Source organism: Chiloscyllium punctatum, chromosome 6 (genome assembly GCF_047496795.1).
Source record: "Chiloscyllium punctatum isolate Juve2018m chromosome 6, sChiPun1.3, whole genome shotgun sequence".
Classification (NCBI taxonomy): Eukaryota; Metazoa; Chordata; class Chondrichthyes; order Orectolobiformes; family Hemiscylliidae; genus Chiloscyllium; species Chiloscyllium punctatum.
In genome coordinates, this window is record NC_092744.1 from 41988131 (window position 1) to 42276488 (window position 288358).

Sequence of the window (288358 nt, forward strand, 5' to 3'; positions counted from 1 at the left end):
CAAGGGGACAAGGGTGGTGTGTTGAAATGGCAGGCAACTGGAAGCTCAGGGTCTTTTTTGGTGGACAGAACATAAGACCATAAGACCATAAGACATAGGAGTGGAAGTAAGGCCATTCGGCCCATCGAGTCCACTCCGCCATTCAATCATGGCTGATGCGCATTTCAGCTCCACTTACCAGCATTCTCCCCATAGCCCTTAATTCCTCGAGACAACAAGAACCTATCAATCTCGGCCTTGAAGACATTTAGCGTCCCGGCTTCCACTGCACTCCGTGGCAATGAATTCCACAGGCCCACCACTCTCTGGCTGAAGAAATGTCTCCGCATTTCCGTTCTGAAATGACCCCCTCTAATTCTAAGGCTGTGTCCACGTGTCCTAGTCTCCTCGCCTAACAGAAACAATTTCCTAGCATCCACCTTTTCAAAGCCATGTATTATTTTGTACGTCTCTATTAGATCTCCCCTTAATCTTCTAAACTCCAACGAATATAATCCCAGTATCCTCAGCCGTTCCTCATATGCTAGACCTGTCATTCCAGGGATCATCCGTGTGAATCTCCGCTGGACACGTTCCAGTGCCAGTATGTCCTTCCTGAGGTGTGGGGACCAAAACTGGACACAGTACTCCAAATGGGGCCTAACCAGAGCTTTATAAAGTCTTAGTAGTACATCTCTGCTTTTATATTCCAACCCTCTTGAGATAAGAGACAACATTGCATTCGCTTTCTTAATCACAGACTCAACCTGCATGTTTACCTTTAGAGAATCCTGGACTAGCACTCCCAGATCCCTTTGTGCTTTGGCTTTATTAATTTTCTCACCATTTAGAAAGTAGTCCATGCTTTTATTCTTTTTGCCAAAGTGCAAGACCTCGCACTTGCTCACGTTAAATTCCATCAGCCATTTCCTGGACCACTCTCCCAACCTGTCTAGATCCTTCTGTAGCCTCCCCACTTCCTCAGTACTACCTGCCTGTCCACCTAACTTCGTATCGTCGGCAAACTTCGCTAGAACACCCCCGGTTCCCTCATCCAAATCATTAATATATAATGCGAACAGCTGTGGCCCCAGCACCGAACCCTGCGGGACACCGCTCGTCACCGGCTGCCATTCTGAAAAAGAACCTTTTATCCCAACTCTCTGCCTTCTGTTAGACAGCCAATCCTCAATCCATCCCAGCAGCTCACCTCGAACACCATGGGCCCTCACCTTGCTCAGCAGCCTCCCGTGTGGCACCTTATCAAAGGCCTTTTGAAAGTCTAGATAGACCACATCCACTGGGTTTCCCTGGTCTAACCTACTTGTTACCTCTTCAAAAAATTCCAACAGGTTTGTCAGGCATGACCTCCCTTTACTAAATCCATGTTGACTTGTTCTAATCAGACTCTGCTCTTCCAAGAATTTAGAAACCTCATCCTTAATGATGGATTCTAGAATTTTACCAACAACCGAGGTTAAGCTGATTGGCCTATAATTTTCCATCTTTTGCCTTGATCCTTTCTTGAACAAGGGGGTTACTACAGCCATCTTCCAATCATCCGGGACCTTTCCTGACTCCAGTGACTCTTGAAAGATCTCAACCAATGCCTCTGCTATTTCCTCAGCAACCTCTCTCAGAACTCTAGGGTGTATCCCATCGGGGCCAGGAGATTTATCAATTTTAAGACTTTTTAACTTTTCTAGCACTATCTCTTTCGTAATGGCAACCATACTCAACTCAGCCCCGTGACACCCTTTAATTTTTGGGATATTACTCATGTCTTCCACTGTGAAAACTGACGCAAAGTACTTGTTAAGTTCTCCTGCTATTTCCTTATCTCCCATCACTAGGCTCCCTGCATCAGTTTGAAGTGGCCCAATGTCTACTTTTGCCTGTCGTTTGTTTCTTATGTACTGAAAGAAACTTTTACTATTATTTCTAATATTACTGGCTAGCCTACCTTCATATTTGATCCTCTCATTTCTTATTACACTCTTTGTTATCCTCTGTTTGCTTTTGTATCCTTCCCAATCTTCTGATTTCCCACTGTTCTTAGCCACTTTATAGGATCTAAGTGTTCTGCAAAGCAGTCCAAAATAGCCTTAGTATTGTTTTCATTTTTAAACCTTTATACGTGATTTGAAAGTATTCTGGCTGGGAAATTTATATATTTTAAGTTTTTGAGAATTTGCTGATATGTCTCTACAGCCAATCAACTTTCATTTGACATTTTTACACAGCATTAAGTGTATTCCTTGATGAACTTTCAATGAGAAATAATAATTTATCCTTCAATTCCCATAGCAAACACATTTTTAAATCCTTTAAACTGATGGGTCTATTCCACTACAAAAAGCTAATTGCCTGCAACATTAAAAATCACAACTAAACCCAACCTCGGTTAAAATTACATTTGAAGCATGCTTGACTGCTGTGGTTTGTCTTGGACCAACTAATCATAGCTATTCTTGGGCAGTTTTCTGTTTAGCACTTCATTCCCTGGCAATAATTTCCTGCTTGAAATCGGAGCATGAAGCTGTTCTGTTGTCCAAAGTGTAACTCCCCAATTACACTGCAGGAACAACTTTGACAAACCTGAATTCCACAACAAAACGGGTAGCTAACTCTTGAGAAAATTACGTACATTCAGGATTCAGATAAAGTTCTGTTTATTGTGTCAGATACTATCTGAATCTGAACATTGATGAATACACCTTCCACGGAGTCTAACAACTTTAAGATATCACTAATCAAAAATACTGTTTATGTGAAGAAGGCTATTTTTCTTTATTATGAATTAACAGCCAGCATGACTGAATGTCATGGTTATTGATAAAAACAATTGAATGCCTTATGTTTACCACCCCTCAGTGATGTTCCCTATCAGTAACACAAAATCTCATGAATGTATAAATGATGATGAAAAAAATATGAGTGTATTAATTGTGAAGGGTTGTTTTCCATCCCTATTTTCACTTGTAATTGGTGGATATTTTGGATCTAATGTAGTGTGCATTGTCAGCCTACAGTTACATCATTAAAATGGCTGCTTCTCATATGAAATTAGTTAATTCACCACTAGTTGTTCCACAGTCCAATAAAACAACACTGTTTCATTTCGAGGTGAAGTTGCCATAGCCTACTAGGCCTTAGGGGTGCACTCTCATCAGAGAGTGATGACTGGGGATGATTTAACCTGAGGGTCACCATGCCTCAACCAAGGGGAGAGGTTGAAAAAGTGGGTAACCCACAGCTGGCATGGGAATTAACCCTGACTTTTAGCATTAGTCTGTGTCACAAACTAGCTGTCCAGCTAACTGAGCTAATTGACCCTCTTCCATCCTGGAACAAAATTGTCAACCCATATACAGTGTGATGATGTAAAATACAATTGCTTACTATTTAAAACTGATCAACTAAGTTAATAGCTTTGAACTTTGGTTGGAGGGAGGGAAAAAAAAGTGAAAAATGTGCCGGGACACTTTAAAATAGTTACCAAAAGCCAAGCACGACAGGAATTTTAAAACATGGCTGAAACTGCCTCATGCATCCTGAAAAAGCTTTCCAAGGGGAAATTACCTGAACATAAAAAATAATTATTTGGTCTGCATAGCTAACAGTGAGATCTTCAAATGTCTGTGGGCATGACACTTCTCCAGTACAGGTATTGGTGGAACAAAGGCTTAAATCAAAAATTTTGTTATGCAAAAAGAGGATTGAATGCCATCACCAACAATAACCCCCTTCCATCTTTTTCAAAATGACAGTGGAAATCTGACAATGGCTTATGAAAACACTTTTGTCCCAATTTTTATTCTTGGATAGGTAGGGAAATGTCAGTTCAGTGAACTCTAGCTTTAAAAATGGCAACCTGTACGTGTGTGTGTACACGCAGAAAACCTGCCTTGTGACTCCTGCCCTATTTTAACGATCAAGATGAAGGCATCCCACCTACTCATTCCCCCTTAACCTTGCCCACTCCCCATGCTGCATCCAAATCATTCTATGTCCCTCTACCCATTCCCATAGCCCCTTATAACCTCATGCCAATCTACCATTTTCCTTGAAGCTTAATGCCCTCTTTGCCACCTTGTGTCAGTTTGCCTATTGCCTATGTTCCTCTCACAATCTCTGTGGCTCCATATACATGTATGACAGCTTAGCACTTACATTCATACACCAGACTTTTCCCTTTTCCCTTTACCTTCCATGCCAATTCATTGAATATCCACACACATAGGGGAGACAAAACATAGTTTTATTACTTATTTTATATATCAAATAGTACACTCCATTGAGAAAAGCAATTACACTTAAAAAAAGCCTTGACACTTTATGGCATCCTGTGACAAATTGACACTGACACTTCATTTCTAACCATTTCTTGACAAGTATTGTTGAGTTGGACAATTCTACTGGCTTTATGTGCCATTTATACACAATGTTTACATTTCCAAAGGGCACCTGACCCTGAAAGGATCCCTGACTCCCCTCTGCTGAGAAAGGAAAGTTATGGATTTGGAGGCAGGACTTAGGATTCTGACTTTTTTAACATTGTCACCACAGTGGAGAGGTTCTGAGTTTTGGCTTGACCTGAGGACTTTGTTGGGAATAGATTATCCACATGGTGGGCCTATAGCCAGTATTCATATCAGAAACTTTACTGTGAATAACCATGATTTGGAACTCATGGTTTTGGTATGAAAAGCATCTAGAAATATCGAGAAAAAGATGCTCTGTCTTTGGAAATGGTGTGCTCAGTTCTACAAAAGTGATAAGGCTGGGAAGAAAACAGTTATATATTGAGATTTTTAAACATAGAAATCTGGTCAATGCAATCACATCCAGGTGAATAATTAAACAAGTTCAGCTAAAATCCCCATTGGAAATTTTAGATCAAACTCAACACATATTATTTCCTTAATCAAGAATTGTAATTGTTTTTAATTGCACCTTACCCCAAAACTGAACCTTTGTTCTGTTTGTGTGCATGTGAATGTGTGTTTAACACCAATGAATTTTATTTCTTATTCGTAGCCCACAGCATAGAACTGATTTTCGAGTGTAACTGGAACAAAGTATATAACTTAAGGTGACATATGCTGTTTTTGGCTAGAATTCTGACCTCTATTCCATTCTATAATTAAACACCTGGGCAAGAGTCTCATATAATGCTGTTTAATCCTTTGTGACTTTTAGAACAACGTGTTTGGTTACACTAATGAACTTGTTTTGAGCAGTTTTCACTGAATTTTTAAACTGAGTGGAATACTGAACTGCAATGAATTGACTTGTACTTTTTTTTTCTACAAATGCTAATAACCAAAACTAAAACCAAATAAGAAGATTGTTAAGTTGGTTTATTTCAGACTAAAACTGTTTATTTCACTGCATCAACTTCATTGATTCACATTTTATTATAGCACCAGTTGAATCACTGCATCATTTTCCTTACCATTCTATTCCTTTCAAGTCGCTTGGTTATTATTTTAAATATGTAAACATTGGTGATTACTCCCAGATCATTATTATAGCTAAAAATACAGTATTATTGTAACGTTTAAGTTTCGCTAGAACATTTCAGGAAAATACACAAATATATTAATCTTTGGTATGTTCAGGCACTAAAAAAACTTTAAAGAATTGCCCAATAATATAACTCAATATTAAGAGATGTTTGTCTAGAAATTAAATCATGCTCACATTGGGATGTGTTATGTATGCTGAATGAGGCCAGTGACAAGACTTTGACAAATAAGTTCTCTGGCCATTCAGAATTGGAAGTGGGAGCTGCTTGCACCATTGCAACTTTCAGAGGCAGCCACAAGATAGTGATGTAAGACAACCCCAATCAAATGCCAGCTAAGGGTCTCAGGAGAGACGCAGCAGGAAGCAAACAGAAGGGGTGAGGAGCACGCACTCTGCCTTCTCCTGGTTGCACAAAATATTTAAACTCATCTTTTGGTGGGCAGCCTTCAATGATCCCACTAATACTTCTTGGTTCTTGCTGTTGTCGTTTGTCGTTTAGTTGTTCAAAAGGGCTTCAAACTGGTTCAGCTTTTGATTTGTCGCTGCAACAGTGCAATTGAAGCACAAACACATTTACACTAATATACAACATCCACTCTAGAACTTTCCTGAACAATCGACCATTATGATACATTTCTGGCACAAGAAGAGCTCAATCACATTGCCCATCCTATTTACCCCTCATGCACTTGTTTTGATCAGTGGGGTTCAATTTCTAGTCTGTTGTGTTTGGGAACTTTTCAAAAGTTGCACTGTAGGCTAAAACATTGGAAACTAAATCTTTTAAGATGCATCTCAATCACTGTCAACTCCAGTATTCTAATCTAGAATATTTTACACATAAAGTAATGTGTGGAAAAGCATTGAGGAACCAATTGATATGGAACGCCTACTTGCAAAGTTCAGACTGCTATCAGACTACTCTGGGAGCATAGAAAATGGGAAAGAAAAACGGCAAAGCATGTACAATTGCTAAAGACTCTCATGAAAGAAGAGGGTTGGCCAATGAATAAACATTCAGTTTACCAGTAACCATGTTTATATTGTAGTGAATAACTTTCAAGAGTACATGCATAGAGTTCAGATACAGAAAATTCCTCCTTTGTCATGGGGGCGTGGCTCACTATTTAAAGTTAAGGTGAGGACACATGAAGGGCAGATGGAACCTGCTTTTGCAATGAAAGACCTTTTTATGCTATTTATGATAATCAGTGGGAATGTTCCTCATCCATTTCAGATGATTCGGTAATGAGGTTGCACAGAATGTGCCCACATTGTTCCACAGAGACCATTAAAACTCCCACTTGCAACGTTAGCAGCCCCTCTCTTTACACAGAGGCCTTGGAAAGTTTAAGGCAACAATAAACTGAAAGTATCTTCAAACACACAGAGGAACGCCTTTGTTTTCTGCCTTTTGAACCTTTTCAAAACCTCATTTTGAAGGGTGTTTTCGTTCTGTTTCTCAGCATTACTGAACTCAAAACTCCCTGTTGTTTAGTAACACAGAATGTGAACTCAATTGTCTGAATTACCGTGCTCCATATGGTAAGTGTATGTAGGTATATGTTTGTGTGTTCGTAAGAAACTTCATCTGCATGTATAATTTAAAAATAAGCCAATAGATATTTCTGATAAATTCCATTCTAGTTGCATAGCATGGAGATTTTTCCATGTAACTTTGACTGGAATAATAAGAAAATTGGTGTAAGGCCACTTAATTAACCACTCATTATTTTTATGTTGTTGTTCTACTTTGTTATTTTATAAACTTGTCACCTAACAATTTCACATTCATTTATGCAGTGGATGGCTATGATATAAAATGTATAGTACAATATACACAGCATTTTCCACTTAAATATTTCCTTGAGAAATTTGAATAAAATATATTAATTGCTAATTACCTAATTAACTCATGACAATATTACCAGATACACACTTACATACATTTCAAAGGTGTCTGTCTAACAAAGAACGCCAGAACAGTAAAGAAAAACTGTACTTAAACTCATTCAGTAAGACTTACCTAAGTAACTGCTGTTCACAATTTTTGATATGCATTTATCTTTCATAGTTCTTTGATAATTTCGATATCACATTTGGCTTAATATAATTGCTACAGTGTTACAACCAAATAAAGAGGTGTGATCAGCTCCTCTCTTTATAAAACTCCTCTTTAATCGGACAACTGGAATCTTTATTTACTTTTTAGCATGTAACTATTGCACTCAATTAAATTTAGCTAATGAGATCAAAAATGATGGAACGCCAATTCTAAGGCTTTATTGCGTGAAATAGAGTGAAGTGTTATTACTTACTAAACTGAAGAAAAATAATAAAATGCAATGTTTAACACAAAAATACAATGCTGATAATAAGCTTAAAAAGAAATATGGAAGGAGAAGGGTCTCTTTATAAAAAGAAAGATACAGGCAGTTGAAATTTAAATCTTTAGAATCCTTTAGTCGCAAATGTAAAATCTCAATCCCAGCAATTCGAATGCTGTCCTGTTTCATTAGGAGTGGTGAAGTTTACAAATAACCTTGATTTCTCAGCAAAAGATAACTTTTCCAAGTTGACTTTTAGATTTCTGAGATTAAGAGAGAGGTAGCAAAGAGCTTTCAGTATCTTTGTTGTTACCAATCCATTTTCTTATGCTCTCCGTTGTTGTTCAAAGCAAACTACTAAAATATTATTTGAAGTCCAGTCCTTTATCAAATCGAACACATCGCCAGTAACCTTGCAGCTCCAACACGTGAAGTTGTACAAGCATGATAAAAACAAGAGTTGCAAATTTATTATTGCCTCACTGAGTTTCATTAAAATGTTGATTCTGATGCAGCAGGTTTCATATGTTCCTTGGGGATTGCTTGGAATTGTCAAGTGCCTGTTGCAGCCATTTTCTGTCTGTAATGTCCTTTTCAAATTCCTTAGTGTTGGAAGTCTTCGATATAAAGTCAAATGACAAAAGTGAATGTGATCATCCATTTTCACAACAATTAGAACAGAATTAGAAGAGATTGGCAAGAATGGTTCCAGAGTTTCGAAACTTAAATTATGAAGATAGATTGGAGAGTTTGGGACTATTCTCTTTGGAGAAAAGAACGTTGAGAGAAGATTTGATCGAAGTTTTTAAAATCATGCCTTGAAGTACTTTCACTCACTTGTCACAGAGCTGTTGATATAGTCTCTGATGACTAAGATAACAAAGTCAGCCACAATTACCATTCAAAATCCCTTGAATATTCATAGAATGAATGACATTAAAATAAAATCTCTCATAATTATCATTATCACTCACAGGTTGTCATGAACCTTGGGTGTTTGTCCACATAAAACCAATCTGCCATTTACAATAAACTTCAAAAATATCTATCAGCCTGTTTATACATGGTCAAATGTTAAACTGATCAAATAGAAACGAATGAATTCCAAGTGATAAGCTAGTATGACATATCCCTTCACAATATATTGAGGTGGCCCTTTTACTGGCTATTCTAGATATTTATATAGATCACAGAAATGGTGAGCTCAAATTATTATCCCTATTCTCATGGTCTGCAAAAAAGAACTCAAAAAATACTTTAAATAAATTAAGAAATTATCCATTTTTGCATATTTCATTTTTGTCACAAGGTCATCCCTTGTGTAATATCATTTTTAGTAATTTAAGACCCTCATCTACCAAAGTTGAAATTTGGTCATTCATGGTCACATACAAAAAAAAGTTGGGACTATACAGCGGAACCTCGATTATCGGGCATTCGATTATCCGAATTTTGGATTATCTGGACAAGATCGCAAGGTCCCAATGCTTGGCTAAACTGTGTTATCTGGCATTCAATTATTATGGGGAGAGTAGATAAGGAGAAACTGCTCCCAGTCATAAGAAGATCAAGAACGAGAGGGCACAAATTTAAAGCAATTTACAGAAGAAGTGAAAAGACTTCTGTATGAATAGTACGGGTTGGAATTCTCTGCCCAGAATTTGAATTGAGATGCCAAGAGGACATTGGATGATCATTTGATAAGAATCAATGTGCAAGGGTACTGGGGAAAGGCAGGAGAGTGGCATTACTCACAATGGTCTTTGGAGAACCAAATCAGACACCCAAAACCGAATGGCTTCCTTCAGTACCATAAACCTCTGTGATTCTGTAACAACATATAGTACTCTTTTCGTGAATATATGCTATTGAACAATGTTACAAAGCATAAGATATAACCTGTGCACAAGTTTATTACTTTTTAAAGATCTTTCATTATAATGATAGATTATACTTTGATTCCTAATAAATATTGTGAATGTGCAGAATTTAGTTCCATTTTTCTCTGCATTTCTATCAATTTGATGTGACCACACATACTTAAAGTAAATGCAAAATTACTGCAGACTAAATCGGATTCACAGTTAATTAACTGACTCCGGGTAGTTGGAAAGATGCTTGGGCTTAGTTTTCTGAGCAGTATTATTTGGGTCTAAAGTATTTGTTAAAATAACCCTGATTGATGAAGGCTTGTCAGTTGGAAGAGGCTTAAAAGCAGAAGAGACCATTCGAGATAGGTTTTTCTTTGTGGTGTTAACTAGGCATTGTATTGGTTCTAGGAGAAAGTGAGGACTGCAGATGCTGGGGATCAGAGCTGAAAATGTGTAGCTGGAAAAGCGCAGCAGGTCAGGCAGCATCCAAGGAGCAGGAAAAGGGCTCATGCCCAAAACGTCAATTCTCCTGCTCCTTGGATGCTGCCTGACTTGCTGCGCTTTTCCAGCAACACATTTTCAGCTCTGTATAGGCCCCACAAGGAAGGATTCAGATCTTTGTTGATCAAACCTGATTTTTCCACTGGCCAATTTTCCAATGCCTGGTTGCTATTTCTCATACAAATTCTGATCTGTCTGTCTGAGAAGGTGACCCGCAGCATGTTGATCTGGTTTAGCAATTACAGTAAACTGCCCTGAGACCACTTTATGGCATGGCTGTCTGACAAATGAATTTAACTGTGTGATTTCTGGTGGTGTAGTGGTAGTGTTCACCTCTGGGCCAGGAGGCCCAAGGTTTAAATCCCACCTGTTCCAGAAGTGTGTAATTATATCCCTGAATAGATTAATTCAAAAATATTGCTCTCTGTTTGAAGTTCCCTTTAGAATGTATAACTGCAAAATTCCATGAGCTTCACACAGGTCTTTGCCAGACAGCCACTGAATTTACAAACATGGATTTTCTGTTGCAGTCCTCCATCATAGAAATATAGGTGAAAAATAAACATAGTGTTTTGGGGTTCTGACCTATAGTCATGACACAACGAGAGGCAAGAAGTTGTCTCTTGCTGAAATGCTGCACATCTCTATCAGAGCCTGGAAAAGTTGAGAAAGAGGAAATCTTCGTTGGACATGTGGAACAGTCCATCTTCCACAGCTGCACTGGCACCACCCCCCACCTTTTCCTCCGCTACATCAATGATTATATTGGCGCTACCTCATGCTCCCACGAGGAGGTTGAACAGTTCATCCACTTTACTAACACCTTCCACCCCGACCTCAAATATACCTGGACCATCTAAGACTCCTCCCTCCCCTTCCTAGACCTCTCCATTTCTATCTCGGGCGACCGACTCAACACAGACATTTACTACAAACCGACCGACTCCCACAGCTACCTAGATTACACCTCCTCCTACCCTGCCCGCTGTAAAAATGCCATTCCATATTCCCAATTCCTCTGCCTCTGCCGCGTCTGCTCCCAAGAGGACCAATTCCAATACTGAACAACTCAAATGGCCTCCTTCTTCAAAGATCGCAATTTCCCCTCCAACGTGGTCGACGATGCTCTCCACCGCATCTCCTCCACTTCCCACACTTCCACCCTTGAACCCCGCCCCTCCAATCACCACCAGGACAGAACCCCACTGGTCCTCACCTTCCACTCCACCAACCTCCGGATACATCGTATCATCCGCTGTCATTTCCGCCACCTCCAGACAGACCCCACCACCAGGGATATATTTCCCTCTCCACCCCTATCAGCATTCAGGAGAGACCAGTCTCTCCGCGACTCCCTCGTCAGGTCCACACCACCCACCAACCCAACCTCCACTTCCGGCACCTTCCCCTGCAACCGCAAGAAGTGCAAAACTTGTGCCCACACCTCCCCCCTCACCTCCCTCCAATGCCCTAATGGATCCTTCTATATCCGTCACAAATTCACCTGCACCTCCACACCCATCATTTATTGTATCCGCTGCACCCGATGTGGTTTCCTCTACATTGGGGAGACAGGCCGCCTACTTACGGAACATTTCAGGGAACACCTCTGGGACACCCGCACCAACCAGCCCAACCACCCCGTGACTGAACACTTTAGCTCCCCCTCCCACTCCGCCAATGACATGCAGGTCCTTGGCCTCCTCCATCGCCAGACCCTGGGCACACGACGCCAGGAGGAAGAGCGCCTCATCTTCCGCCTAGAAACCCTCCAACCACACAGGATGAATGTAGATTTCTCCAGCTTCCTCATTTCCCATCCCCCCACCTTATCTCAGTCCCAACCCTCAGATTTAGCACCGCCCTCTTGACCTCCAATCTTCTTCCTGACCTCTCTGCCCCCACCCCATCTCTGGCCTATCACCCTCACCCTCACCTCCTTCTACCTATCGTATTCCCAAATTCCCTCCCCCTAATTCCCTCCCCCCTACCTTTCATTTCAGCCCGCTTGGCACACCAGCCTCATTTCTGAAGAAGGGCTTATGCCCAAAACGTCGATTCTCCTGTTCCTCGGATGCTGCCTGACCTGCTGTGTTTTTCCAGCACCACATTTTTCAAAAGAGGAAATCATGTCAATTGATGTATGTTTGAAGGTAAAAACAGAGATTAAGCCCCTGATAATAGTGTTCTGAAGAAGGCTCACTGGACCCAAAGTGTTAACTCTGCTTTCTGTCACTGAAGCTGCCTGACCTGCTGAATCTTTGCAGTAATTTCTGATTTTGCTCCTGAATACAGAGGAACCTCGATTATCTGAACGACATGGGGTGGGGTTATTTTGTTTGGATAATCAAATGTGCGAATAATTGAATGCCAGATAATACAGTTTAGCCAAGCATTGCAATCTTGTCCAGATAATCCAAAATTCGGATAATCGAATGCCCGATAATCGAGGTTCCGCTGTATAGTCCCAACTTTTTTCTGTATGTGAACATGAATGACCAAATTTCAACTTTGGTAGATGAGGGTCTTAAATTACTAAAGATGACATTAAACAAGGCATGACCTTGTGACAAAAATGAAATATGCGAAAATGGATAGTTTCTTAATTTATTTAAAGTATTTATTGGGTTCTTTTTTACAGATCATGAGAATAGGGATAATAATTTGAGCTCACCATTTCTGTGATCTATATAAATATCTAGAATAGCCAGTAAAAGGGCCACCTCAATATATTGTGAAGGGATATGTCATACTAGCTTATCACTTGGAATTCATTCGTTTCTATTTGATCAGTTTAACATTTGACCATGTATAAACAGGCTGATAGATATTTTTGAAGTTTATTGTAAATGGCAGATTGGTTTTATGTGGACAAACACCCAAGGCTCATGACAACCTGTGAGTGATAATGATAATTATGAGAGATTTTATTTTAATGTCATTCATTCTATGAATATTCAAGGGATTTTGAATGGTAATTGTGGCTGACTTTGTTATCTTAGTCATCAGAGACTATATCAACAGCTCTGTGACGAGTGAATGAAAATACTTCAAGGCTCAATTTAATGTTGAACATTAAGATTAGAGAACATTTATTTGTTAGATTACAGAATCCCTACAGTGCAGAAGGAGGTCATTTGGCCCTTTGAGTCTTTACCGACCCTCCAAAGAACATCCTGCCCTAAATCTCTAATTCAATATTTTGATGAGTGTCTGAAAATTTTTAATTCTTGTAAACATATTGCTCGTATGGAGCATTGCTCACTTAGATTAAATGAGCTAGTTCAACTTTTGACAAGAGGAATTCAGGCAGCAGGAAGAGGTAAGCAATACCAACGGGAATGAAAGAAACAAGTGGATATCAGAATCAAGTGTCAGCGATGAGTAGTGTTTAGCAGGAATAGGTTATACCTGTAGTAGATGGTGGCATTGTCTTTGGAGAGACCTAAATGTCCAGTTACACTCTTCATTTCACTAGCATGTCTATCCAGCAAAGAATACCACATCTATAGCAATAAAGCATACAAACGAAACAATTGTGGCTGGTAGATAAAATAAAGTGAGCCGTCACACAACTGGAACCTCTGCTAGAAAAAATTCCCATCATTAATGAAGATATCTCTACTCCAACAAAAAGTGTAGAATGTTGGTGCTTCTTTTCCTTGTACTAGTTGTATGTTTGTAATCTTCTCATGTACATTCCTTACAGGGATCAGTTCTGACTGGAAATGCTGGATCATGATTATCAACTTTAATACTTGACATTCAATTCTTAAACTTTCCCAATTAAATAATATGAAACAATGTGTAGATTCTGACACTGGAGAAATATTTAATCATTCTTTTTTCAAGCTGTCTCAGAAAACTGTCACACAAAAGATCACCTTGTGCATTATGAAATTGGGGTTCTGTTGCTCATTTCATTTTACAGATTAAAAGCATCATTCCAGAGGTACATCTTTACGTCTGGAATGCTTTTCATTGAAGTATGTGTGGTTTTTGTAGCATTTTTCCTCCTCTGCATTTGTTTTCATGCAAATAGACTGCAGTTTCCATCTCAACTGATATTAAAGATGCTATTTGTTTCAATCAATGACGTGGAGGTGCTGGTGTTGGACTGGGCTTGACAAAGTCAGAAGTCAAATGATGCCAGCTTATAGTCCAAGAGTTTTATTGAAATCACAGTTATTGCCCCTTTGTCAGGTGTAGTTTGCATCAATCAAAAGTAAGTGTGATTCTTGTCAAGGTGAGTTTTATGAATTCCACCCTGTTTCTTCATAACCTATAAATGAACTTTCTCTGTGAAATGGTCTGAAAGCGAACAAGAGTGACCACAACTAGAAGGAACACAGAAGGTAATATTTCATCAAGCTCTGGAATGCGCTCCCTAAATCAGTCTCCCTCTCTTCCCTTAACTCTCCTTTTTTTTCTTGTTCCTTAACACCTACTCCTTTGGATACGTTTTGACCACTAGTTCTAATCTTTCATTATGAAATCAATGCCAAGTTTTGTTCAATAATACTTCTGTGAAGAACCTTAACATGTTTTTATTCCATTGAAGATGACATATAAATGTAAGTTATTAATGTACTGACATCAACCCCAATTGATAACTAATGGTAGTTTTTATTGCCTAGATACGTACATGAAAATAGCCATCTGAGTGCAGTATACGTGCTGTTAACCTATTTAAAACCATAAGTGGAAGAGATTCCATACAGGAAAGGAAAAGCTAAAGAGTGGAAAAAAGATCTGGCAAACCAAAGCAAGAAGATATACCTAACGTTACGGAATTTAAGTCATGGTTTTCCTGTTTCAGTTGTGAAATTGATCAGGATGAGGACAATAAAATCAAATTTTATAAGGGAAATTGTTCTTCAATCTAGCAAAGAAGAATGTAACCACTGCCTGGCATTGAATTAAACTGAAATTATATATTCTCCTGTGGTAGTGCATCAACAATTTGTTACATTCACTTGTGGCAATTTCCAAAATAACCTTATTCTGTTCAAAATAAGAAGAACAGACTTCTCAAGAAAATAAATCTCAAATATCTTATAAGTCAGAGAAGATTCCTAAAGTAAATAATTTATTTTACAAATTATTATTATGGAAGTTCAGATGAGTTGTTTATTCTAACTATAAAGGATTTTTAAACAACCATGTTTGCAGTCCTATGATTGGCATATATTTTAACAGACAACTTATTTGTTTGATACCAGGGGGCTGATAAATTTAACAGATATAATTTGTCATCTCCTGAGGAGAGGTTAAGGGCTAAGAGCACAGATTCCTTTGATCTTACTTTCTGCCACTGTGTCATCTGTCCAGGACTAATCAAGTTATCATATCAACAAATCTCCCTCAGTCACAGACTTCAGTGTCTGGCCTTTGAGAAAAATTTGATGGCTGCAGCGCAGACAAATTTCTAGCAGCAGGATGTTGGAGCTTTCCCGCCTGGCAGTATGAAAAGTACCTGTAACCTCCGTACAACCTCTCCTCTTCCTCACGCTGAGAGTTCACTTCATGTGAGTCTCATGCTGTTCATTGCAATCAGTCAGCAACCTCTGATTAGGCCACTAAGAAAGAGCTGCTATTAATTTCAAAATAAAATTTACACTTTACTTCAATAGGCTCTTGAACTGTAAAGGTTTAGTTCTGAAATATAATTTGAATCACAAAATAAATGTCAGGTTGCAAATTGCTCACAGCATTACAACACTTTGTGTATTTAATTAAGCTAAAGAAATTAAACAATCTTATTTTCCCGTTGGAAGAATTCAACAAAAAAAAGAGCACTACTGACTTTAAAAATAAAGTTTGCACAGGATAAGAAACAATTTCTCCCTGGCATCCATCTTGAGAAATGATGACAAAGAACTTAGTAAATATTTGCATTAATATAATCTGTGAGAAATATTAAAATGTTAGGCAATATCTGGCAGAGAAATTTCTAAGGATACGAATGTTTACGTTGTAAAAATGGGGTACACAGGTTGCTCCTGTTTTTTATACCCAATTTGTTTATAACAACAAAAGTAGAATTAATAGTCAAGCATGTCCTTTCAGATGTTAAACAAAATGTTATTTTTGGAGTGGAATGTCAACAGTTAAGTATTTCTGGATGAAGTGGCAGTAAGCAGCCTGCGAAAGAAAATTCAGATTGCAGACTTCCCTGGCACTGGTAACAAAAGCTCAGGTATGGAGTCTCTGCTGGAGAGTGACCTTTCACATCTGCAGCCAACATGCTGCGAGCAGCCTGCACAATGGAGCTCAAGGACGGTCAGTGAACTGACCCTGGCTGCCAAAGCTACCTGCTGCTCTCTTCAAAGAAATCAAACACAGGGGCTGCCCTCAGAATGATGAAAAACTCTGCGATAATAACAAGGCAGCTAATGCGCTCAGGACTCGTGGTGGCTATTTTATCTGCCATCAATAAGATTTATGCTCCAGATGCTATTATTTCCTAAACATTTTGGAATTGCTTTGACTTATTTTTTTCTTCTATTGTGTAACTAGTTAGTAATGCCCTCTAAGCATCACTAACTGATTATGTGCACTCCTTAAAGACTGAGTTCCTATTAACAATAGCTAATACCAGCACGCAATTATAAAGTACTCAAACCTTTCTGTTAGCAAAACATCGCTCCAGCACCAAACTATCTTCCTCTAAAGGAAAGTGATACTTTAATATGTTATAAAACCATTTAAAATACAATGTAATTTCTGTTGTGTCTTATTTTACAAAGTGAATAATCCATAATATATAGAATGAAAATATATTGTGAGTAATGCAAGTTGTTCTACATTTTGCTGTATTCATGTCTGGCTTTTCGCGTGTATGTAAGCAGCTGCTTAAAACTTGGATAATCAATGTATTGTTTGAAATGTTCTCAGTCTTGCACTGTTTGATGAAGTATAAATAGGACATTGAAAATCAACAATAACTGAGCTCATTCAGAGTGAATGGGGAAGAGATAACAGAATCATGATTTAGATTTCTGGTTTAACTTTACTTTGTAAAATTAAGATTTAGGACTTTAAATAGTATTGTCTTCTCGATGTTTTGTGACACAATAAATGTCAGATTAGATTGAAATGTCTCTGACATATCAGATGTAAAATGACTAATTATATTGTTGATTAGAATTTCAGATGATAGCATTAATCTTTGAATGATTTGAAAATGTATTAAAATAAAATAGGTCTCTGTAATAATTGAATTAGGGAATCTAAATTTAATCTAAAATAAAATATAATAGAATAATACTGGATCAAAGTAAAATAATAATGGACTAATACAAAATCAGTAAGACTGTAGATAGATCTGTTTCAGAGTAATATACCATTCAACATTTATGGTAATCTCTTAGCCATTTTGAGCTTGATTACTTGACTTAACCAAAGTAAAAGTTTGTTCACAGATGCTGTAATTTGGTATTGATGTGTTTATGAGGATAGGTTATTAAAGTGATAGGCTCACTCAAATTGGCCCCGAATAATCAAGTGAAGGTTGATGAATTGGATACAGATCCATATGCTCCAACCTCCATTCTGAAGAAGTGTCACTGGACTCAAAACATTAACTCTGCTTTCCCTCTATCGATGCTGTCAGACCTATAGAGTTTTTGCAGCCATATTTGTTTCTGTCTCCAGCCTTTGTTGAAATTGCAGGGCACTTGCTTCAATTACTAGACCATTCAGGGATATTCTTGATTAAAGAGTTGCATTTCATTATGAAAATCATATCTTGAAACAATAATTTCCATGATTATTTTCCTGGTGGGAATGTCCTATATAATCAGCTTGCTTGTGTAAAATAGACAGCCAAAGTTTAGGTATACTGTGAGGATTGAATGTTATGGCTAGATTTCTGATTACAGGATTTTTGTTTTTTTATGCACGATCTTTATTTGCTGCTTTCAAAAATTAGAAACTGGGCACATTACGAGTGCCCTTCACTCTGTTTCTTTGGAGGATGGTAAAGAATATAAATGAAAGAATCTGAGAGAAGTTCATAAAGTCATAGGAACAGAAGTAGGCCATTTGACCCACTGAATCCAGCCCACCATTCAATGAGATCATGGCTGATCTGATAACCCCCAACTCTACTTTCCTGCCTTTTCCCTTACTGATTAAAATTCTGTCTCTCTCATCTGTGAATATATTTCATGACCCAGTTTTGACAGCACTCTGAGGTAAAGAATTCCAGAGATTTACAACTTTCTGAAAGAAGAAATTCTTCCTCATATCCTCCTAAACTGGGGAATCCCTCACTCTGAGATTATGCCTCTTGTTCTAGACTCTTCCATACAAAAACAAACTCTCCTTATCTACCCTGCTAAACTTCCTAAGAGTGCTGTATGTTTCATAAGGTCATCTCTCATTCTTTGAAACTCTAGTGAGTCCAGGCTGAGCCTACTCAATCTCTCCTCATAAAAACATCCTTCCATACCAGGAACAACCAAGTTAATCTTCTCTGGATTGCCTCCAATGCCTATATATCTTTCCTTAGCTAAGGGGAGCAAAACTATTCATGGTATTCTAGGGTATGTGCTCATTAGTAACTTGTATAGTTTTAGAAAAACTTTCTTATTTTTACACTTCATTCCCTTTGAAAAACTCTCAACAAGCATTGCCTTCTCTATTACTTGCTGCACTTGGAAGCTAACATTTTGTAATTTATGCATGAGCGTCCACAAATCATTTTAACTCTAGCTGCCTGCTTTCTTTTTCCATTTAAATAATATTCTGCTCTTCCATTCTTCCTGCCAAAATGTGTATTCTCGCATTTTTCCACATTATGTTATATCTTCAAATTTTTTTGCACACTCATATAACCTCTCCATATCCCTCTTTAGAATCTTTGTGTCATCCTCGCCACTTGCCTTCCCATCTATTCTTGTTTCATCCATAATCTTTGTGACAGAACATTTCTTCTCTCATCTAGGTCATTGATATATATTGAAAATAATCATGACCCCCAGCAGTGATCTCTGTCATACTCCATCAGTAAAAGGTTGCCATTCTGAAAATGATCCCCTGTCCTAACTCACTGTCTTCTATTAGTTAGCCAATCTTCCATCTATGCTAATGTATCATCCTCAACATCATGGTCTCTTATCTTAATAATTATTTATGTCTATTTGTTCTCCTTTATCTATCCTACTTGTTACTTCCTTGTAGAATTCTAATACGTTTGTCAGACTTGATTTCCCCTTCACTAAGCCTTGCTGAATCCTCTTGCTTTTATTATGTATTTCTAAATTCTCTGCTTTTACATTCTTTGTAATAGACACTAAAGTTTTCCAATGATAGAAGTTAAGCTAACAGGCCTATACGTATAAGTTTTTTTCTCTCTCTCTTTCAGCCCTTTAGTTCTTGAATAAAGGTGTTACATTAGCAGTTTTCCAATTCTTTGGGACTTTTCCAGAACCCAGGGATTCTTGGAAGATTACTAGCAGTGCATCTATTATCTCTGTAGCTACTTTCTTTAATGTTCTAGGATATGTTATCACTCATTGGAGTAGTGGGCCATAAATCACGCCCTGCTATGCCTGGAGTCATATCAAATGTTAAAGTTTTTTTTTGAAGATATGCATAGTATCCAAATTTATCTGACTTTCAGACCAAGGTTGATGGAAAGTATGAGCTCAGTTTATGAACTAAACAAGAATTAGTATTTATTATAAGTAATTGGGCTATAGCTTTTAGTGAACAGATATAAACTATGGGCATATAATACTGCTAATTAAATATCCTTATAAAATGCCCCTTTACATAAACACACAGGGAAACAAAGAGGGAAAATAAATTATTGTGGAAGTAGAGAAAAACTGGTCCTTTCTTTGCCTCCTGATTCCAATATTGTAATAATCCTACTTCAGTTGTGAAGCCTTTCATTTCAGTTGTCTTTCTCTAGAAGCAGCAGAAGTACAGAGCAACTGAAACACTTAGAACAAAATGTAACTGATTAATCAATTCAAAATTCAAGACTTGCAGCAACTGTTTAAGGAAGGGTAACTGGTTTCCTTTAAGTTTAAACTGAGTTTATTTTTTTTACTGTAGAGAACAGGCAGCTTCTTATGGGAAGAATAACAGCATACCCTTCTGTCTTTGTTTCTCTCTGTGTGTCTCTGTAATTTGTTTCCAGTTTCAACCTATTCAGTAAGCTGAACATCAATCAATATTGCTTGTAAACAATTCCTACCCTCCTTATCATCTGAAGTCATAACCACATAAAATAGATTCACAATAAGTATTACATTCTTTGCTGTGAAATGATGTAGCCATTCTGGTAGAGTCCTTTTGTTTTAACAATGATCAGTTCTTACAAATAGCAGTTTGTAAAGACTGAAAAATTTAAAAAACATAGCTGCAATATATTGGGTCCAGGGAACAAATTGACCTTTAGTTTACCTAGTACATTTAATCCAGTGATAGTTATTGTATTTATTTCCTTTTCTTCTTTTGTCCCTTGATTTTTTAGGATGTTTGGAATGCTATTAGTGTCCTCTATTTTGAATAATGATGCAAAGTAATTATTCAACTCCTCTGCCATTTCCTAGTTCCCCATTATTGTCATCCAGCCTCAATTTCTAAGAATACATTTACTTTGGTATTTTACTTCCTTTTTCATCTCTTTAACAAAGCTTTCAGTGTCAATTTTATTTTACTTACCAGCTTGACCTCAAAATTTCTTTCTTTCTTTTTTGTTAAACTTTCGTAGATTCTTAAAACTTGCCCAATCCTCTGTCTTAACACTAATTTTTACTACATTATATTTTTTTCACTGCAATACATTCTGAACTAAATTGGTTGACTATGGTTGATTTAACTCTTCCTAGAATCCTTCTTCCTCCCTGGGAATACATTTATGTTGTGATTCATGGACTTTTTTCTGAAACTTCAGCCATTGTTCATCAACTTTCTTTGCTGGTAAACTCCTTTCCTAGTCCATTCTTGTCAACTCCATCTCCATTCCTTTTTAATTGCAATTATTTAAGCTAGTACAGTTGTTTCTAACTCGAGTTTCTCATTCTCAAACAAATGATAAATTTTACTATTTTATGGTCACTGTTTCCTAAGAACTCTTTTGTTATGACCTCATATGTTAAACCTGCTTAATTACATGTCACCAGGCCCAAAATAACTGGATCCACAGTATGTTATTACAGCAAACTGACTCATATATATTCTGTGAATTCTTCCTTGTGGCTATTTCTGCCAACATGATTTTCCTAGCTACATGAAAATTAAAGCCACCTATGATCAATATGTGTTCCCTCATTATCTCTAGATGCATTTTCTGTCCTACAAAATAGCAACTGCTAGGGGTACATACATTACCAGTGTCTTCTTTCCATTGTCATTTCTTACCTCCACCTATATACATTCTACATCTTCTGATTCAAGCTTATTTCTTACCATCATATTTTCATTATCCCATATCATTTGAACAAAGTTATGTCATCACCCTTCCTATCTAGCCTTTTGAAAAGTCACACACCTTAAATGTTAGATTAGGTTACTTACAGTGTGGAAACAGGCCCTTCGGCCCAACAAGTCCACACCACCCTGCCGAAGCGCAACCCACCCACACCCCTAACCTATCACTATGGGAAATTTAGCATGGCCAATTCACCTGACGTGCACATCTTTGGACTGTGGGAGGAAACCGGAGCACCCAGAGGAAACCCAGGGAGAATGTGCAAACTCCACACAGTCAGTCACCTGAGGTGGGAATTGAACCCGGGTCTCTGGCACTGTGAGGCAGAAGTGCTAACCACTGTGCCACTGTGCCGCCCAGCTTTAAGCCCAGCTTTTCCCAGCTTTAATCTCCTTGTAACCATTTCTCCAAATTGGCTATAAAACCATTAAACTCCATTTATGTTATTAATTACTGTAGAGGCAGGCTGTCCTTGCACAGTATCAGAATGTACAGATGCAAATAGCTGGGACTAACTATGGATAAATGTGTTGATAAGTTCTTTTTTATGACTTTGGTCGATGATGCAATCATATCACAATTTCTCTTGTTTAATATCTCCACAACAGTTGAGACCATCACAGATCTAAACATCCATGTTTTCAACTTGATCCAAACTGCTACATGGGAGAACAGCAAAATGATCAACCTGCAGTATCATGTTCAGAAGGTAGCTATGGATGCTCAGCTGAAACTTTATCATCTGAATCACATAATCAAAAAGACCTATATCTCTGCAGTTCCATTATCAAAATCACATTCATCATAATTTTTAGAAACCATTTCTTGAATATCATTCCATATGTTGATTCTCTTTCATGCAAAGATTTTTTTCCTGATATCTCTTTTAAACCTTCCTTTCAGCTTTTTTTAAACCTATGATCATTAATTCCAGTATCCTTGTACACCTTAAAATCATACCTTGGATTAATGCTATTAGTCCTAATTAATAATCTCGTTACCTTAATGTAAACCCTTTCCATTGCCTCCTCCACCTGTAGAGCATCCATTTTCCTGTCTTCATCCCAATTCAATCAACACCAGAAAACAGTTTCATAGATCTTCATGCACTATCTATATTAACTTTGTGATCAAAACTGTGAGCAGTGTTCAAGGTGTGATCTGGCCAAGAGACTGTGCAGTTTTAACATGACAACCTCTAACATATAGTCAGCTTATCAAATGAGACCAAAAGTCTAAGGCCTTTCTGCACAAGGGTTCTCCAAGTTTAAAAAAGGTCTTCCAGTTAGAACAAAAAAGAATTGCACCAAGTCTGGCCTTCTCTGGAGATTTCTGCCCCTAATTTCAATGTATTCCATTTTGTCTGGCCAGGGACAGGTGAGAGGCTCAAATGCAGCAGCATGATGTCAAATTAATTTTGGGGACAATCTGATCCCATGTTTGCTTTTCCAAATGTCTTACCCCCACAGTGTGTGTATCATATCTTTATGGTGGAGAGATTGTTGGCTCTTGGTGAAGTGGATAAGATGCTTTTAAGTGCCATGGTTGAAGTTATTTAAATTCAGCCATTTAATCAAGAGAAAAATGCAGACTGTAGCTTTCAGAGTAAAAAAAAGTTACTGGCTCCTAAATTGGTTTGGTTGACAGGGCATCTGGTCCAGCTTAGCAAAAAACCATTACTATCTGTTCCTGCAGATTCATTTTGTTGACAATTTACAAGGGATGTTATGAAAGGCTGCGTCCATTGTGAATGATTGACTGAATTTCAAAAGCCTGAAAAGGTCTTATCTCAGCGTGGGGGTGAGGAAAGTTTGTAATTTCATTAACAGTTCTAGTGAGTTTTTAATGAGATTAGAATCATAGAATCATAGAGTTGTGCAGCACGGAAATGGACTATTCAGTTCATCTCATCCATGTTGACCAGATATCCTAAGTCAACGTAGTTCTGTTTGCCAGCACCTCGCCCATATTCCATTAAGGCCTTACTATTCATATTTCCATCCAGATTATTTTAAATGTTGTAATTGTACCAGCCTTTCTTACCTCCTCTTGCAGCTCATTCCATCCTCTGCAAGAAAATGTTGCCCCTCAGGCCCCGTTTATATTTTTACCCTCTTGCCTTAAATGTACACCCTCTAGTTTTGGACTCCCCTGCCCTGGACAAAAGATCCTATCCAGCCCCCTCATGATTTTATAAACCTCAAAATGGTCACCCCTCATCATCCAACTCCAGGCAAAACTCCAGCCTATTCAGCCTCTTCCAATAGTTCAAAGTATCCAATCTCAGCAACATTCTTGTAAATGTTTTCTGCACCTTTTCAAATTTAACAATGTCTTTCCAATGAGAGGGAGACCAGAATTGAATGCCGAATTCCAAAAGTGGCCCAATTAATTTCCTGAACAGCAGTAACATGACATCCTAACTCCTATACTCAATGCACTGACCATAAAGGCAAGTGTACCAAATGCCTTCTTCACTACCCTGGTGACTCCATCTTTGAGAGATGTAATGTAACTCCATCTTTGAGAAGCTATGAACCTGCACGCCAAGGTCTGTTTGTTTGGCATCTGTCCTCAGGACTCTGCCATTACTTTAAGTTCTGCCCTGATTTACCCTACCAGAATAAATTAAGCTCCATCTACCACTCCTCAGCCCATCTGATCAAGGTCCTGTTGTACTCTGAGGTAAGCTTCTTCACTGTTTACTACACTACTAATTTTGGTGTCATCTGCAAACATACCTCCATTATTAATGCCCGAATTAGTTATATAATAATATTACGACACAGGGTAAACCCTCCTGCTTAATTTAAACCAGCAACACAGAGAAGATTTATCCTGTGCAGTAATCTGTGAAAATTTGAGAGGCCAAGAGCTATTTAAAGTAAAAATTAACAACTTTATTTCTTAAAGTATAACAGAGAATAATTAACTAACAACTATTTACAATTCCTTCCTCAAACCTATCCTTTACTTTCCCCTCTACAATACTGATCTGATAAAAATCCCGATTAAGATTAACAAAACAAAACTTCCTATCTCAAAACTAGGCAGCTTTCGGTTCTTCTCTGAATTCCTGTCTTCTTGGGGAATCTGCTTCACCAGTTACTGATCGATAAAGGCACCTTTAAGAGAGCTATTTTTGGGCAGTCTTTACATGCTGGTGGCTTAGCAGTTCTCCCCCCCAACTATTCAATATTCCCCAGTCTTATACCCCCAAAGCATTGGATTGTGTCATTGGCTTTTAAGATTGTCAACATACTCAATTCAAACTTGATTGGAGTTTGGTATTTTTTGGGGGTATAATTTAAGCTGATTGGTCAAATTCAAAGTTGTTTTTGTCTCCAGGCAACCAGCTAATTGAGTTGTTCAACCAAATGTTACATTCTTTTTCAGAACACTTGGTTCTGTCAGGTAGTCCTACTTGCTAATAACTTTCTTAAAGGTACAGTATACCACATCTTCATAAAAATAATGACAAAAAACAGTGGACCCAACACCAATCCTCACAGTGCACTGCTGGTCACAGGCTTCCAGTCTGAAAAACAACCCATTAGCTACATTTAATGTGGTTCCTTAATAAAAGGTTGCATGTATAACAAATTGAACACTTCTGGGGATTTAAGATCTTAAATATATTTCATGAATAAGAGATCCTTTTTCTGTATCAATTGCATATGAGTGAGGACACTATGAGGTTGTTCTATTCCATATTCATCTCCTGTAGCTCCTGAAGTTGACCCATCACCCTATTCTCATGCTCACAAATGATGCTGCTCTTTAACGCTGTTCACTAGTCCTGCCCTGTTCAGATAATTATCATCATGAAAGTTTCAACTTAATCCCTGATGTGATTTTAGTTAGCATGGTTCTTCCACTGGTGAGCTCCTTACCTATAAACTCTTGAACAAAATAACTAATCATTTATCATTGCCTTGAACATTTCTATATCCGCTGACAAATTTTAGCACCCTGCAGAGAGGCCCTCGTCTCTCAGGAACAGGCAGCTTCCACCATATTTTGTGGATTCCCTTTCTGGGCACTTGTTTGATTATTAAAATGAGGAAATCTTTGTTGGTTCTGGAAAGCCCACTGGAATTAGTATTGAATAATCTTAGCAGGAGTATCCCTGTTACAGTAAAATGTTACCTTCCCAGAGATTTGGAGAGCTGAGGTATTGCAGCATGCATCAGCTTAATGGTGGGCAGGTGTCTCACAGCACCAGGGTCCCAGGGTTGATCACAGTCTCGGGCAACTGTCTGAGTGGAGTCTACACATTCTCCCCATGTCTGCGTGGGTTTCTTCCGGGTGCTCCAGTTTCCTCCCACAATCCAAAGATGTGCAGGTCAGGTGAATTGGCCATGCTAAATTGCCCATGGTGTTAGGTGCATTAGTCAGAGGGAAATGGGTCTGGGTGGGTTACTCTCCGGACAGTTGGTGTAGATTGGTTGGACCGAAGGACCTGTTTCCACACTGTAGAGAATCTAATCTAATCTAAACACTGCTCATTCATTCCATTAGTTTTATCATTAGCATGAAGAGGAATATTGTCTGCCTCTGCAGAAAATATCACAGAAGTATTTCAAAGAGCACCTAACAAACTGAAGATCGATTCACAAAGAATGCGGGGAAAGGAAGCTTTTTTGACCGAAAAGACTGTAAGTCCCATCATCTCCAGCCTCTCCTTATAACTCAAATGCTCATTCCTGGCAATATCCTGGGAAGTCTCTGCTGAACACTCTCCAATTTAATAATATCCTCTCAGTAACAAGAAGATCAGAACTGGACATAGTACTCCAAAAGCTGCCTTATCAATGCCCTGTACAACTGCAACATAACGTGCCAACTCCAATACTCAAAGGTCTGAGCAATGAAGGCAAGTGTGCTAAACACCTTCTTAACCATCCAATCTATATATGATGCAAACTTCAAAGAATTATGTACCTGAACCCCAAGGTCTCTCTGTTCTACAACATTACCTAAACCCTACTTTTAATTGTGTAAGTCTTGCCTTTGTTTGTTATAACCAAAATACAATGCCTCCCATTTATCCAAATTAAATACGATCTGCCACTCTTCAGCCCATTGACCCAATTGATCAAGATCTCTTTGTAATCTTAGATCATCTTCTTCACTGTCCACTATATGACCAATCCAGGTGTCATCTATGAACTTACTAACATGTTTTGCATATTTTCATCTAAATCATTTATATAAATAATAAACAAAAGTGGACCCAGTACTGCTGTCTGTGGAATACTGCTGGTCGCAGACTTCCAGTCCAAAAAAACAACCCTCCAGGATCACACTCTGCCTCTTGCTGTTAAGCTAATTTTGTATCCAATTGGCAAGCTCACCCTGAATCCCATGTGATCTAACTTATAAAGCAATTGCAATATAAGTTCAGTGGAAACACAAGAACAATTGCACAATTGGCTAAAAACTGCAGCTTACATATTGTCCAGGGTTTTGTGCTAATCTTCTGCTACTTTACATCAAGAAATCAGCAGGATGCCCAACAATTCTTCCAGATACTCTGCCATTTGTCTAGCCTTCTAAACAGCTTGATTTTTTTTTAAACTATTGTACCATTCAAACATATTCATGCACAGATGTAATTATTTTATTTATAACAGTAAATTCCCAGGAAAACATTGTTAAATAAGGTCAAAGGATAGTTATAATATGAAACAAACATAACTAATGTAAATATGCATAGAGTCATAATGACACAGGAAATGGCTACTTGATTTACCAAAACGATATAGACTCCCTAGATCAATCCAGTGAGTTTCATTCTCCACTTTATCCCCACAAACCTACAACTTGTTTTCTTCATTGCCCATCTAATTTTGTTTTGAAATCATTTCCACTCCACTTTTCTCACAGGTACTAAGTTCCAACTTATTCCTAATTGTTCTGTAAAATCATTCTCCCTCACATCCACCATACATCTGTTTCCAAAACTCTTAAATCTGAGGCCCCTAGTCATCAGACCATCAATTAGTGGGAACAATTGTTTGTTTATATTTTTGAAACTTAATGGTCTTGCAAAATTCTGTCAAATTTCCTCCCAAGCCTCTTTGTTTCAAGAAGAACAATACGTTTCTCTATGTGGACCTCAAAACCAAAATTCAGTATCCCCTTGCAACATTCCAATAACTCTCCTTTGCAACCTCTCAAATATCCACATGATTTTCCAAAAATATTGTGACTAAACTTAGTGCAACACTCTAATTGTGACCAAATCAAAGTTTTATAATTGTTTGGCATTACTTCCCTACTTTGTATGTCAAACTTGCATCTGTGGAAGATTCCTCATTTTAGTAATTGAACAGGTGCCCAGGAAGGGAATCCACAAAATGTGGTGGAAGCTGCCTGTTCCTGAGAGATGGGAGCCTCTTTGCAGGATGCTAAAATTTGTAAGCGGATATAGAAATGTTCAAGGCAATGATCAATGAATAAACATTTTGTTCAAGAGTTCATAGGTAAGGAGCTCACAAGTGGAAGAACCATGCTGACAAAAATGCTATCAGGGATTAGGATGAAACTTTCAAGATGATAATCATTTGAACAGGGCAGGACCAGTGAGCAATGTTGAGAGCGTGGTGCTGGAAAAGTGGGGCTGATTCCTGATGAAGTGCTTATGCCTGAAACATTGATTCCCCTGCTCCTTGGATGCTGCCTGACCTGCTGTGCCTTTCCAGCACCACACTCTCGACTCGGATCTCCAGCATCTGCTGTCCTCACTTTCTCCTTGGACCAATGAGCAGCGTTGAAGAGCATCAGCATATGTGAGCATGAGAACAGGGTGATAGGCAAAATTCAGGAGGTGCAGGAGATGGATATAGAATATAACATTGTTTAGAATCGTGCCTGTTACTATATATTGTTTGTCCTTGTCTCCTTTGCCAAATGCATCACTTCACGCCTCTTTGAATAAATTCCATTTGCTAGTTGTCTGCCCATTCTGTTGTTCTGTTCTAGCTGCATGTCTTGTTGCAATCTATTTATATCTTCATCATTGTTTGCCACTTGCCAGGTTTGGTGTCGTTGGCATATTTTCAAGTTTTACTTAGGATTTCAATCCCTCTCTGAAGAGGCATAACAGCGGGTCACGACAAGTGTATTAGCTGCACGGGTATTTGTGGGTGGGGGGGATTAGAAAAAGAGTGGGAGAGCAATAATGATTGGAGATACTGTGGAGGCCCCACACATTACACCAAAATGGCACACTGTTTTTCTGGTGCTCAGTTCAAGGATATCACTGAATAGCTGCAGGATATTCTAAGTGAGGGGTAGGGTGGGGTGGGGTGGGTGGGTAAGTATGGGCCACCACCGGCTGTGATCCAGGTCAGTTTCAATAGTCTTAGTAAAAAGAGCTGTATTAGCTGGATGGGTTGTACCCCAACTGGACCCTAAAGATTAATATCCTCGCAGTCACATTCTTTAGCATGGTGGGGAGGGTTTACACAAAACTGACAGGGAGTTGGGAACCTAAGTGGTGAACTCCAAAAGAGGGAAGCACAGTTAGAAATAAAATATAAAAAGGTGGATTGCAGATGCAGGAGGCAGAAGAAGCAAGATCCAGATGCTCGTAGTCAATGCCCTTACATTTCAAGAACAAAAGCAAGCATTGCAACATTTCCCTTGCTGGTGCAAAAATACAACAGACAAAGTGATCCTAACATTGCTAACAAAATAAATTGAGAATAGTATTAGATCTAAAGAAGGGTTAAATAAAGTTGCTAGAAAATATAACACATCTAAGGATAGGGAGTTATTTAGAATTCAGAAAAGGAAGGAAATTACTATGGTCTATTCCATTTCTGTTGAGTTGCTGTGGGCCTCTTGGTCTGATGGTGAACATGTGTTCTATTTAGATGGTATGTTTACCTCTTTCTGATAGGCAGGCTGCAGCTGAAGAACAGATTCTGCAGATGAGTTTATGTGTCTGTGGTTGTGACTGTATATTTAGTTGTTCACTTCCACTGTGTAAGATTGAGTGACAACTGCCCCTTGCAGAACTCAAGTTGTCACTTAGGATGGCTTTTGTTGAGATAGTTAAATGTTTTTATCCTGACTGGTTCCCTAATACTCAACTCTAGCAATAATTCAACAGTTGTGCCAAAATGAAACTTGGCTTCCTGCCATTACACCTTGATTCTTTTCGCTGACACTTCTAAGCCTCTGGTTTCAGTCGCATTTTCATTTTTGGAAAATTAAGTTTGTGTGCCATGTGTCACTAGATTTTGATTGGATTACAATCCATGGTTCTTCATTCAAGGATTGCCTTGTATACATAGGTACAGGGATTAGTTCAATTTTTTTGTGATTTTTTTTATTACTTTTACTGCTACCTCTGCATTGCCATCTGACTGGGGGTAGTGTGGAGAAGATGTGTGTTGTTGAATTTCCCAATCTTTCATGAAGCAACTGAATTCTTCACTCATGAACTAAGGACCATTGTTGTTCATGACAATATTGGGAATGCCATAATCGTTGAAGTGTGCTTTCAGGCATTTGACAATTTCAGCTGTAGTCATTGAAGTCAACTGGTCCACCTCTCAGTAGTCAGAATCATTGCTATGGTGACAAGATAATCAGTCCCTGCAAGCCTGAAGAGCTCTACTCCCAAATTTGTGCAGGATCTGACTGTGGTGTCATCAGTGGCTCTGTAGCGTGTTCAACTTGGTACTCATTCCAAGCATAGCATTGACCGACATGGTCCTTGATACTATCAAGCACATTGACCTTTCCTCTGACTTGTCTCAATTCCTTGGTTACCTTGCATGATTCATTTTTGTACTTTTCTTCTCAACTCTGATGGGATAATTACTCTATTCCCTTTGTACAGTATGCAGTCTTGGCCTGCTAATTCATCTTTATATGCTCAATATGCTCTGACAGCAATGCTCGTGTCTGTGATGCTGTCTGATCTTCCCTTTATTATTACTTCTTCCAACAAATGGAAATTTGCATCTTGTTGGATAGTTTGCGAGATTTGAGTAAGATTATATTCAGTGTCCCTGCTCAGTTGATGACTTCCACAGTATGATAAATTGTTGCTTCACATTGAATCTTGATGATTTTACACTCTGGTCATGATGGTAATGAAGGTAGCCAGGTGGACCTCAAAGAATTTGAGTTCCTTGATTGGGGTTATCAATCTGATGCAGTCAGAGAGCGTTGGTTGACAGCTTAAAAACAGGAGTGTCAGATAACCTGTTCACTTTGAGAAGAGTAAAGAGTGGTTAATATCGTGCCATTATTTAAGAAAGGCTGGAGGAAAATACTTGGGAACTACAGACTGGTGAACCTAATGTCCATGGTGGGTAAGTTGTTCGAGGGGATTCTGAGAGACAGGATCTGCAGGCATTTGGAAAGGCAATGACTCATTTGAGATTGTTGGAATGACTTTGTGCGTGTGAAATTGTATCTCGCAAATTTGATTGAAGGAGTGGCCAAGAAAGTAGATAATAGCAGAGTGGTAGATGTTCTCGATATGGACTTTAGCAAGGCCTTTGACATGGTACGTTATTGTTTAAAGTTAAGTTGCACGGGATCCAGAGAGAGCTGGCCAAGTGGATACAACATTGGCTTGATGGTAAAAGACAGAGGATGGTGGTAGAGGATTGCTTTTCAGACTGGAGGCCTGCGACCAGCAGTGTGCTACAGGGATCAGTGCTAAATCAATTGTTATCTGTCATTTATTTAAATGATTTAGATGAAAATGTAGGAGGTATGGTTGGTAAGCTCAGAGATGACATTAAGATTGGTGGTATAGTGGACAGTGAAGAAGGTTATCTGGGAATGCAGAGAGATCTTGATCAACTTGGGCAGTGGGCTGAAGAATGGCAGATGGACTTTAATTTAGAAAAATGCAAGGTGTTGCATTTTGGTCAGGCAAACCAGGGCAGGACTTACACAATCGATGGTCAGGCCCTGGGGTGCGTTCTAGAAAAAAGAAGTCTTGATGTACAGGTCCATAGCTCCTTGAAAATGGAGTCACAGGTAGACAGGGTGGTGAGTATAGGAGTTGGCATGTCTTATTGCAGCTGTACAAGACATTGATGAGACCACATTTGGAGTATTGTGTGCAGTTGTGGTCACCCCATTACAGACAGGATATTATTAAACCAGAAAGAGTGCAGAAAAGATTTATTAGGATATTACTTGGACAGGAAGTTTTGAGTTATAAGGAGAGGTTGGTTAGACTGCAACTTTTTTCACTGGGGTTTAGGACACTGAGGGGTGGTCTTATAGAGGTATATAAAATCATGACAGGCATAGATAAGGTAGATAGTCAACAGTTTTCCTCATAGTAGGGGAGTCTAAAACTAGAGGGCAGAGGTTTACTGTGAGAGGGGAGAGGTACAAAAGACTCCAGACTGGCAACATTTTCACGCATTTCAGTGGCAATGAGAAAAAAACACAGTTCTGAAGAAATTTATTCACAGCAGTTGTCGAGTTTGCATAAGCATTTCTGACATCATGCCATTATTTGGGAAGTTTGACTCATTTGATCCTGCCACCAAAGACTGGGCCCAGTATGTGGAAAGAATGCATTATTTTTTCAGGGCAAAGGACACTGGGGCTGGTGAAAGGAATGAGTAATTTCCCTGACAACTTGTGGACCTGCAGCTTTTCCAGTTATTAAGTGCCTAACTTCCAACAAGGCATCAGATACTAAAGCCTTTCAAGAGTTGATGGGTTTAGTTAATGAATATTATGACCCTTAGCCTGTTCTAATTCTGAGATGCTATCATGTTTTACTCAGCAGCTTGAGAACCATGGGGAACTGTTTTGGGATTTTGCACTAGGTTAACTCAGCTGGCAGAGGCATGTGACTTTGGTTTAACTCTTAATGAAATGCTGAGAGACTATTTGGGTATGTAGGATCAATGATGTAACCATGCATCTACTGTCTGAAGCTCAACTCTACTTCAAAGAGGCACCACAACTGGCTTTATCATTCGAAAAAGCGGCAAGTACAGCATATGTGTTTCAGGGTATTCCGATGGAAATGGACAGCCTTGTCAGTCTAGTTGAATTTGGGGAACATCGCTTAGTGAAGGCAATTGCATCACCTCATTCAAGACATATTCTGAACAGAAAGATTCAAAGTCAACCCACAGCAAAACCCTAAAGCAAAGCCAGCCCTTGGCCAAACGGTTAACATTTTCTTCATGATCTGGACCGGCAAGCCATTGTAGTCTCAAGGCAGCAAAACAGTCCCACTAAGCCTAAATTGAGTAAACTTAGAGAGTGCACACCCTGGAAAGTCCACTACATCTGGTTTGGAAAAGATGAATTGCTGAGCAACATTCAAATCAGAACCAGTCAAAATAAATGTCTTGTTAAATGGTCACCCAGTTCTAATGGAAGACAATACTTGCGAGGCTGTTTCAGTGATTGTAGAATCATTCTTCCACAAAATTTAGGTTTCAAACCTCAAGTTTACACAAGGCCATGTCTAGGTTTAAAACCCATACTGGGGAACTTTTACAGATAAAGGGTATAATTTTATTTCCGCTCTTTTATGAGAAGCAGCTGGTTCAGTTACCACTGACTGTCGGAAAAGGCCCAAGCTTAATAGGCAAAATTGGTTGAGAAAGACTTACCTTGATTGGCTTAATATTTTCCAATTAGAAAATGGCTGCTTGAGTGAAGTCTTAATTAAATACCTTGAAGGCTTTCAGAAAGGTCTAGGGATTATCAAAGGAGCCAAGGCTACCTTGCTTATTGACCAGGAAACAGTTCCATGAATCAGTAAGGCCTGCCCATTGCCATTTGGTCCAATCAGGGAGCCCTGGCTGATCGATATTAAACAGGATTGTCAGACATTCTGTTCACTCTGAGACCTGGCCCTGAGGAAGCTGTTGGTGTCAAGGCTACTCCACCTGCAAATAAAGGGTGACTTGGTGACAGGATACCAGCCTCTGTGCAGTTATTTCACTCTAATATAGTATCCTCCACTTTCTTTATGAGGAGAGCTGCTCTTGACAACATGTCTGTGATACGCAGCTGCTTCCCTTGCTTATATATCATTATCTCTGTAACTGGAGTAACATTCTTTGCAGAATAGGAGTGGGTTGAGGAATATGCTTTGTACTGGTTTGTGGTTAGAATTGACTGGCACTTTTTTCTCTTCCAAGTAGTGATTGATGAAAATATTTACAAGCAAACACAATTGCGAAAGGCACTTTCTCCGGGCTTACTGTCTTCCTTGTTAGTGCCCTGAATGCCAATGCAGTGAGCTTTGCTATATTAGGGTTGATCCCAGTCTTACATTGTTGGCATCACTCTGCAGGGTGACTTCATCATTTACATCAAATATTTCAGCATTCAGTTCTGAGGAAGGGTCACTCAACCCGAAACATTAAGTCTGATTTCTCTCCATAGATGCTGCCTGGCCGCATAGAGTCAGAATCAGAGATGTACAGCACAGAAACAGACCCTTCGGTCCAACTTGTCCATGCCGACCAGATATCCCAACCCAATGTAGTCCCACCTGCTAACCCATATCCCTCCAAACCCTTCCTATTCATATACCCATCCAGATGCCTTTTAAATGTTGCAAGTGTACCAGCCTCCACCACTTATCTGTCAATTTCTGTTTTTGTAACTTTTACTTGTTCAGCTTCAGTTTCCCCTGGTGAGATTTGTTGAGCAGTCACACTGATTGTAAGTGTAGTCAGCAAAAATCTCTTCCATTGTGGCTCCGCATCCATGAATGAGCCGATTACCTACTACTGCTTCCACTGCAGGGAGGTATCTAACTATCTCATGCTTCTGGAGCAGTGGAAGTACAAAATGGCAATATGTATCCATCTGTATCTGCTGAAAAGTGTCCAGAATGTACTTAGAAAGCTATTGCTTTCATCATGCTTCACTGGCCAATAACCATCCTTTACATTTAAGGTGGTGGCTGTTTTTGCCTTTGCAAGTTCGGGCAACATGCTTTCAGAGGTTGGAATGGGGTAGTGAGATCTTTCCAGGGCTTCTTTTCTGTTTCTTTGCGTCAATAAATACTCTTGGCTTTCCCAGTTGTTTCATGTTATTATGCTGTTGACTCATTCTGGTGGAAATATCACTTTCTTGATTATTCCCCTCCTTTTCTGCTCTTCTATCTCATCTTTCAGGCGAATGGCAGCTCACAACATGAACCAGTCTTTGTTTCGATTTGCAGCTCCTGGATTCTAATTTAACAAAAAGGCATCCTGACTTGTTGTCACATTCATTTGAGCACAGCACACGTACAGGCCCACAGAGTCAGAGGAGTGCAGGAGCCCAGCATATTTGTGAACCTATAGTCCTAGCTATTCATGAGTTGATTGAAATACAAAAACACACAGGAGAATATCTTTCAAAGGTTCCAGAGATCATACGTAGTCTGGAACAAAAGGCAAAGGTGTCTGCCTAAATTCTGGCATTTAAATAATCTCCATTGGGTGTGGCTGCTGGCAGAGCAAGGTCCAGTAGAACAGTCAGAATCTGCTGGAAATGCACAGTGTCCATTACTCCACAACTTGAACCATGGATGTTTCCATTCTCTGGTAAAGTGAGAAGGTGCTGACTGAACTTCACCTCCGTCACTTTGCCCCAACTCCTCAAGGAGTGAAGGTGGTCCCATTCCATACCAACAGGGAGAAGTGACAGACAGGTATCCAGGGATTGTTGTCACAGTATCTTCCAGAGGTGTCCTGCCGCATGACTCCCCTCCGCAAAGGATCGAAATGCTTTCATCAGCTCAGGCAGAGGAAATTGCACCTTCACATGTGCTGGAGACCCCCCAGCAGGTTGGAGATATCTAGGCCCTGTCCCAGCAGAGGATGAACCCTACAGTCTGCTGTGGCAAGGCAGCAATGCAATTAGCAGGCTTCCGGAAGCTTGGCTGGAGTTGCTAAGGTAACTTCAAGATGTAGCACAAGGAAAATGCAAGTTAAAACAACTTGAAGCTACTTCAGATGCTAAGGGTGTTAACCTTAATCATCAACATCATATCCTTAAGCATCACTGTGAAACATACTTAGCACTTTGTACTACTTTCCTGTGATCTATTTCAATCTATTAAGACATTTAACATTGATGTTTTCTTTATGAAGAACTTGAGAACTGACTGTTACTCTCGATGCCCATATGTGGACCCAGTGCTGTAGTATAAAAAACACTGCAACCCTCATTCTCTGCTCTCCTCTGGGAGCAACATTACTTCTGGAAAATAGAGCTTCATGCAGATATTTGGGATTTGGCAGTCATTCAAGATAGCATAGTCCCTTTACATCTCAGTGATAAATGAATTCCCTGACCAAACTAAGCTTTGTGTCATACAAAGGTGGCCCCCATGTAAGCCTGCAGAACTCTTTACTGATTCTCTAGCCAAGAAACTGAACAGAAGTAATTGATGCATTAGGGAGAAATACTTTATGATACATGTCAAATGGCATATCGTGAAGTTTCAAAGTTTTAAAACAAACATTCACTTCAGGGCAGGAATATCTCTGTGGCACAATTGGATGTTACTTTTGAGTGTCCATAAATAATCACTTGTTTGCAAATCTAGCTGCCAACAGTTTCTCAGAGGCCTGTCTGCCTTGCCTCACCACTGGACTGGCTTCTATAGTATCATTATCATCAGCATTGCCTCCTTCAGCATTGCCTCTCTGTCATCTCCCCTCCCCCCTCATCTGGGCAGAAAGGTGGCTGCTCCATTTACCCCTCTTCTAACTAGAGATACCACTCTTCATTCAGCAAGAAATTATTTTCTGGAGACCCTGTTGGGCGAATACTGAGTGGTCCAGGCAATGAAAGTGGATCTTCAGATGCTCAATAGTCTTGTTTATTAATATTCCTTGATTGGGTTGTATTGTAGCTTTGTTCAGGATTAGTCAGGGGGTTATGCACTGGAGTCTTTGGTCATGTGTTCTGGGGCTAGCCCTTGTCACCCCTGAACCAGCCCTGGAAATAATATGGGGAGTGATTATTCTTGAAAGCAAGGGCTGTAACAGCTCCCTGGATAGCAGGCACATATGCAGGAATTCTTGCCTGTGATCCCAAATAAGCTGGACATTGAGGGAGTGAAATGCACTCCCATTCAGACATCTGGCTGGATGATACAAGGGAACTCTGTGTGTCACATGCGAGCAGTCAGTGACTCCTTGCACCTGAGGGAATTCAGCAATGTCTGCAAATCTGACAGCTCTGGGACCTTGGTTCTGCAGGTCGTTTTGCAAGCCAAGCAAAATATCTCCTGCTCTGCCATTCACTCACCTGCAGGTTTCTGGAATGTCTTCGATACATTCTTTCTCTGTCGTCTGGTCAATGATATTGAAGGCCTCTGGCTCCCCTCTTTATGTGCTAGTTGCCAGTCCTCAGCTGTAGCCTCTAAAACTCCTGTATCTAATCTTGTTGTCGTCGTTCTTGCCTTCCTCCTCTTCTTCTCAGTCCTAGTTTAGCTGAAACAGCTGCTAGGCCAGGTGGACTGGAATTGCTGATCCATAAAGAAACATCAGACAGAAGTTTTCCTTTTGAGGTGTTAACCCAGTCAATGTAACCTTTGGATCCTTAACAAGCTACTGATGAAAGCTTGCCCTACAGTCACCTCTACGCGGTGAGGCATTTTCTGCATGACCCATGAGCAAGGTTTCCCTCTAAGCTGTTTGGCTGTGTGTGTACGTAGCTGCTCTGATGTTCTGTGGCACAGCAATTGGAGTCAGCATGCTGATCATGGTGTTAACTTCCCAGTCCAGAAATCATTGCCATGGTAGGACCTGAGGAGAGACCCACGCAGCCAGAAGAAAAATCGGAGGGATCACTGCCCATAACTAGTGTTTCCCTTTCTGAAACTGCCATACGCAAGATATTTGAATCATACAGATGTTTCGCACAAAAACAGACCCTTTGGTTCAAATCATCCATGTCAACCAGATATCTTAAATTAATCAAGTTCCATTTGCCAGCATTTGACCCATATCCCTCTAAACTTCTCCTATTCATGTACCCATGCAGATGCTTTTTAAATGTTGTAATTGTACCAACCTCCACCACTTCCTCTGCCAGCTCATTCCATGCATGCACCATCCTTTGTGTGAAAACATTGCCCCTTAGATCCCTTATAAATCTTTCCCCTCTCACCTTAAAACTATGCCCTCTCGTTTTGGACTCCCCCTATCCTGGGAAAAAGACCCTGGCTGTTCACCCTATCCACACATCTCATGGATTTATAAACATCTATAGGGTCACCCCTCAGCCTCCAATGCTCTGGGGAAAACAATCCCAGCCTATTCAGCCACTCCCTATAGCTTAAAAACTTCAACCCTGGTAACATTCTTGTAAATCTTTCCTGAGGCCTTTCAGGTTTCACAACATCTTTCCTATAAGCAAGGAGACCAGAATTGCATGCAGTAATCTAAAACTAGCCTAACCAATGTCCCGTACAATCACAACACAACCTCCCAACTCCTGTACTCAATGCTCTGACCAATAAAGGGAAACATCCTTCTTCACCATCCTATCTACCTGCCAGTGCACTCTTAAGGAATTATGAACCTGCATTCCAAGGTCTCTTTCTTTGGCAACACTCCCCAGGACCTTACTGTTCAGTGTATAAGTCCTGCCCTGATTTGCCTGACCAAAATGCAGCACCTTGCATTAATCTAAACTAAATTCCATCTGCAATTTCTTGGCCCATTGGCCCATCTGATCAAGGTCCTGTTGTGGTCTGAGGTAACCTTCTTTGCTGTCTACTATACCTCCAATTTGCAAACTTATTGACCATACCTCCTGTGTTCACATCCAAATCAGTTATATAAATGCCAAAAAGCTGTGGACCAAGCACCGATCCTTGTGGAACACCACTGGTCATAGGCCTCCAGTCTGAAAAGCAACCGACAACTACCACCCTCTGTTTCCTACCTTCGAGCCAGTTATGTGTCTAAATTGCTAGTTCTCCCTATATTCCATATGGTCTAACCTTGCTAACCAGTTTACCATGTGGAATCTTGTGAAACACCTCACTGAAGTCCATACTCTGTCTTCATCTTTGTCATTTCTTCAAGAAATTCAATCAAGTATGTGAGACACGATTTCTTGTGCACAAAGCCATGTTGACTATCCCTAATCAGTACTTGCCTTTCCAAATACATTTAAACCCTGTACCTCAGAATCCACTTTAACAATTTACCCACCATTGATGTCAGGCTCACCAGTCTATAGTTCCCTGGCTTTTCCTTACCACATTTTTAAATAATTGCACCATGTTAGCCAGCCTTCAGTCTTCCATTATCTCACCAGTGACTAACAATGATACAAGTATCTCAGCAAGGGGCTCAGCAATTATTTACCTAGTTTCCCATAGAGTTCTAGGGCACATCTGACCAGGTGAAAGTGAGGACTGCAGATGTTGGAGATTTGAGTCAAGATTAGAGTGGTGCTGGAAAAGCACAGCAGGTCAGGGAGCATCTGAGGAGCAGGAAAATTGACGTTTCGGGCAGGAGCCCTTCATCAGGAATGAGGCTTGAAGCCTCAGGGGTGGAGAGATAAATGGGAGGGGGTGGGGCTGGGAAGAAGGTGGTTGAGTGAGTGCAATAGGTGGATGGAGGAAGGGGTAAAGGTGATAGGTCGGTGAGTGGAGGGTGGAGAAGATGGATAGGAAGGAGGATTGACAGGTAGGACAGGTCATGAGGATGGTGCTGAGCTGGGAGTTTTGAACTGGGTAAGGTGGGGGCGGAGAAATGACGAAACTAGTGAAGTCCACATTGATGCCCTGGGGTTGAAGGGTCCGAGATGGAAGATGAGGTGTTCTTCCTCTAGGTGTCGGATGGTGAGGGAGTGGCAGTGGAGAAGGCTCAGGACCTGCATGTCCTCGGCAGAGTGGGAGGGGGAGTTGAAATGTTCAGCCACGGGGCGGTGGGTTGATTAGTGCAGGTGTCATGGAAATGTTCCCTGAAGCGCTTTGCAAGAAGGCATCCTGTCTCCCCAATGTAATGGAGACCGCATTGGGAGCAACGGATGCAATAAATGATATTTGTGGAAGGGCAGGTGAAACTTTGATGGATGTGGAAGGATCCTTTGAGGCCTTGGATGGAGGTGCATCGGGAGGTGTGGACGTAGGTTTTGCAATTCGTCTACACTGCTGAATCCAGGCTCCAACTCAAAGACACCTCCTTCTACTGCCCCCTTAACCATGACCTCACACCCTCTCACCAAACTATCACCTCCCAGACCATACACAACCTCATCACCTCATGAGATCTCCCACCCACAGCTTCTAACCTCATAGTTCGGAAACCCTGCACCGCCCGATTCTACCTCCTTCCCAAGTTCCACAAGCCTGACTACCCCGGCCGACCCATCATCTCAGCCTGCTTCTGCCCCACTGAACTCATCTCCACCTACCTCGATACTGTCCCAACCCCCCTTAGCCCAGGAGCTCCCCACAAACATTAGGGACATCACCCACGCCCTCCACCTCCTCCAAGACTTCTGTTTCCCCGGCCCCCAATGCCTCATCTTCACCATGACATCCAGTCCCTCTATACCTCCATCCGCCATGAGGGCCTTCAAGCCCTCCATTTCTTCCTCTCCTGACGTCCCCAGCAGCACCTTTCCATTGACACTCTCATTCGTTTGTCTGAACTGGTCTTCACCCTCAACAATTTCTCTTTCAAATTCTCCCACTTCCTCCAGATGAAAGGGGTTAGCCATGGGCACCCGCATGGCCCCAGCTATGCCTGTCTCTTTGTCGGCTACATAGAACACCTCCGCCCTCAAACCACACCCCTCCAACTGCAACAAGGACAGAACCCCCAGTCCTCACTTTCCACCTCATCAACCTCCATATAAACCGCATCATCCGCCGATATTTCCGCCACCTACAAACGGACCCCACCACCAGGGATATATTTCCCTCCCCACTCCTATCCGCTTACCATGAAGGCCTTTCCCTCCGTGACTACCTGGTCAAGTCCACAACCCCAAATAACCCACCCTCCCCTCCTGGCACCCCTGCCACTGCAGGAATTGCAAACCTGTGTCCATACCACCCCCCTCACCTCCATCCAAGGCCCCAAAGGAGCCTTCCACATCCATCAAAGTTTCACCTGCACATCCCCCAATGTCATTTATTGTATCCGTTGCTCCCGATGCAGTCTCCTCTACATTGGGGAGACTGGACACCTCCTCGCAGAGTGCTTCAGGAAACATCTCTGGGACACCCGAACCAATCAACCCCACTGCCCCGTGGCCCAACATTTCAACTCCCCCTTCCACTCTGCCAAGGACATGCAAGTCCTGGGCCTCCTCCACTGACACTCCCTCAGCACCCGACACCTGGAGGAAGAGCTCCTCATCTTCCGCCTCGGAGCCTTTCAACCCCAGGGCATCAATGTGGACTTCAACAGTTTCCTCATTTCCCCTCTCCCAGCTCAGTACCATTCTCATAACTTGTCCCACCTGTCAATTTTCCTTCTCACCTATTCGCTCCACCCTCCTCTCTGACCTATCACCTTAACCCATCCTCCATCCACCTATTGCACTCTCTTCACCACCTTCTTCCCAGCCCCACCCCCTCCCACCTCATGCCTGATGAAGGGCTCTTACCCAAAACGTCGATTTTCCTGCTGCCTAACCTGCTGTGCTTTTCCAGCACCATGCTAATCTACATCTGACCAGGTCCTGGAGATTTATCCTACTTTCTGCATTTTAAGATGTCCAGCACCACCTCCCCTATAATGTGGACATTTTTCAAGATATTGCTATTTATTTCCACAAGACATTTAGCTTCCATATCCTTCTCTTCAGTAAACATTGAGGCAAAATATTCATTTAATATCTCACTGATCTCCTGTGGAATTGACATTTCGGGCATAAACCCTTCTTCAGGGAGATGCCTGAAGAAGGGCTTATGCCCGAAACATCGATTCTCCTGCTCCTTGGATGCTGCCTGACCTGCTGCGCTTTTCCAGCAACACATTTTTCAGCTTTGATCTTTAAGGGGCCCTATTCTCTCAGTAGTTACTGTTTTGTCCTTAATGTATTGAAGAATCCCTTTGGTTTCCACTTAACCTTATTTGCTAAAGCTATCTCATGTCTCCCTTTTGCCCTCTTGATTTTCCTCTGAAGTATAATCTTAATGCCCTTTTACTCATCTAGAGATTCACTTGATCTCTGCTGCCTATATTTGACATATGTTTCCTTCTTTTTCTTGACCAGAGCCTCAAATTCCCTATTTGCTACACCTATCACCCCATCAGCAACATACTGGATTCTCATTATCTCATTTTTGAAAGCTTTCCATTTTACAGCTGTGCCTTTATCTGTGGATATCCATCCCCAATCAACTTTTGAAAGTTCTTGCCTAATACTGTCGAAATTGGCCTTCCTCCAATTTAGAACTTTATCTTTTAGATCCTGTCTATCCTTTTCCATCACTTTTTAAAAACTAATAGAATTATGGTCACTGGCCTCAAAGTGCTCCCCCACTGACACCTCAGTCACTTGCGCTGCCTTATTTCCCCAAGAGTAGGTCATTTTTTTTTCTTCTCTGGTAGATATTCCCACATACTGAATAAATTTAAACTTCTTGTACACATTTAACAAATTCCTCCCCATCAAAGCCCCTTAACACTCTGGCACTCCCAGCCTATTTTTGGAAAGCTAAAACCCTCTACCATTACCAACCAAGTATTAGAATCGTAGAGTCATAGAGCTGTGCAACATGGAAACAGACCATTCAGTCCAAATCATCCGTGCTGATCAGATTAATTTAGTCTCATTTGTCAGTATTTGGCCCATATCCCTCTAAGCTCTCCCTATTCATGTACCCATCCAAATGCCTTTTAAATGCCGTAATTGTACCAGCTTCCACCGTTTCCTCTGGCAACCCATTCCACACAAGCACAACCCTCTGCATGAAAAAGTCACTCCTTAGGTCCATTTTATCTCTTTCCGCTCTCATCTTAAACTTATGCCCTACACCCTGGGGAAAGGATCTTGTTTATTCACTCTATCCATGCCCCTCATGACTTTATAAACCTCTATAAGGTCTCCCCTCAGCCTCTGATGCTCCAGGGAAAACAGCCCTGTGAGGGGCATGGATATGATAAATAGACAAAGTCTTTTCCCTGGAGTCAGGGAGTCCAGAACTAGAGGGCATAGGTTTAGGGTGAGAGGGGAAAGATATAAAAGAGCCTTACAGGGCAACTTTTTCACACAGAGGGTGGTACATGTATGGAATGAGCTGCCAGAGGAAGTGGAGGAGGCTGGTACAATTGCAACATTTAAGAAGCATTAGGATGGGTATATGAATAGAAAGGGTTTGGAGGGATATGGGCCAGGTGCTGGCAGGTGGGACTAGATAGGGTTGGGATATCTGGTCGGCATGGATGAGTTGCACTGAAGGGTCTGTTTCCATGCTGTATGACTCTATGACTCTATGAACTAATCCTATCTGCCTGCATTTGGCTCATCTCCCTCAAAACCTTTGCTATCCATGTTCCTGTCCAAATGTCATTTAAATGTTGTAATTGTACTCACCTCTACCACTACCTCCAGCAACTCGTTGCATATATGCGCAACCCACTTTTGCATTAAACAACTTTCCCTTGTATATTTAAAAATGATAACCTGCTGCATTTTGATTAATGCTGTGCTGAAAACTGTTTTGTTACAAAACAAAATCAGTATCCAATGCACCATTTTTGATTCATGTGGTTTAAAATCTGAAAATGAATTTTTAAGTAAGCTATGCAGGACCATTTATTAGTTTGCACTTTCAACAGTAAGCAATTTCTTATTGTTTCCTTTATTATTTCAAAGCTAATAAATGATATCTGTTTGCTCACTTGAGCCTAAAGGACATAGCTTAATTTCAGGATCTCCCCTTCCCCCCCACTCCCCCACCTCCACTCCCATCCCCCAAAATGAGCAGAATTATCGGAAATTCATCATGATGATTAACATGCAACTGACAGTGTGGATTGTAGATTGGGGATAGGGCCAGCCAGCAGTTCATCTTTTTAAAATAATTTGAAAAATTTGTGGATACTTATTTGGTCCTAGACTTAATTTTCACTTGATATTTTTGTATCAGTCTTGCTGACTTAAATTGGAAATGTGAACACAAACTATTGTGAACTCTACTCAGTGATCTTAGATTAGATTACTTACAGTGTGGAAACATGCCCTTCGGCCCAACAAGTCCACACCGTCCCGCTGAAGCGCAACCCACCCATACCCATACATTTACCCCTTACCTAACACTATGGGCAACTTAGCATGGCCAATTCACCTGACCTGCACATCTTTGGACTGTGGGAGGAAACCCACCCAGACACAGGGAGAACGTGCAAACTCCACACAGTCAGTCGCCTGAGGCGGGAATTGAACCTGGGTCTCTGGTGCTGTGAGGCAGCAGTGCTAACCACTATGCCACCGTGCAGCCCAGCATCTGGTATGATGTAAAGTGCAGTGATACTGACATGGAAAAATGATAATTTCATAATTCCTTATTTGTAATTAATTTCTTTCTTTCATTTTTCACAGTGCCAAGATGTGGAGGTATCAGTGTTGGACTGGGCTGGACAAAATCAGAAGTCACACAACACCAGGTGATAGTCCAACAGGTTTATTAGAAATCACAAGCTTTAAGAGCGCTGCTATTGTTAATGTCTGATGCACAGAAGATCCTTTGTTTTGAATCCATTGGACTAAGAGGCTGGACACATGGTGCATCCATGGTATCTTGTTATGATCAGTCCCTGGACAGGATATTCAATTAGTTAGAACTTCAGTCAGGATGTGTCAAAATGATTTTGGCTTCTGGGTAAGGAGGGATGAACTGGAGTCCCTTTATAATTCAAACCCATTCTCAGTTAGTTGCAACATGTTTTAAGTAAAAAGGATGTCTTTCAATATGGTTGCATTTTCCTAATCCAAATGTATTTATTTATTTAGATTTTCCAGAGATAAAAAAAGGTGAATTTATTAACCACTGCATGTGAAAAAATCAAAATAAAACACACCACATACACACTGCAATGGGAATTGAGTAAAAAGGTAACAGTTGAAAAGAAATCAGTTGTTGGATTCCGTGAAAAGTAGATGGTAGAAAGTTATCATTGTTGAGTTTGATGATACTGGTAATGCTGATGTTTATCGTGAAGCAGTTAACTTTGAGAGTCTTGGCTTTGCAGGTTAGTTGACAGACATTTGCTCTTTTTCCTTAAACACAGTGACTTCATTTGTTTATCTAGCTTCTAGCTAGTAAGAGTCTTTCTTTGTCTACAGCACATGGGAAACTAGTGGCTATCCTCAAGCTACGATTTTCACAGCACACAAGTTCATACTAGCACATCATCCCACTAACACACACAGAGCAGTGGTTGCTGTTAGCTTTTAACTCTTTTTAAAAAATATTCCTGAAGGGGTAAAACACAAATCTGCAGCTTGGCAGATAAATCATAGGAGATGACTTATTGCTGTGAGGGGTGGTCAGTGCCACATTATCCCTGTAGTCATGATAGATGAAGTCTTTTTTTTGGGTTGCATCTCTACCTTTCAGTGGTTGCTCTTTGTGGTTCACTTGGTACCTTTCCAGGTGTGTCATTCTATAGTTCTTCTGAGTGCTTTCCTAGACAGTCACGAAAGTTTCATTCATAGTTGTCCTTTGACTCTTATACAAACATATGTTGTAATTATAAGTTCAGTATGTCCATAACTAATGTGGAGTTGTGATCTTTCATTATGGCATTCTGTTAAGAGATATATAAAAAATGATAGTGATTACTAGTGTGTTGATTTTCTAGCTTTCCAGCCATTGCACAATATCTGGCAATGTAACAATAACAATACTTCAAAGCTATAGTTTTGAATTTTCAAGTTTGTTGCCTTCATTGGTCAGGGCATTGAGTATAGGAGTTGGGGTGTCATATTGCTGTTGTACGTCGGTGAGCCGACTTTTAGAATATTGCATCCAGTTCTGGTCACCCTTCCAGTGGAAGATGTTGTTAAACTTGAGACGGTGCAGAAAACAATTACGACAATGTTGCTGGGACTGGAGGGTTTGAGTTATAAGGAGATGCTGAATAGGCTGGGGCATTTTTCTGTATTGCATTGGAGACTGAGAGGGTGACCTTTTAGAGCTTTGTAAAGTCATGAGGGGCATGAATAGGGTGAATAAACAAGGTGTTTTTCGAAGGGTAAGGGAATCCAAAACTAGAAGGCATAGATTTAAGGTGAGAGGGGAAAGATTTAAAAAAGATCCACGGGTAACTTCTTCATACAAAATGTGCATGTAAGGAACAAGCTGCCAGAAGAAGTGATAGAGGCAGTTACAATTACAACATTTAAAAGGCATCTGGATGGATATACAAATGGGAAGGATTTAAAAGAGTATGGGCCACATTCTGGCAAATAGGACTAGCTCAGATTGGGCTGTCTAGTCGGCATTGACAAGTTGCACTGAAGAGTCTGTCTCCATGCTGTATCTCTCTATGACTCTATTATTTTTGTATACAGTCAGGGCAAATTGGAATCTACAACATAAATAATTGTTTTTGCTTCTATGCAGTTAAGATACAAATTAGGTTACATTGTTTCTTTTCAAATTTAATCATTTAATTTCTAGAATGCACAGCATAGAAATAAAGAAGAGAATTTGATCAGGTTTTGAGATGTCAAGAAGAACTTTTTACAGATGTGGAAATGCAAAACAATACTCTATTTTTCATGACTTTTTTGCTCCTCTCCACTGTCTCCCATATTTTCTTGATGGTATTTTTTTCTTGCTAAAACACTGTTCAACAAATGCAAGGGCTCTTTACTATATGATTCTAATAGTGAATGTTCATACTTGAATCAAGATACGCGAGTGGCAGCAGGGTATTACCCTGTTGGACTGACCTGAAAGGGTTCTTTTTACCACTCTAGTTATTGATCAGAAATGGTTCATTTTCCTTTATTTATCCACATTCTAGCTGATCAACGCAGAGTCTAGTTTTATTGGCTGAATTCCCACTCTGTCAAAACTAGATAATTCAATGCAGGTCAATTATTGGGAATTCCATTTTGTTTAGTTCAGTGCATTTCCAAGAACATTGTGGAATTTTGTTGTATACCTCAGATGGCAGCTCATTTTCTGGGAAAATAATTCAAGAAAAGTAGTCCATTATGGGTTTGTGAACATATATTCCAGACTATGTATTCAATAAAACAAGTTCTTGGTTTACACCTTTTAATGTTCCAGCTATGACAGTCTTGTAATTTATTTTTATTTATACTGTGCTCTAGTTAACAAATAATTAGGGGCCTGTTTCTTCTGTTACCTATAATTTAGAAACACAGTAAATAAACCCATATGCAAGGAATGTCTGTTTAAAAAGTTACTTTTTAACCAGACAAAGAAAACAGCAAATTGTAATGTCTGGGTAAACCACCAGAATGGAAAATGTAAACGACCAGTTTAGATGAATGGAAATTAAATTTTCAAGCAGAACAGTTATTGCAAAAATAAGCATATAATTACTACCTAGTAGATTGCTTAGGGAGAGCATTATGAAACATAGTAAATCACTTGCCACTTGTACATAAATTATAAAAATAAGTAATAGCTTTACAACAATGGTTTTTCAAGTTTCATTCCTTCCAGCTTTTATGAAATGTCAGATACCCAGTTCTATAGATAATGGAGGTATAACTAATTGTGTTGACCTGTGATAATTTTGCATTTGCTCAATAATGCACATTTAGGAATATATAGGTACATAGTCATAATTGTTCCTTTACAGAATATCTTACATTACATCAATGGACTGTCAAATGCAACTTTTTTGTTGAGTTCAATTTGTTGTAGGTTCTGTATATAAAACAAGTTACAATTATGGGTGATTCAAAGACACTTTCTTAGGTTCAATAGCATAAGAACCTATTGTAAAGCTGACTTACACTGACATATAACCACTGGCATAATCCATGGATTGTAGTAAGGTCTTCTGGAAGAATGAAATGCTCCAGAGGAAGACGCAACTGGTAGGGGATAAAAGGAGTCGATCAAGAGGCCCTACCTGCAGCGAGACCAGAGGAGGAGTGACATCATGAATCACAATGTGGCATGTGTGCAGGGAAAGAAGCTAATTGATGGGTATTTTGAATCTTTCAGATAAAAATAAGGTCTTCACATCTCTAGTGATCTTCTCTTTCCTCAAAGATAGCTGATTAAGTATAAGGTTGATACTGGTGATCTTCTTTTGTAAAAAATATCATTACAGCAAAGTGTAAAGAAAAGGGAATCTAGAGGAAATCAAATAAGTTAAATCATTACGATATTTGTGGCAGAATGGCTGATATATTGCTGGGGAAGCTTCTGGAAACCATGGTGATCCAGAGCAAACATTTCTGTTGTCACTGTTTGTAACTTGAGACATTTGGATTGGAGTTGAGGAGTTGAAACCAGACATGCAGACTTTGTGCCACATCATTGAGGTGAAAAGGTACCTGGGCTCATTGTTCCAGAGCATAATCACGACCCTCAGGCTAGATAATTCACATTTGATTGATGATCAGGGGTAGGAATGTGTAACTGCAGGTAAGGCAGGTATGAGGACACAGGAGGTTACATTCAAATAGCATCTATTCAACAATTAAAATGTTGATGCAAGCTGTGCAGAGGAGATGGGGAATTCAGGGAGGATGACAGAACTGATCGTGGTTCTGTGCCACAGAGAGTCATTCAAGTGGGGGAGAAAATAACAATGTAGATGTGGTAGGGAACAGTACAATAGGGGAATAGATACTGTTCTCTGCAGCTGTGAGCCGATGTCCAAAAGGTTGGGTTGGCTCCCTGGTCTCTGGATTAAGGATATCTTCGCAGGACTAGAGAAGAATCTAGAGTGGAAGTGGAGAGATCCAATTGTTGTCATATATGTTGGTACTAATGGCATTGATAAGAGATTAAGAAAAGTTAGGAGCTCCATTAAAAAGTAGTAATCTCTGGATTACTACCTGAGCAACGGGTAAACTGACTAAGGGTAAAGAAGTCAAGGAGTGAAATATATGGCTAAGCTTCAGTTCATTGAGCACTGGTACCAGTACTGGTAGGAGGGATTTGTTCCAATGGATTGGGCTTTACTTGAGCTGTACTGGGATCTGTGTCCGGAAGAAATCGCACCTCAGGAGGGTTGAGAAGAAGAGTCCTTCATGGTAACTTCATCTGGTGCAGGAATTGAACTCATGCTGTTGGAATTCTTCCAATGTTTCCAATGGTGGACTAAAGCAAACGTTTAATGAGTTAGGTTCAGATGTGAATTGTTAAGCTGCTTTCTTTTCAGCAAACAGTTGCAATCCAGTTATGTTAATCATTGTTATTCATTTATCATACAAAACAAAGAACATTGCATGCTTTCCCAAGTCAATGGGCCATCTTAATTGACTTAAGCAAGATGTTTCCTGTTATCCTCTAGCATTTCCAAGCCCAATGAAGAACTTTACAGCACCTTCTTTAATAATGTCTGACTGCCCTTGCATTTCTCTGTGATGGTAGAAGTTTGGATTCAGCGTCAGATTTTAGTCAAGCATCAACTGAGTTCAGAGTAGCTCTAAATTGACAATAAACCTGGCTGAATTGTTATAAAAATGATGGGTGAAACTTAGCAAAACCCTGAAGTGACTGCAGAGTTTATAATGAGGGGTTCCCACCTTCTTGATGGAGGCAATATAAAAATGTTGTCCCTCCTTTTGATTTCTTGAAATGTGAAACCCAACACTGGTGATTGTATACATGGCCAACAGGGGGCACAAGTTCCTATTTACTTATACTAACAAGAACTTTTGGATGCAGTAGATACTGGAAATGGCTATGAAAGACCTTCTGAGCAGCACATTCTCAGATGCAGCACAGAAGACTTTAATTCCTGAAAGAATGAAAAAGGAGATTTTTCTGCAGCTAGCCAAGAAGCACCCCTGCTCTCCCCATAAACCCCCCAACACACAGACACACACACGTCCTAGATTGCTGGTTAGAAAAACTGGCACAAATGGTCAAGGTCTGTGAACGGAGTTTCAATTACGATCAGGATTCCTGATGAAGATCTTTTGCCAGAAATATTGATTTTCCTGCTCCTTGGATGCTGCCTGACTTGCTGTGCTTTTCCAGCACCACTCTGTCTTGACTCTGATCTCCAGCTTCTGCAGTACTTTTGCCTTCTCAATTGCTATCTCCTAACCACTGCACCACCAATCTGCTTTATGTATCAAATTCCCATAACTCACCCATCAGCTATCTCTAACAAAGCTAGCCTACTCCTTTGAAAGACTATATGCACTCTCACTGCAGCAGATACTGAATCCCATTGTAAAGGAGAGATTGGAGTCATTTACTACAGAAAATTTGAAGATGGCCAAACATGGCAGGATGACCTCCCAGATTTTGATCCTATCCCATATCAATATTCATTCATCCATCAGCCCTGTCTTATTACATTGGTTCCCATCTCCTAAAATATTTTAATAATTTTATGACCTTGCCTCTCCCTATTTCTGTATTTCTTCATAAGCTGCTGTGTCTCTATACTTATTTCCATTCCTTTAAGATCTGTCTTCGAATCCATCTCTTTTGGTCACCTCATTAACAATTTCTTCTTTGGTACAGTCTCCATTTTCTTGATTCTATCTGAATGAATAATGATCTATTGTCACTTGCATGTTACAGTAAATAATCCAGTAAAATACAGTGAAAAGCTTCCACTGTCTCCACAATCTGGCGCGATTTGGAATAGTTTAAGAATAAAAAGAATAAAAAGATCAAGCTGCAAGAGCACCCATCTTCATTTTCCCACCTCTGTGATGAGTTCTGATCCCTGAGCTACCTCACCAATGACACCAGCACTGCCTACCACAAGCCGGAGTTGCCACCACTGCCTCACTGACACCCAAGAGCCCCCAGCTTTGGGTTTACCACAACCAGGAGTCCCTGGTTCTGCTGCTACTGCTGCCTCACCCAGAGATCCGCTCTGGCCGCCCTCGTCTGCAATGCCATCTTTGCTGACGCCAACTGGAAGAAGGTGAAGAGAGAGAAAAAAAGAAAGAAGACAAAAAGGGTATGGAAAGAAGAGAGGAAGTGGCCAGTCTGGAAAGGACGAGCCCAAGTATTGCCCTGCCATCTTGGAACATCTTTGTGCAATGGTTTGTATTCTCACATTCATAAATGTATTATCACTTTACATCATCAACTGTCATAGTAAGTGCAGCTATATGAATGAAGCTACAGAGGCTTCCAACCTAAAGGCCATACAATGCTAGAACACTGTTTGAAGGATTGTTACTCTTTCCTTCATGCCCAGCACTGCATACATTCTTGCCATTGTTTTATGTGTAAGCATCACACATTGTAAAGTCTTTAAACAGTTGGCAATGTCAATTTTTACTGAACAGTAGGAAATGCAAACACACTTAAATTCTCCTAGGACGAAAAGGGGCTACTTTGCATTGAAACAACAACACATTTACAGCCACAGAATGATGACTTCACCCAAGTCAAACATATTGAAAGTGAGTGTCAACTTAGTTCTGTCTGGCTTGATGTACCAAATGCTGCACTGCTCTATTGTGGTCAAGGTGATGTTCCTCCTGCTCAATATCTTCATCTTACTTCTCAGATGACTGTTGATGTTCTCCCAGCTCTTCAACGTCCATTACATCTCTTCATTGCCTGTTCCAGTTGTGCAAAGCACTGTATGTTAGGATTATGTAGCCCAATCTGTCTCAAGTGTATTGCAAAGCTCTTCCAATCCAATCCAGAACCTCATCCTCAGGAGGGTTATCATCTGCTCCATGATAGCCCTGTTTGAAGAATGGGCTACAATGTATCTGCTCCTGCCCATAGTTAGGGATTTGCTGATGACCTATGGTTACAGAGAGTACATTTTGACTCTCAGCACACATCCTTGTAAGGCATCACTTTTGAAAAGAAACAGGAACCTGAGATTATCAATAATTATCCTGCATCATGGCAGGACTTGTTGTTCCTCAATCTCTCTATTCCGGGTAGGTTTTGCTTCCTGGTAGGATGCTCGGAGTGACTGGCCCACACATTAAAAAGGCTTGAGTTTAAAAGCAACAGCTTATAGCAGCTGGTGAGGGAAATAAACTGGCTTTCTTCAAGCTTCAGTACTTCTTATTGCAGGAAAAGGCACACCACCTACTCTTCCAGTGATTCAAAGGCTTCCAGTCATATCCAGTCATAAGCTAAAAACAATGACTGCAGATGCTGAAAATCAAATACTGGATTAGTGGTGCTGGAAGGGCACAGCAGTTCAGGCAGCATCCAACGAGCAGCGAAAATTTTGCTGCTCGTTGGATGCTGCCTGAACTGCTGTGCTCTTCCAGCACCACTAATCCAGTCATAAGCTGTTCAGCTAACAAGAAGCCTATCACTTAGTTGTTAACAGGCTGATGGCTTTTGCCACTTACAGCCGTGCACCACTTCATAAATGGCTGAATTTTACTTTGGACTGACAGTAATTCTCTTTGACCTGACTGGGACTACTCCTGTTAAAATGTAGCCATTATTTGAAGCATATTCAATGTGTTTGCCATATAAGCAGCTGCCATATGGCACAGATGTGACTTTGATGTACTATGGTGCTGTACAGCAACATGTTCACCCTTCAACTGATCACCCATGACAGGTTTGACTGGCTTTGTATCTGTGCTAAAAGACAAAGCAAGAGGGAAGTACTGTGAGACTGTAAGTTCTGAGTGATGCAGCAATGCATAAAAAAGCCAAGACAAAGAGGTTGTGCGATTCAAGTAGGTCCAAAGTGAGTGTGCACTAAGCCAGCAAGCTGAGAGCCCTGAGGTGCACTCTGTTTCGATGCAAGAGTGGGGTGCTTGTGTTTGTTCACAAAGTGGCCTGGCAACAACATTACAATGAAAGGTGTTGGTGCACTACACTGTAATATTGAAGTGTTGGACAGCATCATAAATGACTTGGGTATGGTCCATGAAGGTGTGGTGAGACTGATATGTGACTGATACCAACCTTCTTACATAAAGAACACAGCTGGATGTTGCCCATGGTGTGTGCCCTGAAGCGTGGGCACTTCGAGCAAAGATGGAGGTCCAGAGGAGCAAGTGGCAAGTTGGAGCTGCCAAGTACCCACTCAAACTTTCATAGAGTCATAGAGATATACAGCACAGAAACAGATCCTTCAGTCCAACTCGTCTATGCCGACCAGATATCCAAACCAATCTAGTCCCACCTGCCAGCACCCGGCCCATATCTCTCCAAACCCTTCCTATTCATATGTCCATCCAGATGCCTTTTAAATGTTGCAAATGTACTAGCCTCAACTACTTCCTCTGGCAGCTCATTCCATACATGCACCACCCTTTGTGTGAAAAAGTTGCCCCTTAGGTCTCTTTTATATCTTTCCCCTCTCACCCTAAACCTATGCCCTCTGGTTCTGGGCGCTCCCACCCCAGGGAAAAGACCTTGTCTATTTATCCTATCCATGCCCCTCATGATTTTACATACCTCTATAAGGTCACCCCTCAACCTCCGACCTCCAGGGAAAACAGCCCCAACCTATTCAACCTCTGCCTATAGCTCAAATCCTCCAACATCCTTGTAAATCTTTTCTGAACCCTTTCAAGTTTCACAACATCTTTCCGATAGGAAGGAGACCAGAATTGCACGCAATATTCCAAAAGTGGCCTAACCAAAGTCCTATACAACTGCAACATGACCTCCCAACTCCTTTACTCAATGCTCTGACCAATAAAGGAAAGCATACCAAATGCCTTCTTCACTATCCTATCTACCTGCGACTCTACTTTCAAGGAGCAATGAACCAGCCCTCCAAGGTCTCTTTGTTCAGCAACACTCCCTTGGACCTTATCATGTTGAAAATTGTCACCGTCTTGTTTCTCTCTGGTGTATGGAAAAACAGGAGGCTGCAATTTAGTTAAGATTAGGAGCTAGTGAAATGTTAATATGTACAAATAGGCCATTCACTACTCATTATCGAAATTCTTGCATCGGGTAAAACGATGGATTGTAAATCAGACCTTTTCGCTTGTTGTCGGGAATCTCACCTTTCTGATCTTGCCATATTTTTCCAATTGACTCAGGATTGTCTGAGTCATTTAGGAGCTGAGATGATTATCTTAAAAATGAGTAAGGCACTGTGGCTTTTTGAACAGAATTTCACAACCTAAAGGTCTTAAAGAGACAAAAGGAAGTCTGCAAATGCATGCATTGGAATCTGAAATGCAATAAATAAATAGTAGATAATTCAACCCAGTAGCTGACAGATTTGACTCATAAATTATTACCATAGTGTCATAATGTCATAAAGCATGGAAACAGATCCTTCAATCCAACTCATCCATGCTGATCAGATATTCTAAACTGATCTGATCCCATTTGCCAACATTTGACCCATGTCACTCTAAACCCTTCCTATTTATATACCCATCCAGGTATCTTTTAAATCTTGTAATTGTAACTGCATCCATCACTTTGTCTGACAGTTCATTCCATATATGTGCCATCCTCCACGTGAAAACGTGACCCCTCAGGTCCCTTTTAAATCGTTCCCCTCTCACCTTAAACCTAAGCCCTCTTGTTTTGGACTCCCCTGTTCTGGAAAGAAGATCTTGGCTACTCACCCTATCTGTGCCTCTCATGATTTTAGAAACCTCAGAAGGTCACCCCTCAGCCTCCGATGCACCAGGGAAAGAATTCCCATCCTATTCAGCCTCCCCCTCAAATCCTCCAATCCTCATTCCTTTGTTTTTTATTTTACCAGACACAAAACATTTTCAGTCTTTCAGTTTGCTTTCAATGCAAAAATTGATTTTTTTTCTCTCTTTTCAAGTTATTTTCAGCATTCAGTTGTTGACAATGTTTGAGGTCCTCAAACCTTGTTTTCTTCCTGAATTTAATTTTCAGGTAGTAAAAAAACTATTTGTCTTATAAACTGTTATATTTTTTGTATAAAATCGAATCACACTTTCCCACCTTCTTATGCCCATGATCTATTTGTTGGTCCACACCGCATTTCTAACTCATTCTTTTCTTGTTCAAAGAAAGATTTTGATCCCTGTCTCCGCCTGTAATCTGGTGCTCCACTGAGCCCTCAATTGTTTTCTTTAATTAGGATTTACCTTCCTAGTCTAAACCTGCCTATTCTTCTTAAAATATATCCTGAGTGCTCACTCATATAGTTTGAGTGTCCTTAAGCTCAGAGTTCCTCCGTGCAATACTCTATAAATAAATGACTGTCTTATCCCTTCTAATTTCCTGTAAATGTCTGCATCTTTTTATGTTGACAGTACTGTAGGGCAGAGTTCAAGGACACATTTGTACAATGCAACCTTTCAAGCTCAATAAGGTCAATGGTACCAAACTCGTTTCACTTGGCCTTGACGTTTTGCTTTCTAACAAAATTAAGTAACAGATATTAGAAAACAAAAAAGAATCACAATTTTATCAATGGTAAGGCTTTGCATAACACTTGCAGAAAATATTTTTGCCATTTGGCATTTGTCAAGTCAAAGCTTTTCAGATCATTTCCATGTATTCCATAAAACTATGCTATTTCTATTTGGTTTACATTAAATCAGAACAACCTGTAATTTATAATTGTGATTAATAATTTGTCCTAAATCTCAGGGCACAAAGCAGTACCCATAACTTTTTATTGCACTGAGTTTCTACATGGAATGAAAAATATGTCGGGTAATAATTAAATGTGCCATTGTGGTTTGAACTGAATGTGATCTCACGCATGGATTGTGATTTGGTCTGTGCCAAAGAAGAGAAATGGTATTGATGTCCTTTTAGTGGCATCTTTGTCTGCTTCTCAAAAAGGTAAATTCTAGGCAAAAGGGTCCATTTAAACATGTGATTCACGATGTGATGGTTGTTAAACATTTTCCAAGTATTTCTCTCCTTTTGTGGACCTTTGATATTTCCATTAAGAGCTACAACTCTGAAACTCAATCCGACAGAGGAATTTTTCCGACTTTAATCTGGATAGAAGGATGTATAAATACAATTGTTACAGGCAGATTACAATGTTGGTGGCATTCTTTATTACATTTTAACAGTTTCAAATAAAACAGACATGTAACATAAGAAAAGCCAATAAAATTGAATTAAAAAGAAAACACTTTTTTTCTTGGCCCTTAGAACAGCCAGATTCTAGCATTATTGTATTTAGAAAATGCCTTTTTATGGATGTTTGAAATGGTGAGATAAAAGTGTGCTCAACTTGCTGTGGTTAGTTGTTGCATGGAACTGCACAGTGAAGGTATTACTAAGTGATTTTTTAATCAATCAGAAATAATGTTGAGTAGCTGAGCTGTGACAAAATTTCAAACACTGCTGTTCATGAGCAATTTATTAAAGATTTGGGGAGTTTGCAAACCTACTCATTAACACCCAGATTTGCAGAATTTTGTTCCAAGAGATAGTAAATGATGCTCCTTAACCTTTAGACAGTAAGCAAATCATTAAAATGGACCTAACTGCATGAATGAGTAATTGAACAACTTGTATTACTGCAGGAAAGAGCAGAGGAGCTGATCACTCAGCAAAATTGCTGGACAGAGCTGTAATATATACCATGGCAATAGACAAAGATAAATGAACACCCTCCCCAGAGTTTTCTGGTACAAGGGTAGGAATTGATTGCAGATGTAATGATTGCTATACTCAAAGATAGAAATATATGAGATTAACCTGAAGAATGTAGCTAAGTATTGTGTCATGTCTTATAGCCAGTATGGCAGAATCTCTATAAGAAATGTGTTTATAATATCATGGCTGTATCCTTGTATATAGCTTGAAGGTTTAAAAATCTCATTATCTCAGGCCAACTGAAAAATGACACTTTAACAAAAGTATGCTCTTCTATTAACAGCTTGAATTGCCAAATACCTTAAAATTAGTCTATCCACTTATTTGCCAGAGGAATATAATTGTATATAATAACTAGTTGTTATGAATATTTGTTGGATTCCTCAATACCACGATATCTATGCTCACCTACTTGTGTTATAAGAGAAAGCGTAAGCATTGTCACATCAGATAAAAATGCCCCGTTGCAGGCAAGCTCATACCACAAATGTAAGCAGAAAGTACTATTTGAAATGCCTAGTACAAGGGGCTTGCCAGTCCTCAAAGTACATTTAAATAGTTTTGTTCTTTTACAATGTTAATTAGTGTTAGAACTTTACTCTGTGTTAAACTGCCGTGAATTAACAAGGGTGCTAATGCATAACACAATGGTAACATTCCAGTATGGGAAAAATATAGCCAGGAACAATAAAAGCCAATGGTACTACGTCCATAGAATGGCTCTGAGTCTAAAAGGTTGCTAAGTTCTTGTATACTCCATTCTAATATGTGCTGTCTTATCCTGCAAACAGATAACCTGTGTCACAACATTGAAAAAGAGAAAGGTGACTGTAGACAAAGTTGCAAATGGATTTCTTGGGTCCATAGATGTGAAATATTTGGCTCTTGGAGTACATTTGTAAATAATGTCATTACACAACCTACCAAGACTATCCCATGTATGCTGAATTTTAGCTACTCAAGGATTGTCTGGTCCCAAGAGGTTAGGGTGTAGTCCAAAACACGAGAGGTTCATGCAAATACAGTTGGGTAAACATTTATTGGGCAAGTTGAAGGCAGGGATCACAGCCACCTAGTGGCTGTCGCCAAACTTCCCAGGTATGTATTATATCACATCTGGAAGCAGGAGGTATCAACACTGAATGTCAATTCCCTTACCCTCAAGACTGTAAATCTAGATTTTAAATGGAAGCCACCAAACATGCAATTTGAGCTTTTAATCTCTGCAGCGTAACTTCAGACATTGGTATTTTGAATGCTATGAACACTTTAATTGGGACACTTCTGAATAATCAGCTGATGTAACAGCTAGATGGGTTTTCCCATGTTTTGAAAACTCACTGTTTGATGTGACTTCCTCTGAAAGGCAGCACTACGTCTACAAAAGCAAGTTGCCCCTTTCTGTCAATGCAGATCTCTCCATCGGTGGGGGTGTTGGAGAAGCAAGACAACTCTTGAGGACCTTAACCTGCATGTTATCCCTTTTTGTTCTTTTTGGTTTATTAACTCAGATAACTTCTATTGCGAAATCCTTCATGACAAACTGTAGTTTCATGACCATTGCTAATCAAACTAGCACTTTATGGCATATTTATTAATTAATTGAATTTAACTTGCCTCAGTTATTGTGCTGAGATTTGAATTCATATTACAGGCCCCTTAAGCAATGAGGAGCTAAACGATGGCACAGTTATTAATGTCAGTGCATGTGTGCAAGTTTTCTGAATGAATGAGTAGGCAGCATGGAGGGTATGTAGGGTTATTGGTGTTACAGGTTGGGGTGAGAGGGGGTGAGTTGGAGGTTATGCATGCATGAGTCAAAGCTTAGAGCATGAGACTCAGCAGGAGGTGGTTTTAGTAGCAGAGATATTAACATAGGAACATTGGAACAGGTGTAGACCAGTCAGGCCCTTGAGCAGGTTTCGCGAGATCATGGCAGATTTGTGGCCTAACTCCATATTACCTGCCTTTGGTCCATATTTCTTAATACCTTTGCTTAACAAAATTTTACCTCAGATTTAAAATTAACAATTGATCCAGCATCCACTGTTATTTGTGAAAGAGAGTTCCAAATATCTTTCACCCTTTGTGTTCACAAGTACTTCCAAACATATCTCCTGAACAGTCTGCCCTTAATTCTCACCTTAGTTCTAGAACAGAAATAGTTTATCATTATCTACCCTGCTCTTTCCAGTCAATATCTTGAAAGCTTCAACCAAATCACCCCTTGATCTCCTAAATTCTAGTGAAAACTGGCCTAATTTGTATAATCTCTGCTCCTTATCCCTGAGGTGCAGGTATAATAGAGTCAGTGAGAAGTATTGGAATGAAGGTGGTGGCACTAATGTTGGTGGAGTGAAGAAAGACATTGACCTTTTTTCCATGTTACTGGTCATCCCTCCAGATAGCTTCACACTCTAGCAGTACTAAAGTTACACTGGTAAATCCATTCTGGGTTTGTTCAAAATTCAACCAGCTCTTTCTGTTGTGTGTCTGTAGTAGAAAATGATTCTAACTCTGCACTAGCTTCTACTGCCATTATTGGAGGCCACAGAGTGGCTAACAAAGGGTAGGGAAATGTCATTCATTCTGGCAGGAAGAAGTTGCAGCTGAAGTACATTGTTAAGGCTCAGTACAGCAACTTTACTCCGAAGCCAAATCCATTCAGTAGGTGCCTACTTCTGCCAATTTGCACCTGAAGTAGAATTATTTCCTGGTATTATGACATCCATCAGCCACAGGAATGAAAACAAACCTCCACTTTTATAATTGATTTAATATTTGCACTTTATTGTTGCGGAAATAAATGTATAAATGTTAACTATTTAACCTTAATGGAAGCAAGGAAATTAAATATCCTTGCCATGTCACCCCTGTAGGCATAATGTTGCCTTATTGGGATCTGAATATATTTGGGAGTCATTTAGACAAGACTGAACCTTTACTGAAAAATTTTCTTTGTCATTATATTAATATTTGTGAAGGCCCAATAGTTCAAGTAGCTTATGCACAAATCAACTGTTCGACAAAGATTTAACAGCAGCCCCAACAGCACTCGTGGTTTTATTTGATTTTCTCAGCATCTCCTTTTATTTGCTGGCATAGTCTTTTCTGTTGCAATTGATCAAGTTGCTTCATGCAGCTATTGCCAAACATATAGGTAAATATTTACACAGATGAAGGCAGAGAAAGCAGGATGAATTGTTATTACTATATCTTTAGGGTCATAATTTCAAAATTTGATTGAAAATGCTTGCAACTTTTTTCACTGGTTTGGTCCTTGAATTAATTGAATCAAGAAGATAATGGAACTAACCCTACATATCAATTGCATAACTACTTTAGAAGTGCAGCCAGGGTTTTTATTGCTAGTTTCACACAGCTTTGTTCTGAAAATATGGATTTCTTAAAGAAATTCTCCATTCTTAAGAAATTGTTTGGATACTGTCAGTTGGACACCACAAGAGGAAACAAATCTCCATGCATATATACAATTATTACATACAAACATTACATTCCTCAGGCACGTAAGTGTCAGGGTTCGTATTAAGATATTAGTTTACAACAGAAGAGCTTGCTTCCAATAGAGTGTTATGCTTCAATTGTCTGAAACATGATGGAGTATGAGATTATATTACCCTCAGGCCACACACAATGACATAGAAGTGATATTATGAGAATATTTCTTAAAGGTACAATTAACATACTGTCTGTGATACATAACATGATATCTATTTTTCCAAAAACAGCACATGTTCTTATTTCAGTTAGTATATAAAAACATAAATCAATGTTTAAAAGAATAATATTTCAAAATTTGGTGTAATGTTTAAGATGTTTGACAACTTATCCTGATTTGGTGATCATATACCTATCTGGTGAAGTAAATGATGCTCTATGTTACATTTGTTTGACACTTGGTTATCTTGCTGCTGGTTGCTGTCACTCAACATAATCCATAATTATCATCAGTAGAATATTCTTTTCTCACTCTCTTCATACATGATCGAAGTGTTGTATATTGGTCTGTGTTGGTTTCTGTTCCTTCACAGTGCCACAAAGCCACTCCCTTATTTTCTGAAATCTGTTCCTTGGGTCAAGGAGACTCTTTACTTGATTTTTTTTCAGAGGGACAATAAACTGGGCCAGACTCTGATCAGTCTGGTTTGGTACAGAGATGAGAAGGATTTTGAGAGGCCTTTTGTTTATTTGTAAACAGATGAGTCTTCAGGCCAAAGTGGTCATGTTTTAGAAGTGACTTGTATAATGAAAGGGGAATAGTCTGCTCTTTAGCTAAACTGAGCTGAACAGTTTTAGTTCAGTCTTGAACTTGAAAGTTCAACAGAGAGCTGTGTGGAAACTCTCTGTCTCTCTCCAATTTATTGTCACATGTACCGAGGCACAGTGAAAAGCTTTGTCTTGTGAACAATACAGGCAGATCACTGAGTTAAGTAGCATAGATAAGTAAATAATAGGTAAATAGCGGCAAAAACAAAAACACAGACTGTTAAGAGTTTGTGAGTTCATTCAGTATTCAAAAAAAAAAGGGTAGAAACTGTTTCAAATCCGGCTGGTGCGTCTGTACCTTCTCCCCGATGGTAGAGGTTGTAGAAAAGCATTGCCAGGGTGGGATGGATCTTTGAGAATGCTGGTGGCCTTTCCTTAACAGCAGGCCTGGTAGATGGATTCTATAGATGGGAGGTTGGCCTTTGTGATTGTCCGGGCCGAGTTCACCACTCTCTGTAACTGTCTCCAATCTTGAATGGTACAGTTGCCATACCAGATAGCGATACATCCAGACAGAGCGTTCTCAATGGTGCACCTATAAAAGTTGGCAAGGGTATTCGTCGACATGCCAAATTTCCTCAGCTGCCTGAGGAAGAAGAGATGTTGTTGGGTCTTTGTAACCAGTGCATCCACATAAGGGCACCAAGAAAGCTTGTTGTGGATGACCACTCCCAGGAGCTTGACACTCTCCACATGTTCCACCTCTGTGCTGTTAATGCGTAGGGGGCCATGAGTAACAGCCTGCCGAAAGTCAGTAATGAGTTCCTTGGTCTTGCCAGTATTGAGAGCTAGGTTGTTCTCAGTGCGCCATTTTTCCAGGTCTCCCACCTTCCATCTGTACTCTGTTTCGTCGCCATCTGAGATTCGATCGACTATGGTGGTGTCATCAGCGAACCTGTAAATGGCATTAGTCTGGTATTTGACAATGCAGTCATGGGTATACAGTGAATATAACAGGGGGATGAGTACACACTCCTGGGGGGGCTCCACTGTTGAGTGTTAGTGATGATGAAATAATGTCCCCAATCTTCACTGATTTTGGCCTGTGGGTCAGGAAACTGAGGATCCAGTTGGAGAGTTGGGCTTAGTCTGAGATCACTAAGTTTAGTAATCAGTCTCAGGGGATAATAGTGTTGAAGACTGAACTGTAGTCAATAAGTAGGATTCTTACGTAGCTGTTCTTGATGTCAAGATGTTCGAGGGAGGAGTGAAGGGCAAGTGATATGGCATCTGACGTGGATCTGTTGGTCCAATAGGCAAATTGGAGTGGGTCAAGAGCAATAGGAAGGCTGGAGTTGATTAATGCCATGACCAGCCTTTCAAAACACTTCATGACCACCGAAGTTAGGGCCACTAGACTGTAGTCATTGAGACATGCTGCATGAGCCTTCTGAGGCACAGGGATGCTGTTGGCCCTCTTGAATAGGCAGGGACAGTGGCCTGCTGCAGGGAGAGGTTGAAGATGTCCGAGAAGACCTCTGTCAGTTGATCGGCGCATGCTCTGGGTGCACAGCCTGGTATTCCATCTGATCCCATCACTTTCCTTGGGTTCACACGAAGGAAAATTGATCTGACCTTTGATGCAGTGACTGTTGGGACTTGTTGGAATAGGTGTTACCTCTCCGCCGAAATTCTGCTCAAAGTGAGCACAGAAGGTGTTGAGATGATCTGGGAGGCATATGTCATCATCTGCTATCTTGTACTGTCTCTTTTTAGAACCTGTGATGTCATTCAGTCCTTGCCATAGTCGCCAGGTGTCTGCCTGGGTCTCTAGTTTGGATTGGTATTGGTCCTTGGCTCTCTTAATGGCTCTGCAAAGGTCTTTTCTGCCCTTCAATTTCAACCTGTAAGCAAGTGTTCCATTTATACTGGGTTTTAAAGCGTGTTTGCTTATTGGGAGTGTTGTGTGTTTTCGGAACAGCATAATTAAGTCTAGCTGGATAAGGTTGAGTTCTGTAGGAGTTCTTTACTCTGTTCTTTGTGTTTCATGGTGTAATTTTGTGAATAAACCTTCTGTCTGTTTTAAAATCTAGTAGTCAACCTAGCTATCTTATTCTGGGTAATTTTCACTTGTACACTTACTGAAAAAAATTGCAAAGTTAGGTCTAGGACTGCCTGTTTAAGAATGTTTTGAGTCATCTGGCCTAGTCCATAACGACAGTGAAGCATCATGATTGGTCGTGACTCTGTATGATCAGGGCTTATTGCATATTTTGAAAACTTTTGCTGATATCCAAGTATTTGTCTTTATGTTTCTAACTCATACCCTCTGCCCATGTGAGTGGTTTTGGACATTCTGTACCTACTCCCTTATCATGTATCTCTTTTATTCATCTCTCTCTTTGAAGAAGAAAGTCCTGGGTCTCAGAAGAGTTAAACATTTGTTGCTGAGCAATGATGACAGCATTGGTCTTCTGAGCATAAGTTGAGATGGGGTTTGTAATCTGTTCTCCATTACTGTTGCTTGAAAATGAAGCAATGCCATGTAAAAATCTTTGTTTGTTGCTTGACATTTATTGATCATTGACTTGAGAGTAATAACCATATGTTAGGCTACCTCACTGTTGGTATTGGGGCGATAATGTCTAAAGGGCCACTTCTCACTTAGCACACATGTCTTGTAATATTTTAAAAGTGTATTGCCGTCCGCTGACAGACTATTTCTGAACTGGGACACCGGGAAAACCAAATATAGTGCTCACTGCGTCAGCACTGGTCATATTTGTTATGTTGACAAAATCATCAATAATGAAAGTTAGAGAATTAATTCCATATTATAGACCAGGCCAAACCCCTCAAAACATTTCAAGAATGTAGCCGAGACCCTAACTTTGCGAATTGTTTTAGCAGGTGTAACGCATTTACTCCAGGAGAGATGCAATTGGTCAAACAATGTAGTTTTAAACAAAACAATTCATTTACAAGATTACCGAATTAAACACAAACAAAAAAGAACACAATACGGAAACACAATCTGAAAGTGTGACAGATCATTCCAACTAAATTATGCCGTTCTCAATAATTGCAAGAATCTACATCAACACCACTTGGCACAAAAGGTAAAATCAAACACAGGGTCTTTCAGGAATGACGTCAGAGAGAGAGTACCAGCTTGGACCTGCTTTTTTGTGTCCAGCCACTTCATCAACACAACTGCTAAAAAGCAAACCAAACCAGAGAAAAACTGAGCTGGGAAAACTGCCCATTCTCCTTTCATTGCACAAGTATTTTTTTCCAAAACTTGAAAGGCTGTTGGCTGTGGCAGTATCTGTTATCTATAATCAAACTGGCCCTAACCCCTTCAAGACTTAGACTTTTTGGAGTCTACGACTTTTACGACCTCTCCAAAGAAAGACAAGGACAACATAACCTTGTTAAAGGAGCAGCTTTGTCACAACAGGAGTGGATAGAACATGATATGGATGTGGATAGTTCTTTGACTGCTGGAGTTTTATGTGGTTGGCAAGCCTCACATGCATTCATGAATCATTGAATATCCAGGATCACCTTTGACCAGCACAAAGGCTGACATGCCAGCCATCTTGTAAGTCATTAGATTCATAGAATCATAGAGATGTAGAGCATGGAAACAGACACTTTGATCCAACTTGTCCATGCTGACCAGATATTCCAACCCTATCTCATCCCACCTGCCAGCACCCAGACCATATCTCTTCAAACCCTTCCTAGTCATATACCCATCCAGATGCCTTTTAAGTGTTGCAATTGTACTAGCCTCCACCACTTCCTCTGGCAAATCATTTCATACAAGTACCAAACTCTGCGTGAAAATTTTGCCCCTTAGGTCTCTTTTATAGCTTTCCTCTCTCATCCTAAACCTATGCCCTCCAGTTCTGGACTCCCCGACCCCAGGGAAGAGACTTTGTCTATTTACCCTATCCATGCCCCTCATGATTTTTAAAACCTCTATAAGGTCACCCCTCAGCCTTCGATGCTCCAGGGAAAACAGCCCCAGCCTGTTCAGCCTCTCCCTATAGCTCAAATCCTCCAACCCTAGCAACATCCTTGTAAATCTTTTCTGAACCCTTTCAAGTTTCACAACATCCTTCTGATAGCAAGGAGACCAGAAATGCACACAATATTCCAAAAGTGGCGTAACCAATGTCCTGTACAGCTGCAACATGACCTCCCAACTCCTGTACTCAATAGTCTGACCAATAAAGGAAAGCATACCAAGTGCCTTCTTCACTATCCTATCTACCTGCCATTCCACTTTCATGGAGCTATGAACCTACTCTCCAAGGTCTCTTTGTTCAGCAACACTCCCTAGGACATTACCATTAAGTGCATAAGTCCTGCTAAGATTTGCTTTCCCAAAATGTTGCACCTCGCATTTATCTAAATTAAAATCCATCTGCCACTCCTCATCTGAAGTAACCTTCTTTGCTGTCCACTACACCTCCAGTTTTGGTGTCATCTGCAAACTTACTAACTATAACTATTATGCTCACATCCAAATCATTTATATAAAAGACAAAAGTAGTGGACACAGCACCATGTGGAACTCTACTGGTCACAGGCCTCCAGTCTGCAAAAGAAGCCTCCACCACCACCCTCTGCCTTCTATCTTTGAGCCAGTTCTGTATCCAAATGGCTAGTTCTCCCTGTATTCCATGAGATCTAACTTTGCTAACCAGTCTCCAATGGGGAACCTTGTTGAATGCCTTACTAAAGTTGCTATAGATCACATCTACCACTCAGCCCTCATCAATCTTCTCTGTTACTTCTTCAAAAAACTCAGTCAAGTTTGTGAGACATGATTTCCCATGCCCAAAGCCATGTTGACTATCCCTAATCAGACCTTGCCTTTCCAAATAGATGTACATCCTGTCCCTCAGGATTCCCTCCAACAACTTGCCCACCACTGATGTTAGGCTCTCTGGTCTATAGTTCCCTGGCTTGTCCTTACCATCCTTTTAAAAAAATGGCACCACGTTAGCCAACCTCCAGTCTTCCGGCACCTCACCTGTGACTATTGATGATACAAATAACTCATCAAGAGGCCCAACAATCACTTCCCTAACTTGCCCCACAGTTCTCGGGTACACCTGATCAGGTCCCGGCGATTTATCCACTTTTATAGTTTGAAGACATCCAGCACTCCCTCCTCTAATATGGACATTTTTGTCAAGAAGTCACCATCTATTTCCCTACATTCTATATCTTCCATGTCCTCTTCCACAATAAACACTGATGCAAAATACTCATTTAATATCTCCCTCATCTCCTGCGACTCCATACAATGGCTGCCTTGCTGATCTTTGAGGGGCCCTACTCTCTCCCTAATTACCCTTTTGTCCTTAATGTATTTGTGAAAAACCCTTTGGATTCTCCTTAATTCTATTTGCCAAAGATATCTCATGTCCCCTTTTTGCCCTCCTGATTTCCCTTTTAAGTATACTCCTACTACCTTTGTACTCTTCTAAGGATTCATTCAATCCATCCTGTCTATACCTGACATATGCTTCCTTCTTTTTCTTAACCAAAACCTCAATTTCTTTAGTCATCCAGCATTCCCTATACCTACCAGCCTTTCCTTTCACTCTAACAGGAATAACCTGTCTCTGGATTCTTGTTATCTCATTTCTGAAGGCTTCTCATTTTCCAGCCGTTCCTTTACCTGCGAACATCTGCCTCCAATCAGCATTTGAAAGTCTGGCCTAATACCATTAAAATTGGCCTTTCTCCAATTTAGAACTTCCATCGCTATTTTAAAACTAATAGAATTATCGCCGCTGGCCCCAAAATGCTCCCCCACTGACACCTCAGTCACCTGCCCTGCCTTATTTCCCAAAAGTAGGTCAAGTTTTGAACCTTCTCTAGTAGGTACATCCACATACTGAATCAGAAACTTTTCTTGATCACACTTAACGAATTCCTCTCCATCTAAACCCTTAACACTATGGCAGTCCCAGTCTATGTTTGGAAAGTTAAAATCCTCTATCATAACCACCCTCTCATTCTTGCATATAACTGAGATCTCCTTACAAATTTGTTTCTCAATTTCCTGCTGACTATTAGGGGTCTATAATACAATCTCAATAACGTGATCGTTCCTTTCTTATTTCTCAGTTTAACCCAAATAACTTCCCTGGATGTATTTCCAGGAATATCCACCCTCACTACAGCTGTAATGCTGCCACTTATCAAAATGCTACTCTCCCTCCCCTCTGGCCTCCCTTTCTGTCCTTCCTGTAGCATTTATATCCTGACATTAAGCTGCCAGTCCTATCAATCGCAGAGCCACATTTCTGTAATTGCTATGACATCCCAGTCCTGTGTTCCTAGGCATGCCCTGAGTTCATCTGCCTTCCCTTTTAGGCCATTTACATTGAAACAAATACAGTTTAATTTATCAGTCCTACCTTGTTCTCTGCCTTGTCCCTGCCTGCCCTGACTGTTTGATTCGCTTCTGTTCTCAACTGTACCAGTCTCAGACTGATCGCTTTCCTCACTATCTCCCTGAGTACCCCCCCATCCCCGCCCCCCCGTTAATAGTTTAAATCGCCCTGAGCAGCTCTAACAAATCATCCTGCCAGTATATTAGTCCCCTTCCAATTCAGGTGCAATCCGTCCTTCGTGTACAGGTCACTTCTACCCCAAAACAGCTTCCAATGATCCAAAAATGTGAATCCTTTTCCCATACACCAGCTCCTCAGCCATGAATTCAGCTGCTCTATCCTCCTATTCCTACCCTCACTAGCTCGTAGCACCAGTAATAATCCAGATATTACTACTCTTGAGGACCTCCTTTGTAAATTTCTGCCTAACTCTCTGTATTCTCCTTTTAGAATCTCATTCTTTTCCCTTCCTATGTCTTTGGTTCAAATGTGTACAATGACATCCTGCTGGTACCTCTCCCCTTGAGAACGTTCTGTACCCTCTCTGAGACATCCTTAATCCTGGCACCAGGGAAGCAAAACATCATTCTGACTTTTTGCTGCTGGCCACAAAAACAACTAGAGAGTCCTCTAACACAATTGACCCCTTGGAACCTAAAATACCCCTCTTTGTATTAGAGCCAGCCTCTATACCAGCAACTTGGCTGTTCGTGCTATATTCCGCTGAGAATCCATCAACCCCTACATTTTCCAAAACAGCATAGTTGTTTGCAATGGGGATAGCCACAGGACACTTCTGCATTACCTGCCTACCTCTCTTTCCTTTCCTGGAGTTAAACCATCTATATGACTGTATCTGCAACTTTTCTCCCTTCTTATAACTGCCTTTCATCATATCCCCTTGCTCTTGTAAAGTCCTCATTGCCTCTAACTGTCTCTCCAACTGATCCAATTGATCTGATGGGATTCATAACCAAAGGCATTTATTGTAGATATAATCCTCAGTAACACATAAACTCTCCCTCAACTCCCACATCTGACAAGAAGAGCATATAACTCTACTAAAGGCCATTTTTGCTTCTTCCGATCTACAGACCTAGAAAATAACACTGTTTTATTCCACTACAAAACACTGCTCCAGGCTAGGTTAATACTTATGGCTTATATTTTTAAGTTTAATCAAGAGACATATCTCAATAAAACACATAATCAAGAGAAAACCCACTCTACTCACTACTGCAGACTTACTGTAAGGCCACACTTAAAAACATTCACTCGTCTGTTTCTGTGCTGTGACCTCTCCCAAACAGTTTCCTCCAAGATCAGTTGTAAATTTCACTGTTTGTTAATTTTCCCAAATGCACTCTGATATCCAGCGATAAATGAATTCAAACAGCAAAGGCAGTAACTGTGCAGGTTCACTGCTCTGTCAGTTAGCAGTGTGGGTTTCTCTCGCTCTCTGTCTCCTGCACTGATCTCACCATGTGCTGCCTTTGTCTGTTCTTCTCCCTTTTAAAAGCGCTGTTGCTTAGACTTTTTTTCCCCCACAAGTTCCAAAACAAAGCAACAGCATATAGAACACTAATTGCTGCTCCTGAAATTCAAGGAAATCACCTCCAACACCTAAAATACCTCAAAAAAGGAGCAGCCTGTTACAGCCAGAAATCTTTCCTGTCCTCCATCTTGGATTATCCAGAATCCTCTTTTGATGTAGTGTTTTTGGTATTAGGACCTATTTGCCCTTGGAAATATCATGTGCACGCCAAGTTTATCTCTGTATGGCCAAAATGAACAAATGTTCTCAGGTTCTTCCTAATATGTCAGTCCAGCACTGGATAATGATCTTTTGTAACTCTCATAGTTGCTCATCCTCTTGGAAGTTGCTGATTAAAACTGTTCACACTGGCTCTGGCCAAAGTGCAAGACATCAACATTGAGAACATCTTCAATTTTGTAGTCTTGAGCTCAATATGCAGGTAATGAGGAAGATCCACATTGTTGTGTGGGTTAGATAATCAGCTCAGTGGTTCAGATATTATCATCCTAGTTTAAAAAGAAAACAAAAAACTGTGGGTGTTAGAAATATGATATAAGAACAGAAATTGCTGGAAAAACTCAGCATGCCTAATTGCATCTGTGGAGAGAAAGCGGAGTTAGCATTTTAGGTTCAGTGACCCTTCTTCAGAACTGGGTTCTGTACAGCAGTTCTGAAGGATAATCATCTTGGAACCTGACTGAGATCTCATTTCAAAGTGGTACACTTGGAGATCATTATTTTGACTGGATACATGTTTGCTCCACCACAGTGGTTGTGGTTTGAATCTCATGAATTGTGACTCTCTCTTTATCTGTGCACAGTGGTAAGCTAGCACTCCCTGGACCATTGTATCAGGTAGAAGATTTCAGGAAGCCAAGATGAGCTTACGTATTAGCTCTGCATTGTAATCCTGTCCATGTGTATAATTAGTGACCCATTATGCACCGAGACACTGTATCATAGGTTGTACCATACAGCACCTCTTGCTGACGTACATGCCGTTCAGAATGTGTAGTGCTGCTATATTGCCATTAGCTCTCTTAGTGAATTTAGCTTTAATATTTCTTGTCCTCATTTTTCAGGGCATGTGCTATCTGATTGCTTAATGCCATCCATATGGTGAGTGAAGTTAACAATATGGAAAGCTTGATTATCTCCTGAAATTCATTTTTCTTCTGATTGACTCTGAACCCCATTAATCACTTTGTGTTTGCGCAGCTTCTTAATATTTACCCTGCTGCAGTCTTGTGTTGTTTATGGTCACTTGTATTTCATTCTGGAGTCTGGCTTGGCCTTTGGAAACAGAGTTCCTACATAATTTAGATTACTTTGTACCATGGTGGTATTCCTCACTCTGTGTATCACCTCATATACTATGTACTTGCCTGATTCACCACATCTGTACCTCCCTGAAATCTTGTTATCCTCCTTACAGTTGTCAGTAGCATCCTGGGGTTTGTTGCCAAACAAAGAAACTGAGGGATACAGGTGCAGAGTTCCTTGAAAGTGGAGTTGTAGGTAAATAGGGTGGTGAAGAAGGCATTTGGCACACACCTTCATTTGTCAGAACATTGAGTACAGAAGGTGGGACGTCATGTTGTGACTGTACAGGACATTGAATCATAGAATCCTTATAGTGTGGAAGCAGGTCATTCAGCCTATTGAGTCCACAGCGACCTTCCAAAGACCATCACATCCAGACCCACCCCACTACCCTATCCCTGTTACCCAGCATTTCCCATGGCTAATTCACCTAACCTACAGATTCCCTGGATGTTATGGGCAATTTAGCATAGCCAATCCATCTAATCTGCACATCTTTGGACTGTGGGAGGAAACCGAAGGACCCAAAGGAAACCCACACAAGACATGGGGAGACTGTGAAACAACACAGACAGTTGCCCAAGGCTGAAATTGAACCTAGGCCCCTGGCACAGTGAGGCCGCAGTGCCACACACTGAGCAACTGTGCCACCCCATTGGTGAAGCCATTTTTAGAATACTAGGAGAAAGTGAGGACTGCAGATGCTGGAGATCATAGTCAAAGAGTGTGGTGTTAGAAAAGCACAGCCAGTCAGGCAGCATCTGAGAAGCAGGAGAGTGGATATTTCAGGCACAAGCCCTCCCTAATGAAGGGCTTATGCCCAAAACGTCAACTCTCCTGCTCCTCAGATGCTGCCTGACCGGCTGTGCTTTTCCAGCACCACACTCTTCCACTTTTAGAATACTGTGTGAGAATTCTGATCACAGTTCTACAGGAAGGATATTGTGAAACTTGAGAGGGAGCAGCAAGGATTTACAAAGATGTTGCTGAGACTGGAGGGTTTGAGCTATAGGGAGAGGCTGAATATGCTGGGGCTTTTTTCCCTATAGTGTTGAAGACTGAAGGATGATCTTATAGAGATTTATAAAATCATGTGGGGCACGGATAGGGCAAATAGTTAAGATCTTTTTCTCAGGGTGAGGGTGTACAAAACTAGGTGTTATTGGTTTAAGGTGGGAGGGGAAAAATTTAAAAGGGACTTGTGGGGTATCATTTTCATGCAGGTGGTGATGCATGTACGGAATGAGCTGCAGAAGAACTGGTGGAGGCTGGTACAATTACAACATTTAAAAGGCATCTGGATAGGGATATGAAGCGGAAAGGTTTAGAGGGATATGGACCAAATGCTAGCAAATGGGACTAGGTCAGATTTGGATGTCTGGTCCATGTGGACATGTTGAATTGAAGGGTCTGTTTTCATGCTGTATGACTCTATGACTCTATCTGTGTCCTTGGAGCCATATGGATTACAGATAACAATAAAATCTTTTGGGTAGCTTTGAGAAAACCACATACATTAGAGATTTTGTTAGTTTGATATGTTATGCTGAATGTAAGAATAGTTTTAGCTGCTTAGCCGCATCTAAAGTAGGTCCTTGTTGTTGGCCTGCCACACTGGCATCATATGTGTGTCATATCTGCTCCAGTCATGCATCAGTGGTGTACCCCTTTTCCTTACCCAAACGATCCTTCCAATAGGTAAGGTCACATATGACATGTCCTGCTAGACAGCAAACACATCGGGACTCTCGTGCCCCAGCATGTGGCACCCCACATCTTTTTTTTAAGATTTGTTCACAGGATGAGGGTGTCATGGCTAGGTCAGCATTTATTGCCCATCCCTATATGCCCACAGGGCAATTGAGAGTGCCCTGTGCTGTGGGTTTGGAGCCACATGTGGTCCAGACCAGGTAAGGATGGCAGTTTCCTTCCTTAATGGACATTAGTGAACCAGATGGGTTTTTACAACAATTGACAATGGATTCATTAGACTCTTCATTCCAGATTTTTTTATTGAATTTAAATTCCACCATCTGCCATGGCGAGATTCGAACTCAGAACATTATCTATAAGAGATTGGAGAAATCTTGGAGCAGTCAGTTGCCCTTCTTCAAAAGGCGACAGGACAATGCAACACAGTATCAGTTGGAGGAGGAACCATGTGCAATCCCGTCAGTAGTCTTCACTCAGTGTATTACAGACCAACCAGGACTATCACCTCCACTCTGGCTGGCAACATCCGACACTTGAAAAGACATGCTGAAGAGGATCAATTTGTACCTGGCAAGAAGACCCTCAGCAGATCTGGCCCATCCTGACCCTGGGGTCATCTGACCAAACCTCCTGGGCCAACAGGTGCCATTGCTGACCCTCTGCTAAACCAGACTAATGGGAGGGAAAGCAAGAAGAAACTTTATTGAGGGCACTTTGTCGTCCAGGTGACAAGACATTGTAAGTTATTTTGTTCTTTTTAAAATAAATGTCACTAATTTCACCTTAGTCTGGCTGTTTATGTCTCTGTGTAGCCCGAACTGTCATTTTTCTATGACTCATAACTTCATGGTAGGATGTTCCATGGATCATTGTCTGTGGTGAGAGGTTGCTGCATCATCTGCAATCAAGAAGATCAAGATTTAGAGAGCAGTGGGTACTGCTGATTCCTTGGACTTTCATCATAAAACATCTCTATTTTTTTGCAGCCTCTGTGGCCAAAGCTGTTGATGTGAAAGGGTCAGTGAGTGATGTCTGAGGCAGGGAGGTACAACAGAAACAGTGGAGTAATGTAGTAGAACAGCCAGGCATTGTGAACACTGTAGGTCTGAGTTCAGTACAGTGCGTGTATCTTTGTGCAACGGTTTCCCTTTAAAGGTCCTCACATCGATGAGTCCCTCACAGGTTGAATCCCTTACCCTGACCACTCTGAGTGTGGACACAGCCATCTCCTTCTCTATTGCGCACTTTTGATTTCCAGTACAATGGAAGGCGACAGGGAGCACTCCTCTTCCAGTGGCTTGTGGCCTCTGCCTCAATGTGTTGGTGAGCCACCAAATATCCAAATCCTTCCCTAGTAGTCATTCCAATACCCACCATAGTTTTCATCCAAGCTATCTACTTGAACCTGCACCTGTCAATCATTTCCACCCAGCGCCTGCATGTCAGTTGTATCTATGATCATGGTCTGGTCTTACACTCCACACCTCCCCCCCCCACCCCATCCCCAAATCCAGGGGAGTCTGACCTTGGATCATACCTCTTCTTTATAAGAACATACTAACTAGGAACAGGAGTAGACAATCTGGCCTTCCGAGCCTGCCCCGCCATTCAATAAGATCATAGCTGATCGTTTTGTGGACTCAGCTCCACTTACCTGTGCTCTCACTGTATCCCTTACTTCCTTTATTGTTCAAAACAAAATATCCTAACTTTAAAAATGTTTACTGAAGTAATGTCAACTACTTCACAGGGCAAGGAATTCCACAGATTTACAAATCTCTGGGTGAAGAAGTTGCTTATCAATTCAGTCCTAAATCTGCTCCCTCTAATTTTGAGACTATACCCGCTTGTCCTAGTTTCACCTGCCAGTAGAAACATCCTAGGCGAAAGTGAGGACTGCAGATGCTGGAGATTAGAGTTGAGAGTGTGATGCTGGAAAAGCACAGCAGGTCAGGCAGCATCCGAGGAACAGGAAAATTGACATTTCGGGCAAAAGCCCTTCATCAGGAATAAGTGGAGACATCCTCTCTACTTCTATCTTATCTATTCCGTTCATGATTTTATATGTTTCTGTAAGATCCCCTCACAAGCTCCTAAAAGAGGCCCTTCCCTTTCATACTTTACATGTTTCCTCCTTGCAGATCCTGTTGCTCCCTCTTCACAACTGTCAGCCTCCACCCCCCAGATTGCAGACCCCAGTCCTAATGAATAACTTGCTGAGGCCCCTTTCTGTAGCCATGGCACCTACCCAAATCCTTTTACCAACAGGCTGATTGTGGCCCATTCACTGAAATACCCTCTCTTGATGATCCCAGATGAGAAGTGCCCAGACCCTGACTGGTGACTGTTCATCTCCACAATCATATTAGCCCCAACCCCTGGATTGGCTGCTATAGGACTGACCGTAACCTATTCCCCAACTGCAGAGGAATGGAGCCCCTCACTGACGTTATACTGAGTGAATGCTTCTGTGGCCAATCCCCTGGACTGATAGGGGAGGCTACTTCTGCTCTTACGTTCCATTGTTCCTATGTCAGCTCCCGATGTGAGATCATTCATTTTTTTCCAGGCCCAGAGTGCCACACCTACGGGTGATGGCTGTTTCTGCCATTTTCCCCTAGAGATTCCTACCTTTAGTGCCAATGGTCATATATGATTCATTAGAGACCACTGTTGCCACTCAGTCAGAAGACTGTGTATTCAAATCTTATGCCAGACTTTGAGCACAACAAACTAGCCTGACACTCCAGTGCAGTACTGAGTAGTACTGCACTGTCAGAAATGTTGCTTGCCAGATGAATTCTTAAACAGATGCCCATCTGCACTCTCAGCAGGTTGCACACAAACTCTCGACAATATTTCAAAGAACAACAGGGGAGTTATCCACGACATTCCTCAGTTAACAAAAGCAAATTATCTGATCATTATGTCATTTTTTTGTAGGAGCATTTTGTGTATAAATTGCCTGTCGTGTTACCTACATTGCAACAGCAAATATACTTTAAAAGTAATTCAATGGCATACTTTGAGAAATCTGGGTGATTGTGAAAGGCACTATGCAAGTGCAACTGTTTCTTTTCTTTTCAGCCTTCTTTTTCTTACTTGGATTGTTTCAAAAGACTTATGTGGTGTGCCCAGAATCTTTCCTGCTGTCACAGCCTCAGGGCTACGCTTTCAACCTTTCTTGCAGATATGCAATCCTTTTAAGTTGCAGCATTCTACTTTTCAGTCCAACATGGATTCCCCTCTTTCTCTTGAAGCTGCTGTAAATCTATCACAAGTTCATATTACCACATCAATTCCACACTCTTAGAATCTATATTGCTGGGTAGTTGGCGTTCACGGTGTCCTACTGACCTGACTACAGGAGGCAAATCCAGGCCCATTAGTTTACATGCATATTTGGTTGCATAACTGGAACCTGTCATGAATTAATATTAAATCAATCCAGTACTTCAAATTATAGATCAAAATACCAATTTCATGCTTGTCTATATTCCTTCTTTAAGCATGGTACAAGGAGATGGTTTCTTCCTTATTTAAACCATCAATTCTTTGAGCCCTTTCCTTTAAACAGACATTAGTTATAATTTTAAAAGTGTGCTTTGCATATACATATACTTACTGCTAATGTTTCAATTTTTGAAAAAATGCGAATTAAGTTTAAGATTTCAACAAAGTAATGCAAATGAAAACCAGACTTATGTGCCTTCTCATTATTAAAACGAACAGCAAGGCTAACCAAAGTTTGGTACACCACATATCCTGAAAAAATTAAGTAAATGGGCCTGAAGCTTGGATGGGGCGGAGGGAGGGGTTGGGGGGACAGTTTGCTAGGTGTGTCCAGGGAGTTTTTTTGAAACAATACGTAAATAATCCAACTAGGGAGGGGCCGCACTGGACCTGGTATTGGGGAATGAGCCCAGCCATGTGACTGAAGTTTCTGTGGGGGACCATTTCGGGAATAGTGACCATAATTCCGTAAGATTTAAATTATTTATGGATGAAGATAAGAGTAGCCTTTGGGTGAAAGTACTAAACTGAGGGAAAGATAACTCCAGAAGTATTAAGCAAGAACTGGACAAAGTAGATTGGGGCTGGCTCTTTCAGGTTAAGTCCATATTTGGCATGTGGAAATGTCTTAAAGGCCAGTTAATTACAGCTCAGGACCAGCATGTTCCCATGAAAATGAAGGATAAGGATAGCAACATTGAAACCTTGGATGACAAGAGAAATTGAGTTTAATAAAAAAAAAGGGAGGCATACATAATTTTTAGGAATCTGAGGATAGACAGAGATCTTGAAGAACACAAAGGTAACTTGAAGGAACTCAAACAAGGAATTAGGAGGGCTAAAAGGAGCCATGAAATCTGGAGTCATTGGCAAACAGGATTAAGAAAAACTCCTAGGTGTTTTATGCATATATAAGGAGTAGGTCCTTATATAGGTCCCCTTAAGGACAAAGAGAGGAATTGATGTGTGGGGCCAGAGGAAGTAAATGAGGTCCTCAATGAATACTTTGCATCGGTATTCGCAAAGGAGAAGGACACAGTGGATTGGGAATCTTTGGAGGGGTACGTTTATATTCTTGGGTAAGTCAAGCTAAAAAAGACATTGGGTATTTTGAAAAACATTAAGGTTGAAAAGCATTAAGGTAGACATGTCCCCAAGATGATATCCCAGAATGCTGAGGGAGGCAGCTGAGGAAATTGCTGGAGCCTTGTAAAAAATCTTTGTAGTTACAGGAGAGGTCATAGAGGACTGGAGAATAGTTAATGTTTTTACTTTGTTTAGGAAGGGTAAAATGGATAATCCGGGAAATTATAGGCCAGTGAGCCTTACATGAATGTTGGGGAAATTATTGGAGAAGGTACTCAGGAATAGGATTTATTCACATTTAGAGAAACATGGACTTATTAGCAAGAGGGAACATGGCTTTGTGCAGGAAAGGTTGCTTCTCATAAACTTGATTGAGTTTTTTGAGGAAGTGACAAAGATGATCGATGAGGGCAGGGCAGTAGATGTTGACTTTAGCAAAGCCTTTGACAAGGTCCTTCATGGCAGGCTGATACAAAGGTGAAGTCACATGGGATTCGGGGTGAGCTGTTAAGATGAGTACAGAATTGATTTAATCAAAGCAGAGAGAGTATAACAGTGGATGGGTGTTTTTCTGACTTGAGATCTGTGACCAGTAGTGTTTCTCAGGGATCAGTGATGGGACCCCTGATGTTTGTAATATACATCAATGATTTGGAGGACAGTGTAGGTAATTAGTAAGTCTGTGGACAATGCAATGATTGTGAGAGCTGTGGATAATGAGGAAGATTGTCAGAGGTGACAGCAGGATATTGATAGGCTGGAGTATTGGGTGAAGAAATGGCAGATGGAGATTAATCCAAACAAGTGCATGATGATACATTTTGGAATATCTAATGCAAGAGGGAAGTATACAGTAAATGGTATACTTAGTAGCATCAACAAACAGAGGGATGTAGATGTACAGGTCCATAGTTTCTTGAAAGTGGAAACACAAACAGATAAGGTAGTCAAAAAAAGGCATGTTTGACTTCATTAGTTGGAGCATTGAGTATAAAAATTGTAAGTCATGTTGCAGCTGTATAGAACTTTAGTTATGCCATATTTGGAATATTGCATACAGTTCTGACTGCGATAGCACCAGAATGATGTATAGACTTTGGAGAGAATATAGAAATGGTTTACCAGGATGTTGCCTGGTTTGAAGGTTATGAGCAGAGATTTGACAAACTTAGTCTGTTTTCACTTGAACATCGAAGGATGAGCAGGGACCTAATAGAAGTTTACAAAATTATGAGAGGCAAGGATAGAATTGATGGTCTTTTTCCCAGGTTAAAAATGTCAGTTACTCAGGCACATAGTCATAAGGTAAAAGGGAGAAGTTTAAAGGAGATGTAAAAGGCAAGTTATTTTACACAGAGAGTGGTAAGTGTATGGAGTATGCTGCCTGAGGACATGGTGAAACTGCTAAATGATAGCAATGTTTAAAAGCATTCTTGACAGATATACGGATATGCAGGGAATAGAGGAATACGAATCTCGTAGAGGCATTATGTCTTAGAGGGCCAAAGGGCCTGTTCCTGTGCTATACTGTTCTTTGTACTTTGACCTAATTGGAGACTATAAATATAATAACCTTGAATATTTACTTGGGCTTTCCAGTTGACTGTACCTTATCATGGGTTTGATAATTAGTACGGGAATGTCATTTCTTTTACAGTTTCAACTTAATTTGCATTGTGTGGAAGAACTCCAAGCATGGAATTAATGTTGTGAATTTGCTATTAATGAATGGGAAATCATTTGAAGCTTAAAGACATTCAGCACTTTAAATACTTAAAAACTCAATGATATTCCTAGTGGTTGTTGAGTTAGCAGCAAAGCACCATGATATTAAAGTGCAAAAGTTGACACTTTGTTGGAATACCAATTCCCCTAACTGGTAGGGGAAGTAAATTATTTTGGCCCCACCAATGATCACTGTAATCTCATGTTATGTGGGCATGGTTTCACTTGATGTATCAGCTAGTGAAAATTGTGTAAAGGTAAACTGTATAGACCATAGTGTCTCTGCATAGAGAGCTACATAGACCAAAAGACTATTTTAAAAAGAGTCAGATAGATGAAAAGAATAGTAAAAAAAATCAAGAGATTGTAGAATTGACTGATATCACTTTACATTCTCTTTATAGCTCTTAATTGCTATGTTCTTTGACAAGTCTTCATGTATACATTGTTAACACTACAACAGCATGTATATAAAACAAGCTATATATAGTACAGTATAGAATAGTAATTTATTAAGAAGGGCTCATCCCCGAAACGTCAATTCTCCTGATCCTTGGATGCTGCCTGACCTGCTGCACTTTTCCAGCAACACATTTTCAGTTCTGATCTCCAGCATCTGCAGTCCTCACTTTCTCCTAGTAATTTATTATTGCATGTATTTATGAAAATAGAGTAAAATGGGTATAAATCGCTATAATCCGGTTCTATTTCAATTATGTAAATAATATTAAAACAAATAAATCACAAAAGTTAGAACAAATTTCATTTCTCTTCCATCCATGGCTTCTTGATTTTCTAAGTGTCTATGGGATGCAGCCACACTCCACAGCCGACAAGGCTGTCCCTGAGGCCCCAACACCAAGGAGGAAATACACTGAAGCAGCCTTCACTGCTGCTGACTGAACCCAGAACGCTGTCTTTGCCAAAGCCACATCATCACCGCCAATATTCCAGCCACCAGCATAGCCAGGAGACTGTCCCAACTCTCAGGGACCGGGGCTTGACTTCCAAGATCCAGTCTCAAAATGTACATCATCATAATGTCAACACAGATTAATTTATTTTACCTCAATTATTATCCAAGTTGTGAAGTGCTGAAGAAGAGCTATATCAGACTCACAACGCTATTACTCTCTCTATAGATGTTTCAGACCTGCTGTCAAGTCTTTACTAAGTTCCAATCCCATTGTAGCTTTGCTTTTATAAAATAAAACAGTTTGGGGGATTGTTTTCTGAAAGGAAAAGAATGTGCAGCACTAAAGTAGAAGGTAGGGAGTGACACTAACTATGTTGCTCCTATGGAAAGCCAGTGTAGACATGTTGGGCCAAATGGCTTTCTTCTGTGCCAAAATGATTCTGTTAGTAATTCTGTTCCATTTGAGATTGTGTCTGATTGACCCAACAAAGACTCTACGCAAATTGTTGAATCACCTGAGAGAAGTAACCAACCGCAATTGGCTCCCTTGGTTTCTTTCCAGCTTTAAATGTAGTTGAGCAAAGCTCAACTTTACAGATATATTTACCACTCTGATTGTTTGCATTCCACTGCTGACAAAATCCATAATTCCAACAAAATAGGGAGGCATTGTGTTCTACAGAACATCTAATAATGCTGTTTTTCTCACGGTTTTTAATTGTTTCGACCTGATAGATTGGCTTTTATCATATCCCCCGTCATTCTTCTGAACACCAGCAAATGCAATCCTAACCAATCCAACTCATTTTTAATTGGAGTAAGGCAAATTTTAATGGGCTGAGACAAGAACTTTCAAAAGTTAATTTGAGTAGACTTCGTAGATAAAAGGCTGTCTGACAAGTGGGAGACTTTCAAGAGTGTGAAGGTGAGAGTTCAGAGGCATATGTTCCTGTTGAAGTAAAGGGTATGGTTGGTAAGATGAATAGACAATGGATGAATAAAGATATTGAGCTTCCAGTCAAGAATAAAAGAAAATCTTATTTTTGATATAGATAACTTGGTTCAATTGAATTTCTTAATCAAAATAAAGAGTGTAGGGACATAGTTAAGAAAGAAATCTGGAAGGCAGAGAGGGGATATGAGATAGCATTGACAGATAAAGTTAAGGATAATCCAAAGAGATTCTGCAAATACATTAACAGCAAGAGACCAACTAGAGAGAGAGTAGGGCCCTTTCAAGATCAAAGAGGATGTCTTTGTGTTGATGGGAGATGGGAGAGACACTCCATAGGAAGAACAGCTTTACTCAGATGAAGAGACAAAACTGCACAGAATACTTCAGGTGTGGTCTCACTAAGGCACTGCATAATTACAGAAAGATGTTCCTTCTCTTGTACTCAAATTCTCCCGCTATGATGATGTACATACCACTTACAGTAGTTCCCTTACTGCTGACTGTGTCTGCTTACTTTCAGTGACTGGTGTACCATGACATCCGGGTTACATTGCACATTCCCTTTTTTCAACTTACAGCTTCTCAGATAATAATCTGTCTTCCTGTTTTTGCTACCAAAGTGGATTACCTTACATTTATCCACATTATACTGCATCTGCTTGCACTTGCCCAGTCACTCAGTTTGCTCAAAACTGCACTGTCACACTGAAGTATCTTTGCATCCTCATCACAACTGACCCTCCCACCCAGCTTTGGAAATTTGGAGATATTACATTTTGTTTTCCCATCATGGATTGACAAATCTACTGGAAATTTTCAAGAATGTAATGAGTAGAATTGACATGGGGGAGGTAGAGGATATGGTTGATTTGGACTTTCAGAAGTCTTTCAGCAAAGTCCCACAGCAGAGATTAGTGTATATATGGAATGGGGATGGTGGGGGAATGATCTGGGGGTGGTGCTAGTGTTTTGAGAAGGACAGACAACTATTGGTAGACAGGAAACAAAGGGTAGTAATAATGGGGTCTTGTTCCAAATGCACATAGTTTGTACCCCTCTATTCTCTGCCTGTTAATGCCTCTTAAACTTCGCTAACATATCTGCTTCTATCATCTCCCCTGGCAGTGCAGTTCAGTCACTTACCACCCCCATGTAAAAAAGACTTTGCTCGCACATCTCATTTAAACTTCCCCCCTCTCACCTTAAACCTGTGTCCCCTAGTATTTGACATTTCCACCCTGGGAAAAAAAACTCTGACAATCCACTCTATACACGGCTCTCATAATTTTGTATAGTTCTATTCGATCACCCCTCAACCTTCAATGCTCTAGCAAGTTTGTCTACCCTCTCCTTATAGCTAATGCACTCGAATCTAGGCAACATCCTGGTGAACCACTTTGTACCCTCTCCAAACCCTCCACATCCTTCCTATAGTGTGGCGACCAGAACTGCACACTGTACTACAAATATAGCCTAATTAAAGTCATATACAATCGCAACATGGATACCAATATTTTTACTCTTTGCTATGACTGATGAAAGCAGGTGTGCCATATACTTTCTTTACTACGTTATCCACTTTCAGGGAGCTGTGGACTTGCACCCCAAGAGGTTACAAAGATAACATGCTCATAAGGGTCCTGCCATTTACTGTATACTTTCCTCTTGCATTTGATCTTCCAAAATGCATCACCTCTCACTTGTCTGGATTAAACTCCATCTGTCATTTCTCCACCCAATTTTCCAACTGATCTATATCCTGCTGTATCCTTTGATATCCTTCCTCATTATCCACAACTCCATCAAATTTCATTTCATCTGCAAGCTTATTAATCAGACTACCAATATTTTTATCCAAATCATTCATATATGTTATAAACAACAAAGGTCCCTGCACTAATCCTTGTGGAACATAATGGGTCACAGACCTCTGGTCAGAAAAACACCCCTTTACAAACACCCCTTTCTTGTCTGAAGATGCCAATTTGTATACAACTTCTCAACACACCATGGACTCCATGTGACTTAAACCTCCAGACCATGAGGGACCTTGTCAAATGCTTTAGTAAGGACATGTCGACAATATCCAAATCATTAATCAGCTTCACCACTTCCTCAAAAAGCTCAATCAAGTTTGTGAGACAAGACCTCCCCCACACAAAGTCATATTGGCTATCCCTAATAAGCCCAATCTTCTCCAAACGCGAGTAAATCCCATCCCTAAGAATATTCTCCAATAATTTCCTGACCATTGACATTAGGCTCATTGGCCTGTAACTTCAAAAATTAACCCTGTCTCCCTTCTTAAACAAAATAATAAGTTTGGCGATTCTGCAGTCCTCTGAGACCTTACCTATGGCTAAAGACGTTACAAAGATTACTGGCAAGGCCCCAGCAATCTCTTTCCTTGCCTCCAGCAGCCATGTGCTGGAGGCATACCTACAACAGGAAGTGAATCTTCCCCCACAGGAAGGTGTCTTTGACCCAGTGACACTGAAGGAACAGCGATATATTTCAAAATCAGGATGGTGACTGACTAGGAGGGGAACCTGCAGGTAGTGGTGTTTCTATGTAATTCTACTAGTAGTGATTGCCTTCAGTTCCTCCCTCTCATAAAACCCAATATTCCTCAACATTTCTGGTATGTAATGTTTTGACTTCCTTTGTGAGCATAGAACAAGTAAGCATCGTTGGTCAGCCATTTCTTTGTTCCTGGTTACAAATCCCCCTGTTTCTAACTGTAATAGATCTACATTTGTCATTATTAACTGTCCAATAAAGGGAAATCTGTAAGCTTCCAAATCATTCTTGACTTCCTTTCCCGTCTCTTTTATTTGAATCAAAGTTACCATATTTGCACACAATGCTCCAAATATAATTTTAACAAAGGTTTGAACATTTGCACTTGTTGTTAAATTGTATGAAAGCAAAGTTTTGCTCTATATTTTTCAAATGAAAGAAACAGTTGAGAAAACCAGTACAAGTTTATTAACTATTACTTAGTATGCAGGAGGTCACCTTGTTGATTAAATTGAAATGTAGACAAGACATGATTTGCTTAACTGTAAGAAACGAAAGAGTTAAAAACAACTTGAGTTTCACGCTCCAAGCTGCTCATGGTTAGAACTGATGATAGTTTGACTGGATGATCTGATAATGCTATATTGAAAATATGTTCTTTTGATGCATTAAAACTCACCTTTAGAAACAAACGGATATCAATTTTGATGTGGGCTACAAGGAAGAGATCATATGCTTACAGTATTCATATTTGTAGATGGTTATCAATAATGGTGTGATCTAGTTCTACTTGCAGTTATCCCAGAAGAGCAAATTCAAATATTTGACAGATATAACACTTAGAATTTTCCAAGAGTAACCGTTGCAAATAGTTACACCTGTGTTTAATGCTCTGCTATGTTTTAAAATGTGCAATACAGGCATATGACAAAGGACATTTCCAGTCTTTGCATTTTTAAATGAAGATAAATAATTAAACTCCTTGTTGCTAAGACAAATGGGTTCAATATCAGGATTAGAGAAGTCTGTGAGGATTTAAAAAATGATTATGTTTTTCTAGATAAATTCCAGATTGTTAACAAATTGATTCATGAAATTACTGCGTATTGTAAAAGGACCAATTCCAATTGCAGCAGAGACAGCAGTGTGAGAAATATAAGGACACATAATCAGAAGTAATGATGCTGGAACAAGAAGTGAAGCTTCTCCTGCACATCTCCAGCACTAGCTGGATAGCTAGGGCAATTCCACTGAACTCCATAAAGAAGGAGAGGTGTTGGAGAAAGATGTCATGTTTAACCATGCGAAAGACTGCGCATGGCCCCAGAAGGATGAAAGGCTTGTTTACCATGACCATGCTCACATAGGATACTATTTGTAAATTATAAAGGAACAGTTTCACTCCTGTAACAAGTGCTGAAGCCTGGTTAGAGGCATTGCATAAGGTAATGGTTCTGAAGGGGTTAATATTTATGTTACATATGCTCCAGCTGTCTGTCGGAGGACTCAAATAGTTCATGCGTGGACCCAAGGATTTTATTGTAACTTTTTTGGAGGGAGTAGATGTATCTGTGCCAACTCCCTAAGGTCCCACTAACTAGTCCTGACCAATGACAGTTGTACTTATTGCAGTAAACCTTTTTGATATCTAAGAAGAGTGGCTCCTCAGTGGGCAGTGTACTTTCTGCTACTAATCACCAGATACTGTAGATCCGAGACAAAGCACAGAAAAGGGAAGGTTAATGACATTACCTCAAAAGTCCCTACCCAGTATCATATATAGGTAGAGGTGACAAATACAGAAGTGATCATTTGAGAAAATACTACATGGTTACATTGCTGTGGATCTTCTCTGTGCAATGAGGAGACAAAATTCAGAAGAAAAATAAAATAATTCAAGTTGATACAATTACTACTTTAAGCACATTTCTGTAATAAGAATTCAAGGATAGTTAGTCAGCTGCTAAAATGAGACTACTGATTGCAGCAGCCTTGGAACCAGTGATAATGCAAGCTCAGTATTGCAAAGACAAAATTTCATTCAGAAGCTCATATGAAGTGCTGTCAAAAAGTGTGGACTAGGGAAAAAAAAAATTCTGGCTAAAAAGACCAGTAAAGAAATAAAGGAGCTGGTGGCATTGTGGTTATGTCACTGGATTTAGTCATTCAGATCCTTGGATTTTAATGCCGCTATGGGTGATGGTGAAATTTTATTTCAATGAAATCTGGAACAAGTAGCTAATCAAATCACAATGTAGCCACTTTTAATTTTAGAGAACAGAGAAGTCTTAGAGACAAAGGTTCTGTAGGGAACAAAAGAAGGCTCCAGAAGGTAAAGTTAGAAATCTATAAGGAACAAAATAATAACCTTTTGAAAAAAATGCTGCCAAGACTAGAAAGTGAAGACAAGTGAGTGTAAAAGAGAATTTCACCTTTCAAAAGTGACTATCACTTTTATTAACTCATGAGGCATAGCTGTAATAAAAAGTGACAAGACCAGAAACAACATGTAGACAAAGTCTACAGAATTGGAAGGGACTCAGAATTTACTTTAGTTAGAAAATGAGCAAAGGGAAAGCAATCCACTGAAAGAATCCAGCAGGAGAACAGAAGTCAAGAAAAATGAATGATTTAAACCAACTAGGACTCAGTAATTAAGCCTCACTATCATCAGGAAGATTTATAAGACTCATATCCAGCAAATATTATCAAAACGTTAATTGCTTTTTGTTTTCCACCATGAGAAACAGAAAAACATTTGTTTTACCCAGAAAGAAATAGGAAAGCTCTACATTGGCTGCAGATGGCAGGAAAACCTGAGAAGAAATAAATAGCCACCACTTAGATCATTTAAAAAGGGTTGGAAAAATTTGGAAAAATCCAGGAAGCAATGTATAGTCACATTATTACTGAGAAATAGATAACCAAAATCTTTAAAACAGTGAATTATTACAGATAATCAGTAATAAAATATTTACTGAATAATTTAATACATAAATACAAAACCAAAAAGACTAGCAAAACAAATAGATGTGGTGCTGGCATTGTGGCCATTTCACTGGGTGAGTAATCCAGACCGCAAAACTTGTGCTGTTGGGTTTGAATTTCACCATTGCATATGGTAACATTTCAATTCAATAAAATCTAGAATTAAAACTTGTCAAATGGCAATAATATAATCATTTTTAATTGTCATTAAAAAAAAAATCTGGCTCATTGATGTCCTTTAGTGAAGGACAACACAATAGGAAATTTGCCTACCTCTGAGACATATGACTCCAGAGCAATGTGATTCTGAACTGGTTCTATGGGCCATTTCACAGGACAATCAGTTCAGTGGAATAGGCAACAGCAAAACCAACTTCTCATGCATGGATTTAACAAAAAGAAAATGCTACAACATTGCTATGTAGAATCCAGCAAATTTAACAGTAACACTGACTACAGCATTTATTGAAGCAAGATTACCAGCTTAAAAATGGCAGATTAAACATAGCAGCTACAATGAGACAGTGCCAATGCCGTAGAACACTAAGGCCTCCCAGACATAAACAATGCCCAGTGCAACAGAAGAATGTGATTTCTGTATTTTTCATTGAATGTTTAGAAGCAGAACATATTTCAAGAGCAAAAATAATTCAAAGGTGTACTCATGAAGAGATGTCAATCTTTTAGACTACTTTTAATAACAAATATTTAGGCATTCTTAGGGGAGATTCATCCAAGTGATCTGAATTCCACAGAATTTTGTTATGTCAATGGACATCCTACTAATTTCAAGCTTTACACAGGAGTTTCTGTCATTATCTTTTCATATCAAATGTTATTGTTAAAGGAGGAGAGATTACAGCCTACAGATTTGAGTGAAGTAGGAGGACTGATATCCAACATTAAGCGAATGCCACCAATTAGTGTTGTGGAACATTTCAGTCACCACACGAAGAGAGTAGGCTGGTTTATCCAACATATTTTGGAGTCCCTGAAAGGCATTGGTCCATAGACACAAGTTATCAGAAGCACATTGTAGGATAAATATCACATGTATTTTTGCTGGTCATCACTCACATACTTACATATAACAAAATTTCATCCTGTGCTTATTATCACTTATTTATGATTATCAAGTAAATTATTGTGGCTTCCGTTAAATTGCATTCAACCAGTAAATTATGTCAGTAGCTCTTATAGTTCATTTCTAATTTCAAATAGACTCTATTTTAACACAGTCTTTCTCCCAACAATCCTTCTGGCAGACTCTATAATGGGGCTTCAAGCCACAATACTCTATCCTCCCCTTTCCAATGATTAGCTGGTGGGCAAAGTGTATATATTTCACTCCACTGCCCTCTAATGCTGTACTATATAACTAGTGGATAACTCCAAGCTCTGTTGTGCTAATGATGACTAGAATGCTGCAACATCCCTATGCTGGCAAGCTATACATCTTTCTCATGTGGTTTTGATCTCAAAGGTCCATTCTTTCCATTCATTACAGATTCAGCAAGTGTTAGAACCTTATACTGTTTCATTGGCCTACACATGAGGCTTGTCATGAAAAGCATTAACCGAATTATTAACTACCAAAACATAGCAGATAATTCCATCCATGGGTGAATTTGTTCACTGAGGCCCAGATTCCAGAGGTTCTTCCATGAAGTGATTCTGTCCACTTGGTCTAAATCTTCATTATGTTCTCGTTCTTCTATTGCAAGTGCAATGAGATTTGTGCACTTTCTTCAATTCCCACCATTTTGCAGTAAAGTGCTCAGATAGAGGGAGAAATTGCTCAGAGAAATGGTCACAGTATTACATCAGGAATTTTTTTTTGCGTTCTCCTTAACCTACATGTATACAATTTCCCACTTTTTGACATCCACTAGTTCCACCCATTCCAATTGTGCTGGCAGGAGTGGGTGCAAACACTGTATGTGGCTGGCCATTGGGCATAGATGGTATTCAAGGGGATGTGACCTTCACGTGTAAAAGTCATGCCTTAGCACTGAGTTGGAAGGAAAAGAAGATAAACTGCTGTGAAGGATTCTACACTATATCCATCTAGGGTTATTCCCATGATGTTTCCCTCTACTTCTGTTCTGTATTATGGCACATCATGATGTTTCATGCGGTAATTTCCTCCAATTATACCTATCTTTTCTACTGTATATAATGCTCTTGGTGGTGTAAGTTCTGTTAACCAAACCCAGCAACATAATCATTCTCACAAGACATTCTGCATTAGTTGACTATATATATCTCAAATCTTGGAGCTGGTAACCAGTTGGGTTTGACCTGCACTCTCCTGTGGTCTTCCTTAATTTATTAGTAGCCTATGCATGACTCCCCAGTAGAGTTGCCAACCTTCCTCAGTGATCTCCAGGTTCTACTTATTTGATCGCTCCAAATAAACCATCCACTTTTACTTTGCCCTTATATTTATTGACACTAAATATTTGAAACCGATTCAATATTAAGTATTATCTCTCTGACAGGCACAGACATAAATCATTAAATCTGTCATCAATGCTCAATAGTCTCTGATTAGAAATTATGCTTGCTGCAGATCAGTATACGTTCTCAAGAGTCACAATATCCCTTTTGTGATACAGCACCAAATTATATGCACACCTCAAACAAGCCTGTATAAAAACTCCATGTAACTCTATTTGTGGTCAGACTTTTGTAATGACTAGTCAAGAAACACAGCAAATATTTGCCTTTGACCAAAACTCCCTGGTAATACATTGACATAAGAATTGAAGGTGCGATGAAAGATTATTAGCAAATATTTCTCTTACTATTTTGCCTTTATCTGCATCAGGATATATGCCATGCAATTATTAACTGCGTAACTGTAGATTTGTCTGATCATTTGTCAGTCTTGGACCCATTTCCTAAATTTATCCCAATCCATTTTCAATGTATTCCCGATTGTAAGATCTTGAGTTCACTACATAAGTGGTGTCCTGCCAAAGTCCACTGCCAGATCACCCATTTCTGGAGTACCCCACTCATGATTGAGCTCCATCGAGCAACTAGTTCTTTATATATTTGTTCACAGACTAGTAGCCAACTTATTTTTCATCTTCACATTTCACCATTCCTCCCAACTTCCACAGAAACCATTAAACCTCATTTAGGCATGCAAACCATTATAGAAATACAGAAAATGTTGCATGCTACAGTTTATTAAAAGCCTTCTTGAAGTCCAAATTGATGATGTCTGTCAGATATCCCTTATTACTGTGTGAATCATTTTTTATAAAAATATGTATCAATTTTGTCAAGTATCACCTTGTTTTGTGAAACTATGTTAAATTTTCCCTTCAGCTTCTGTAAATTCCATATGTCCATTCATAACATCCATATGAGATTATCCTTTCCATCTGAAGTTAAACCATGTGAGTCTACAGTATGGAATAAACTTTTGAACAATGAGACAATGCACTTTCCTTTGACAAGATTTCAGATTTCAAAGAGCTAATGAAAGCATCTTTAGAGTATCACGTAGATCTCAATAATCTAGAATAAATTACATTTCACCCTGCTGTTTTTATCATCTGTAGCTCGTCTAATTTAGCCCGCAACTTTCAATTTGGAAACAATTGGATTTTTATCCTATATGCCAGAGGAATAAATGCAATAATTAGATCAACAGACAAGATGGGTTCTAACACTCTTCACAGTAGGTAGGGGTTCCAGACAATAATCTGGGTGTCCAGGTGGGTCCGAATTGTATCTTTTTGGTAACATCAGGTAGTCTCCCACCAAATTATTTTCAGTGCATACATTGTTTGAATTTTTATAGCCTCACAGTCATGTGTGAAATGAATGTCTCCTTGCTTTAGATGATACTTGATCACCCTTTCTAAATCTATTAATTGTTAAAACATCAAACATTTGATCAAGTTATACTTTTCAAATTCAGTTAATGTATATTCTGCTGTTCCTCTGAAATTCAGACATTGTGCTGAAATCAATGATACTGTTTACAGGTTATGCCAGAATAATATGTTGAGCTTGTTACTATCTATATTTTTTATGTGTTAGAATCATTAAATATTCAAGCAAATTTCTTAAGTGAGCAATTCTATAACAATAATACTTAGGAATCTAACAATCCAAACGCAACCCATGAGCTGTGAATGGATAACATGCTTAGCTAAATATGCAATAATATTATTTTTATTCCGGGCTGCTTTGAACAGGAATACAAGGCATTTGCTTAATTTAATATAAAATGGCATAATTTTATTCATCCATAACTCATATCTAACAATTTTGGAGGAGACAGTTAGGTGAAATTTGCAGAATGGGAACAAGCAAGTTACATGATATTGACAAACAGTTGAAAATTTGCTCTGTAACTTGAATCCTCCCTTTGTGTAAAAGGACTCCAACTCCCGCTAATCCAGTCTATGGATAACGCACATATTTTAGCTGCAACACACCTTAGAGAAATTTGAAATAATTGTTAAAATGGACTAGCAATGGATAGGAAAGTGACTTTGGAAAGGTTTGTTTAGAAAACATGGGAAGGTAATTAAGTGTTTTAAAAAAAAAACAAATTTAGGATGCTTGTAATCCTAGAAAATTGCATTAAGAACTTTGAACACTTGGATAATTGAAAAATGCTGCCACCTAGTGGTACTTACGCATATCGGTATCTGCATCTCATTTAGAGGCATAGAGTCATAGAGATGTACAGCATGGAAACAGGCCCTTCGGTCCAACTTGTCCACGCCAAATAGATATCCCAACCTAATCTAGTCCCACCTGCCAGCACCTGGCCCATATCCCTCCAAACCCATCCTATTCATCCAAATGCCTCTTAAATGTTGCAATTGTACCAGCCTCCACCACATCCTCTGGCAGATCATTCCATACACGTACCACCCTCTGCGTGGAAAAGTTGCCCCTTAGGTCTCTTTTATATCTTTCCCCTCTCACCCTAAACCTATGCCCTCTAGTTCTGGACTCCCCAATCCCAGGGAAAAGACTTTGTCTATTTATCCTATCCACTCCCCTCATAATTTTGTAAACCTCTATAAGGTCACTTCCTCAGCCTCCGATGCTCCAGGGAAAACAGCCCCAGCCTGTCCAGCCTCTCCCTATAGCTCAAATCCTCCAACCCTGACAACATCCTTGTAAATCTTTTCTGAACCCTTTCAAGTTTCACAACATCTTTCCAATAGGAAGAAGACCAGAATTGCATGCAATATTCCAACAGTGGCCTAACCAAAGTCCTATACAGCTGCAACATGACCTCCCAACTCCTGTACTAAATACTCTGACCAATAAAGGAAAGCATACCAAACGCCTTCTTCACTATCCTATCTACCTGCGACTCCACTTTCAAGGAACTATGAACCTGCACTCCAAGGTCTCTTTGTTCAGCAACACTCTCTAGGACCTTACCATTAAGTGTATAAGTCCTGCTAAGATTTACTTTCCCAAAATACAGCAGTTCGCATTTATCTGAATTAAACTCCATCTGCCACTTCTCAGCCCATTGGCCCATCTGGTCAAGATCCTGTTGTAATCTGAGGCAACCATGTTCGCTTTCCACCACACCTCCAATTTTGGTGTCATCTGCAAACTTACTAACTTTACCTCTTATGCTCACTTCCAAATCATTTACATAAATGACAAAAAGTAGAGGATCCAGCACCGATCCTTGTGGCACTCCACTGGTCACAAGCCTCCAGTCTGAAAAACAACCCTCTACCACCACCCTCTGTCTTCTACCTTTGAGCCAGTTCTGTATCCAAATGGCTAGTTCTACCTTTATTCCATGAGATCTAATCTTGCTAATTAGTCTCCCATGGGAACCTTGTTGAACGCCTTACTGAAGACAATATCGATCACATCTACTGCTCTGCCCTCATCAATCTTCTTTGTTACTTCTTCAAAAAACTCAATCAAGTTTGTGAGACATGATTTCCCACGCACAAAGCCATGTTGACTATCCCTAATCAGTCCTTGCCTTTCCAAATACATGTACATCCTGTCCCTAAGGATTTGCAATGTATTAACATTTTCAAACAAATAGGGAAGTAAGCTGAAGAACATTTGACCTGTAAACACTTCACATCTTGCACAAATCCCTATTCTGTCATAGAAATTATCTTATAAAGTTATAATGTTAAAAATGCTGACCATGCTCAAATTGCCATGGAACAGAAACTAAATAACTTTATCTTTGAAAGAAACCGGCCTGTGATGGCCTGTGGGTCTCAGGTCAGACTGGAGGCTGGTGACCAGTGGTGCACCATAAAGATCGATACTGCGTTCACTGCTTTTTGTCATTTATATGAATAATTTGGATGTGAATATAGGAATGATGTTTGCAGATGACACCAAAATAGGTGGCTTAATGGATAGGGAAGAAGATTATCTCAGAGTACAATGGCACCTTGATCAAATGGGCTAATGGGCTGAGGGTTAGTAGATGAAGTTTAATGTGAGGTGTTGCATTTTGGTAAGACAAATCAGGGCAGGACCTATACAGTTGATGGTAGGGCCCTGGGGAGTGTTGCTGAATAAAAAGACCTAGGGGTTCACATGCATAGTTCCTTGACAGTGGAGTCACAGGTAGACAAGGTGGTGAAGAAGGCACTTGGCACTTTGACTTCATTGATCAGTGCATTGTGTATAGGAGTTGGGATGTTGCAGCAGTACACGACATTGGTGAGGACTTTTTTTAGATTACTGTGTTCAGTTTTGATCTCCCAGCTTTCAGAAAGATGTTAAACTTAAAAGAATTCAGAAAAGATTTACAGGGATTTTGCCAGGATTGGAGGATTTGAGTTGTAGGGGGAGGCTGAATAGGCTGGGGGCATTTTCCCTGGAGCATCAGAGACTGAGGGGTGACCTTATAGATGTTTATAAAATCATGAAGGGCATAGACCGGGTCAAGGTCTTTTTCCCAGGGTAGGGGAGTCCAAAACTAGAGTGCATAGGTTTAAAGTGAGAGGGGAAAGACTTAAAAGGGTCTGAGGGGTGACTTTTCTACACAGAGGGTGGTGTGTGTTGTATGGAAGAGCTGTCAGAGGAAGTGGTGGACGTTGGTACAATTACAACATTTAAAAAGCATCTGGATAGGTATATGAATAGGAAGGGTTTAGGGGGATGTGGGCCAAATGCTGGCAAATAGGAGAAGATCAGCTTAGGATACTTGTCGGCATAGACGAATTGGACAAAGAGGTCTGTTTCCGTGCTGTATAACTATGACTCTGAGTCTAAATCCTTCTTTTTGGCTTCTGTGAAACAAATGATTACATCCTAGTCTCTTTTTTTTAAACACCAATGCGTGTTTGCAGTTATATGTTACATAGTTCGGAAATGAAGGGTTTTTTTGTAACCTATCTTTAAATTGCAGTGTGAAAAGCAATGTCGTTTATTATTGCTGATGGGTCATTGTTGAGAGTGGTTATTACCAGCCAGCTCACTGCTTTCCCTTGGATACACCAGCCTGTGTTCAGGCTTTATCTCTTTTTCGAAGGCTGAGACTTTATTGCTTGCCCAGCTGGCGGGAACTCTCCCGCTTCTATAATTAGATCTCTAACAACTCCAACCGTGGGAATAGAACAAAAAATATACCACAAGCAGCTCATAGATTTCACCAGTTGCGGCGTCCTGTCGGGGGTTGGGGGAGGCGGGGGAGGGTTGGAGATGGTGTCGTTTGCAGTTCGTACACCTGCTGCACGTTACAGCCTGGGAATCGTTGAATACCGTTATGGCAAAGTTTATTGTTCAGCCTTCAACTGATTTTAAGTAACAATGCGAACACCAAGTTAGGTCAAAGAAGGTGTCTGCCAACGAAGTACTAACTAGCACAAAAATAGATACCAAACTGTCATTATTTATTGGGACTTGTTTTACATGTCTTAACTATTGTACAGGTGAACGCAAGAGATTAGATTGGATGGGGCTTCCGATTTGTCGACAGTTAATTGAAGCTTGTGTAGGAGCATTCAATGTTTGTAATCGATACTTGGTTGTTCATCTTTAATACATTTCCATCTGGTTTGCTGCTCAAAATACACTTTTCCAAGTTTTTTGACTAATTTATCAGTCTTACATCACATTACCAAAATATAATCAAATTGTGAGCAAATCACTCGTGTCTTTTATATTTGCACGGTTTCTTTACACGTCAAAGTAAAAAGTTGAATGATGGTTGTCTTTAGTTTCACTCCCGTTCCAGAACGGGGCAGACTGGACATTGGCGAGTTGAATCTATCGGGATGGGTGTAATTCTTTTATTCAAAAAGAAAGCTGTATATACCCAAAGCAATCCAAATAATCAAGCACAATTCAGGCTGTCGCTGCACTTGGAAGAACGTCCGCATCGTGTGCGCGCCAAATTGCGGACGTACCCCAAATGATCAATTCGCGGAGGCAAGAAGCAGGATAATCACATGAAAAAGCTTTAAATAATACCCGAGAAAGTGCAGTCAGGAGCTGGGGTATGCCAGGAGTGGTTCGCCTGCATTGTGCTATCAGTTAGTCTGCCGCGGTGTTTGAGAGATAGTTACCGCTCACTTTGCTCTGTGTTTTTGGGATGGATCAAACACTCACGGGAAGCCCCTGCTAGAAATACCTCGTCTGTCAAACGTTTTGAGATCCATCGAAGTCTGGCTAATTGTGTGGGATTTCACCTTAAAACCCGTTTAATTTCGCCATCTTTCTATTATTGTTTATAAGAGCAGTTCAGTAAAAACTTGGGATAGACTTAAATTTCAGTGGAACAGTCTCTTTGCTGCTAGGTGTATTGAGACGGCTGTGCTGTATGAAGCGGAACATGTGTGTGATTGTGATCAGAGCTGAACTCCTCTCTCTGGATTTTGTCACCAGGCAGCATCCGGCCGCACCGAGGGCGCGTTGGCTTCGTGTGTGCAACCTACCGCCGGCAGGAACTCGGGTTCCCCCGGGTCCTAATGCTAAGTGGTATCACAGATTACATCAGGTCCAAATGTTGCACAGTTTCCGATCTGGAGCCGGGAATTGGTAGCCCTTGCAGATTTATGTTAAACATTAAAACAAAATCGCAATTGGCAATTATAAATAATGGTAATTTGTTAACCAAATGAATTTGGCGCAAATCTAGTAGCATGCAGAGGGTTTAAGAGCAGAGGCCTATTACTGGAATTGAATAAAGCGTTGATTTTACCCCAGCAAGAATATTAAATGCAGTTCTGAAATCCGCACTTTTGGAGGTTTGTGAATACACTGGTGGGGTGGGTGGGGGGTCAGAGGAGATTTACCAGGATGTTGCCTTAGCTAGAGAGTTTTAGTTATGAAGAGAGATTGGAACGACTGTGGTTGTTTTCCATGGAGCAGGTGAGACTGGAGGACATGACTGACATGTATTAAATTATGAGGAACACAGACAGGGTTTACAGGAAGATACTTTACCTGTTGGTGGTGGGATCAATGATGAGGGAGCATATATTTAAGGTTAGGGGCAGCAGGTTTAAAGGGGATGTGAGGATATTTTCACTTAGAATGTGTTGGAAATATGGAACCCGTGGCCCAAAATGTTGGTAAAGGTAGAAATCCTTCTAACATTTGAAAACTATGTAGATATACACGTTTGATACCAAGAGCTGGAAATGTGATTAGAATAGTTAGGTGGTCGTTTTTGACTGGTACAGACTGAAGGATCATTTTCTGTGCTGTAGAACTCTATTACTCTATGATGCTATCTCATATGGTCTCAAGGGTACAGTGTCCTTTTTTGTGCTGAGTATCCAATTTAATCCAAATGTATTTGTTATGGACCAGACCAGACCCCCTTGAAACATTTCAAAAATGAAGCCGAAATCCTAACTTCTCAAGTTATGCAGGTATAAAATGGTTATTCCAGGAATGATGCAGCTGGTCAAAATCCCTCAGTTTTAAACAAAACAATTTATTTACAGAGTACCAGTTCAAACACAAACAAAAGTGAACAGACTACAAAATAACTTAACTTATCCAAAAACCCAACAGACTATCCCAAATTCATGATAATATTCCAATTGCCTGCAACAGTCCCCATAAACTGCCCCTTCGCAAAAAGGTAAAATCAGACACTGATTCTTACAGGAGAGAGAGAGATGGCAGAGAGATTTAGCACAGAACTTCCTTCCACTGTAGTTGTTTCTTTGGATTCCCCAGCTTAAATTGACCAGCAGCTCTAACAGCCAGACTGCTAAGACCAAAATAAACTAGAGAAAAACTGAGCTGGGAGAATTGGCCACTTCCCTCTCATAGTATAAGTTGTTTTTTAAATTAAAAGTTTCTCCAAGTAGATAAACCCAGACTCCCCTTTCATTGTATAAGTTTTTAAAAAAACTTTAAGGCTTCTTCAAGTAGATAAACCCAGACATGTCAGAACCGATGACTTTATGACCCCTCTGAAAAAATAACGATGGACAACATAACTTTGTTAAAGGTGCAGCGTCATCCCACATTTTCTTTCTTTTTCAAATAACTATGATATTACATAAACTACTCAGGAATTGCAGTTGAATGTGCTGACCCAATTTATGATCTCTCAAGTGACCTGAAGATTATAGAATAATACAGAAACAGAGAAACACAGTTGTAATTTTACAATATCCTTTTCTTATAACATTGCCAAATCCACAGTTATCAATCTCCGATTCAGATATGCAGCTTACAGGCCGATGTTTTACTTCTGACTACATATTGCTTCAGGTAACTGGCATCAATAGTAAAGGAGATCCTGAGTGTTTGTAGCATGCACAATTTTATTCTCCAACCAATTAACTATTGATGAACATATGGATAAGAATATTCATTTTATCCTAAGAAACAAAACTTTGAGAAATTAGATTATAAAGTTCTCAGGAAGGTCCACAGGCCACCTGGATATATGCATCAAAATACTGGCATGAGTTTTGTTGTGCTTAGTGTGTGCTTTAAATGGTCTGAATTACCTCTTTCTAAAGGACACACTTTTAATGTGTTCAAGAAGCAACTTAGTCAGCTCAGACAGATGAAGCTCTTAATTGATTAGACTTACTGATGGAGACAGTGTTCCAGTCTCTCCTGATACCGAAAATCATCGACGTTCAATAGCTTTTTTAATCATTTGTAAGGTATGACTATCACAAATAATGTCAGCATTTTTGCCCATTCTTAGTTATGTTTGAGAGGATATGTGCTGTAACTCCACATGTATCATAGTTACTCCAATTTCAGAGGAAAGTGAAATTAGTAATGCAGCATGGAAACTCCACAGCACCGTAACATGCTCATTGACGTTTATTTATTTTTCTATGTCTAAAATCTATTTATCAGTTGGCATCAGTCAACATTAGGTGCTGGTTCAAATTTGTGCAACAAATAAATTGACTAGTTTCTTTTTAATTCAGCACTTACTAGTACTTTGGCTTTAGCAGGACATCCAGCTGTAATTTCAGCTGTTTTTGCCAAATCTAAACTGTTCTGCTTTACAATTATATTAGCTAAACATAGATAAATCAAGTGTAATGTACTACATTTCAGAGGTCAGGTTTCATTTGCTTTGTGATATGGACTTATAACATTAGATCTTCAGGTCTTTCAGCCCTCCCCATATTGTTAGTACCCTGTGTCATCACTGATCTGGCTTTTCATGTTATTCTTTTCATAGAAATCAGCATTACATGTTTTTTTTATTCTTTATTCTTTCATTGGATGTGGGCATCTCTGGTAAGGGCACCTTTTGTTGTCCATCCCGAACTGCCCTTGAACTGATTGGCCTGCTTGGCTATTTCAGAGGGCACATAAAAATCAATTACATTATTGTGGAACTGGAGTGACATGTGGGTAACTCAGGTAAGGGTGGCAACATTTTTTCCCTAAAGGGCATTGCTGAACTAAATAGGTTTTTGCAACAATCAGAGGTAGCTTCGTAGCATATTAATGAGACTGGCTTTATATTCCAGATTTATAAACTGAACTTAAATTCCACTTAAACTGCCATGTTGGGAATTGAATTCATGTCATCAAAGCATTAGTCGAGGCTTTTGGATCACAAGTTCAGTAATATTGCCATTACCATACCACCTTTTACCTGCAAAATTATCTAGAATTGTTGCATTAATGATTTAATTTTGCACTTATAAAGTAGACTGTGATTTATTTATTCATCCCCCATTTCACTGTCTCCCTCAAAATATTCGACCATTCAATCCACTTCTAGAATTCATCTGGTCAAAACATTCTCATGGATTCATTACTAACTATCTTAGTCTTCATTAAGTTACTCCATCCCTCTGATGGCTGCTTGTTGCGTGCCTGCAGTTATCTATATCTTGATCATCCTCTATTTGTCACATGCAAACTAGCTTTGGTAACATCATGTGTAAGCACAGAATCATTAATTCTATTTCACTGCAACTGATAATAATTCTGGGACTGTTTTCGAATTGCCTGTTCAACAAGTATTGAAGTCTACAGTTTCAAATCCTATCAGCATTTATTGTCTTCTGGTCAGGCAGTCCACACTTTTGCAGTGTTTTACTATTCAAGACCCTCTTTTGAGAGCTCTAATCCTCTGTACAATCAACACAAAGATTATTTTCACTCACCTTTGGGATGTTTCTTGCTTGTAGACTTATTTTTCCCATTGTTGATAAACTCCCTAAGTCTAATTTATCGCCTTGATATGGATTTCTCAAATTCTCTCCTCAGTCAAATTTCCAAACTCACATTTTGCAAATTCCACTTAACTGTCTGTGAGACAAACTCAGAGCTATTTACATCACCTTCTAAGTTTTACGTTCTTCTGGCCTTTTATGACTTAGTGAATTACATTTGACTTGGTAATTTTTGTCTTTAAAGCCCTTCAAACTCTCACGATTTGAGAAAACTTCTTCCATGAATGGTCACAGTCTATACCCTTGAATCTGTTGATTCAGATTTGCTGCTTGTCTTGTGCTCCTTTTGCTCTGGCATTAGTAGTTAATTCTTTTGCGCAGGCCAGTAAAGTTCAAAGAAAGCACATTTCCTTAACTCTTTTTTGCTTCCAATACTTTGAAAAAGAACAATGTCCCCATATCCAACTGTCCTAATTACATGTGTGGAATCCATAGAAATGTTCTGATGTTCACTTACACAAAGACTATCTAAATTTAAATTATTGTAGCATTCAGTAACTTCTCAATGTATCCTGATTTCTTTAACAGTAAAATACTGGAGATATAGAGTCATAGAGTCATTCAGCATGGAAAGAGACCCTTTTGTCCACTAGTCCATGCAAAAGATAATTCCAAACTAAACTCATCCCACCTGCCTGCTCCTGGCCCATATACCTGCAAATCTTTTCTATTCATGTACTTATCCAATATTTATTAAATGTTGTAATTGTATCCATATTCACCACTTCCTCTGTAAGTTTATTACACATGCAAACCATGATATGTGTAAAATAAATTGCCCCCATGTCTTTTTTAAATTTCTCTCCTCTCACCTTAAAAATATGTCCCATATAGAAATGATATTTCTGAATGATATATATTAGAGTTGTAAATGTGTTTGTTGCTTTGCTGTACATCACATACAGTGAAAATGTTCTTAATACTGTATATTGCGTATTTCATCAGAGACAAGGATCGAAACACCTCTGATGGCAAGTTAAATAAATGCAAGGCACATATGAAACATTGATACAGAGAGCTGCAGATTCTAGGTTAGATCTCTAATTTGTGGTGTATTAATTGGTCTCAGTCTGACTACCAGAATTCCTCAGAATCAAAGGATATTAATTGAGTAAATTCTTGTTTCTGATCATTACATAAGTGCTTTGATGGAAAGTAGTCAGGTTTGGATGTCCAGTCAGAATAGGATTAGATTCAGTTCTAATGCAATGGTTAACTATCTTGCCAAGTCATCTCATGTTGGCTCTCGAAGGATAGTCACAAATTGCCGGAGGGATGCTAATACTTCAGAACGTGACTCCATATGACAGATTTCCTTCAAATAAGTTAGGTCAAAAGTAAGATGGAAAAGATACCACAATGGTAAAGAATGAGAAAGACATCCATTGTCAGTATTTAATGTAAACCTGTTCAAATAAACCACATTGTTTAGATTAAACATTTCGATCATTTTAAATGAATCTAAAAACACTAAATAACATGACAGTAACATTTTCATAAAGTATTTCTTAGATTGCTTATTTCATCTGTAACATAGGAATTGAATAATTTTGCAATATAGAATTTATATTGAATGCTTGTTATCTTCTACAGGCAGGATAATTTGTTTTGACATTGTAAACAAAATCCAAATAAAATGTGAATATCTTGTAAAGGCATTTTTATAAGAGGATATTTGCAGATTGGTTTTCACAGTTCCGTAACACAATATGTCCAGGACATATAAAAGTTCTCAAATTACAGTGACATTTTCATTGTGACTACAGCAAACAGCAACAAAACAGTCATACGGTCTCACAGAAACAAAATGTGAAATTTAATATACCCTTGAAATATTATCAAACTTTTAGTGTACTTGTGTTGCTGCTCAGGGACTTGCATCCACACAGTAATCTTCCTTTGTAAAGACTTTTTTTGACTGCTGCATTTTTGGATATAATTATTTACCGATTGATCATTGGCAAGTGTGTTTGGCCGTTTCACTGCACACGCTCAAGACACAGTAATTTCATTCCATTGATACATAAAAGAACGGAGGTTGCAACTGATATAATACACTATCCTGTTTCACCCACTTCAGCCTTAAGGTCTATTATTTTTCTTAATGGATTTCTAAGATGTACAGTATTGACTTGACTTAAAAAAAACGTAGTACCATGAAAAGACTCAACAAGTATTTATCTGGCATGAAACAATGCAATATGGGTAACACACGAGGCTATCTTTAGCAATCTTAGTTAACTTTAACCTGTGTGGCCGACGGTGTGTTGAGGGGCGGGGGGGAGGGTGGAGAACTGGCTACATTCATGAGGTTGGTAATACGAGCTATTTGAGGTACTTTAAAGGGAATCTCGTCAGGTCGTAAAGTCTAAGTACTTCCAAATTATCTATTTGATCCTATTAAATTTTTAATATGTCTATATAAAAATACAAACAAGGTAACTTTAATTCGTTAAAATCTGTGATCCAATATTTAATCGTTTCTTCCAGATCACCGCAATATAGGCTGTGCGTTTCTATGTCTTATATAAATACAACTTGATATATGAAATATTCCTCGTGGAATCCTGAGAGGAATTAGGACCAAGAAGCGATCTCTCCTCCGGGAGGACTAACTCGTGTGTCAGAAACGCGCGAGCCAACATTCTCCGAGTGACTGGCAACATGCCGACTGCAAAGGGTTCGCTTCTTTCTCACGACCTTTCAGGTTTCTGATGTCATCTGGGAGCTATTCATTTCCTGCCAGAAGCTTTGCCTGCAAACCACCTTGGCCGCAGTGAAGCCCAAGGCTTGGTACGAACTCAGCTAAATCATAAACTGCTGTCCGAATACAATAAACGCAGAAATAAATTGCACCATATGGTAGCACTTAGCGCCAAGAGAGAAGCAAGGCTACACTTCTCATGTGCAAGGAGTGTGGGAAAAGTTAATTGACATTAATGACAACCTTCAAACAGCATACGATGTCCAATTTAACCATATAATTGCGGCATTGACTAAACTTTTAAAAACGGAAAGGTAGTTTTACATACCAACCGAGATATTTTGTGAGCTTGTGTCTTGTCAGGTGCATATATTTTATAACTTTATTTTTTGAAGATTTCTTTTGTCTTCAATAGTCTAAAGTCACATAAAATGCATTTAGCAGATTCACTTTTTATTGTAATATTGTAAAGCTGTGTAGACTGCTCGCTAGTTCAATATAAGGGATAGTTCAAATTTCCTAAGTTCTTCAGCAAAAGGAAGCACCACAGACTACATGTGCATTTGTTCAAAGAGATGTAAAGGTCACTCAAAAAGCTTTTGAGTGAAAACGTTTTACTGTAGTCTGCATGCCCTGACACCACTGTGTGTAATGATGCCGCGAATTTCCTGACTTAAAACTAGTCCATGTGGAATCAGGTATTGTGTTTAACATAATGCCTGTCAGTGTGAGAACTGCGTACTCCCTATGAGCTGCAACAAAATGGGACATTTTATTTAGAGTGATTGTTCTTTCTTTGATCGACAAGTTAATAGTCCACCGGAAGGCGGCCCGGAATAGCTCTGCACCTTCGCCATAATGATGAGATCAAGTCTTCAGGAATAATATGGTTAAGTATCGGGTTGATTTGCCCGGATACTTTATATTGTGCTGTTGGCTAAACCACGCGAAAAGCACATTAAACACCTGGGGCTCTTAAAGAGATTAGCCTGTTTTTGTAACTTTCACACAAAACAAACCTTTTCTTTTCTGAAGTAAAACCCTACGAGTTTCAGCCAACTGCGAGTGCTAATATGTCTCACTCACATTTTTCTCTCTTTGTCTTGTTTCTCCTTGTCCTCACCACCTGGGCTCGAGAACAACCACCTGCGTTACCAGACAAAATACAACAAGTTTTGTGGTAGGAACTCTACAAATTCCCTACAGAATCTGTGACTGTTTAAAACTGCCTTTTCTGGCCGATGCTTGTTAAGAGGCGAAACCCGATATGGAGGGCAGATTTCTCGAAATCTGATCGCAAAGAGTTTGTCCACAGATTTCGCGGAATTAAAAGCTTATTGTCCCATTCCTCAGCAATAAGTCAGACCAGCCGCCAAATTTAAACTCTGAAGAGGTGCCATGTGCCAGGTCAGTGTTAAGGGGGCAAACTTTTTCCGAAATTCGACTTGTATTTTGCACAATCACCTTTACTCGCATTATCACTCTAAATAAGATGTCAACACCACACCAACCACCCCCTTCCCATCTCTGGTTCTTTCCTTGTCATATTACCACTCTCTTAGGCCCTACATCATCAGTCCTTTTGTCATTCAATCTCCCTTCTCTTCCATTTCTATCACAGTTTTCCGTCTGTTCTTCTTCCCACCCTTTGCTTAAAACTAATCTATGTTTTGTCCAGTTCCCATGAAATGGTTTTTCTTCCAGTCCCTCAGCCTCTGAACATGTTTTACATTCTGTGTTTGAAGCATCCACAATGTTTCACTTTGATTCTGGGTTCACAAGACGGTTCATCATCCCACCCAACCCCACCCCATCCAGTTATTGAGAGCTGACTTCCACACACCATCCATTCAACCCTTCCTCAGGTGCTAATGTTCTGCTCAAGGAAAAGACAAACACTCAACAGGTATTAATGTTAGTTTTCTTTTTATTTCAAATATAAATCTTCCAAAAAAAAGGAAGTTACTTTTAAGAGCATTCAGTTTAATCTTTGGCATTTCAACACAGCAAAAAAAAGATATCTTGAGAAGACAAATGCAATTCGATATGAAGATTAGAAGTATGTACAAATATAGTGCACAATGTGGACATTGTTATACAATTCAATACATCAAGTGGAGTTTAAAAACAATAGTCTTTTTGCTTTTGAAAAGAAAGTTTCCAGTCACTTGTTTTTCGCGAAATGCCTCAGTTACCAAGGTCTCCAGACGGAATCTGAGGAATCTGTCGGTCCGTTCACACTGACCGGACTGACTGCAGTGGTGGCAGCCGAGAGTGGAAGCGGGAAGCCGGCTACTGGGGTGATAGCGGGCTGTTGTACTGGGGACCTGCTGGCCGGAGACAGGGCGGAGGGCAACGCGCTCACGTTGGCATTAGCATACAAAGGGATGACCGGTCCTGCCGTTAGCTGTCCATTGGGTCCAAACGCCGTGTTGGGAATGAGGAAGGCAAACTGGCCGTCTGACGCTGGCACAAGCTGGAAACCGCCGTAGACCTTCGCTGCAGCGGGCATCGCCTCAGCAGCCGCCAGTTTGCAAGGCATGTTGACTCCGTTCAGGGGCATGCCGCTGCCTCCTGATCCCGGCAGCTGAACGTGGAGGGGTTGTCCAAAAGCAGCGTGGGAGCTGCCGCTCACAGCTGGGCTGGGGGCCGCCTGGCTGTAGTTCATGGCGTTGATCTGAGACATGCAGTTTGCCAAGTGACTGAGCAGTCTGGTTCGGACTTCTGTGTTAACCCCTTCGCAGGTAGACAAGAATCGGGTCACTTCGTTCATGCACTCGCTGAAACCCGCTCGGTATTTGCCCAGAACTGTTGGGTCTGTACTCAAAGCAGCTAAAACGTAAAGAAACAGAAATAAATGAATCACCTAATTTAATTACTCTATCTCTAAGCTTCAGTAATTCTTTGATAATACCGTTTTCTAAACGTATATAATGTGCGCTTTAGAATTACGACATTCCAAATACTGATTAATCATACAACTATTCAAATGGGTTAGGCGTGTTTGGCTTCAATTGTTAGTGACTCTTGAAACAAATTGATAAGTAAATGTCCTGAAAATGATTTCCAAGTATTTAACATAAGGCTATTTACATTTCAGGAGCGACTACAGAAACAGTCGCCAAGTTGGAATCTATAAATAACCCAGACCGTGGGAACTCCTGACTTTCGCCAAGTCAGGGAAATGTTACCGAATACCAGCGAGACCACAGGCGGAAGTTAGCAAGACAGCAATAAATTGTGAATTAAACACTTACCAGTCATTTGGACACGCTGCAGATTTCGAAGATGTTTCACTGTCATTTCCAGGATGTCAGCTTTTTCTAACTTTGAATGTCTGGAACTCTGTAGAGATATATTAGGCATAGGTGAGGGAAAATGTCAGGCTTTCTCTGCAAGAACTGAGCGCCTCCTGTCTCGGCACATCCATTTAAAACACATGATCAGATACTTACATCCTTCTTCAGCGCATCCAAGATCAGAGTTTTAAGTTGACTTAAGCTTTCATTGATTCTAGCCCGGCGCCGCTTCTCCATAATTGGTTTGGATGACTGAAAAATAAAACGGGTGTTTCATTAAGCAACAGAACATAAGTGTCTCTTTGATGCTGCGTCAAACTTCTCCCACCCGAAGAGTGGGCAAAGTATTTACCTTCCGATTTTCAGAAGCCGTTTTTGGCTTATCTGGCGTAGCGTTTAAACTAGCTGGGGTGGCAGCCACGGGGGAAGAGGACGCTTTCTCCATGATATCTGCTGGCATTTTCTGAGACAAGTTTCCAGCAGATTAGAGTGAAGCGATCTGTTCCTTGCGATCTGTAGCTTTCTTTAAAAATATGTGAGTGTGTGTTTGTCTTCTTTCCGCGTCTGGTAACCTGCGAGTTTATTTCCAAGGCGGGCGGTGCACTTTTATTTTATGAGGCTCCCTGTCTGTCTATTGCTTTGCTTGTGTTATTATCAGTGATGTGAATGCAGAGCCGCCGCTCTGGCCGCCTCTATTTATATCTGGCATTGCACGCGAACGGCTCGTGTGAAACTTCTCAAAGTTTCTTTCCCACACTAACTTGTGGCCAATCAGAGCGCGGCACACACGAGCCCGTCCCCGGGGCGCGCCCCCGCCGCTCGTGGTGGACGACGCGCCGGGATTGGCTGCAGCGCTGCGGGGCGAGTGGCCAATCGACGTGTGGCAGTCGCCCGGGCGGGCTGTCAATCAAAGGGCCGGGGTGGGGGGAGGGGCCACCGGTCGCTGGAGGCGGTCTGACGTCTGTCGGCATGCGAGCTCCATTATCAGGTGGGAGCACGTGCCGGCTCGGGAGGTGTGGGGGCCGGGAGAGGCAGCTGCGGAAAAGCCTGGGAAAACCACGCCCCCTCCCCATCCACTGGCTCCCGAGAGCCGGCTCTCCCAATCAGCAGCGTAGATTCCGCGTCCAGGGACGCGATACCAGACTCTGCCGAATGATGGCCCCCCTGAGCCACACACGAGGGGAGGGGGATACGGTTGTGTTAGCGGGTGGGGGAAGGGAAGGCCAGCGTTCGTGCTGCCGGGGGACCCCCTCGACGCGTGGCAAGCAACCAGCAGGGGCATGGTGCACCAGAGGCTGGGATCAGATACTGCAGCAGGCCAACAGGTTGCAGCTAGCCCCTCCGCGTCCTTGCAAACACTGTCGGCGGAGAGATGCATCTGGTGAGCCTCAGACTTCATCAGTGCCCGCACACACACACAAAACATTGTTGCAATGGCTGACCGGCTTCCGGGAGCTGGGGGCAGCAGGGCAGTAGAGAGGTGCGGTTAACATGCACAGCACAGACTTGTTCTTTGCGTCTATTGTACGGGTTGTAAAACGAACATTCTCGAAAGACGCCGATTAACTGCGGCCGCTGCATTGAGCTGTGGATTATGTTCATAACCGCGCAGCTATTCAGGAAATGCAGTGATTACCAATCTGTGTGTGCAATTTCAGAGGTTGTTTGTCGTAGTTTATGACTTGCCACGAGACCAAGAGAATGTTGCCTTTTTCAGACAAGTTTATTAAGGTTATGCACATAAAAACGACTGGGCGTCAATATTATGATGTATTTCTGTTTTATAAAACCCCACCCAACACACAGGGGTAACTTCATAAGGAAGCGAATAGTCATGAAATAGTTGAGACAGTGTCAAAAAGTTTGTTAAAAAACAGCTTTTGTTCTTTGTGCGTCATTACGAAATAAAACAAATGTTGCACATTGAAACTGCAACATTTCTACACTTAACGTGTCGTCATATTTTGGATCACGCTAAACATAAGACTTGCATCTGTCATTTCTGAGGACACTTTAAACAATGTTTTCATAAAAATTGTTTATCTGCATTCACTCATGATCCTTCTGTGTTTTTCAGTATCTTACTTTTACTGCAAATTCCCAGCACTTATTCTGTTTTATTTAAATTGTCTGGTGCGCTGGCCTGATCACGTTCAGTATCTGGGGCGTGAACTTGCTTTGTGGAGATTATTGATGAAATTTTAATAAACTACCAACAAAGCAACTAGTGCGACCCCCTAATCATTAAAGGTGCGGGATAGGGACAGCAGATAGCCATTCTAGCTTAAAACCACTTAAAGCGGAAATGTCAACAACGTGAATAAATCACTCCGCGTTTTCGATTTGTGACGACTTTTTAAAGCACGATTTTTCCTTTATAATTATTTTATTTGTAAATGTTCAACAAAAATAGTTTTTTTTTCGAAAATATAAACACAGGATCGAAACCAGCATTCGAGATGTCTTAGCATGCCATTTTGTACTAAACCTTAGTCATTAACAGAGTCATTTATACTTTCAATGCCGGCCCACCCCCACCCTCCTCTAGCTTATCTCTCCACGCTTCAGGCTCACTGCCTTTATTCCTGATGAAGGGCTTTTGCCCGATTCGTCGATTTCGCTGCTCCTTGGATGCTGCCTGAACTGCTGTGCTCTTCCAGCACCACTAATCCAGAATCTGGTTTCCAGCATCTGCAGTCATTGTTTTTACCTCGTTACTTTTAAACCATGCATGCAGTTAGAATAATTTAAGTAGAGGTTCTAGACATTTCTTAAAGCGGCATTTCTCCTGATCAGTAATTAATTAATATTATACACTTTTTCGGTCTATTGGGATGTTATGCTGAGAACCACTGAACTCATCGAAAAGCTGTCCAATGATCCAATTTGGAGCTTACATTTACAAACAGCCAATGGTCTGCCAGAACAGTAGCGGAAAGATAATTGAATACTTTGGGGGGATATTCGTGTCTTCCGGCCTCCAACAATATTTAGACGAAATACAATTATTACCGAGTCATGAATTTGTCAGTATCTCCTCAAACCTTCTATATACATTTTAAACACAAATATATCGCGCATCACTGGTTACATTCGGCCGTGGCTTGCCAACTGTAACACTGCACCATTACTTTAACGTATTTGTTATTAATAGAATTTTTCTTTGGCGGAGGGGCAGGGGGACTGTCCTATTGAAAAATAGATATCCATAAATGAATTCTGGAACGTCACTGTGTGCAGTAATCACACAGTGGAGCGCTCACTCAGTTTCGACATTTTATAAATGTGTTCACATTTCCAATGGTTACAGGTGGAATGATGGGTGGGATTGGGACTGTGCCATTCAACCTGTTGTCGGTTGTAAAGGATTGATGTTTACCTTTATAACAACAAAAAAAGGGCGCACACTGGGAGGCGTCCGTTCGATGGCCCAGCCTCGATTGTTTTGCTGTGTGCAGGGAGACAGTTCAGGCTGGGACTGTGTGAGCTGGTAAATTGTTTTGCCTCAGGTTCTGAAGCTGTTTTGCAAACGCCTCACTGATTTTCTCACACTCAAGCCCCATACAACGCCAGCAAAGCGAGTCCCTCCCTGCCAACAAGCCCTGCAGCTCTTTTGAAATCCAGAGTACACAGTTTTTCTATACCTGACTTGCACCTGGTCAGCGCTAATCTCATACATCACGTCACTGCTCCCTTCAAGAACCGTGAGAAAAGTAAAGTTAGAAAGAAAAGGTGCACCAATATGTTTGCACTTTGCCTGTGTGCAAACCAATTGATAAATACATATACGCTCATATCACACATCAATGAAGCTTGGCGGTAAAGAACTTCGGCATATACAGGATTGCAAAACAGATAGAAATGACAATTTAATCAGCATGTCGAGTATGAACCCAGAACTGCGCCAAAATATGTTAATATAGGACTGTCAGTTGATCGTTGCAAATCGGGTCAAACTGACCATAAGACAAACCCTTGAGGCAAGTCAAAGTAATTTTAATTTTGTAGGGGGTAGGGTTAGTCACACTAAATGAAATGTTTATTCCCCCCCCCCCAACACCCGTATGCATTCCAACCTGTTGGAACGGTTCTCGAAATGCCCAAATGTAGAATGATTAAGCAGTATTAGCCATTCGAGGCACACTTCTGGTGATAATTGTTCGAGCATTCAAATGTTTCTTTTTCTAAAGCTGGTCGGAAATCAGAGGAGAGCGCGGATCGTGGTGAAAGTACTGTCACACGACTGACACACGACAAGACAGCGTCTCTCCCCGTCAGCTGCCGGCGCCAACACGAATAGATATGGACATTCAACACGTTTCAGCTAATTTAGTTTCCCCAGACGAAAGAAATTAGATTTTTTTGAAACCATCATCAACCACCAACATGATGGGACGATAAATAATAACTGAAGTTCTGAATTCTGCCAAGTGGCAGGGCAAACCGTGAATGAGATGACCAAGAGCATCATTTGATACAAAAACTGAAAACACATTCGGAAACTAGGGGCTAATAGTTTGCAGACAGTGGTTTCCTAAAAGCTTGATGAATATTTATGTATTTGTCCACTGCATTTGCCCATAACTGTCTGGAGTGCTTTGAAGTGGTTTGGTAGAACGTGATTTTCTGGAAGTTTGCAATATTTGGCATGATCGGTTCCTCAGGGTGTATAACCAACCAATCTGTCAGGTTTACTGTTTTCAGATGCAGCAGAGACATCTAAAATAGTAATTATGTCTGATGTTGTGAAATCAGTCCGCATACTTATTGTTCTAGGTCAGAACCACTGAACTGCAATGTTGAATCCAGGTCAATATTTGAGCCAAGTTGCGATGCCGCTTTAGTGTGTGGCAAATGGCAAAGGAGGGTCATCGATTTTTATTACATTCACATTCCATCTGTTAATAACTTAACTATTAACACATTTTACAACAGAGTCTGATTTGGTCACGCTTTAAACATTGACACTCCTTTCAGCACTCAGGACGTATTTAAATAAATGGCTTATGCCTCGATAGCATTTGAACAACCAACGAGTAAATCACTTGTGATGTGAGCTGACTGACCTCACCGCTAAATTTGAGCTTGTGAAGAACTCTACTTCCGAAAATGATAAACGTGACACCTAAAATAGACACGACTTTCAACTGGGCTGACTTCCAGAATGCGCAGTGGCCACGTGTCCATTTCAGAACCACCAGTATTACCACGGCGATCCCTTTATGTCATGTTGCAATTACACGCAGTGGTGTTTAAAGTAGCATTATCACTTTCTAGTTTCACCACCTCCTTGGAAAAGAATAGCAGGAGCATGTCACCAACTCGAGGATCTCGTCCATGTCACACGCCATCCTGACTTGGGAAAAATAACCCCTCTTCCATCCTGGCAGGTTCGAAATTCCGGAATTCCGTACCCATCACATTCACCATATAGATGGCAAGGATTCAGGAAGGTGGCTCGCCAGCATTTCTCGTAGTTATTAGGGACGGGCAATCAATGCTGACCTTGCTATTGATATCCACATTCCACGACTTATGAAAAATATCTCCGGTACTTCCATGTGACTGTGATACAGCAAAACTTCAAGACAACTATTGTCAAGTTGTTCATATCAGGCTGATATACTCATTGCTGTTTACTTATGTTCCTTTCTCATGTTGATATCTTTATTATAAGTTATGAGATTGCTCCCAGTTCTGTAAGAACGCAATTACGAACAATCGCAAGTGTCAAAGTACGTGAGAATGTTGAAGATAACAGGATGTAAGGCGAGGTCTCAGTTAGTGATTGGTCTGTTAGTTAACTCACAAACCCACACCTATTGGAGTGATCAATGTCTGACCACATACCCACATATTAGAAGCGCTTTGTTTAAAATTCCTTCCGTAACTAATTGTCTAGTGATTACTGTGAAGTACCAGACCATTCCTGAAAATATAAGAATTTGAGTTGTCTTTCTGTGCAGCCTAGTTGATTTTGTATTCATTACTATTCATTAGGGATTAGTATTTGGTTAGTGATGAAGTGCCTGAGTCCCAAGTGTCACATATAATTCTTAGTGTGTTTTAATTGGTTACAAGTTCACTGTCTTTATCACCACGTCATGAATTTGGTGTATATTCCCATTATTTTCATAATTGACTGTAGAATGCAATATTTGTAGACCTGAAAATAATGAAAAGATATAAACTGACCAAGGACAGGGAGAAATGGAGAGTTGTGTCTGACAATGGATGAACTAGTCAATGACTGTGTCTGACCAAGGTTAATTTAAAATACTAATAGTCGGGCTCTGGAGAGTATTGTCCAACAGATAAATCTAGGGGCACAGGTACATAGTTCACCACATTGAAAGTGGTGTCACAGATAGGCAGGGTGGTGAAGAAGATGTTTGGCATGCTAGCCTCAACAGCCAGAGCACTGAGTACAGGAGTTGGGACATCATATCCTGGCACTACAAGACATTGGTATGACTACATTTGGAGTACACTATACAATTCTGGTCACTGTGCTATATTAAAGGGTGCATGAAAGATTTAGAGTTATAGAGTCATAAAGATGTATAGCATGGAAACAGACTCTTCAGTCCAAGTCATCCAAGCCATTCAGATATTCTAAATTAATCTAGTTCCATTTGCCAGCACATGGCCCACATGTCTCTAAACCATTCCTATTCATATACGTGTCCAGATAATTTTTAAGTGTTGTATTTGTACCAGCTTCCACTACTTCCTCTGGCAGCTCATCCCATACATGCACCACACTCTGCATGAAAAAGTTACTTCTTCAATTCCTTTTAAATCTTTCACCTTCACCTTAAACCTATGTGCCCTAGTTTTGGACTCCCCACCCTGGAAAAAAGGGCATTGTCAATTTACCCTATTCATGCTCCTCATGATTTTATAAACCTCTATAATATCACCCCTCAGCCTCTAAAGCTCAAGGGAAAATAGTCTATTCAGCCTTGCCCTATAGCTCAAACCCTCCAACCTTAGCAACATCCTTGTAAATATTTTCTGAACCTTTCAAGTTTAAGAACATCCTTCCTATAGCAGGGAGACCAGAATTGCATGCAGTATTCCACAAGTGACCTCACCAATTTCTTGTACAGACACTTTAAAAAGCTGCTTAGCTGCTCCTTTCCTGTGAGCTCTCACATACAGGTTTTTCTCCAAAGTCAGCTGTGAATTTCACTGTTTGTTTTATTTTAGAACTAACACAGATGTCCAGATATACTTGAAACCAAACAACAAAGGCAAAAGCTGTGCAGGTTACTGCTAGGTCAGACAGCAGTGTAGGTTTGTTTCGCCATTTGAATCACTTCCCATGTGGTCATTACCTTTGTCTGCCTTCCTTCTTTTTAAATTGCCATTATTTTGATCTTTTGTTTCCCCGAAAGTTCCAAATCAATGCAACAGCTTATAAAAACAATATTATTGCTTCTACAATTTTGAGGATATCAGCTTCAATACTGAAAATACCTCAAAAAAGGAGCAGGCCTTACAGTCACAATGTTTCCTGTCCTCCATGTTGGATTACCCAGAATCCATTTACAAGGATGTTACCAAGACTGGAAGTTTTGAGTTATATGGAGATACTGGATGGGCTGGGTTTTTTTTTAAAATAGAGTTCAGGACACCTAGGGGTGACCTTATATAGGTTAATAAAATTATGAAGGGCAGAGATAAGGTGAATAGCCAAAGTCTTTTCCCCAGGGTAGAGGAGTCCAAAACTGGAGGTAAGAAAATAAATATTTAAAAGGGACCTGAAGGGCAACTTTTTCACACAGAGGGTGGTGCATACATAGAGTGAGCTGCAGAGGAAGTGTTAGAGGCAGCTACAGTTATAACATTTAAAAGACATTTGGACATGTGCATGGATATGAAAGGTTTATAGGTATATAGGCCAAATACAGGCAAATGTGACTAGTTCAGTTTAGGAAACTTGATTGGCATCGTTAAGTTGGGCTGAAGGACCTGTTTCCATGCTGTATAACTCTATGACTCTATGACTTTCCTTTATTGCTTTTCTAAAACTAAATTCTGTTTCAGTTGTATTAACCAAAGAACCTCAGTTAATCTCAATAATGTAAGTTGAATTTTCAGTTTAGGCCCAACTGATAGGATCACAACTATAAATATTGAATCAGTTTCACTCCTTTTCTTTGAAATTTAATCAAACACCACAATATCCAAAAAGCTTTTTATTCAGATGACTTCAGAATGATGTATTCTGAAAACTTCATGTATGCAAATTTAATATCATCAAAGGAAGTATTACTTTTATTTTATATGATTCAAGGTTCACATCTACAAGTTTTAATTTCTAAATCCCTAATTAATTTACAGCTTATATTAATTTCATTCATATCTTATATTTTGTGACAATTTCTGATTGTTTACATCTGCTAAACCAGAGTGGCTTGCATAATATAATCATTGCTTCCATGATAAAGAAAGTCAAGAGGAAAGTTAACACTCATCTTACTTATTGAAAATGTGCTTATTCTGGATATAACCGTGATTGTTGCAGGAATGGGCTGGGATCTTAGCAGTTCTACTGATACAATCCATACTCAGTCTCAGATAGGGAAAATCTGCTGGTAATTTCTCTATAGGCAGAGGAAATGGATCAAAGAATCTTTAAGCATTACAATTCTATGGGTAAATTGTTTGCAAACTGTACACTTTATAGGACATTCCTTTCAAATGATATGTAATATAAGTGAGTGTTCATTGTGTAGTCTTGTGTCCTCCAAGGTGCCAACCTCAACAATTTAGGTTTAAGTTCTATTGCTTGTTTGCTGATTTATTCTACACTAATTTCATCAGCCTAATGGTTTAGAAAGGGCTGATTTAGCAATGTTGCCTCATTTAAATCCTGAAAAAATTCTAAATTAGAATACTACCATTTATTCGTATTAACAACTTGAGATATATGGAAATTCATGGGAATGTGGAATTTATCTCTAGACAGCTTTTGAATGTGGTTGCTTGTTAGAGTTGAAAAACAAAGATAAAACCTAATGAGGAATATCTATATTGTCACCTATTTTGGTTTGTTGTTCAAAATTTTCGTACTTTAACCTCTACTTCAGAGGATGATAGTCAAGGCAAAATTCCACTTCAACATTGAGGGAGTACTGCACTGTAGGAAATATCCTTTTCAGCTAAAGTTTTAAATCAAGCTTCATTTAACTGTTGTAATGAGTTATGTGGATCATCAATGATACATTTATATGACTTCATCCTAATATTGGTGTATACTAGGCTGAAACTCCACTGATTCTGGATTAGTGGTGCTGGAAGAGCACAGCAGTTTAGGCAGCACCCAAGTAGCTTTGAAATCGACATTTCAGGCAAAAGCCCTTCATCAGGAATAAAGGCAGTGAGCCTGAAGCATGGAGAGATAAGCTAGAGGAGGGTGGGAGTGGGGAGAAAGTAGCATAGAGTACAATGGATGAGTGGGGGAGGGGATGAAGGTGATAGGTCAGGGAGGAGAGGGTGGAGTGAATAGGTGGAAAAGGAGATAGGCAGGTAGGACAAGTCCGGGCAAGTCATGGGGGCAGTGCTGAGCTGGAAGTTTAGAACTAGGGTGAGGTGGGGGAAGGGGAAATGAGGAAACTGTTGAAGTCCACATTGATGCCCTGGGGTTGAAGTGTTCCGAGGCGGAAGATGAGGCGTTCTTCCTCCAGGTGTCTGGTGGTGAGGGAGCGGCGGTGAAGGAGGCCCAGGACCCCCATGTTCTCGGCAGAGTGGGAGGGGGAGTTGAAATGTTGGGCCACGGGGCGGGGTGGTTGATTGGTGCGGGTGTCCCGGAGATGTTCCCTTAAGCGCTCTGCTAGGAGACACCCAGTCTCCCCAATGTAGAGGAGACTGCATCGGGAGCAACGGATACAATAAATGATATTAGTGGATGTGCAAATAAAACTTTGATGGATGTGGAAGGCTCCTTTAGGGCCTTGGATAGAGGTGAGGGAGGAGGTGTGGGCGCAGGTTTTACAGTTCCTGCGGTGGCAGGGGAAAGTGCCAGGATTGGAGGGTGAGTTGTTTGGGGGCGTGGACCTGACCAGGTAGTCACGGAGGGAACGGTCTTTGCGGAAGGCGGAAAGGGTTGGGGAGGGAAATATATCCCTGGTGGTGGGGTCTGTTTGGAGGTGGCGGAAATGTCGGTGGATGATTTGGTTTATGCGAAGGTTGGTAGGGTGGAAGGTGAGCACCAGGGGCGTTCTGTCCTTGTTACGGTTGGAGGGGTGGGTTCTGAGGGCGGAGGTGCAGGATATAGACGAGATGCGTTGGAGGGCACCTTTAACCACGTGGGAAGGGAAATTGCGGTCTCTAAAGAAGGAGGCCATCTGGTGTGTTCTATGGTGGAACTGGTCCTCCTGGGAACAGATCCGGTGGAGGCGGAGGAATTGGAAATACAGGATGGCATTTTTGCAAGAGGTAGGGTGGGAAGAGGTGTAATCCAGGTAGCTATGGGAGTCAGTGGGTTTGTAAAAAATGTCAGTGTCAAGTCGGTCATCATTAATGGAGATGGAGAGGTCCAGGAAGGGGAGGGGAGGTGTCAGAGATGGTCCAGGTAAATTTAAGGTCAGGGTGGAATGTGTGGTGAAGTTGATGAATTGCTCAACCTCCATTGATTTAACTTATAGACTCATGGGGCCAGACAGAACTGAGACAGGCCCTTCAGCCCAATTTATCCATGTGGACCAGGTTTTCTAAACTGAACTAGCCCCATTTTCCTGTGTTTGGCTTATATCACTCTCAAACTTTCTTATTGGTATACCTGGCTCAATATCTTTTAAATGCTGTAATTGTACTCGCCTCTACCACTTCATGTGGCAGCTCATTCCATATTTGCAACACTTCAATCATTTTATACTTTAAAATAACAGTTCACAAGTTTAGCATTAGTGCAAAGCCAAAACTGCTTTACATTAAAACTAACTTGTGGACCAGTAATTTCTGCAGGGATTCTTTTTATTGTTTATCTTGGATAAAAGTTCTGTGGAAACCTCTGAAATTACAGTGAAGAGAACTTCTATTGAATTTCAATCCTATAATGTGAATGCATAAAAATATTCTGTGACACTACTTGAAGAAAACAAGTTCCTCCCATAGTTGTGTGTATTTAAAATCATACATTGAAAAGCAACCCAACTGGTAATTCTCTCTTAACTGCTTGCAAATCTTTACTGTTTTCAAAGACAATGTCATATTTTCTGTCACAACAGCAATTATTTCAAGAACGTTGAAACATTTCAAAAATGCCTACAATGAGCTTCTGAAACATTCTTTTGATTAACAAACATTTGGAAATTAAATGGTAATGTATTCAAAATGTACTTAAACAATTATCGAAAATGTTAAAGAGATACGCAAGTAAATTAATCTATTGCAAGTCATGTGGGTAGTTGGAGAGACTTGGGTTATTCTCCTTAGTAAAGAGGTTAGAAGATAATTTATATAAATATTCTTCATTAACCTCCAAACAGAATCCATAGAGAGGAATTATTCCTGCTGGCAGCAGTGACAAGAACCAGAAGTGAACCAGTGAGGAGATTGGCAAAATAAACAATGATGACACGAGAGAATTTTTTTTTGGATTTGGAATGCACTGCATAAGAGGGTCACGGAGAGAGATTCAATCATGGCTATCAAAAGAAAACTGATTAAGCACTAAAGAGAGAAAAATGCAGGGCTACAGCCAGGGCAGGAGTGGGACTGGCAGAACTATTTTTGCAGGGACACTCCAAGGAGGTGAATGGCTGAATGACCCCTTTCTGGGCTTTAACACTTCTGTGATTCCGTGTACTGCCTCACAGTGATTCTTACCCGTTTCCTGGTGTCACCATCACATTAACGTATACTTTTGTAGCACTTAAACACAGTAAAATATTTCAGGGTGCTTCACAGGAGCATTATAAATCACAAGGTGATACTGAGACACATAAGGAGATGTTAATTCCGATAACCAAATGCTTCGTCACAGAGCAGGGTTTTATGAAGTGTTTTGAAGGAGGAAAGAAAGCTATAAAGTAGGCTAAAAAAAAATTAGAGCTCAAATGTTGGGAGGGTATTTCAGAAGTCAGGGCTGAGCTAACTGAAAGTGCAGCCACCAACGGTGGACTAATTAAAATTCGGAGATGTTTTATATGAGTGCATGTATCTCTCGAGTTGGGCGGGGGTTAGAGAAACTCGGAAAGGTGGGGGGGGGGGAGGGAGTGCCGTGGATGAGAACGTTAAAATCAACATTATTCTGTGAGTTTACTTCGAAAACTGCTAGTTCTACCTGTTGCATATATAAAGTGGGCGAGAGAAAATGAAGGCTGCTGAGTTGCTTAAGGCTTTAATTACAAAGGGATGAACTGTTGCAATAAATATAAATGATTAAAGCTAACTCGGCCTAAAGGGAATCTATCAACAGATAGTAGCTTTTGGAAGTTCGCATTCTGCCCAGCAAGATGAGCCTTATCAGCAGAGTTCTGACATTACACCTTTCAAGAATTCACTGGTTACTTAGAAAAGAGCAATCTGTCTCTACCTTTCCCGTGGGAGTTTGCACAGTCAGGATAACCCCGAGACCTTGCTGGTGTGCTGCCAGCAACATTAAAGAACTTCCCCCCACGATTACAGGGGCATTATGCTGTTTTTGATTGTCCTGAGATTAGATTTTTGGAAAGGAAAAAAAACCTGCGGTTCACATGATCCTTGTATTGCACCATGAGGCCACTATTATTCGGCAATTGTGAACCTGCCAATTTCATTTTGAACGTACTTTCATCACCACAGTCGTTTCACTTAAAACGTTCAAATGACAGCTGTAACTTAAGACTGTAAGTAGGTACAACATTCAACAAATGCAGAGTCAAAAACTGAATTCAAACCGATTAGTATCTGGTTTACGCCGTTAATGGGAGTCGACGAAAATTGAATAAACAACTGGATATAATTTTATCATGTTTTCTCAAATTGAAAAAATATGTATGTATATTACAAATGTTGCTGAATGGTCCTTTTGTGTTCCCCTACGCATTCAGCGGTTTAGGGTTGCTGCATTAATGTGCCATGCTTGTAGTAATGAGAAAGTTCAGAGTTCCCACAATTAAAACATCTGAATGATGTGATCTTCAACAGGAGGCCCTTCTGAACATCGTTTGCTAAAACCGAATGGTCAGCGCTGATGCCATCATTTCGAGTCAAAGCGTGTTTGCTGCTGTTTGTTTTCTCCAGGTCTGTTTACGGTATTGACAAACCGGCACTCCGCCCGATGCTAATCGACCTCCTCTTTCTGAAACTGAACCATGCCTTGCATTTTTTGCCTTCCATTTGTCCCATTTTTTTTCGACTAGATTAGATTCCCTACAGTATAGAAACAGGCCATTTGGCCCAACAAGTCCACTATGAGCCTCCAAAGAGTAACCCAATCCCCTTCCCTATATTTACCCCTGACTAATGCACCTAACACCATGGGCAATTAAGCATGGCCAACTCACCTGACCTGCACATCTTTGTGATTGTGGGTGGAAACCCATGCAGACCTGGGGGGAATGTGCAAACTCAACACAGTCACCTGAGGTGGGAATCGAACCCAGGTGCCTGGCACTGTGAGGCAACAGTGTTAACCACTGATTTGGAGCCACTGAGCCACCATGCCACCCCAAATTTGACCCATAGGTAAGCTTCAACACCATTATTGTATCACCAATACTATTTCTACTTTCATAACTCTGCCTGCTTCATTTCCACACCTCCTTCCCTGCTGTTGAAATGCTGGTCCATGATACAGTATAGAACTGATTTCTTGAACCATTTCCCTGCCATATTTCCATCCTTCACCCATTATATCAACTTCTTGTCAAAAGCTCAGTTCCTCATGTCCTGTTCCACATTCATTTTTATTCCCCCACCATCCATGTTTCAGCTAGTTAATGTTGGCTTCCCATCCCCCAAAATATTACATTTTAAATTATTGTCTTCAAGTACTTCATGGTCGCACCTCATTCCATCTCTGGAGCCTTCTCTGGTCTTCAATACTTTCGGTTATGCCCTTTGCTGGTGCATGGGATGAAAGACAATGGTTTTCTGTATTCCAATATTTATGCGGAGGAAATGTTTGCTTATTCACGACTGAACCTCTGACCAGCTGTGTGACACGTAAGAGATAGTCAAGTGGTCAAGAGACACTGTGGTGAGGTAGAGCAGCATTGCAATCAATGTACATGTTGAAACAGCTGCTGTTACTGAGAATGCCTGTTCTCAACTGCAATATACTAGTTGACTCTGCTCCCGCTTAAGCTGAATTGCTGCTAAATCTTCTCTGATTTCATTGCCCATTTATCAGCTCAATCTTTCACCTCTTTAAATGTGCATATTCAATTTCAATGGCTGACAAATTTGATACATCTTGCGGCATTTTATTTGCCATGTCAGTACAACAGACAAGACCATCTCTGGTCACTTTGTCACAGGCCTCAACAACAATACCTCCAATATGTCCTTCCAAACCAACACCTTTTGTTTCTGCCCCTTTAAAAAAACTCTCATTCAAATTAATTACAATTACATTTGCAAACTGTCAATGACAAAATCTTTGATTCTCCATATACCATGATACTTTTACAGATGTTGGTTTCCTCAAAAATTCCCGCACCCACACCTTTGTTACAGCAAGTCACTTCCTCTCCCCTGTCCTGATTGTCTTGCCCTTCTGGCCCATGTAGATGGCTCTGTCATGTATCTGGTACACACCTAGGTTAGTCAATCATTAAAAGATATGGTTGGATCTTAATAAATGCTATCAGGCCACAGTATCCTCTGCCAAATCTGCTCCATTATCATCCTGGAGAACAAAGGTAAATCCTGACTTCATTTCTTCACTACCAACCACCTCATCAAATCATTGTGCACTTTGCTTCCATTTAAATGATATATGTGAAAAACTGATTAATTTGCTTGTCAGTAAGACTGAAATAAGCAGTTTAGCTATGTCTGCCACATTCCCCCTTCCTTTACTCACTAAATCAAAATTCCCCCAGGTTTCACAATCCACAGCCCTAAATCTTCACATTTCTTTAATTTTTCTCCTATCTCCACTTTATGCTCTTATCAAAGTCACAACTAACGTTGTCCGTGACTGTGTCTATAGTGTATGATCTGTCCACACCCTCCTCCAATATCTTGCAGTATTTGATATGCTGCTGTATTGCTTTCTGGAGGGAAGGCTTTCTCTTGCTTTGCTCTCACCTCCCTAATCTCAATCAAAACAACCTCTCACCTCTGAAGAAATACATCTTGAGCTTTTACGTTACCTGCATGGCAAAGTTAATAAAAGGTATTACTGAATTAGCTTCCATATGTGTGGTGATGGCACCTAGCTCTGATCTTTTCATCAGCTCTCATTACTCCACTATTTCCATGCTGACAGACAATATGTTTTTTTAGTGTTGGATGAGCCATGAAAGCTCTCAAATAGCACAGCAATTTGCAAACATAGGCAGAATATGCAGATTTCTGGAAAATTGAAGAAATGGCTATGTTAATAGGAATTAATAAACCACTCAAGTACAATTGGGAATAGACAAACCTGAGACATTTGAGTTGATTGTAACCAAAAAAGTCAGTTGCAATAAATGTTCAATAATGCTTCTTCACAAGTAATAACTGAAGAAGCACAAGTTTCAAAATGTTTGTTCATCTAATTCTAGACCAAAGTTCTGAGGAAGGGTCATGACCTGAAAGATTAACTCTGATTTCTCTCCACAGATGCTGCCAGACCTGTTGAGTTTTTCCAGTAATTTCTGTTTTTGTTTTTCGATTGTACCACTATCATAAAACACAGTTAAATAACAGGAGGGAAAATTACAAATATATCCAGAGGATACAGGCAGATGGGAGGAAGGATTGACTTCCCCCTAAAGAATTCAGAGAGGTACATCTCAGATAATAATATTACATTTTGACTCTGCCAATTTCTCCTTGTTAGCATAATCAGATTATGTCAATCTGTTAATTAGACTTAATTTTATAATTATGCTGCAGCAAAATAAAAGTGCACAACCACTTCAGTCCCACGGTCCTGATCTTCAGGCACCCGGTACGGAGGAGGGAGAGCAGGTCTGAAGACCTCCTTGTGGGTCTGCTCCTGGGCCTGGCCAAACTGGCCATAAACAGGTCCAGGCAGCAGGCCGTGGAGGGGGTTGTTAGGGCCGACTGCCTGCCCCTCTTCCGGGGTTACGCTAGAGCCCGGGTGTCCTTGGAGAAGGAGCACGCGGTGTCCACCGACACCCTGGATTCGTTCAGGGAGAGGTGGGCGCCGCAGGGAGTGGAGTGCATCATTTCTCCCTCCAACTCTATTTTGATTTAGTCCCTACCCTCCCCTTCACTGTTTTGATCACACAGCATTGCCCTTTGATGTGAAGGGCAGTGCTTGTCACTGGTCACTCAGGTGTTTTTCCTATCTTCCTGGTGGTGGAAATTGAATAAATAGAAAAGAAAAGAATTAAAGCAGAGTTGTTGCCCTGTGGTTTGAAGGGCAGTGCTTGTCACTGGCCACTCGGGTGTTTAAAAAAAAAAGAATAAAACAAGAGACATTTTTTTGATCACACGGCATTGCCCTTTGATGTGATGGACACTGCTTGTCACTGGCCACTCGGGTGTTTCCTTTCTTCCTGGTGGTGGAAGTTGAGTAAAGATTTGTACACCTGTTGTCTTTCACTGTGTCTCACACCTGCACACACCCATCATGGGTGCTGGGGGTAAAAAAAACAGGAGATTAGGATCTCCTCAGTTGAGGGCTAAAAGAAAAGAAAAAAATTATATAAAACAGGAGATTCAGAGAGTCTCCTGATTTCAGGCACGAACACCGAGCTGGCTGGTCACAGCCTGTGTACTGGCACATGTAAATAAAGGGTGATTTGGTGACGGGATACCAGCCTTCGTGCAGTTATTCAGAAGGTTTTTGATGAGGAGTCACAATAAAGTTTACTCTGGAGAATGAAACCCCGTGGTGTAATAGGTTACATATTAGTACAGACAGAAGATTCCTGGCTGCCAGAAAAAGAGAATATGCATAAAAAAAAGAAGAAAAAAAAATAAAAATAAAAGTGCACAACCACTTCAGTCCCACGCTCCTGATCTTCAGGCACCTGGTACGGAGGAGGGAGAGCAGGTCTGAAGACCTCCTTGTGGGTCTGCTCCTGGGCCTGGCCAAACTGGCCATAAACAGGTCCAGGCAGCGGGCCGTGGAGGGGGTTGTTAGGGCCGACTGCCTGCCCCTCTTCCGTGGTTATGTTAGGGCCTGGGTGTCCTTGGAGAAGGAGTATGTGGTCTCCACCAACACCCTGGAGTTGTTCAGGGAGAGGTGGGCGCCATAGGGAGTGGAGTGCATTATTTCCCCTCCAACTCTATTTTGATTTAATCCCTGCCCTCCCCTTCACTGTTTGACCACACAGCATTGCCCTTTTGTGTAGGGCACTGCTTGTCACTGGCCACTCGGGTGTTTTCCTAACTTCCTGGTGGTGGAAATTGAATAAAGATTCGTGCACCTTGTGTCTCTAACTGTGTCTCACACCTGCACACACACAACATGGGTGCTGGGGAAAAAAATAAGCACTACCACAGTTAGCAAAAAAAAAGAAAAAAAAGAAAGAAAAGTAAAAGAAAAAAAGAAAAGAAAAATGCACAACCCTACTTTCAATTTATATAATGCAAATTTGAATACGATGGCACAAATTCAGACAAAAAAGGCCTGTCAAATTTTGATGTGGTTTTCTCAGAACTGAAAATAAAAGTAATTCTGCTTATTTATTAAATGCTTTTTCATGTTCATTCATGTGCAAACCTTTATGTATATTGCTGTAAGATAGAGATTGGAGTTCAAAATATGGGTCAATCTTCAAATTATGAATAACTTTCTAACTATTCATAATCTTGGTGTCATAGTTGACTCTGGGGTAGGCTTCTGAAACAGAACCATTATACCAGAACCATTGTGAAAACAGGGAGAAAGTGAAGACTGCAGATGCTGGAGATCAGAGTGGAGAGTGTGGTGCTGGAAAAGCACAGCAGGTCAGGCAGCATCTGAGGAGCAGGCCAATTGACGTTTCAGGCATAAACCCTTCATCAGGAATTCCTGAATGAAGGGCTTATGTCTGAAACATTGATTCTCCTGCTTCTCTAATTCTGCCTGACCTGCTGTGCTTTTCTAGCACCACACTCTCGACCCATTATGAAAACAGCTTATTTCAGCTTCTGTACTATTGTCTGAATTTGCCTTTTTTCATCCCATCACCTGATGAAACCCTCATTCATACTTTTTAACCTCCAGTCTTGAATATTGCAATACATTCCAGAGTGATTTCTCAAATTCTACCATCTCAGTTCTGAAATTCTGATGCTTATGTCTTAAATCATATTGTTCACATCCCCTAATAACATCTAAATATTTGCTAACCTACATTGACTCCAAGTCAAGTTGATTTTTAAAATTCCTATCCTTGTTTTTGAATGTCTTTATGCCCTTGCTTTTCCCTACCCCTGTAATGTATCTGCACTCATCTTATTCTGAACATTTGAAGATTTCAGATTTTAATTACATTGCCATTGCTGCCAGTGTCATTGGTAGCCTGAGGCCTTAGCCTTTGGGACTCTAATGCTACACCTCTATGCCTCTCTAACTTACTTACCTCCTTTGAATAATTTCATTAAACATAGAGAAAATAAAGAGCTGTAAATGCTGGAGATCTGAAATAAAAACAGAATTTGCTGCAAAAATTCTGCAGGTCTGGCAGCATCTGTGAGAAGAAAACAGAATTAATATTTTGAGTCTGGTGACACGATCAAAATTGGAATTCATGGGAATCAAGGAGAGAGCTCTGCTGGTTGGAATCATTCCTGGTACATAGTAAGATGGTTATGATTGTTGGACATCAGTCATCTCAGCTCCAAGACATCTGTGCAGGAGTTCCTCAGGGTAGTGTCGAAGGCCCAACCATCTTGACTTGCTTCATCAACGATGTTCCCTCCAGCAAACATCCCCACTTCTGGTCTTATGATGATTGCACAATGTTCAGCACCAGTTGCATCTCCTCAGATACTGAAGTAGTCCATGTTCAAATACAACAAAATGTGGACAATATTTAAGCTTGGGCTGACATGTGGCAAGTAACATTTGCAAGAAACATATACCAGGCCATAAGGCCATAAGACATTGGAGCAGAATTGGGCCATTCGGCCTATCAAGTCTGCTCTGCCATTTGATCACATATTTGAACCATTTTCTCCTGCCTTCTCCAAATAACCCTTGATTCCCTTACCAATCAAGAACATATCTGTCTTTGACTTATATACCGTCAATGACTTGGCCTCCACAGCCTTCTGCAACAATGAGTTCCACAGATTAATCACTCCCTGGCTTAAGAAATTCCACCTTATCTCTGAACTAAAAGGGTCGTTCCTTCAGTCTGAGACTGTACCTCTGATTCTAGTCTTTCCTACCAGTGGAAACATCTCTCCACATCCATTCTATTCAAGCCTCTCAATATTCTGTGTCAATCAGATTTCCCCTATCCTTCTAAACCCATTGCATACAGACCCAGACTCCTCAAACACTCCTCAAATGACAAGCTCTTCACTCTGGATAATTCTTGTAAACTTCCTCTGCATCCCTCCAATGCCATCACATCCTTTCTTAGATATGGGGCCCAAAACTGCTCACAAATTCCAAATGTGGTCTGGCCAGAGCTTTCTACTGCCTCACCAGAATATAGAGTAATATGTCTGTTTTTGTATTCTTGTCCTCTCTCAATGAATGCTAACACTGCATTTGCCTTCCTAACTGAACCTGCATGTTAATCTTAATAGAATTCTAGGATTCCCAAGTCCATTTAAGTTTCAAATTTACAAAGCTTTTCCCCATTTAGAAAACAGTCAAGGCATCTCTTCTTCCTACCAAGCTTCATAACTTCACACTTTCCCATATTGTGTTCTATCTGCAACTTCTTTGCCCAATCTCTTAGCCTGTGCAAGTCCTTCTGCAGCCTCTCCACTCACTCTACTTATATTTATGTCATCTGCAATTTTAACAACAATGCCTTAAAGTTCATCTGTCCAGATCATTAATGTATTACATGAATAGTTTGGTTCCAACATAGAACCCTGTGAAACTACGCTAGTCATTGGTTGCCATCCCAAAAAAGACTCCCTTATCCCTACTCTCTGCCTTCTGCCAGTCAGCCAATCCTCTTTTCAGCCAGTACTTTGCCCCTAACGGCATAGACTCTTACCTTATTTAGCAGCGCCTTATCAAAGACCTTCTGAAAACGCCTTCAGGCAATGACCAGTTCCAGTAAGAAACAGTCTAGTGACCAACCCATGACATTCCGTGCAGTTACTATCACTGAATCCCCACTATCAACATCCTGAGCGTTACCATTGATCAGAAACTCAATTGGACTCGCCATATAAATACCATAGCTATAAGACCAATCAGAGGATAGGAACACTGCAATGAGTAACTCAGCTCCTGGCTCTCCAAAGTCTATCCACCATCTAGGGCACAAGTCAAGAGTGTGATGGAATACTCCCTGCTTGCCTTGATGGATGCAGCTGCAACAACACTCAAGAAATTTGACACCATCCAGGACAAATCAGCTCGCTTAATTGCACCCTATTCACCACCTCCAATATTCACCACTGATACACAGTAACAGCAGTGTTTAACATCCTCAAGATGCACTGCAGAAATTTGTCAAAGATCCTTAGACAGCACCTTCCAACCCACGACCATTATCTAATTGTTCCCCTCCAAGCCACTCACCATCCTGACTTGCAACTATACTACCGTTCCTCTTGTGTCACTGTGTTAAAATCATAGAACTCCTTTCTTAACAAAATTATGGCTGCTCCTCTACCCCAAGGATTGCTGTGAATCAAGAAGGCAGTATCACCACCTTCTCCAGGGAAATTAAAGATGGACAATAATGTTGGCGTAACCAGTGATATTCACATCCTATGAACAAATACAGGGAGAACTAGTCATTTGGATACAGAACTACCTCAAAGGTAGAAGACAGAAGGTGGTGGTGGAGGGTTGTTTTTTGGACTGGAGGCCTGTGACCAGTGGAGTGCCACAAGGATCGGTGCTGGGTCCTCTACTTTTTGTCATTTACATAAGTAATTTGGATGCGAGCATAAGAGGTAAAGTTAGTAAGTTTGAAAATGACACCAAAATTGGAGGTGTAGTGGACAGCAAAGAGGGTTACCTCGGATTACAACAGGATCTTGTCCAGATGGGCCAATGTGCTCGGAAGTGGCAGATGAAGTTTAATTCAGATAAATGCAAGGTGCTGCATTTTGGGAAAGCAAATCTTAGCAGGACTTATACACTTAATGGTAAGATCCTAGGGAGTGTTGCTGAACAAAGAGACCTTGGAGTGCAGGTTCATAGAGATTTACAAAATTATGAGGGGCATGGATAGGATAAATAGACAAAGTCTTTTCCCTGGGGTCGGGGAGTCCAGAACTAGAGGGCATAGGTTTAGGGTGAGAGGGGAAAGATATAAAAGAGACCTCAGGGGTAACGTTTTCACACAGAGGGTGGTACATGTATGAAATGAGTTGCCAGAGGATGTGGTAGAGGCTGGTACAATTGCAACATTTAAGAGGCATTTGGATGGGTATATGAATAGGAAGGGTTTGGAGGGATATTGGGCGGGTGCTGGCAGGTGGGGCTAGATTGGGTTGGGATATCTGGTCGGCATGGACGGGTTGGACCTGAAGGGTCTGTTTCTGTGCTGTACATCTCTATGACTCTATGACTCTAAATAAAAGTAACTAACATGACTGGTGCTTTCTGCAGTCTTACAAACATCTGTGTACAAAGGAAAAACCCTCCTGCTCTCCATTACAAATCACTTACATTTAATCTTACATGCCTGTCTTTTCATTATAGGTCCCTCAATCATTGGAAACATTAACACAATATTTACTGCCCTCTTGACAGAGCGAAAATAGCCGGAGAATGTATTGATGCTGAGGATGTGGATGCCCAGCCAAATCTAATAGTAGAACCTTATAATGTTTTCCTTCTGTTTCCTGCAGGCTGGCTAGTTACTAGGCAGAAAAAACTAGCAATTGGAGGATGTAGCCAAGAATCTTTGGGGATACACCCTGGCAATTGGGGTCAAAGGGTGGGAGTGAAAGCAGAGATCAGAGCTTTTAAAAATGGGGTTAGAAGAAATCATGGTAAAGTACTTGGTGGAGGTCGGTGAGTCACAGAAAGAGAGTTAGAGTGGAGTGCAGGAAGGGGGAAAGTGAGAATCGGTCGAAGTGAGACTGAAGGCTTTCTTGAAAAGTTAGGGAAAGGCCTTTCCTCTTTGTAGTCCATAGGAGTATTGTAAAAGGCACTTACTGGCAAACCCTGCCTCTTTTTCAATGCTGGGTTCCTTAATCTCTGTGAGTCCTGTGCAACAACTGTTAAATGAAGAACAGGCTCTCAAGTGCTGTGTATGAGCCGAAACTAAATGTGTTCATGATGTTCCCCACCTCACCGCAGTGGGACACTTTATCACCATAAAACCCAGTGACAGGAAGATGACAGCAGATGCACAGGTTGAGAGCACATTTTTCATTGTTACATGTTTAACCCCTCTCAACTGTATCCTGTTCAATTGAGAATTTTAAAAAAAAAATTCACTCATGGGATGGGGTGCCATTGGCTAGCCAACATTTATTGTCCATGCCTAGTTGCCCTTGAGAAAGTTGTGATGAGCTGTCATCTTGAACTGTTGCAGTTGACTCACAATGCTCTTCGGGAGGAAATTCCAGGAGTTTGGTCAAGTGACAGTAAAGGAACGGCAATATATTTCCTTGTCAGGATGATGAGTGGCTTGGATGTGAATATGCAGGTGGTCATGTTTCCATGTGTCTGCTACCCTTGTCATCTCAATGGAAGTGGTTGTGGGCTTGGAAAGTGCTTTGATGAATTTTTGTAGTGCATCTTTTAGATAGTATACTATGTGGTTACACAGCGTCAGTGATGCAGGGAGTGGTGCTTACAGATGTAGTCTCAATCAAATGGATGCTTTGTCCTGGATGGTGTTAAGCTGTTTGAGTGTTGTTGGGGCTGCACCTGCCCATTTTTGTGAGTGTTTTCCTTCACACTCCTGACTTGTGCCTTGCAGATAGTGGACAGGCTTTGGAGAGTCAGGAGGTGAGTTACTTTCCACAGTATTCCTAGCCTCTGACTGGCTCTTGTAGCCACTGTGTTTGTGTGGTGAGTCCAGTTGAGTTTCTGGTCAATGGTAATCCCAAGGATGTTGATAGTGGGGAATTTAGCAATGGTAATGCTTTTGAATGCCAAGGTATGGTGATTATGAGACAGGGTGTTATTGGCAGTGACCACCACCCAGAAATCCACAGGGCGTCTAGAGAGGACCAGAGTGAGAAATCAGCAGAGTGTAATGATAGGGCTTAGGGGGCTGGGAAGATAGTTGGAGCCAGTATTCAATGTGGTGGGTTTCCATGTTGGGAGGGTTATTTGGTTGTAGAATTAAGGTATTCGGGTACAGTGAGGTGAAAGAAAACATGGATGTTCTGGGACGGCACCTTGTTATCAGGCTGAAACCAGTGCTGATGGTATCTACTGTGAGGTGCATTCCTTGTCATTACATGCCATTCACTAGTTGCTAACGTCAACTGGAAAGTGGCAGGGACAACACCCAAGGTGGATAGAATCCATGTCAGTTTTTAAGCAAAAGCAGGCATCCATGTCTCGGTTATTGTAGGAGCAAACACATGAAGCATGTATTTGTGCAAACTGCAGCTATATTTAATTTGCAACCTTTGCATCATTCATCTGCAATGCATGCAGAGTGAATGTTCTTTGGATTCAAATGCCAGTCCGTGGTGATTTGCACCATGCCACTGGTACTTGCAAATTGAACATGGTATTTCATTGCTGCTGAAGACACTAAAAAATGACTAAAAAAAGAGCAAATTCTGGTTCAGTACAACACATCGGCTTTGCAACTTCTAAGTTTGCTGTGTGAGGTGGAGACAATTGCTATATTATTTGTGATGTAATTATTACAATGGAATATTCTGAATGCAAAGATAAGTTTCATGCTTGATGTGGGACTGGGATGGGAGGGGTTTGGAGCACATCTGGCAGTTCCTTTTTGATGTAAGGTTCTGGTCACTCAGGAGGCACAGTACCTTCACCAGTACATGCCCATCGGGAGGCTTAAGCTGAATGGATGTTGGAGACATGGTCCTTGTTATCAGGTGGTGTTCATCTTGCTGTATGGAGAAGTATGTAAAGCCCTCTATTGCAGGGCATGCCAACCACTGACTGTTCTCAGAGCTACGGACCTGGTTTGCTCATTGTGTTCCAAACATAAGCCATTTCCACTGAGTCCTGCATCCAGCTACTGGTGAGATGTTAGTTGTTGTGGCTACTTCCTAAGAAGGAAATAGGCCAGACAGCAAGACTAGAACTTAGGGTAAGTCCAGGAAAAGGAGCAGGCTGTTACAGAGGATGAGGAGCACCCAGCTGAGAGAGCTCACTGCTGTAGGGCTCCTCAGGATACTTAATATTCCCGGGAGAACCAGAGCTTTTCACTCCCAATTCTGTTTTGTCGGGATGAACAAGGAGCAATGGCAACATGAGCTCCGTATGTCCTGGGACATGGTGATAGAATTATGGCGGATACCAGAATAGCTTCTGAGGACTGCAGAGACCATCCTCTCTCGGTGGCTGCGAAGGGGACAACTTGTCTGAACTTCCATGTGACTGGCTGCTTCCAGGCAGTGATGAGTGACCTGTGTGGGATTTCTCAGTCATACACCCACTGACGCATCAGGACAGTGACCATCACCATCTGTGCATGGTCTCACTGGCTCATTTTGTTTCCTGATGTTGAAGTCAGTGCTGCAGCCTGGGCAGTAGGATTCAGGAACATAACTGGCTTCCCCATCTACAGTGTCCCATTGATTGTACACACATGACACTGAGAGGGCTGTATTGCAAAACTGTGGAATTCATCGACAGAATGGTTCTATTCCATCAATGTCCAGATTATCTGTGATCACCATCCCCACTTCCTGTGTGCCAACACCCTGGCAGCTGTCATAACTCCTCTGTCCTGGAGCACTCTCATTTACCTGGTGCGTTTGAGGGTTCAAGTACCTTACAAGTTGTGGTTACTATGGGACAAGGAATACTCAATGTGACCATGTCTCATGACAGCATTACACAAGCCTCTGACTGATGGGAAGTGCAGATATAATGCTGCCCATCCCTGGACCAGGGTCGTGGTGGAGCTGACAATGTTTGCTGCTAAAGATGTGCCTCAGCTACTTGGATGAGTCTGGGAGTGGGGGATCTCCAGTATAATCTAGACAAAGCCTGCTGCAACATCCTAGCATACAATTGCACAATTGGGGCAAGCAATGAGATGATGTGGTGAATGCTGAGAAACTACAGAAATGGGTGTATTTTCCTTGAAGGAGGTCAAGAACAATGGGAGAGGGAAGCTGTCATTGACCATGAGCTGTGTCACACGTGACAATCAAACTAGGCAGGACCTGATTGACACCCAGTTCCAGTAGATGAGATTTGGGTGAATATTCCTGATGAGGAGCTTCTGCTCAAAGCATTGACTCTTGTGCTCCTCAGATGCTGCTTGACCGGCTGTACTTTTCCAGCACCACACTTCTTGGCTCAGAACTCACATCAGGGCTCTCAAACATAAACCCTCTGTGAAACTCAACAAAACTGACACAGCTAAAATAATACAAAATGCAGACCCTAGGTGGTAAGGATTTAACTGAATCTGAAAGATTCACCCAGCTTTGGCTGGAGGAAGTAATCCATAGGTAATCCTGTCTGTGAAAGTCAAATGGAAGTTACTGAATGGGAAAGGAAGAAAGAAAAGAAAGGCTGTCAGAAACAGAGCATAGTCTATGATTGGACTGGAGGATAAAATATCTACTGAAAAGAGTAAAATATTACCACAGTGTGAAATTGTTAGTCTTGTGGAAGTCACATGGGGATCTTCGAGTCATACAGCAAGGAAACAGATCCTTTGTCTAACCAATCCACGCCGACCATGTTCCCAAACTAAACTAGTCCTTCCTGCCTGCACCATATTCCTCCAAATCTTTCCTATTCATGAACTTATCCAAATGTATTTTAAATATTGTATCTGGACCTACGTCCACCACTTTATCTGGCCGTTCATTCCACATATGAACCACTCTCTGTGTAAAATAAGTTGCCCCTCATTTCCTTTCCAAATCTTTCTCCTCTCACCTTAAAAATATGTCCCCGAGTTTTGATCTCATCCACCCTAGGGAAAAGACCCTTATCATTCACCTTATCTATGCCCCTCATGATTTTATAAACCTTTCTAACATTATCCCTCAACCTCCAATGTTCCAGTAAAAAAAGTCCCAGTCTTTCCAGTTTTTATTTTCATGCCTCAAATGCTTCATTCCTGGCAACATCTTGATAAATCTTTTCTGAACCCTCACCAATTTAATAATAACTTTCCTATAACTGGGCAACTGGAGCTGCACACGGTCCTCAAGAAGGGGCCTCACCAACATTCTGTATAACCTCAACATGGTGCCTCAACTCCTATACTCAGTGGTGTGAGCAATGAAGGCAAGTGTGCTAAATGCTTTGTTTACCACCCTATTTAGTTGTGATACAAATTTCAAAGAATTATGTACCTGACCCGCTAGGTCTCTCTGTTCTACAACACTACCTACCATTAATTTTATAAGTCCTGCCCTTGTTTATATTACCAAAATGCAACAGCTCATATTTTCAGCCGTTAAATTATGTTACATATAAATATAATGTTAGTCAATGTTGATTTTAGTTTGCTTCTTATAATAAAGTTCTTTAAACTTGAAATGCGATTGTGTGATTTTTTTTAGTCACTCGCTGGAATTCAAAGATCTTTTTAAATGTTATCAGTCTCCAAGGAGATAGTAACAGCTTTTTGAGGCTGCAGGATACTGAAGAATGCATAGCTTGTGTTACACCAGTCTGAGCTTTAATCAAAGCTCATGACATAGATCTCTTTGCAAAGACTCTCTTGTTAGGAATATGAATTTTGCAATTTGGTAGGCGAAGAAGGCAGTCTTGCATCTGTATGCCAAGAGTGAGTTCAACATTCAGTCAAGCATATTAAGGTTTATTAAAGGTTAAATGAACCAATGTACTCATGGGCAACATTGATTTTACACAAGATGTGGTTCCATAAGATATGCACTGAGCTCAATCCACCAGGTGTCATCTCACAAACTTACATTATAATGTCCAGGCTTTTAAGCTTAGCTGAAAGGCCATCACATCTCTTCCTACATGACCTTCACTTCTGTTTTTACATTATGCATTATTAATTTGATATATTAAGTAGTAATAATCAGGTCCTAAGTAGGGGTAGTATTGGTCTCAGGATAGAGCATCAATTCCCTAATTATTTTCTTTTAAATTAAATCAATAAGCAAATAGATGTATGCATAATATGATGAGATCTATTCAAGGCTAATTTATATTATAACAGTTTTGAGCATTGAGTATAGGAGTTGGGAGGTCATGTTGCGGCTTTATAGGACATTGGTTAGGCCACTTTTGGAATATTGCATGCAATTCTGGTCTCCATCCCATCGGAAGAATGTTGTAAAACTTGAAAGAGTTCAGAAAAGATTTACAAGGATGTTGCCAGGGTTGGAGAATTTGAGCTATAGGACGAGGCTGAATAGGCTTGGGCTGTTTTTCCTGGAGTGTTGGAGGTGGCCTTATAGAGGTTTATAAAATCATGAGGAGCATGGATAGGGTAAATAGACAAGGTCTTTTCCCTGGGATGGGGGAGTCCAGAACTAGAGGATATAGGTTTAGGATGAGAGAGGAAAGATATGAAAAAGACCTAGGGGCAACATTTTCACAGAGAGAGTAGTGCATGTGTAGAATGAGCTGCCAGAAGTGGTGGAGCATTTAAAAGGCATCTTGGATGGATATATGATTTAGTTGGGATTAGAGGGATATGGGCCAAGTGCTGGCAAATGGGACTAGATTAGGTTCGGCTATTTGGTCAGCATGGATGCGTTGGACCGAAGGGTCTGTTTCTGTACTGTACATCTCCATGACTCTATGACAATCTACTGTATTGACTTTTTATGTCAGTTCTTAGAAAATTACACCCTACAAAATTAAAAACAAATTTGGGATTTTTAAAAATGTAAAATGAATTTTTCTTATTTTATTTTTCTCAAGCTTAATCAGAACACTATCTGTAGTATAAACAGACTTTATGTTGCATAGTGGACTGGTAATGCTATTGTCCAGGAATGGAGCTCCCTGATTTTCTCACATATGCTGGTAACAACTTTGGGGAATGTTGATGCACATCAACGAGTCTTCTTCCTGTAGGGTGGGCCTCTGACACTTATGTCTTGAGCAGAGCTAGAACATGGATTTGCCTATCAGTAAATGATATCTTGGGCCTTATTTTCCACTGCCTCAGATCCTGCTCAGAAATGTTGTGCGAATTTGTATTGTTAACTGAAAATGCTTTACGAGTTTTTTAAAGTCTAATCAAAATGAGTACAAGTAGACTCGTGCGCTTGAAAATAATGCAAATTTATTAGATTAATTCAGTTTAATTATGTACAAACTAATGAGTGAGTCTATCAGCTTAAAACATTTCAGACATTTACTTGCTGGCCATTGGGGTCTTCTGGCACTTGGAACTCTATCTCAGGTTCCATAGCACTGGTCTCATGAACTTAAGTCTGATGGTGAAAATCCCATAAGTGGGACAGACTCCCTGACATTAATACTATTCTCGATATGTGCTGTGTCACATTTTGTAGTACTTCCAAACATTCTATTCACAGAAAATGAGTTGAAAAGATTTCCATTGGCTCTGCCTTAACTACATAAAAATGGTTCCCACAGACAATCAAGGCTATACAGTTAGCTCCCAGCCAAAATGGGCTTATTTTTTACATCAGACCTGTCCTGCGTGCAATTTTTCATTTCAATTGCTCATTGTCATGTCTAATTAACCCTTAACCATTCACCCTTAATGCACTGGTTTGAAGATATCATTTTTGAGCCTAACACTACAGAATTGTTCTGTGACATGTCTCGACTTCACGCTTTACTCCCAAACAGGTCATGAAGTCTAAGCTCTTGCTAGGAGAAGGAGTCTCTTCCAAAATTTTGGAAGAATGAAGTCAGGAGAAGAGACAGGTTACCATGGTACTTATGTAACCCATACATCTGTCTATGCCTCTTTTGACATTCTCCCAAGGGACATTTAATGCACTCTTCCCAACCTCTATACAAGCATCAACAACCCTAACTGCTGCTTTCAATAATCTCATTGTTCTTGTGTCTATCATTTTCACTGTGGGATAAGCCAGACAATTTCTTTCCTGCCAACTTATTCCCCATCTTTATTGACCTTCTACACTGTGTCACTACCAGTGAATCAGCTCTCACCATCCTTCTTCCCATCTTGGTTCAGAATGTCCATTCATTTGTTAACAATGTTGTCAGCATCTATCAGTTTGTTACAGATGACTGCATCAACAACATAGCTTTAATAGAAACCTGGCAGAGGGATGAAGGCACTGCCTCTAAGTGAAACCTTTCTGCCTGACTGCATCTTTTTCCACCTTGCACAGCCAAAACACTGCACAGCATATCAAAAGATCACACCACAGTCTGCCTGACTTACCTGGAAATGTTTGCTCCTTTGGGCATCTCACCTGGTCCTATCTCCCATTTAAAACCCACTACTGTTCACCAAGAACCAAAAACCTTTCTTGCAGAGAAACTGTCACTGGTTTCCTCCCTTAACTTCTGCACGGAGCAGTTTCAGCAACTTCAACCTCCAGCTCTATTGTGCTCTTTCTCCTCTGAGTTCATTCCTTCTTATCCTAAGTCTCCTGCCACATAAAATCCCTACCCTGTGTTAAAATCATGACCTGATGTCACTACCGCGCAGGCCTCATTAAACTCAAGTTAATCACAGATGAAGCTTTATTATTTTCCTACATCTTCCCTGTCACTCCAAAGTTTCTGTGTTTGCCTTGGGAAAATTTCTCTCTGAATGAAATTACAACTGCACCTTCATAACCACCAACTGGCTTTCCCTTGATAATTCACTTACCACATTATCTCCGTGGCTTCTGACCTTCTCAACCATGCCCTCACCTCCAACCTGGATACCCCAGACTCAATTATAACCATTATTCACTCTCACCTTGGGCATTTACATGGAATGATTTCCATCTCTGCTTCCTTAAGTGCAAGGGATGCAGACCTTGAATGAATGTGGCAGATAACTGATTGAATTGTTTATTGCATGAGAAGTCCAGCGAGATCTTTCTTGACTTTGGGAACATTTGCCAACATGGTTTAAGACATTGAGATGAGATTCTCGCTACTGAGCCACAAGAGGCCTGGTATTGAGAATTTTTGGACATTATCATCCTGATTAGCACTGTTACTCACAGTGTCAGGTTCATATATACAGGTTTATAGTCTACCATGCACTGGACAGAAACAAGATGCTGAGAATTCCCAATGTGAAAATCCGAGCTGGTAGCCATCAATTCCAGCTTGCCACTTGGTCCTTAAGTTTGTCACTTGGCATCAACACCGCAGCTCATGCTCCAGTGGTACAGCTACACACAACCCATGCCAGCCTGTCTGCACCATCATGTCACAAATCCTGTCCACTTCTGTGCTATTCTGTTGCACTTTGGAGTGCGTCAGCGACTTCGAACATAGAACAGTACAGCACAGTATGGGCCTTTTGGTCCTTGATGTTGTGCCAACCTTTTATCCTGTCTAAGATCAAACTAGCCAACATCCCTACATTTTATCATCATCCATGTGCTATCCAAGAGTTACTTAAAAAGGTACCTGACTCTACTATCATCGCGAATAGTCAATTCCACACACCCAACACTCTGTGCAAAGAACCTACCTCTGACATCTCCCCTAAACTTCCCTTCAATCACCTTAAAATTATGCCCCTTCATGACAGCTATTTCTGCCCTGGGAAAAAGTCTCTGACTATAGAATTTATTTATGCCTCTCATCATCTTGTACACCTCTATTAAGTTGCCTCTCACCCTTCTTCATTTCAATGATAAAAGCCTTAGCTCCCTTAACCTTTCTTTGTAAGACATGCCCTCAAATCCACGCAGCATCCTGGCAAGTCTCCTCTGTGCCCTCTCTAAAGCTTCCACATCCTTCCTATAATGAGGTGACTAGAACTGAACATAGTATTCTGAGTGTGGTCTAACCAGGGCTCCATAAAGGTGTAGCAAAGCCTTACGGCGCTTAAACTCAATTCCCCCGCTAATGAAAGCCAACGCACCACACGCCTTCTTAATAATCCTATCAAATTGAATGGCAACTTTGAGGGATCTATGGACATGGACCCCAAGATCCCTCTGTCACTCCACATTGCTGAGAAACCTGCTTTTAATCCTGTAATCTGCAATTCAAATTCAACCTTCAAAAATTAATCACTTCACACTTATCCAGGTTGAATTCCGTCTGTCATTTCTCAACCCAGATCTGCATCCCGTCAATGTCCTGTTGCAACCTACAACAGTCCTGCACACTATCCACCACTCCACCAACCTTCATGTCAACGGCAAACTTACTAACCCACCCTTCCATTTCCTCGTCCAAGTCATTTATAAAAATCACAAACAACAGAGGTTCCAGAACACATCCCTGTGGAACACCACTGGTCACTGAGCTCCAGGCTGAATCTTTTCCATCTACTATCACCCTCTTTCTTCTGTGGGCGAGCCAATTCTGTATTCAGAGTCTAGATTAGAGTGGTGCTGGAAAAGCACAGCAGGTCAGGCAGCATCCGAGGAGCAGGAAAATTGACATTTCTGGCAAAAGTACTTTATCAGGAGTAGACCTTTTGCCCGAAACATCGATTTTACTGCTCCTCGGATGCTGCCTGACCTGCTGTGCTTTTCCAGCACCACTATAATCTAGACTCTGATTTCCAGCATCTGCAGTCCTTGTTTTTACCCAATTTTGTATCCAGACAGCCAAATGTCCCTGTTTCCCTTACCACCTTACTTTCTGAATAAGCCTACCATGTACGCCACATCCACTGCTCTACCTTCATCAATGTGTTTTGTCACATCCTCAAAGCATTCAATAAGGCTTGTGAGGTATGACCTGCCCCTTACAATGCTGACTATCTCTAATCAAATTATGGATTTCCAAGTAACCAAAAATCGTGCCTGTCAGAATCCTTTCCAATAAATTGCCACCACTGATGTAAGACTGACTGGTCTGTAATTCCCAGGGTTATTCCTATTCCCTTTCTTGAACATTTGCCACCTTCCAATCATCTGGCACTACACCAGTGAATGGTGAGGATGCAAAGATCATCACCAAAGGTGCAGCAATCTCTTCCTTTGTGTCTTGCAGTAACCCTGGGTATATCCCACCTGGCCCAGGGGATTTATTATCCTTCCATTTTTCAAAATTCTCAACACATCATCCTTCTTTACATCAACCTGTTCGAACATAGCAGCCTGTTTCACACTGTCCTCAGAAACTTCAAGGTCCCTCTCAGTAATGAATACTGAAGCAAAGTATTCATTAAGGACCTCCCTTACTTCCTTCGACTTCAGGCACAAGTTCCCTCCACTATCCCTGATCGGCCTGATCACTCTGGACATCCTCTTGTACCTCACATAAGTATAGAATGCCTAAGGGTTTCCCTTAATCCTACCCACTAAAGCTTTTTTGTGCCGCCTTCTAGCTCTCTTAAGTCCTCTCTTCAGTTCCGTCCTGGCTACCTTGTAACCTGTCTGATTCTTGCCTCCTCAGCCTTAAGTAATCTTCCTTCTTCCTCTTGACTAGATGTTCTACATCCCTTGTCACCCAAGCTTTCTTCACCCGACCATCCCTTCCATGTTTCAGTGGGACAAACCTATCCTGCACTCACAGCAAGTCCTCCCTAAACAACCTTCACTTTTCTGTCATGCATTTTCCTGAGAATAACTGTTCCTAATTTAGGTGACCCAGTTCCTGCCGAAGAGCATTGTAACTCCCCCTTTCCAAATTAAATGCTTTCCCATACAGTATGTTCCTATCCCTCTCCATAACGATAGTAAATGTAAAGGAATTGTGGGCGGCACGGTGGCTCAGTGGTTAGCACTGCTGCCTCACAGCGCCAGGGACCCGCATTCGATCCCAGCCTTGGGCGACTGTCTGTGTGAGTTTGCACATTCTCTCTGTGTCGGCTTGGGTTTCCTCTGGGTGCTCCGGTTTTTTCCCACAGTCCAAAGATGTGCAGGTCAGGTGAGTTGGCCATGCTAAATTGCCCATAGTGTTAGGTGCATCATTCAGAGGGAGATGGGTCTGGGTGAGCTACTCTTCAGAGGGTTGGCGTGGACTTGTTGGGCCGAAGGGCTTGTTTCCACACTGTAGGGAATCTGATCTAAATAAAAAGAATTGTGATCACTATCACTGAAATACTCTCCCACCCAGAGATCTGACACCTGGCCTGGTTCAGTACCAAGCACAAATTCCAATCTCGCCTCCCCTCCATTTGGCCTATCTACATATTGAGTCAGAAATCCTGACTGGACATGCCTTATAAAAACTGCTCCATCCAAACTATTTGAACTAAGGAGGTCCCAGTCAATATTAGGGAAGTTAATCTCACCCTTGACAAACGCCCTGTTACTTCTGCACCTTTCCAAAATCTTCCTCCCAATCTGCTCCTCCATGTTTCTGTTGCTATTAGGGGCTCTGTAGAAAGCTCCCAATAAAGTGATTGCACCTTTCCTGTTTCTGACTTCCACCCATACTGACTCTGTAGACAAACCCTCCTCGACAACCTTCCTTTCTGAATGTGATACTACCTCTGATTAGCAATGCAACTCCCCTACCTCTTTTACCCCCCACCCCCCACCCCCCGATATTCCTTTTGAAATACTTAACCCCCTGGAACATCCGACAACCATTCCTGCCCCTGTCCTATCCAAGTCTCTGTAATGGCCACAACAACATAGTTCTAAGTACTGATCCATGATCTAAGTTCATTACCCTTATTCCTGATGCTTCTTGCATTAAAATAGATACACTGTAACCCATCACACTGTCTGCAACTTTGCCCTATCACCTGTCTATCCCTCCTCACAGATACTCTGCACGCTGTATCTGGCTGTTCACTAGCTACTCCATCCTCAGATCTGTAGCTCCGGTTACCACCTGTTATGGACTAGGCCAGACCACTCAAAACGTTCTTAAGCAGGCAACCCAGACCATAACTTTGCAATTTGCTTCGGTTAAGTGTACAGCAAAATTACCTGGATTAAGTTAGCTAGGTTGACCACTCGATTTTAAAACAGACAAACATTTATTCACAAAATTACACAATGAAACACAAAGAACAAAATAAAGAACCCCCACAGTACTCAGTCTATCCAAACCAGACTTAAGTATGCTGTTCCGAATATACACAACAGTCCCAATAAGCAAACTCCCTTTAAAACCCAGTATAAATGGAACATATGCTTACACGTTGAAGTTAAAGGACAGACAAGAGAGAGAGAGTTTCCACATAATTCCCTGTTGAACTCACCAGTTCAAGACTGAATTAAACTGCTCAACTCGAGAGCTGACCTCCCCTTTGATTATACAGGTCACTTCTAAAACATGGCCATTTCGGCCTGAAGTCTCATCAGTTTACATATAAACAAGAGACCTCTCAAAAGCCTTTTCATCTCTGTACCAAACCAGACTGATCAGAGCCCAGCCTGGTTTATTACCCCTCTGAAAAAAATCAAGGACAGAGTATCCTTGAGCCAACGAACAGCTTTTAGAAAAAAATGCACTAGCTTTGTGACACAATCCCCCCCCCCAACCAAATTAGTGTTTAAACCCTCCCCAAGAAGTCTAGCAAACCTCCCACCCAAGATACTAGTGCCCCTCCAGTTCAGGTGCAACCTATCCTTCTTGTACAGGTCCCACCTTCCCCAGAAGATATCCCAATGATCGGCATATCTGAAGTCCTCCCTCTTACACCAGCCCTGCAGCCACATATTCATCTGCACTTGCTGGCTGTTCCTAGACTCACTAGCCCGTGGCACTGGTAGCAATCTTGAGATTAATACTTCCATTAGAAAAACTGCTGCCAGGGCAGTTTCCATGAGAGGACAAGCATCCAGACCACAGATCGAACCTGGGTGAATCTCCAGACAAAGGGGGTACGATAGAGGGATAGGGAGCTAATGGAGTGCATTTCGGATGACCGTGTGAGAAAACACGCTCAGTCTTGCAGAGAGAAACACTCCATGAAAATGGAGATCAGAACCCTGAAATATTATAAGATTCAGCCTATCTTCTTTTCTCTACTGAGAACCACCTTCTCAAGCTCCCCTCCCTGTCTTCTCCACCTCACCCACAGCAAGCACAAGGAGCTCCTGAACTTGTAAGAATGAGACACTCCATTCAGTTGTCTTTACAGCAACCACCCATTCCCAGAGATATTGGATATACCTTTCTCTTGAGTATCTTCCTATCTTAGCCTGGATCACACACCTTTCTGAAGAATCTCTCCTATCTCCCCTCATACTCTTTTTGAGATTATCTCGTCCCTCAGTCTGATTGCCCTTCTGACAATGGACTGGTGGTAGGTTCTGAACAGTAGGGTATGATGTATATCCTATCCCTGAAATCTATAGATTGCATGGAAAATCTGATACGGGACAGTTAAGTGCCTGAAGGGCAGTTACTTTTATCAAGCCTCTGCCACAAATGCAACATATGGTTCCCATTGATCCCCTGACCAGAGCGTCATCCACCTTAAACTCTAGACGATGTTTCAGGTTTGTGATGACATTTTAGTTCATGGATGTTTCCAGACCAGTTGTATATTTCTTGTATTTTCTGTTTTAATTTCTGGTTTCCAGAATCTGCAGCATTTTAATTAAATATTGGAAGGACTGGAATCATAATCTGTGGACTCTGTCATAAACTCCATTCCCTGGTTACTGACTATATCCCTCTTTGTGGCAACTACCCTGAGGCACATTGAAATGAGCTTCTGACCACCTCTGTTACTTCACACAACTTCATCCATGCTTTTGTACGCTTATTTGACCACTAAAATCTCAGCCTTGCCTTTATTACATCTAGACTTGAGCATTTCAATACACTCCTGGCTAACCTTTCAAGTCTATACACATCAATTTGACTTAATCAATACTCTGCTGCTTGGATCTAACTTGCTTCAAGTCCCATTCACCTATTACTTCTGTGCTACTTGTTTCCCATTTTAACAACTTTGATTTCAAAATTCTTATCCTTGCTTAAATCCCTCCAGGAGTTTCTCCCTCTGTATTTCTGATCAGCCCTACAATCTTCTGATATATTCATTCTTCTCCACTTCAAGGCTTTAAGCACCCCTGATTTTAATGCCACTATTTTAAGGCATGGTGGGCATGCCTTTAGCTCCCTTTAGGATGTTCATAGTGGGGTTGCAATGATGGTAAAGCAATTGAATGTCAAGGGACGGTGGTTACATTGTCTCTATCTGGAAATGATCATTGCATGGCATTTGTGTGTTGTGAATGCTACTTGCCGCTTGTTAGCCTCAGCCTGGATATTCTCGAGCTCTTGTTGCAGTTGAACATGGATTGCTTCAGTTTCTGAGGAAAGGATGAATGGTGCTTAATATTGTGCAATTGTCAGCAAACATCCCTACTTCTGACCTTATGATGGAGGGAAGGATCTTGATGAAGTAGCTGAAATGGTTGGCCTTAGGATACTATCCTGAGAAATTCCTGCAGGGATGTCCTGGAGCTGAGATGACTGACCTCCAAAAACTACCTTGTAAGGAATTATGTCACATGCTGCATTCAGGGTAAACCAACTTATAGTTTTGCTTTTAAAACAAATGTTATTTGAATTTTGAGGAACAGGCTGAATGGGCTAATTGACCTGCTCCTGTTTTTTATGTTCTTGTTGATTATTTTAGGTGGCCACCAGGGACTTCTCTACAACACTCGAACCAAAGTGGTGGTGCATATGTTTACAATGCTATTCAGATGCAGGACATTTCCCCCTTGAACTTGACCCTCTTACTCTTGGCAGAGATTAGAATATAATTCACCACAAGGTTTATGGAGTTGGTTTTATAGGGATTATTAAATTATTTTATATTTTAGTTTACAATTTTGTGAAATTGTAGTGATATCAGTTTTAAATTACTTAAAATCACCAGACTGCATAATCATAACTACACATTTTCTTTTCTTTTGTCTGATTTAGCCCTGACCACTGGAATTATAATAGAAGCATGCTCATCATATGGACTTTTTGAACAGTTAAGTTTTGCAGCTTTGTGATACCAAACCAGCTGGTCCCCATATTGCTTTGAAATGCAGAAGTGAGATGTGTTGGCCATATGAAGTTCAAACGTTACAGTTAACAAATACACAAAGAGTATATGAACTAAAGAGGAAAGAATGAAAATTGTATCTGCCGAGCAGCATTAGTTTTAGCATGCCTATATGGTATTCAAAACTCCTAATTGTAATTTTTTTTCCTTGGCTCACTTAATTTGGTGTGAGGAAAGTGAAGCTCCAAAGATTGATTGTAGTAAATCACATGATATTGCAGTATTTTACAAAAGTCTTGCACATGCAATACCAGCTGGGAAAAGAAATACTATGAAAATGGCTTTTTGACAGTAAAGGCTGTTCTGATAGAGTACAGTTACAAATCTTTGAAAAAATGTTTAAATACTTCTATGCATTTCTTCCAGATTTATCAAAGCTTTAGCATTTTCAATGAGTGCCTCATGCAAAATTGGTTTCTTAGTCAGGAAAGTTATTGAAATAAAAATAGGAATTGTTGGAGAAGTTCAGCAGGTCTGGCAGCAGCTGTGGAAACAAAGCGGCGTGAACATCAGAACTCTTCCGATGAAGAGTCACCAGATTTGAAATATTAACTCGCCTTTGTTCTCACAGATGCTGCCAGACCAGCTGAGTTTCTCCAGCAATTTCTGTTATTATTCCAGATCTCCAGCATCTTCAGTTCTTTAAATTATTGAAGTTTTCCATTGCATATAATAATGTGCAGTTGCAATGGTTGATAAATATTTGTAACTGAATTGGATGTAACAGGTGGTATCTAGTGACTGCACAACTCTAAAACTGTCTGAGTGGTATAATCCTATGGATAGATTCCGACTAAATGACTCCAGGATGGCATAAGTAGTAACATTCCAGAAATGTGAAGCTGTCTGTGAGTAGAAGACAGTTGAAAAGAAACAGATGCAAACTTCCACACATTTTAAATTATATGATATAAAGAAGTTAACTTTCCAAGACTTTTGCTTAAATCTGTAATAAATTAAACCAGAATGGAGAATTTTCATAAATGATGATGCAGTGCAGATCACAGGAATCGTTCTCCATAAAGCTGGTATTTTGAAAAGCAAAGTGTGTTCTTGTATTCTGTTGTAACTAGCAAGGTACTAAGCATAGAGTATTCAACATTCTGAATATTTGAATTTTATGACCCCACGTTTTAGTCATTCAGTCTCCATCTCAGTTACCGTGGAGTGATTTATAGCTGGTTTTTGACCCTGTTTATAAAGCAACAAGCAACTAAAAATGATTGTGAAATAGTATTTCAGTAGATAGGTGTCCAGCACTTTTTTAGAAAACTGGTGACAAGCAAATAACGATGAGGGTCCTGCACCAGATATAAATGGCTGCTCGTTATTTTCATGTTCCACTGCATTTTGGAGGGCTGAACAATACATCTGTGTTGTGTAAAAAGGATTGCTTCAAACAATTTCCTTTGGACCTATTGCACTGAAACTGGAATATGAATCATTTAATTACAATGCAAGGGCAAGAGCCTGTTATTTCAATATTCTGGTTAAATTTTGGAGCGTTACCTGTGCAAAAACATACAAATCCTGTTGCATGAGTTTCAAGTCTTAATAGGGTAGGAAGTATAGGAATTAGTGTAATATATCAGTGATTAATGTCAATTATTTTGTTATAATTGGGTAATGGAGAAATACAGATAGAGCGGTATGTGGTTGTATGAATTCATGGCTTATGTGATCCCAAACCTCTTTATGGTGTATTCATTTTCAGCTAGTTAGTGAATCTAATGCCACTGATATTGTACAATTGCTAATTAACTACTGCTCATCTCTAAATATCATATTTCTGAGATGTTATGATATGCAGAAGTTTGCAGAGTTCCTTCAGTTCAAATACTTCACTTTGCTTGAAGCAAAAAATGGTTTTCCAGTCTTTCTAAATCTTTTCTGCTTTTCTGAACAGTGAGAAGACATTGCGCTTTTAAATGCCTTACATACACATTTTCTTCAAGAAACCATCTGCCACCCATTGCGTTATTCAAAGACCCGATGTCATTGAATAAATAGCATCACAGACAACCCATGGCTGCGATTCAAACGTTACGGAAAAACATTTTATGGCACCAAATATATTTTCAGGCCCAAAATATGTGTGAAAACATTCTATACTATGAATGGGTTGTGTGCACTCATTATGTGCTGCAAGTGCATCAACTGCCATTTAGTTGAAGGCAGTAAAAGAGATGGCTCACATCTATCACTGAAACAGATGTTTACCTTTTAAAAATATAGGCTGCTCTGGGTGAAGCCAATGCTGGCCTGACTGCAATTGGGAATAGGTAGTTTGCATAACTTACATCTACTTAAAGGTTCTGCTGAAGACTGTCACCAAAAAGAATGTTTTCTTTTTCCGATATGTTTATCTGAATGCAAGCACAGGAGGTGCAGGAATGCTGTCTCCGGCTGCACTGGAGAACCAGAACCAGTTGTTCTCTCCTCTCATGTTTGATTGCTTCTCTTTCTCCTTTTGTGCCTCCACCAGCATTTTCCTGAGGGCCACTGGCCGTGATATAAGATGTAATTGCACTTTACCTGTGTGCTGCCTCTGGCTGCTTTGTAGTCACACAACATCTGGTGCTGTATAGAAATTGCAATATTGCCCTTCCGTCTAGTTCCACCAGGCTGGATCTTGCATTTTTCTTTGGCCAAGTGTTAGTTTCATCGAGGTTCACAGCAGGGTTCTCTTTGCAAAACCTAGCAAGTTTTCTCACTGTAGTTTACCAAACCCGCTTCATTAACTTCCTGTCCTGCCTGAAGGGTGCCCTATTGCTGCCTGATTCTTGCCCTATTCTACAACCTACATTCCTGCAGCAACTTGCCACTCACCAGAATTCTGCCAAAAGACAAGTGCCCGCCCCATATTTAAAAGGCCTCTGTGCACCCAACAAGTGTGGACAACTTGCCATTGCCCTTCACCAGAAAACGTATTGGCATAGCAACGACAGATCCACATTGCTCTCAGCTTACAGCTGACATGGTTGATGCTCTCTTTCTCATTCTCTCACAATAGTTACTGCTTAACCACCAGCTCATACTTCCTACCATTCTTGAGCTACATCCAGTCTAGTCACCCTCTCTCAAGTCACTGCTACTCTGTCCAAATGCCCACTGAAGACCTGTAATTTGTCACTGTTCAGTAAGGTAACACTACATACAAGAAAGCAATCAGATAATTTCAGGAATGAACTTTTAAATAAAGTCTGCAAAGGTGAACATGAAAACAATGAATGGAGACTCCAGTTTACCTCCACAATACTATCCAAATGTTATTCATGATGATCAATGACTATTTCACAAGACAGATTGACTTCTTCTCCGAACCTTTACCTCCTGGAATTGGGTCCTGTCTGGCTTGATTAAAAACTGAGATTTGTCATGGTCAAAGAAAACTTATTCCTCCTCAAGTGACTCCTCCTCCTTGAAAGGCAGTTGCCATTCTCCCAGTTCCTCAGCATCAATCATGTTATTTGCTCCATTGTGCAGAGCAGGATGATGCAACACTGTGTCCAGATTATGCTGGTGGACCCTCTCAAACCAGCAGCAAAACAGCCTCTTCATCAGCCCTATCATCTGCTTCAGCACAGCCCTGGTTCAACCATGGGCAGCATTGTATCTGCATTTAACATCAGCCCAGGCTTTTGTAATGCGGTCATGAGCCACAGCCACGATAAGTAGTCCTTGTCACCCAGTAACCAGCCTTGTAAGGCTCAAGGATCCTCAAACACACCAGGCACAAGAGGGTGCTCTAGAATAAACGAGTCCTGGCAGCTGCTAGGGTAGTGGATGCATATCTCTAGAAAGTGGTAAATTAGAATGGAAGCTCAATCTGTTGATGAACTCTGCAGTTTCTTGGATGTCACCCTCTCAGTGCAACATATGTAGAGTCGATAGCACTCTCACTGGGGGAAGCCATCTAGGTTTCCGAATCCTACTGTTCGGGCTGCAGCATTCAGTTCATCATGGGGAAATGAAATAAACTTGTGTGATCTAGCTGAGATGGCATTGGTAAGTGTGCTAATGTATTTGTAGGAGTACGCCTGAGCAATCCTACACAGGTTACCCATTGCTCCCTGGAAGGAGCCAGTTACATAGAAGTTCAAAGAAGCTGTCACCTTCATAGCCACTGGGAGAGGATGTCCTATCACTCCTGCGGTTTTCAGTATCTGCCATAATTCTTTCGCAGTGTCCTGGGACTTATGGAACTTGCCTTGACACTGCTGTCACTCAACTGAAGGAGGTGGAGTGGGGAGTGAAAAGCTCTGTTCATCCTATGAACCCCAAGTGTCATTCAACTGTGCCATGCCACTGTGAGCTCTGTCTATACGGGTGTTTCTGGACTGTTATTGGCACTGTTCCTTCTGTATCCACCTTCACCCTCTTAGGAAGCCAGGCACAGCGAACAATGACCCAACAGGGGCTGTGTGGTTGACCTTTGCTGGAAATGACCTATGTTGGGAATATGGGGCAAAACAAATTCTTAGAGAGAACATGTAGCTATCATATCTTGTAGATGAGGCTGCACACACTCCTCCAAATTGTGAGCCATGTATCTCCATGCTAACAAAGGCCATGTCTCTGTCAATTGATCATTAGTCTCAGCATGTACATCAACTGGCGAAGGTACTATGCTGGTTGAATGACCAAGTGTAAACACCACATCTTTTTTACTTTTCTGTATTAGATTAGGTTCCCTGCTGTGTGGAAACAGGCCATTTGGCCCAACAAGTCTACACTGACCCTCTGAAGAGTAACCTACCCATACCCATTTCCCTGTCCAGACTAATGCACCTAACACTATGGGCAATTTATTATGACCAATCCAGCTAACCTGCACATCTTTGGACTGTGGGAGGAAACCCACGCAGACACAGGGAGAATGTGCAAACTCCACATAGACAGTTGCCTGCGGCATGAATTGAATCCATGTCCCTGGCGCTGTGAGGCAGCAGTGCTAACCACTGAGCTACCGTGCTGCTCATATTTCTGGTTGTAGATTGAGAAGGGAAAAATAAAAGGAGTTTGGAAGGGATTGATATACTTTTTAAGAGGAAGTTACCATGACGCATTGTCAATGATGTTTACACTGCTACTCTGTTCAACCAGAGGGGAAGTCTCCATGGGACCAAGCTGGGTACAAATTGAGATTTGCCTTACAACAAGTAGCTGATTGGTTTGTGGAGTTATGACAAATTGTCAATGACAAAAGCTTTCATCCTGTCAACAACTTTGTGATTGGCTCCCAAGTAACTGCACAGCTTGTGGGTGTGAATGATAGGCCCAGAAGTCTTTAGACTTATGGAAGGGAAGGTGTTGTCTCTCTAGAATAGAAAATACCTGAAAACTGAAGAAAACCAGTTTTTTCTCCCTCACCAGTTGCTGTAAAGCTGTTGCTTTTAATCAGTCAGTCAGAGACTTTATAATTGCGAAGCAGTCAATCTGAACCTCTTGCATGGAAGTGAAACATACTTGGAGAAAAAAGATTGATAAACAATAAGTCCTGACAAACAAAGTGAATCATCTCAGAAAATCCAATGGATAAGGTCATTAAACTGTCTACCCAGTTTCTTTTCCCCTCCATCCATAACACCTATGGTTTGTCTGGCTGTGACTGTCTGTATGTGTGTAGAGGAGGTTTTATAAGAGCGTCAATTATAAATAGTTGTTGCAATTAATTTTATAATACGTTAACAATTCATAATTGTTTATCTGCAGCTGAAATCTATTTATTTTTGTAAATAATAATTGTTCTTAAGTACAAAAATCTGGTCTGCAGTTTCTGTTCACCTGGGTCTAAACAGACAGGTAATCCAGTGAACTTTGTGAAATTTGATAAAATTTTTAACTTCTGTGATAACTTGGGGACTGGCGGGGCTTGATTTCTGACTTGCTGTCCTGATGAGGCACCAACATATATCAGCAAAATTAGAATGCCCGCTCTAATCCATACCCCTCCTACAGACCTACATCAGGTTCAATCGTAATGTGGACAAGACAGATGATGAAGCCATTGATTCTGCCCACTCTTGTAAGTTCCACAAGTTATGGGTAGTTTGTGGCCCACATTCACCTATTTTGATATCAGGGTCAGTGCCAGCAATGTGGAACAAAAAAAGGTCTTGTACAAGCAGGGCCCATAACAAAATAATGCTTTGTCTATAAATGTTTAGGCTACTTTCAGGATTTGTGGTGAGTCATAGTTTCAGAGCAACAAAAAGTCAAAGGATTGCTCATACAAAGATGTTAATGTGATAGAAACCCTCGATTTTCAGAAGATATCCAATATATATCTAAGGCAAATTGGTGATACAACCAACTCAAGTTTGACAGAAACAAGAACAAAAATTGCTGGAGAAACTCAGCAGGTCTGGTAACATCTGTGGGGAGAAAGCAGAGTTAACAATCTGAGTCTAGTGAAAAATCAGACAACATCAGGTTATAGTCCAACAGATTTAATTGGAAGCACTTGCTTTCGGAGCGCTGCTCCTTCATCAATTGTAAGATTATTGTGTCCTGCACAACTACCTGATAAAGGACTGACACTCTGAAATCTAGTGCTTCCAATTAAACCTGTTGGACTAAAACCTGGTGTTGTGTGACTTTTAACTTTGTACACCCCAGTCCAACACCGGCATCTCCAAATCATGAGTCTAGTGACCCTTCTTCATAACTGCCAGTCTTCATAACTGAGTCTCTCCAGCAATGTCTGTTTTTGTTTCAGATTTCCAGCATACACAAATATTATGAATAAAAACTGAGTTTAAAAAAAAGTTAAGATCTTTACAGTTCAGTCTCTGGATCATTTGTAAAGAGCAAATAGTGGAACAGTCAACTGATAATTGACTGATAATAACAGTCAATTTCAGGATTCTTGACTTTGCAGGTTGATTGAAATCTTTTTGTTTTGGTTCCTCTCAGCAGTGGCTATCTGGCAGCATTTATTGTAAGATAGAATATTTTTTCCTCTCTATCCACAGTGCAAACATATTTAAAGGCTATTCTCAAACTGTGACCTTCATGGCACATTAGTTCACGTGCTAGGGTGTAAGGCCACTATTACACATAGACAAGGATTGGAGTCAGTGGATGTTACTGATCTCCACTCCTTTCCCCATTGGATCATCTGAATGAATATGAACAGACCTATTTATGTTTGATGGACAATCTTGCTTTATTGCTGTTGAGTAGTTTTCTTGCTCGATTGCAGTGAGAAATTTGTATACCACTGCCAGAGGGGCAGTTGCCAGGGTTGTGCAGGAAATATTCACTTCTAGCGGGATCCCTGATGTGGTCATGTTGGACAATAGACCACAGTTTGCTAATATTTATTTCAGTCACTGTGCACCCAGTTTTGAACATGTAATGAGCTTCCTGAGAGATCCACATTGAAATGGAGGAACTGAGCATGGGAAAATTGCTTTCTTTTATACAGCTTTGTTAAACTACTGGTCCATCCCATTGCATTGTGGCTTATTGCCATCAGATTTACCAATGGGTAGAAAACGGATGATTCAACTCCCCATCCTACCAAAGAGATTGGCTCTAAATTTAAGCTCATGGGACCAAAGAAAATTTGTAAGAAAAACAGTCTTATCAGGAGCAGCAGGCTACCCAAAATAATAGACTGCACTGTTCACAAAAGTGCCACACTTAAACTGAGGACAATTACTATGGATAAGAAACTTTAAAGGGATTGGTATGGTTTCTCCAGGGTTAGTGAATCAGTTGCTGTTGTATCTTGCCTGGTCATTTAAGGAATATGAAAGAGAAAACATAGGGATCTTGTCTCATTATGAACAATCAACCGACTTACCAATCTTCTAAGACCAAAGAGAATACATTCTGGAGGAATTGTTATGCTCCAGTCTGCCTGGAATGGTGATTTCAGAGAGATGAACAGATGGGGCATTAATAAATAAATATAAATATATATCTACATCAATATGTATATATAGATATAATATATATAAAAGACAGCGATCTAGATATATATGTATACACACACACACACGCACACACATGAATGTACAAATGCTATGAGTAAAAGACTATATCTTGTGAAGGCAAATGTCGTTTTTTTTAAAAGGTATTAGTGATTGTTCCTCTACCATTTTAAGTCAAGGAGGATCTTAGACCCAGTCAAGGAATGAGGAATGGATACACCATCTTTCCACCCACAAATACTACAGTGACATACTACCTATAAGTCCCTGCGGAAAAAAAGAGCTCATTCTTAGTTTAAAATTATGTCCAATTAATACTAATTGTCAGTAATATACTACGTCTCAGAATTCAAAATTTGACTGACAGCAGCATTACACACAAAAGTTTAGCATGATATTTTTGCCAACTTACCGCAATTTTACTGATCGAATTTAAATCTAAAGCCTACATTATATTTAGCTAATTAACGTGAAAGCTAAGGAACACCAAAATAAAGAACAGGATGCAACATAAAAAGCAATCAACATTTTTTCTCTTTTAGTTGAATTTCTTTCCTAAGAGGAGGGGGAGGGGCATTGGCATTCATGGGAATGTGGTACTAGGTCTTGGCTTACCATGGCTTACAGCCTAATTCAGGTTCAAGTCCGGTCTGGCAGGAAATGCCACACAGTGTTTCTTTTTTACTTTGGAAGACAGACAGGCAGGATTTAGGGACTCAGCAGCCTATTAAATCATCCAGTCATCAGGGATTTTCAGAGATTACTCTGAAAGAACACACAACTGAGGCAGACTTTCCCACAGATTGTTCAATTACTCTATGTGTACTGCATAATCCATTCAGCCAGCAATGCGGGCACTTTGTAAAATAAAAAAGTAACACGCAGTTTTTAATAACTAAGTGACTTTAATTATCCTGGGAAAGTAACAGTTGCCTTGGGCTGTACGGCACATATTCATAATTAATGTTACAAAGAGGTATTGTGAAAAGATAAACCGTGTTCATTACTATTAGACTCAAGATTTTCCTCACTTTAATGTGCTACATTGAAAAACAGCAGTTTAAATGATTTGTAATGCAATCTAATCTGCCAGCAACCAATCAGCTGATTTCCAAAGAAAGAATATTGCTAGCAACAATGTGCAATATTTTAACTCTCACAAACGGCTTCATGTTAACAGTATTTAGATGTATAATGTGAGTACATATTTGAAGGGTTATCAGACTAGTTGTCATGGATTATTCCAATAGAAAGAGTCTCTTCAGTTCAGTTTTAGCAGTCTCAGGAGTTTGTGGAAGCTGCACTAATTGTCCTCCATATACACCATCAGTCCGGGAGTCATCTGAGTTTTATTAAAATGATCAATTAGTAGTTAAATTTTAAAAAAACTATTTCCAGTATTGGCATGAACTCGGTGCTGCCCTTGATGTGTTATATTTATCCTCCTTGGGAGAAGACCAGGAAGTAGAAGTCTCTTTGAAATCATACCTTGATGACATGCCGAGTGATGGAAGGTTGTAATCTGCAGCAGACTCAGTACTCAGAAACTTGACCCCAAGGGCCTGCACACCAAGGCATTGTTGATAACTGAATAGCCAACTTATCTCACTAATGTAATCAATGGGTGTAGATCTGCCACAGGCCAGTAGAATCTTCCTGTTCAGCATCAGATAACTATGCAAGCCAATGCCATATGAGGATGATTCTGGTGGAACATGCAAAAGGAAGCTAAAGGGTCTGCAATGGAAAGCAAAATGGTCTTACCTACTTAAACTCTGCCCTTTTCTTTATACATAAGGGACCTAAATCTCAGCTCTATGAATTGGTTTCTAAACAGTCAGGGAAGTGGGTTGTCTCAGTAGAGATAGAACACTTGCTCTATATTAGAACAAAACAATCCCAACCCAGAAGGATTTCTCAGTAGCTCATTTTAAGGGGATATTAAACATGATGATAAAAGACAGACACATATGCCAGACACCAGGACTTGGAACAGGGTTATATCAGCATCTAAAAACAGAAGCACAGGGATCTAAGAGGATTGCTGTTCTCTGGTTGGCTTGGGGCCGCTGTGCTTGAGCTGGGGGTAGGGGGCAGGGCAGGGGCCTGGGCCAAAAGCAGCAATGAAGTTGGTTATTTCTGCTCCTGCCCCGGCCAGACACACCAAAAGCCAAAAATGAAATTGTGCTAAGAAGAGTTGTTGCATAGTTATTTAAATTTCCAGCAGGTTTGGTGGAGGCTGGATTCCTTTGCTGAGGAAGAACATAAACTCTGGCACAGTCTTGTGATTAGCATTTACAATGTTATTAATTGGTCATAAGCACCTAATAGTGGGCAACAATAAATATTGTTATTCCCTAACATGCTGACATCATTGTGCAGCTTTGTAAATAATCGAGCACACAGATAAGCAATGAAACATGTGCTTTGAGGATGACTAAAATAACAATGAAACAATTTAAGTCTAAGCACTAAATAATAAATGTGCAGGTATTATACAAGTTTATTATTTTATGTTTCAATCTGTTTGATTCATTGGCTAGTGAATGTATCAGTGAGTGTATTTGTGAATGTATCAGCACATTTAGATTGCATATGTTTGAGTAGGTGTTTCCATAATAATGTTCGAGGAGAAAGTGAGGACTGCAGCTGCTGGAGATCAGAGCTGAAAATGTGTTGCTGGAAAAGTGCAGCAGGTCAGGCAGCATCCAAGGAGTAGGAGAATCGACGTTTCGGGCATGATTCCTGAAGAAGGGCTCATACCCGAAACATCGATTCTCCTGCTCCTTTGATGCTGCCTGACCTGCTGCGCTTTTCCAGCAACACATTTTCAGCTTTCCATAATAATGCCCAGAAACATAGAATTTGGTTCTGTTTCCCTTCCTTGACCCAAGCAACAGAAAGCCATTGACAGCACTCCATAGCTGCACAATCTGAGGTCAGCTAACTCTTCAAATGAACCAGGCAAGATGATGAATACTTCATGAGAGGGATTTTAAAATATGTTGCTGTATGCCAGATAACATGATGAAAAATTATATTGGTAGAAATCATTATTGCTTAATCTGCATAACCCTTTACTTACATAAAGCTTTACTTATCTCTGTTTGAGTTGAAGGAAAAGGGTGAGTGAGTGCCACAGTTGACAAATTGGATTTGACATCCACAGGACACACAACTGAAGGTTCTGACATGTCCTGAATCAGGAGTTTAGGATCTTCAACTGATCGAGCTGAAACGTTGCTTGAGCTGTGCTTTGATCATCCACAGGATTGACAAAGAAGAGTTTTGCTTTTCAAGGGCAAAGAAGTTATATGCATTTTGTGTAAAGTTTTATTATAAACTGAATTGCATAGAGTTAAATCCTCTATTAAAACGCATGATAGAGATAGCTGCTGGATAGAAGCTGTGAAAAATTAAACTTGTTAAATTGACCAAAACAAATTTCTGATGGCACTGCGATGTACAGCAATGATGTTCCCTTTCTTGTTTGCAGTTAGCAAGAATTTTATTGCTTGACTTATCTGCCTGAACTAAGATCATCTAAAAATAATAACGCAAATGTTTAGCTGCAGTTGTATTGGTTACATACTGTAATGTTCCTGTAATATAATAAGTACAAGCAAATTACAATTAATTTACAATCCAAGAACAAATTATAACCCATCATATAATTCATATCACTCACTTAAAAGTGTATGAATTCTTACTAAAAATGTTTGCTTACATTTGAGGCACGGTTAAGAATCTAATGTCCAAACCAAAGCATGATCCACATTTGTGGCACATAAGTTGCACAATTTCCACAGAACCCTAGACAATTGGCACCAATAATAAAAAAGGAAGTTTGAGTTCATGTTAGACATGCCCAGAATAAAGTATTATGATTCAAATCTAAACTTAATTGTAATAAGGTCTTCTTAGAAGGTAGGCCATCACACCTCCTGGATTATTAATATGTAAGAAATGTTTGTCCTTGAAAGTATGTTATGAGTGTTTCCATGCTCTTTTTGCACTGAGAAGAGATTCTAATCCTATAAACAGGTATTTAAAAATGTAAATGTTTGAATTGTCAAATTTTAAAATGCATTCTTTATCTAAGAACATTATGTCATAGCTGCACAGCAATGTGATGATGACAGTCTTAAGCCTCAAGCCTGCTTTTATCCAGACAAGCCTTCTGCAGCGAAGCATGCAGACTGTGGGAAAGGACTGCTGAGGCACGCGCCAGATAAGATCATACAATAAGTGATACAGCTCTCTGGAACACACCATCGCTTTCGTATGCAAACACCCTTACTTAGCTTCTTTTCTTTCCATCCTGTGCTACTCACCTTTCTCAAGTATTTCCACCACAATAATCTGTCAGGTAGAAAATAACTGAACAAGCCCACTATTCTTCTCTCTGGTTTTCCCATGTCATGAACAGACTACAGTTTTTTTTCTTAAAAATGGTTTTCCCTTTTATCTTCCGCTCTCTGGCCTCCGAACAAACTCCCTCTATTTCTTTTTTCTGAATAGGGCTTGACTAAAGCTACAGAAAAAGGGTCTTTATATTTCTAGCCCTTGCAACTGACATGGAACAGTAGTAGCTCTTAATTACTCAGGAAGTGACAATGTCAAGTGTTTTGAAGGCAGCCATGCACTTCTTATTGATTCTGTGCATTGTTACTAGTCGTGATTCAGGATTAAAGTACAACACTTTTCAGTGTTTTGATTTCTTTTCTAATCTTCTCCAAGAATCATCCAGTAATTTTTATATTAAACAAAAAAAGAATGTTTGAGGCTGACTAGGAAATCCTAATTGCCAATTTGCAATTGAGAAAGTCAGCACTTGGCCAATTCACTGGTACTTCAGTTGCATTAAGCCATACATAAAAGGAAACAAGAACAAGACTTCATCAATTGAAAAGCACATTGCTGTGGTTTAAGTCATTTTGAATATTCAACGTTCTATAAAATGTGCCTAGATATATAAAGCTTTCCTTCTATAAATAAAGAAAGGTGAAGTAATTTGTCTATTTCTAGTTGTGTGCACTTTATCTGCCAAGGCAATCATAAAATGAATATATGAACATTTACAAACGGTAGAAAAAGACAGCTAGACAGTGATGTTATGGTGCAACATCTCCACTTTATCACCCACAACTCTCTTTGCTGTCTACCCGCTAGCCGTTATCATTTGGGCCAATTAGGTGAATAACTGATAAATAATTCTCTTACCCTGAAGTTTATCAAGCAAGTTCGAGGAAGCCACAATGACTGAGAGACACATTTAATCTTCTATAATTATGTAACCTATCCTTATCTGGTTATCCTTTGAATAATTGCAAGAATCAGTACTCACTGCACATACCCACAAATTGCACCAGAGTTTGACAACTCTGTGAAAACAAAAGCCTAACATCTAACTTAGTTCTGTACCTTTATAATTATATCTATGTCCCAGATACATCTGGGTCTTTGTAATGCTGACTCAAATTGTCTGCCCATATGGACCAAATATCACCATTTAATTATTTTGAAAACCTGAATTACATTTCTTTGAAGTTCATTCTTTTTTAAAGTGTCCCTGCTTTCCATTTCTATTGTAGTAATAAAAAGTATATAAACCTGGTGTCAAAATAGTGACCATCCTCAGATCCATTTCTACGTACAATGTACTCTCCAAGAGAACTACAAAAGGGTGCCATATTCTAGATGAAAATTTACGAACCTTATACAGAGATTAAATAATATTTCCTGTTTGAACTTAACTTTCCTGCAAATACATTTTACCATTATTCTTCATGCAAACTTTGCACAGCATTGATCATAGACTCTCAATGGTTTATGTGCTACAATCCAGGTGTCAGTAGAATTAGCAATCCTGTGGTGGCTACATATGCTTGGCAGCGCTTCTACCTTGGTGCATAATGTATGAACCACCCATTGCTTCAAGGCCTCAGTTACCGAGGCCTTGGTATCAAAATGCACCATTGGAGGCTGTACTCAGAACAGTTACACACAATTCTGTTTAAGTATTTTTGTATAGGGCAAGCAGATGGCTGAGCCTTCAATAGTCATTGACAGGCAGCTGTCAATGTGATTGAAAATTTAGGGGTAGCACATTTCAAGCTTCACTTTCAATTTGTGTTTGTGGATCACATGTCATTGTCAGGAACTATGGCACTTATATAATGTTTCCTGAAAAGTAAATGGGACAACTGTAAAATCAGTGTCACAGCTGGTGTACTATATCTGTTGATTATCCATCTCTTGTTGAAATTTTACCGGTGGCGGGGTAGTTGTCAAGTGGCTCAGCAAGTAACCACTTATAACATCTCCCAAAGCCATTGGTAAACTCAGCCTGGTTTTGAGCTGAGGGATTCCTTTTGATAAGGGACCTTTGCTTAGAGAAGCAATTTCAATGGTGAACCCCACTGGACTCCATTTTCCCTCACCCTGATCATCTGATTCTGGCTGCATCCTTGCTTATACCTGTGTGATTAGCTCCAGTAGAACTGTCCCACTTACTTCAGTATTTATAAAACATCCTCCTGTTTTAGTCCAATTAAATTATTCAAAATTGCATATATAATTTGCAAAGGGAATTTTGGAGTTTGTTTTGTTAAAGGCTAAGTCTACATAGCTCCACCAATGATAAAGATACTGACCGATGTAACATAAAAGATACAAATTCTGTTTCAGTTTCTGCTCTGAGCTGAGTTGATCTCAGTTAGGACAGAAGGTATATTTCAGTCAACATCCTTGGGGAGAATTCCTACCTGTTGTATATTTTTATACATTGCAAAGAATACAGAAAGATTTTTTTTCTGATTACATGCTTAGTTACATGCTTAAAGGTGTTTCAGAGGGGACAATTATGAGTTAAGTGAAATATGAATTAGAGGGAAATATCTTGTATTTGTACATCATCATTGATGAATCTTGTTTATTCAAACACAGTTGCTGAGTAGATAATTTTTTTTGCTGGGATTGCAATTGTAGGTTATTCATGAGCCACCTTCTCTGTAATGGTGCTGGTTGAAAATGCCAGAAATGTTTAGCAAGTCAGCCAGCGTCTGTGGAAAAGACAACAGAATTAAACTCAGTGCATTACATTTATTTCAAAAGTGCCACATTTCTCCAAACATAAAGAATTTTGGCCATCCAAGTTTCAGAAACATGACATTTGAGGAAAAGGAAGGAACTAAATAGAGTTCTTTGATAAAGTAAGATATCAATTTGGAAAGATAAGGCATCCTTTGGGAGAGATCCAGTGGCCCTTTTGGATTGTGAAGAATAGATATTAGGCATAAACTCTGTAGAACTGTCAAACTGTGAAGTTATTTAAGTGGCCCTTCCCAGTATACTTTAAAGAAAAGCAGTTGGCCTGCTGTTGAAATAGAATCAATGCTTGCAATTTCACTCAGTGTTTGTTGACATAAGACTGCATGATATCACTAAAATTATTTCTGCTTGACTGCTTTCCTTATCACGGTGAGGAACCTGTTTAATTGACAGCTTCAAATGGTTATATACAGATTGTTTTTTATTTGGGCTGTGAATAAAAGGTTTGTTTTTAAATACATGACGCTTAATCAGAGTGACTTTTTAAAATTCAATGAGCAAATTTAAAAGGTAAACTAATGTCTGTAAAAGATATTTAGATTTTACTTTTGTTCATCTCACCATGGCTCCTGGGGTCTACCCATGGCAGATACAGGGTGAGTTAGCATGGAACATAAAAGTGCAAAAGATGCTGGATGGAGGTTTTGTGATGACGTGAGTGGCACGAAGACAGTATAGAGCACATTAGGAGCCAAAAGGGTGAGTATTTGCAGATTTTGGCATTGAGGATATGAGAGACCATTGGAATGGCTAGAGAGACTTGAACCTTTCAACTTTTGGCTTGAATGTGATTTAGCAGTATGTGGGTAATGAGGACTAAAGGAATAGTTTTTAGTTTTCTTGATTTTCTAACAATGGAGAAAAAGCCTTAGATTATCAAGGTGGATCTTAGATCCAACCTGCCTCAATACTTGGTGATTTGGCAACCCATGTGGCTGCCTCTGAACTCTTTCTGGTGCCTGTAGTCTAACTCCAGTTAATACCTGCTGACAAAACACACCCCCACCACTCCTCACCCTATCCTGAATGAAAATTAGACCACTCAGAGAACTCTACCCCAAGTTAGGTTTGTGAGTCAGAAATTTTGGAAACATTTGGCTCCTGGTTTCTGTCATGTGACCAAACTATCAATTTTCCATTGTCCACACAAATGGGTCTGACAACTTGGGCATTGACACATAACAATGTTTTAATTTCACCCATTTGCATCTCCTTGCCTTAGAATGGGTTTCTTCTCATATTATTCTGAAGCTGAGAAGCCTGGAAGTTCATTGTGAACTATCTTTTACAGTTAAATGGACAATAGCAGTGATTTACCCACAGGAAATGTTTGTTACATTTTAATGCCTTCTCAATCAAAAGTCTTAAAAGATTGCCTTTTAATGTCTTATCCAGGCAAACAGGTTAACTTCCGTGTTCATTTGAAGAAAACAGATCACTTGACCCTTCAATTTCATTCTGTTTCAAAGTGATGTGACCATTCTCCATTTCCCATAAATCCCATGAGCATACCCAAGTTGACATGAGAGCTATCCTGAGCCAAATTCCAATTGATGTTCACTCCCATCATCATTAATTTCAGTGGCCAATCAATCAGCTCCAAAGATATGACATTTTGATCCATGTGTTTAAATCATTCCATGATCATGTCCTATCTCTAAGAATCCCATTTCTCTGTTTAAGTCAGTCTGTGGTCAGACTCTAACCATTGGTATATCTTCGTGGAGCCCTTTAATACTCATTGTGACCAACTCTCTATTCCTGTGATTCTTCATGTGTGCCTTCACTGGGTGGTGTCACTTTGTGGAATTCTGGACCTAAAACATGTCACTTGATCTTGCTCTTCTTAATTAAGAAACTGCTTCATGACCAAGCCTTAATTCAGTTTAAGCTGATTTCTCCTTTCCTTGTGCCTCTGTGCAGTGCCTTGGGACTTCAGCCTTAAAGGCTTTACATAAAGGCAAGCTTTTGCTATTTATAGGGTATATAGACTAAATTTAATAGCTTTTTTCACAAAGTGCAAGTAGCATTGAATTTGGTGGATTGATTCTCGCTGTGAGGCCCAGTGTGTTTTCTTGCTATATTTCACTAAACTAGCTGCACTGATTAACGTTTCAGCCCTTACGGCAAGTATCATGTCCGATTTCTGTCCCACCTGACCTTGTGCCTTTTCTGGAATACTTACCACTCACTGGAGATCCTGGAATAGATGAGCCTTCCTGATGGCATTTTAGTTTGATGTTAAACTATTTTCAGTGGCTAAATATCATTAGCAGAGCCTTGTGTTTTTTTTCACCTGCGGAATAGTAATGACATAAAGGTAAAGGTAAACTGGGCCACAAGCTGCTTTCTCATTGGTGAGACACCACTGGTGGTGATTTAATAACTTGATTGTGTTTTTTGAAGAAGTAACAAAGAGAATTGTTGAGGGAAGAGTGGTAGATGTGATCTATATGGACTTCAGTAAGGCTTTCAGCAAGGTTCCCATGGAAGACTGGTTAGCAAGGTTAGATCACATGGAATACAGACAGAACCAACCATTTGAATACAGGACTGGCTGGAAGGTAGAAGAGAGGGTGGTGCTGGAGGGTTTCTTTTTAGACTGGAAACCTGTGACCAATGGTGTGCCACAAGGATTGGTGCTGGGTCCACTATTTTTCGTCATTTATATAAATGATTTGGAATTGAACATAGGGGGTATAGTTAGTAAGTTTGCAGATGACACTAAAACTGGGGGTATAGTGGACAGCGAAGAAGGTCACCTCAGAGTACAATGGGATTTTGATCAGAGGAGCCAATTGGCTGAGAAGTGGCAGATAGAGTTTAATTTAGATAAATGTGAGGAGCTGCATTTTGGAAAGGCAAATTAGGGCAGGACTTATCCACTTAATGGAAATGTCCTGGGCAAGTGTTGCTGAACAAAAAGACCTTGGAGTGCAGCTTCATAGTTCCTTGAAAGTGGAGTTGCAGGTAGATAGGATAGTGAAGATGACATTTGGTATGCTTTCCTTTATTGGTCAGAGCACTGAATATAGGAGTATAGGAGTTGGTAGGTCATGTTGTGACTGTACAGGACATTGGTAAGGCTACTATTGGAATATTGTTTGCAATTCTGGTCTCCCTCCTATAGGAAGGATATTATGACACTTGAAAGTTTTCAGAAAAGATTTACAAGGATGTTGCAAAGTTGGAGGATTTGAGCTTTAGGAAGAAGCTGAATAGGCTGGGGCTGTTTTCCCTGGGACGTCAGAGGCTGAGGGGTGACCTTACAGAGGTTTATAAAATTATGAGGGGCATGGATAGGATAAATAGACAATGTCTTTTCCCTGGGGTGGGGGAGTCCAGAACTAGAGGGCATAGGTTGAGGGTGAGAGGAGAAAGATTTAAAAGGGACCTAAGGGGCAACTTTTTCACACAGAAAGTAGTGCGTGCATGATAGGGAGCTGCCAGAGGAATTGGTAGAGGTTGGTGCACTTATAACATTTAAAAGGCAGCTGCATGGGTGTAGAAATAAGAAGAATTTAGAAAGATATGGACCAAGTGCTGGCAAATGGGACTAGGTTAATTTAGGATATCTGGATGAGTTGGACTGAAGGGTCTGATTCTGTGCTGTACATCTCTATGACTCTAACCCGAGGGTCACCATGCCTCAAGTGAACGGAGAGATTGAGAAAGAGTGTAACCTCAACTGTGCAGGAATTGAACCGATGCTGTTGGCATCACCTGCCAACCAGAATTTATGAACTCACAGTTTGTGAACCATCCATCCTACCAACTTAGCTAACAAACCACCATTAATGATATAGGAAACCAAAAGGTAGGTAAATAGAGAGTAAAACTTCAAGTAGACTTAATTTAAATTAAATTTTTAAAAAAATGTTTATTTTAGTGTGGCAATGGGAATAATTGTTTGCCAGCTCACAATTTTCATTAGATTGGTTTGAAAATAGAAAATTTCTCGAATCTTTTTGAATTTGTGCTTTAAGTGCTGCAATTCCAAGTTGATTTATCATTGGTAACCTGGTTGATTGAACTTATTGTACAAGACTGCCTAATTTTGATTATTACGTACATATTGTCTGCTCTGACAGAAGACTACTCATTCATGAGTTTGAAAATTATTTTAATTTTCAATCATGATTTGAGCAACCTGACAGTCAGTCAATCACTCACTCAGCTATCTCCAAATGTAGCTAAAGTTGGATATAGAAGACTTTAGCCACTGATCATGAAGTAGATGGAGCAGGACAGCAGATCAGACCAGACTCATCACTGGAGAACTCAGAGTGAAAGAGGTCATAGACGTGAAGTGAGAGGGAAAGCTGAAATTTCAAAACAATAAGGGTTTGATTTGAATAGTCTGGGGATGGAAAGTCTGTACAGAGACTATGAGTGAGTAGGAATGGAATGTAGCCAGCAGGACTTTGGATAAATTGGATTCAATGTCAGCAAAGATTGAAAAATTGGTGGAGAGAAGCTAAAGACAGCAAAGGTAAGGGTAATGTTGTAAAAACTATCTCTGAGCTAAGATATGGTATTTGAACTGCACTACAGTTGAACAGGATACTGACAATGTGCCCATCTTGTTCAATCTTTCAGAACAACTGAGAAATGTTGGATAAGGAACAAGATTACAGAGTTTTGGTTAGAAACCAAACAAACTGACCTCAATCTCGTGAGTGTCAAGTTTGCGAACGTTCAAAGTTTACCTTTGATTTGACAATTAAGAAATGGATACTTTGCTGGGCTTGCAATATGGATGCCACTGATCATATGACACCAGTTGATCCAAGTTTTTGGATAGTTCTGAACAGCAGTTAACAAGAGGAAAAAAATTTCCATTACCTTCTTGGAATGTGACACTCCTTCTACAGTGGAACATTTTGGCCCAGTCAATACAAAGACTAACAAATGAGATGTGTACCTCAGCTACTTCTGAACAAAGGAGACTACTAAAACCATTATCGTTTGACTTACTACTAATGATTTTACAGTCAAAAGCCACATAACATAATATATTTTGTCCAAGACATCGGGTCCCAACTCATTACCTAATTTGCTCAACTTGAATGCTCAGTCAGGTGTTTGAAATCTTCTTTAATTATACAATCTTTAATTACTTTCCTCCGAAATCGAAATCTCACAAAAGTCTGATTTCTGGAAAAGCAAATTCGCTGTATTTCATCTGTGTCATAGAGTCGTAGAGTCATAGAGATGTACAGCATGGAAACAGACCCTTCGGTCCAACCTGTCCATTCTGACCAGATATCCCAACCCAATCTAGTCCCACCCGCCAGCTCCCGGCCCATATCCCTCCAAACGTTAATTCTCAGTTTATTCCAAAATCACCAGCAATCTGACTTTATCTGAGTTCCTGTAAAAGAATAACTTCTATGAACAGAAAATTTGTAAAAACCTCAACTGGGCATCGACTTACTGAACTGAAAGCAGTAAGGATAATGCAATATGTCTCTGCCCTTTCATGGCACAAATTATCTCACCGTATAACAGTGGTCATGATATTTAAAAGCTGTAGCAGAAAGCTAGAGTTGCATTTTGTTAGCTTAACTGTGGAAGATTATTGCGTTGTTCAAAATCACCAGGGATCTGGACAGAGTAGATGGGACCAAGTATTTCCATCAGCGGAAGAATCAAGGACCAGGTCACAGATTTAAGTTCATTGGCAAAAGAAACAGTAGTGACCTGAGGAAATCTTTTTACTGCAGTGAGTAGTTAAGATCTGGAATGTACCACCTGAGAATGTGGTGGAGGAAGGTACAACTGAGGTGTTCCAGAGGGAATTGGATTGTTATCTGAAAAGGAAGAATGTAGAAGATTTCAGGTAGAAGGTGAGGAAGCAGCATTTGCTGAAATATTCCTTCAGCGTGCAAACACAGATATGCTTAGCTAAATGGCTTCTATAGCTTTGTGGTTCTATGTCTATTAATGATATCATTAAGATGGTACTTATCATAAAGAACAGGAGGATGCCAAATATTGAACCTTGGAGTATCTCTGAGGTAAACATGGTAGGGAGTGATGGGTAGGGAAGGGAGATGGCAGATGAACAGACAAGCTATTGCCAGAAATTTGGACAGATAAGAATTGAACAAAGTGGGGACAGTCTAATGGAGTTACAGCATGGAAAGCAAAAGAGGACGCCAGTCAAATGCTCCAATAGGTCAAGGAGGTCAAGCTGGATAATGCAGATATGCACAGGAAAATAACTAGATTGTAAACAAGTTGATTAGAAAATAACTAGATTGTATAGGGAAAAAAATAACTAGATTAAAAGGATATGAACACCAATTTGTAAGTGGAATGAAATTTTAATGGTTCAAATGTTCTGAATCATAGAAACACTACAGGGTGGAAGCAGGCCATTCAAAGTGTTTTGTTCCATTCTTCTGTTCAAAGATTTTTGTCAAAAGGTTGTTGATAAAGTGACATCAAAGGCAATATCCAAAATAGCCTATTCACGCTTTCCTACACTCGGTGATAATTCAGCATTTTGTTTACTGCCACAGAAAACCAACTATTGTAGTATTGTTTGATCCTTAAAGGGTTACTAATAACTGCTGTAAATAACCACTATTGAGTCTGAGTCATGACAGCAGCCTCCTCGTTTCCAAGTTTTAAACACAAGATTGCCAAGGGCGGGACCTGTTAATCAGCAGCTCCAAGCTCGCAGCATTCTGTCTTGAGTCATGGCCAAACACTGCCTTTTTCTGGAGGCTGAGGAATGTCTAAGAGCCATGTGTCAAATCCCAGGACTGTGGGAAAATACTGCTCCAGTGAACTCACACCAGCTGCCCTGCTCCTGCTTTGGAGTGTGGCAGGGGTAATAGGAGCTCAGATTAACAGCCTTTGTAATTGCTACATTGTTGTCATATGCTTTGGTATTTAAACATCAGCCTGATGATAGGGTCAGGTCTTTCAGCCATAACTAAGGCGACACAATTTTAAAAAAAATTTGATTATTGTATCACTAGTTTTGGCAAATAAAACTGTATTTGTTAATTTGAATAGTGTTAGGAGTTGTCCACCGAAAATTTTGCCAACAAAGACATATCCTTTATGCATGATAATAAAAGGAGGAAAGAAGAAACTCAGAAACATATCCAACATTTGCTGCAGTTAGTGAAACTCATGGGATTAACCTTCTGCCATTCCAGAGTGTTTTTCCACCAAAACAGAATGCTGTTGGAAGAAGCAATTAGGATGATGGGGCAATGGGTTAATAGTCCAATTGTTACTAATTTTTTGCACTAAATAAAGTTGCTTCTAATTAACTGAACATCTGTTAAGTAAATACTTGAGCATCATAAATTGAAATAAGAATACTGTACATATTAGATTTCTTTCTGTTCTCATACTAGATTCTTTTGTAGAAATAACTTTTATTAAGTTGCAACAGAGGTTTTCAGTCAGGTCAATGTTATCACTTTACAGCAAGAAAAGAAATATCCTGACACAGGGTTCTCTCACCTGCTAATATACACTGCATTTTCATACTCATTTATTGTAAAAAAACACAAATTAATCCATGACTGAAAAATCACTAAAAGTATGTTTCACTACTTTCATAGCTGATTGTATTCCTCTTGGTAATTAATGTATCATTCTCATTAGGAATTGTGGTCAGAGAAAAAACTCAAAGTACTCTAAAAGTTTGAAATTAAGATTTTAAAAATTACTCAGTAGTTTATTATTCTACTATGTAAGATGAAATGGAATCACTCAGGCCAGATGGTTTTATGTTACATCCCTAATATGCACTGAGTTAGCTGATTATAAATCAGAGTGGTGGTCAGAGTCTTACAACAAGCATCCGTGTTTCTGGACTTGGAAAAGGATAAGAGCTGGGCAAGATTGCTGCTTTTCATTATTATCCATGACATTGGCTGGAAAAACAACTCCTCAATATCCAGGTTTGCATGTGATGTATAACTATTAAAAAAAAATGCATCTTAGTCTGTCACTGCTATAGGCAGCTATGTAATCACAAATGTTGGGGGATACTTACAAATTTTTGATAAGGCCTAGCACGTGGATGCACTGCCATTATATGGATTTCCATCAATCTGATAGAGTGGATTGTTCACACTTTGAACTTAATGGATACAATTTGCACATGTTTTACAATGGGCAGGCAAATTACTCTGCCATCTAAATGTCCAAGCAGTAAAGTTGAAAATTATCCCCTGCGATTCATGCTTCCATGGTAAAGTGTTTCAGTATGTGGCAGTTTATAAGTAGAAGGAAAAAGACTGGGAAATGCTACTAGCTCTGAACTTCACAGAATTCATGGCAATCATCTACCTCTGTCCTCTCCATAGTCTTTTATCCTGGAATTTGTAGTTAATTTTCATATAAAGAAAGCAGTAGATAGTTGGGAAAGACCCATCATCAATCGCTTATTGTCATCTCTATTCTGCAGCATTTTGTTTTAAGCACACATAAGTATGCACTTATTTAAATCTGGAATAGGATAGATCATGTGATCCCAGTGCTTGTTTTACGGGTTACTTTGTGCAAATCCATGACTCATGCTTACATTGACATTCAGGATTGGTTAGATGTTCTAACTTGGAAGGTTTATGTGTGACATTAGAAATATATTACATATCAGCAATATATTGCATTTTGGCTTTATGAACATTCTTGTGCATGCATGGAACTGAAAAGATTGCCTAAGTTCTTTCCATGCTATCTACACCAAACTGCTTCAAACAGATTGTAAATTCATTGCTTTATAAACATAAAGCACACAACTCTCAGGAGATATATATAGACAATTGATTGGTTGTGCATCGTTCCTGATCACCGTTTGTGTGGTATACATGCATGTGTTTGACTGACCCCAAAAAGGGCATACCATTTTCTTTCTTTTGTTGCATCTCAAGAACCTGAAATGAAGCAGTCCACGTGCTCTTCCTGCTTTTGTTATTTCTGGCCTCCATTCTATCTGGAAAGCAAAACATGTTAGCAGCTATTCCGTGCAAATGTCCTTGGAGAACCATTAGTTCACTCAATGAGCTTTCCAGACATGCGTCGGACTTCTTGATCCTTGCCCAATGTGAACATGCAGCAGTTAGATTAGAGAGCTGCCCTCACAAAAGTACATGGCATGAACTATGCAGGCCAAATGCATATAATGCACTGTACATGGCACCATCTGCAGCTGACAGCACTGTGGTATAATGGGCTCCTTTATTCATTCATTGTAATATAGTAATGACATGTTTACAGAGCACAACTATAGATCACTGGTAGAAACTGATTCCATTAACCCACGCTTTCCTCTAGCAATGCTCATCATATCCTGCAGCCTGCTCTCATGCATTTGTAGCCAAACAAACATGCAAGAAAGTGAATAGAACTGTTTCCTGTCCCCTTTGTATCAATGTCATCTGTCAAAACATTGCTATCAGTTCCTCTTTAAGCAATGTCATTGATATTTTTAATGGAAATAAGATAACTGACTAGAGGGTGATTTAAAATAAATATGAAGGTAAATAACAACCTGACAAACAGATAAGGTGCATCTATCAAACTGTCACATACAAAGCAAAAACAACCATATGTTGAACAGCTCATGAAATTTGGGTGACCTTTAGCCCCTTTATTTTTGTACAAGGGGCAAATATTTTTAATTCTGAAGCTTTTCTCAGCTGTGGTTATATTCAGCTGTTTAATATTTCATTGCAATAGATATAAAAGCAGTCCAGGAGTCTTTTGTGTTGCAGTATCCCTGCCTCTGGATCAAGAGGGCCTGGTTCAAGTTCCTTTTGCTCTAGAGGTGTGTAATAACATCTCTGAACAGGTTGATTGGAAAATATCCATAAATGCAGTTCTAGATGTGCCATTTACATAATATCACCAACATGGCTTCTGACTGCATGAATGACAGTATGAATTAAATTTTCAAAAATATGGAGAAATTATGGGAAAATTCAACCCCTTGGAAAGTTTAAAGTGGTTAAAACATGATCTAATTGGGTAACTATTAAACTCATCCCTGTCCACCACCATACTCCCTTCCACACCTGATTATACCCCAGCCTTTATTCTACCTACTGTCCACCCTGACCCACTATCCTCGAGGACGCAGTAGGCTTTTAATGATGACCTGGATCCAAGGGATCCTAGTCTTTAGGCAGATATCTATTGAATGGTTTATTCTTCTGGGAATGGCACATGGTAAGATAGAGCTGGAATTGGATGTGAGAGATGACATAGATGTGGAATGGGTATTTAATGAGGTTAGTTCGTTAACATACGGCAAAAAAACACAACAGGCCTTCTGGCAGAAATCCCTTCAGAAAACATGACACAATTTGGAATTCAACAAAAAGCTTAAAATTCAGCCAAATGTAATACCCACAGAAGTTTCATGACAATTCCCTTTCGATGTTATGTGGTATGATGCTTGCTGCTGCCCTTTTAAAGGACATTCCCAGAGTCTGTGGTGTCATCGTGGTCTATAGCTTCACTCTCCCAATCTATGTGAGGTCTTTAACAATAAACTGCAACGGAGAAAACTGAGAATAACCAGACTTGAACGACTGGCTGTGAGAAACACAGTAAACTAAGTGTGCTTTTTTTGATATAATTTCTGTTGGATGGATCTCTTCCAACAATAATCAGAGGATGTAAGGGAATTTGATGAAAACTCAACACCATTACGCTTTTCTGAGTCATCTTATTTAACTGAGACTACATCTGCATTCTATCCAACTGTTAGGGAAACATCTATTTCCTTGTACCTCATTGTCTCTCAAAGTCTTTTACTGCTGACTGCTGGTGCTCTCAAAATGTCAGACTGCCTTTTGATGACAGTGTATCTCTTTTTAAACCTCACCGACTGAGATCAAAGAGTTTTCAAACAAAGTGAATGAGAGTGTTTTTCCAAGATACTCAAATAAGTGAACCAATCAGTTATTGTTTCATCTCCATATAAAGAGGTATCTCTTTTCACCTGCGTATCTGCTTTTAAACCCTGAAAAATAACCATTGCTTTTTGAAACAAAGTGTTAAAAGGAATTGTTAAAAATAAAATGGTCAAAAATCATGAAATATGAAGCGGATTTCATCCAAAACTTGCTTCTATAAAATTGTGACCTCAGGTGTTTTAGAGTGCATGTTCCTTGACACATGAGCTGGATGTTGTAACTTGCACATGCCCCCACATGCATTTGTCCAATCTTCTGGCAGAAGAAACTGATGCATACTCTAGTGAGGTGACATTGATGAAAAAGTATATGTTACATGTTACTTTCCAGTACTGGTCAAAACCTGCCTTCTTGCTAACTTTGTTAGATCTAACAGATTGTGATCATGGGAGTTGCTTTCATTTTGTTAATCCTGACCGCAGAATGTGGAATTTCTTTGGACTGTTCCTAGCAACTGAGCTAAAATGGATTGAGTCAACTCAAACTGATTACATATGAATGATCACTGAAATATCATACTATTTGCTGTCTGAAGCTGTCTCAGAGACACTGCATCTGAGGACTAAACTACATCCTTAAATCTTTTTTGCCCTGCAAAGGTAACCTCTTGAGAGCATTTTCTAAACTTAATATTACCTATTGATGCCCACAGGGCATAGTACGAAATCCTGAAATGGACATTTAACAGAGACAAGGAGGAATGTCTTTTCTAGAGGTAGTGAATCTGTAGAATTTGTTACCAGAGAGAGTTGTCAAAGTTGGATCATTAAATATATTCAAAGCTGAGATGTAGATATTTAATTAGTAAAGGAATCAAGGGTTATGAAGATAAGGCAGAAAAGTGGAGTTGAGGATTGATAGTTAACCGTTCTTGCTGCATCTCCATGCTAATGATGGCCCAGTCAAACAGTATTCTCATCTCATTCTTTATAATGATGTTCCTTTTTTTTCCCAAGTCTGTTACCTATGTCCTGGTTCTGATGAGTGCAACTTCAAATTCCAGTCTGCTTTTACAAAGATCTGTACTATTGAGCATTTCTGAACATGATGATCACCTGAGGTGATTGCAGTTGTCATTCCAGTGATCCTCCAATGTTCATATTTGGCTGGATTTGTAAGTTAGCTCATATCAGACAGACATTGCCAACAGTTCTTTTGAGCTTACTGAAGTCTATTCATAAAAACTCCCAAACTTTGGAAAGAATATTTTTTGTCAAATTTAAAGAAGCAGAAGTGATCTGGCTCCATTGTGTTAACTGTGCCCCGTCATCACCCTGATCCCAATGAGCTCAGGTAACCTGGTGGTCTGCATTGCCGGAAGCTGGGTAGGCCCTGAGCTTAATGGAAATATGGTAAGATCCAATGATAGAATTCGGATGTTTTAGTAAACCACTGAGTATCATTCACTTCCAGATGCTAATGATTTTCGGCCCTCCTTTATGGGGACACATCCAAGTTATCTTTCTACCTTAACTTTACCTTTACTTGCAACCACCATATGATTCTGCAGTTTATTTCCAGATGATTACCTCTGTTTGGTATCCCATGAAACTTGTGCCCTTCTTCGTTGCATCTTTTCGGATGAAATCCTATAAATGGTTTTCTTACAATCTACTTTTAGGTACGTGTGTAATAGATTATATATTGGAAACCAGTTAAAGTGTAACTAGAATTACTATTTGGAAATTATTTAGGAATGCCCATTAAAAAAATGAAAAGTCATAAATATTTTAAAATTGTTTGAAGAGCAGAATACTAAAAAAAAATTGTAATCATTACAAAAATAATCTGTAGAAAGCTTTGCTCTTTTAAGAGCTCCATTCAATATGGTTTTCGCTTTGCATTTATTGAAAGGAGAGCTTGAAAGCAAATAACGCAATCTCAGCCCAGAAGCCAGAAAACTGTCAAGTCTCAATGAAATAATTTTGCTCACATCCTGTGGGCTCAAAGAGATTATGGAATGCATATGTGCAAACACTGTAGCACACAAAACCCAGCCAGCCTGGAAACAAGTGCAGGCAGAAAAAACCAGGCACAAAGTGTTTCAAACTCTTGCCAGCTAAATTTTCTGATTGTTCTGTGCTGATTCTATGGCACTTGTAAAATATTTTATGCCAATCAAAGCACAATTTTTTTTGATCGATTTTCAGCTAAGCAACTGGGTTTGTAATCAAGGCTTGGAGCATTGACTCTCAAACCCTACTTCCTGCAAGCTGAAATATGAGGCAGGTCTGGCCTGTGAAGGAGACCACAGAACACTGTTGAATAGGTACAGCTGAGAAGTGAGTGGATTTGATAGGGGACGGATAAGACAAATTATGGGAAGCTAACTACAGAAAATAATAACGGAATTTGTCAGCCATATAACTAAATGCACGAGAAAGGATAAAAGTCGGGCAGCTGTTCTGAACAGACAAAGTTGTGTTTGTACTTCAAAGCATAAGGAGGCCAGTTGAGAATATGCAAGACAGGGTGGAGTTCTCTTGCTTTATTTTTACAACTGTCCAGCAATTTGTGTTGAGTTTTTGTATAGACAGAAAAGTTTATTGACGCAACAGATGTTAACTGATGCTTTCAAAGCACTCAAAAGATTTAGGAAGTATTCAAAACCTGTCTAGTGTACAACTAATGTGATCATTTTAACTCTTCCATGAGAGTTGCATTTGCTGTGCAGCTATTTAAAAAAACTAAGGAATGGAAAGTAAAAGCGATTAGTTTATGAACTCTCGTTATTGAAATTATATGTGATTCAGGAAAATATTGTGTTCAGGAGAAAATATTTAAGATAATATTTGATTCCTATCTCTTTAGTCATTTAAATGATAACCAAATTTTCCATTTTTTACATTTTTGAACATGTTCAATTTTCTTTATATTATTATGAAATTTCTCTCCTCTTAATACTGTAGGCTTCACTTAGGAATCTCACATCTGGAGCCTCAAATTTAATATGCGCATACTTATCAATGTTTATTAATAGAACAAGAGATTATGTTCTAGAAATTATATACCTTCATGCTTTCCTGTTTGACTTTATATATTTCCTAATCAATCTGTTCAGAAATGTTGGTCAAAACGTGTGGCACTGGAAAAGCACAGCCAGTCAGGCAGCATCTGAGGTGCAGGAGAGTTGACATTTCGAGCATAAGCTCTTCATCAGGAATGTTCAGAAAAGTTGTTAGACCTCCATGGGGCAGGTGGACCTTACAGCCAGGTCTTCTGTCTCAGAGGTGGAAGGCTACATCCTGGAGTTGTGAAGTTTGAAGTTTTTCTGTGTAGAATTCTCAAATGACACCATAAAAATACCCTGTGTGACCATGATTATCATGAACCCTCCCTCCTCAGGCTTATTGGCTAGTCTTTCAAACCACAATAGTTAACTACAATATCCTCCTGTAATGCCTGTCCTCTGTCAGATTGTTTTCATCTGGTTGTCTTTTTATTTGTCCATAGACAGAGAGTCACCCACTATGGCTTCTATTCCCATTTCTGTACCATTACCTGCAGAGCCCTGATGGGCTTCACCATGGTTCTCTACTAATTCTTCATCCACATTCTGCTCTTTGGTGACATCATCAAAAAACACAGGGCTGACAATACTCAGGAGTTGAGATGACCCACAGTCAGGATAGAAATAAGGAGTTAATAATATGCAAACAGTTGGTAGGGCCTTGGGTGGCACTTTACTGGCAGTGGCATTTTCTAGGCAGTGGCCACATAGGTCGAATCACTAGATCCATTGCTCAGTTAAGAACATTGCCTGCCTCACAGAGCTGCCAACCCAATGAGAAGATGGGCAATTTTGCAGACTCCTCAGCACTATCATTAGAACTAGCAGCAACCTAAGTTGCAAGTTGTGCAAGAAAAATACTTCAGTGTTGAGGCACCATTGAAGTAAATGTAAATTTGTTTCAAAGAGCTATAACTAAATAGCCAAGCTGGCCCTGGCGAGTTTTTGGAGGCAGGCAGCGGATGACGCCATGATAGTGAGTACAGCTGGTACCCTGGGGGTTGCAAGTGAGAGATAGACTCACTGAGATTGTTGTGGAGAGAGGAGGAGAACTTCTTCAAGGTAGGCATCCTTGCAAGAGGATTTGCAGTAAAGTTAAAATCAAATGGCAAAAGTGATGACTGCAGATGCTAGAAACCAGAGTTTGGATTAGAGTTGTGCTGGAAAAGCACAGCAGGTCAGGCAGCATCCGAGGAGCAGGAAAACTGATGTTTCTGGCAAAAGCCCTTAATCAGGAATGGAGGCAGGGAGCCTCCAGGGTGGAGAGATAGGTGGGCGTGGAGGGTGAGGGTGGGGGGGGTAGCTGGGGCTGGGGAGAAAGTAGCAACACTTCAAGCTGTGGTGCTTTAGCTGCAAAAGTGGCCTTTGCTACCACAGGGTGCTCCTCTTGGGCTTTTGTGTGGTCATAAATGAGGGCCACTCTGGGAACTCCCTCTGAGCTCGCATGTCAATCACCCCACACTGCGATATACCATCCCCCAGCATTATAGGATGTAGCAGCAGAATTAGTTTTGCTGTTGTTGAAAAATAGTTCTGTCTTGCAATGCTGTTTAAAACAGATGTAAATAGCTGGCAACGAGCCGAGGTTGTCATTAGTGATCAATCAAGAGGATGGACATGTTGATGTACAGCACAATGTTACATCAGTGTCAGGCTGATGGCATACGGTGTAAATTATGTGTCAAACATACTGTAAGGGCTTCAACCAAGTGGACATGTCTCAAAGGACAGTAATCCTCAGTTGAATCAACGGGGACAGTTGTCAATAGGTCAGTTGGTGAAGTGCATAGAGATCAGGCAGGGGTCGTTGACAATTGCCAGCTTCCATGCTTTAATGGACAGAGAGGACAACACATCACAATGATTGATATGGCTAAGTTGTAGTACCGAAGCTGAAAGGATAATGTTGGGAGATGAAGACTTAAATGATACATCTGGGTAAGAAAGCGAGGATGCTCAGAACTGATGGCATTGACAGGGAGTGCAGGAAATGAAGGAGCATGGAAGATTTCGCAGGGGGTAGTGGTGCCACCTCAGTTACCAGGCTGAGTCAGCAACTCACTGCAAACTGCGATCTGTGTTGCCTTTCACTCTCAACTGAAATGCAAATATGCAATGGAAATGAAAAGTGACTGTTACCGTACCCAGACAGGGTAAACTAAGCTTTTTTTCTCTTGCCTGAGAACACAGGATCTACTGAAGAATAGCATGATGCCCTTCAAAGAGTATTTGCATTAAGCAGACATTTTCCCAGTACAGATTGTAGATATCTAAAATCATAGCACATGTGGCTATGAAACATATGTAGTGTCTAACTACATGAGATATAGATCCTAGTCACAAACAAGTACTATTGATGTTAAAAGCATCATCTGTGGGCCACAATTCACAAAGACAATTGAAGTTGTCATGGACTGCAAAGAGCATAAAGTTAATCTCCTTTCATCTTTTACTGTAAGTAGTTAGCAATGTGCTCTCATATGCAATCTTGCCTTTCTTGAGTGGTGCGAATGGGTGTGTGAATGCTACTGTTTTTATAGTTTCTTACTTAATTTGCATGGCATGACTAGAGAAGAATACATTGGAATAAGGTTTACTATATCAAAGATCCATGTAGAGGCATTACTAAGAATGTGTTCTGTTTCTGATGTACCCCACACAAGTTCATTGGATCCATGTCTGGACCACAGCAGTGATTAGCATTGCTGATGCTGCAGTACAACAAACGACCAGAAAAATTGTGGATGAACAGATGCGTCAACAAGTCTAGGACCAGCAGCAACCTCTGGTGGCTGTTGAACAGCCTCTCCATTGAAGAAGTCACTGATGAAGATTCCCTGGGAAGTCCCAAATCTATTATCCTCGATGCCATTTCCTCCAAACGAGTGAGCCAAATTGCCAGGGCATGATCACAGAACTATGCCATCTATATGCAGGTGGCTGCTTCCAATATTCCTCTGGAGACCTGCGTGGTATTGCACAACCTTCAACCCACAAAATACCAAGGATGTTATCAAGAGGCAAGTTGTGACTAATCACTTTACTTCGTCTTACTTGCCCATGGAAAGCTCAGTGCTACAGCCTGGGGAGTTTGCTTTACAAATATAGCTGGGTTCTCCTACTGCAGGAGTCAATAGATTGTATAGATGCTGTATTGAGGGCATCCTCTCAAAATACAGTAGATTTCATCAATGGAAATGTGTTCCATTTGGTCAATGTACAAGTCGTGTGAACTCTGGTATCACATTTTAGAAGTCTGTGCCAGGTACTCTGAGACCTACCACGTTGCCTATATCCTTGCTAACATTCAGATTCCTGCTTCATTTCAACGGCCAAATTTGTTATGAGGATGGTTACTGGGAGATGAGGGCCACCCTCTGCAATCATGACTCTATTACTCAACCCCTTGACATAGAGTGATACAGATTCAGGTGATCATTTACCTGATACTTAGTAAATTTCAGATCAAGGTTTCATTTCAAATTGTCAGTTTCAATTTTTCACTTGGTTCAAATTTTAAAAGATAATCATCAGGAACATAAAAATTTTCATATTTTTAACCTAAGGCATTTTAAATCATTGACAATTGCAGGATCATTACCTTCTCAGTGGTTATTAGTAATTCTAATAAGTCAGTTAAACCATGCCTTAAGTTTAAAATGCTCATTCTTGTTTTCAGACCCATCCATTACCACACTCCTATGGTGGAGCAACAGTTTAAAAGCATGAGCATCGTGGATCATGATCACATTGTGCTAGAAGTCAATGGTCTGAAAGAGTTAATGTTGCCGTTGGATTAAGCTCCACCAGCCTAGTGATGTCTTGGATTGGAGAATGATGTGGTCTAGTATGAGGCCCTGATGGAGATAAATATGTTAACACTAGCTTTTCCCTATTTCTCCATTTTTTTCTATATGTGCCATTGATGTTAGCCTCCATAATGGCAATTTGACATGTCTTCCTCATTGCTCAACCAAGGATCCTCATCTCCGACTGTGGTTGACAGCTGTGATCCTCAGCTGTGACTAACCACTTTCTACATTTCTCATGATCCCGTCTCTTCCCTCCTGGAGCCACAACAGAGTTCCCCTTGGTTTCACTTTCAATCCTACAAGACTGCATTAAAAGGATCGTCCCCTGCCATTTCTGCCATCTCTAGAATTATGCCACCATCAAAAGCATCTTCCTTTTAGCATTCCAGAGATGCCATTTTCACTGTGATATCCTGTTCCACTCCTCTTTTGCACTCTGTACTCCCTATAACACTTTACCCTGCATTCACTGAAAAGATAACACTTGTGTCTTTATCTTCTCCGTCCTCACTGACCAAGGCCTCAACCATTGCTTCCAAGTGCAACAGTGATTTACTGGTACTTCTTTCAATAAAATCTATTCAATTTACTGCTTCAATGCAATCTCCTCTACACTGGGGAGACTAAACTGCTTTGCAGAACACCTCTACTGAGTCCACAAGCATGACCCCATCTTCTATACACTTTACATTTCAATGATTCATTTTGATCTCATGTTCACACTTCTGTCCTAGGCCTGTGTGACTCATTTGATCTCCAATATTCCTTAACTTTCACTGTTTCTGTTTACCTGTTTGACTAGCACCTCTGCAACCCCACCCCATTCTGTTCTAGCAGCATAAAACCTTTGGTCTTTTCATCTCTCTTCAATTCTGAAGAAATATTATTCTTTGGCTCAAAACATTAACTCTCTTTCTCTCTCCACAGATGCTGCCAAACCTGGCTCTGTGGAAGAAGTCAACTAAGTTGCTGCAATAAGTAGACCCCAAACCAAAATGTGTGCCAAAGCTGAAGTCGGCTAAAATACTAAAAGCACATCAACTGCCATTTGCAAATGCTTTGGATGTGTTGGGATTAAGGCACAGACTGACTTGATTGTCCAGCAGGAGGGATTGAATGTCATAGTCATCGGAGACATAGTCAGTTAAAGAAGTGTTGTCATTCTAAAATCAAATTCTGAAAGAAAACATTAGCAGAATGTGCAACACGGCCAGTTCTAATAGGTAGGAGAGTCACAGCTACAGAGGCTAGATGTCCCAGGGGAGACAGTGATCCAGACGGTAAATACTAGCTGGTAAATCTTAATGTAGAGGGACAATTTATTCAGTTTAAACTGGACACTGATGCAGGAATTAATACATTGTCTGATAAGTTAAAATGATTAAAATAACGAAGTGAAAAGCTTCTTCAACTAAAGTGTTACGCCCAGAAGGAACAAGTTTGAAAGACAAAGGTCAAATCATGATAAGATTCAAAAATAAACAGTGTGAAATAACTGAACCATTCTATATCTTACAACTTTACTTCTTAATAGATCAGCATGCTCAAAATTAAAAATAACCAAAGTAGGCAAAGTTGCTAAGGAAGACAGTGATGCAGAATTTATAACTTATTTTCAGGACTGAATAAACTGAAAAATAAGTACTCCATGACATGCAGCCAAATGTTGTTTTGTTTTTCATAACTTCAAGAAAAGAACTAAACCCAATAATGAATAAATCAAATGCAGAAAAGGAAACAATGCTGAAACAAGAGGTAATATCATCAACCATACTATCCACTAAACGGTGCTGAGATGTGCTCATTGTTCCTAAACTAAATGGAGATGTAAGACTTGATACAATTTACAAGGCAGTACAAAGGGAAATTCATCTAATGTCATCAGTTGATGATAGCTCAACAAAAGTGACAAAGAATACATCATTCACAAATATAGATGCAAAGAGTTGATTCGATAAGTACCTTTAGGCCGGGAATCAAAAATCATTAACTACTTTCACTGTAATTTTTTGGTTGATACTTTTTTAAATTGATTGATATTTGGAATAGCCTCATCACTTGAAATAATATACTCCAAGGAGAAGAAGAATAATATGCTTTTTGGAAGGTATGCTAATACATAGTTCACAGATTGTAGAGTTAGGGCATGTTGAAAACATTGTAAGAGGCATGCCCAACATTTAACAACAACTGTGAATTTAGGAAAGGTTTAATGAAATTCCTAATAATAGTGCAAGGAACTGTCATAAAAGTTGCAGAAAACAAAGGTGATCAGAAACTTTCATCAAAGAGTATAACTGGTCTACAGAAATTTCTAGAAATGGCTAGATTAGCAGATATTGTAAGAAAGGATAGCCAGCATACATTCCAACAGTGTGTTGAAAACACTGAACAGCGGAGATCATAATTTTCTGGAAACATTCCAATTGTAAGACTTAGCTTCCTTGAGCAGAAAACCAGTACAAACATGATCATAATGCTTCAATCCTGAAGACAGAGAAATTACTAAAAGCTCTATACATACACAAGGAATGCTTAGTTAAGCAGAGAGAAGGGTGAGTGTATGAAACAAACAGCCTCAAAAGCAAACCTGAAGGAGATTTGTGGAGAGTTGTGAAATTATCACAGACTGGCCCTGTGACGTTTGAGACTTTAGTTCGAGACAAGGGCATATCGTAAATAAGAGGAATAAAAGACCTGAGGAGAGATGTGTATTAATTGTTTAAGAGCATGAGTTTAAGGGGTCCTGAGGAGAGATGCAGAGCTTGTGCAGATCAATGATTGTATTTTTATTAATTTGCAAATAAAAGGAACTATTCCTAAACTATAACCAGACTACTGCCGAGTAATCTAAGAGAAATCAAGATGTCGTAACGTACTGACCAGAATAACTTCCTTTTCCATAATCTCTTCTACCCCACAACTCTTGGATATGTCTGCATTCCTCCAATTCTTACAGGTTATTTATCACAACTTTAATTGCTCTATCATTGATGGCAGCGCCTTCAGCAGCAAACATTGTAAAACTCTGGAATGAAGGGAAAAAGTGAGGACTGCAGATGCTGGGGATCAGAGCTTAAAAATGTTTTGCTGGAAAAGCGCAGCAGGTCAGGCAGCATCAAAGGAGAAGGAGAATCGATGTTTCAGGCATAAGCCCTTCCTCAAGGGCTTATGCCTGAAATGTCGATTCTCCTTCTCCTTTGATGCTGCCTGACCTGCTGCACTTTTCCAGCAACACATTTTTAAAACTCTGGAATTCCCTACCTAAACCTTTTTGCCTTGCCACCTTTTTTTCCTCTATTAAGCTGCTCCTTAGAATCTATCTCTGGTCATTGGCCCTAATATAACCTCATGTGAATGAGAGTCAAATTTTCTAATGATAAAGCCAGTTGTGGTGCCTCTTTGAAATCCAGTTGGACTTCCGCAAATAGGTGCTTTAGCAAAGTTATATCATTAATCCCACTCTCATCATCTCTGAAATAACTCTACAGAGATTGCTTTCCCATCACCATGTCACCATTTATTTATGAGTGGAGAGTCCTCGACACTGATCCAGCTCCTTCAGAGACTGCTCTCAGAGTGAATAGAACCTCTGAGACTCCTGTTTATATCTGTCAGCCAGTCTCCCTGATTGGACCAGGTAAACAGCTCCAATCAGGGACCTCATATTCTGAGTCCACCTGGTTGGCCACGTTACAAACTCTACACAATGTCAAAATGCTGTACATCTCAAAACCTATATTGAACAGCAAATCCTTTTACTGTTTGCAACAAACAAGGTACTGAGTTTACCAAGCCAGCCCATGCATGCACAACCAAAAACTGTCCAAGATTAGATATGATAGAGTCATACAGTCATAGAGATGTACAGCATGGAAATAGACCCTTTAGTCCAATTCATCCATGCCAACCAGACATTTCAATCCAATCTAGTCCCACCTGCCAGCACATGGCTCATCTCCCTCCAAACCCTTCTTATTCATATACCCACCCAGATGGCCTTTAGGTGTTGTAATTGTACTAGCCTCCACCACTTCCTCTGGCAGCCTATTCTACACATACAATACCCTCTGCGTGAAAACGTTGCCACTTAGGTCTCTTTTATTTATTTTCCCTCTCACCTTAAACCTATGCCCCCTATTTCTGGACTCTCCCAGCCCAGGGAAAGGACCTTGTCTATTTATCCTATCTATGCCCCTCATGATTTTATAAACCTCTATAAGGTCACCCCTCAGCCTCCAACAATCCAAAGAACACAGCCCTAGTCTATTCAACTTCTCCCTGTAGCTCAAATCCTCTAATCCTGACAACATCCTTATAAATCTTTTCTGAACCCTTTCAAGTTTCACAACATCCTTCCTTTGGAAAGTAGTCCAGAATTGCATGCAATATTCCAAATGTGGCCTAACCAATGTCCTGTACAGCTGCAACATTACCTTCCAACTCATGTACTCAATACTCTGGCCAGTGGACAATATTTACTAAGTAATCCTGAGTGACTAAAAGGTGAATAAGAAAAGTGACCCTTTCTCTCACTATATTTTATGTATTATTGAAATATTGAATTCAGACATGAACCAGCTCAAGATGATAAAAAGACAGGAAGTTTAAGCATGAAAAAGAGAGCATGACATTTAATCTGAAGGACAAGAGCAATCACAAACAATAGGGTTTGACCTGGCTGGTGAGATTTGGTGTCTGCTTCAATTTTCCACGTGATTTCAGAATATTGTCAGAACAAAAGCTCTGAATTCCAACCACCAATTAACAAGATGCAGAATCTGAACAAATAAACTAATAGTGTGAGCTCCCGTACACAACCTCTGACCCATGTGTTAATAGGAGAGATAAAACTTCAGAAAAACAAAGAGTGCCAATAGCCTTTGGCTCTGCACAGATCATCTGGTCAAGTGTACAAAATTAACAAAGGCTGAAAATTTCCAGTTGATTAAACTGCACCAGGTCAGATGTTTATTCAAAACATTCAGAATTATCTATTTTAAATGCACCCTCCCTAATAAAACAATCACCCATTGATATAATATTGCAGTGCAAAATGTGTCATGCAGACACAGTTTAAAATATTTCATGTCCTATATCCCAGAATGAACTTAGCTTGTCCAAATGAGATAAAGGACCTGCTACATAGTATTCCATTCATTTAATTTAAGTGAGTTCAATTTGGTTTGTAATGGAACAGCCATTTTGGCAGTCATATTTTTTCATACATTCTTTTATTCTCAAAGTAAAATCTTAAGAAAAATTAATTATTTTATGTCTTTATAATTATAGCTGTAATGTGATTTTTAATTCTAGTTAGTTCATTATAGGCACTTTATTTTCTCAATAAAATGAAACCTTTTTTCCTGCATGTTCAACTATCCATGAAACATACATTAGTATTAATAATTGAAACCTTTTTGAATGCGCTTGAACTCCTTCACTTCTTTCAGATAAAAGATGAGTGTACTGACTTGTGCAGAATTATGAAGAGTAAGCGTTTCTTTGCACAGTGACCTGCGACACCTCCTTATATCTCATCAGTGTACCAGTTTACTGAGGTATACTACCATGTTATAAATGTGATTCCAATCCTGATTGTCAATGGATAATTCAAACATGGGAAAGGGTTTATGTCCAACTTCAATCATGTACTTTACCTATATTGGTCTATTCATAACAGAATTGTAATCAACAGCCGGAAATTTGTACCCTATCCTATAGGCACTAAGCTACCTATATTTTCCCAACATCTTCTTAGCTGAAGTAGCCTAACATTAGGATTTGAAGTAATGATCTCAGTTCTTTTTTGACAATTTAGTACTATACCACAAATGTTTGACCATCAAAACTCTTTTAAAAGTACCTGGTTCTGCATCTTAAGTGTTATAAGCCGTAGGGTTATAGGCCATATCAGGAAAATGGGATTAGAAAGCGCACCAGAGTGCCTTTGGGACGGCATAGACAAGATGGGCCAAACAGCCCCCTTCTGTGCTGTATCATTTTTATGGTTTTATAGTTCTAACAAATTTTCCTTTCAAAGGCATCAATACAGCTGCAACATATGCCTGAACTGAGAGATTCAAGACCATCTCAAAATTAGGCCTTGGGCATCATTAAATTGACTGGAAGATCTGCCTCCATATGCAGCTTTTGCTGGCTTAAATTGTAGCAGTGGCCCTCAGGTAAGTGTTAGTAGGTAAGGATAAAGGGAGGGAGTTTGATCAGAGAGGAACTAGTGTTCTCCTTTTGAAAACACAACTTTAAAAAGAAACTGATGGTTACTGCTTAGGCTGCTGATGAACCCCACAAGATTAGAGTGGTGCTGGAAAAGCACAGCAGGTCAGGCAGCATCTGAGGAGCAGGAAAATCGATGTTTTGGGCAAAAGCTCTTCATCAGAACCCCACACAAGACAGGCCTGGCTCCTTTTACACTTACCACAGACCAATTATATCAAGAAATTAAAAAAGGGTGATATAAATGCTTCACTTTCACAATGCATAGGAGATTAATGATTATTTTAGGTAATAGCCAGGGATAGTAACTCCTGGCCTTATTTATTTTCCTTCCTCTTAGCAATAAGAAAATTATTAAAACAGGCTTAGAATTCAAAGTTTATTGCTTCATTTGACTGACCTCCTGTTTTTTCTTTCAACTATTGAGTTTCGTATCTTTTTTATTCATTCAGGGGAATAATACTGTAAGAACATCTTGTTTAAATGCCTTATTACAATTCCGAAATTGTGAGAAATTTTGAACCCAATACCTCAGGAAGATTGCACTGGCCCTGGAGCGGGTCCAGAGAAGGTTCATGAAAATGATCCCAGGAATGAAAGGCTTAACATATGAGGAATGTTTGAAAACAATATGATTTCAAAACAAATTTATCTTGATAGTAGTGTTTAAAAATTCATTTAACCATTCACCTTTTCTTCAATTGGATTCAAGGATTGCTAAACCATGGCTTATACAATTCATCTGCTGGACAGGGCAGGCAAGGGAGGCAGGCTCTATGTTAATTTTTGCCAGAACAGGAATCAAACCCTGCATCATTAAAGTTATTGTGAATTACACTCAATCTATCTGGCCATTTGAGCTTACCATCACTTAATCCAATAATAAGCTCTCTCTCTCTCTCTCTCTCTCTCTGTTGTGCTCAGTTATGGGTTAGACTAGCAATGCTGAAACCAAGGCTCAATTTGGCAGTAGAAGTGCCTTAATTTTAAATTGAAAATGGCATTTGTTTTGTAGATACACAAATATGGTGTGGGTGATGTAACTTTGTTAAAATGAGAGACGTCCTTTTCCCAGTTTAGAAGCAGACATTAAGCTTTTAACATAGACATCAAAGAGGCATGATACCTGTTTCTGCTCCCTCTTGAGTGTCTGTAATCAATCACTGCAGCGCCCAGGCCCAAGGTTTCCAACCTCACTCCAGACTCTGCTCTCCAAGAATGGCCCAACCCTTCACCACTTCACACCCTCTGAACTCTACCCAACAATGTCACTGGTTCCAACCTCCCAGTCTTCCTTTCTCCACCTCCTGTTGTAACCTATGGTCGAGCCACCAACACTGCAAATCCTCATGATGTCCCATCAAGCTAACTTGTCCCCACCTTCCATCACATTTTAAAACCCAGCTAACAATACTCCAGATACTATGCCTGAATCTAGTCTGTTACCTGAATATTAGCTGTGCCAATTCTGACTGCTGCATCTTCTACATGATAATGAGGTTCTAAGTCCATGATCTCATATTTCTCAAACCTTTCCATTTGAGACAGAGCTGCCACAAAACAGATGCTGACAAATTTCTTGGTCAACATGTTTAATGCCATCGTCATAGAGTCATACAAGCCCTTCAATCCAATTAGTTTCCCAAACTAAACTAGTCCCATTTGCCTGCGTTTGGCCCATATACCTCTCAACCTTTCCTATTCATGTACTTATCCAAATGTTTTTTAAAATGTTGTAACTGTACCTCTATATAATATTTCCTTTGGCAGCTCATGCCATATATGAACCACTCTCTGAGTAAAAAAAGTTGCCACTCATGTTTTTTTAAAATCTTTCTCCTCTCACCTTCAAACTATGACCCCTAGCTTTGAACTCCCCCACCCAAGGGAAAGATCCTTGCCATTCACTTTATCTATGCCCCGTGTGATCTTATAAACTATCTCCTCAGTTCTGAAGATGAGTTATATTGCATTTGAAATATTAACTTCTTCTTTTTCCACAGATATTGCCTGACCTCTGAGTTCCTCCTGCACTTACTGTTTTTAACTTTCCAAGGGAATGCTTGCATATTAAAAACTAAAAGAATGATAAAAATAAATCAAATGACACTATTTCTTTTAAGTACTAATAATTCCAAACACTGCTTTCAAAAAGGATGAAAAAAAATCAAAGAAATTAAGTTAAATATTTACCATTCTGAGGTGTTCACCAAAAACAATTGATCTTTTCTTCACCCAAGTGCACAAAACAAAGTTTAATCTCAATGTTGCGAATTTTGCATCACGTCTCACCTCTGCTATTAAGAGTCTAATCTTGGGTAATATAAATAATAAGGTGCTTGAGGAAGGAAATCAGACAAAGAAGCTAGATTTTTCTCATATCCTTCTGGAAAGCATCAGATGTACTCATTGAATTGTGTTGACAGCTTTCTAATATTGATGGTAACCAAGTCAAGCTCGAGATTGTTGCCTCAATACAAGGAGCGTTTGTGTGAAAATTTTCCCTGAACTTGAACAAAGTCTTTAATATAGAAGGCCCCACCCTTCTAAATTAACTTGCTGAATATTACTGGCCGATTTCTGAAAGATGTTAAGCAAGGCTATCATTCTTGATTAAGTATGAGAATCTTATTAGCAACACAATGCTTCCAGTGTTACAAGTATCTTTTTAAAAAAAATTAAAATATCTAGTAATGTAATTTGACTTTCCATTCAAAACCACATATTTAACAAGTGTGTGGCCAACACAATGGTATTTGTTAAATGTTTTAAAAAATGTAAAGTTCTTGTAATTATAAGAAATAAATAAATAAGGTACACAACTGGTTGACCAGCACCTGAAAACAAGTGGTAATTTATGTTTCGCAGTATTTTCTATTTTCGTTGCACATTTTTGTTGATCATGATTCCCTTCTCAATGAGTGCCTGCGATTGATTTTCATTTTCACTGGTGACAATTGCACCTTCTGCTCAGTGAAGCTTGTCAGCAGCTTGAAATCTTTCCATGTTGATGGCTCAGTTGGAATACTTTGGAAGATTGCCAAGATAGAATAAATTTTGACAGGTAGCTTGATATTCAGTGGGTCAGAATATTCCATGGCTCTTCCATAGAGGAAATGGATTCTGAAGCAGAATGTGGGTGGGACATGGAGTGTTGAAGAGGAAACTATTCCAAGATGGGACCAAGCAGAGATCAAGTGGCCTGGAAGATTAAAGTAGGGTCAGGCATCTTGGTAATTGACTAATCTGTTTTTTTAAAAGATATTATTCATGTGGGATTTCCGGCAATGCCATTAATAAGGCTTGCTTTGTATTCCAAACTGCAGATGCCCTTGCAGTGCCCAATAAAAAGGGCAATATCAGTCTTCATAAGCACAGTATAGATCTCCAATTTTAATAAAGCTCCTAAAATCAAAATAGTGCAGATGCTGGTTATTGGAAATGTAAACAAAATGCTGGAGAACCCCAGCAGGTTTGGCAGCATCTGTGAAGAGACAAACAGTTCTCCGGAACTTTGTCTTTATTTTTAACAAAACTCCTGCTCGTTCACATCCTGCCACCTATTTCTAGGTCCACTCAAAACAAGTGCGAATTAATACTTCTGTGAGACTTCTCTGTTACTGCCATGAAGTCTAAGTTTGGATGTTCCTTAGATGCCAGTCACCCTGTAGAACAATCAAGGCAAGTTCCAAAGTTTAGATCATAACCACCATAAGACTGTAATAACTGGAAGCAGCTCTCAGCCAATTAGGTCTGCTCCACCATTCAATGAGACTATCACGATCTGATAATCTTCAACCAAACTTTCATGGCTTATCCCCATAACCTCAATTCCTTTACCGATTATAAAATCTATCTCAGACTTGAACATACTTAACTATCTAACTTCTACACCCCTCTGTAGCAAAGAATTTCACAGAACCATTATCCTCCTCGTCTCTGTCTTAAATGTGTGACTTCTTATCGTGAGATTATGCCCTCTCCCCACAGGGGGAAACAACATCTCAGTTTTACTTTGTCATGCGCCCGAAGAATCTTATATGTTTCAAAAATGTCTCCTCTCATTTTTCTAAACACCAATGAGTGCGGTCCCAACCTCCTCAAGCTATTTTCATAAGAAAATCCATCCACACACAGAATCAGCCAACTGAATTTTCTCTGGAATGTATATGCTAATATACCTTTCCTAAGACAATGGGCCCTAAATTGTTCACAATATTCCTGGAGCTCCCTTGTTCTCCAGTTCATCCTTTAGAAGTAAGGCCAATGTTACATTTGCTTTCCCTATTACCTACTGAATTTGGATAGTAGTATTTTATGATTCATGCACGAGGACCCGCTAATCCCTTTTTTCTGTATCTTTCTCCATTTAAATGACATTCTACCCACCAAAATACATAATCTCACATTTTCCCACATTATATTTCATTTGTCATATTTTTGCCCATTCTCTCAACCTGTCTATATTCTTCAGTAGACTCTTTGTGCCATCCTCACGACTTGCCTTCCTACCTATTTTTGTGTCATCTGCAAACTAGGTGTTAATAGATTCACTTCCATCATCTAAGTTAATCATATATATTGTAAATAATTGTGATGCCAGTACTGAAATCTATGGCACTCCACAAAAAATAGCTTCCCACCCTGAAAATGTCCTGTTTATCCCACTTCTTTGACTTCTATTAGTTAGCCAATCCTCTAACCATGCTAATATACTACCCCCGACACCATGAGCTCTGATATTATTAAGTAGCCTTAGCGTGGTACCTTATCACATTTCATTTGGAAATCCAAATATTTAACATTTACTGGTACCCCATAATCTATTCTGTAATTTTACCTCCTCAAAAAACTGGAATATATTGGTCAAGAGTGATTTCTCTTTCATGTTTGATTTCATGTTCTGCTATTATATCCTTCATAACAGATTCTAACACTTTCAGAATGTCAGGCTAATTGGATAATTACCTTGTTTTTGCACCCGTCCCTTTTTGAATACGGGTGTTATATTAACAGTTTTCCACTCCTCTGGAACTTTTTCTGAATCTAAGGATTCATTGATGATTCCTACCGGGGAATCCATTCTCACTGTAGCTATTTTAAATCCTAGAATCCAATCCATCAGGTCCAGGGGCCTGATCAGCCTTTAGTCCCCATTAGTTTCCTGAGTACCTTTTCTCAAGTGATGGTTATTTTGTTTATTTCCTCCCCTCCTTGGACCCCTTGATTATTTATTTATTTTTGGAATTGTGATTAATGTCTTCTGCTGTGAAGACTGATGAAAGTTTTGACTGCTCATTTTTCAATTACTTCTTAGTTTGTCCTTGTAGCTTAATTTTGCACTGTTAAATTTTTTGGGCAGCTTTTGTTGGCTTTTAAACTCACTCAATCCTACAGTTTACCACCAATCTTTCTCACATTGTATGTTTTTGCTTTCAATTTGATACTATCTGTAATGATTGGAACCAGGTGGACCTCATTGACTATGAAATTCTTGACTGGATTGTTAACCTGGGCCAATTGGGAATGCCCTGGCTGACCAATATAAATAAGGGATGCCAAGCTGTTCAGGGACAGCTGTGCACCACAGAGAGTGGAGTGCTTTATTTTCCCCTCCAACTCTATTTTGATTTAATCCCTGCCCTACCCTTTGCTTTTTTTGATCATGCAGCATTGCCCTTTGATGAGAAGGACATTGCTTGTCACTGGTCACCTTGGTATCTCCTTTCTTCCTGGGGGTGAAAATTCAATAAAGATTTGTACACCTGTTGTCTTTCATTGTGTCGCACACCTGCGCACACATGAAAAATAATACATAAACAGCAGAACATAAACACTAAGCTGTTAGGCAGTAGTGTGGGGGAAAGTTTAAAAATATATATATAAAACCAGGAGATTTAGAATCCCCTCAGTCTGTGGGACTGATTCTGTGATGGCTGGTGCTACAGTCAGTCTGTTCCTGATACTGTTGGTTTCTCCTTTTTTGGAGGAGGAGAGTTTTCTTTCTCTTTCCCCTTGTCTCAAGAAGGTATTTGTTCTTTTGTTTTTTTTCATTGTTTTTGCTATGTTTGTTTGTTTCTTCCTTTGCTTTTGAGCTGTGCTCAGCTGTACAAGCAGAAAAAAGAATATATATATATATATATATATATATATATGGGATTTCGAGCTGTTCAGGGAGAGGTGTGCACCACAGGGAGTGGAGTGCTTTATTTCCCACTCCAACTCTATTTTGATATAATCCCTGCCTTCCCCTTTACTTTTTTGATCATGCAGCATTGCCCTTTGTTGAGAAGGGCTTGTCACTGGTCACCCCAGTGTTTCCTCTCTTCCTGGTGGTGGAAATTGAATAAAGGTTTGTATACATGTTGTCTTTCACTGTGTCTCACACCCGCACACACATCATGGGTGCTGGGGAAAATATAAGCACGATTGCAGTTAGGCAGTAGTATGGGGGTAAAATAGAAAGAAAGAGAAAGAAAATAAAAAAAAGAAAAAACAAGAAAAAAAGAAAAAATATAAACAAGGGATTTAGCATCTCCTCAGTTTAGGGAACTGACTCTGAGCTGGCTGGCTACAGCCAGTTTACTGTGTGCAAGTAAATAAAGAGTGACTTGGTGATGGGATACTGGCCTCTGCACAGTTATTTCACTATCATTGCATTTCTTGTTTAACCATGATTGATTACATTACAGAAACAGGCCGTTCGGCCCAACAAGTCCACACCGACCCACCAAAGCGGAACCCACCCATACCCCTACATTTACCCCTTACCTAACACTACGGGCAATTTAACATGGCCAATTCACCTGACCTGCACATCTTTGGACTGTGAGAGGAAACCGGAGCACCCAGAGGAAATCCATGCAGACACGGGGAGAACGTGCAAACTCCACACAGTCAGTCGCCTGAGGCGGGAATTGAACCCGGGTCTCTGGCGCTGTGAGGCAGCAGTGCTAACCACTGTGCCACTGTATCCTAAAATCCCTATTCCTTACTGGGATATATCTTTGCTATAAGTCACAAATTATTTTCTTAAACACCTGCCTTTATTCTTCAACTGTCTTTTCTGCTTAAACCTCTTCCTCAGTCAACTGCAGCAAACTCAGCCCTCATCCCTATTTATTTACTCTTATTTAAGTTTAGTACAGTTATTTCGAACCCATGATCAAATGGCATTTCCCAAATTCTTTTTCTTTGCATCCTTAATATCAAGTGGTCAAGCAAGGTATCCAATCAAAACTAAAGCATACAAAGCATAGACAAAAAAAAATATGTTAATGGATAGGGAATTTTCAGGAACAAACAACGGGTGACTAAATAGAAAGGGAGAAAATTGATTATGAAAGTAAGTTGACAAGAAATATACAAACAAACAGCAAGTGCTTCTGCTGGTCTTTAAAAAGTGAGTAACTGAAGTAAAGGTGGGACATTTGGAAGATGCTACTGGGAAAATGACAATGGAGAGCTGGAAAATGAAAGATAGCTGAACCAATCTTTTACATTGGTCTTCACAGTAAAGGATTCTTATGAAAATCCTAAAGAATACAAGTAAGCAAAGTACAAAAGAAAGCAATGATTTTGTAATAGTCTGCAACATGAGAGACAAATGTTTGACAAACAAATGGAGCTAAAGGCAGACAAGTCACCAGGACCTGATGCTCTACATCCAAGAATTTTAAAGCAAGTGGCTGCAGAGATTGGTCATAATATTTCAGTTGCAAAACCACTAATGTGATGTCTCTGTTCATAAAGAGAGGGAGACAGAAATCAAGAAAATATAGGATGGCTAATCTAAGGAAGGAATAGCAAGACATTTAGAAAACCTTAACACAATCAAACTCTTCCAATGTGATTTTGTGAAAGGGAAGACATGTTTGACAAATTTGCTAAAATTGCTAAAAGGGAACTGACAGATGTAGTATGTTTGAATTTCCAGAAGGTTGATAAGGTACTACAAGATAGGAGCTTACACCATTGAGGATAATGTATTAGCACAATTTGAGGATTGATTTATCCACTGTAGACAGTGGGTTGGGGTTAGGCAGAAGTGGATACTGCAGATGCTAGAGATTAGAGTCAAGATTAGAGTGGCGCTGTAAAAGCACAGCAGGTCAGGCAGCATCTGAGGAGCAGGAAAATTGACGTTTTGGGCAAAAGCTCTTCATGACGAATGAGGCTGCAAGCCTCGTGAGTGGGGAGATAAATGGAAGGGGGTGGGGCTGGGGAGAAGGTGGCTAAGAGTGCAATGGGTGAATGGAGGAAGGGGTAAAGGTGATAGGTCGGAGGGGCGGTGGAGCAGAGAGGTGGAAGGAAGATGCACAGATGGGACAGGTCATAAAGGTGGTGCTGAGTTGGAAGGGTGGAACTGGGGTAAGGTGGGGGGAGGGGAAATGAGGAAAGTGGTGAAATCCACATTGATGCCATGGGGTTGAAGGGTCCCGAGGCAGAAGATGAAGCGTTCTTTCTCCAGGCGTCGAGTGGTTAGGGAGTGGCGATGGTTAATGCCCAGGACCTGCATGTCCTCGGCAGAGTGGGTGGGGGGAGTTGAATTATTCAGCCAGTGAATTGGGATTAATAGGTTTCTTTCAGGTTGGACAAACATGACGAGTGGAATGCAAGAAGAATCAGTCTTAGAACCTCAATCTTTATGATCTATATTCGTGACTTGGAGAAGGGAGCACACAATGTAATGAATCTATATTTGCTGACGATACAAGAATAGCTGGTAGGGCGTGTTGTGATAAGGACATAACAAACTTGCAAGGGAATATGGACAGCTTGAGTGATTGGGGAAAAAAATTTGCAGATGGAGTTTAATATAAGAAATTGTGAGGTGATACATTTTCATATTAAGAATCAAAAAGCAGACTATTCTTTAAGTAGAGAGAGACTTCAATGAAGTGCAAAATGGAGGAATCTGAGCGCTCTTGTACATGAAACACAAAACGTTAGCGTGGAGGTGCAATAGGAGTTTTGACGTTTATTGTTAGGAAGTTGGAGTTTAAATATAGGGTTGTCTTGTTACAACTGTAAAGCATGTTAGTGAGACTACACCTGGAGAATTGCGCGCAGTTTTCATCTCTGTATTTGAAAAAAAATGCCTTAGCGCTGGAGGCCATTAAAGAGATTCACTAGGTTTATTCCTACGATGAGAAGGTTGGTGTATCTAGAACAGTTAAACAAATTAAGTCTTCTTCATTTGAGTTTCGAGGCATAATGGGTGGTCGTGGGCCATCAGTGGCAGTGGATTCATACTCAAACAATATCAGTAACTTTGTAGCCCAGCCATTCCCCAACTTTACCATCACCAATCAGTCAGGGAATCAGTACTCATTCAAAGTAGAGTGTAAGAGGGCATGTCAGGAGCAGCACAGGCATTCCTAAAAATTAAGATTCAACCTGCTGAGGCTACAAAACAAAACTACGTGTGAGCCAAACAGCATAAGCAGCAAATGGTAGATGGGGCTAAGAGACTCCAACCAATGGAACACATCTAAACTCTGCAGTCCTGTCATATCCAGTTGTGAATCGTGATGGACAACCAAACTCACTGGAGGAGGAGGCACCTCAAACATCCCCATTGTCAACGATGGGGGAGCCCAACACGTTGATGCAAAAGATCAGGCTGAATTATTCACAAACATTTTCAGCAAGAAATGTTGACTAGATGACCAAATTTGAACTCCCTGAGGTACCCAGCATCACAAATGCTTGGCTTCAGCCAATTTGATTCATTCCACGTGAGGTCAATAACTGCCATTGAATACTGCAAAGGCATAAACTCTGACAGCATTTCAGTGATAACACTGAAGACATGTGCTCCAGAACTTGCTGCACCCCTAACCAAACACTTCTTGTGCAGTTTCAACCTGGCACCTACTCAACATCTTAGAATATGACATAGGCATGTCCTGTATGGAAAAAGCAGGACAAATCCAACCCAGGCAATTACCGCCCCATCAGTCTACTGTCAACCATCGATAAAGTGGTAGAAGGTGTCATCAACAGTGCTATCAAGCAACACCTGCTCAGTGATGCCCAGGGCTCCTGACCTCATTACAGCCTTCATTCAAACCTGGTCAAAAGAGCTGAATTCCAGACGTGAGGTGACAGTGACAGCCCTTGATATCAAAGCTAACTTGATTAAACATGGCATCAAAAAGCCTTCGTAAAACTGGGATTGAGAAGGGCCTGTTTCCATGCTGTACATCTCTATGACTCTATGAGGCCCCTTTGTGGTAACATCAGCTGGTGCAGGTATTGAACCCAAACAGTTAGCATCATTCTCTATTGCAAGCCAGCTGGCTGACCAGTTGAGCCAACCAACCCCTAATCAATCTAATACTACTGCGGGTATCCCGAGACCTCAAGGACTATGGTAGTTCAAGAAAGTGGTTTATCCCCACCTTCTGCAGACTGCCAGTGATGCCACATTCCATGAATGACTAAAAAGAATCACTTCTAGACATATTATTGTTCGGTCGACTGGACATATATTCTCTGGAGTTTTGCAGAATGAAAAGTGATCTTATTCAAAAACATTACATTCTTACAGGGATCAACAGTATAAATGCCAAATGCTTCTCCTGGCTGGAGGGTGCTGGTGCACGGAGAGTAGTGGTGTGTTAAGAACCAAATGCAAAACTCTCACAACAGAGGGTAAGCAATTTAGGACTGAAATGAGAAGGAATATTTTTCCTTCACCGGATGATGAATCTTGGAATTCTCTACACAGGATTGTTGTGTTTGTTTAAGACTGAAATTGAGAGATTTCTCACATTAAAACATCAAGGGATATGGGAAAAGCGCAGTAAAATGGTGTTGAAGTGGAAAATTTGCCATGATCTAATTGAATGATACAGCAGGTTTGAAGGGCTGAATGGCCTACTCCTGCTCTTATTTCTTATGCACTCATGTTCTAATATCACACATGGATTTCAATTTTGTTGTCATTACTCTATTGTTTAACCTTAATTGAGCTCAATTTTCCTTATTAAAACCTTCAACATTGATTATAGTAATGCATTAAATTGGGGTGATTCACATGGCAGCAAGAGTCATTGAGAAGCAATTAACCTTGGTCACAATACTTCAAATTGTAGATAAGCTGAAAGGTCACTTGCAGTTCATTTTTGTTTGTGTCCAGTTGAACAGATCTACTGATCTCAGAAAGTGCAATCAGTTCACCTGGAATTTTGAAACTATGGCACTAGCATTAGACTTTTTCAACCAGTGACCTATACAAAGTAAATACAAGCATGTGGACTCAAAAGATTTCCCTCTTCCCCTCCTTCATCCTGAAAAAAGCCAAACGCTGTTTAAGGTTTGAATAATGACAGAGTAAGATAGAGCTGATAGAGAGTTTATAACAGGTGTAGCGTGAAGGCACAAGCCAAACAATAGATTAACCAGCCAGTGATAGGTTAGAAGTCTGCACAAGACAGATACTAAGCAAAAAAAAAAATCAGCTGTTAGATAGTAGTTTAATACTGGAAACTCAAAGGCTAACCATTATAAACTACTTTTAAACAATAAATATGTAATGAAAGGTGTCAACTGAACCCAGTACTGATATTATTGTTACACTTTACATACTTTATAAAATGCTTAAACCTTTTATATTGAAGTTGTATTGTCCTTAAGCTTGAGATTGATATCGGGCAGAATATTGGGCTCTACACAGAAATTGGCTTTAAGATGCAGTTATAGAGTCATAGAGACGTACAGCACGGAAACAGACCCTTTGGTCCAACTTGTCCAGCTATCCCAACCCAATCTAGTCCCACCTGCCAGCACCCAGCCCACAACCCTCCAAACCCTTCCTATTCATTTACCCATCCAGATGCCTTTTAAATGTTGTAATTGTACTGGCCTCCACCACTTCCTCTGGCAGCTCATTCCATGCACGTACCACCCTCTGTGTGAGCATGTTGCCCCTCAGGTCTCTTTTATGTCTTTCCCCTCACACCCGAAATCTATGCCCTCTAGTTCTGGACTCCCCCACCCCAGGGAAAAGACTTTGTCTATTTATCCTATCCATGCCCCTCATGATTTTATAAACCTCTGTAAGGTCACCCCTCAGCCTCCGACACTCCAAGGAAAACAGCCCTGGCCTATTCAACCTCTCCCTATAGCTCAAATCCTCCAACCCTGGCAACATCTTTGTAAATCTTTTCTGAACCCTTTCAAGTTTCATAATATCTTTCCAATAGGAAGGAGACCCGAATTACACTCAATATTCTAGCAGTGGCCTAACAAACAATCAAGGTATTGTTCAATGTGTAATTTCAGTTACATCACACTGTCAACTTTTGCTATAAGTTCTGTGTCTTAGAACTGTGTACTCCACAACCACCAGATGAAGGAGCAGTGCTCCAAAAGCTAGTGCTTCCAATTAAACCTGTTGGAACACAACCTAGTGTTGTGTGATTTTTAACTTTGTACACCCCAGTCCAATACTGGCATCTTCAAATCTGGATTTCTAGGTTTCAATAAAAATAACCAATTGTTCAACAGCCCTGGATGGAACAGAATTCTTATTTGGATCCTAAACAAGTTAGTAAGGGCATTTTGAACACAACTCCTGAAAATCTGATCCTATGGGCTGGATTTTCAATGCAGGGCCAAAATCCTGACACAAGGATAAATTCCTGCCCTTGACTGTATGCCTGAGCTGCATCAATATTGCAGTGTGACTTTTAAATTTAAATTGCTTTATTGACCAAAGGGTGAGCTTAATGCCCAATTCGAGATATCTAATGTTTACAGGAGTCAAGAGCTGCCCGCTTGCATTGGTGAAAGAGCCAATGTGGCGGCCATGTCTTCCTGATTAGTGCAGGCAGCTCCTCAGAAAGCCAACAAGTTAAAAGCAACAATTGTGCTCGTACTCATTGGCCTTCAGATTATAATACAAAACAAATGCCAAAACAATTACTTGGAACTTGTGATGCACCTCAGAGCTGTGCATTAAACTTTTTCAGTTTCTGGCAAAAATGTGAAAATTTCAAACCTGAATGGACAATTCCTTGAAAACCTCTGTAAGGAGCTTACTGAGCTGTTAATTGGTGGTGATCGTGTTTCCAACTTGCTCCCCTCTCTGAGTTGGCCCACTGAAATTTGTTATGATCCCAGTTATGGTGATACTGGTCAGCGTGGAATTTTGGTTGAGTGTGAGTTGCACAGGTTTTTCAGAGGGATTTTTTGCCTCAAAATCTGACAAGTTGTTTCACTGTATCTTACCAAATGCACATCACTAGATATTTACGCCATCCCTATGGTGTCCTTAATGTCTGATACTGTCCCAATCCTACCACATATCAAGCACAGAATGAATTGCTACTCATTGGATAGCTGTTGAAAGATCAGTATTGCTGGCACTCGTCCATCATTAAAAGGTCAGTACACAGAATGAATATTGGCATTGCGAAGCTGCCCTACTTGGTCAAAGGAGAAGTGAGGACTGCAGATGCTGGAGATCTGAGTCAAAAATGTGGTGCTGGAAAAGCACAATAGCTCAGGCAGCATCCAAGGAGCAAGAAATTTGATGTCGTCAAAGACATACTCCAAATATATCAGAGAAGAGGAAGATGGTGCTGCAATTCTCCAATAGGGATCTGTAGGTCTTGGTTGGGGTGGGTAGTGCAAAGGAGAGGAGTCCTCTTTCCAGAGGATTGGCAGAGGAAACCATGCCAACAGACCCTGGCATCCTGATCCAATATCACCATCCAGGTCTGCAGCTGCCATAGAGAACCAGGTCCAGCACCATTAGGGATTGTTAAGGAATCACACACTCTGCACACCAGGCATTGATGCTTGGGCTCAAATGCATGACAACAGGGGGAAGGGGAAACCCAGCTGCACATCAGATGACCTTTCTCACAAGCCAACAGGGTGGTGCTGGTAATGTTCTGGGGACCTCGGTTCAAATCTCGCCACAGTAGCTGATGGAATTTGAATCCAATTAACACTGGCATTAAGATTCTAACAGTAATCTTGACACTGTTGTCAATCGTTGGAAAAACCCATTTGATTTACTCATGTCCTTTAGGGAAGAAAACTGCCATTCTTACCATGTCTGGGCTACATGTGACTCCAGACCCACTGCAATGTGGTTGATTCCTAACCACCCCTGGGTAATTAGGGATGGACAATAAATGTTGGGTTAGCTAGTGATGCCGTCAAACCATGAATGAATGAGTAAATAAAACACCTCTTTATCTTGTTTATCAGTGATGCAGCATTGCTGTAGCTTGGGCAGTCAGCTTTTGCAATATAATTGGTTTCACTTAGGTATAGGGGTCCATAGCCTGTATACACATTGTGCTGAGGGCCATATCATCATGCAGCTGAGTTCATTAATAGGAAAGACTTCCATTCCATCAATGTATAAGTCATTATCAGTACCATTTCTCGGATATTTGTGCACATGGTACCTATATCTTTGAGAACTGTCATATTCCTGCCAAGTTCAATGACAGAACTGGTTTACAAGGCTGGTTACTGTGGACAAGTGCTCCACTTTGTGACTGTGGCTGATGAATCTATTATGTAACCTTGTGACTCAGGCAGAGTGTGGATACAGTGCTGCCCATTCTCCTATCAGGGCAATGGTGGACCAGGCGTTCAGCTTGGTACAAATGAGATTCCACTGTTTGGACCAGTCTGGGCTCCTGATGGTGCACTCCAGACAGATTGTGCTGCATAATCCTGGCGTACTGTGTTCTAGTAAAGAAGGTATATGACGGACACTGAAGAGTTGGAATGGGGCAGCAGTTTTCTGAGGAGGAAGATGAGGACACTGAGTAGAAAGACTATCACCTTCAAGAGGATAGGTTGTAGCTGTCAGGTACCACAAGCCAGACAGGACTTAACCAACACCTTGTTCCAATTGTTGAAAGATGGGTGCAGTGATAACTCATGGGCTGTAAAATTGTTGGTTTTAAAGGGCAAATAGTTTGCTTCTTTTCCAAGAGGCAAATTCAACTTCTGTTTGTTTGAATTCTGATCATTTTTGGTATTGGTCAATAAACATGAAAGCGATTGATGGCTTCTTTGTATCTGATGATCACACTGAACAATGATAGGATGCTTGGCTATGGTAGTCACTGGGGACAGTGAGATTGAAATGATTGCAGAATAGGATGTGGTTAAAGACAGCTGAGCTATGTGGCCTGATGTTGTAGTGATTGGGGGAGGAATGTGCAGCTATATATACCAGGAAGTGTCAGCCGTGCCACGGGAAACTTTGGTTTGCAGCTATTGTGCAACTACATTGATGTGAAGGACAAATCCTGACTGCCAACGCTTGACCAGGTGCATGGTTAGGCTTCCAAGATTGTGCCAGCAACAAGTATCCAGCGATCTCCTGACAGGGGGGAGTACTTCTGCTGACAGCAAGTGGGAGGAACAGGCTGACATCAGATAAGAAGGGTGTTATTGTGCAAGGTACCTAGTTAATGAGGTAAGTTTTGGATGACCATGCAGGAAAACTTGTGAGATCTCACCAAGAAAAGCCCTTTGTGCAATCCAATAAAACTGACACAGCTTTTTTCTGGTAAGATTCAGGCCAAAGAATTCCAAACTCACATAATATTCTGAGAAAAATATTTCTCCTCATAGAATCCCTCCAGTGTGCAAAGAGGCTATTCTGCCCATCGCATCTGTTCCAACTCTCTAAAGAGCATCCTACCCATCCCCAGCCTCAGCCCAGCCTCATAACCCACATTTGCCATTGCTAACCCACCTAGCCTGTACATCCCCTGACACCACAGGGTAATTTAGCATGGTCAATCCATCTCAGCTGTATATTTTTGGACTGTGGGAGAAAACCAGAGCACCCAGAAAAAAACAATGCAAACACAAAGAGAATGTACAGCACAACACAGACAGTCACCGAAATTGGAACAAAATGGGTTCCTGGTGCTACAAGGCAGCAGTGCTAACCATTGAGCCACTGACCAAATAATTAGGGATGAGTTTAATCATCATGTTGATTGGATTAATCAAGTTGCACAATGAATCCAGAGTGCATTAAGGATAGTTTGCTGTCTTGGTGCTCCCTTGCTAATTGCTAATTTGGATATCTATAGCATCTCTATTTTCACAGAATTATTATGGCACAGACAGAAGCCATTTAGCTGATTGTATGTACACTGGTTCTATTATCTAGTGCCAATCTCTTGCCTTTTCCCCATATCTCTGCACACTATTTCTATCCAAATAATGGTACAATGCCCTCTCCAATGCATCATTTACCCTGCATCTACCACATTTCCAGGCAGTGTATTCCATATCCTAACTGTTTGCTGTGTTCTTTTCTTGCATCACCCTTTTTTTGCATATTACTTTAAATCTATGTCATTTTGTTCTTTTTCTTTTACAAGTGGTAGCTTACGAAAGAAAAAAAAACTTGCCTTGCCTTTTTGCAGTTTGCCACTTCATTTGAACCCCTAGCCTCATAGCTGTTCTGTCTTGCTTTGCTGTTCAGCACATTCACAAAGCCAGGCAGCCTATCAGCAAAAGTCAGTCAAAGGGATGGACATGTTGCTCTCTGGCACAATGCTATTTCAATTTCACTCCAGCAGGTTACTTGGCAAACAAATCACATGTATAACAATTGAATGGACATGTCTTTAAATCTAAGGCAAGCAGTGCTTCTTCATGTCCAGGGGGGCTGTCGTCAGTCAGAAGGTACTAGCACAGTAATTTGAGGGCATTGCTGAATGGTCTTGGACATGGTGAATCAGCTGCTTGGGCCAAACAGAGTCAAGGGTTCCATATCACCACAGTCCAGTGGGTTATGTAGTTCCCAGCCATAGGTGTTCTCATGCCATGGTCTAGGTGTGGAAGAGTCACATTCCACAGAATGCTGTGCATTGAGAGAGGTGCAGTGGTGCTATATTGTGTTTAGAGCTGGCAGGCAGATCACCACGTCACAATTTCCAGTGTATCTGCAATGCAACAGTTTGTTCCACTGGGGCAATGAGGAACATAAGATGTTTCCTCTACATCAGATTTCCTGCACATCTGGAGCAATACAATATGCCAAAGGACACCACTTAATCCTTGCATTCTTTGTCCGAGACAAATGGAGGCTGCGCCAAGGCTATGTAATGGATGAGGAGGAACGTTGGCAGCTGGAGCATTGTATACACTGAGAAAATGAGAATGTTCTTTGGAAGGAACAACAGCTTCAGCAGAGAAGCATCAGCCAAAGTAATGCAGCAGGACTTCTGTGTGAACTTTGTTCAGTGGATCCAAGTTGCACAAAGACGTCTTTAGCTGAAAGTAAAGAGGCCAGCATCCTAGATGTCTTCTCCTTTTCTTGCAGTCCCTCAGGGTCATGGAGGACTTGCTTCCAATCCAGAGTGGAGGAGAAGGTTGGAGGGGTAGGCTCTGCTGTAGTCTGATCCTGGAACCACAGACTTTGCCACGAGTGGGGTAGTGGGTGTTGGAGGTGGGTGGGTGGGACACTCTGGATTCTGTGTGCTCTTTCCGTTGCTTGCGATTGGTCTCATGTGCTCACTCATAACACTCCAAGTAGTAGGTGCCCTTGAGTAAACTTCTTCTCTGTTTAGTGTGTTGTAGAGCAAGTGATTCACATGAATCAGCGGGGATGTTGTATTTGTTTAGGGAGGCTTTCAAGGTCTCCCTGTTAGTGTTTCCTCTGCCCATTGCAAAGCTTGAAGCAGAGCACTTGTTTTGGGAGTCTTGTGTCAGGCATGTGAACAATGTGGCCCACCCATTGTAGCTGGTCATGCGTGACCACCACTTGATACTGGGGATATTGGCCTGGGAGAGAACACTCACCTCGGTACACCAATCCTGTCAGTGGGTTTGAAGGATTTTGTGAAGGCAGTGCTGTTGATAACTCTCCAGGGGTTTGAGGTGTCTGCTGTACATGGTCCATGTTTCTGATGCAACAGGAGGGTGGGAACATGGCAGCTTTGTGGACCGTGAACCTGGTACTGGCTTTGAGGTCTTGGACTTTGAGTGCTTTTTCCCTCAGGCTTCCAAAAGCTGTACTGACTAATTAAAGACAATGTTGGATTTCATTGTCAAGTTTGCTCACACCAAGTTGAGGCTCCTGAGGTGTGGGAAATGATTCACGTTATCCAAGAGCTTGCTGTGGATTTTGAAGGTCAGCTTGGGGGGAGGATTGGTAGTGCAGTATTGTGTGGCAGCAGTGGGCTGGTAGAGAATCTTTGTTTTCCTAAAATTTTCAAAGGTCTGAGGCCCTTTCTCTCATATTCCTTGGGGAATGTGCTGATAATGGTTTGTATTTCAACTTCTGTGTATGACACACTCATAGGCGTGATCTGTGTGCTGCAGCATCAGGTCAGAAGTCGGGGGGGTGGGGGGGGGGGGTTCGTGGTTCTGGCCTGGAATGATTGTAAATTGAACAGTTTCTCACTCAAGCTGTAGATTCACACCCCTTCGGCTGTGAGCTTCATGGAAATGAGTTGGAACATTGTGGTGACAAAGATGGAGAAGAGCATAGTGCAAGGACACAACCCTGTCTTGATCCCAGTTTGACAGATACAATTATCTAGAAATAGTTGGACAGCTGGTTCACTGTGCTCTGTTCTGACACATTTGGAAACTCAGTTATTTGTGTTGGATTTAATAATTGTAAAACTGGAACAAAAGTTGTATAAGTAACAGATGTTTGACTGTCACTTGAGTGGCTTCATGGTGAAATCTCTACTATACCACCTTTACATTAAGAGAGAATATTTACTTCAGACAATAATTCTGTTATCAATTGAGAAAGTGGTTACATACAATGTCACTGATTTGGACAAGAAGATCATTTGCAGGGATATCCCACAAGTTCCAATGTATGTGAGAATAATGTACACATAAAAGTCTTAATAATAGGAATTGAAAAGCCACAGGAAGAGAAAGAGCTGGGACTGGCAGAAAAACCACTAGTTAAATAATTTTACACGAGCTGAAGGTAATCTGCCGGAAATGGATCATAATTCAGCAGTTACTGGAAGCTGACCATTACATTCTGATCCATTAAATGCTTCAGTTCAAAATTCATTCATGGATATTTTCCATTACATATGAACAACAATATCTTTCAACCTAAATATGAAAAGGCAGCACATTGAATAGAGTCAAAACTTCTTCGAATAAACAGAAATGTTTTGAAAAGATCCCTTTGACCAGAACACCCACTTCCTCAGGAAGGCAAAGGATAATTATGACAAAAGATCAAAGACATTGTCTTTGTTTCATATTTCAATCTCCACTCCCCAACCAATGACTCAAGCCGTCTCAATGGTCACTGTTGTTATGTGTTTGTGGAAGCAACCACTGCCAGCTAATGGTTGAGGCAGAATTGGTCTGCCACCCATTTTATTTTCTCTACTGGATCTAAGGGCCTGATGGCATTATAGTGTTAGAGAATGAACCACTAGTGAATCTTAACAAGGAGATGCACTTGTCCTGACAGCAAGACATAGTTTATTGCATGATAACAACAGATACAAATTATGTTGCTAATTAGACGTAATTACTAAGACTACCAAAGCTAAGGATGAAACATCTGACCATATTAGTAATGAGAGCTGTACAATTCTTTTCCACCTCCAAGATGCTGTGATATCTTCAAATTGGATGGACCCTAATGCAGTATCCGATACTAACTCTTTCAAAATCATTTTCCTATACAACATATACCCCAATGATTAGCATTTATGCATTCAGGTATATAACTACTTGTACTTTTACTGCAACTGATTTACCCTTCTCTCCTAAATCCTGTTTGCAGAAGAACGTTTAACATTATGTTCTGAATCTGTGAATATTGCTCTGGCTTCCATTGAATTGCATGTAGCTCATCTCCATTTTGTTCAGGTAAATGTTTACACTCAATCTGCTGATACATCTGGATTGAACCAAGTTGAGGATGTAACCAGCAGGGTGCATAATGACAATCTGGTAAATGTGGTTTATTTAGACTTCCAGTAGGCTTTGACAAGGTTCTGCATAAAAGACTGATCCAGAAGGTTAGATTCCAGGCAATTAATGGTAGAATTCTGGCTTAGATGGAGGATTGGCTGACAGGCAAAAAGCAGAGGGTCAGGATAAATGACCTTCTCTGGATGGTGAACCATAACTAGTGTGTTGCCCCAGAGTTCAGTTCTCGCCCTCAACTATTTACAAATGATATAAATGATCTGCAAGCAGGCACAGAGTGTAACATAGAAAAATGAGTGGATTATGCTAAAACAGGTGGGAAATCAGGCTGTGATGTGGAGATAAAGAATTTACAGATGGACATTGATAGGCTAGGAGAATGCATCAGAATCATTGAAAAATGAAATGGGAAAATCATTATTTTAATGGGAAGCAAATTCAAAATGTATTAGTGCAGAGAAATCTGGGTATCTTTGTGCATGAATCAGATAAAGTGGGTGTGGAGGTGCAGATTAAAATAAGAAAGACAAATGAAATCCTAGCATTTATTGCAGAGGTATTGGTTTCTAAAAATAAGGTAGTGGGCATTGGGGAGCAGGCAGGAAAGTGAACATGAGACCAGGATAAGATCAGCCATGGTCATGTCAAAGGACTGAATTGCTTGCTCCTGCTCCTAATTTCCATGTTCCTGTGTTGTTCCTAAGCTCTTCAGTTCAATTTGTTGAGTAGAATGGACATTTACCCTTTGAATGCTTTCCTGGTGAACTAGATATTTTCTCAGTTGTACAAGAGAATTGTTTCATACTTTTAACTGGAAGAAAATCTGCAACCGTACAAGAGTTGTGCAAATGTTAACCATTCTTATTATCATCTGAGAATATGTAGATGAAAATATTAGCAAAGTTTGTAAGAAGAAGCAAATACTGAGAACAAGAACAAGCTGTACAACTTGGGGAACAAGTACAACTCTGCAACTGAAGGATTGCTGCTCACTTAATATTGTCTTTGTTACTATGACTGACTGATGCTTCATTGAAAGACAAAGATTTGAAATGTTGCTCTTGATCTTCCTGAAGAAGGGCTTATGCCCGAAACGTCGATTCTCCTGTTCCTTGGATGCTGCTTGACCTGCTGCGCTTTTCCACCAACACATTTTCAGCTCTTGATCTTTTGTCAACTACTCATTTGGCATCAGTTACATGTGTTGTAGCAATGTGTTCAGCAGGCTGCTTTGCTGTCTGAACAACTCCACTGAAAGAGTCCTCAATGAACTCAAGTTATGTGGAATGAGTGGGATATCATATAAGGAAACTTTGGAAAGGCTGGGATTGCTTTCACTGGAGTTTGGAAGCATGAGGGGCAACTTGATTGAAGTGTATAAGATCTTGAATGGTCTTGAAATTTTTTCCTCTTGTTGGTCCATCTGGAATTAATATGCGCTGCTTTAAAGTTGGGAGTCACTTTTTCAGGACAGAGACAAGGAGAATTTCTTTCCCTCTCAGAAGGTTATGTGATGCTTGGGGGACTTATTTCCTCAGATGGCAGTGGAGGCGGTGTCTTTGAATATTTTTAAAACAGATATGGATAAGTTCTTGCTAGGCATGGGAAAGAATGATTATTGGAGTAGATGAGAATGGTGGAATTCAAATACAAGTAGATAAGCATGATCTTATTGAATGGCAGAGAAGGTTCAAAGGGCCAAATGGTCGACTTCAGCTCCTATGTTTTCATCAATTTTAGTTTGTACTGTGTGCTGTCTTACTTTTGCTGGTAATACAGCATTAATGGTTGTAAGTGCTTTTGATCACCTTATACTGTTGACATAGTGTGTGAGCTTAACAATATGGAAAGCTTGATCATTGTGTGAAATTTGCCTGTTGCTTGGAAGAATCTCATTACACATTGAATCATTTATTGTCACATGTATTCAATAAACATTACAGTGGAAACTGTGTACTGTTGCTGTACACATTCACATCAACTCAGAACAAAATTTTTAAAAAATAACTTAAAGAGAGTCCAACATTTCCTTCTCAGTCACTACAGTTCCACACCGGCCTTCCCAGCACACACCATGTCACCGCCAGAGACCCGCTCCGGCCTTCCCAGCACACACCATGTCACCGCCAGAGACCCGCTCCGGCCTTCCCAGCACACACCATGTCACCGCCAGAGACCCGCTCCGGCCTTCCCAGCACACACCATGTCACCGCCAGAGACCCGCTCCGGCCTTCCCAGCACACACCATGTCACCGCCAGAGACCCGCTCCGGCCTTCCCAGCACACACCATGTCACCGCCAGAGACCCGCTCTGGCCTTCCCAGCACACACCATGTCACCGCCAGAGACCCGCTCCGGCCTTCCCAGCACACACCATGTCACCGCCAGAGACCCGCTCCGGCCTTCCCAGCACACACCATGTCACCGCCAGAGACCTGCTCCAGCCTTCTCAGCCCACACCATGTCACCGCCAGGGACTCGCTCCGGCCTTCCCAGCCCATACCATGTCTCCGCCAGAGACTCGCTCCGGCCTTCCTAGCCTATGCCATGTCACCACCAGTGTCCCACTCCAGGTTACACCAGCCCATGTCATGCCATTGCTAGAATCCCAGTCCAGGCTTCCCAGTCAACACCATGCTGTCACCAGAGTCCGCTCCAGGCTACACCAGCCCAGACCATGCCACTCACAGAGTGTCAGTTCTGGCTTCCCAGCCCATGCCATACCACTACCAGAATCCCACTCTGGGCTGCCCCAGCCCAGCAGAAGGGAGTGTCCCACTTCAGGCTTCCCAGGCTGACCGACCGACTCTGTCACCACGCTGCCTCTGAAGAAGCTGCCACCGGAGCCCATTGAAGCCGCATTCCCACTGAAGAGCTCTCTCTTTATCAGGTATGTTTGAGAAAATAAAAGGGAAGAAGGAAAATGAAAAAGAGAAAACAAGCAGATGAAGAGGACAAGCCCAGGCACAGGAGCCTGAACACTGCCTGCTCTGCCACTGCCATCTTCTTCATTAATGAGTTTGTGATTGTGCCCCTTCCTAATGCTCTCCTTGCTAACAGTGTTTTAATATTGGACCACCTTGTTGATTATCTGTGTTTTGTTCTGGAGTTTGATTTGTTCTCTGGAACCAGATTTCCTCTACCCGCATGTCCAACATTCCTTGATACCACATGATCCTTGATTTCGATATCAAAAAATAGTGGATGGCATTTGTTTAGATGCAACAAACCACATCTGTTATAGATTTTGTTGGTTTGATATACATTGCCGGCTATAGAAATAGACCTGGTTGTACCAGAGGCAAATAAGTGTTGTCAGCCTCCCGTAATGGTTTCATACTTGCATCCATCTTCACATAATGGTATGGCCCATGGTCTTGTCCAGACAATCCTTGTGAAAAGCTTTAATTAGGAAGAAGGTGATTGTGAACCTAAGATTCAACTAACTTTACTGACATATCTTTGGAAAATTCACACTCATGCTCTTTGCTGTTGTATTAGCTGACAAACTGGTCAATAGTCTCTTGGCACTGCTGTCCGAACAACATAACTTGGAGCCTGTTAATCCAAATGTTAATTGCATTAATCTGGTTTTGCAAACCTTCCATTTCATTCTGGCTCTTTTGGATTTTCCATGGAAAGACATGATGTGTTAATTTCGTCAAGCTTCTCCATGTCAATGACGAATAGGAATTCCAGAACTCTTTTTTTGAGATCATCTGTTATTTGGTTTGTAAGGTAAAACTGCATACATTGTTTGCACAGTTGTATTTCAAGATGGATGTCTCTTGGTGCCCAATTATGCTATCGGTGAGTCTACCTTAAAAACTATGCACTGTACCAGATTTTAAGCCGCATGTGCCTGGCTTTGGGTCTGTATATATTAAGACTGTTGTTCCAATGTTCTTGTCCCTTTAAAGCTGCTGCTTAAAGAATTGCAGTTCACTTCATTGACACCACATCTAAAGCGGGATGTGTAAAGCAGTTGTTCATAAGTAAGGGAGAAGACTGTTTAGAATTGTTAAAAGCAGGTTACCTCAGTGCAGGGAATTTAGTTTAAAAGTTTCAGAATAGAAATGCTTGGTTAAAACCCTGGAAGGGTTATGTGAAACTGAAAAAGTCTAGGCTCACTTCTATGAATCAAGGAAGAAGCTATGAGAATCTCATGATTGGGAATTGAAGCCACAGCTAAACCAAACCCTATGTGTGATGGACAAGGGCATTCTGTCTGGACTGCTACAATGGGATGTTGTTAGGGTTAATGGGAACTTTTTAAAAATAGTGCTATGAATTATTATATACTTATATAATTATGAAAGTGTTATATACAAATGTTTGGTTTATTCTATTTTCTTTTGTGTAATAAACGTCTGTTTTATTATTAAAACAAACTTTGCAATGTGGTGTGGTTTGTTTCAGTGACAGACAACCTTGTTTTAAACAAAAGAAAATTATCTATTAGGCTGTATTTCTGTCTGAAATCTGACTTGTCCTGGAATAACGTCAGCTGCGATTATAACAATAAGAGCAAGTTACATTGGCTTGTTAGATATATTTAATAAGCCTATATACAGCCACAGATATCTCTAGGTTGCAGATTTGATCTGCCTTCACAATCTGCCATTGATGCACTAATGAGCTTTTATCATTAGCAGGGTATTTGTACTTAATGAGATAACAATTATGTTAGCTCCAAAAATATACAATCTAGCTGTGAGTGACTAATGTGGTACTGAAATATTCAGTAGACATTTGTTAAGCTCCTGGTATCACCATATCTTACCATCACTGGCACTTTTGCATCTGGGCTAATATTCAGCAATTTTGTTACAAGGTTGCTTGGTGTGTTATGCTGCAAATGGCCCCAGGGTTGGTTGCGCTGAACTTGCAGGATTGACCTTGGCCCACTTCCTGGACTGTAATAATTTGGAATCCTAACCCTGACATTCCCATGTGGCTGCCTAACCATGTCCTAGCTCCTGGACTGATATTAACTGTTGCTGTCGACTTATTGTGCTGGTAACCCCCAAATGAAGGCTGTCTCCCTTGACTTGACTAAGGACTACTCCCCTTTAAACTTTGAGACACAGATATTTGGTTGAAACACATGCAGTAGGTGTGAGATTGGCATAGCATGGTATGGTATATCAACATGGACATACCTCGAATAATTCCTGCTGACAACTATGGCAAGTATTTGGAAGGATGTTATTAAATGTAAGAGGATGCAGAAAAGATTTACAAAGATGTTGCTAGGCCTGGAGGGTATGAGTTATAGGAAGAAAGCTGAATAGGCTGGGGCTATTTTCCCTGGAGTGTCAGAGACTGATTGTGACCATATAAAGGTTTATAAATTCATGAGGGGCATGGTGATAAATGCTAAGCGTGCAAGGAGCCCCTGAGGTGCACGCTGGTGAACTCCATCAGATGGGTTTTTGTCCCTATATGCAAAATGTTCTGACAGCAGTATAACAAAACCAGTGCACTCCAAAAAAGGAACATTAAAGTGGAAAACTATGTTGTAAATAGGTTGGAAATGTGCCATGAGGATGAGGAGAGACTGTTATGAGTCTGATGCTGACCTCCCTGACAAGCAGAGTGGTCGGTTGCTGTCCATGGAACATGGCGTGAGATTTTAGTGTCTGCTCTTCAAGATGGAGGCCTAGAGAAATAAGCAGAAAACTGGAATTGGTGAGTAACAGTTCAGGAATTTTCTTGTTTAGTGTCTGTGACAGAATAGGCAAATGCATATCAATGAGGTGAGATTAGATACTGATTCCATGTGGATGCATGCAAATAGGTCTCTTGCCACTCAGTAATGAGAATATTATCTTGCAATTCAAATCCTGGTTACAGAATTGGGCTTTTCTCTCCTCAAACCTCCCCCCACCCCCAAACCGTCTTCTAGAATCTCATTCTGCCAATCTTGCCATTTGTTTCCAACTGACTTAGTATTGCCCACATGGCTTAAAGGCTGGGAAAATTCCACCTAGAGACATCGAAGAGTTTTAAGGCCAAGGTGGATGCATTTTTGATAAGTAAGAGGGTGAAAGTGAACTGGGAAAGATGGGAATGTGCAAATGAGGTTGCATACAGATCAGCCATGATCATATTAATTGGTGGAGTAGAATAGGCACCTGCTCCTAAGTAGTATGTTTTTATATCTGGTTCCAGCAGGATCTTAACTAAATGCCTATTTTCCCTACTCAAGACTGTATGATATCATTGGGTTGGATGGAGCCTAATGCAGTTTTCTACATTTAACCCTTTAGAACTATTATCTCAAACAACAACTGTCTGAAGCTGAACCAATCAATTATTCATATTAGTGTCATATTTGATTCCAAGATAGAGATGAGATGGATAAGTGGTGGGAAGACTAAGGCCACTTATTTCTACTTGGCGGCATGGTGGCTCAGTGGTTAGCACTGCTGCCTCACAGCCCCAGGGACCTGGGTTCAATTTCTGCCTTAGGTGACTGTGTGAACTTTACACATTCTCCCAGTGTTTGTATGGGTTTCCTCCTACAATCCAAAGATGTGTAGGTCAGGTGAATTGGCCATGCTAAGTTGTCCATAGTGTTAAGTGCATTATTCAGGGGTAAATATAGGGGAATGGGTCTAGGTGGGTTACTCTTCGGAGGGTTGGCGTGGACTTATTGGGCCAAATGGCCTGTTTCCATATTGTAGGGAATCTAATTTACTTATGTCACAAAGACTAATTCTTATTCTGCTTTAATCTATCTCCTGCTGAAAGCTTTGTCCAGGCCTTTGCTGGTTCTAGACTTGAATTCTAGACATGTTCCTGACTGAGGTCTCATTGTCTGTAAAGCTGAGATTGTCCAAACTCTGCTGCTCCTGTCATAACTTGTACCAAACTGTGTTGTACCATCACCCCTGTGATCAAAATTGGTTTCCAAGTACTCAGTGCTTCAATTTTAAAGTTCTCATAATTATTTTTAAATACTTCCCCGTGAGGATGTGCTATCCTATCTCTCTAACTTCGCATTCCTACAATCCTTCAAGATATCTGCACTCCTTCAATTCTGGTCCCTTGTGCATTTTCAATTTTAATTTATTAATGGGCAAGCTTATATGTGACAAGGCTTTGTCTTCTATAAGTTTCTCCTGAAATCTTTCTTGCTCTCTCCTCTGTTAAGGCTCTCATTAAAACCTATCTTTTTGATAAAGCTTTGGATCATCTGACCTAGCCTCTTCATTAAATCATGAAATACAGTTAAATTTTGTTTGATAATGTTACTGTGAAGTTATTTGGGATATTTTACTCTATTAAAGGCACTATATACATAGAAATTCTTGTGTTTGTCACAGAAGCCCATTGCTTCTTATCACAATGAATAGCAGAAACCATGATACAAGAGACACATATGGTTAAGTGTGTTCCATAGGATCTTTACTAATCCACTGTAGCCAGGTTAATCACTAAAACAAAAGATTTTTCATTGAGGCTGCATATTGAAATATTGTCAATTGATGATTCTAGTCTTGTTCAAATTAACTAATATTGATATGTAGAAAAGGCTGTAGAGTGAAATTATAGGCCCTCAGTAGTGAATATTTTCACTTATTAATGTGCTTATTTTTAAAAAAAAACAAGGCAACAAAATTAAGTCAATAATTTAATGTAATAACGTTCATACAATTAATACAAATGTAAGTTTTCATTGGAGTAAAATGATTTCATTGAAGCACAATGACTGTATCCGATGTATTCTTTACAAGAACTTTGTATTTTCAACAACAATGAGGTAAATAAGGCTGATGTACATATTATAATGCTTTTTGTTTTCATTTCCAGGCACTGTGTTGAATCATCAACTTTTCAATGTCCCATGTAAACACAATATTTAAAGCATTGAAGATAAGTGACACTGGGCCCTGAAAAACATGACTGATCACTGGTTTCAGGGCTCATAGCTAACTTACTTTATGATGTAGAGATGATTATCAGTGTGGGAATGAGAGGAAATTGGTAACACTTCAACCACTAAATCATTCAAACCACTCATACTTATCAGAACTTGCAGATAAGCCCTATAAAATAAACTGGTTTATAGCAGGAAACTAGCTAGGTAGATTGTGGTGAGCCTATACTTTGATCCTTTATGTAATAAAAACATTGGGCTGCCATCCAATTAATTCCAGTTAATCTGGTTGCAAAATAACACTGAAATCTGAAAATGTTGGTTAAAGTATCAGAACGACTTTACATAGAACCAATGCTTAAAAGTATCTATTGTATTTATTAAATCGTTTTAAGAACACAAAGCCCTTCTTTCCAGCTCATCTTTCTTGGAGTATTCCTCCAGCACAAGGAGATTTCTGCCCACTGGCACTGGTGATTTGTATGTCTGAACTAATTCTGGCTCTGAAATTACTAGCATACGTGAGGCAGTTTCACTAGATTCCTCCAATGTGAATGCTAACATGGAGGTAGATACCTGCTTTTACAAGGCAAGAGAACCCACCATCGCAAGGGAAGGAGTTAGACATAACAATCACTCACTTCAGTTATAAGGTGTGTACATGGCTTAGGAGATCACTTGCTCAGCCTGGAGATCACTTCCACTGATCTCCAAGCAGATGGACACAGCATCTAAGAAGTGGGTATGACAGGAAGCTTAGCAGAAGCATCTAGTTATCAGGTGCTCGCACAAACGTTCTCCTGAGTTGCCTGTTGCAGATGTTGAGTTGCAACAGAGTAATCTTTGAGTGTTAGTTCCCACTTCTGTCTGTAAAAGGCTAACTGTGCCAATAGTCTTATAACAGTTACTCAGCATGTGTATGTCATGATGCTGTTAGATCACATATGACTGAGACCTAATGGAAGGAGGCAGCTCTGTTCCATTATGTATGTAGTTTCTAGATGATAATTACCAACAGTCTGCAATAGCCTTTTGTTCAGTCCTTGTATATCTCAAATTCTCAGAAGTTCCTCATGATACCCCTACAGTGTCTATCCCAGATTAACTACAACATTGAGGAAGGCAAAAAGCCATGGTCAAAACATATCTAAATATATTTGTTAAACTGTCCAGTCAGCTGCAAGTGTTCTTACCTTGCTTTTTGTCTTCTATTAGTTTGAAAATACTTAGCTTAATTAGCCATTAACTTTACTCCCATAGTGCTGCACAAATCATATCTCAAAGGGGAAAGGAACCACATACATTAGGGAGACTATTCCCTTAATGTACAGTAGCTGTGTGATTGTGCCCTGGCAATCATGTTAGTGACTTCCTGCTATCCTGCCAGCAATCTTCCTGGTCCTTTTGTCTTGTGCCAATCTGTCAAGCCAGCCATATTCAAGCTATGATGTCTAATCACAGGTTGGCTGCTCAATGATAGGGCTACAGACCGCACTTTGTCAGATGATGATAACTACACTATACTAGATATTGTTTACTGGACTGTACAGCTCTCCAATACTTTTAGGACATGGGTCATGCATTTTCCTTAACAGGAATCATGAGGGTGCAGCCCTATCTCTCATAGTTTTACCAACCACCTCAACAGGAGGAGGAGGAAGAAGATAAAGAGGAATAAAATGAAGTATCCATACTCTGGGCAGCCTGTTAGTGAGCATCTGATTACTGAGAAAATCCTCTGGATCATCATTGCTGACATTTTCATCCATCTGTTATAGACCATCACAATACTTTATTGATCAATATCCTGAATAAAAAGATGCAATGTTATCAGTCATATTTCTGTATGTTGTTTGTACAGCAGCAAACTGGACATGTATGACAACACTCAGAGATCTCATTGCCACAGTCTAAACATCCAATGTTCTACAATTTCAAAACATCAATGTACTTTCGGGAATAAACCAGTTTCGTATGATTTTTCTCCTTTTATCAATGACTATATGTAACAATACCACTGTTATCCCACCAGCCATTTGACCTCATTAAATTCAGTGCAACTAGCTTTTCTCCTGCAACTGCTATCCAGTAACCTAACTTTAAACTAAAGTAAAGCAAAGAACTAAAGTTGCTGGAAATCTGACAGAGAAACAGAAATTGCTGGAGAAACTCAGCAGATCTGGCAGCATCTGTGGGGAGAAAACAGAATTAATGTTTTGGGTCCAGTAACCCTCCTTCAGATCTGCTGCCAAACCTGCTGAGTTTCTCCAACAATTTCTGTTTTTGTTTCTAATTTAAACTAATTTAGTTCCTTACTTCCTTCAAAATCTGACCATTAACTTTTGGAGGTGATATCAACTTTCAAACATTTGAGTCTTCCAACTGGCTGAATTCCAGCTGTAAATCCAAGGTTTTTAACCATTTTAAAAGCTGTCTTATTTCCACACATCTCTGTATTTGCCCAGTTTACCTTATTTTATATGTCACTTTCAATTCCTCTCTCCTTTGCAAAGAAAGTAGATAATGCACTTTCCCAAGCTGTACAGCAGAGCAGATACCTGACGACTGCAGCTTGCCAAATGCTCCTCCCAGTCATCATCTAATTGTTTCTTCACAACAATGTCACTATGTGCTCCAACAACATCACATCTATATCACATACCAGCAGTTTACATGGAAAGCACACTATGTGCATCAAGAAAAGGCCCTATGTGAAAGTCAAAGGAGAGCAGACCTTAGTGGAGTCAGTGTGGATTGCTGTCAGTGAGTGGGTACTGCTGCCATCAGTGAAAGGACTCACCCAATTCCAGTCCAGGGGCTTCATCACAGTCACTCAGGTGCTTGGTCCTGTCAAAATTCAGAGATTTGACCATCCTCAGGTCAGTACTATCAGTCCAGGGCTTACAGGTAAGTCAGTCTGTGCTGTTGATATATCAGTCTGGGGGTCTGGGCCAATTCTTCTTGCAATGTAGCAAATTCTGTTTAATGGAGATAGATGTAAGAGCAATTAGTGGTGTTGCAGGAATTGGAGAGGTGATGAGGTGTCCCCAGTACATGCAGAAGGCAGAAATGGTTTAGATTTTAGGAGGATCAGTGGGCGAGGTCTGTTGAGTTGACGTGGCACATGCAACAGTGAGAGCTGTAGTCCATGAATTATGGTGGGATGTGTGTGCAGTGGCAAATTTAGAATGAATGGTGTCCCTGTGAACATGTTGTTGCAGGAAGAAGATGGTGGCACTTAACCTCAAAAAGGGCATAATATAATTGACCTTCCTCCTGAATTGCTGGACAACTCTTTTCAGCACTGATCCTGTGCTGCAATTTAGGTCCACACTGGCTTGGTTTGATGGTGTGACCTCTAGTGATCTGTACGCAGGAAAAGTACTGTCCTCTCTCCCCTACACAGTCCCTCTCCGTGAAGTTGGGAGTAGACTTCCCATTCCTCTAGGCCATGTCTTTGGTGATGATGTTCAACTACTATGGTATGAGGAGCAGTTCCTCCCTTGCAGTATCTGAAGTTCCATGCAGGTTGGCTTTAATTATGGCACCAGTAGATGAATGTGGGAAAATGCTGAAGGACAGAAGATTCAATGAGAAAAGAAGCGCTAAGCCATGGCATACTTGGCACCATGAATATCACTTGCAAAAACACTTCCCCTGAATTGGGAAACCACTGTAATAAACTATTCCTACCGTAGTATTTGTTTCATCACCATGACTTGAACACAGTAAATTTTAAATGCATATTGGCACACAGTCTACTTGGACTAGAGAAAGGAAGAGCAGAATTAGACCATTTGGTCAACTGTGTCTGGTCTGACATTGAATTATGGCTGATATGTTTCTCAACCCAATCTCCTGAAACCCTTGATTCCCTGACCAATCAAGAACCTACCTCTGTCTTAAATATATTTGTGAATAATGGGAAAGCTGAGAAATTGAGTCATGTCCTTATAAAATCATGGCTAAATGACTTAAAACATTATGAACAGTTCTGACATCAATACTATAAAAACGTTTTTGCATCAACATAAAGATCAAGAGGAATATTTAGGTCTTTGTATGATTTGAATAGTCTGCTCAGCAAGTGAAGTGTATTCATCCTGGTACCTAGCTTATGGCCCATCTTAAACGCATTGCATTGCACCTTAGCAAGTAGATCTGGCAAATGTGGCAGTACATACATAACCAGTTTGTGGCAAATCACCAATGGCTTGTGATCTGTTTTAAATGTGAATTTATTTCCGAATATGTATGTGTTAAACCACATATCAGACTTATTTACATGTCATACACTATATATTGGAATAGTTGTGTAGATAGTCATAGAGTCATAGAGATGTACAGCATGGAAACAGACCCTTCGATCCAACTCGTCCATGCTGACTAGATATGCCAAACTAATCTAGTCCCATTTGCCAGCACCCATACCCATCTAAACCCTTCCGAGTCATAAACCCATCCAAATACCTTTTAAATGTTGTAATTGTACCAGCCTCCACCAATTCCTCTGGCAGCTCATTCCATACATGCACCACCCTCTGCGTGAAAAAGTTGCCCCTTAGTTCCCTTTTATCTCTTTCCCCTCTCACCCTAAACCTATGACCTCTAGTTCTGGACTCCCCCACCCCAGGGAAAAGACTTTGTCAATTTATCCTATCCAGGCCCCTCATGATTTTATAAACCTCTGTAAGGTCACCCCTCAGCCTTCGTCATTCCAGAGAAAACAGACCAGCCTATTCAACCTCTCCCTATATCTCAAATCCTCCAACCCTGGCAATATCCTTGCAAATCTTTTCTGATGAAAGGGTTTTTTACCCAAAGGCAATAGGTATTACATCTTGCAAAGTGATGCATTCACTCTAAGAATCTGGATTCTCCCGAGGTTGTAGTACTGTGGCAACCAAGATATTGCTTATAGAACCTGCTTGAGACAGTCAGGCATATTGGTGTTTGTCACACCACACATAAGGGATGTCCTTCATGAGAAAACACTCAGTGGAGGTAACTTGTCCATAAAGTTTGGAATGTATAGCAGGAGAACATTTAAAAATCTGAGGCCATATCCCCGATCCCCTTTATCCTGTGCAGTCTGCATTGGTTTAATGCTACTCATCATTCCTGGGTCAGGGTGAACTGCAAGGTTGGAGTAAATGATTTCACAGAAGTTTATCTGGTTGCTGTTGACCTGACACTGTGAGCTGTTAAAGACCAATCCTTGTCATTGTTCTGCTGTCATCAGTAGGTGAAGGTTGTGATGGTGCTCATTACCATGATGCCATCTTAAGCACAAACACAACCAGGTACACTCTCAGTAATCCTATCCAGGTACTGATGATAGTGTATTGGCTAACTGATAGTCTAGATGGTAATTTTCAGAAACAGAATCATTCAAACAGATTCCAAATCGTCATGAGCTCTTGATATGCTACTGCAAAATAGATGGAGCAATGGCCTTGCTTCACATTTAGCTCAGAAAAGAAGCTTGTTCTATCCATTAGAGCGGCACAGTGGCTTGGTGATTAGCACTGTGGCCTCACAGTGCCAGGGAACCAGGTTCGATTCGAGCCTCAGGTGACTGTGTGTGTGGATATTGCACATCCTCCCCCTGTCTGTGTGGATATTGCACATCCTTCCCCTGTCTGTGTGGGTTTCCTCTGGGTGCTCCAGATTCCTCCCACAATCATAAAGATGTGCAGGTTAGTTGAATTGGCCATGCTAAAATTGCCCATTATGTTCAGGGATGTTTAGGTTAGGGGTAAATGTAGAGTAATGGGGAATGGGTTTGAGTGGGATACTCTTCGTGGGGCTGAAGGGCCTGTTTCCACACTGTAGGGATTCTATTCTAGAACCTCATTTATGTGTTTGCCTTTGTAAAGTTACTTAACTACAACCTTGCTGTGAATGCCGTGATGTCTTGTTGGTCAGCATGATTTATTCTGGTGTCTGCTTGCCTTTTGAACACACACACGCAGGAAAGCTGGCTCAGTATCCCTTAGTATCACATGTTTTACAGATACCAAGAAAAGCTTGACAGTTCTTGGGTAGGTACAACAAACCACATCAATTGTAGTTTTCTTTAGTTTGGTGTACTTTGCTGACTGGGGCAGTAATGCTGGCTATACCTAAAACATACAATTGTTGGATCTTTTAGAACTGTCCATCAAACAACCATGCGTGTTAATATTGCAAAGCTCCTCCTAAAAATGGCAAACAAGATTTTCAGAGTTCTGTCCTCAAGGTCATCTATTGCTTGAACTGCAAAATAAAACTATATATTTTGTTCTAATAGTTACATTTCAATAAATGTGTCGCTGAATGCCCAATTCGTAAGGATAAATGGAAAGCAACATTGTTTTAAAGAAGTAAAGTGTAGTGCATTGTCAGGTTATTTCTTTTACTGGTTTCCTTTTTTATTTTGCTCACCTTTCCTTTTATGATCTTTGTTACTACTCCATTTGTATTTGTCCCTTTAAAATTGTGCTCCTTAAATAATTGGAGTCATATAGAAGCAAGTTTCTGTGGTGTTCGTGGTGAAAAAAAGGAGTGTTGAATTCACATGGGCCTTTTTTGTTTAATTTTCAACCCAATTTGAAAAAAGAAAATTGTAGAACAGATTGATGTGTTCTTAATATAGAAAACTGTGTATTAAATGTTCTCAAACTGTATTTTCCTCTGGGAGTGCATTGAAGGTTTTCAGGACTATTTAACTGTTGCTTTCATTAATACTCATGTTGTGTGTCTTTTGTTTTATTAGGGAGAGTGAAAGGGAGGTATAGAGTCTGTAACATTTACTTTTGTTTGTATTTATATATTTAGCTTTTTTTTATTTTTAAATAAGCACTTGCATTTTTATCAAAGAGTGATAAGCTCTATCTTCTTGTTGGCCAATATCCTATCTATGTAGTAAAAACTGAAAGAACTGCAGATACTGTAAATCAGGAACAAAAACAGAACTTTCTGGAAAAACTCAGTAGGTCTGGCAACCTCGATGGAGATGTTATGGAAGGGTCACTTGACTCTGATTTCTGTCCACAGATGCTTCCAGACCTGCAGAGCTTTACCAGCAACCTATATTGTTCTTCCTATCCATGTAGAGCTGTCTGCCCTCTCAGAAAGTGAAACTGCTGCTTTCCCAAATTTTATGATCTCTAAAGCTGTTGCTTGGTTGGTCTTTGATTATTTTGCCAACGTTCTATCACCAAAACCTTGGAGTTTTTTTTTTAAATGGATGGCACTAGTCGCCATGGCATGAATCCTCCAGCAGTGGAAGATTTTAGCCGATAAACATTTTATTTTAGCTGATAAACATTACCATTATGTTATCCCTCATAACATTGAGATCTTAACATTGATATCATTGTACTGAAGAATCCCACAGGTGATTTTTACATTTAGCCCTCATATTCCATTTTGAGAATACAACTGGGCAGCTTTGAGCAGTATGCTTCCAGGAGCATAACATGCTTCAAGCGGTCTCAAGCTAGGATCAAGTACGAGACCATTATACACTCAGGTCATGTTCTGGGGTATAGTAATGACATCCTGAGCATGTATCGTGAAGGTATATTGACATACAAATCATGAGACATTCACAACAGACCAAGTGTGGAGGGGTGAATAGACTTCTATCTTTTGAATGCCCTCTCTATCAGTCAACAAATATTTTATTTTCTTTTTAGCATTCAGTTGTCACACTGATGTCCTTTAGGGAAAGAAACTGCCATCCTTACCTGGTCTGGCCTACATGTGGCTTCAGATCCACATATGTGGTTGACTCTTAACTGCTCTCAGGGATGGGTAATAAATGCTGGCTCAGGCAGCAAGCCCTCATCCCGTGAATGAATTTTTTAAAAATTACTAAAATCAAATTAAAGGAATCAATCACAAGGTTTTCTTGAGTGAAAGGAAGAGGAAGATTGTTGCCTACTAACTGTCTAAAATTAATAAAGATGCAACTTGCAACATATGCATTAACATAGGTAATCATTTTAAACAGTAGAGAGTCTCTGGTATAGATAGGAAGAAGAAAGACTCTGTAGTTGAAAAATCCTTGGAGTCCATAAATTGTTAGATTTTCAACCTGAGATCATCATTGTTTAGTCGTGGACTGGTATCCTTAGCAGTGAGGAAGTTTGTATGTATATTTAATGTCTCAGTGAATAATTGTTCATTCAATTTTAGTTTTTACTGGATATTGTCCTGTCAGATACTGACAGAAGCAGGTAGGAAGAGAGACTTTCAGTCCTTGTTTTCACAAATTCATTTTTAGTTTTGTCTCTATGACTCAAACCTTATGCAAACAAATTACATTTCTGTAGATTCCCAAGTTTTATCTTTTCTCATTCAAACAGTTGTTAGCAATCTTTGATTTTCAAAATGTGTACTTATAAGTTTGAATTGAACAAAAATGCAAATTTCTTGATGCTGACTCAGCCACACGTGATTCAATGGCATCAGATAAAATGATAATTATTGTATGGATGGTTGTGTTTGTCCCACATTGAGACAGATTCAGTAGCCCAATCTTTGGTCAGGTGATCAAAGCAACCATTTTATGTCAGTATTTGTTCTTTTAAAAAAAAATTTAATCTATAAAAAGGCTGAGGGCATGTTAATCAAATGACAGAAGTTGACAATTGACCATCCATATTTACCACTATGGCAACAATATGGTGACATTGGTGAAGCTAAGAAAATGATTTAAACGTCATACCTGAACTTGAAGGTTATGACTAACAAGATAGAATAAATGGGCTGAGGCTCTTTTCTTTAGAAAAGAGAGTCTTGAGAGGTAATCTAACGAAAGGTCTTAAAAATTATGAAGAGATTTGAAAACATAGGTTAGAGATGTTTGCATCTGTCAGAGAATCCAAAATTATAGTCACTACTAATCCAATAGAAGGATATACTAGTAGAATTAGTTAAAGTAAAATGACAGCATTGACTCTCCTGCTTCTGTTCCGTAAATTCTCTGTAAATTAAGTCTTGGATTGTCTTGTGTTTTTAGTGACTGGCACAAGAAAGCAAAGTTACACATTAATATTTTTTGCATATCTTTTTTCATTGTACTTTGAGGTCAATATTATTAAACAGACAAACATCTGATAAACCCAAACAGCTGTGGAAAGTTCCATGAAGTCTCTGCATGTGGAGAGAAAATGGAAAGTAATAAAATTCCCAGCATGCAGACCTCTGTGTCAGTCCAGCTTAACTTAGTGAAACGCATCATAAGAAGAAATTCCAAGACACTAATTCATAAGGATAGCTGTGGGGGTCAGAAAACCTTGAAAACTATCCATGGTAACACATTACTACTGTTGCATTTATTGGAAGAATGCAAACACAGAATTGTTCAGAATTAGGCAAATCACAGACTCACATTTTAAGTAGCAATGCAGACATGACATTATTCTATAATGTTTTGTTATAACACTCAAGGGTAGTTAATTCATTATGTAAAATTACCCCAAGGCTTAATACTAGTATGTTGTGTTCACACTGATGTCATTATCTAATTACCAAAAGGCTGGTTAATGGATGACTCACCAATGAATTCTTTGTTTAACTCTCTATAGGGGTGTTATAAATTACTTATAGAACTGTCACGTAAGTAGTAGTGTAGGATTATCCTGAAACTGCTTGGCAATGAATGAATTATTAGTCTTGACATATATGTAATAATTAGGTGCTTAAATCATGTTTCCTGTTCTCGACACAAAGGGTGGTTGTAGAGACTCAAGTTAGATTCAACTTGTAGGTTTTAAGCTGACCAGCAAGATTAGCATTTGTTGTAAGAAAATAAAAGTAGTCTTTTGAAGAGAATACATTAGGAAATAGTTTTGTTTATGTTCTTGTGTATGCCCTGTCACATCTTCTGATGTTAAAGGTTGTATATAAATGTAACTAGTTGATGAAGGATGTTGATTTGAAATGTGCCATATTGATGCTTACTTTTTGAATCATTTATATAAAATGAAAGATTCTGCAAAATATTACAACTGTAATGGCTTAATTGCTGGCCAGGAAAATTGATAAAGAATGTTGATTTTAGGAAAGTGCTGTTTCCTGTCCTGCTGTAAAATGGCAAATGTTAAATTGCTTTGAAAAATATGAATTCTGGATTAGTGGTGCTGGAAGAGCACAGCAGTTCAGGCAGCATCCAAGTAGCTTACTTGAATGCTGCCTAAACTGCTGTGCTCTTTCAGCACCACTAATCCAGAATCTGGTTTCCAGCATCTGCAGTCATTGTTTTTACCTTGTTGAAAAATATGGAGACATGCAAGCCAGGACTGATTCACTAAAATAAAAATGAAAAAATGGCATGAGCAAACAGCCCTCTTTGAGCCTGCAAAATCATCCTTGGCAACATCAGGGAAAGAGAGCCATCACAGACGAGTCAAATACCTCATCTTCCCATCACATCTCACTTTTCCCAAGTCAAAGATGTGGCTATTGATACCCAGATTTTTTTTCAATTCACTCATGGGATGTGGACATCACTGACCAGCACCAGAAGCTGCCTTCTTGAACCACTGCAGTCGCCATGCTACAGATTGACCCACAATTCTCTTTGGGAGGGAATTCCAGGATTTTGTCCCAGTGCCAGTGAGTCAGGATGGTGAGCGTAATTTCTGATCAGATTAGATTAGATTCCCTATAGTGTGGAAACAGGCCCTTTGGCCCAACAAGTTCACACCGACCCTCTGGTCCATTCACCTGACCTGCACATCTTTGGACTGTGGGAGGAAACCCACGCAGACACAGGGAGAATGTGTAAACTCCACACAGGCAGTTTCCCGAGGTGGGAATTGAACCCGGGTCCCTTGCGCTGTGAGGTAGCAGTGCTAACCACTGAGCCACCGTGCCGCCCCATGTGGAGGGAAGCTTAAGAGGGTGGTGTTCCCATGTACCTGCTGCCCTTGTCATTCTAAATGGAATTGGCCATGGGTTTGGAAGGTACTTTCTAAGAAGCCTTGGTGAATTTGTGGCAGTGCATCTTGAATATGGTTCACACTGCTGCTACTGAGTATCTGTGATGGAAGAAGTGGATACCAATCAAGGGATTTGAATAATGCCAAGTTTCCTGAGCGTTGTTGGAGCTACCCCCATCCAGGCAAATGCGGACTATTTCATCATACTCTTAATTTGTGTTTTGTAGATGGTGGACAGACTATGGGGAGTCAGAAGTTGAGTTACTTGCTGCATTATTCCTAGACATGTCTCCTGGTTATGCTTGTCATGTTGTGGGGTATGTGGAACATTCCTTTTTCCAGTCTTACACCCCACTCAAAGCTCTTTTTCTGATCCATTAATGATGACATCAATGCTTCTTTCGCTGTCATCTTAGAAACATTTTTACCAGTTTTGCTCTGAATTTCAAGAAGGCAGCTCGTCATTAATGTTCACTGTAAGTTGCTGAGAGGTTTAGCATTTGCCAAACAGCATGCAAATGCATTAATGTCCAGCCCTTGCAGTCCCTTCTGTGTATGGACCTTGGAGAACCAAGCAGCAGTGAAAAAAATTACAGGGAATAGAGCTCACTGGCACCTTCAAAGGACAATGAGGATGAGCAATGTGTGTAGGCTAGTCCACATGAAGGAGTTAACAAAATTGCCAAATTAGGAATTCTCAATCTCGTAAGAAATTCCCCTGCTGCACCAAGATGGATTTTGTATTTTCCAGCATTTGTTTAGATGAGATAGGTAAGCTTTCAGATCCTCTTGAATGACTAAATAGGATGATGCTCAGTCACCTTTTCTCTATGGAGCATAGAATCCTTAGAAAGAGGCCATTTGACCCATCAGGTCTGCACCAGCCTTTCATACAGCATCCCACACAGACCCACCCTCAGTACATATTTACTATTTGATGACCGTGTTTGACATACTTCATTTGTGCTATAACTGTAATTGCAGTCATTATAAGGATGAGGCTAATTGCACTATAACAATGCCAGTATTAATATTGCAAATATTATTATAAACCATTTGATAGTATGCTGAAATAAGCCACTTTATCAAAATGTTTCTGCTGGTACTCATTTGGACAATTTGCAAGAATATTAATTCAAGGGGAAAACTAACATTTATTTACTGCATGAGTGCATGGATTGGTTAACAAATGGACTGTAAGTGGTAGAGGCATTGCCATGGAGAATGCACCTATTGTTGCTGAATCACAGTTAACTGCCAGGGTTGTTTCAAAATGTTAAACCATGCAGAGCATTGTCCTAATAAATGATACAGTGAATAGCTACTGCTTATTTTGTTAAGTTGAAACAGTTGCAATGCATGTACATATTCTGTCTGCAAAGAAAATGACCCCTCTATCAGTAAATATAACTTTCAGAACAATCAAGTGTGCCTTACTGAGTCTGACCTTACAAACCTAAATTGGTTGTGAACACAATTCCTTGCACATTCAGGATTATCCAGCGAATATAGTGCAACTGAAGAATCACGTTTAGTGTTGGACACTGTTGCAAGTTTTCCAAGGCAATGTTTCATATTTAAAGAGTGTGGTTATAAATGACATCAACTATTCATTCCTTAGTGTGCAAAGGTAGAAGAGGAAAGGTGGCTCAACCAAGGAATACAAAAGAAATTAGGCTAGTATTGGCTCCAAAAAGGAAACATAAGAAATTGCCTGGAAAAAACAACTGGCCTGAGGATTGGGAGCATTTTATTATTTTGCAAAAAGAGAAAGAAGAAAATGTTTGATCATGAAGGGAAAAAAAAGTTGGAGAATGAACTTAGTGAGAACATGGAAACTGACAATAAAGGCTTCTATAAATATGAAGGGAAAAAGATCAGTAAATACGGATGTAGGCCTCTTATAATCAGAAACCTAGGAAATTAAAATGGGAAACAAAGAAATGGCATAAGAATTAAACACACACTTGGTTCAATCTTCACAAAAGATGGCATAAATAATGTCAGAAATGTAAGGGGACCAGGATGTTCATGAAATGGTTCATGAAAGGCAAAGCATGCTTAACAAATCTACTGGAGTTTTGAGAATGTAACTAGTAGAATAGTTAAGGGAAAATCAGTGGATGTGGTAAATTTGGATTTTCAGAAGGCATTTGATGATGTCCCTCATAGGATTTATTTATTTATTTATTGTCATAGATTTGTAGAGATATACATCACAGAAACAAACCCTTCAGTCCAACTCGTCCATGCTGACCAGATATCCTAAATTAATCCAGTTCCACTTGCCACCACATGGCCAATATCCCTCTAATCCCTTCTTAATCATATATGCATCCAGATGCCTTGTAAATGTTGTAATTGTATCAGCCTCCATCACTTCTACTGACGTACAATGAAAAACTTTGTTTACGAGCCACACAGGCAGATCAGTCACAGTCCCACCTGCCAGCACACCCCCCTGCCCATGTTCCTCTAAACCCTTCCTATTCATATATCCATCCAGATGCCTTTTAGATGTTGCAATTGTACCAGCCTCCACCACTTCCTCTGGCAGCTCATTCCATATGCATACCACCCTCTGCGTGAAAATGTTGCCCCTTAGGTTTCTTTTATATCTTTCCCCTCTCACCCTAAACCTATGTCCTCTAATTCTGGACTCCCCCACCACAGGGAAAAAACTTTGTCTATTCATCTTATCCATACCTCTCATGATTTTATGAACCTCTATAAGGGGTCACCCCTCAGCCTTCAACGCTCCAGGGAAAACAGCCCCAGCCTTTTCGGCCTCTCCCTGTAGCTCAAATCCTCCAACCCTGGCAACATTCTAGTAAATCTTTTCTGAACCTTTACCATTTTCACAAAACCCCTTACCATTAAGTGTATAAGTCCTGCTAAGATTTGCTTTCCCAAAATACACCTCACATATATTGAAATTAAACTCCATCTGTCACTTCTTAGCCCATTGGCCCATCTGATCAAGATCCTGTTGTAATCTGAGGTAACCTTCTTTGTTGTCCATTACACCTCCAATTATGGTGTCATCTGCAAACTAACTAACTAAACCTCTTATGCTCACATCCAAATCATTTATATAAATGATGAAAAGTAGTGGACCCAGCACGATCCTTGTGGCACTCCACTGGTCACAGGCCTCCAGTCTAAAAAACAACCCTCTAACACCACCCACTTCTACCTTTGAACCAGTTCTGTATCCAAATGGCTAGTTCTCCTTGTATTCCATGAGATTTAACCTTGCTCACCAGTCTCCCACGGGGAATCTTGTCGAACACCTTAGATCACATCTACCACTCTGTCCTCATCAATCCTCTTTGTTACTTCTTCAAAAATCTCAATTAAGTTTGTGAGACATGATTTCCCACGCACAAAGTCATGTTGACTATCCCTAATCAGTCCTTGCCTTTCCAAATACAGGTACATCCTGTCCCTCAGGATTCCCTCCAACAATTTGCCCACCACCGACATCAGGCTCACTGGTCTATAGTTCCCTGGCTTGTCCTTAGCACCCTTCTTAAACAGTGGCACCACATTAGCCAACCTCCAATCTTCCGGCACTTCACCTGTGACTATCGATGATACAAATATCTCAGTAAGAGGCCTAGCAATCACTTCCCCAGCTTCCCACAGAGTTCTAGGGTACGTCTGATCAGGTCCGAGGGATTTATCTACTTTTATGTGTTTCAAGATATCATAGCAAGCAAAGATGTACAGAACAGAAGATTTAAACAGAGGCATTCAGGTAACATTGCACAGGGTGTACAAGAGAGATCAACATTAGCAAGATCTGCATTGTTTGAGACTAGACAGTCTATTCAATAGTCTAATAATGGCCTGGAAGATGCTGTCCCTGAACCCAGTGATGCATATACTCAGGCTTCTGGATCTTCTGCCTAACAGAACAGGTTGTAGTAGATCATTACTGAGGTACGAAGGGTCTTTGATGATGTTGGCAGCCTTTTGGTGCCATTTCGGTGTCACCTGATGAAGGAGCAGAGCTCTGAAAGCTTGTGCTTTCAAATAAAGCTGTTGGATTGTAACCTATTGTCATGCGACTTCTGACTCTGACCATCCTAGTCCAACACTAGCACCTCCACGTCATGCCTATTAATGAAGTCTACAATACATTGTCCTTTTTAAAAACTGTTGAGATGTTCAATGGCAATTTAAATCTGATTTTTTACTTATTGGTTTCTTCTGTGATCATATATGCAACACAATTGCAAATAAGGTGCAGTTTAAGTTAAAGAAAAAGTAAGTTTGGATGCAAATCTGATTCCAAAGCAAAGAAAAAAATTGGAAATAGAAAACCATTGTTTTAAATTGTGGTACAATGCTACGAATAAAACTGAAACTTATTCTTAAATAGACAAAAATGTTGGAATTTCAAAATCCATATAATTAAATATATTCTTCTACAGGAGTTATGATTGAACACCATTACAATTTTAATTCCTTTTAATTACACACAGGTTAATGTCAAACCACAGACATGGACTGTTTCAATAACTGATTTGTTATCTGGAATTTCTTTAAAAGTTCTGAATTTTTTTTTAAATTTCAGTGAACGTTCAGTTAAGACACCACAGGACATACTTCAAGTCATCATTGGAAATCACATATTAATGAATATGATTGTCCACCTAGGAAATTCTGATCCCTCTCATGGGTTCTGTGGATCCTTGCGTGGATGATGAGCCCAATCCTAGAGCCACATCTCTAACCACGCATTTGCAGGTGTTTGTGGGAGGTGGGAGTAGTTCTATGCCTTGAGATGCTTCAAGTGAACACTTCCTAAACCCTGAGCTATCCGAACAATGAAGTTTAATTTTCAGACTTGAGTAGTGATGATAAGTTGCATGGTCGAAATGAAAAACAAATAAATATTCATTGTAAAACATTTACAATATTTCAAGAATGAAAACAAATAATTTCAACACCAACATTGAGTACAATGATGATTGAATGTGCAAATGCTGTTACAGATTAGGGAATTGTGAGAAAAATATTTGAATCAATAAAATAAACAAATATTACAGCATTTAAGTGCAATTTATAGAAATTCTGCTTTGTACATATTTGAGAAGTTGTCAATGATGGATATTTAGAAGATAGAACATCCTCTTGTTTATCCAGAGTAGACCACTGCGATCATTGAGATTGGAGCCAGGAAGCCTGGATTAAAAATCCCATTTGCTCCGGATGTGTGTAATAAAATCACTGAACATGGTGATTAGAGAAATTGGTTAGGTCACCAGAAATAATAAATCAAAATAATCCTATTAAATAGAACTGATTATTAAAGTTAGACTATGACTTTAGGTACAGATCAAAAGTAGCATAGCACCAAATCAAAAATATACATTAATTGATCCAAGGTTCAGGCACAATGCTGCATTGGCTTATAATTCTTAAAAGATTTGACTCTAAAAGTAAATCTCTTCCAGTACATGATTGTTAACTTTTCAGTGAAATAGCGCAACCATGGGAATCCTTTCTGTCCTTTAGAAGGTTATACAGAACCACCTAACCTTAACTCATTTACAACGATACTTAATCACAGGTAGAGTCTAAAAATTGAACAGTGTGTGAGCCCTCTTCATAATACATACAATAATGTTACTTCAGATAATTCAATATCACAAATCATGCTTAATTTAGTTAGAAAGGATTTGTAGTTTTATGGTGAAAATTTATTTTCTGATAACATCTACTGCACAACTGTCCATTTGACCCAATTGACCAGTGTGGGTGTTATTAGTGTACATGAATCTCCTCCTATATCTCATTACCTCTCCCAACTCTTCTTCTAAATCTTTAGTCTCTTCTCCTGCATGTCTGCGTCAAGCCTGCCCTGAATTCATTAATATTTCCTCCTTCAGTCAGTGAGTTCTGATCATTAATTTTCTTTTATTTCTCTGACAGACATGTTTGTGTGTTTGACAAGAAGACTCAAGTTTAAAAGATTCATTGTCCTGTAGTTGCTGCTCCCTCTGAGATGTGACAACTTCCACTTCTTGTTTATTGCTCAATTACATAGAATAAAATTCTGATCCTCTGCTGACCATATCACCCACTCAAATTATAATCCTATTCTGATTTTTTTTCTGACTAAAACAACCTGAAAAGTTAATTCAAGTAAGTTGCAAATGTTTAAAGAATACAAGTCCCACTTATAAAATTTAGCTGATCCAAATAAAGTCAGTTTTCCATTTGGTGCAGTTCCTGTCACACTTCATAATTGAGACAGTAACTGAAAAATGAAACAAAACTAGAGATTGCTGGAAAAGCTCAGTAGGTCTGGCAGCATATGTGGAGAGAAATCAGAGATAACATTTCAGGTTGAATAACATTTCCTCAGAACCCTAACACAGAATCAAAAATAAATCTTTTTCTGGTAAGTTAGTTTCTTTCAATTGAATAGTCCAATTGGTTGAAATTAAACTTTTTAGCAGAAATACCTTTTCAATCTTAGTTTCATAATTACAAGCACCAAATGTGGTAAACACAAAAGTAATCACATATCACACATTCTACCTTATCAAGCCTTTGTTATGTGACACACCACTGTAAATCTGAAATGAGCAGGTTATATTGCTACTTAGTGTATTTCATTAGAGACATCTAAAGTTTGAGGATGCATTTTCACTGTTTTAAATTCTCGATAAATTTACTGGGATAACTTGTGTGCATCAGAGTAAGGAATCCAGGAATTGAAACTATGGGTATGTGTCATGTATTCCAGGAAAAGAATCCAACTGTAATAATTATGAACCTTTTCCCATAAAGATAATGCAATGTATGGGTCTACAAACTTTCATAGCTGCAAGAGATAGCACAGAGCAAAGGTTAACTCCTCTTTGAAAGATCAGCAGAAAGTGCTGGTGGATGGAAAACTGTAAAATCAAATCTAAGAGCACCCCCTCTGGCTCAGAGGATAATTACACCTGGCTGTATGGTCCTGCGTCAAAAAGAACAATGGAGAGAAAAAAAAGGTTAGTTCTTGATTTATGAGTAATCTGTTGATATTATCTCATACCATGGAAGAGTTGATCTTAACACCTCTGAGTTAGAGGCCCTGAGCAGTATCTACCAACTTATGGTGAAGCTAGTTTAATTCACTTTAAGTAGGATCCAACATCATCAACATACACAACTTGACAGCAACAGAATCAATAATAATTAAAACAGCAATTGTTATTGAATCTTTCTGATCCCAGTTGCTGAAGTAATTGCACAAAAAACACAGAACTTACTAATAACTCAAACTTGTAGGATTTCTTAAAGTTTATCCTGGTTGATACATTGATAGTTCAGAGCCTAAATTGGCTTGGTACTGTTAATTAATCAAAGTGGCAAATGAGAGACTTTGTAAAACTTTCATTGAAATAGAAATAGTAATTTAATGTTAATTGACTACACATGAGGATTGAATCGTTTTAATTTTTCACAGGCAGCAAATAATTTAAATTAAGTACAGAATATGCAAGATATACTCAGCTCAGCCTGCATCTGTGGTTGGAAAAAACAGAATAAAGTTGATAACGTTCTAATGAAAGTAATTAAAGTAATTCCCAAATCAACATGGTGTAAAAGTTGCAGTTAGCAAAATTAAAGTAGTAAACAAGGCAGCAGAAATGATTAAATCACCTAGACCCACAGGTTGATGTCTGGCCAAATGGTGTTTAAAAAGATGTTCCTGAAGAGGGTAGTACACAGGACCACAGTTTTGCTCACCACTGTTGTTCAGACATAATAATAGCGGAGCTGAAAATGTGTTGCTGGAAAAGCGCAGCAAGTCAAGCAGCATCCAAGGAGCAGGAGAATCGACGTTTCAGGCATGAGCCCTTCTTCAGGAAGCAGGAGAATCGACGTTTCGGGCATGAGCCCTTCTTCAGGAAGCAGGAGAATCGACGTTTCGGGGATGAGCCCTTCTTCAGGAAGCAAGAGAATCGACGTTTCGGGGATGAGCCCTTCTTTCGGCTCATGCTCGAAACGTTGATTCTCCTGTTCCTTGGATGCTGCCTGACCTGCTGCGCTTTTCCAGCAACACATTTTCAGCTCTGATCTCCAGCATCTGCAGTCCTCACTTTCTCCCATAATAATAGAGGAGCCTTCTTCTTCAACCATAGCTGTCCTTGTGGTGTTAGACAGAAAATTCCAGGATATTGATCCAGAGACAAAAAGGGAATGGTCACACTTTTTCATATTATGAAAGTGACTTGGAGAGGAAGGATTTTTGAAACGTTTCTGCTGTTGTTTTTTCCATAGTCAAGGCGAAACAACAGAAAAATCAGAAGCTGGTGTGAGCTAATTGCTCAGTTTGATATTCCAAGTTACGTTCCGAAGACAAGTGTAACAGTAAATGTGGTAGTCAGGATAAATGTTTTTTACAGTATCTACTTGATTTGTCAACAGCTGGCAGAAACGCAAGTTACAAATATGGACAAAAAAGTGCCATTTATTTGGTGGGCATCAAACTATGCATGTCACACAGTGTTGCCTGTTACTTTGTTTCACATTTACTATTAATCAGCAGCATTAAAAGTCTTCACTTAAACTTACATCTTGTTCACTGCATCAGATATGTACCCATATTCTAGTAGGCCATACATTCATGTTAGAGAATGTATAATTGAAATTCTTAGCACACTCTCGTAGAATCATAGAGTTTACAACACGGAAACAAACCTTTCAGTCCAAATTGTCCTCACTGACCATACATCCCAATCTAACCTAATCTATGACTATATGACTCTAGTCCCTTTTGCCAGCTTTTGGCCTATATCCCTCTACACCCTTACTATTCACGTACCCATCCCAATGCCTTTTAAAGTGCTGTAATTGTATCTAACTCAACCACTTCCTCTGGTAGCTTGTTCTATATACGCATTGCCCTCTGCATAAAAATGTTGCATCTCAGGTAATTTTTAAATCTTTTCCCTCTTTCCTTAAACTTATGTCCTCTAGTATTGGTCTCCCCAATCCTTGGAAAAATACTTTGTATATTCACTCTATCCATGTCCCCATGATTTTATAAACCTCTATGAGCCTGAGCCTTCAATGGTCCAAGGAGAAAAGCCCCAGGCTATCCATCCTCTCCTTATAACTCAAACTCTCCTATCCTGGTAAATCTTTTCTGTATCCTCTCAATTTTAACAACATTCTTCCTATAGAAGGACAACCAGAATTGTACGCAGTATTCCATCTCATAACACAACCAGACCAAATTATAAGAGCTGAAGGTTGTACACAGAACATTGCAATGGTGTTCCCCAATTTAGAATACCTGACTAGTCACCATAATACAAAAGGAACAGATCGAAATTTGAGAGCAGTTAAAGCATGGAAAGGCTTTGATTCCCACCATCAGCATTTCAAGAAGAAAATGGAGTATATAGGGAAATGAAATCAAATCAATGGGTAGGAATCAGAAAGCTTCCTGATCAGATCTGGAGTCAGGTATGGCGGCCTTCTTTCTGCTGATTTGTTTGTGTGTTGAATAAAGCCTTTTGCCGAGTCCATCAGAAGGATGTGAGTCTGAGAAGATGGTTATTCTGAGTGAAGGCCTGCAGGTTAAAGCCTGCCTGTATGTAGATGATGTCGCAGCTTTCAGCTCAGGTCCACTGTTATCGCACAGACTTGTGAGCGTCCACGACCAGTTTGAACTAGCCTCTGCAGCTAACGTAAATAGAGGTAAGAGTGAGACCAGGTTTTACAACTGTAGAGAAGCTCTGAGAAATATCAGATTTCCAAAGCCTTGTTTGTTTTTCTTTCTTCTGTAGAGACTGTACAGCACTGATTTAGAACATTTGTATGTACTTATAGATGATTTTATGAATAAAGTATGTTTTGAAATTTAAAATATAGGGAAATGAAACTATAGCCTGCTCTGAGTTTGTCACATCCAGTTATTCTAATGGTTCTCTTTCAAGCTGTCTGAGACAGGAACACACAACTACACAAAAGAATTACACACAGTTGGCATCTTGTAACGTGAACTCAATCTAAAGGTGTGTTTGAAGTCCACATTCTAACACTTGCTCCTCCTCCTGTTACTGGATGTCTGGAGGAGCAGCTTGACAGCATTACACATATTACAGAGTCAAAATCTGTTTCCTAGTCTCCATTATTGCTTCAGCATCCTCTCTTACTTTGAAAAACCTGTGGTCACCATAAACCTAAGCCTTTCATAAAAGCTTTGTGAAATATCCAGAGATATCTTTCTATATTTAAAAACACTATATAAATACAAGTACAGTTCTCCAGTGAATTAGCAGGCATTCAGCTTGATTATGTTCCATTTAACAATATTTACAGTTGCAGCAAAAACACTTTTAAAAAATATTCAATGGAGAAAATCATTCAAACTGCAATCAGTAAGATTGGAAATTTAAAACATACTTATAATCCACAAAAGATTTGATCACATGGGTTTCCTTAAAAGCATTTCAATGGCTAAATGGAAAGTTAAATTCAATGTGTCTTAGATGATAAAAAAAATTGATCTCTGGTTAACTTTAGTTAATCAGTTTTTAAATGAAACTTTCTCCATTTTGGATAAGAACACTTAAAGCCATTCCAAAAAGACTTTCAAATGATGATTCCACACAGTAGGAAGAGGTTGAAATCCAGGCAATGATTTTTCAGTCTTGAACAACAGTTTTCTGCGAATGTCAGTCATAGTGTTGACTGTAAAATTGACATTCCCAGTTTGAGATTCCTTGTTATTACTGTATTTAGCATTTCCAGACTTTGTATTTAATTTTTATAGCATTGTCATTGCCAGTAAGAAAGAGGGCATAGGGCAACAGATTGTTTAATTTGTGGGTGGGATTCAATCACAAGGGACATGGTTTTTATTTGACTGAAGGGGATTTTAAAATGTTCAGTCAGCTTTATTACAACATACCACATGGACCCAAAAGTGTATAAAACTGGAACATGAAGACCAACAAGGACTTTTCTTCAAATTTGGAAAGGACCTTCAGCAACATCCAGAATTTCAAACAGTTTTCAATGTAAACTTTTTGTCACACATTGAATTAATTAAGACTAATTGAAGTTTAAATCACATCTTCAACTCAGTAGTCATATTCTCACATCTTCCCTTTAAATGTTGTGATTTTTCGAGATATTTATTATTACTATAGCATGAAAGGGTAACACTAGAATCTGATGTAATGAGGCATATTTGTTCCATAAATGCCAGCAGCTGAGATTTATTATGTAATAAAAATAGTCTGTCTATAGTCCTTGAAGTTGAACTGCTTTCATTTTTCTTTGATTTCTGTTGTGTTCATTTGCAATTGTTACACCATTCTCCAGACTCCATTACCTTTACAATAAAGTATTTAAGGCCAGGACTGAACACAACTTAGTGTGTTAAATTCTCAATCTTGCAAGTTTACAACATGCACCACAAAGAGTCTCATCAATCCTTGGTTGTCACACTCAGCTCTTTGGCTCAAACATCCCCAAATAGACATTATCGTCTCTGAAATCTACAAGGAGTCGATTATAGTGAGACACACCCAGGCCTGTGGGATGCCCCCATCAGGATAAACAAAAGCTGAAAAGACCAAACAACAGCAAGGACCCATGCAATTTACCCATCTGTGATCCTTAACTAGGGCCTTCTAACAAAGGTAAATAATTAGCCAAGATCAACTTTGTTTAAGACTATCCCAGCTTAATGTAGAACTAGAGGCACCATTTCTTGCAAGTTAAATCATTATTTCAGCATTTTAAATATGTACAGGCAGTTCCTGGGCTGTGAATGGGTGCTGTTTGAGACTATTTGCAAGTTGTTATGCAGGCAAGTCGGAACACAGTCTAAGACAATACAAAGTAGCTGTTTGTAAGGACAAGAAATGTTTGTATGTCAGATCTTTAAAATTACACCACTGTATGGGAATGCATTCATACCTATGAGCATCGTAAATTGCAGACCTCGTGTAATGGAGTTATAATACTAAACCATGGAACTTTTCAAGGACCAGCAGTGGAGACTAGACCAGAACTTGGCAACATGGTCCAAGGTTGCCATTGTGTTATATCCACAATATGGAGGAATGACCAGTAATGTCTTCATTCTAACAGGGTAAATGCCACCCCTCTTCTGTCACCTCACATTTTCTCTCTCCCTCTCTGCTACTGCACCCACCCCCCACCAAGGGTCATGCTCTACTAGTCTTACAATTACATGCAACATCTTTCATCACTCACTTTAATTCTCTTCCCCAACTTCTTCCTCCCAGTCCAACTGTCCATGGCTTCTATGTTGCTTACTCAGTCACCCAGAACATCTCACTATCTTTTCTCTGACCTGAATCAACCCTAAAATTGTGCAATCCACTTTCACCTCTGTATACCCCATTACTGGAGAAAACAGCCCCTTACAGGACAGAGAGAACCAGGATGGGTAGAGGGTGTCGGAATTAGCTCCTCACTCAGTATGAAACCAGACTCTCAGGGGACAATAGACAATAGGTGCAGGAGAAGGCCATTCTGCCCTTCGAGCCAGTACCACCATTCATTATGATCATGGCTGATCACCCTCAATCAGTATCCTGCTCCTGCCTTATCCCCATAACCCTTGATTCCACTATCCTTAAGAGCTCTATCCAACCCTTTCTTGAAAATATCCAGAGACTTGGCCTCCATGGCCTTCTGGAGCAGAGCATTCCATACACTCACCACTCTCTGGGTGAAGAAGTTTCTCCTCAACTCTGTTCTAAGTGGCCTACCCCTTATTTTTAAATTGTGTCCTCTGGTTTGGGACTCACCCATCAGCGGAAACATGCTTCCTGCCTCCAGAGTGTCCAATCCTTTAATAATCTTATACATCTCAATCAGATCTCATCTCAGTTTTCTAAACTCAAGCGTATACGAGCCCAGTCGCTCCAATCTTTCAGCATAAGATCGTCCCGCCATTCCGGGAATTGACCTCATGAACCTATGTTGCACTCCCTCAATAGCCAGAATGTCTTTCCAAAACTGCGCACAATATTCCAGGTGCGGTCTCACCATGGGTCTGTACAGCTGCAGAAGGACCTCTTTGCTTCTATACTCAATTCCTCTTGTTATGAAGGCCAGCATGCTATTAGTTTTCTTCACTGCCTGCTGTACCTGCATGCTTGCTTTCATTAACCGATGCACAAGAACATCTAGATCTCATTGTACTGCCCCTTTACCTAACTTGACTCCATTTAGGTAGTAATCTGCCTTCCTGTTCTTGCCACCAAAGTGGATAACCACAGATTTATACACATTAAACTGCATCTGCCACGCATCCGTCCACTCACCTAGCCTGTCCAAGTTACCCTAACATCCTCCTCACATTTCACCCTGCCACCCAGCTTTGTGTCATCAGCAAATTTGCTAATATTACTTTTAATACCTTCATCTATATGATTAATGCACATTGAAAAATGCTGCGGTCCCAGCACTGATTCCTGCGGCACACCACTGGTCACCGCCTGCCATTCCGTTTATTACTACTCTTTGTTTCCTGTCAGCCAACCAATTTTCTATCCATGTCAGTATTTTGCCCCTAATACCATGTGCCCTAATTTTGCTCACTAACCTCCTATGTGGAACTTTATCAAAGGCTCTCTGAATGTCCAGGTATACTACATCCATGGATCTCCCTTGTCCATCTTCAGAATTACATCTTCAAAAAATTCCAGAAGATTAGTCAAGCATGAATTCCCCTTCATAAATCTATGCTGACTCTGACCTATCCTGTTACTGCTATCCAGATCTGTCATAATTTCATCCTTTATAATTGACTCCAGCATTTTTCCCACCACTGAGGTCAGACTAACTGGTCTATAATTCTCTGTTTTCTCTCTCCCTCCTTTCTTAAAAAGTGGGACAACAGTAGCCACCTTCCAATCTGCAGGAACTGGTCCTGAATCTATCGAACATTGGAAAATGGTCACCAATGCATCCATGATTTCTAGAGCCACCTCCTTCAGTACCCTGAGATGCAGACTAGCAGGTCCCGGGGACTTATTAGCCTTCAGACAAAACAGTCTCTCGAACACCATTTGCTGCCTAATATAAATTTCCTTCAGTTCAGATCCTTCAGCGACTATTATATCTGGGAGATTGCTCGTGTCTTCCCCAGTGAACACATATCTGAAGTACCAATTCAACTCCTCTGCCATTTCTTTATTCCCCATAATAAATTTACCCGTTTCTGTCTTCAATTGCCCAATTTTAGTCTTAACCTTTTTTTTTCTTTTCACATACCTAAAAAAGCCTTTACTATCCTCCTTTATATTTTAGGCCAGTTGACCTTCGTACCTTATTTTTTCTTTGGGTATTTCCTTTTTAGTTATCCTCTGTTGTTCTTTAAAACCTTCCCAGTCCTCTGATTTCCCACTCATCTTTGCTATGTTATAGTTTTTCCCTTTTGTCTTTATATGTTTCTTAACTTCCCTCGTCAGCCACGACCACCCCTGCCTCCCCTTAGGATCTTTCTTCCTTTTTGAAATGAACTGATCCTGCATCTTCTGCATTATACCCAGAAATACCTGCTATTGTTGTTCCACTGTCATTCCTGCTAGGTTATTGCACATTGAACTTTGGTCAGCTCCTCCCTCATAGCACAATAGTTCCCCTTATTCAACTGAAATATTGTCACTTTCGATTCTACCCTCTCCCTTTCAAACTTCAGATTAAAGCTTATTATATTGTGGTCACTACTTCCTAATGACTCCTTTACTTCGAGGTCGCTGGTCAAATCCGGTTCGTTGCACAACACCAGATAGACAATAGACAATATGTGCAGGAGTAGGCCATTCTGCCCTTCGAGCCTGAACCACCATTCATTATGATCATGGCTGATCATCCTCAATCAGTATCCTGTTCCTGCCTTATCTCCATAACCCTTGATTCCACTTTCCTTGAGAGCTCTATCCAACTCTTTATTAAACGAATCCAGAGACTTGGCCTCCATGGCCTTCTGGGGCAGAGCATTCCACACACCCACCACTCTCTGGGTGAAGAAGTTTCTCCTCATCGCTGTCCTAAATGGTCTACCCCATATTTTTAAGCTGTGCTCTCTGGTTCAGCACTCACTCATCAGCGGGAACATGTTTCCTGCCTCCAGAGTGTCCAATCCTTTAATAATCTTATATTTCTCAATCAGATCCCCTCTCAGTCTTCTAAACTCAAGCATATACAAGCCCAGTCGCTCCAATCTTTCAACATAAGATAGTCCAGCCATTCCAGGAATTGACCTCATGAACCTACGCTGCACTCCCTCAATAGCCAGAGTGTCTTTCCTCAAATTTGGAGACCAGAACTGCGCAAAATATTCCAGGTGCGGTCTCACCAGGGCCTGTACAGCTGCAGAAGAACCTCTTTGCTTCTATACTCAATCCCTCTTATTATGAAGGCCAGCATGCTATTAGCCTTCTTCACTACCTGCTGTACCTGCATGCTTACCTTCATTGACTGGTGTACAAGAACACCCAAATCTCTTTGTACTGTCCCTTTACCTAACTTGACTCCATTTACGTAGTAATCTGCCTTCCTGTTCTTGCCACCAAAGTGGATAACCATACATTTATCCACATTAGACTGCATCTGCCATGCATCCGTCCACTCACCTAACCTGTCCATGTTACCCTGTAATCTCCTAACATCCTCCTCACATTTCACCCTGCCACCCAGCTTTGTATCATCAGCAAATTTGCTAGTGCTACTATTAATACCATCTTCTATATCATTAATATATATTGTAAAAAGCTGCGGTCCCAGCATTGATCCCTGCGGTACCCCACTGGTCACCGCCTGCCATTCCGAAAGGGAGCCGTTTATCACTACTCTTTGTTTCCTGTCAGCCAACCAATTTTCAATCCAAGTCAGTACTTTGCCTCTAATACCATGCACCCTAATTTTGCTCACTAACCTCCTATGTGGGACTTTATCAAAGGCTTTCTGAAAGTCAAGGTACACTACATCCACTGGATCCAGAATTGCTTTCTCCCTGGTAGGGTCCAGCACAAGCTGTTCTAAGAATCCATCTTGGAGGCACTCCACAAACTCCCTTTCTTGGAGTCTAGTACCATCCCGATTCTCCCAGTCTACCTGCATGTTGAAATCCCCCATAACAACTGTAGTAATATCTTTGCGACAGGCCAATTTCAGCTCCTTATTCAACTTACACACGACATCCAGGCTACTGTTTGGGGACCTGTAGATAACTCCCATTAGGGTCTTTCTACCCTTAGAATTTCTCAGCTATATCCATACTGACTCTATATCCCCTGATTCAAGGTCACCCCGCGCAAGGGACTGAATATCATTCCTTACCAATAGGGCCACCCCACCCCCTCTGCCAGTCAGTCTGTCTTCATGATAGCACGTATAGTCTTGAATATTCATTTCCCAGGCCCTGTCCACTTGAAGCCACGTCTCAGTTATCCCCACAATGTCGTAACTACCAATTTCCAAATGAGCCTCAAGCTCATCCATCTTATTTCTAATGCTTCGTGCATTCATATATAATATTTTTAATCTGTTACTGCCCTCACCATTCCTATCAATCCCTATTTCAGTCAACCTTACGGCATGATCCCTATTTGAGTTTTCTGCTCCATTGATTCTGTTGTCTTTCTTGCCTTCTCTTGTTCTAACTTCCCCTTTAACTTCCTTCTTAAACTTCCAGTTTGTCTCCCCGCTTCTATTTAGTTTAAACGCAGCTGTGTTGCAATGGCAAACCTACCTGCCAGAATGCTGGTCCCCCACCTATTAAGATGCAACCCATCCCTCTTGTATAATTTATCCTTAGAGCTAAACATACCCCAGTGATCCAAGAATTCAAATCCTTGCTTCCTGCACCAATTCCCCAGCCACACATTCAAGTCCATTATCTCCCTGTTCCTGTCATCTCCAGCCCGAGGAACTGGAAGCAAACCAGAGATAACCACTCTGGATGTCCTGCTTTTCAGTCTTCTTCCAAGTTCTCCGTAGTCCCGCTGTAGAATGTCCCTCCTCTTCTTCCTGACATCATTTGTGCCAACATGCACCACCATGTCCGACTCTTCACCTTTGCCCTTGAGGATTTCCTGCGCTCTGTCTGCGATGTCCTTAATCCTGGCACCAGGAAGGCAACACACCGTCCTCAAATCCCGCCTGTTGCATCAGAAACCCCTTTCAGTTCCTCTCACTATGGAGTCCCCTATTACCACGGCTCTGTGTGATGTCTGACTCCTCGGCTCTGCCTCCACACCAATTTCTGATTGGCAGACCTGGCTGCCTCTCGGACTGGCAGTGACATCTGTCTCTACGATCTCCAAGAGATTCAACTTGTTCCTGACAGTTACTTCCCCCGGGGTCTCTTGCACTTGTCTCATCTCTGCCTTCCTCATCGTCTTCTCCCTTCTACTCTCTTCTGGTTTGCTCGATGTAATAACCTCGCTGAAGGTCCTGTCCAGAAAGATCTTATTCTCTCGGATGAGCCTGAGGTCATCTAGTTCTTTCTTCAGTGCTGCAGTATGCTCTGTCAGAAGCTGAACGTGTACACACTTTCCACACTTACACTTACACCAGAAGAACACACCTACGTAAATAACACTCACCCACCTTCCCAACAGCCTCTGCACTCCGACTTCACTTCCACCCAGCTCCTGCCTCTCCCTGCTGCAAAAAAGCAAGACCAAGACAACTTCATGAAATATCCATGTCCTGCCAAATGGGTAAATACCACTGTTTATTCAACCATTAACCTCACAGTCAGTGTCATTCACTGCAAAACCTTCTAACCCCTGGCTGGGAAGCCTTCTCTCCCATGCCTTGCAAGTGCCTTTAGGATGGCCATGTCCCAGGTGAAGAGCAGGCTATTCAGCCAGAAGGCATCTCCTAGCTCTCTGAGGAAGAAAGTGCTGACGACAACATTAAGATATAATGGTATGGAGAGAAAAGAAGAAATCCTTTTGAGGGCACGTTGATACACAGTGCAATATCATCCATGCCACCTATGCTCATGTGAAATGTTAGTGGTTTTGCATGGAGATTCTGTCTCAAAGCCTCAAATGTAACTATATCTCCATTTTGTCCATTTAGGATGTACCATGAATTGATATCTGCGCTGAGACGCTGCTGTAGCATGTGGAAGTGAGAGGAAAAAGGTGTATACAGGACAATGGACCCTCCTGGTCAAACATCCGTCATCATTCCCTGACCTGTTTGTGCAAAAGTCGGTGTTGAATGAAATAGGTGGCAATGTCTGAGACAGGGAGTTGTACAACAGACAGGGAGCCAATACAACACACAGGCAGCCAATGCATTTGAATCATCAGGAATTAGATACAATATATGAGCCTGTTTTTAATTATCTTACTCTCCATACAGTCTCCCAGCTGCGGATCTTGTAGCCCTCTCCCTCACAGTTGAGACATTTACCAAAATGAGTGTTCTCACAATCATTTTCTTTCCTATTATATACTTTCCATTTTCAGGATGATGGAAGCTGATGGTGAAGTCACTTTGGGCAACGGTTTTCAGCCTGAGGTGGAGAGATACCAAAGATTGGCATCCTCTTCCAGGTAGCCCTTTCCACGAATGCCATAGGCTTTGCGTCACACCAGGTTCTGACCCAACCTGAGCCAACACTTGCTCATCTCCCCCTCCAGGGTACATTATTCACTGTTCCCTTCCACTTTGAAATTGTGCTGCTCCTAACCGTGGACAATCAACAATTCCTCTATACCACATTCCCACCCAAATTTTATCATGTGCCCCACTTACAAATACAGCTCTCTACTTTGAAAGTGTCATCCTTCCCCCCCAGCCTACTGCTCTTAATCCCCATGAATATGTTGCCAAGTGTCATGCCTGCAGCAGTGACCCCCTTATTATACCCATCCCCATTTCCACTGATTTCTTTGGACGGTTTGATGGACTGACCATGGCCCATTGTCTGGACTGCCTGAGAGGTTCCCAGGTATGTGGTTGCCTTTACAATACTCCAACTTTATTAGCCCTTTTCTCCAGACTGGCTGCAGTCTCAACTAGGAATGAAGGTCTCAACTTCCCAACCATCCTGTAAGTCATAGAGTCATGGAGATGTACAGCACGGAAACAGATCCTTCAGTCCAAATCGTCCATGCCGACCAGATATCCCAACCCAATCTAATCCCACCTGCCGGCACCCGGCCCATATCTCTCTAAACCCTTCTTATTCATATACCATCCGGATGCCTTTTAAATGTTGCAGTTGTTACTAGCCTCCACCACTTCCTCTGGCAGCTCATTCCATACATCTCCATCTCTCTATGTCTATGAGTAACCCCCAATATTTTAAAATATCATATCTTTAGACTGAATGTGATCAAGATAACATAAACTGGCAGTACTGTTTTTTTGGAAAGTAAATATTTTATACTGTATAATGTCAAAAAAAAAAGATATTTATGCTTTGGCTTTTTTTTGCAAAACACACAAGTTGCAAAATGTTGACAAATGTTCATTTTACTTTTTTCATCACCAACCATTTGGAGATCACAAAAACATCTTGTACAGCATCCAAAAATAATAGAAAATTGTTGAATTCCTTTCATATTGTATTCAGTTATCATTTACAGTGCTTAGTTTACATAAGTGCACTGCATTATGTTTGACGGACATCTATAAGTAACACCATACTGTTTCTTGTTAAGAGGAACCTCGATTATCCGAATGAAATGGGTGGGCACTATTTTGTTTGGATAATTGATTATTTGGTTAATTGATTTCCTCTGGGGCTCGGAGTTGTTTGTGAGGTCTGCTCTCCGTTCAGGGGACTAGGCAGCAGCACTAGGAGAAAGCAGACACAGACACTCTCTAACTACCAGTCATGAGAGAAAATGAACAAATCCTTCATCACTATTGATTCATAAGGGAAAATAATAGTCTAGCAGTATGCCATAATTTATTTGACACTTTTAACCATCAAAAGGATCAATTATCTGCTGCAAAGCTACTATTTGTTATTTCATAGAATCCCGACAGTGTGGCAGCAGGCCATTCAGCCTATCGAGTCCACACTGACCCCCCAAAGCATATTCCACCCAATCTCTATAACCCTGCATTTCCCATGGCTAATTCACCTAGCCTGCACATCACTGGATACTATGGGCAACTTAGAATGGCCTATCCACCTATCCTGCACATCTTTGGACTGTGGGAGGAAACCTGAGCACCCACAGGAAACCCACACAGACACAGGGAGAATGTGCAAACTCCACACACACAGTCTTCCAAGGATGGAATTAAACCCAGCTTCCTGGCAATGTGAAGCAGCAGTGCTAACCATTGAACCATTGTGTCACCCTAATGTTTGTAAAACTTTGGATATTTTTGCAATTTGCTAAAGAAAAATGAGAATGTTAACAAAAAGTGTGGTATCATTCATTATGAACATGATCAGATCATAAGTTCCATGTCATGCCATGTTCACATTGCTTATACATTTTGAGGGCTTCATGATCTGAATATCAGAAAATCATGGGTCCAGGCTTTATTCTGAACTCTAGCATGAACTGAGTCTACATCCAGCTCTGTATATACTCTGCAACCCTGTTTTGAAGAAAATCATGTTTTAAAAAATCAGACAAAATGGAAACAGAAATAGATGCCCATTGAGGGAATCATAACAACTTAAAATTTTAGACATTAAAGTTATTCTTGTTTTTGCAGAAGAGCAATTCAATGAAACAAACAAAAATAAATAATGCAGGCACTAGACCTTAAATCAAAACTAGAAGATCAAATCAAAATGTCAATGTTAAAAATAATGCATACCAGGTCTGCTGTGCCCATCTTTCATGAAATGCTTTACATATTGAAGTATAATTAACAAATCAATATCCAAACCTGTTTAACTCATCACTTTCACTTTTTCGGTATTTGCTATGCAATGGAACCAACTAAAAATGAACAGATTCTTTTTCTCTATAAATTAAATTAATCTGTAAAACTTCATAAAAGATGAAAATGATTAAGAATCAAATCTTTCACATATTCCATATCTCCACTTCTTGAAAACAAAGTTCAATAAGATAAATTAATCAACATATCAGTTGTTACTAACAGAACAAGTGTCCCTACATCGAAGAAGCTGTTAACTACAGGTAGTTCTTCTATAATGCGATGGCTTTGTTCTTGTGCAACCCTGCATTATAGAAAAGTCACGCTTTAGAAACAGCGCTTAAAGTATTGGCTATGTAATGGTGTTACAGCCAACACACATTTTAAAAGTTCACACTTTAGAAACAATGTCCCCAATTCGTCAACTGTGTTACAGTGGATTTGTATTAATGAAATGTGCATTATAGTAGAACGACCTGTACTGTATATTTTTATTATTAATTTTTGCTTCCAAGTTAATGGACAATGCTTATCATTTCTTTCCACTGAAAATATAATGACACTGAAAAACATCAGGATGATTAGCATGTGAGGTGTGACTAAAATTGACTGATGTAATTTCTTTTGGATCACAAATAGCTAGAAATCTGAATGTACATTGTCTGAACTTAATTCCTTCAGTTTTATTTGTTTTCAGCACTTTCCTGACTGTAATATATTTTAACATGGTGTTTTATTGTAATATATCATAGTGTGCATCCTGTATAGTCTGTTTGCATAATCAATGTCTAATTAAGCTTCTTCTTTGTTTGTGGAGTTTTCATTGTGAAAGGGATCTGGCCCTAGTTGTTCAAACCCTGCTAACATTCTCTATGACTCTATGACTCTACATTAATCAAGGATTATTTTCAACTAAAGTAAAAACAATGACTGCAGATGCTTGAAACCAGATTCTGGATTAGTGGTGCTGGAAGAGCACAGCAGTTCAGGCAGCATTTCGCTGCTCCTTGGATGCTGACTGAACTGCTGTGCTCTTCCAGTACCACTAATTCAGAATTATTTTCAACTAAGTCAGTCTGATGTTCAGCTCTAAATATAGAAAAATACCTGAAGCCCAACTTCAAGTTTTGAATTCCTTTACATTTTAGTGGTCACTAATTTTTCAAATGCCTTTGATCCTCCCCACAGCAAAAATGTCTATGTGTATTAAGAAAGCATTTTCCATTTTCTCTTTGTTTTCTTCACAGTTCCAATGGGTCTGGATCCATACAGAGTTGAAAACAACCTATTCTAAGTAATATGGACTGAATTGAAAAATATCACATGCATTATATAGTCTCCTGCTCCTTCCACAATCACCTGATGAAGGAGCAGTGCTCCGAAAGCTAGTGCTTCCAAATAAACCTATTGGACTATAACCCGGTGTTGTGTGATTTTTAATTAGAAAAATCTTGAAACTTTTGCTTTGCTGGGGAGTCTACTTATTTTTCTAGCTGTTCCTCAAATCTGTTACAAGTCGCCTTAATTTTATACATACCTTCAGGAACTAGTTTCTCTAAATCAATCTACCTATATAGCATTGCTAGCCTCTAATTGACACCTCGATGTATATGCCAGCCTGCTTATATTGTCACATTTTGTTTCTGTTATCAATTTATGTCTCATTTGTTGGTAGCCTTCTCTATTACAAGGGCTCCTGCTTCTTGTGGCACTTCTTGTCTGTTTCTTGATCTTTACTTTTACGATGCTATGTCCCCTATTAAGATGCCTGTCCTGATCTGAAATGCCGCTATTTACTGTCTCTACTGCCACTTAGAATTCCTTTCAGAATTTTGTGATCTTTTACTTGGACTATGATCAGTTTTACACCCACTGTCTAAATTTATAGTACATTTCCTCACTTTCCACATTTTTACTTCCTCTGCCAACCCTCAGAACTGATATTCTGCCTCTTTTCTTGCTCATTCAACCAGTTTTTGTGTTCTCCTGTGACCTTCCTTGCCCTTCCATTTATACTGGCTTCCATCACTCACCAGCACCTTCTGGTATGCGTTAGCCTAATTTTAACTTTTGGAAGCTAATCATGTAAATGATGGCCTCATCCTGATCTTCACTATCACTTAATCCATTAGGCCATTATCTATCATAGACCGATGTCCAGAAAGGGTTGGCATGTGTCAAGTGCATGGTACATTTTCAGTTTCCATTATTTGTTCAGGTTCCATCAATGTGTTATCAGTACCATTGGCTGCTTGAAATGTACTCTAAAAGTGTTTTGTTACCATGTTCTGAGATTTCCATTTTTCCACTAGTGTCTCAAACATTTTCACAGCCTTACTATTCATTGCATCCATCTTTTTTCTGAAGTGTCTGTTCTGGGATTAAAATTATTATCTAATGGCCTGGCATGGTATTGCAAAGCTTTCCTAACCTTTTTGAATTTTCTGCCTTAAAAGGGGATTCACCAAAGAAACAATATTCAAATGTTCTGCAGAAAGTGAACTAAGTCCCAAGGGCCTGCAGATGCAGTGGCACTGAGACTCAAGGCCTTGGGGAAGGAAGCCCACTGACCTTCTAGAGAGAAGACCACCTTATAGAGATGACTTTTACATCTGGATGCTCCCTCCTTTCTTCTTGGCTTTTTTTTTCATAACTCTGCTTTTGCTTTTTTTGTATTTTCGATGGTTATTTTGGTTTTTGTACCTAAGATGGGTTTTTTTTTAATATTTGGAATTTTGTAACCAAGATCGTGTGGGAAACTGATGAACCATAGAGTCATAGAGATGTACAGCATGGAAACAGACCCTTTGGTCCAACTCATCCATGCAGAGCAGATATCCCACCCCAATCTGGACCCACCTGCCAGCACCCGGCTAATATCCCTCCAAACCAGTCCTATTCATATACCCATCCAAATGCCTCTTAAATGTTGCAATTGTACCAGCCTCCACTACTTCTTCTGGCAGCTCATTCCATACACGTACCACCCTCTGTGTGAAAAATATTCCCCTTAGGTCTCTTTCATATCCTTCCTCTCTCACCCTAAACCTATGCCCTCTCATTCTGGACTCTCTGATCCCAGGGAAAAGACCTTGTCTATTTACCCTATCAATGCCCCTCATAATTTTGTAAACCTCTATAAGGTCACCCCTCAGTCTCTGACACTCTAGGGAAGACAGCCCCAGCCTGTTCAGCCTCTACCTGTAGCTCAAATCCTCCAACCCTGGCAACATCCTTGTAAGTTCTTTCTGAACCCTTTCGAGTTTCACAACATCTTTCCAATAGGAAGGAGAGCAGAATTGCATGCAATATTCTAACGGTGGCCTAACCAATGTCCTGTACAGCTGCAACATGATCTCACGACTCCTGTGCTCAATACTCTGACCAATAAAAGAAAGCATACCAAACATCTTCTTCACTATCTTATCTACCTGCAACTCCACTTTCAAGGAGCTATGAACCTGCACTCCAAGGTCTCTTTGTTCAGCAACACTCCCTAGGACCTTACCATTAAATGTATAAGTCCTGCTAAGATTTGCTTTCCCAAAATGCAGCACCTTGCATTTATCTGAATTAAACTCCATCTGCCACTTCTCAGTCCATTGGCCCATCTGGTCCAGATCATGTTGTAATAAATTAAGGAGAATCCAAACAGTTTTTACAAATTCATTAAGGACAAAAGGGTAACTAGGGAGAGAATAGGACCCCTCAAAGATCAGCAAAGCAGCCTTTGTGTAGAGCCACTGGAGATGGGGGAGATACTAAGCAAGTCTTTTGCATCAGGATTTACTGTGGAAAAGCACATGGAAGATGTAGAATGTAGGGAAATAGATGGTGGCATCTCGAAAAATGTCCATATTACAGAGGAGGAAGTGCTGGATGTCTTGAAACACATGAAAGTGGATAAATCCCCAGGACCTGATCAGGTATACCCTAGAATTCTGTGGGAAGCTAAGGAAGTGATTACTGGGCCTCTTGCTAAAATATTTGTATTATCGATAGTCACAGGTGAGCTGCCAGAAGACTGGAGATTGGCTAACGTGGTGCTACTGTTTAAGAAGGGTGGTAAAGAAAAGCCAGGGAACTATAGACTGGTGAGCCTGACACCAGTGGAGGGCAAGTTGTTGGAGGGAATCCTGAGGGACAGGATGTACACGTATTTGGAAAGGCAAGGACTGATTAAGGATAGTCAACATGGCTTTGTGTGTGGGAAATCATGTCTCACAAAATTGATTGAGTTTTTTGAAGAAGGAGTCACAGGTAGATAGGATAGTGAAGAAGGTGTTTGATATGCTTTCCTTTATTGGTCAGAGTATTGAGTACAGGAGTTGGGAGGTCATGTTGCGGCTGTACAGGACATTGGTTAGGCCACTGTTAGAATATTGCATGCAATTCTGCTCTCCTTCCTATCGGAAAGATGTTGTGAAACTCGAAAGAGTTCAGAAAGGATTTACAAGGATGTTGCCAGGGTTGGAGGATTTGAGCTATAGGGAGAGGTTGAAAAGGCTATGACTGTTTTTACTGGAGCATGAGATGCTGAGAGGTGACTTTATAGAGGTTTATAAAATCATGAGGGGCATGGATAGGATAAATAGACAAAGTCTTCTCCCTGGGGCAGGGGAGCCCAGAACTAGAGGGCATAGATTTAGGGTGAGAGGGGAAAGATATGAAAGAGACCTAAGAAGCAACGTTTTCACTCAGAGGGTGGTACGTGTATGGAATGAGCTGCCAGAGGAAGTGGTGGAGGCTATTACAATTGCAACAGTTAAAAGGCATCTGGATGGGTAAATGAATAGGAAGGGTTTGGAGGGATATAGGCCAGGTGCTGGCAGGTGGGACTAGATTGGATTGGGATGTCTGGTCGGCATGGACAAGGGTCTGTTTCCATGCAGTACATCTTTATGACTCTAAGTAACAAAGGATTGATGAGGGCAGAGTGGTGGACGTGATCTATGTGGACTTCAGTAAGACTTTTGTCGAGGTTTCCCACGGGAGACTGGTTAGCAAGTTTAGATTTCATTGAATACAAGAAGAAATAGCCATTTTGATACAGAACTGGCTCAAAGGTAGAAGACAGAGGGTTGTGATGGAGGGTTGTCATTCAGACTGGAGACCTGTGACTAGTGGAGTGTCACAAGTATCGGTGCTGGGTCCACTACTTTTTGTCATTTATATAAATGATTTGGATGCGAGCATAAGAGGTATTGTTAGTAAGTTTGCAGCTGATGCACAAATTGGAGGTGTAATGGACGGTGAAGAAGGTTACCTCAGATTACAGTGGTATCTTGAACAGATGGGACATTGGGCTGAAGAGTGGCAGATGGAGTTTAATTCAGATAAATGCAAGGTGCTGCATTTTGGAAAGGCAAGTCTTAGCAGGACTTATACAGCGAATAGTAAGGTCCTAGGGAGTGTTGCTGAACAAAGAGACCTTGGAGTGCAGGTTCATAGCGCCTTAAAAGTAGCATCACAGGTAGATAGGATAGTGAAGAAGGCATTTGGTATGCTTTCCTTTGGTCTCTTTCCAGTTTCCAGGATGTTGTGAAACTTGAGAGGGTTCAGAAAAGATTTACAAGGATGTTGCCAGTGTTGGAGAATTTGAGCTATAGGGAGAGGTTGATTAGGCTGGGGCTGTTTTCCCTGGAGCATTGGAGGCTGAGGGGTGACCGTATAGAGGTTTATAAAATCATGAGGGGCATGGATAGGATAATTAGACAAGGTCTTTTCCCTGCTGTGGGGGAGTCCAGAACTAGAGGGCATAAATTTAGAGTGAGAGGGGAAAGTGATAAAAGACACCTAAGGAGCAACTTTTTCACGTAGGGAGTGGTGTGTGTTTGGAATGAGCTGCCAGAGGAAGCGATGGAGGCTAGTACAATTGCAACATTTAGAAGGCATCTAGATGGGCATATGAATAGGAAGGGTTTGGAGGGATATGGGCCAGGTGCTGGCAGGTGGCACTAGATTGAGGGTGGATATCTTGCTGGCATGGACGAGTTGGACGAGTCTGTTTCTGCGCTGTACATCTCCATGACTCTATGCCTCTACATGAACCATCCTGTGTAAAAAAAGTTCCTCCTGAAATCCCTTTTAAATCTTTCTCCTCTCAACTTAAAATTATGCCCTCTAGTTTTGAACTCCCTAATCTTAGCAAAAAGACCCTTGGTATTTACCCTATCCATGCCCCTCATGATTTTTTTAAACCTCTATAAGGTCATCTCTTAACCTCCTATGCTCCAGGGAAAGAAGTCCCAGCCTCTCCAGCCCCTCCTTATAACTCAAACCCTCCAGTCCCAGTTACATACTTTTCTGCATCCTTTCCAATTTAATAATATCCTTCCTATAGAAAATTGTTTGCGATATTTATCTACATACATTTTTAATTTTTTATTTGTAATGCCATTTAGAGTGAGTGCTTGTCAACTTTGCCAAAATGTAGAGGATAATCAATGTGATAGTGTATATCTCACATATTTTTATACGTTAATTTGTATTTACCGTATAAGCCTATGCATTTGGTCAATATTCTTGCATAGATGAAGGTGAAAAAACCAGTGTGGATTTGTTTCATTCTGTAGCCTTTCTGGATGATAATTTTAACTCCAAACCTCAGGATAGAGGATAAACACTGTATTCTGAGGGTGAAATTTGTCTAGACTGATAACACAAAATGGGTAACTATGAATTGACAATAATTATAATCTGCCTGGAAGGGTTTAGAGTGATATGGGCTGGGTGCTGGCAGGTGGGGCTAAATTAGGTTGGGATACCTGGTCTGCATGGACGAATTGGACCAAAGGGTCTGTTTCCATTGCTGTACATCTCTATGAGTCTATGGCTCTGAAAGTAATTTCCGATATGCTGCGAAAGCGGTTGCCAAATCAATCATTTTGCAATAATACTTAAGGTCAATTTAATCTCTTTTGAAGTTATTTCTTTCTCCAAATATGCAAAAAGGAAGCATGATCTCAAAAAAAACAAACATATGAAACAGGAGCAGAAGTAGACCACTCAGCCCCTTGAGTCTTTTCCACCATTGAATAAGATCATTGCTGATCTGTTTGTGTTTTTAATTCCACACTCCTCATCGATCTCTGATAACCATTCAATGTCCTGCCTAATGAGAATCTCTACAGCTTGGTCTTAAAATGAGAGTCAATGACTTTGCCTTCACTGCTTTCTAAGACTGCATTCCAAAGTCACAAAGTTCAGAAAAAAAATTCTCCTCATTTTTACCCTGTAAGGACAATCTCTAATTTGAAAACAGTCTCCTAAACAGTCCCACAAGAGGAAACATCCTTTGCATGTCCATCTTATTGAGGCCATTCATGGGCTTATGTACTTCATTCCAAGAAAAACATTGAACCAGAGTTTAATTTTTAAAATCTGATGTGTAGGTAGCACACATCATTAAATTCCCATTAAATTTCATGAAATTTCTAGTTCTCAATTAAGTCTGGGGGAGCGGTACATTGACAATCAGGGGTCCTGGACACAGTCCACAAACAGTCCTGAAGCTTGGCCATAGTCAGTTATTAGTTTGGATGCTCACAATCAGGAGATCTATCCAGTTACAGTCCAGGACCTAGGTAACAGTCCATCCTGTAGTGTCAGTATGAGCCTCCTCCGCCCTTGAACTCCGTCCCTCAAATCGCCACCAGGACAGAACCCCACTGGTCCTCACCTACCACCCCACAAACCTCCACATACATCGCATCATAGAACATAGAACATAGAACATAGAACAATACAGCACAGAACAGGCCCTTCGGCCCACGATGTGCCAAAATTCTAACCTAGATTAAGCACCCATCCATGTACCTATCCAAATGCCGCTTAAAGGTCGCCAATGATTCTGACTCTACCACTCCCACGGGCAGCGCATTCCATGCCCCCACCACTCTCTGGGTAAAGAACCCACCCCTGACATCTCCCCTGTACCTTCCACCCTTCACCTTAAATTTATGTCCCCTTGTAACACTCTGTTGTACCCGGGGAAAAAATTTCTGACTGTCTACTCTATCTATTCCTCTGATCATCTTATACACCTCTATCAAGTCACCCCTCATCCTTCGCCGTTCCAACGAGAAAAGGCCGAGAACTCTCAACCTATCCTCGTACGACCTACTCTCCATTCCAGGCAACATCCTGGTAAATCTTCTCTGCACCCTCTCCAAAGCTTCCACATCTTTCCTAAAGTGAGGCGACCAGAACTACACACAGTACTCCAACTGTGGCCTAACCAAAGTCCTGTACAGCTGCAACATCACTTCACGACTCTTGAACTCAATCCCTCTGCTAATGAACGATAATACTCCATAGGCCTTCTTACAAACTCTATCCACCTGAGTGGCAACCTTCAAAGATCTATGTACATAGACCCCAAGATCCCTCTGTTCCTCCACCTGACTAAGAACCCTACCATTAACCCTGTATTCCGCATTCTTATTTGTTCTTCCAAAATGGACAACCTCACACTTGGCAGGGTTGAACTCCATCTGCCACTCCTCAGCCCAGCTCTGCATCATATCTAAGTCACTCTGCAGCCGACAACAGCCCTCCTCACTGTAACACAACTCCACCTATCTTCGTATCATCTGCAAATTTACTGAGCCACCCTTCGACTCCCTCATCTAAGTCATTAATAAAAATTACAAACAGCAGAGGACCCAGAACTGATCCCTGCGGAACTCCACTTGTAACTGGGCTCCAGGCTGAATATTTACCATCTACCACCACTCTCTGCCTTCGACCGGTTAGCCAGTTTTCTATCCAATTGGCCAAATTTCCCTCTTTCCCATGCCTCCTGACTTTCCGCATAAGCCTACCATGGGGAACCTTATCAAATGCCTTACTAAAATCCATGTACACTACATCCACTGCTCTACCCTCATCCACATGCTTGGTCACCTCCTCGAAGAATTCAATAAGACTTGTAAGGCAAGACCTACCCTTCACAAATCCGTGCTGGCTGTCCCTAATCAAGCAGTGTCTTTCCAGATACTCATAAATCCTGTCCCTCAGTACCCTTTCCATTACTTTGCCTACCACAGAAGTAAGACTAACTGGCCTGTAATTCCCGGGGTTATCCCTATTCCCTTTTTTGAACAGGGGCACAACATTCGCTACTCTCCAGTCCCCTGGTACCACCCCTGTTGCCAGTGAAGACGAGAAGATCATTGCCAACGGTACTGTAATTTCCTCTCTTGCTTCCCACATAATCCTAGGATATATCCCGTCAGACCCGGGGGACTTGTCTATCCTCAAGTTGTTCAAAATGTCCAACACATCTTCCTTCCTAACAGGTATCTCTTCTAGCTTATCAGTCCGTTTCACACTCTCCTCTTCAACAATACGGTCCCTCTCGTTCGTAAATACTGAAGAGAAGTACTTGTTCAAGACCTCTCCTATCTCTTCCGACTCAATACACAGTCTCCCACTACTGTCCTTGATCGGACCTACTCTCGTTCTCGTCATTCTCAGGTTTCTCACATACGCATAGAATGCCTTGGGGTTATCCTTGATCCTATCCGCCAAGGATTTTTCATGCCCTCTCTTAGCTCTCCTAATCCCTTTCTTCAGGTCCCTTCTGGCTATCCTGTATCCCTCCACTGCTCTGTCTGAACCCTGTTTCCTCAACCTTATGTAAGCCTCCTTCTTCCTCTTTACTAGACATTCAACCTCCCTCGTCAACCAAGGCTCCCTCACACGACCATTTCTTTCCTGCCTGATCGGTACATACATATCAAGGACACATCGTATCTGCTCCTTGAAAAAGTTCCACATTTCCACCACATCCTTCCCTGACAGCCTATGCTCCCAACGTATGCTCCTCAAATCCTGTCTTACAGCATCGTAATGTCCCTTCCCCCAATTGTAAAATCTTCCTTGTTGTGCGCACCTATCTCTCTCCATAACCAAGGTGAAAGTCACAGAATTGTGGTCACCATCACCAAAATGTTCACCCACTAACAAGCCCACCACTTGTCCCGGTTCATTACCGAGTACCAAATCCAATATGGCCTCCCCTCTGGTTGGACACTCTACATACTGCGTTAGAAAAGCTTCCTGGACACACTGCACAAACACCGCCCCATCCAATCTACTTGATCTAAAGAGCTTCCAATCAATGTTTGGGAAGTTGAAGTCGCCCATGACTACGACCCTGTGGCTTCTGCACCTTTCCAAAATCTGTTTCCCAATCTGTTTCTCCACATCTCTGCTGCTATTGGGGGGCCTATAATAAACACCCAACAAGGTGACTGCACCTTTCCTATTTCTGACTTCAGCCCATACTACCTCCAGAGGCAGATCCCCCTCAAACTTCCTTTCTGCAGCCGTTATACCATTTCTAATTAGCAATGCCACCCCCCCTCCTTTTTTACCACCCTCCCTAATCTTACTGAAACATCTGCAACCAGGAACCTCTAACAGCCATTCCTGTCCCTCATCTATCCATGTTTCCGTGATGGCCACAACATCGTAGTCCTAGGTACCGATCCACGCCTTAAGTTCACCCACCTTATTTCTGATACTCCTTGCGTTGAAGTATACGCACTTGAGCCCATCTCTGTGTCCGCAAGTAGTCCCTGTCAGTGCTATCTTCTCCACAGCCTCCCTACAGTCTTGGGCATCCTGACACACAGCTAGCTTACTTGCTGGACTACAAGTCCGGATCCCATCCCCCTGCCAAATTAGTTTAAACCCCCCCGAAGAGTGCTAGCAAACCTACCCCCCAGGATATTGGTGCCCTTCTGGTTCAGGTGCAACCCGTCCTGTTTATACAGGTCCCACCTTCCCCAGAATGCAGTCCAATTGTCCAAATATCTGAAGCCCTCCCTCCTACACCATCCTTGCAGCCACGTGTTCAACTGCAGTCTCTCCCTATTCTTTGCCTCTCTGTCACGTGGCACCGGCAACAACCCAGAGATGACGACTCTGTCTGTCCTAGCTTTTAGCTTCCAGCCTAACTCCTTGAACTCTTGAATGACCTCCCCACCCCTCTTCCTACCTATGTCGTTGGTGCCAATGTGTACCACGACTTCTGGCTGCACACCCTCCCCCTTAAGGATTCTGAAGACACGGTCCGAGACGTCTTGGACCCTAGCACCCGGGAGGCAACAAACCATCCGAGAATCTCGCCCATGTCCACAGAACCGCCTGTCCGTCCCTCTAACTAGAGAGTCCCCTATAACTAGCGCTCTCCTCTTCTCCCCCTTTCCCTTCTGAGTCTCAGAGCCACAGACCCCTTCACTGCAGCTTACACCTGCAAGGCTGTCCCCCCCAACAGTTTCCAAAGCTGTATACTTATTTTTTAGGGGAACGACCACAGGGGAACCCTGCACTGCCTGCTTCTTCCCCTTCCCACCTCTAACTGTTACCCAGCTACCTCTGTTCTCCGGCGTAACTATGTCCCTGTAGCTTCTATCGATCACCCTCTCAGACTCTCGAATAATCCTCAGCTCATCCAGCTCCAGTTCCAGTTCCCTAACTCGTTTGGTGAGGATCAGGATCTGACTGCATTTCCTGCAGACGAAGTCGGCAGGAGTATCGGTGGTCACCCCTACCTCAAACATCCTGCAGGAGGAACATTCCACCGCCTGCGCTGCCATGACTGTACACTTTACAGTCCTTCGTCATTTCCGCCACCTCCAAACAGACCCCACTACCAAGGATATATTTCCTTCCCCACCCCTATCAGCGTTCCGGGAAGACCACTTCCTCCTCGACTCCCTCGTCAGGTCCACACCCCCCACCAACCCAACCTCCACTCCCGGCACCTTCCCCTGCAACCGCAAGAAATGCAAAACTTGCACCCACACCTCCCCCCTCACTTCCCTCCAAGGCCCCAAGGGATCCTTCCATATCTGTCACAAATTCACCTGCACCTCCACACACATCATTTACTACATCCGCTGCACCGGATGTGGCCTCCTCTATATTGGGGAGACAGATTGCCTACTTGCGGAACGTTTCAGAGAACACCTCTGGGACACCCGCACCAACCAACCCAACCACCCTGTGGCTGACAACTTTAACTCCCCCTCCCACTCCGCCAAAAACATGCAGGTCCTTGGCCTCCTTCATCGCCAGACCATGGCAACACGGCACCTGGAGGAAGAGCACCTCGTCTTCTGCCTAGGAACCCTCCAACCACAAGGGATGAATGCAGATTTCTCCAGCTTCGTCATTTCCCCTCCCCCCGCCTTATCTCAGTCCCAACCCTCGGACCCAGCACCGCCTTCTTGACCTGCAATCTTCTTCCCAACCTCCCCGCCCCCACACCCTCTCTGGCCTATCACCCTCACCCTCACCTCCTTCCACCTATCGTATTCCCAACACCCCTTCCCCAAGTCCCCCCTTTTATCTTAGCCTGCTTGGCACACCCTCCTCATTCCTGAAGAAGGGCTTATGCCCGAAACGTCGATTCTCCTGAACCCAGGTCTCTGGTGCTGTGAGGCAGCAGTGCTAACCACTGTGCCACCTTGCAGCCCACTACTTACTACCCTCACAGCGATTACTTTGATGTTCTGATGTACTGCTTCATTTACTAAATGTAGAAACATAGCATTATAAAGAACCAACCAAGTTACAAGAATGAAGAAACCTTCTAAGTTTTTATAGACCTTACACAGCTGAGACATTGAAAAACTTACAACTTATTTCAGAAACCAAAGCAAAAGCAAAAATGATAGTTCTTTACCCCACCCATGTGAACATTGAGTTTGTACTAATTCAACATTTTGTGTCATGTGTACTAATTGCTTTAGTTAGGAGGTTCACAAATAACTTCTTGCAAATGGCATTTAGCCCAGTGTCCGAACTGAGTGCTAAATATTTTAGAACTTTCCTAAAAAAGAAACAAACATATACAAGAACTAAGTAAGTATGCAAGACAAGTATGCAATTAAAATGGATTGATATTTATTCTGGCGATTTTTCAGAATTTAAGGCTTTACAAAGTGTTTGAAGTTGTGAAGGTTATATAACTCAATAAATACACGTCGCCTTCACAATTTTCCCTAGGATTGGACTGAGATTGGAAAGCACTTGTAACCAAGCGTGAAGCAGCTATCCTCATCTCGTTCTGAACCGGACGAGGTTAAGCCTAAAAACAAAGTGACTGAATAATGGGCTATGCCCTCCAATTATGTTAAATTCCAACTGAACTGACCATTTCAATTCTAAAGACACCCATTAAAATGGTAATAAACCCAAATAGTCTACTGGATGTGATAAAAGCTGAAACAAAGGAGGTTGTAGATCTGGAGTTTGACATGGTGCATTCAGGAAGACCCCAGTAGGACAAAGAAAGACAAAAGATCAGTGATACAACACACCAACAATGACCAAGGGATTGTGCTGAACATGTAGAACACCAGAGGAAAGCTGCGCTGGGCAAACCTCAGACACTACAAGCTGACCTGACAAATCAGATTTCCATTTGTCACTCTCCAAGTCATACAGCTGCTAACACCAGAAAAAACAACAGATTTAATCTGAAAAGTCTTATGCAGTTCAGATGAAATTAAAAAATGAAGAAACTGAGCATCAAATTCCATTTGTTAAAACATTATTTCCTGAAATATTACTTAACTATGTTCAAATCATTTAACAGAAGTGTTTTATATTCAGGTGATATGCAATAACAACATTTAATTTTATTTTGTTTATCCATTGGAAGTTTCTTTCAGGTTTCTAATAGCTTCAAAGCCTTCTTCCAAAAGTTAACACATAGAGCATCTATAGTTATTATTTTGAATGTTTAAGAATCAGTATTTAACAAAGAACATTTCTTTCAAGCCTGTAGTTTAGACACATCATTTTATTTCTATCTTAAATAAAGACTATATCAAAACCTCAAACATAATAGATGAAAATTCTATACGTATTTGAACAAGTATTTGAGTTGAAGCCCAAGATAGCCCAAGCCCCAAAACATCTTTTACAAGAAAAAAACTTGCATATTATATATATATATATATCATGATTTTCATGTCTATCAGATGCAACAAAGGGTTTTGTAGCCAAAGAATAGCACTCTGGAATGTAGTGCTGTCTTGATGTCTGAATAATTCTTATACAATTGGTTGTACTTTTGTAGAGGTGTTTGGATGCTAACAAGCTGTTAGAGATTATTTTGACTTTTTGGAACAGGAAAGTTCTGAAGATTTAGCTGATTATTTAATAAGCAAGTTGAAAGCAAATTTTGTTTTCTTTATAAATCAATTATTAATGGTACAGCAACTAAATTGGAATTTGGAAATGATTCCCTTCCTTGAAATCGGTTCACACATAACATAGAGTTCAGTGCTTCTCAATATTATCAGCAAGGCATCATATGAAATCAACTTTACATTCAAGATCAGTTAATTTATGTCATTTTACAAACAATATTGTAGCATTATGATTACATTTGGTTGTAACATTCACACTTGTTATTTCAAATCTTTGGTATTAAAGTGGCGTTAAACTATCACGGTGCACTAAACTATAGCAACTAACTGGTTCCTGTGTTTATAACTAAATTTATGGTTAATTATTAAAGGACTTCACTCAAGATGATGTGAAGTTTTGGCCGTGTAAATAGGAAACAATTGTTCCCTCTGCAATTGTCTCAACAACTCAAGGTCACAAGTAGAAAAGCAATGGGAAAAGAAATCCAGAGGAGAGTTGGGGAAATTAGTATCAGGATCTGAAACAGTTGGTCTGAAAAGTATTGAAAGTGGATTCTTTAAATAATTTTTAAAGGAAGTGAGCTGGACAGTTTCCTGCATGACAATAATTTATAGGGTCACATCTAAAAAAAGCAAGGATGTAAGATTAAGTATGACTGATTTTCCAAAGGACCAGAATAGCCGCAATTGGTCAAAAAGGCATCTTGGTGTTCTGTAAATGTCTTTGATTCTAACATTTTAATTGCAATTTTTCTCCACAATGAAACACAGTGATGGTAAAGGGTTAGGAAGTAGTCCAATGTGTGACAGCAAACCAGGATAATATTCCAACATAATTTGACAGTCTAGCCATTATCTGGGAAGTTTTAATAGACATGATTCTTCAAGGTAATCATTCTGGTTCTTGCACTTTTCACCTTGAGAACATTTAATCCCTTTGAAACTAAATCCTGCAAATTAAAGGCCATTTAGGCATTCCATTCACACTAATTGATAAGTTACTCCTTCAGCTCATTGAGGGTCCTTACTAATAAAGTCAGTAAACCACGACAACTCTTTATTTGCATCAACACAATGGAATAATGTGGCTTCTAATGTGTCAGCTTAGTGCAGATGTTTTTGTGTTCCCTATGAAAGTAATAAACTAATTCCAGACAAAAAGAACTCATCTCCATATCTATGTGCCTGCTCATTAACTAGGGTCATCAACTATGAGGTATAAATTCCTTTAAGTTGGCCTCATTTCCAATTGTAATAGTTGCCTTTGTCTTCCTAAATGCTTCTAAACTGCACCACAATTACAGCTAGTTAATACATATTTACAGCTCTGTAAGGGTGAGCCTGGGGAAAGTGTGTTTCCTGCCGTTTTATTTGAAACATTTCATTTCAGTGATAATAAAATCATTAACAAGTCATATATATAATTGCCTTGAGTACTTATCCATCTCTATAGCTTCTAAAAATCAAGGGAGGCAGATGGCTATATTACCAAATACTGTGAGGAAAAATAATCAAGTACGTTGAAATGGAAGAGTAGGAAAAACTGCATTTATTTTAATGAAATGTTACTTTTCATAATCGAAAGTTGTGAACATTACAAAATAATGAATGTTTTATTAATATTAAAACTTTTTTTCTCAATCTCTCAAAGGGTTAATGTATGGAAAGGTATTGGAAGAGGCAGGCAGAAATGAAAAGGTTGAGCAGGGAGCACGAGAGAAAACAGAGGTATGTGAATAATACACTTTCCTCTGTAGTAGATGTGGTAGAAACTAAATGGAGGTCCTGAGTTGCACCAGGCAACACTGAAATCATCACTGGAATTGAAATGTTAACTTTGCCATCCTCTCCATAGATACTGCTGGACCTGCTGAATTTCTCCAGCAATTTCCTGTTTGATGTTGAAGGAAGGGTCGGGGGGGAGGGGAATGAAGAGATCTTGAATTTTTCAAAAACATTACTAAATCTTTAGGTCAAGTTTAATCAATCATGGTGCTCAAGGTCAACCATGTCCTTTCCAGATATGTACTGTCAAACAATGACTTGATATCTCATCTAGCCTCCACTTTAAAGACGTGATGTGGAGGAGCCAGTGTTGGACTGGGATGGACAAAGTTAAAAACCACACAACACCAGGTCATAGTCTAACAGGTTTATTTGGAAATATTAGCTTTTGGAGTGCTGCTCTTTCATCAGGTAGCTGTGGAACAGGATCATAAGACAAAGAATTTATAGCAAAAGATCACAATGTCATGCAACTGAAATGATACATTGAACAAGCCTGTGGGTGGCACAGTGGCACAGTGGTTAGCACTGCTGCCTCACAGCACCAGACACTTGGGTTCAATTCCTGCCTCAGGCAACTGTCTGTGTGGAGTTTGCACATTCTCCCTGTATCTGCATGGGTTTCCTCTAGGTGCTCCGGTTTCCTTCCACAGTCCAAAGATGTGCAGGTTGGGTAAATTGGCCATGCTAAATAGCCCATAGTGTTTGGTGAGGAGGTAAATGTAGGGGAATGGGTCTGGGTGCGTTGCTCTTCAGAGGGTCGGTGTGGACTTGGGCCTATTTCCACGCTGTAAGTAATCTAAAAACCTAGATTGCTGTTAAGTCTTTCATCTTTTAGAATGGGTTGCAGGTTTCAGTTCATTAATATGTAAATCCCAGAACTTCCTTGAAGTCATATGCTCAAGATAACTTAAGGTTTTAAAAAGGTGACATCTCAGCTCAGACAATGTATTAAAGGTGTGAGGTTAGAGTCTGTCTGTATCCCAATCTTCAGTCAAATTGATTCTGTTTCCAAAGTAGGAATTTATAAAACGTTATATGGATTGACTGCCTGCAGATTGTGTGCTCTTTGAGCAAATTAGAAAGCATCTGCAAATACAATGCTGCAAATGCAAATTCACCCCATTGACCCATATGCGAATGTGCATGCATGTGAGGGAGGAAAGAGTGAGAGAGAGAGATTATGTGCATGTGAGTGCACGTGAGAGAGTGTTTGTGTGTGTGCATGCTTGGTAGTGTTTGTGTGAGTGTAACAGAGTATAAACTTGTGAGGGGTGGGTGTGTGGGTGTGTGTGGGGGTTGTAGGTGTATATGTCTTACAGCTGTGTCTGAGAGAGGGTCTGCGTGAATGTGTGAGTGTGTAACAGTGTGTGAATGTGTGCTTGTGTGTTTGTGCATGTGAAAGTGTATGGTATAGTGGGGTCACCTGTAATGTGACAAGAACGCATGGTCCCAGTTGAGGTCATCCTCATGGGTACTGAACTTGGCTATCAGCCTCTGCCTGGCCACTCTGTATCCAAATATGTTGTTTCAGTTGCATGACACTGTGACCTTTTGCTATAAATTCTGTGTCTTATGATCCTTCTCCACTGTTACCTGATGAAGGAGCAGTGCAGCGAAAGCTAGTACTTCCAAATAAACCTGTTGGACTATAATCTGGTGTTGTATGATTTTTAATGTTAAAGACAGACATTGATTTTCATTCTCTCATTATATAGAATGCTTCTTTTTACATGTTTAAACTCTGAACATTTAGTGGCAGGTGCTGTGAAGACTTGTTCTAAACTTAAAAATACATTCACAACATTAGTATCTGCAGGAGGAGGCACCAGAGTGGTGACCAAATCTAAATTCACCCAATGCTATTTGCATGTACCATTGCTTAATGATTAGAAGAAAAGAACTGCTGCCAATTTTTCTAACCTTAATCTGTGGATATTAATCACTAATTTATGGTGTAGCTCCTGCACACACTACTTGAGGTTAGCCAGCTCAGTACAGAGCAAGAATTGAACCCAAAAGCTTTCTGATTTTCAAGTTTCTGCTATTCACTCAACGGAGTTTGCACATTCTCCCCGTGTCTGCGTGGGTTTCCTCCGGGTGCTCCGGTTTCCTCCCACAGTCCAAAGATGTGCAGGTCAGGTGAATTGGCCATGCTAAATTGCCCATAGTGTTAGGTGCATTAGTCAGAGAGAAATGGGTCTGGGTAGGTTACTCTTCAGAGGGTTGGTGTGGACTGGTTGGGCCGAAGGGCTTGTTTCCACTCTGTAGGGAATCTAATCTAATCTAATCAAAGTGGAAACTTGAAAAATCATTTTACCGTCATATTTAACTCTAAACCAACGCCAAGTGTGACCTTGTATTTGGATTCACAGTGGTACTGTGGTTCTGTAATAGCTACCATTGCATTGATATTTTTTCTCCTATTTGTTTTCAAAAACATATTTTGAAGAGACTTTATGAATAGTAGATGTGAATATGTATAATTTGAATAATGAGGTATTATAAAAACAGTTTACATAGTGAAGAGCACATGAAAACAACTGTTAACATTTTTGAAGGAGTCACTTCCAAAAACAAAAATCAAAACAAATCAGTTAATTTTGAGTTTCTATTTCCGACTTTCTCCTCACACACCACTGGAAATCACAAAACACCACAATCAATATGGTACAGTGTACAATTACAAGTAAGGTCGATCTGCACTGTTGTTCTGCCATGAGATTTGTAGCTTAAAAGTAGTAATTTTTACAAGAAAATGGAAAGTGATTAATGCTGCATGACCCAGGAGAACATGAAGAATAATCAAGGGGAGACAGCAGGTTTCAAGAATCTAATGCAAATCACATGCCCAAGGAACTATAAACTAAAAGACCAAAGTTTGTTGGTTTGTCATAGTTAATTAAACTTTTGTTGTACTACTGTATAACATTGTAATATTTTATAAACTGTCCACTCTTAATCACTGCAACAATAACAAAATACAAGCTTTTATATAGTGCATTTCACACCCACCAGACATCTCTCAGCATTTTATAGCCAGTATAGTCACTGTTATAATTTAGTAAAAGTGACTGCCAATTTCCAGAAACAGTTTGATGAAAGACCAGATATCCTGCTTTTGTGATGTTGATTGAGGGTTAAATATTGCGAGGTCACCACCACTCCTCTGATCTTTTTTGTAAATAGAGCCATGGAATCTTTTACAACCACCCAAATTGGCAGACTGTGCTCCAGTTGCATTTCTCAGTACTGCAAAGACATATCAACCTAGATTTTTGTATTAAACCCTGCAAGACTACAACCTGAACCGTGGTGAACACCCTTGAAAAGAAGAAATCTAAATAGCTTGCACATAAATGGCACCATGAATGAGACAAAATTTACCATGGTGCTTTGTGACAGCAAATGAGGTCAAACAGCTTTTCAAAGGAGTTTTAATGATGGGATAGATCAAACACGATAAATGGATGTAGGAGGGAAGTTGGAATATATAAAGATGCGGATTTTGTTCAGGCTAGAAAAAGATATGCATGTCCAACACAGATTTTAGGAAAAGGCAGAAGGGTAAGCAAAGGTTGACCAGAAATCAGTAGAATACAAGTTGCAAATTGGGGACAGTTGCAGAAGTTGCTGGAAAAAAAAACACTGATGAACTTAGAGAGAACCATAATCCTGAAACTGATGAGCTAAAGAGAAGGAATCAGTAAATGAATATTGTAACGTACAAGATTCGAAAAGATTATCAAAATCCAACTGGATGAATATCACGATCAGGTTTCGAGTGTTTTTGATAGGTGAGGACTGGAAGTCATAATGAAAACTAGTGAATATTCATTGACTATTTACACTATTACAGAGACACAATGGAATCCTGCTGAACTAATATAGAGTCATAAGTCATGGAGATGTACAGCATGGAAACAGACCCTTCAGTCCAACCCATCCATGCTGACCAGATATACCAACCCAATCTTGTCCCACCTGCCAGCATCCAGCCCATATCCCTCCAAATACTTTCTATTCATAAGTCCATCCAAATGCCTCTTAAATGTTGCAATTGTACCAGCCTCCACCACTTCCTCTGGCAGCTCATTCCATACATGTACTATCCTCTGCATGAAAAAGTTGCCCCATAAATCTCCTTTATGTCTTTCCTGTCTCACCCTAAACCTATGTCCTCTAGTTCTGGACTCCCCGATTATATCTCCCATATTAAACCAAACAAAAACTAACAAACTTGGGCCCCACAGTTCCTGTGATCTGACATCACCAATGATACAATCTATCTATTAACATAATAGTGATTAACAACATACTACAACATGTCTCACCCAACCGTATCAATCTCTTCACTAAAATTAAGCAAAGAATTGCAGATGCTGGAGATCTGAATCAAAAACAGAAATTGCTAGCAATACTCAGCAGGTCTGGCAGCATCTGTGGGAAGAAAGCAGGGTTAATGTTTCAAGTCTGGTGACTCTGTATCAAATTAGCTCTTTCTCTGCAGAACTGCTGAGTTTTACTAGCAATTCCTGTTTTTGTTTCAATCGCTTTACTAATTATTCAAATTGGTTTTGAATTTACTGGTAGTCTACATTGAGGATTCACTCCTTTGTATAAAAGGTAATTAAACGTAAACTTTCACTGCATTTTCTGTATTTTCACTCTCCCTTTAAGTTTAAAATTAGTCATAGATATCACAGCACTGGCATATGTTAACCCTGTCGTTTGTAGTCAGGGTCGAAAAGTGTGGTGCTGGATAAGCACAGCCAATCAGGCAGCATCCAAGGAGTAGGAGAATCGATATTTTGGGCATAAGCACTTCATCATGGTCAGGGACCCGTACCTCCAGGATTGCTACAGAAATGTTGGCATTTTTTTCATGAGCATAGATAAAAACTCGAAGCGTGGAAGCCAAGTTTAAACCTAGCCAGATTCATAATTTACAAACTGAAGAGCTGGAACAAATAGTACTGTATTTATGCAGCCAGGTCTTGGACAATCACCTTCCCATTGAAACCAGACAGGTCTGGGACTGCCTGACCAGGTGCTAAGGCCACATTGTTTCAGAATAAACCACTGTTTCCACTTCCAGTGAACCTGCTTTGTTAGAGGATTGCTACGTAGACTTAATGGCACTCAGCTCAGTAGGATGCCAGAGGCATGGTGTGACAAGGACAGCATTTGATAGTTGAAGGTACCAAACTACATTCTGCCGCCTCCAAATACAACAAGTCATCACCCCATTGGATCTTCTTGCCCTTGTTCGATGCTAGGATTACACACAATCCACAGACTTTTCTGGAAGGATGCAGACACGGGGTTAAAAGGGACAACCTGGAATCCCAGTCTGCTCTGCTTTTGCGCTTTCTTCTACAGCGTCACCAGAGAACACCCTCTACTGGCAGCTGATCTGCAAGCATCTCCAGCTCCTTGTACCTTGTGGAGCATCATCAGACTGACCAGACCCTAGAAGGGCACCTCGATGAGAGAGCCGAAACCAGCCCTAGATAGAGGGGATGTCCAAACTGATGACAACAAATTCTAAAACACCAGCTAACCCTCAGGAACTGAGGAACAGCCTGTCCCAGCCTCACTGAATAGATATCATCAGTCTTTTCAGACAAAATAGCAGAGTCTGAAAAATATTGTTTCTCCATGATAAAGTAATCAGTAAGATTGTACTGGACCTCCTCTGACTCCTGTCCCTGTTGTCTATCTCACCCTGTAATGTGTTTGAGTTAAAAAATGGTGACTGCAATCCGGTCAAAGTAAGTCAGGGTACATCTACCCACCTTTTACTTTACAACAACATTCATTTTGTTGATCACCTTTTTCATTTGAATACTTTGCTTCTAACATTTCTGTTGTCAAGTGTAAACTGCAATTAAATCTCCCATATTCAACCAAACAAAAACTAACAACTTAAAAGACTCAGTACAACCCATGGACAAAATCAAAGTAATCTACAAAATTCCATGTAAGGACTGCCACAAACACTAGGTAGGACAGACAGGAAGAAAGTTAGCCACCAGGATACACGAACACCAGCTAACCACAAAAAGACATGACCCTCTCTCCCTTGTAACCTTACACTCAGTTGAAAAAGAACCACCATTTCAATTGGGACAACACATCTATCCTGGGACAGGCTAAGCAAAGACATGCCAGAGAATTCCTAGAGACCTGGCACTCCAACCACAATGCCATAAACAAACACATAGATCTAGATGCCATCTATCAACCCCTCAGAAAACGAACAGGAAATGACATCACCACAAACCCCAGGAACCCCATCCAGGAGAAAGATATAAATAGAAAGCAGGAGACAACAGCTTTGCTTCACTTGGAGGTCACCACTGATGATGTTACCTAGCCAGGTAATGAAACGTCTGGATATCAAACTTACAGCTCAGCGAGCAAACCTACACCCTACACCCTCCCATATTAATGTCAACACTTGCTGTCAATGCAGTAGACATAAATAAATGGCAAAATTGTGGCCCTTATGTAAGGCAGGATGCAAATCAATTGCAAGTAGATAGGATAGAGAAGAAGGCATTTGGTATGCTTTGCTTTAATGGTCAGAGCATTGAATATAGAGTTTGGGAAGTCATATTTTGACTTTACAGGGCATTGGTTTGGCTATTTATTGAGTATTGTGTGCAATTCCAGTATCCTCCTCTAGGAAGGATGTTGTGAAACTTGAAAGGGCTCAGAAAAGATTTATGAGGATGTGATGATTTGGAGACGCTGGTGTTGGACCGTGGTGTACAAAGTTAAAAATCACACAACACCAGGTTATAGTCTAACAGGAGCAGCACTCTGAAAGCTAGTACTTCCAAATAAATCTGTTGGAATATAACCTGGTGTTTGTGATTTTTAACTATGAGGATGTTGCCAGGGTTGGAGGTTTGGAGCTATAGAGAGAGGCTGAATAGGCTGGGGCTGTTTTCCCTGGATCGTTGGAGGATGAGGAGTGACCTTATGGAGGTTTGTAAAATCATGAGAGGCATGGATAGGGTTAAATTGACAAGGTCGAAGAGTGTGGTTCTGGAAAGCACAGCTAGTCAGGCAGCAGCTGAGCACGATGTAGGGCTTACGTCTGAAACATTGATTCTTCTACTCCTTGGATGCTGCCTGACTGGCTGTGCTTTTCCAGCATCACACTCTTCGGCATCTACAGTCCTCACTTCCTCCTAAATAGACAAGGTCTTTTCCCCAGGGTAGGGGAGTCCAAAACTAGTAGGTGTAGGTTTAGGGAGAGAGGGGAAAATATAAAAGGGACCTACGGGGCAATGTTTTCAGAGGGTCATGAATGTATGGAATGAGCAACCAGAGGATGTGGTGGAGGCTGGTAAGATTACATCATTTAAAAGGCTGCTGGATGGATTATGAATAGGAAAGGTTAAAAAGGATATTGGCCAAATGCTGGCAAATGGGACTAGATTTATATAGGACATCTGGTCAGTATTGATGATTTGAACTGAAGGGTTTGTTTCCATGCTATATGTCTCTATGACTCTATGACTTTCTAACAACGCTTCCTTCCAAATCCAGGAGATTTGAAGAACTTCTCAATCCAAAACACATCACACTACATCCATAAAATTTACCAAACCACAGTTAAGGGAGCCTGCTCTACAAGTTGGACACCTTGAATAATTCATCTAGTTTAAATTCTTTCCTAGTGCTAGTTGTTGTCCAATATTTCACTGATTGGTTAGGATGGGGTATTCACTGAGTCTCCACACTCTGTGTTAACAGATCATGAATCAAAATCAGCCTGAGAAGCTGCTTGATGTCATGACCAATGCAAATGTTTCCTATGCACACCATTTGGAGAATCTTCCCCTCAATAACACTGCCATTCGTGGATATGAAGTCCAATTTTACAGCCAAGATCTTATAGTAAGGAGAAAAAGTTGGACCATCTTATCCCTAAACTCTGTGTTGCATATTCTATTTTTTTAAAATCTCAACCAGCTCAGATGTGTTATCCTCTCCAGCAGGTGAGAGTTGAACCCAGGCCTTCTGGCTCAGAGGCAGTGACACTACCAGTATGGTACGAGAGCACGCTGTATTGAATATTGATGTTTTTAAACAACTTGTTCAGATGTGTTATCACACAATTCTAGAGCAGGTGGGATTTGAGCATCCTAGATCTGAGGCAGGGACATTTCCACTGCACCAAAAGATCCCTCTGTCAGCTGAGGTGGAAGTCTAATTTCTGTGCTGAAAAATGTGTTGCTGGAAAAGCGCAGCAGGTCAGGAAGCATCCAAGGAGCAGGAGAATCGACGTTTTGGGCATAAGCCCTTCTTCAGGAATGAGGAAGGTGTGCCAAACAGGCTAAGATAAAAGGTAGGGAGGAGGGACTTGGGGGAGGGGTGTTGGGAATGCGATAGGTGGAAGGAGGTTAAGGTGAGGGTGATAGGCCGGAGAGGGGGTGGGGGCAGAGAGGTCGGGAAGAAGATTGCAGGTCAAGAAGGCGGTGCTGAGTCTGATGGTTGGGACTGAGATAAGGTGGGGGGAGGGGTAATGAGGAAGCTGGAGAAATCTGCATTCATCCCTTGTGGTTGGAGGGGTCCTAGGCGGAAGATGAGGCGCTCTTCCTCCAGACGTCATGTTGCCATGGTCTGGCGATGGCTGAGGCCAAAGACCTGGATCTACATTGGGGAGACAGGCCGCCTACTTGCGGAACGTTTCAGAGAACACCTCTGAGACACCCGCACCAATCAACCCAACCGCCCTGTGGTTAAACACTTTAACTCAGACTCAGCACCGCCTTCTTGACCTGCAATCTTCTTCCCGACCTCTCCGCCCCCAGCCCCTCTCTGGCCTATCACCCTCACCTTAACCTCCTTCCATCTATTGCATTCCAAACGCCCCTCCCCCAAGTCTCTCCTCCCTACCTTTTATCTTAGCCTGCTTGGCACACCTTCCTCATTCCTGAAGAAAGGCTTATGCCCAAAACGTCGATTCTCCTGCTCCTTGGATGTAGCCTGACCTGCTATGTTTTTCCAGCAACACATTCTTCAGCTCTGATCTCCAGCATCTGCAGTCCTCACTTTCTCCTAGTCTAATTTCTGTGCCTTAGACCACTCAGCCATGTTAACATTTTGTATTGAACATAATGTATACATCTATATTGAATGCATGTGTTACTTTGGCCTGAACATGTGATATCAATTGTTCTAGCATTAAACATGTATATTTTCACAAATATACATATAACAGAACACAGCAAAATCAAAATAGCATTGCAAAGATCAAGTTGCAAACATCTGTGCTGTGATGAATACACTGGCTAAATCCAATTCCCCGATTATATTCAATGCTTAATGCCATGTGTTGTACAGAACCTTTGCATAATTTAAATGCCAGGCCCTCAGCTAATTATAGCAGAAATCAATCAGTCTGCCAGGCAAAGCCATGATTGCAATGAAGTCAGAGCAATCATGAGGATAACTTGCAAAAATACCTTTCTGCACATTGAGCCAGCCATTACAAATTATTCCAAAGGACCTTTTTGATTTATTCACCCTTTCAAATGAAATGTTTAAAAAAAAGTCAAAAATACTTAGTGATGACAATTTCAGTTATGAGGATAGATTGGTGAGGTTGGCACTGTTTTTCTTGGAGAGAAGACTAATAGGAGATCTGATTGACGTTATAAGAATCAAAAGGTCTGGATAAGGTGGATAGAGTAACTGCTCCCACTTGTAAAAGGATCAAGAACCAGAGAACACAGGTTCAAAGTGATTTCCAAATGAAGCAAACATGATGTCACACAAGTAGTTCAGATCTGGAATGTGTGGCATGCCGGTGTGGTGGGGCATATTTAATGGTTGCATTCAATGATTACTACACAGACTCAATGTCCGAGGGCATGGGAAAAAGGCAGGAGAATGACGCTTAGTCATGATAGTCATAGTGCAAACATGATGGACCAAAAGGCTTCCTTCTGCACCATATCACTCTGATTCTGTGGGCAAAAGCCTTGGCCTTCTGTATTCTGACCCATTTTATAAGTCCATGAGATATAGGAGCCATTCGGGCCATCGAGTCTGCTCTACCATTCGATCATCAGGAGATGATGAACTCGACGTTTCAGGTGTAACCCTTCTTCAGGACTGGGCGTGGGCATGAGGGAAGTTGCAGATAAAGGGGGTGTCAGAGGCAGGGTGGTGAAGTGGGACAGTGTGAAGGTCAAAGAGCTGGAGGGCTGAGGAGGTCATGGTGTTGTGGCAGCGAGAAAGGGGCTCACTGAGTGCATGTCTGAGGGAGGCAGAGAACTTCTTCAAAGTGGACATCCTTTAAAGCAACTTTGCAGTGAAACAAACTTGGTTAGAGACAAAAAAAAACTTCAGATTCTGGAATCCAAAATAGACAGGCAGGAGGCTAGAAGAACACAGCAAGCCAGGCAGCATCAGGAGGTGAAGAAGTCAACTTTTCGGGTGCAGCATCTGTAGCTTTTTTCTCTCTAACCAAGTTTGTTCTGTTAGAAAGTCTCTTCAAAGGATGCCCACTTTGAAGAAGTTCTCTGCCTCCCTCAGATGTGCACTCAGTGAGTCTCTTTCTGATTACCACAACACTGTGACCTCCTCAGCCCTCTAACTCTTTGACCCTTCACCTGACCTCACTTCACCACACTGCACCCGCTACCCCCTTTATCTGCAGCTCCCCCCACACCCACCCCCAGTCCTGCAGAAGGGTTACACCTGAAACATCACTTCTCCACCTCCTGATGCTGCCTGGCTTGCTGTGTTTTTCCAGCCTCCTGCCTGTCTATTTTGGATTCCAGCATCTGCAGTATTTTTGTCTCCCACCATTCAATCATGGCTGATATGTTTTTCAACCGCATTCTCTTGCCTTCTCCCATATTCTTTGAGCACCTTACTAATCAAGAGCCTATCTCTCTCTCTCTCGCTGTCTTAAATACACTCAATTACTTCGTCTCCACAGTCCTCTGTGGAAATGAGTTCCACAAATTCACCATCCTTTGCCTGAAAAAATTCCTCCTCATCTCAGTTCCAAAAGCTTGTCCCTTCATTCTGATGCTGGACCTCAGGTCCTCACCCTCCTACTGTGGAAGTACCCTCTCCATATCCACTCTGTCCAGGCCTCTTAGTATTCTGTAAGTTTCGATCATTCTCATCAACTCCATCGAGTACAGACCCAGAGTCTTCAATTGCTCCTCAGATGAGAAGCCATTCATCCATCTGATCAGTCTTGTAAACTCCTTTGGACCCGTTCCAAACCAACACATCCTTCCTTAAATGCAGGGTCCAAAATTCACAATATTCCAAACACAGTATGGGCAGAGCCTTGCACAGCCTCAGCAGTACCTCTCTGATTTTGTATTCTAGCCCTCTTGAAATGAATGCTAACATTGCATTTGCTACCTAACTGCCAACTTAATTTGCGTGTTAACCTTAGGAGAATCCTGCACTAGGACTCCCGAGTCTCTTTGTGCTTCAGGTATCTGAAGCCTTTCTCCATTTAGAAAATAGTCTACACTTCTATTCTTCCTAACAAAATGCATAACCTTACACTTTCCCATATTGTAATCTGTCATTTCTTTGCCTACTCTGTTACCCCCTTTAATTCCTTCTGCAGCCTCCCTGTTTCCTTAACAATACCCGCCTCTCAACCTACCTTTGTGTCATCTACAAACTTAGCAACAATGCCCTCAGTTCCTTTATCCAGATTGTCAATGTATAACATGAATATTTGTGGTCCCAACATAGACCTCTGCAGAACTCTACTAGTCACCAACTAGAGCAGGAAAATCGACGTTTCAGGCAAAAGCCCTTCATCAGGAAGGGCATCCTGATGAAGAGCTTTTGCCCGAAACATCGATTTTCCTGCTCCTCAGATGCTGCCTGACCTGCTGTGCTTTTCCAGCACCACTCTCATCTAAACTCTGGTTTCTAGCATCTGCAGTCCTCACTTTTGCCTAGTTGCCAACTATATCATTTATTCCAACTCTCTGCCTCCTGCCAGTCAGCCAATCCCCTATTCATGCCACCACCTCGACCTTAACACCATGGGACTCTTACCTTATTTAGCCACCTCCAGTGTGGCACCTTGCCAAAGGCCTTCTGGAAATCCAATAGATCATGTCCACTGGCTCTCCTTTGTCTAAATTACTCATTACCTCCTCAAAGAATTCTAACAGATTTGTCAGGCGTGACCTCCTCTTAATGAAGCTGTGCGAACTTGCACTATTTTACTATGCACTTCTAAGTACTCTTCAATCTCATCCTCAATAAAGGACTCGAAAACCTTACTGATGTCCAAGTTCAAGCTAACCAGCCCATTGTTTCCTTTCTTCTGCCTCCCTCTCTTCTTAAACAGAGGTATTACATTAGCCATTTTCCAGTCTTTTGGGACCCTCCCTGATTCTAGTGATTCCTGAAAGATCATCATTAATGTTTCCACAATCTCCTCGGTTAACTCCTTCAGAACCTTTGGGGTGTAGTTCATCTGGGAGAAAATTAGGACTGCAGATGCTGGATATCAGAGTCAAAACGTCTGGCACTTGGAATGTGAAGATGAATACAATTATTTGCCAAAGTGTGTTACAAGTTCAGTAAATCATTAAATATGTTTATGGCAAAGGTTCTTTGTTTCTAAAGTGACATATAGGTATCTATAGAATAAGAGAGGAACTGAGGAACTACATGATATGACAAGAGGACCCTCTTTGCTGATGTTATCACCAAAAAGGTCACTAGCTCTCCCAGCCTTGCACACACAGGCTTTTCTTCATTACCACTATCCATCCTTGACAGCTCAATTTTCAATTTATAATACCGTTTACGAATTAAACTTGCTTCCTTAATCAGTGATCTTTATTATTATATGGACAGTCACCTTTCCTGGCGTCTAATCTCATGACACAGTGGAGAATGAAACAATATTTTTTCAAAGCTTCGATATGACAAAGTAATCATTCTCCAGCTGAAAACATCTGTAAAACAGGATGAAAATCTATTTTGCTGAGTAGCCTTTGTTGGGCCATGTCTCATGGTCAATATACCTTTAATAGGCTGATGATTTTATCACTGTATTGTATTTTGTGACTCAAGGGTATAAAGATATATAACATATCATAAGGGCATAGCATATACACACACAAGGGGCAAACACAGATCACTCGAAACACAACAAACTACAAGCAGCATGCTGCTTTGTAACCTTACAGCTGAATACTACTCCAGATCGTAATGTACTACATAGTATATTTGTTTGTACATCGTAGTTTGTACATAGTAGTTAGCAGTAATTAATGTCAGTTGGATTATTCTATTTGTGATCATATTCAGTTTCTTATGTTATGCGGTATATGTAACATTGCTTCATCAGGTATAACACCCTTCTGGAGACGAACCCTATATCTATTGTGCCCTTCCTTTCACCATCTAATTCCCAGCACATTTCTCATGAGCAGCATGTGTAAATCCAATATTTTCATACAAAACAGGTAATTGTGGAGTAGGAAAGAAAGTTCCAGAAACATGTGCCTTAATTGTTTGAGTAATCAAATATGCCCAGGTGCAGGGAACTCCCTGAAAATAGGGGACAATGCCAGGATTCGGGATTATTGGAGTGAACCTGACAACAAGCTGGAGAGAGAAGAAAAGTAGTAGTCTTCCTTGAAATTACCGTTCAATGAATGAATAAATGAGCGAAATAATGATTTATTGTCATTGGTACTTAAGACAAAACACAACAAAAATCTTCAATTGTCACCACACTGTGGCCCATTTTGGATAACTTTAAATAACAAAATTTGAAAAAGCAACTGAATGAGAATCCATCTTTGTTCCTTATCCAGTTCTCCAGTTCAAGGCTTCATTCCACCGTGACCCAGCTAGTTTTCTGGACACATCACCGTCAGAGTTGCCACTCTTCAAGCACTATCTCTTCACCACTGGGCCCATCCAAGAACAGGAGCTAAAAGCCCAGAAGCCTGTAGCTGGGCCCACTCCTCTTTTTAGCCTTGGTTCCTTGCCTAATGGTGAAAGTGAGGACTGCAGATGCTGGAGATCAGAGTCAAGGTTAGAGTGGTGCTGGCAAAGTACAGCAGGTCAGGCAGCATCCGAGGAGCAGGAAAATCGACATTTCGGCCAAAAGTCTTTTATCAGGAATGCCTGAAATGTCGATTTTCCTGCTCCTTGGATGCTACCTGACCTCTCCTTGCCTAAAGCTCTGCCGGCACTGAAAGTGCCAGCTCTCCGAGTGGGCCATTTTAATCATCTTGCTTCCTTGGGAGCACTGCAAACCTGTGATCGTCATCACCCAGAAAAGCAAAAGGCAGGTGGTACTATGGGACATTGCCACTTTGGAGTCAGAGAGTATCCTCCGACAAAGAAATGACCTTTCATCATGTGTTATTGGGTCAACGCCATGGAGCTCCTTAACAACATTTTAGACTTCAGCAGCTCAGGAAACCCAAATGATATATTCTCAAAAGGTAGCTAGAGATGCCAGCTTTTGCCAGCATTATCAGCATCCCTAGAGTAAAAGACAAACAAATTACAATGGGCAAACCATTTTCAGCTTCCCTCACTCCTCTCTCACCCCACTAATTTCATCCCATTGTCATCATGTCCAACTAAAACAGAACACTGAGACGGGCAAAATCAGCTCCTATTTTGTGATAATGGGAAGTGAAACAGAAAAAGCAATAACATTTATTTTAGTTCCAAAGTCAAGAGCATGGAGTGGCATGTGAAGAGAGAAGCTATGGAATTTTAGCTTAATAAAATTCATCTGTAGGAACAATAACTTTTGACATTTAGGAGCCTTTTTCAAAATCAAATTCTTTGTGTTGTAAAACTACATCTACTTTGCAATCCTACCCTTTTGTGTACATGTACACAAAACCAAACAATCACACCCACATTTGCTGCAGAGATTAGCTCAGCAAAGTCAGCACACCATTTAAGAGTAACTCTTATCGAAAAAGGTATAAACAAATCAGTACATTGGCAAGCAAACACCCTCTTTTGAGAAATTCTTATAACTAGACTACTGTTGCATGGAGAAATTGTATAAAACAGTAAACAAAGATAGAATTATTTAGGGATCTGAGATGTGTGGCAGAATTGGATGACAAGTGCAGCAAAGCCCATCGTGATGATGGAGTGACGCACACCATCCTTTATGCTTTACGTAAGTGGCATGGTGAGATGCCAATTAACAAGGATTAATGCTTGTTAAACACCTTGTTAATGCCACAACTCATCTCATTAAATTCAGCCTCCCATCTTACCAAATGTGCCAAATAAGCTCACAGTTGGGGGAGTCAGAGTGGGTGCCTGGTGGATTCAGCTTACCGCTTGCTCAAAACGATTGCCCCTTAAAGAAGTATAGTATTATAAATAATTTATTGTTTGTGTAATTAATCACACAGCTCAGGTAAAATATTTCCTGCAAGTTGCTGGGTGCAACAGTTTCCTCTGTTTTGCTCGTCTGAAACATGCTGTGTGAGCAGAAATGGTGGAGATTGATCGCTGGTTCATTCAAAAGATTGGGGTAGTCACACTGTTCAATCAGGCTTGACCTTACCTGGTAGCATCTATGATGTCTAGGTTTCCAGGAACAAAATAAATAAGCTCCATATGGGAGCAAACATTATACTGGCATATAGCCACAAGTGTATAAAGCAGCCAGGCAAATAGAATTTCAGGTGGTCTGTACATCTCCAAGTGCAGCTTTTAAATCAAAAGGAACAACACGATTTACCCTGTTGACAAGGGAAAGTAAAGCTCATTAACTAAAATGGATAGAAACCTCAACAGCTAATATGTATTAACTTCAATCCTGTAAATGTAATACAACACTATTTCAGAAGCTAAAAATCACACAACACCAGGTTATACTCCAACAGGTTTAATTGGAAGCACTAGCTTTCAGAGCACTGCTCCTCAACCATCTGATGAAGGAGCAGTGCTCCGAAAGCGAGTGCTTTGGATACAGAACTGGCTCAAAGGTAGAAGACAGAGGGTGGCGGTGGAAGGTTGTTTTTGAGACTGGAGGCCTGTGACCAGTGGAGTGCCACAAGGATCAGTGCCGGGTCCTCTACTTTTTGTCATTTACATAAATGATTTGGATACAAGCATAAGAGGTACAGTTAGTAAGTTTGCAGATGACACCAAAATTGGAGGTGCAGTGAACAGTGAAGAGGGCTACCTCAGATTTCAACAGGATCTTGACCAGATGGGTCAATGGGCTGAGAAGTGGCAGATGGATTTTAATTCAGATAAATGTGAACTGCTGCATTTTGGGAAAGCAAATCTTAGCAGGACTTATACACTTAATGGTAAGGTCCTAGGGTGTGTTGCTGAACAAAGAGACCTTGGAGTGCAGGTTCATAGCTCCTTGAAAGTGGAGTCGCAGGCAGATAGGATAGTGAAGAAGGCGTTTGGTATGCTTTCTTTTATTGGTCAGAGTATTGAGTACAGGAGTTGGGAGGTCATGTTGCGGCTGTACAGGACATTGGTTAGGCCACTGTTGGAATATTGCATGCAATTCTGGTCTCCTTCCTATTGGAAAGATGTTGTGAAACCTGAAAGGGTTCAGAAAAAATTTACAAGGATGTTGCTAGGGTTGGAGGATTTAAGCTATAGGGAGAGGCTGAACAGGCTGGGGCTGTTTTCCCTGGAGCATTGGAGGCTGAGGGGTGACCTTACAGAGGTTTACAAAATTATGAGGGGCATGGATAGGGTAAATAGATAAAGTCTTTTCCCTAAGGTGGGGGAGTCCAGAACAAGAGGGCATAGATTTAGGGTGAGAGGGGAAAGATAGAAAAGAGACCTAAGGGGCAACCTTTTCACGCAGAGGGTGGTACATGTATGGAATGAGCTGCCAGAGGAAGTGGTGGAGGCTGGTACAATTGCAACATTTAAGAGGCATTTGGATGGGTATATGAATCGGAAGGGTTTGGAGGGACATGGGCCCGGTGCTGGCAACTGGGACTAGATTGGATTGGGATATCTGGTCAGCGTGGATGGGTTGGACCAAAGGGTCTGTTTCCATGCTGTACATCTCTATGACTCTATGACTCTAAGTGGTTCAATGGGCTGAAAACTGGCAGATGGAGTTTAATTTGGATAAATACAAAAGTATTGCATTTTGGTAAAACAAGCAAGGGATGGAACTTGTACAATTAATGGTAGGGTCCTGGTTCGTGTTGGAGTTCAGGTACATCATTCTTTGAAATTTGCATCGCTGGTAGACAGGGTGGTTAAGGCAGCATTTAGCATGCTTGCCTTCATTGCTCAATCCTTTGAGTATAGGACTTGGGAAATCATGTTGAGGCTGTACAGGACGTTGGTGAGACCTCTTCTGGAGTACTGTGTGCAGTTCTGGTCACTTTGCTATTGGAAGAATAAGCAGCACAGTGCTCAGTGGTTAGCACCGCTGACTCACAGCACCAGGGACCTGGGTTCAATTCCAGCCTTGGATGACTGTGTGGATTTTGCACATTCTCCCTGTGTCTGCATGGGTTTCCTCTGGGTGCTCGATCCGGTTTCCTCCCAGAATCCAAAGATGTGCAGGTTAGTCAGATTGGCCATGCTAAATTGCCCATAGTGTCCAGGGAAATGTAGGTTAGGTGGACTAGCCATGAGAGTGCAGGGTTACAGAGACTAGGTAGTGGGGTGGAGCCTGAGTGGGATATTCTTTGGAGAGTCAATGTGGACTTGGCCAAATGGCCTATTTCCACACTGTAGGGATTCCATAGAAGGATATTATTAAGTTAGTGAGGGTTCAGAAAAGATGTACCAGGATGTTGCTGGGAATGGAGGGTTTCAGTTATAAAAATAGGCTGGATAGGCTGGGACTTATTTCACTGGAGCATAGGTGGTTGGGGGGTGATCTTATGGAGATTCATAAAATCATGAAGGGCATAGATAAGGTGAATAGCAAGGGTCATTTCCTTAGGATAAGGGCATTCAAAACTGAAGAGCATGTGTTTAAGATGAGAGGAGAAAGTTTTAAACAAGATATGGGGGCAACTTTTTTGTGTGAGGAATGAACTGCCAGAAGAAGTGATGGATGCAGGTGCAGTTTACAACATTTAAAATAATTTGATTAAATACATGAATAGGAAAGGTTTAGAGGGTTATGGGCCAAACACTGGCAAATGGGACTAGGCGAGTTTGGGAACATGGACCAGTTGGACTGAAGTGTCTGTTTCCATGCTGAATGATTTTGTGACTGTATAAAAGAGTCACATTTAGCATTGTTAAACATTTCAAATTATTTGAGAAGGAAGAAATTAAGCTTTTACGTAAACTCTAATTAGCAGCTGTAACACTTTTTCACGACATGTATTGTACAGAAAATTATTTTCTCCTCAATAAAGAGAGTTTTTAAAAATTAGCAAATTATTTTGCCTCAGCTTATTACGATTATTATGTGTTAGAATCTGTGCCAATTTTTTACGACAGGATATTGACTGAGATGTATTCATCGTGTTTGGAATGGGATCCTGAAAGCTGCTAATATCACAAACTGTTTGGACTTCAACTATCTATTTTGGGGGATGAGAGCTGAGGATGAAATTAATTGCTTTAAATTGGCAAGGCTATGTTTTGCAACAAAAGTAATCTCCTGGTTAAAATGTGGAAAAGGAGTTAGGCTGGTCTGTTTGACTGTTATCTGGTAATATCTGCTGAATGGTGTCTACTTAGTTATAGGGGAAAAAAAAACAACACTTGGCTTGGCAAAATGAGGAGCTCTCAAGCCGTTGACAGCTGTACCACCCCCAGAGAGTGTTCTCTTGACTCCCCAGTGAGGCTACACTGGATCCACAGAGCTGATTATGACTCACTTCCTAGACTGTACAGATATGGAATTGTACAGATCAAACATCATAAGATGTAGGAGCAGAAGTAGGCCATTCAGCCCATCGAGTTTGCTCTGCCATTCAACGAGATTATGGCTGATCTGAAAAAACCCTCAATTCCACTTTCCTGCCTTTTCCCCATAATCCTCGATTCCCTCACTGATCATAAATGTGTCTATCTCAGCCTGGGATGTACTTAATGATCCAATTCCTATAGCCTTGTCTGGTAAGAAATTCCACAGAGAGAAATTCCCTCAGAGAAGAAAATCCTACTCATCTTTGTCCGTTTATTCTGAGATTTCACCCTCATGTTCTATACTGTAATACAAGTGGAAACATTTTCCCCATTTGCTCAGTCAAGTCCTCTAAGAACCTTGTATATATCAATAAAGCTGAATCTCCTCTCATTCCTCTAAAATCCAATAATTACAGCCCCAACTGACTCAACCTCTCCTCAGATGCTGCCTGACCTGTTGTGCTTTTCCAGCACCATTCTAATCTTGACTATAATCTCCAGCATCTGCAGTACCCATTTGTGTCTCATAAGGTAGTCTGTCAACCTATTTAACCAGCCTCAGACTGCCCCAAGTGCCTGTATAAAAAACTTTCTGTAGACTAGGTGGTCACAATTTTCCAGCTGTAGCCTGACTAGTACCTGTATAGTTTTAACAAAGCCGCTCTAGTTTTATACTCCAACATTCATTTATCTTCCCTATTACCCTCTGAACTTGGATGCTAATCTTTTCTAATTTATGACTTGGACTTGATACTAGTGTTGGACTGAGGTGGACAAAGTTAAACATAACAGAACACCAGATTATAGTCCAACAGGTTTATTTGGAAGCACTTGCTTTCAGAGCTTTCACCACCAATGCTATCAACGAGCACTTACTTAGCAATAACATCAAATGTGGCATAGGAGCTCGAGTAAAACTGGAATCAATGTATATCATGGAGAAAACTATCTGCTGATTAGAGTCATACCTGGCACATAGGAAGATGGTTGTGGCTGTTGGAGCTCAGTCAAGGTTCCAGGACTTCTCTGCTAGAGTTCTTTAGGGTAGTGTCCTTGGCCCAACCATCTTCAGATGCTTCATCAGTGACCTTCCCTCCATCATAATGTCAGAAGAGGGGATGCTCACTAATGCTTGTACAATGTTCAAAACCATTCTCAACCATTAGATACTGAAGCAGTCCATGTTCAAATGCAACAAAACCTGAACAATATCCAGGATTGGACTGACAAGTGGCAAGTAATATTCACAATATACATGTGACAGGCAATGATTATCTCCGATAAGATGGAATATAACCATTGCCCTTTGACATTCAATGGTGTTACCATCACTGAATCCCCCACCATCAACATTACTGGGGTTACCATTGACCAGAAACTCAACTGAACTCACCATATAAATAGAGTAGCTACAAGAACAGGTCAGAGGCTAGGAATACTGCAGTGAGTAACTCATCTCCTGACTCAGCAAACCTCGTGTATCATCAATAAGTCACAAGTCAGGAGTGTGATGAAATACTCCCAACCTGTTTGGATGAGTGCAGGTCCAACACTTGACACAATAATTGCCAACTCTGATGGAGTAGACAGGAAAGAAACTGATAATGAAGGGATTAAATAGATTTCAGTTCAATTATAGTGTACAGCACCACATCTCATATTTTAGGACTGGCAAAGTGGAGATGCTGTTGCAGGAGGTTGCTAAAATGGACATCATCCTTGTAACCATCCCAAGGCATTACATTGCATTGTCGATGCCACTATATTCACTACTTATGGAACCTGGAAACAAATAAAGACTATATCATCCTTTGTGGAATGTAGTAAAGAGAGACCACCTAACACCACTGTATATTTGATTCGTGTTTGAGATTGAATGACAGAATATCGCCTATCAACCTATACCACATCTACTAGTAACCCATGTGAAGCTCTCATATAACCATACAAGTTTATGTTTGAATCTTAAGCTTTACTATAGCTCTGCAGGATATGTTGGTAACATGGAACGTGCAACCAAAAGCCTTGTCTCACACAAGCAGAACGCACCAGAAGCAACTGTAACAATCAGGTTGGCTTTCAGTGTGGGTGCACTACCATTACTGTTTATGTGTTTCTTTAAAATTTAACAATTTAAAATTATTTTGGACATCAACAATATAATGCTGTATATGTAAATCCCAATCTCAAATTGGGAAAAAGCCTTAAACTTGCTCAGATTCAGGCTTGATAGACTCCACTTCTCAGATAATGGCGATCATTCTTTAGTAAGACTTTGTGCCCATTTTTCCCCTTGTGCTATCACCAGCAATTAATAAAAAGTTCCATTAAACCATTTTCATATTGAACATTAAAGTCTTCATGCTTTAACATAATTGGTATAAATCTGAGTTTGAATCCAGTGTCAACAGTTGTTTATTAGTTTCAAATATAATGAATTGGCACAGCGCAGAAGATCATTTGCTGTCTCTTTCAAAGATGTCTGTGCCATCTATTTCAAAGATCAACATAATCAACATCTATGTTTCTTTTTACCCAGATGTTTACCCAATTCCCACACATTATTTGAGAGTGTATTCTAATTTCTAACAATGCATTATGTAAAATTGTTTTTCCTCATGTCACCTCTGGTGCCAGCAATGTTAAATCTATCTCTTCTGGAATCAAACCTTCAATTACTAGAAACAGTAGATAAAAGAGCAACTATCAACTCTAATTACTTATCCCTGGAACCATTCTGAAAATCTCCTCTATATTCTCTCCAAACAAATACACAAACAAAACAAACAATCATTTACTACTTAAAGTCTTGATGACCACTGTTTTTAAACAGAAGTTTGGATGTTTGAATGAACATGCATGCTTACGATGAAATATTTTCGAAATATTTTTAAAGGACATTTTAATTAAAGTTAGATGTCTGTGAAAGGCTACTTTTATTGTTAGTTTGGATGAGCAAGAAATGTTTTCAGCATATGTTTCCCTTTGGACAATAAAGAGTAGTTATTTGAATTGATAATTGGAAACAATACCTTAAATGGCACAGTTGTAGACTTTACATGGGTTTTGAATATTTTCATGGCTTTTGTGCAATTCCTGAGTTTGTGAAATCCAGGATACCACAAACTTTAACAGTTTTGTTAATTTATCCTGTTAACAATAAGATTTGTGTACAAGTATCAAGTCTGTGTTAAAATCAATTTTGTAGCCACCTCTGCTCCTGCTTCTTTTGCCCCATGTTCTTCACGTTTGCTAAGAAATCTAATAGTAGATAATATGAAATACACCACCCTTATCCATTCTCTTTGTTACCCCATCAAAACCGAAATCAATTCAAAGAAGCATGAGTTATTTTTAACATGTCCACGCTGACTCTTTTAATTAATTCATATTTGTACAAGTCAGCTGTTTATTTTTTTCTCCAGATTGTTTCTGAAAGCTTCCCTGTGAATATGTCATCTCTTTGGATTCTACATTTGTTTTATTGATCATTATAGATATGCACAGAAACCTTACCTTAACTGACCACATAGTGTAACTAGGGAGCTTCGGTGGTTCTGTGGATCAGTGGTTAGCACTGCTGCCTCATAGTGCCAGGGATCCAAGTTGGATTCCAGACTTGGGGAACTGATGGTGTGGGGTTTGCACATTCTCCCTGTGTCTGTGTGGGTTTCCTCCCACAGTCCAAAGATGTGCAGGTTAGGTGAATTTGCAATGTTAAATTGCTCAGAGTGTTCAGGGAGATGTATATTAGGTGCATTAGTCAGGGGGAAATGTAGAGTGAAGGGAATGGGTCCGAGTGGGTTACTCTTCAGAAGGTTGGTTGGACCTGCTGGGCCGAAGGGCCTGTTTCCACATTATAGGAATTCTGATACACTGATATTTCTAAAAGTCTGTTCCATTGCTACACTCAAATTGTTGCATATTTTAGTTTGATGACTTCAAATTTACAAACTCATACAGGCACACATGTGAAGAGTCAGTATTCATTGCTAATGAATGATGATGAAAATAGATCATAAGGAAGGGTGGAAGTAAGGAACAAACAATGAGACCAAACCTTGGACAAGAAGGTTAGGGAGCATAAGAATAAAGGAGAGAAGTCAGAAAATGATTGGGGCTATAATTATTTAAGATATATACTGATAACTTGGATGACTGATGAACTTTTACCAAGCTGGCAAATAACACAAAATAATTGAGAGGGCAAGTAGATCTAAAAGTTGAAGTTCTAAATTGGACAAAGGCCAATTTTGACATTATTAGACAAGAACTTTCAAAAGCTGGTTGGGCGTAGATGAGTGCAGGTAAAGGGACGGCTGGAAAATGGGAATCCTTCAGAAATGAGATAACGAAAGTCCAGAGAAAGTATATTCCTGTTAGGGTGAAAGGAAATGCTGGTAGGTATAGGGAATGCTGGATGACTAAAAAAATTGAGGGTTTGGTTAAGAAAAACAGGGAAGCATATGTAAGGTATAAACAGGATAGATCGAATGAATCCTTAGAAGAATACAAAGGCTGCAGGAGTATACTTAAGAGAGAAATTAGGAGGGCAAAAAGGGGACATGAGATAGCTTTGCCAAATAGAGTTAAGGAGAATCCAAAGGGTTTTACAAATACATTATGAACAAAAGGGTAACTAGGGAGAGAAGAGAGCCCCTCAAAGATCAGCAAGGTGGTCTTTGCGTGGAGCTGCGGGAGATGGGGCAGATACCTAAACGAGTATTTTGCATCAGTGTTTACTGTGGAAAAGGACATGGAAGATATAGAATGTAGGGAAATAGATGGTGACATCATTAAGAATCACTACAGAGGAAGAAGTGCTGGATATGTTGAAATGCATAAAAGTGGATAAATCTCCGGGACCTGATCAGGTGTACCCGAGAAATCTGTGGGAAGCGAGGGAAGTGATTGCTGGGCCTCTTGCTGAGATATTAGTATCATTGATAGTCACAGATGAGATGCCGGAAGACTGGAGGTTGGTTAACATGATGTCACTGTTTAAGAAGGGTGGTAATGACAAGCCAGGGAACTATAGACCAGTGAACCTGATGTCGCTGGTGGGCAAGTTGTTGAAGGGAATCCTGAAGGACAGGATGTACATGTATTTGGAAAGGCTAGGACTGATTAGGGATAGTCAACATGGCTTTATGCATGAGCAATCATGTCTCACAAACTTGATTGAGTTTTTTGAAGACGTAACAAAGAGGATTGATGAGGGCAGAGTGGTAGATGTGATCTATATGGACTCCAGTAAGGCGTTCAACAAGGTTCCCCATGGGGGACTGGTAAGCAAGGTTAGAGCTCATGGAATACAGGGAGAACTAGCCATTTGGATGCAGAACTGGCTGAAAGGTAGAAGATAGAGGGTGGTGGTGGAGGGTTGTTTTTCAGACTGGAGGCCTGTGACCAGTGGAGTGCCACAAGGATTGTGGCTGGGTTCACTACTTTTCATCATTTATATAAATGATTTGGATGTGAACATAGGAGGTATAGTTCGTAAGTTTGCAGACGATACCAAAATTGGAGGTGTTGTGGACAGCGAAGAAGGTTACCTCAGATTACAATGGGATCTTGATCAGATGGGCCCATGGACTGAGAAGTGGCAGATGGAGTTTCATTCAGATAAATGCGAGGTGTTGCATTTTGGGAAAACAAATCTTAGCAGGACTTATACACTTAATTATAAGGGAGTGTTGCTTAACAAAGAAACCTTGGCGTGCAGGTTCATAGCTCCTTGAATGTGGAATTGCAGGTAGATAGGATAGTGAAGAAGGCATTTGGTATGCTTTCCTTTATTGGTCAGAGTATTGAGTACAGGAGTTGGCAGGTCATGTTGCGGCTGTACAGGACATTGGTTAGGCCACTGTTGGAGTATTGCGTGCAATTCTGCTCTCCTTCCTATTGGAAAGATGTTGTGAAACTTGAAAAGGTTCAGAAAAGGTTTACAAGGATATTACCAGGTTGGAGGATTTGAGCTATAGGGAGAGGTTGAATAGGCTGAGGCTGTTTTCCCTGGAGTGTCGGAGGCTGAGGAGTGACCTTATAGAGATTTACAAAATCATGAGAGGTATGGATAGGATAAATAGACAAAGTCTTTTTCCAGGCGTGGGGAAGTCCAGAACTAGAGCACATAGGTTTAGGGTGAGAGAGGAAAGATATAAAAGAAACCTAAGGAGCAACTTTTTCGCACTGAGGGTGGAACGTGTACGAGGGTGGAATGAGCTGCCAGAGGAAGGAGTGGAAGCGAGTGCTATTGCAACATTTAAAAGGCATCTAGATGGGTATATGAATCGGAAGAGTTTGGAGGGATATGGGCTGGGTGCTGGCAGGTGGGACTAGATTGGGTTGGGATATCTGGTTGGCATGGACGAGTTGGACCGAAGGGTCTGTTTCTGTGCTGTATGTCTCTGTGACTTATGACTCTATAATTAGCAGATCAGTAAATACCTCATTGAATAGCAGAGCAAACTCAATGGGTCAAATGGCCTATTTCTCCATGTTATGATCTTAACTGTGTCTAGAAACTAATGTTGAGCCAAAGGAAACCAAGACCATAATTGGAGGAATGCAGAGATCTCAGAGGCTACAGAGATAAGGAAAAGTGAGACCATGGAGATGTTTAAAGATGAGGTGAGGATTCTAAATTCTAAGTATTGTCAAACTGGAAACCAATGTAAGACTACAAACAAATCTTGGTGTGAGATAGGATACATGCAGCAAAGCTTTGGATAGGTTTGGATGGTAAGTGTGCAGTCAGGAAACAATTTGAATAGTCAGTTGTTGACATGACAAAAACATTCATACATGTTTGATAACAAGTTTAAAAGTATTCAAAGATACTTGCTGCTGTGACACTGTACTCTAAACCTGAACCTAACACAGCTCAATACAAAATAATTTATCGCCTGCTATATGAAAGAACAACAAATAAATTTTTAACGTTCACAACTGTTTGGTTTCAGGAAATAAGTCAAATAAAAAATACTGCAATTTTGTTGTACTTGATGTTTAAAATTTAAAATGAACAATTTTTTACGTGACAAATTACATGAAAAATGGAATGACCCAAACTTTCATTTAAACTGGATGGATACTTAACATAACTTTTAAAATATTTTTTCCCTGCTATTCTTCTCTCCCTTTAAGTAATTCACTTTTATTCCTTCCCAGTACCTTACAGAATAAGCAGGCTATTGACGATATGGCATCAAGAATTGCAGCATTGCCCACAACCAATATTCACATGTGAATTTGCACCGAACCATAATTATCAGAAGAGACCAAGTTATTTTTCCTCTCAAAGTCAGGAGCAGAGGCCAATTGTAGCAACCCAGTCATTATCCTGCCTGAGAACTGCGCACACTCAGCATGGCCCAGAATCAGACTAAAAGCTGGACTGATCTGCACTGTTCAGATGACATAACCAAGTGTAGGAGCTTTGAAATAGAGGAATTGAAATAATTGTACAACTATTGTTTAAAAATAGAATTAAAGCAAGATTCTTTGGAAATAAATAAATACATCATACAGCATTATTACAGCTCTTTGAAAGGAGCTCAAACAGACAGAGTCTCTGATTTTTAATTTCCTTCACATCAGATTATTTGTTTAATAGGAATAGTCAAAGGCAGTAAGGACAAAATTCAACAATCCAAAGGATTGCTTTCCATCATCACCACTAATTGATCATTACAGCAGTTAATTCAATCCCTCCAATTTTTAATTTTACTCAGAGTGTCATGGAGTTTCCTGACACATGACAAAGTTACAATTAGATTCCTTACAGTGTGGAAACAGGCCCTTCAGGCCAACACCGACCCTCCGAAGAGTAATCCATCAAGACCCATTTCCCTCTGACTAATGCACCTAACACTTTGGGCAATTTAGCATGGCCAATTCACGTGACCTGCACGTCTTTGGAGCGTGTGAGGAAACCTACACAGACACGGGGAGAATGTGCAAACTCCACACAGACAGTTGCTCAACGGTGGAATTGAACCTGGGACCCTGGTGCTGTGAGGCAGCAGTGCTAACCACTGAGCCACTGTACTGCCCAAATACATACCATTACTGAGTCAAATTGCAAGTGTCATGACTTCCAGCTTGATCTATGGAGTCACTGCTACTGCAACAGAATTTGCTTACACTGTTTGCTGTTCTGTTACTGTGCAATGAATAATATTCCCTCTTGAGACACATTGATTTCACATACTTTTTGGTGAACTCGGTTACGTGAAATCCTCACGATTTCTTCTTTCGGACATCTGTTCCTCAGTCTGCCCCTCTTACATGTAAGGAGTTGATTTTCAGGAAACAGGAAATACCACAATAGAGACTTAAGTTAAAGCCTCATTATTTTTCAGAAATGTTGTACTAGAGATTAGTTTCATGATATTGTTCCATCTACTGTGATTAAAAATGTCTGAAAATATTTCTTGGATCATTAGTATCATCAAACAACTGTACGTTACAGCACAGAGACTCATGTACTCATATGGAAGAAATACATTTGAACAGTAATTGTAAAACAATATTTATTAAGTAAAACCTTTTTATCATAGATTTATGATTCCATTTTGACTGATGTACTTGATGCATTTAATTGCAGCATCCTGTTCCAAAGCCTTGCCACAATTGCCACCATTGATTAGCCCATCAAGGGATGACATAAAGGCTCACCCAGTACAGGTGAAGTCATGGTCAGGTCAGGGATGGGCAGCTGAACGGCCAGGAGGCACTTATGGAATTTTATGTATCTTTCCAACCAGCGAACCCCCCCGCATGGGACTGTAAAATTCATGCTAAATAAAAATCTGCATTTATTTGTAACTCCAGTGGGAACATTTCCCACAAAACTACAGATATATAGCATGTCAGTGTCTGCAAAAATCACTCACAGCGACATCGCAGGCAGCTGCCTGTGTTAAAGCTGGAAAAGATCCCTCTTCTGCCTCCTGTTGTATACTTGAGCAGGGAATGTAGTGGAAGAAGTGAAGTGGGCATTGTGGGCAGCAGAGGAAAGCCAGGTTTGGCAAGGGCCAACAGCAGAGAAGTGGCAAGTGAGCAGATAGGGAAGTGGCAAAGGGAGCAGTGACAGGAAGCATGTGGGAGTGGCTTGGAGGACACAGGAGAAAATGGGAAGTGGCTGGCAGTCATGTTCTCTGTGAGAGCACTGAAGGGATTGGGTGCAGCAAAGTGATGCAAGCGGTGGAGAATTGTGGAAGGGATGGGTGCTGACTTTTGTTGGGGGGTGGGGGTGAGGATTGTGAATTGGGTCAGTTGTACAGTCCACTGAGATGGCCAGCCATTTACCCTCAAGGATGAATTTGGAGAAATTTTGCTTGCTTATTTGAATTTTGTGACCAAAGGGATGCCCCAGCCACCCCCACTGTATCCAGAGGCTGCCAGCTCAATGGAGAGGATATCCAGTAGTAGGTTGAGATGAGGCACAGAGTCAGAGGCCACAATCAAGAATCAGCCCAGTCCACCAAGGGGTTTTCCCCTCCATTTCAAATGGACCTGCTGGCCTAGATCTTGAGTTTTTCTGCATTATTTTGCCTGAGAGGGCCTTTACAGTCTCTGATGTGCCTCAACGATACCAATGTCTCCTGCTGGGGCTGGTGAGGCTGCAGAGTTGCCTCCTCTTTGATTGGGCCTGCAGCATTTAAAGCCTGTCCACCATCATTATTTAGGTGGTGAGGTTAGAGGAACCATTGAGGGGCTGCCTTCTGAAAGATTGCTGCCAGACAGTGCATCTTCAGGACCCACAGTTGCTCCAGATTTTGGGGTCCCAAATTCAGAGCTACTTCCTTGAGACAGCTCAGAAGCAGGCTACTACACAATTGGTGAGTCTTTGAAAGGGCTATTCCCCAATGCATTTTTTAACCAAGCCCTTTCCTCAGGCTTCCTCAGGTAAATTTTCCCCTTTAAGTACTCCTTCAAATTTCCTTCAGACAGCTATTATTGAATGTGCTTCTATCATCCTTCCAGTAAGTGCATTCCAGCTCATAAGCAATGTGTTAAATTCTAAGTTATAATTGTACATCATATTTGCATATTAATAGTTGTTTTTCAGTTAAACCAAGCTGCCCAGATCAAGACCCTACATAAAATGATGGTAACTGTAGTCACTGCAAAAGTGACTGCAGTTTCTAGATCTTTACTCCATTTGTGAGCGGGAATGGCTTAAATTTGCCGAAACTGTCCTGGAAACTAGCGGTAGGCCTATCTCAGAATGTTGAAATGAGGGAGTATTATCTTGAGATTGGGAAAAATGCTGAACTGCAATTTACTAGTAATTATCTGATATGTCATTTAACAATTTAATTAGATAGTTGGGTTTTCTTTCAAACTGTTGAACCAAATCATGAGATTGAAAGCTTTTCTTGGGATTAGTCTATTCAGCTGCCTTGGTGGTTGTCTCAGTTGTGTCAAGACAAGTGTAACTGCTCAGTCTAAATTTCAATGTTGGAATAATCTCCAATTAGTGGCATGTGGTAGACTTTTAATTAGAACATCTGTGTGCAAGTGGCCCAGCATACAACAGCTGGGTTCTGATCTGTAGACTTACAGCCTTTACACAAAACGTAAAGTGAACAAAAAGATAATTGAAGGAATCAGCCATGCATTGCTGGAAAAACAATGCATTGATACACATGATGATGATAACTACCGACAGCATTCTATTTTTTTTTTAAAAAGTATTGTGTGAAGTTCCAGTCAGACCATTGAAATAAATCGGTTGGGTTTCCCTGATGGATTAAAGACAAAGTCAGTGTTTCTGAGTTAGATAAAATAGGAATTATCAACTGTTTGATCCCTGGTGTGTGGTGAGTAAACTGATCGCAACCGAGGCTGAAGATGCCACAATTAGTCCAAGTTCTTGGTGGCACAGGAGGAAGCGTCAGCAAAGATTTCTAAACTCGGCCTATAACGATCCGTTATAGAAATGCGCAATGATAAACCTTTGAATCTGGAAAGGATTATACTGGCTGTGAACTCTCCATTGATGTGTAGCCTGTCAAGATTCAGATGTGAATAATAGCCATTTTAGCAGGGTACGACACATGAAGTGAACTGTAATCAACTCTTGCTACTGTTCTTGCCAGTGCTCACTTCCAAACCTGAAAATTAATTTGCACTTATTTAAAGCAAGACAAATGTCTGGCCGAATGATTGAATGATTTATTGTCACATACATTTAGGGAGATCCAGTTAAAAGTATTAGTAGCAATCTGACATATATAACCAAAGTAAAATACAAACAATTCCCAACTAATGTATTCTTTAAATGCTGCAATCAACATTTAAGATCTGAAGGTGAACAGGAAGCTCCCTTCTCAAAAACATTCAAGTTCAGTTTTTGAATGATCCAGCAAGAAATGCAATGTTCGTGCTCGGGAATATATTCCAGCAGGCTCACTGTTTGTTCAAACGTTGCATGTGCCAAGTTTGCAACTGAGTATAAAAATAAGGAAAAATATTAAAGAAAGCATTTCTGAAGTTGTTCTGTAGTTTATTTCTTCTTCACTTAAGTCACGTTGACACCCTAGTGCTAAAATAGAGCAGCATTTATTAAAGTAACAAAAACAAAAACAAAAGTTGCTGGAAAATCTCAGCAGATCTGGCAGCACCTGAGCAGAGAAATCAGAGCTAATGTTTCGGGTCCGGTGATTGTGTTCTGTGGAAGAGTCACCGGACCCAAAATGTTAACTCTGATTTCTGTTCACAAATGCTGCTGAGCTTTTCCGACAACTTCTGTTTTTTTCTAATTTACAGTATTCACAGTTCTTTTAACAGGTTTAATTGGAAGCACACTAGCTTTCGGACCAGCGCTCCTTCATCAAGTGGTTGTGGTCCTCTACAACCACCTGATGGAGTGGCGTTATGAAAGCTAGTGTTTCCCATTAAACCTGTTGGACTATAACCTGGTGTTGTGTGATTTTTAACTTCATACACCCCAGTCCAACACTGGCATCTCCAAATCACAGTTCGTTCCGTTTTTATTTGTTAAAGTAATCCCTGCTAAAACATGAATATAACAATCGGTACACTTAAAACTGACATACAATGCATGGAGTAAGAAATATTTTCTACAATGACTTGCAAATGTGTTGCTATCATTAAAATTTATTGTATGCTTTTCTCATTGACCAAAAATTACTGTTACGTCAACTGTACTAATTCAACTCAATATTTCCATGTTTTGTTTTGTCAGCAGTGATGTACTATTGGAGGATAAGGTGTTCATCTACACTTATACAAATACATGACAAACTAAATACAGAAAAGTTATTTTTACTTCTGGAATGTTGGATTCAGGATCAAGTTTTGGTTTTATTTTGGAAGACGAGCAAGCGTCCAGCACAACCATGAATACTAAAATAAAGCAAAGAACTGCAGCCGCTGAAGATCTGAAACAAAAACAGAAATTGCTGGTGAAACTCAGCAGGTCTGGCACCATCTATGGGAAGAGAGCAGAGTTAATATTTCAAGTCTGGTGACTCTTCATCAGAACCATGAACATGCATGCCCATTAATTTCATGAGCATTTAAAATAATTTCTTAAAAAGGCAGATGAATGATTTTTTTTCAAGCTGCAGCATTTCTTTGTTTTTCAATTTGATCTCATTATCACAACTTGGTGATTCAGGCTGGGGAACCTTTGTGCTAGAGTTGTGTCCAGGATCATCTTCTGGATACATGGGAGTATCTTGTGGATGAAGATATTTCTGGTTGCTAGGGGTATGTCTCAATAAAAAAGTATGAGAGTTATGATGCTTAGAATATAATATAGAGGAGAAAGTGAGGACTGCAGATGCTGGAGATCAGAGCTGAAAATGTGTTGCTGGAAAAGCGCAGCAGGTCAGGCAGCATCCAAGGAACAGGAGAATTGACGTTTCGAGCATTAGCCCTTCTTCAGGAATGAGGAAAGTGTGTCCAGCAGGCTAAGACACACTTTCCTCATTCCTGAAGAAGGGCTTATGCCCGAAACTTCGATTCTCCTGTTCCTTGGATGCTGCCTGACCTGCTGTGCTTTTCCAGCAACACATTTTTAGCTTAGAATATAATGTACCCAAATATACTCAGCATCAGCATACTTCCAGCCATAAAAAAAATCACTAGACTGTAGGCACTGGATAATATCACTGCTGTCTCCAGCTTTAGGCCATAGTCTTTCACAAATATTGCATCAGTTGGTTTTACTTTAATACAATAAATATCTATTCAACATGCCAACAACGCCCACAACCCATGCATGGATAAATATTTATTTTTGTGATAAACACATTTCAACAGAGCTAGCCAGTAAAGTATATGAACAATCAATGGTGCAGAAAGACAATCAAATTTAAGCAAAATCTTTACAATTTAGTTCGATGGCTGAACATTGACAATTTGTTACTTTATTCCTGTCTTGCTGGAACAAGTA

At 40.4% G+C, this 288358-nt stretch overlaps 1 protein-coding gene and 1 long non-coding RNA gene across 3 annotated transcripts; one reads left to right on the top strand and one right to left on the bottom strand.

Annotated features, from left to right (window-relative positions):
- The first annotated feature begins 6947 nt into the window (after positions 1 to 6947).
- LOC140478917 (uncharacterized) lies at positions 6948 to 241425 on the top strand. Of its 2 annotated transcripts, none has more exons than XR_011960894.1 (4): positions 6948 to 7056; positions 22268 to 22368; positions 44205 to 44269; positions 241330 to 241425. It is a non-coding gene; the product is annotated as an uncharacterized lncRNA (long non-coding RNA). The 2 variants fall into 2 exon arrangements; XR_011960893.1 differs by lacking the exon at positions 241330 to 241425 and adding an exon at positions 103696 to 104057.
- Positions 102505 to 104406, bottom strand: LOC140478916 (transcription factor HES-1-B-like). Its single transcript, XM_072572540.1, has 4 exons — positions 104247 to 104406; positions 104051 to 104146; positions 103853 to 103940; positions 102505 to 103427 (listed from the first exon to the last, which is right to left on the bottom strand). Exons 1-4 carry the CDS (start codon positions 104352 to 104354, stop codon positions 102787 to 102789), a joined length of 933 nt encoding a protein of 310 aa, XP_072428641.1. The 5' UTR covers positions 104355 to 104406; the 3' UTR covers positions 102505 to 102786.
- Positions 241426 to 288358: the final 46933 nt, after the last annotated feature.

Excerpts from the sequence above, each read along its gene's own strand:
- LOC140478916 (XM_072572540.1), bottom strand. The coding sequence starts at position 104,354 with ATGCCAGCAGATATCATGGAGAAAGCGTCCTCTTCCCCCGTGGCTGCC. Across the intron at positions 104,147-104,246 it reads CGGCTTCTGAAAATCGGAAG|TCATCCAAACCAATTATGGA; the intron begins GTAAATACTTTG and ends TTTATTTTTCAG. Across the intron at positions 103,428-103,852 it reads GCAGCGTGTCCAAATGACTG|CTGCTTTGAGTACAGACCCA; the intron begins GTAAGTGTTTAA and ends TTTACGTTTTAG.